At 41.5% G+C, this 219,990-nt stretch overlaps 1 protein-coding gene and 2 long non-coding RNA genes across 6 annotated transcripts; all 3 read right to left on the bottom strand.

Moving 5' to 3' along the window:
* Positions 1 to 1,402: 1,402 nt before the first annotated feature.
* LOC125688177 (uncharacterized) lies at positions 1,403 to 4,516 on the bottom strand. The gene is made up of 3 exons (XR_007374633.1): positions 4,445 to 4,516; positions 3,526 to 3,685; positions 1,403 to 1,484 (listed from the first exon to the last, which is right to left on the bottom strand). It is a non-coding gene; the product is annotated as an uncharacterized LOC125688177 (long non-coding RNA).
* Positions 4,517 to 49,114: 44,598 nt separating this feature from the next.
* NCK2 (NCK adaptor protein 2) lies at positions 49,115 to 138,496 on the bottom strand. 2 transcript variants are annotated; one of them, XM_048932479.1, is made up of 5 exons: positions 137,836 to 137,954; positions 106,689 to 106,760; positions 84,190 to 84,431; positions 64,269 to 64,990; positions 49,115 to 56,639 (listed from the first exon to the last, which is right to left on the bottom strand). In XM_048932479.1, the coding sequence occupies exons 3-5, from the start codon at positions 84,413 to 84,415 to the stop codon at positions 56,445 to 56,447; spliced, it is 1,143 nt and encodes a 380-aa protein (XP_048788436.1). In that variant the 5' UTR covers positions 84,416 to 84,431; positions 106,689 to 106,760; positions 137,836 to 137,954; the 3' UTR covers positions 49,115 to 56,444. The 2 variants fall into 2 exon arrangements, with proteins under 2 accessions (XP_048788436.1, XP_048788428.1); XM_048932471.1 differs by lacking the exon at positions 137,836 to 137,954 and adding an exon at positions 138,213 to 138,496 and having other exon boundaries at positions 49,116 to 56,639.
* Positions 138,497 to 141,046: 2,550 nt separating this feature from the next.
* On the bottom strand, positions 141,047 to 191,590 carry LOC125687405 (uncharacterized). Of its 3 annotated transcripts, none has more exons than XR_007374059.1 (3): positions 191,400 to 191,590; positions 144,043 to 144,242; positions 141,047 to 141,402 (listed from the first exon to the last, which is right to left on the bottom strand). It is a non-coding gene; the product is annotated as an uncharacterized LOC125687405 (long non-coding RNA). The 3 variants fall into 3 exon arrangements; XR_007374058.1 differs by lacking the exons at positions 141,047 to 141,402; positions 144,043 to 144,242 and adding exons at positions 167,374 to 168,866; positions 189,664 to 189,786; XR_007374057.1 differs by lacking the exons at positions 141,047 to 141,402; positions 144,043 to 144,242 and adding exons at positions 167,374 to 168,866; positions 189,664 to 189,783.
* Between the last annotated feature and the right edge of the window lie 28,400 nt (positions 191,591 to 219,990).

Here is a 219,990-nt window from a genome sequence, read left to right as displayed (position 1 = left end):
GCCTGCCTGCCTGGTCCTCAGAGCATTTTGCACACCCTGTGCCTTGCTGGGGGTAAGCAAATAAGACTCCGTCTCATTTTTTCTATGGTTCCACAATCCACTCTGTGTTGCTGAGCACTCTGTTTCATCTGTGTGACCTCTACATTTATGCTCGCTGTTTTCTAAGCCCAGTGGCTTCTATCTGAAATGACACAGAAATCTCTCTGCCCTGAAGCATCACTGAGTTCTAAAGCATCTGCGTTCCTGTATTACTATTGTACATTTGGACTGAAATTAAGTACAGAGAGATCCATGAATAATAGAGGAACACCTCTGCTTTTGTATCTCATCACAGCAGCTGTTGTGAGAACGATTACCTTCATTAAAATGCAAGAGATACCATCAGTATCACCATTCAAGGATATCCAGAAATTTCAAGTATAGAAAAAAAAATGTATATATAGAATTTAAAAGGTTGATTTCGATTTCTTTCCTTTGTTAGGCTTCATGTTTTCAATATTTTCAACACAAGTACGTTTTTAAATGCAGTGTGAGCTTATATAATCACAGGACCCCTGAAGCTGGATTTTCAAGGGGAAAAAAAAAACCCACCAAGTATAATGAGACATGATAAAATAGTGAGACCTGGTGTCAGCATAGCTGAGCAGATAAACAGGAGAGCTGTATGCAGACCAGGGACTGAAGGAGCCAACACTTCATCTTCTGCAGAGAAGAACCATGAAGATTCTAATGATCTACTGAAACAACTTGTGGGATCCAGAACATAGCAGCACTGAACTGTGCTCCCGACGTACAGAGAGGTGTCATATGGATGCCCCATCCCTGGAGGTATTCAAAGCCAGGCTGGATGTGGCTCTGAGCAGCCTGGTCTGGTGGTTGGCGACCCTGCACATAGCAGGGGGATTGGAACTAGATGATCATTGTGGAGTTTTTCAACCCAGGCCATTCTATGATTCTATGATTCTCACTTAATGAGTATTTCACAAAAAGTCCAGACCATACTGCTCTGGTAGCTGGCTGTAGGGTGGAGGTGCTTGGCACTCTGTGCTGTTCCTGCTCCCTGTTCCAAGAAAACCACAGGACTTGTGTTTTATTTCCAAACAGAACGGAGAACATTGAATTCATGAGCCAGCTATGCCCCGAACATTTGAAGTTTCACAGTACTTCTTCTCCTGCTCCAGAGCCCTCCTGATAGTGATGGGATCCAAGTTCTGTCTGACACCCTCTTGCTTTAAGGGAAGTCTATTTGTCATCACAAGTTCTACTGACCTTGATGCACAGTCTTTGACTGATAGGAACAAGAGAATTTCATCCATCACATTTTGCCTGGTAGCAGCATTACTTTGGTCTATATTATAAATAAACAGCAGTGTTAATGTTTTTTCCTTACCTTGAAGTGATACAAAAAACTCTATGAAGTCCTTTTATCCTTCCACTGCCTCCAGTGCATTTTCACAAGTATATAGCAAATCTCCAAGTTGGGTCTGGCAGGAAAGGAGAGGTATGGCAATACACTAATACTTCTTTTTGTACAAGACATCAGTTTCTTTCAAATCACTCTTTCTTTCACTGCTGTCTCTAAGGGCTCTTCTTTTAACATTTCTTTAATGTTTCAAAACTTTTTTCTGAACTCGTATTTCTGAGCTATTTTTGACTTGAGTTTGCTCCCTTCCTTTATGGTATACATCCAGAATGTGTGCATACTGCCTCAAAAAAAAAAAAAAAAAAAAAAAAAAAGGCTGCAAATGATGAAAATGTGAAGTCTTAAATGTCTTAATTTCAGCAGCTTGCCTTTAGCATCCCCCTCTCTACATGTCATAATTCACTTAATGGTTTATGCACACTTTCGCTATTTCACCCAAGCTCTAGACTTATATATGAGGTGGCTGCTGCTGCCTGCCATGGTCTTCCAGTTCTCTTATGTCCCCAACCAAAACCTCACCTAGAAATCATTCTCTCCCCCCTCTTGCTTCACCAGAATTCGTCATCCCATTCTTCCACCTGGCTCTCTCCTTTCCTGCCAGCACTGCCCCTTTCTACTTTTTGGAGCCAGTCCAGTGTTTACTAAACTTGTGGGACTGTATTCAGGTTTGCTATTGCTGAGTAAGTTGTCATAGAACCATAGGATATCCAAGTCAGAAGGAATCCACAAGGGATCCAGCTCCTGGCCCCACACAGGACAGCTCAACATTCAAACCCTACATCTGGGAGAGATATCCAAACTCTCCTTGAACTCCAGCAGCTTGGAGCCATGCCCACAGCCCTGTGCACCCCGTTCCATGCCCACCGTGCTGTGATGCAGCCCCTTTCCCTGACCCTGGCTGGGAAGTTGTGATGTTCTAGATGGCCAAGCAAGGAAGCTATGTCCAGAAGTGGGAATGGAGTGAAACAGGTGAAACTAACCTTCTCCATTTTGCCAAAGAGGGCTATGTTGTTCACTCCACCCCAAGGAACTGCCATGATGTGGGCCCTGTTCACAGCCAGCAAGCGCCAGCCCAGGGGCCAGGCACTGCAGAAAGGAGCCTTAGAAGTATCTAGAGCATCTCATCTCTGAGCGTAGCTCTATGGTTATGAGAGCAGAAGCTTGTCCTCCTGATGCTACCACAAGTGATCTTATACCCCTATGGTTTGCTCTACTGCCTCCTTCCCCAGCTCTGCCTCTTCTCTGTGCTTCCAGCTTTACCAGCGCCTGCCCAAACCCTCCCTACAAAGGAGACCATGCCTCTGCCTATTTGATGCTGGATTACATTTCTGATTTACAACTCAGTTTGTTTCCAGGAGAGTGCACCTTTTGTAGCCTTCTCATGTTGCTGCTGAGTAAGAGATCATGGCATCTTTAATCTTCCAGCATGAAATCCCTCTGCACCCTGCCACGCTTAGATGCCAACGGCTTCAAAGGCAGCCCTAGCCAACCTAGCATCACAATGCTGCCGACTGTGGGTGCTTGAGGGGACATTTTTGCCTGTTGTGATCATTTAAGTACTTGTCCTGAAAATATTCATGCACATATTCCATTTGAATCATAAGAGCACTGTGGAATCCCATTCATCTCGGAAAAATTAAATTCCAGTCTGCTGCTGCTATGCCTGGATCTTGCAAAATGTTGTAGTACAGAAATATAGCTCCTACCTGAAGGCATGCGTTTCTTCCTTGGCTCTCTGCTGTCATGTGTTGCCTACACATACATGTGCTAGTAGGGCTGCACACATTCTAGACTGAATCTGCCTTTCATTCACCCAACCAGAAGCACCTGCCCACCTTTGTCACGTAGACAAGACACTAAAGTCCCTGTTAGCTCCTCTTAGCATAGGCATAATTACTGTTATGCACTGGAGCTATTGCCCTTGGGGATGGTTGCAGGATGGAGGAGTTGCTGACTTGCTGTCTGTCTCCAGCATGTGGTTTCCTCCATATCAAAAATGTCCTGATGGGAAAAAAAGGCCCTTCTGTGGATCTGATCCTTCAGCTTGGGGCCAAAATAGATACAATTTAACCTGAAAGCTAATCTGTGTCAGAAACACATACCTGAACTATCATGGGAGCTGGGATAGACTTAAGTCAGGGTAATTGTACAGCAGTTCTTCGGCAGTAGTGATCTCTTTCTTCTCTGTAGGTGTCCAGATTGGTGTTTAGTTGTACAAGAGGAAGCAAAGCTGGAGACAAATCCTTGAGGAGTCCTTGTACCCTGCAGAAACAGCACAAGCACAGAAATGACAGTATGGTAGAGCAGGAGGGGCCACTTGGTGGTAAAAGATTTTTATTCAAGTTGTAACTGGGAGTATCTTTTCACTGGCTGCCAGTTAGTTTGCTTTTTTCCTACTGATTAATGCAGATGTGGTGATGGCAAGTGATATGCAATACAGTGTTGTTTTAAACACTTATATACTGGAGACAGTAAGAGAGGATGCCATGCCTTCTCTCTATGAGGAGAAAATAGGGTGTGCATGAGATGTATGTACTTTGAAGTAGGAAGCACTCAACACAAGAGCACATTTTTTTGGGAGACCCAACCTGGCACTCTGCTCAGTGAATTCTAGGCCTCTAGACCAGAATCCATGTCTTCTGATTCAAAAGGAACATTTGCCCTTCGGTTCAGCAAGGTCAGTCATCTTATATGAAAATTCCATTGTGTGGTTTGGGTTGGAACATTCATGAGACGTTCTTCTACACTTTTAAAAATAAAAATAAAAATAAACCTTACCCCAAAATAGCCAAATCATTACAAAGCCACTAAATATGCCTATGGAAAAGTTTTCCATAGCAGTAATCTTATTTGCCTTTTTTATTTGTGCTTAAGACAAGCCATGCTGAAAATTTTGGAAAGGGAGCAGAGAAATGCACAGCAGGGAGAGGCCTTTTTCTTTTTATCTGATAAAAAAACCAGACTGCTGTTAGATCAACATTTTAATAAAGAAGACAACACCACAGTTCCCATCAAACCTACAGCCTCAATATTAGAAGCAATCCATCAGTCTCCTCTAGGAAAGCTCCTGCTGCCCAAGGCACAGATTCATTTACCTGTAAGAGCACAGACAACTCCAGATTAGGCTCATACCTGAGAGAAAAAGGTAAAAAAAAGGCTGACATATGTTTTGGTTTCATTGTGGACAAATTCCATCTCATCTTATTTTTGTCAGATGTTTCTCTCCCATTTCTATCTCTGGTTTCCATTTAAACATCACATATTTTCATTTAAAAATAAACTCTCGCATACAGAGAACTAAACTAATATATATTTAAGTATACATATATATATATAAAACACAAAATAGAAACACTACCCAAAGATCTAAGTACATTCTCTTCATAACACAATACTAGAAAATATATCTGCCTTTTCCTTTACCAGGGTATACGAACAGCTTTAGGAATAAATTATCCAAAACTATCTGAGGATTAATTTGTGACAAGAAAAATGTCAGTTAAGGAATGTGCCTGTTTTGTCCACTAGCATTAGGATTCTGTGCACTGGTGATGAATGTACAGATAGAGATACAGATAGAATCACTGTAATGACTTCAGAGTTTAACTTCAGAGGAAAAACATCAGATGGGAGTTAATGAGTGTGTAGAAGGTATGATGGCTGCTCCAAAAGTAATGCTTCCTGTTTTACTATGTTGACACATCAGAGGTGGATGTTAGTGCCATGGCAGAAGAGGTTGAACCTTCCCACCAACATTCCATTGCATATCATTGCCATGTGGCAGATGGTAGCAGAGGGACACTCTGACACTAAAGGCATTTGACACAGAAGTGCATATGAAGCACAGGTGTGTCATTGAACTCCTCCATGCAGGAAAAAATGGCACCCACTGACATTCACCTACACTTGCTGAATGTTGATGGAGAACAAACAGTGGATGTGAGCACAGAGAGGTGGCAGTGGTGTGCTCCAGCAGTGGTGACAGAGATGTGAAAATCAAGTCACGTTCTAGATGGCCACGCAGATTGTTACTAGTGTGACATGCAGGCTCTTGTTTATCGCTGCTGAAAATGCATAGCTAATGATGGTGACTCTGTCAAAAAAGAGTTTTGTAGCTGAGAACTTGTTCTGTCAAACAGTGTCATTGTGCTCTTTGTATCTGTTGTTTCCATGGGAATAGAGAGGCATTGCTTTCAGATGGCATATGTATAAGATAACATTTTTCTTGGATGACACCGGAAGAATGTAAGAAGGACTGTGTAGGAACAGGTGGATCTTTCTTAATCAAGAGGAGATTATTTTTCTTTCTAAAAGATGATCACTGTCACAAGTACTCTTCATGATCCAGAAAGCTGAATTTTCACAGGGATGTCAGGGGATCTGAATTATGCAGGTGGTCCGACCATACTGATGTCTTCTAGTCTTAAAATCAATGTATCTCACACTCAGATATGAAAGGAAGGAAAAGACAGGTAGTAGCACAGAGTTTATACATTTACAAATCACCTACAGTTCTGCTTGTTTGAAGTTTACACAGAAATGTCAGCCAAAGTCAAGTTCCCTTCAAATCAGTCGTTACCATTTTCTCTTCAATTGCATAGTAGTGGCTTCAAGCAATATCTGAAAAAGGACAGTGGCTGATTACAGGGTTACAGTGAGCTGAGGGTCTACAGATAGGCAGAAAAGCAAGGAAAAGGGCATTACAGTTCAGAAAGACTAAGGAGCAGAAGTGAAACACAATTGCATGAGGTCTTGACAAATTACATTTACTCCCAGAAGCAAAACATTTGTGCGTGTGCCACCTGCTGAGGATGAAAGCTGCATGGCAAGTAGTAAGAAGAGTTCTGTACAAGCACAGACTTTACAAACAAGTGTAAAAGGGATGTGGATTTTCCCATTGCTACACTGAGAACCAACCAGCAGGCTGGCTGACTGCCATGGAGATACACTTGCCTACAGGCTTACCCTTCCTCTAACTGAAAATCCAAGCTCGACCCATGCTCTGTTAACTGTTAAGTTCAACAAGCAATTGCACTTCCCAAACAATGGTTTCAAAGGTTATTGACACAGATAAAGGAATCTCATCTGTGCCCATCACAGGAGAGGTTTTTGTCTTTATATGTCATTATTAGGAAGAGGTTGGTCAAGAAGACCTGCATTAGCATTTAGGGCACGAAGCTGTATTAAAGAAAGAAAGGTATTGAGTATGAGATCTCTAAATAGGACCAGAATGGATTTATTAGAGTGCCAGTGTGTTGCAACACTCAAATGAACATTTAGGGGCAGCCAACAGAGAGAAGTTGCAGTAAACATCAGACCTGCACAGTTTCTTTTAGACAATCCTTCTGTACTTCATTAAGTCTTGCCTGTGGTAAGCCAAGTCAAACACAGCGTGAAAACATCTCTGTATTTCAGCTTGTGCTAAATAAATGTGTCTTCCTATTGCTTTTTTAATGACAGATGCTTTCCTTTGGATCTTCATTGACTAGCACAAGTTGTTCTACTGTGGGATAAAAGTTCTGCATGTGTGCATGGGAATGCATGTGGATAAACTGTAGTGTTCAAATGTGCATACCAGTGAATACACATATTCCATTTTTCTTAAAAAGCTGCCTGTCCACCACAATCAGTGGTAACTGGGGGCATTTCTTGTATGGAAGTCCAGCTCAACAGCTAGGCAAACACTACACTAGGAGGCTGTGGATGCTCCATCCCTGGAGGCATTCAGAACCAGGCTGGATGTGGCTCTGGGCAGCCTGGTCTGGTGGTTGGTGACCCTGCACATAGCAGGGGGATTGAAACTAGATGATCACTGTGGTCCTTTTCAATCCAGGCCATTCTATGATTCTATGATTCAAAGCAGACATTTGTAAAAGGCACCTGAAAAGGAAATTAGGAAATACACGTGCCACCCATGCAAACCTTTCCTGTCATACTGCAGGGATGTGTTCTCGCTTGCTTAGGTTCCTGCATCTCATCTTCACCTCAGTTAAGATATGGATAAATCACAAGATGGTAAAGGTCAGCCATATATCTGTGTATATGCCTATGTTCCCCTTCTGGAAAATGTTATAAAAAGGCTTTGAGTTTCTTTGAATGTACTGAAATTTCAAATTCCTGATCTACATTTCTGCAACTATAGTTAATAAAATTGCCAAAGGAGAGCAAGAACACTTGGAGCTGCCAGTTGGCTTCACAGATGATCTTCTCTTAAAGAGCTAGATTTCTGAATGTCATGTCAGGGTAGGGTGGAGAAGCACACTGTCCCCCAGCAAAAGCAGAGCCAAAAGGATGGTGAGTTTTGGGCATATGTGAGCAGTGCAGAGGCTTTGGAGAGCCAAGGTCCCCTTGGCTGGACTCCCACTACAGCATTCTGTCTGTAGCCGTGTCATCTAGGGACATAGCAAGATGTCATCTCAGATCCTGTTAACCAGAACCGTGGACATCCCACCTGATGATGCTCAAGCACAATCCAAGCTGAGGATGAATAGGATGCTGTAGACATTGCCTTCAGCTTTCTTTCAGGAATCACATGAATACTGAGCAACTTGATGGTCAGGATTTCTTTTGTTAAGAATACCTTTTGTATTTTAAGAATACTTTTGTATTCTTAACAAAAATACACTTTATTCCCAAAACATGACATTCTTAATTGCATTCATAAAGTAAATTTTGTCCTTTTATGTAGAAGCATTCAAGGCTGCTGCCTTTTAAATTTAATCTAGCAAATCTATAGAAGCACTGAATTTGTCTATCTCATCAATTGGACAATGGGTAATAACCTCAATGGCGAGGTTCAGGTTGGATGTGAGGAGAGATTTATTCTCAGAAAGAGCAATGAGGCAGTGGCACAGGCTGCCCAGGGAGGTGGTGCAATCTCCATCCCTGGAGGTGTTCCAGAACCGTGTGGATGTGGCACTGAGGGTGGTCGGTGGGCATGGTGGGGATGGGCTGCTGGTTGGACTGGATGATCTTGGTGGTCCTTTCCAAATGTAATGATTCTGTGACTCTATTCTACAACCTGCAATGGGACAGCACATGATGCTTTCATTAATATAGGGATTTTTAGCAGTTTCCTTGCTGGTCAGTTGAAACGGGGAAAATATTAAGAACAAAACAATAGCATCACCAGAGAATCTGATAGTATTCCTATGTGTCCATACACTTTCCTTGTAAAATTTTTAGCTATTTCCATGGCTACAGAGTGTGCATTCATACAGCCATGCACACACACACACACACACACACACACACACGTATACATATACTGACAAAGAGCCTGCTTATGGCCAGAAAAAGATCCTATATGAGCCTGCAGACAACTGAAAGATAAAATATTCCTTTATAACACCCTGCATGGTTGTTGTCATGGCAGAACTATATCCTCAAATAACTTTTTGTACGGTAGTATATAAAGACATGTTTTTGACATTCCTCCTGCTCCTTCAGCAAACAAACATTTTATCAGTTTACCTTTAAAATAACGTGCTTCCCGTCTCCTTCTCAATTGCCTAGCCAGAAGAACTGACCATTTTTCCACCACAGAACAAGTTTCTCTTTATTTAAGCATTTCTCAATCCCTGAAAGTAGGGCAAGGAGCACGCAGGACTGTGAGCACTGGGGCAGGCAGGCTGCTGGGGAAGTGCAGCTGAAAAGCAGGCTTATTCTGCTCCTCTCCAATCCTGGCCCCTCGGCTGTGAATACTGACCAAAGTGTGGAGAATCATGTTTCTGCTTCGGCAGGCCGGCTGAGTGGGGAACGATGATTGCAAGCAGATGTACCCATGTTCTCATGCAAAAGGAATTCAGGATTTTGTAGAGGCTGAAGGATGCGCGGCAGGCTCCTGGGAGTGTTTCACCCTCCCTTAATTCTTTGCAGGTGTTGGAAGTCGGTGTGCTGTAGGGTGTTACATCCTCGCCTTGCCATCCAGAATACATGGGGAGGAGCGGCAAGGCAAGGGATAGCAGAAGGGCAGAGAGAGAAGGAATGTCTTGCAGGGCAGGGCAGATCTGGTTAAAGGGGGAAATACGGCTCTGTCTTGTAAAGTCTTGTGGATGTGGGATAAGTTTTAGTAACTCCATAGGTCAGGTTGATGGTTGGACTTGATGATCTTCCATCAAAGATGGAAGGTCTTTTCCATCTTTGATGATTCTGTGACCCTGTGACTTGTACTCCTCGTAAATGCCAGAATCACAGAATTAAAGTATATCCTTAGTTGGAAGGGACCCACAAGGACCACTGAGTCCAACTTCCAGTCCCACACAGGACCACACAAAATTCAGACCCTATGTCTGACAGTGGTATCCAAATGCTCCTTGAAATCAAGCACTTGGTGCCATGCCCACTGCCCTGGGCAGCCTGTTCTGTGCCCACCATCCTCTGGTGCAGACCCTTTCCCTAGCCCCCAGCTGCCCCTCCCCTGACAGCTCCATGCCTTTCCTCAGGCCATGTTGCTGTCACAGAGAGCAGAGCTCAGTGCTGCCCCTTTGCTCCCATTGTGAGGAGACTCCTCAGCCTTTCTGGGCTGTTATTCCAGTGCTCTGTCATCCTCAAAGGAAAGAAGTTCTTTCTCATGTTCAGATGAATGTTCCTGTATTCCAGTTTGTGCCCATTGCATCTTGTTCTGTTACCAATAACTGCCAAAAAAGAGCCTGGCTCCATTAATTTGACACCCACCCATTACACATATTCATAAACATTGGTGAGATCCCCACTCAGTCTTCTCTTATCTAGGCTGAACAGCCCCAGGTTTCCCAGCCTTTCCTCGTATAGGAGATGCCCTTAATCATCCTTGTTGCCCTTCACCAGATGCTTCCTAGGAGATATCTGTCTTTTTTGAATCGAGGAGCTCGGAACTGGGCACAGTACTCCAGGCCACATTCTTTCTAATGCACTTCTGGGTCCCATCGACCTTGGCCACACAGACATACTGCTGGCTCATAGCCACCCTGTTGCCCACCAGGACACCCAGATCCTTCTCTACAGAGATCTTCTCCAGTAGGTCAGATCCTAACCTGTACTGATGCATGCCATGATTTCTTCCCAGGTGTAGCACTGTACATTCAGCTTTGTTGAACTTTATCCAGTTCCTCTCCACCCAACTCTGCAGCCTGCCCAGGTCTTGCGTGGTGGCACAGCCTTTTGATGTGTCAGCCACTCCTTTCAGCTTCGCATCATCATCAAACTTGCTGAAGGTGGACTCTATCCCTTCATATAGATCGTTGATGAAGATGTTGAACAAGATTGGACCCAGCATGGAACCTCTAGTTACAGGCCTCCAACCAAACTGTGCTGCTGACACAGTGTCACAACCCTCTGAGATCTGCCAGGTAGACAGTTCTCAATCTACCTCACTGTCCACTCATCTATGCCACACTTCGTGAGCTTATTTACAAGGCTTTCATGGGAGAAAGCATCAAAGAAGCTCTTGATTCAGTAACAGCATTTGCAGCTGTATTATGATGCTACTACTGCAAATTGTTGTGTACTGTGGAAAACACAGTTTGTCTAATGTAGACATCTAAATCAAAAGGAACAGGACCTGGAAACCTTCAAAACATTTTTCTGTTGGTTCATTGCTGACTTCTCCAGAAATATCAGTGCTTACATGAGGAGATCTACACTTTGAAATAATGAAAAATTATGTTCAAGTCTGACCCCTGAGGCTCTGATTCAGTGAACACCTTTTAATATAATGATGGGTTAAGCAATCCCTGCCCAGCCCTTTCCTTCACCGTTGTGTTTTCCCACACAGCTCTCCATGCAGCGATCTCTGCCGGGAAAGTGGCTTCAGCTGATAGCACCCCAAGCTTTCAGCTTCCCCCGTAACTTCACCTGCATCCAGTCCACAGAATCACATAATCACAGAATCACAGAATGATCTGGGTTGGAAGGGACCACAAGGGTCATGATTCTTCAACCCCCCTGCCACATGCAGGGCCACCAACCTCCACATTTAACACTAGACCAGGCTGCCCAGGGCCCCATCCAACCTGGCCTTGAACACCTCCAGGGATGGGGCATCCACAACCTCTCTGAGCAGCCTGTTCCAGCACCTCACCACTCTCTCTGTAAAGAGCTTCCCCCTCACATCCAATCTAGATCTTCCCTCCCTCAACTTAAACCCATTTCCCCTCGTCTTGCTGTTATCTACCCTTTCAAAGAGTTGACTCCCCTCCTGTTTGCAGGCTCCCTTTAGGTACTGAAAGGCTGCAATGAGGTCACCCCACAGCTTTCTTTTCTCCAGGCTGAACAAGCCCAGCTCCCTCAGCCTATCATCACAGGGGAGGTGTTCCAGCCCCCTGATCATCTTTGTGGCTCTCCTCTGGACCCTCTCCAACAGCTCCCTGTCTTTCTTGTACTGGGGCTCCAGACCTGGACACAGTACTCCAGATGGGGCCTCACAGCAGCAGAGTAGAGGGGACAATTACCTCCCTGTCCCTGCTGGCCATCCCTCTTCTGATGGAGCCCAGACCATAATTGACCAAGTGATTTGTCAGTAGAGTGACCCAGAGAGCAGGAGGAAGGAATGAGGACGACATTAGATAAGAGTCCCCTCCCAGCTGTATCCTGAGATGAACTCAGTGGTGCATTCAGCAAACACAGGACAAGGGAGGCCATGGAAATGAGCAAATGAGCTTGAGCAATGGGGTATCCCAAAACAAGCAAATGGGGAGGTTGTTTTGGCTGCCTGGTAGAGCATGGTTCTCAGCAGAAGAGGCAACTTGCGGTTGCCTCTTCTCTCTGAGGCAACCCAGCATTGTCATGTAGCCACAGAAGCAGCTAAAATGACGGTGAAATCAGCAGCCTGATTCCATCCCTGAGTTAATTGTGGGTTAGAAGCAATCAGATACTTTGTGATAAAGGCTGTACAGCACACAGGGAGACACAATGCCACCAGCATATAGGCATTATTTAAGAAGCCCTTATGACTCTTGTTCCTGGCCAGCAGGGAACTGAAAAAGTTTCTGCAGAGACACCTACTCGAAAGCCACTTCATTTCAGCTCCTTCAGCACTTTGTCCTGCAAGGACTTCAAAATCCTGGCCCTGGGTCCTGCCCAGAGGTCTTGCCCCTGTAAGTGAGTCATGTCCCTGCAGCAGGACATGAGCTGCAGCCAGTGCAGGAAAAACCAACTCTGTGGCGGCTTCTGGGCTGACAAGAGAGGAGACAAATCTGTCGTTGCCATCAGCTTTATAGCAATGGGGACAAAAAGGCACTCTGTTGTCTTGGTCACTTTTTAATGTCTTGCTACCTCTGACCTTAGTAGCAAGAAGATGGTTTGTTTCTTTGTGTCCCCAAGCGCTAAGCTTCATGCAGCTTTCTGTCGAGGTACAGGAGATGCAGTAGATACATGCAGGTACTGAGAGGCTGAAGATGGTGCCGAGTGGTCACCTCCATGGCACCTCACTTCAGCTCATAGTGTGGCTCCGCAGCTGGGGGCTCCTCTGGTGTATTGCTTGTGGTCCTCATGAGTCAGCCATCATGGAGAAGTATATGCTGAGGACATCCAGCCCTTTGCTGTAGGTCCTTACATGTAAGTGGTCAAGCTGATGACTTTCCTGATGCTCTTTTGGTGCTGTCACCCAACCAGAAGTGATAGATGGCGTCCCAGGGTGCCACATCCAGGAGATCAGTGGGACTGAAAGAAGCCATTGTGAGGTGTGTGGGGGTGAGCAGCCCCAGCACACTGCCTGAGTCCCTCTCCTCCTGTGGGATGCAGGGCAGCTCTTCCTGACTGAGCTGTGGGTTACAGAACAGCTCATCTCAGACAGAAACACAGCTCCCACTCTGTTTAGACAAATCACAGACAGGTAGCAAAGCAGGGAGATATATTCTGCCACACAGAATCCCAGTTCGCAGCAAAACAAAAATACTGCATAAATGTATTTGTGATTTTGAATACATCAACTGTTCTCGTAGTCTGTGACCTGTTTCTGCATTTTCACAATCAAAGGTTCCTGTGTGGGACAATAGTTCTTAAGCAGTTGTAGTACAGGCACTGGAACCAGTTTCCCAGATTTTCTTTTTTCTAATAACTAATTAAATAAGGATTATGAGCACCATCATGAGACAAATCAAGTACGACGGTGAGACTTTCCTTGGTAGATAGCATTGTGTTATTAAGCCAGCAACTGGAGCAGAAACTACTTCTAGACAGATGTAAAAGAAAGGAAAAAAGGAGTTGACGAGTCATTAGTCTGAATTACTGGAGAATGGGCAGCAAGCTGACAGGTAGCTTCCAGCAAATTTCCATGTAAAGGTTTAGCGGCACCTCCCCAACCAAAGCTTTGGGATAAGTTTCATTCCTGATCACCGAGAAACACACGGACATTATTAGCCTGGGGCGACACTGATATTTAGAAACCTGATGAGGCAACTCTGATGGGGAAAAAAAAACCAGCGTGCTTCTGGCACCACAGGAGATGGCAGGAAGGGAAGGGACACACGTCCTGCTCATTGAGATATCTTATTTCACATTTCTTGGCCCATATTATTTAAATGGCACGTCAGCCTAAATCAGAAAGAGAGACAGTTTATTTTTCACATTTGCGATTTGGCTCTGCGTCGCCTGTAATAGCTGTACACAAATCCTTCATTTACTGGGCTGCCCAGTAACTAAACAGGCTATTTTGGGTGAAATTCTTCCTGTCTTCCTGTGGACGCGGCCTCTGTTGGCTGCCCCCGCTGCCTCCTCACATTCCAGCCGTAGATCTGTTTATACCATTGCATTTCTCAGCCTGTGTACCAATAACTCCGGCTGGAGCCCTGACGTTATGCATCTCTCTCCCTTCTGCTAAAACACTGTGCTGTGTCTCTTCTACAGGGGCTCCTGTAGAAGGAAGGCATCAACACACGGGTACTCTGGTGCCTGATTTATTCCATTAATACCTAAAGCTGTGGTTTTTTTGGGGGGGAGGAATACTCTACAACAACCTTGTCCCAGTAAAACTGCTGAATTCCATCAAAACCCTCCTCCTGCTCAGACTTCAATCCTTGTCTAAGGCATATGGCCCCATAAATAATACATCCGAGGCAACCCGATCATCCATCCCTGGGACGCACTTGAGCTCCTGTCTCTCATAATATCATCACTAGATTAGCCCTGGGAATTCTTTTAATTTAATCCTTTTAACAGGTCATGTGCAGAAGGGGAGGTGACGGGGAAAACAGACATGTTCAGCTGGGCTGAGCCATCCCTCACCAGGAGCTGCCAGGCCTTCTTAGAGCTGCATCTTCATGGAGAAATGTCATGGATACCCAGCCCTGGGGAGCCTGGGGCCAGGGCATGGAGTGCTGCTATGGAAAAATTTTCTGTAAGTGTATTTAATGGCTTTGTAACAATTTGGTGGTTTGGTTCTGCTGGGGTGGGGCTTTGTTTTTTATCTTTGAAGTATGGAAGTATTTCTCACGAAAGGCCCAACCCAAATGGTACAGTGTAAGTTTCAAATGCAACAATCATGGAGCATCTGCTGCCATTGGAAACACCATGTTTGTTTTAGGAAGGAGCACAGAAATCCATAAATTGCATTGTCTGTGTCTTTAGTGCTACCTGGTTTCCCAAATCGCTGGTATCTGGCAGGTGCTCAGTGATGCCTGCAGGTTTTATTCCCACCCCACCCAGCCTTACTCTGGGGACTGTGCCAGGAATACCAAATGTGGGTAATGAAGTGGGTCGTTCTCACAGTACCCAGCAGTGACACTGGTCTCAGAGCTTCCTTTCCTCCTCCTCTCCCCACCCTGCTACAGCTGGAGCTCCACGTAAGTGGGCAAAATGGGTACATGGTCCTTTGCAAACTGAATTTCACTGCCCAAACCTCTGCTGCACTGAAAAAGATGTTGACAGCACTGCTCCTACTGCAAAGCTGGACCTCTTCAAGGCCTTGACATATAGATATTGCACAATATGCAAGCTCTTGGCATATAGAGCTGCGTCCTAATTTTATGCTCACAGTGCAAGCTGTGATTTAGGACAGGAAAACAGTGAGCAAAGGATTGAAGGGTGAGTTAATGGATCTGTTCTGAAGGATTATGAATGGGTCTGTACTCAATGATTTTTAGTCCAAGAAAGCTGCACTGCAGACCCGCACCCTCATATTGCACTCTGGGCAAGGTTCTGGGTTAAAGACAATCAGAAAGGCCAATAAGCTTTTTCTGTTTCAGGCCATTTCCCCTAAGTGATGAACACAGAGACAGAGCACTGGAACAGGCTGTCAAGAGTTGCTGTGGGGGTCTCCTTCTCTGGAGATATTCAAGACCAATGCCTACCTGTGCGACCTACTGTAAGGAACCTGCTTTGGCAGGGGGGTTGGACTCGATGATCTCTGGAGGTCCCTTCCAACCCCTACAATTCTGTGATTCTGTGATTCTGTGAAGACCCACCTGGGCACTCTCCTGAGCAACCTACTGTAGAAAACCTCCTTTAGCAGGGAGCCGGACTCAATTATCCCAAATTATCTCCCTTCCAACCTCTGTGATTCTGTGATGAGGTAAGCACTCTGACATTGTTTTTGTGGGATGGACATCATGGCGTGGGCAAAGCAAAGAGACATTGTCCAAAGGGTTGTAAACTTCTCCGTTTCTTTAAAAAATGAGACTGGAAAAGATGGGCTGGGATCCTTATCTGGAAAGGTCTGCAGGGTGCAAATATTTTAAAATAGTACTGATACAACAGAATGACTTTTAAAACATAACAAATCATATTTTGCATTTCTGTAATGCCTTTCATCCTATTTTCTCTTTACAAACATAAACACATGAAGTTTAACAACACATCTGGCTGAGCACTGTGCCATGTGAGAGCTCTCCTGTCCCAGCTCAGTTGATGAGCGAGCCCACGGGGACTGCAGGGACTCACCTCCCTGCTTCAAATGGATCTCTGCTGCAGAACGTGGACCACAGATCTCCTGGTGTTCGTAAAGAGGCTGGATCACAGATCTGCTATGATCAAAGATAAAATACTGAGAGGGTGGAAAGACTGCAGGGGACAAAATAAGCACCACTTTCCCAGTTGTCTTCTTTAAGCTCTTCAGCATCTACCCAAAGCATTTTCAATGCTGAGATGTCATCTCATTTGGATTTCTGATTCATGCTTAGGAGCCTGGTATTGTACTAGAAACTGATTATCAGGAGACACATTTACTGTGTGGCGAATCAGAATTTGTTATTATCACCACCCCATTAATTTCCACACACATCTGCTGGAGCACTTGTTTCTGCCTGTGTCTCGCATTTATCTTCATCTAATCCACTTTTTACTGCCCTTGTCCTAGTGCCAGCAACTATCATCAGGCACTGTAAACACTTGTTAGTTAACTATTTGTGATCGCCAGCTCTTCAAACCCCACTTTGTTGGGGTTTAAGGGCTGTAGGATTTTCTGTGATGCTGCAATTATTTGGCTGCATTAGGAAACAACTCACAGGCAGGTAGCATGAGCCAGCTTCTCAGCTGTAGGAAGGGCAGGGAGGTTTGGGCTTGCCAAGGATGGCCCTGGGAACTAAGGAAGCCAGGTCCTTGGGTATGGATGGGGATGGGGTGCCTTTAGCACCCTGCCAACTACTTCTGAAAAGCTCAGCCCCAGCCCAGCGTTTGATAAGCACATACTGGTCGATGGGCTGAAGCTTAGGCCAAGTGATCTTAGTGGGCTTTTCCAGCTTTAATGATTCTATGAAATAGCCCAGGTGGCTGATTCTGGCAGCGGGTGGGATGCAGGTTTCTCCCACAAGGGACTTGTCCTCAGCAGGGAGGGAATGCTCCTGAGGAGACGGTGCATCCTGATCCCAGGCTTCCTGTCAGCCTGCGAGGCTCCTGCAGTTAAAACGTTTTCTGCTGAATCAAAAAGAGTTCCTCCCATGTTACTTGACAGCCTCTTTTCCTCTGTCAGATTTAATTAGCTAACCCTAATTAAAGGGCTGCAGCCAGGCTCAGCAGGAAGCCCGAGGAGCTCACTTCTTAACCAACAGCTTTTCATTTCTGTTCAGCTTTCAGGCAGCTGGAGGCCCTGAAGCCTGACCTGACCTTCCAGGGCACTGAGCTGCCTCTGCCACCTTCTATTTCAAGCCGTGAATGAAGCCGGGGCTCCATGGGATGGGCAGCAATAGGCATGTGGGGGGAACTGTTTGCAGCTGGGTAGCGCTCAGTGCTGCAGGCACCTGCAGGAGCCACCAAAAGGCTTCTCCTGGTTTAATTCCATGAGTAGTGATGGGCGAGCTGAAATGTCGTGGATGGAAGAAATGCCATCTCCCAGCACAACTGTTGTTCTGGTGTGCTGCGATCCTTCCTATTTGCATTCATTGTGCCCAGCTGACGTTATACCTTTTTCTTTCTGCCTTCAGATGTAATATAGGCTGTGATGTGTATCTTGTACATATATAAATATATCCTTCCAGGGGCCTTTGGGCAACTGCATTCAGCCTGGAGGCAGGGAAGTCTATGGTGCTGATGGCCTTAGCGTTAAGTGAGCAGCTCTGTGGAAAGAGTGAAGAGGGGAAAATTTGCATGCCCATCACCACAGCCATCCACAGCAGTGTAAGTTATACACAAATCAGTGCCAGGAATACCTCTGCCACAGCACCCCCTCAGCATCAGATTCCCTACAGCTTATTTTACCCTTTGGTGTCTTTGTGCAAATTACGTAGTATTGATTTCAGAAAAGCAGTGTTTTGGAAGGCACGTGTATAATCCTAAATGTGCAGAGGCACCTCGTGTAACTGATTGGTGCTGCCTCCCCCCCAACAGGCATGCTGACATGCCATTGACTTTAGCAGTGGTAAATTACATTTGTGTCAGGGTTGAATTCGTCTGACTTCAGCTCCTACCCACCAGCTCATGTTATGCCCTTGTCTGCAACTTTATTTAGACTTATACTTTGTAAAGAATACATGAAAGCATGTATATGGATATGACTCTTATGTATGTTTAGGAACATCACCTCTCAGCTTCCTTCTTGGTTGAAAAACCAGTCAGCATGCTTGTGGCCACCTGGAAAGGCTCAGCCCCCAGCCAAGGCTCACTGACTGTCCTACAGGCCATCCTTAATGCTTGCTCTCCCTCCCCAGTTTGCTTGTCTCTCTCCAGAAGCCTTGCTGATGCTAAACAGAGACAGGATGGCACGTTGCTCCCGTGTGAAGCACCTCTTCTATGCAGCTGGGGCTTTCTGCAGTCTTCCCTTGGGAAGTCATGTCGAGAAGGTTATTCACGACAGCTCTGACAGCCTTTCTCCTGCCTTGTAGGTACTCCTTATACTTTCCAAGCCACAGTCTGCCTCTATTTTGGAAACATTTAAACCTGTTTTGAATGGTTATTATTTAATCAGATGTTATTCTTTTTCAGTAGTCTATCATTATCATCACAGTTTCATCCACTGACTTTCCCACAGCACATTTAATTTTGCAGTATGGTTGAATGTAACATCCTATGATTTAAATATTAGATGAAAATTTGCTGAGTAAACTTCCTGATTTTTATTTCACAGGCCTTCTTAGCAAGAGTTTAACATGAGTATTCTCTTCTTCAAATCCTTTTCTGGTGATGGCTTTGACTGGTATTGGCTGTCATTATGATGCTCCAGGCTCTTGTACTGTAGACAACTGTTGATATTCCAAACAAAGGTAAATCCCAGCAGCTTATTTAGAAGGAATTCAGCTTCTAAAATTAAAGTTTAATTACCAAAATATTTCAACATTTGCTGAGTTAATTAGGATCAGCAAAATCCCATTCAGATGTAGTGGTTTCCTTATTTCCATTTAGATTTAGATCCATTTGGGCTTCAACAGATTCCACTATGAAACCAAGTCAGCAAAAGTGCATGCAGCCTTTTTTGTTCCCCTTCCCTTCCCTTCCCTTCCCTTCCCTTCCCTTCCCTTCCCTTCCCTTCCCTTCCCTTCCCTTCCCTTCCCTTCCCTTCCCTTCCCTTCTCTCCCCTCTCTCACTTGCTTTATTTTTTTTCCCTTTTCAATTTTTGTCAGTGTTGATTACACAGTGGTACTCTGCTTCACTCTAAATGCATAGTCTTATTTGAAACTCACTGAAGCTGATGAAAGCCCTTCCACTGGTCTCAGAAGGCATTACTTGAGGCTCATATTCTATGCATTACCTCACTGTAAGCATCTGAGCTATGTAAAGAATATAATCTCTTTCTATCATGTCTTCTTTTTGTTCCCATTTTTTAAACATGCCATACAAGCTGTTAATGGAACAAATGACACGGAAACATAATCTGTACTCTTGCAGGTTTTGTGACTGTGCTTGCTGCTTATTTCTTATCGCCAAAGTGATAAAGCCCTGTTGGTGATACCATAATTGAGTTTAGTGGAAGTGATTTATCAGATTGCTAACAAAGAATGAAAACATCAGGGAGGGGGAACAAGCAGCAGGAGAATATGAACTTTTCAGAAACAAGAGCCTTAGTTTTTATGTAAATGGCTGTGTTAATGAAAACCAAGTGGGAAAAGAAAATAGTCACAACAATTTTGCTTACAGAGCAGATAGCTTATCTAAGGAAACAGGATTTGAAAGTTCTTCCTGAAATGTCATGTAGGTTTCACTGTCTCACTGATAACATCTAGTGTGTAGAATCTGTGCTTTACTCCTTGCTGTTAACTCATTAGGAATAAATCTATAAATCTTCATTACACAGAGAAAACATGAAAGAGGCCCTACTGTCTGAACACAGCACCAAAAAACACACTTTGAATTTTTCTTTCATGAGAAAGTGTAATTTTTCCAAAGAGCCAAACTGAAGTCCTCAGAAGAAAGCCCCACTGATTTCGATAGAGTGTGGACTGAGATTTTGGTTGGTATATTTTCCTGTTCTTTCTTTTAGGAATTATTATCCAATATCTGTGCTCTAGTAGCACTCAAAAGCCCCCAGCTCAGAATGTCACTGTGCTGAACTCAGGATAAATACACATGAAGTCATCAGGTTTTGTAAGCACATGTGTATCTACTGGCTGCTGGAGACTGACAGACATCAGGCATAGGGCTCTTTGCTGGCCATGTACTGCTGTCCTGCTTGGCTTCCACTACCCTGGGGCAAAGATTCACTGAGTCGTGGAATGACAGACTAATCCTGAGTTGGGATGGACCTACAAAGACCACTGAGTCCAGCTCCCAGCTCCACACAGCACCATTCAAAATTCAAGCCATGCCACTGCCCTATGGTGCTTTACTTCTGAGCTCACTTTCCTTGCCATTAACAAAATAAATTCACTAACACAACAGTTTCAATCTTATTTGGCCGAGGAGTCATCTTTTTAGAGAAATTCTTTTCTTTTTCTTTTTTTTCTTAATTCATTGCTTCATTTTCCTCTCTACAGGTACAAGAAATGTGAAACAGCCCCATCAAAAACTTCTAATTTTGATAAATTAATCGTCTCCCCGTAGAGCAACCGATTACAGGAGATGCTGTGAAGCACGCTTGCTCATTTCAGAATGCCCCAAATTCATTAGCTATTCCACTTGAGTTATGAGTTAGTGAGCCACACGAAGAAAATGTGTTTGGAACAACTCTTTGCAGCTCTAATGTTTTTAAATAGGCAACTAACAATGTACCATTCCCTCCTATTCAGTTGTTTGTTTTATTTTTCATGTGAAAAGAGAATGTAATCAGCTTTCCTGTTATAGAAGAAGATGAGGATAAAGTGCCTATCGTTAAACCATGTCTGCTGGCATCTCCTTATTTTCACATAACAATGGTTATTTTCTAAATCTTCTATTTCCCATTAACCTGTGTGTGTTTGGTTACTGCTTTTTCTGCCATGATTTCTCTAAAGTAGCTCCCTAAAATCACTGTGACAGCATTTTGCTGTATATATTCTTCTCTTGTTTTGTAGGCAGGGGTGGCTTTCTTACTCGTAAATTATTCAAGAAGCTGAGCAGGGCTCTTACTATGGGACCAGAATGGATCTGTCTATCTCCTTTATATCTTCTATGGAAATTGTCTACTGTGAGAAGCTTGCACCACAGTTCCCTGTGCTTTCAGTGTCAGAAATGCTACAAGAACACATAGAGACACTGCAGTAGGTGAGTCTGCTCTATGGAGGTCAATGTTGTCCCTTGTCATCAATGTTGTCATCCCTTGTGGAGCATTGCGGATCCTGAGTACCCCTGTTTCAGCCCTGGTTTGTACCCAGATATTTTTGTTCCAGTTCCCATGCCAAGATAAAGACAGAGGTTAGACAGAAGACAAAAAAGCAGTGAATTTTTGGACAGCTTCTTGTCTCTTGGCCAGAATGGTAATGCAGCCACGCAGGATCATTACAAGCCCATTGTGTGAGGATGTAACCACTCTGATACTCACATAGCTACTGCAAATCCAAAGGCTGTGACTGCAAGACTGGCTGAAAAAGATGTGGCAAAAAATCAGTAGGCACTGGGAGGTGGAGTAAAGACAGAAGAACTGTGTGGATGCCTTCAAAAACCCAGAAAGAAAATGGTCATGACAGTGCTGTCCCACACGTTCATCCAAAAACTGCAGTGAATATGTGTATTGAATAAAGAGAGTCTGCAGGGTTGTGGCAGCTTCCAGATGTCTTTTCTGTTGCTTCTTTAACCATAATTTAATTGTTAATGCATTCAAAGGCCTCAAGCAACCTTAGGACCATGTGCTGCAAAGGGTCTCCATTGCTGTACAGACAATGATGAAGACTCTTCCAAAAATCAAATTCAGAAGAATATCGGATTCAAAGTCAAGAGGTTTCAAATAAATGAAGGCTGCAGGTTCAATAGCATGATACTCACTTTGGCTTCTCTCTCCGGGCCAGCTTACAGCTCTCAGAGCTCAACTCAAAGTCCAACTTTCAACCCAAGTCTAAGCGCAAGTAAAGCACTGTCAAGGGAATATTCTAGATTCTCCTACAGGCTCAGCCTTAGCAACTAGCATCAGTAAAGCAACTGGAAGAAGCCTGGTAAGTCAATAAATCCAGACTTTGGCAGTCATACCAACTACAGAATGGAAGGATCCACTCCTCTTTTGTCCTTTGACACAGAACATTCCATTAACCCAAGACAAACTTAAACTCTTGGGGGCAAAAATAAAACCTGCAACAGCCAATTTAGAGCACCACAGAAAGGTAGGAGGAGAGAGGGAAAGAAAGGGTCCTAGGACCATGCTAGAGTAAGGAATCTGTCAGGGGAAAAAAACCCCAAACATATCATCTTCAAAGGTGGATTGCACCCTGTATTGCCTTTGGAAGCAAAAGCCCCAATTGTTCCCCATTTGATTCTTATTTTCAAGGCCAGGTTGGATGGGGTCCTGGGAAGCCTGAGCTGGTGGGGGGCAGCCCTGCCCCACGGCAGGGGGTGAGGCTGGGTGGGCTTTGAGATTCCTTCCAACTCAAACCATTCTGTCATTGTATGATTGTATGATTCTAAATATGTGATCATCTCAGTTCTTAGTCTGAAGGGCAAACAGATCACCCTGTAGAGAGGCTGCTTGCTACTGCTTTGAGAAGGTTTGGCTTTTGTCCACCTCATCCTCTCCTGCTGTAGCCAAATTCTGACCTCCAGAAAGAGAGGAAACATGGAACATGGCCTCTTGTCCAAAACTTTCCTATTCCCACCAGCTAAAATGAGCATCAAGGGAAGACACAAAGGACCTGCAGGAGTTGTGAATTAATTAATCTTTATTCCAACTTGGGAGGAGCCACATTCAAAGAAGAATTTTATCAGGGAATCTGTTCCTGAGGACCTACTTTTTTTTCATGGTGAATTTTGGTATGGAAGTTTAAGTCAGAAGTTATTTCTGACCATTTCATAGTGAACCATTGCAGTTTTGGGAAGCTAAACATGCCAGCAAGGGACATGATAGCTAGCAGGCCTATTGGTCACCGAATTATCTTATTCAGGGAAAAACAGTTTACATCAGAACCTAAAATCAGGGCACCTTTGAAAGTTCTTCAGCTCTTGCTGCTATTTTCCTGACTGATGTAATGTTCTTCTACTTTTGAGTTGACAAACACTCTCACAACAAAGATTTTGATGTCACAAACAGAAAATAATGATTCTAGGGGGAGAGAGAGAGAGATGAAGCAGTAGCAAATTCTCTTTAAAATTAATATAATGATAATAGTAATATTTTCCAGTAAACACCTCTGACAAGAAAAAGTCTTAAGAAAAGCAAAGAGATATACAAGTTACAGAACTGTCACTGAGCACTTTGTTTTAAAGCCTCCAAACAAGACATAAGTGGGTCTCTTACCCTGCAGCTATAGCTGCCCCCCAAAAAACTCCAAGCCAAATCAATGAATGCTCCTCTTTCTTCTGAGGAATTCTGTCCAGAACATGGTCTTAAATACTACATCAGTGCAATTGCCACAGAAGACAAGTACAAGTTCTGACCCTTCGCTTTATTTTTAAATACACTTCTATTATTTATTTACTAATTTATTTCTTGCATTTGAACATGTAAGAAGCAGTAGTTTAAAAGAGAAAAAAAAAAAGTCCAAATGCTTGATGAAATGGCAGCAGGGAATCAATTGTCTCTGCTTCATCTCGATGCATTTTATGTCACAGAATCCCAGAATGGCCTGGGTTGGAAAGGACCTCAAGGACCATGAAGCTGCAACCCCCCTGCCACATGCAGGGCCACCAACCTCCACATTTAATTCTAGACCAGGCTGCCCAGGGCCCCATCCAACCTGGCCTTGAACACCTCCAGGGACGGGGCATCCACAACCTCTCTGGGCAGCCTGTTCCAGCACCTCACCACTCTCTCTGTAAAGAACTTACCCCTGACATCCAATCTAGATCTTCCCTCCCTCAACTTAAAATCATTTCCCCTTGTCCTGCTGTTATCTACCCTTTCAAAGAGTTGATTCCCCTCCTGTTTGTAGGCTCCCTTTAGGTACTGAAAGGCTGCAATGAGGTCACCCCGCAGCCACCTTTTCTGCAGGCTGAACAAGCCCAGCTCCCTCAGCCTGTCTTCACAGGGGAGGTGCTCCAGCCCCCTGATCATCTTTGTGGCTCTCCTCTGGACCCTCTCCAACAGCTCCCTGTCTTTCTTGTACTGGGGCTCCAGACCTGGACCAGCACTCCAGATGGGGCCTCACAGCAACAGAGTAGAGGGGACAATCACCTCCCTGTCCCTGCTGGCCACCCCTCTTCTGATGGAGCCCAGCCCATGTCTTTACTGTTTAAGTGAGATACACCACAGTTCGCTTTCAGAGGCTGATTACACCAAGTGTTTCATTAGTGTGAATGTCTCAGAAAATGTTAGAATTGTACGAAAAGAGAAAAGAACACAAACTATGAAATTAGGACAGACTTATGACCTGCCTCTAGTCGAGAGAATACATAAGATAAATCAGAGAGAATAGAAAGATGCTATTCGTGGTTCTGAAGGTGAGCAAAAGAAGACGTTCATTGAACTACCTTGATAGAAAAGAAGATTTTACAAAGAAAAGCTTCTTAAACATCAAAAGATAAAGGGCACAAATCAGGCTTAGCATGCAAGTCTTTGAAATGGTACCAACCTCCAAGTCAGCAAAATATGCATAGATATAACAGCACAGTGTTCACTCATACTTCTGAAAAGGTACTTTCACAGATGAGACTGCATGCCACAATTAACAATTCTTTTTTCTTTTTTTTTTCAGTGTGTTTTTCTAAAAATAAAGTAGTAAAGCAGAAAATCCTACTGTTGAGAGAAGGAAGTAGGACTGCGTCAAACGCCTATCAAGAACCCAAGGTCAAAGACATCCACTTGCTTACACATACTGGTGCACACCCAGTCGCTGCAGATGACACTCTGATTCCAGCATGGAATTGAATGCATGTGCTGTTTAGGTGATTGATTCTCAGAAGCAGGTACTGTATGGAACTCTGCTGAGTGTACCGACCTGTAGCCTAGGTGAACTGTATGAGGCCAAAGTCAGGGCACCTTCCTTTCAGTGCCCAACAGGAGGGTTTGTCAGTGCTAGAAAGCAGAGCCTGACTAGATGGTAGGGGGAGGAGAGCTGCAGGGCAGGCTGTCTTGCTCAGCTGCTTTGGGAGCAAATGGCAACCAAAGAGGTAACACTTTTGAAACCACTACACCCAGCCAAGTGCATATAAATCTGCATCACCAGCTTCCAGGAGACAATTGGAGAGAAAGAAAACACAGAATTCATTTCCATCTTGCAAGGGGCTTTGAGAACAGGTGGGCTTGGTGAAGTGATGAAGTGTGTTTTACACAGTGATCATAGAATCACAGAATCACAGCAAGGTTTGGGTTGGAAGGGAGCTCAAAGCCCACCCAGCCCCAACCCCTGCCATGGGCAGAGCTGCCCCCCACCAGCTCAGGCTGCTCAGGGCCCCATCCAACCTGGCCTTGAGCACCTCCAGGGATGGGGTACCACAGCTTCTCTGGGCAGCTGTGCCACTGCCTCACCGCCCATCTGCATGGAAAATTTCCCTGACATCTAACCTAAACCTGCCCTCTTTTAGTTTAAAACTATTCCCCCTTGTCCTACCACTATGAGTGTAAAAAGTGAGCAGAACCATGGGGTGGGAAGAGCAGATCTGCCTTTAGGGAGGTGTTCATGGAAACCCTCCACAAACCCGAGGGTTGGAGAGGGAGACTCGTCGTCTTTCCTGTTTTAAAAAGAAAAAGTTATAATTCTTTTTCTGCTCCCCTCTAATGAAGTCTGCATAAGGGAGGGACAGAAGGAAGATATTTGCCTATTAAAAATAAATGATTCAGATGTGAATTTTTGAGACTTGCAACATATGGCTGGAAAACTTCTCAAGGAAAAAAATACCCTCCTGAGACCAGATTTCCTTTTGATAGGAATGTAAGCAAGGGGGTGCTCACGGGGGGCCTCTTACACAGCCTTTGTCAAAACAGATACCCAGCTGCCCACCAGCAGCAGGGACAGCTGACTCTTCCTTTTATCATTGATTGGGTTTGGGCATTCGGAGTTGGGCAGGGAGTGCCTCTGCCTTCCAGTGGCACATTAGGGAACACACAGCACGCTCTCTGCAGAGGGTCCCTTTTACAGCATCCTTTGGCTTGCTGAGGAGAGCACCAAGGTTTGAATCAGATTCATAGCACCCTTAATGATGCAGCCGAGAACAGACCAAGTTCAGAATTAAAACTTCTGTATACCAAAAGAGATGAACTGAAAGGCTTGGGCATGGAGGGTTGCAGCAGGACATGCCTGGAAGGACCAAAGCCTTAGTATGAGTTTTGGCTTGGATGTTGGCCTGCCATTCTATCAGCTCTTAGTGGAGGTGGGGGAAGGTGGCAGCAGGACCCACCTGGGGAAGCAGATGCAGCCCTGCATTTCAGCAATGCAGGAGGGGATATGGGGTTACTCCAGCAGCTGTAACAAGTTAATTATTTTCCAAACACAGCAAAGCACAGGGTAAGGAAGGGTGGCATACAGCCCTCTGGCTGTATGAGCTAGTTACACACAATTCTTTGAAAAGAAAAGATAGATGAGAGGTCTCATGCTGGGTCAAATTGCCCTAACGTGCTCTCTCGAGGATGACAATTAATCTGTTATTGGCACACACGCACAGACAAGAAAGTAAAAAAGGAAAAGAAAAATAAAAGGAAAAAGAATCAGGACACAGGGAGAATGAAGATGGGTGGGCACCAAAAGCAGTTCTGTGCCACACTCCTGGTCCTCTGCTGTGTGATTCCCAGCTGTGCTGGATGACAAGTAGACCTACAGTGGGGATAGTTTTGGGGGATGTCTCAGCCCCAGGGACACAGGGATGGAGGTTTGCTTGGTGTAAATAGAGTACAGATCCCAATCAACTCTTTGTGCTGCAGAATCCATAACAAGGACATTTGTACTGACCCCTGCTATTACACCTGAACTTACTAGACTATGCAGACTTATCATTGCTTTGTTTTTGCCAGCTCTCTCTTGTGTGAGCTTTCTGCCACAGCAGCCAAACACCGAATTCCCACCCACGTCCTTGGGCATTCAGGTTTTCGGTAGGGGTATCTAGAAGCCAGAATCTCGATAGGAAACCCTCCTTTCTCTGAGGCATCTGGTAAACATTATCAGCTAGAGGTCTCCAGGCTTTGATTCAGGTCAGCTGGCATCAAAGGGGAATCAGGAGTGTTTGCTTTCCATTCCAGCACTGAACAAAATAATCTGTTTTAAAGCTCCAGCCTCCACTTGCCCTTGATCAGAGGTCATTTCTCACAGGAGGAAACACAAGAGAGAAGGAAAGTTGTGCTGAACAAAAGCTTCTGCTTTGTTCTAGTGTGTTATGGCTGGCACCCATGGGCCTCCAGGAGAGGGAGTGACCACACCACCACTTGTTTAAATATTTTGAATAATAAAGATGTTAGCTCAATAAATCTCTGGCAGCAAGAGTTAGCACAGGTTCGGCATCTTCCCCTTTGAACTTTGAGTGGCTGAGACTAACAGCTAGTGATCTCAGAGGGAGAGCAAGGGCAGATCAGGACCAAGGCTGAGCTTTTGTGAGAGGTTTGCTTTGGTTTGGCTTTTGCGTGTAACAACCAATGCTGCCGCTTTTTTCCCAGCTGCTCCCTCCTCAAACCCAGCGTGGAGGCATGCTAAGAGGAAAAATGGTTCACTCCCAATGCTGACCCATCTCAACCTCTGTGTCAGCCCAAGCATTTACCTTCCCAATTAGGTAATTCTGCATCTCTGGGGAAGTACATTCAGCCCTGTGCGAGGGCTGCAGCACACAGTGACACTTTTCTGTAGCTTAGATAAAGGCAGCAAAACATAAGGCTTGAGTGAGCTGGGACCATTCAGCCTGAAAAGAGAAAGCCCTGGGGAGACCGCAGAGCTGCCTTTCAGTATCTAAAGGGGAACTATAAGAAGGAGGCAGACAGACTCTTAAGCAGGCTCTGTTGCAATAGGATAAGGGAAAATGGTTTCTAACTAAAGGAGGGGAGATTTAGGTTGGACATGAGAAAGAAATTTATTACAGTAAGGGTGGTGAGGCACTGGAACACGTTGTCCATAGAGGTGGTGGATGCCTCATGCGTGGAGACATGCAAGGTCAGGCTGGACAGTGCCCCCCCCCCCTTGGAGCAGCCTGATGGAGCTGTAGGTGTCCTTGCTCATTGCAGGGGAGTTAGACTAGATGACATATAAGGGTTCCCTTCCAACTCAAACAATTCTGTGATCCTATGATAAGGTGTACCTTACATGCTAGGTGAGCCTCCTGCTCACTTTATGAGCTTCCCAACAATTAACCTTAATACAGCAGGACAACAGGACACATAGGACCTCTGGACGTAAGCCTGATTTCTGCACTGAGAATGGGCATGCTGTTTGCTGTGGCTACATAATCCACTAAATTCAGCTTCTTTCCTGTCCTATACAAAACGTTCCTCAGCTGATTTCATCCTGTGAGGAGGTTGTGATCTTTTGTGAGCATTTGGGAATGCTGTTAACCGAAATGCATCACACCTACTATTAGCACACTGTTATTCCTATTGCTGCTCTCTCCCCTGTGTGAACACTTACTCGGGTTCGTCAAGATCATGAGCTTAGTGGCAGTGCCAGCTGAGGCTTCCATCCCAGCACAGCCCTATCCCCAGCAGTGGGGTCAGCACCACTGCAGAAATCAGTGCTTCACCAGGTTCTTGTTAATTTACTTATATCACACACAATAGTACTTTGGCTGTGGTAAAAGATTAGGAGTAAAAAATGCATCTTGCTCTCAAGTATTCTATTAAAATGCAGTACATTTCAGGATGCGACCACTTGATGAATAACCCTTTCACCAGCAACCTAGCAAGTGAATGAAACAGCCAGATGCAAGCTGGAGCTGAAGATTTACTGCTTTCCAATACCTCACCAACTGCTTTATTCCATCACACATTACTCTGCTCAGGGCCTTTCCCATCTTTGTTTCTTACAGCCAGCCCTCCAGAACCTCCAGCTCTTCACATCCTTCATTGCATCCTACTCCTTTCCCACAGAATGATAAACTGCACACCAGCCCAGTGGTGGGCATGGCTTTGGTGTGCTGACTTGATGATCCTCACGGATCCTTCTAACTCAGGATATTCCATGATTCTATGGTTCTATTTCACTGCCTTTGTCCCCTGCTGCTGCATGTGGATCCACGTATCCCTCTGGTTTTCAGCTCCAAGGAGCTGGAAAGATAAAAATGCGGTGAAACAATAATTGCCTTTTCTCTTTTAAACTGAGACACATGGATTGTTTTGGTTTGCTTTTTTTGTTTCAACGATTTACTACCTTTGGGCAGACAGTCGTGATTTACTGCTAGTGTCATGGCAGCTGTGCAAGCCTTTGTGTGGTTGTAGCTATATTGGTTTGGAGTCTTTCCTGTCCATGTAGCTTTCTCTGCTAAGCACATGGGAATTAGGTCCAGTCTGTGAAAACGCATCCATGCCAAGGGCTGTCCTGGCTTAATTGTAACAGTTGTATTTAAAGTACTACCCAAAACCATTTAGGTAAGCCCCCCACGTGTCAGGTGAGAGCAAAGCAGGGCTGTCCTGCTGAATGAGGATGCTCTCTGCTATTCCATTAATATCCACCCCACAATAGGCCAGGAGTGAGGCCTGGGCAGTTACTATTCATCAGCACCTGACTTGGTATTTTCCTACAGGAATCCTTAAAGCAGCAGTTTTCTTTCATGTCAGTGAATTCTTCCATTCTATGTCCGTCTTTCAGATTCTTTTTCCCTTCCTGTCTTCACACCCCTGATTGCACTCACTGCAGACTTACCATGACCTCCATAGCATTGGCCTAAGTTCAGTCCTACAGCTTTGTGTAGTGATTAGAGACTCAGAGACTTAAACACAGCTCAAAAACCAAGTTTCATTGTTCTACTAAGGAGGTAAGAAGCTATAGGAGATAATTTTCGTTGACTTATCTGAAATAATAATCACTATAAGGCACACCAACAGAGCAAGTAGTTGTTAACATTTGCTGTTCCATTCTCCAGACATGGGCTGCATTTGTTTTCCTGATATGAAATATTTCGCTTAATGCTTGCTTTCACCTTCTGACTACCAAACACTGTCTCCTTTGTTCCCCCCCCCCCCTTTTTTTTTCTTCCCCAGAAAACATGCATCTCACAGCCCTGAAATTTGATCCTGGGAACAGAAGACATGGCTTGCAGAAGTACATAAGATTTTGTGATTTTCTTGCAAGGGAGAGAAGATCTCTCTGGTGACAGTGGACAGACGGAAAGCAGCAGCCTCTTTAGGTGACAGGGATCATAACTCAGAATTTACCAACCAGAATGCTCCATCTCAAATAGGACCAAACTTCTTCATAGCCCTGTTACTGACAGGCAGAATGGAGATTTTAGTATTTATTTGTCCCTGTCTTCCTGTGCGACTAAGGTGGTTCCCATCCCAGGGGCAAGTGAGGGCTGAGGTTTCAGTACAAGGTACTGGGGTAGATGCCTCAGCTTTTCCAGTATTACCTCTCAATGGAGAAAATAGTGAGCTTAATCTAGAGGATCCCAGTTGGACTCCTGTGCCTTGAACATGGAATATGTTGTCCCAGGAGCTACAAAAAGTAATTATCTCCAAATATGGGAACCTTCTTATTTTGTTATTATTATTTCCATTGTGGGCACGCAGAGTTGAAGAGGGGAAAGGGAAACTGTTTTCAGGATATAGATGGCTGTGATCCATGGTTTGCTCCAGCTGATGAGTGGGAGACACTGTGCATAAACAAATACACTGCCTTCCCTTTGGCTCTACTAGTGGGAACAGCAAGAACTGGATGCAAAAGAACAGGGAGCTGGATGGATCCTTCTGTTCTGTGTAGATGAATGCTGGGACAGCATATTTGAGATGGGAGAATGATGTTTGTCCTGCATCAGAACAGTCCGGCTGGTCACCACCACACCACGATGCGGTATCAGTCCATGTAGATTAGTGAACAAATGAACCTATTTCACAAAGGTGTCATCTGACCTTCCATCCTCCCCATAATTAATCACAGACACAACAGTGCTGCCTGGTAGATGACTTATCTGTCTATCGATTGACTTAATTAGAGAGCATGGACCATAAGTAGCAGTTACAAAAGTATTACTGACACATGGTTCTGTTAATCATCTTGCACTGTGTTCTAGTGTAACTGTGAGCTGTAATACTAAAAAAAGAGTCCAAAGAAACACAGGCCTTAAAAAATCTCTCTATAAGTAGTATGAAGGTTAGAAATAATCAGCATCTCAGCACCAGAATAACCTGATTATCGCTTGAGTTGCCCAATTTGTGGATAGGATGGAAATCAAAATTTGGGTTACCATTAGCAGTTTGGAGGAGGCAAAGCCTAAAGGCCCAGTTGAACTTCCAAAGCAATGTGTAGGCTGAAAAAAACAATCACCTTGGAGTGATAATGTTTTCTTTATCTTGTTCTTCCACACAGTCTTTTAGTAATTCTGTCTCAAGCCTGCAGCACTGCATGGAGTTGTAGTGGCCAAAGTGCAGGACTTGGCACTTTCTTTTGAACTTCACCCCATTGGCCTTCATTAACTCCATTCACCACCACACTCCGGGCCTGGCCATTCAGCCAGTTCTTTACCCAGCAAAGAGTCTACCTGCCCAAGCCACAGGCTGCCAGCTTCTCCAGCAGAGTACTGTGGGAGACAGTGTCAAAGGCATTGCTGAAGATGAGGCAGACTCTGTCAACAGCCTTTCCCTCATCTGACAGACAGGACACTCGAACACAGAAGGAGATCAGGTTGGTAAAGCAGGACCTGCCTTTCATGCTGCTCAGGCCTGATCCTCTGGCTGTCCCACACATGCCACCTGATCTTACTCAAGATGATATGCTCCATAACCATTCCTGGCAATGAGGTCAGGCTGAGAAGCCTGTAGTTCCCCAGATCCTCCTTATGACCCTTCCTGTAGATGGGAATCACACTGGCAAGTCTCCAATCCTCTCCAGTTGGCCAGGAACTCTGATAGATGGTGGAAAGTTGCTGGACTATCACCTCCACCAGCTCCCTCAAGTGGATGCCATCTAGCCCCATGGACTTGTGGCATTCCAAGTAGAGTAGCAGGTCTCTAATGGACTCTACTTGAACTTGGCTGTACCCAGTCAATGCTAACAGCATTTCAGAGGAGGAAAATATCATTGATGTGAGGCAAATGCCATAAATAACATCATAGGTCTGACAGTTCTTGGCTACTCAAACCAGCGGATGGAGGCTACAAGCAGATTCTGGTCATAGCTTCATAGTTACAACTTCATTGAAGTTTACTCTGATGAACTAACCAAGTAAGTCCCACCTTTGACACAGCAAATTCAACAGTCTGTTGCACAAACTCTTTTGCGTGCAGTCGTATGTGTAAGACATTCATTCAAACAGGCCACAGCATACTTGCTTGGGCAGGTCTTCTGGCCTCACATTGTTCTCTTTCATTGGAAGAGGCTCAATAGCCCTAAAACCTGAACAATATCTACTGCGTGTGTTCAAGGAGGGAGTGGAAGGAAGTAAAATAATTAATGGTGTGCTCTTACAGGCTGGTTCTGCCAAGAAGGTGGTGAGGAAGGGCAGGGCTCACTTTGAGGAGGTATAATTTGAGTATGGAAGAAATCCAGTTGAAGCTAAATAAATCCTCCCTGTCAGGAAAAAAAATGGATTAAAGAGAAATGAAAGAGCAGTAGAAAGGGTGAAATTATTAGGAAATAAATTAGTAGTGGTGAAAGAAAAGGCCAAGGCCTTTTGTTTAAGAGAAGGGTCAGCGATCAGAATGGGTATAGGACAGAGAAGAACTCTCAGAGTCGCTGCTGCTTCTTGCTGCATCTGCAGCAGGAAAGGGGATGAACAACAATGCTCTCAAGCTGATGGTGAAGGAGTGAGGAGCATGAGTGGCCTTGCAGGACAGGAAGGATGCTCGTGTACTGGGATGCATGTCTGGCACTTACCAAGGAGAGATGGAGGCAGATTTGATTTCTCACATGGGTTTGAAGCCACTGGGAAACAACTGCGCAACATTTGGAAATGACAGACAACAGGTCTATGACTTCTTTATCTTGCATGCTCCAAGTATTTAAAATGCTGAGCACAACCACAGTTAAATGCATTCAGGATCACGTAACTTCCTTTATCTTCACTATGCCAGTGCAGTATGTCACATGCTCACCTGCATGAAGGCAGTAATGAGAAATAATGTGATTCCTAGGAAATCCTGTGAAAATACACTCACCCTTCCACACTTGTCAAGTCACCTCAACCAGTATCTGCCACTGGCAACCTCCACCACGTGGATCAGTAATGGTGCAAGTGTCTCAAGTAGCCCTACGTTATCAGCCAAACTGTGCTTGGGCAGCTGCAGCTGTGGGGCACTGAAACAGAGGAAGGGTCTTCTCTTATCATTCAGGAAAACTGCTCTCACAGATAAAGTTGAAGTGTCATGGATAATTCCCAATCACTACAAGCATCTTCAGAGGTCAAAGAGAGCACTACAGGGACTTCCACCTTAAACTGGTGTTTCCTGGTTGTCCACAGGATGCTCACAGCCCAGCAATTATAAAGGCTGGGGTTGGCAGGGGCAGATGTGTGCAGGGGTTGTTTTGCAATTTCTTCTTCATTGAAAGTACAGCTTAACACACAGTAAGATAAACTGGTAGTATTTTCTTCTTGTGCTTGCACCTGTGTGCACTTAAAACAGTTTGTTGGATGGAGGCCGCAAGGAAAATATTTACTGGGATGAAAGAGGAGAAGGAGTAAGAGCAGGTGATCAAAGCAAGGCTTCAAGCAAGGGTTAGCATCAAGCATTTGTTCTGCAGCCAGGCTTTTCCCAAGAGTATACTGAAGGGGTGGAGCACTGCAGCCAGGCACAGGCACAGCCTGCCCTGGGTTGTGCTGCAGCCACCTCAGCCACCTTGCAGGCACCAAACAGAGCAGTAGGGCTGAGAAGCTTGAGTACAAAGCTAATGCAAGCTGAAGGCATGTCAGCTATGTCCTCACTCAAGATCACCACATGAAAATCCTATTCAGAGTTAACCCCATAAAAATCAGGAAAACTTAATAGCTCATGTCAAAATTGGCCTCACTGTAGGAAAATTCCTTCTGCCTTTGTAAACACAGCTGAGTCTCCTCTTTTCTCCTTCCTATTGGCAAAGTACTCTTCTTGATATATGAAGATATCCAAACAATCTCTCTTTATACAATCATTTTTATACTTTCCCCTTTGGTTTGTTTCAGTCAACTCCATTCAGCACAGCACAAAGCAGTGTTCAGAGCATGCATTAAAAGCACAGGGATTTTGTTCAAGACACTTATGGGAAATACAAGATAGCATTCAATCTAGAGTAAGAGAAAGCCCCTCTTTCATCATGATCACAGAGAGATAAAATTCTGATACTATTTCCATGGCAAAAACCTCAACTTTCTAGACAAAACTGATGACACAAATTCATTTCAACATAAAATATTGCATTTGGAATCTTGCATTAAATATTCCATTTAACATCTTAAAACCATCATTGCTTGAAAAACTGTAGTTACCTCCACAACACAAAAACATTACCACTGAAGAAAGATGAAGTCCTAGAAGCTGGGGACCAAAGATGCCTACGCTTGCAGAGAACTAGAGCTTCCACTGCACACAGGGATAAGGTAGACATATGAGAACCTGTGGGTGCCCCATCCCTGGAGGCACTCAAGGCCAGGCTGACTGTGGCCTCAGGCAGCCTGATCCAACATCCCTGCCCACGGCAGGGGTTGGGGCTGGATGGGCTTTGAGGCCCCCTCCAATCCAAACCACTCTGATTGACAGTGAAATTTGTTTATGCCTTCCCTTGGGAACCCTCTAGAACTAACTTCCATTCACCCTCACATCCAGAGGGGATCAGTCCCTGTCAGAAGCATCTACCTGAGGACAACTGAAGATGTACAGCTTTCTGCATCCCATTCTTCCAGGCTTTACATCAGTGAACATAAATCCCTGTTCAGTTGACTACACATTAGGCCTTCGTAAAGGACAATCCAGAAGCAAGTACTGAAAACATTTCCATCCAGAAGCCTCCCTGAGGCAATTTGCCACAGTTATCAGTGGCCGAGTCAATAGCAGCTTCTGCTGACCTCCCACAAATGGGGAACAGAGCATCTGCTACTGTGTCACATGAGAATCACCACTTCTAGCAGTGAATGCTGTCAGCTTCTCTAAGGAAATGAGATATCACATAAGCACGGACTCTATTCTGAGGTTTTGGAATGCCTCCATAATTCATACACGGAGGTGTTGGGATTTCAGAGGGCAGCTGAGGGGGCCAGTGCTACACATTTCTACTCACTGGAATGTTTTGCACTCAAGTCTTTGTGTTTTAGCAGACTGAGGGGATGACACCTCTTGTACTTCCCTAGGCAGAATTGCATTTGGCATAGGTTCTTGGTGCATCCAGCCTAAATTTCTCCCAGAGGCAGATCCTAAAAAGCAACAGCAGCAGTATTAGTTTTAATGGGTAGATGAGCTAGGCCAGACCCTCAAACCAATCCAGCTTTAATCTAGTAATTTCCCATGTGTTAAGCCAACCCCAGCTTTTTCCTAATTATCATCACCAGATGAATAGAAACCTCTGTAAAGCTGATTGTCATGCTACCAGCATAACCCAGTCCCTATTAAAACAAAAAGGAGATGATGATGACATGGCACACACATTGCTAGGTCGAGAGGGACAAAAACTGTGTGCTTACCAAGGGTATTACCTGAACAGCAGCGTGGGCTCTGAGAATGATACGTGACATTTCAGACACGTGTGAGTCCCTGCATGCTGCAGGGAAACAACAGCTCCTCTGAGACTTGGGGAAAGGGATTTACTTGCCTCCCCATGCTTCAGCTTACAATAGCACACCATTAATTCAGTTTTGAATGACTTTGAAGACAGCACGCAGTTACTGCCCAATTTGATCAAACACATTCTCCGGTTAAAAGAGCTGCAGTCATTCCCACCTGGGAGCAACGATGGGCATGGGGAGCAGCTAACCACCCTCAGGCTGTGGGGCTGAGACTGTACTGCTCTGTTCCAGCTGCCAGATTTCCTTAAAGGAGGTATTTTTTTCCCTTCCCTGGTTTAGACTGAGATTTGGCTCTTGTGCATGCATCCCAGTGCAGAAGCAGCCCTCCAGCCCCACACCTTGGTAAGACATAGAAGAGGGAGGAAGACAGCTGTGCAGGGAGGAAACATCAATTTTTTCATCATGCTCAATTTCAAAAGAACAGTGGAAGGAATCTTTTCCCCCATGGGAAGATAAAAAGAGCCTAGAAATAAGTACTGATTATTGGCTCTATTTGCACTCATTGCTGGAAATAATTCTGAATTATAAATGTACTTAGAGCAGATTGTGCATGAATAGAAGCAGCACCGTCCGGGAAGGATTCTAAGTAAAAGGTTTGGTTTGGCTTCCACATTACATTCACAGCTTAAATAGCCTCTCTGTTGGGATTCAACCTTTTTTTTTTTTTTTTTTTTTAAATGCTAGCAACAAGAAAACACATAAAATGCATAAGGCTTAGGAATTAAGACAGGTTTTTTCATAGTAAATGTTTACTGAAGCCAGTCCAGAGAGCTGGAGAACATCTCTGAGGAAGGGTTAAGGAGAGGTTTTTATAGCCAGACATAAGGAGAGAGGTGGGACGAGAGCAATGCTGCCATTTAGCTCACTGCAGTCAGCTGCAACACTTGGCTTCATGGACATCCATGCTCACGCTGAAAGCACAATTACTAACATTCCTTGCTGACATGCAGTTTTCTTTGGATCAGGGCAGAGGTGCTCAAGTGAAATTAAGCTGGCAGTTTAATCCTGCTACTGTACCATGCCTGTGTTACAAGCCGACGTCATCTGGAACTGTCAATATGAAACCTCTAATTTACTTCAGAGCCAAAAGCAAAAAAAAATGTATAAAAGAAAAAAAAAAATAACACTGCAGGAGGGGTGTAGAATGGCACACTGCAATGCCTTGCATTACAAGCACATATCTGCAAAATTTTAATAAGAATGCCTCACTCTCAATGCTGATTTTACACAAAAGTAGAATGGCTCTAAAGATAAAAGAGAACCACGTGTGCTTTTTTTCTGTCTCCCTTAGCTGCATTAGACATGCAAACTACATGCAAAATGTATCTGCTGTTTCACACAAACACAGAGAAGACAACAAAGCAATTCTGCCTGCAGCAGACACTGGGTGCTGATTTGAAACTTATTCCTGATGCAGGAAGGAGAAGGATCCAGACTTCCTGCAGCACTTGAGACACAAGACTGAGGAAAATAGAGGCAGCCACACAAAAAACAACACACAGCATCCTTGCTGGCCAGCTCCAGGTAACACTACTGCTGGTGTGCTCACCCGTGGCTCGTGTTCACAGAATCACAGAATGGCCAGGGTTAGAAGGGACCTCAAGGATCATGAATGTCCAACCCCCCTGCCACATGCAGGGCCACCAACCTCCATGTTGGAGGTTGGACTAGATGATTTTAAAGACCTTTTGCAGCACTAATGATTCTATGACTCTGTGTTAGCTGACTGCTGGCATGATCTGGCTCTATGGGGCTTACCTGCTGTGTTGTACATCTTAAACTACATACAGTGCTCTGCAATAGGAGAGGAGTGATCAAAGTGAGTTATTTCTGGGTGAGCAGAAAGCGTCCCTTTTGTCTCAGTGCAGTACTTACCACAGGCCACATTCCACCACCATCCTTAGGGAAGTAAGAAATGACCAGAATAGGGACCATATGTGAGTAAGGTATTTCTCCACAAGTATGAGGATGTAGGTTTTCAGCCCACATCTTTAATTATTTCAATGCATCTTTAATCAAAATGCATAGCTACAGTGCCTTTCTCTTTGCTGATAGCTGCTCTCTTAGATACACAGAAAAGCAATTAATTAGTGCAAATTTTAGAACAGAAATAGTTACGCAGATATCTGAGAAGATGCTAAAAACGTCAGGAGAAAAGTAAGATAAATGTCAATGCTATTAAAAACAAATGTCTACTTAACGCAACATTTACCTAAATGCTGGCTGGGAAAACATTAAATGCAGAATGGTAAGCCCTGCTGTAGCACAATTACAGGCTCAAAGGGCCAACTCCACCCCTGCACTGAGAGGCAGCCCAAGATGAAAATCTCACTCAAAACCTAGATGTTATCTGTGTTAGTCTGCTTCACAAAGATGGATCTTATCCAACAAACCACGGTTCTGCAAACAACCCACTTCCCTTCACCAGGGCTGAATTTAACTTTCTGATGGTTCTCTCCATAGCTACAGCCATGCTTCACCAAATCTTATGTGTTGGTGAAGTGTTGGATTTGTACTCCCTTCTCCGTCTGCCAGATCTCCCATTCGCTCCTCCATGAGAACCAGCCCCCACAGACCTGCTGCCTTGATCTCTGAATATGAACCCGATGCTGGGCAGCAATAAACGAGCATTTCCCACATTCTCACAGTTTATCAGATAATCCAGATGGCTCCTCTGGTGAGCTGACTTACTCATCACCTCGGCAGTCTCCAGTCTGCATGCACACCTGCAAGCATTATCAGTAATGATTTTATCTTTTCTAGCAAGCTATTGGTGCAAGCGTTAAACAGCAGAAAGGCTGCAAACGATCCCCAAGGAGTCCTGCTAAGCACTATACCTCAAATACAATTCCCTCCATCCATCTCCACGTGGAGATCCATCAGCGTCAAAACCACTTTCTGTTGGATATTGCTCATTTCATCTCTTGATCAGGACATGAAGGAACTGCACTCAAATGACTACTGCATCTTTTATCAGTCAGGCTCATAATCTCAGTAAAGCACGTCAAGCCGTTTTGACAAGATCTATTTTCCTTAAGCTCAGGTAGATGGACCTGAGTCCATCTCAGGTTAACAAAGTGGCAGTCCTTTAATTCTTTATTAAAGAGTCTTATTTAAGTCATTCCATTATTTAACTTTGGATCAATGTCAAGGCTTGTGTCTACCACCATCACTCCATCTTCACAACATGTTAACAACAAGATTTCTTCCACTCACTAGCTAAAACACAAGACATAGGGGTCCAAAGAGCTTGCCCCTCCGGCTCTTTCATACACATTTATTGGATTTGATTCTAAAATGTCACTCTGCAGCTGTCATGCAACTTTTAGTTGCTCTGTCAAAGGAAAATACCTCACTTTCTTCTTCTGTGATATATCTCCCATTTTCTAAAATATCACAGAATCATAGAACAGCCTGGGTTGAAAAGGACCACCAATGTTCATCTAGTTTCAACCCCCCTCCCGCTATGTGCAGAATCACCAGCCACCAGACCAGGCTGCCCAGAGCCACATCCAGCCTGGCCTTGAATGCCTCCAGGCATGGGGCATCCACAGCCTGCTTGGGCAACCTGTTCCAGTGCGTCACCGCCCTTTGTGTGGAAAACTTCCTCCTAATATCTAACCTAAACCTCTCGTCTTAGTTTAAAACCATTATGCAATACACAAAACCATTATCTAGTGTGCAAAATTCTGTATTTTAGTGTGGGCTTGAATGCCAACCTCAAGGGAATCCATCATGAGTGAGTCAGCTGACAGACTCAACACTCAGCATTTCCACCTGAGAAGTTGCTGGGAGGTGGTACCAGCACTGCCCAACCTCAGGAATAATGTCTGCTTTAGAACATCTGAAAGCATGAGAGCTTTTTTGACATTTGCATGATGGAGTAAAAAGGAGTCTGAAGGGCTTCATGCCTCTTTTCAATTACAATAATAGTTTTTAAAAAAAGCTTTTTTTTTCTCAGTTTGGGTTACAAGCAAGACCTTAGATACTGATCACTTCCTGATTTGAGCTGGCTGATTTACTCAGCCAAAAAGCTGTGCTGGAAGGGATCAGTGTGACACCAGATCATGCACATGACACCTGCTTCACACACATGGTGAGGAATCTGGCAGAAAGCGACGAATGTCCCCACATACACCAGCAGCTCTCCTAAGATCACAGTGGTTCTATAGCCTGGCAGGACCCCGGCCCTGCTCACACTAATGAACACATGCATGACTGATGTGAAGAATAATTGCCATTTACATTACTCACCTCTGCCATGTGAAAACAGTGGCAGGCCAATGATTCTGGAATAACAATAGAGGAAATTCGAGATGCTGATAAGTGCTGACCCCCGGGGGGTCAGGGTGCACAGCTCATTCTGGTTTTTCAACCCGACCCTTCTGTTGAACCCAACCCAACTTCTGTCAAGGTAACTCAGCAACCTGATTTTCTGTGAAGCAAGAAGTAAAACCTCACGTTCCTTATGGAGAGCAGGAGGAAATATTCACGCACTGTAGAGGCTGCATTTACGTAGCCAAGATATGATCACATAATACCAAAACAGAATGCCTTCCCTTGGTATCCCAGCACCATCTAACCCGCCCTGATTTCCTGTTGTTCCTTGCAGCAGGCTGCAGCCAGCACCAAGCACACCCTTCAGCGCCTGGGAGAACTCCTGCCCTTCTCATTGAGCCTGATACATGAACATAAAAATGTCCAGAAAGAGCTGAGGAAAAAGCGTGGTTCTGCTGAAGTTTGTGTGCGGAAGATACAGCTGGCAAGGCACCCTCCTTCCCCCCCAGCATTTAGAACCCAGCGCAGGCTTTACTGGAACCACTCTCACTGTGACGGAAATCATGCTGCCAGTATAAAAGATGAAACTGCAGTTTCACAACAAATGAATGCCTGCTTCTGTGCAAAAACACAATCCTAGAAAGCTGCAAAAACACACTCTGAAACAAGAGCCCTTTCATTTGGCTGTGCAGTGGCCTGCTGCTCTGTCCTGCTAACAGCCCTGTGCCAGCAGAGAAGGGCCAAGGGAGGCTGCTCCCAGGAAGGCTTCTAGAAGGCTGATGCTGAGGTGTTTGCTCAGCACATTCCCGTGGCTCTGGGACGTGGCCAGCAGCCCCGAGCCTCCTGAGAGCCCAGCAGATGAAGTCATGCTGGCCGGATGCTCCAGCAGGAAAATGGATGGCGTGCATGGGGGGTGGGGAGGTTGGACACGTTCAGCATTACTGCATGGAAAAGGAGGGGAAAGATACTCAATTTTCAGCAATTCTGCACACGAACACCACAGCTGCTGTTGCCCATGATAGCATTTGAAGGGCCGAGCCATATCACATGAGGAGAATGTGGGCTCTCAGATCAGTGCAGCAGAGTCTCAGCAGCAAGACTTCAAAAGGCCGGGGTGAGCTATCGATAACCACACAGCAATCATGAAAGAGGCCAAGATTTTAAGACTCTTGGGTTCGGGAGCTCAGCTACTTACAGGAAATAGATTTGCAGCCCTTTCTAGAAAAACCTGCACCAGTCGTCTGGTAACTGCAATCTTTGCACTGACCTGCCCCTGACCTCCTGCGCCATCCTTCTGCATTCGTCTCTGCTCTCCAGGGAGGGATCTGGGCATGGCGGTGTCTCACCGTTCTGAGGCTCACATCACAATTAGTGCAATGTACGGCTTTCTTCTCAGGCTGTGGGTGAAATCCCTTTCCATTCACATGTGTTTTTAATCACTGTTTCTTTACACACACGTCCTTCTCAAAAATACATCATTCCCCTGCCGACAGCACAGCAGATAGCACAGCTGGCTGGGTACAGCTCATTTCTTTCTTCGAAGTTTCTTTTCCTCCAAATTTCTTATTTTTATCTCTTGCTTTGTTCTTTCCTCTGCGTATGGAATGAAAGTTGAATAACACTGCATGCCAGTTATCTGCCGTGTCTTACATACAGCCACTTCTGGATGAAGGGGAAAACTGCAGAGGGAGCATTTTTGGATGCTAAGCCCCTATGAGGTAGCACTCCGGAGTTTCTCTCTGCGCAAAATAAGCAGCTGTAGCAGTGAATAATTCACTCATACTTCCACTGTCCCCATGCATCAGAGGACGTGGCAGGATGAAACTTCATCAGCAAAAATAGCCGAGGCTCAGGCACTCCAGCTGCAGATAAGACAACCAAGCATCTCTGTTGTTAAACATCCTGCTGCCTCACACCGCATTGATTTCACTTCATGCTGAGTGTAGCGGCAAAACTCCTGCTCTAATGAAGTTAATGGGAGTCTCACAATTGGATGCGATGGGCTGGGATTTCACTCAGGCTCTTCAGTTGTAAAATCATTTCTGTTCACCTCTGAGCTCAAGGACTGTGCCCGCTACGCCCAGCACGGAGGACCTGGGGCTGAGCCAATATCCTTTCCCGTTAATGGAAAGCTCCCACTAACTTTAATGAGGATGGAGATGGATGGTTAGTGGATGAGGACGTTTTATTTGATAAAAGACAACAAAAGACAACACAGTTCCTCAGCCTTTTTAACCCCTCATTCACTTTTTTCTCATCTTCCACGTTGATCTCACTTGTTGCCTACCAGGATTTTACATGACTGGGGGAAAAACAGCCTCCCAGCACCATTCCAGTCTTCACACTTTACTCCTTCCTCTAATAATTTGCATTTAGTGTGATTAAAAACTGTTGAGGAAATCAGAATAGCAACACAAGTATCCAGCAGAGAAAAATTAAAATATGCAAAAATAGACTAGAAGAAGCTCTACCATACTACAGTTGAGAATATGGCACAGCCTCAGTAATGAATGCTGCTTTGAGCAATCTCTCAGCTTTAAAGTAATGTCTTTATCAGAAGGAGACATTAATAACAACAGCTGTCACTGCAGAGTTGTGTTTAAGGTAAAAGGATTACTTTTGTACCAGCACTAATCAATAGATCTGATCTCTCCTTTCTGTGCAAGTATCACTGCATATTCACTCTTCCTCCTGATCTTTCCAATCACATCCCTGTCCTCCTCACTGCATCAAAAACCTCACCTTTTCCTTATTCTATTTACCTTATGCTCTGTTTTTCTTCTCCAGCTTTCCTGCCTCCAAGCCCTGACATCTCCATTATTTTAACTTCTTTATTTTTTGGAGATTCCAAGTGTGGTCTTGGAGCAACGTATTCAAAAGGAAATGAATAATCACTAGCTTAACAGAAGTCATTAATCCCCTGCACATACACTCCCACATGAAGCTATTAATTCTCATTTCCAACTTTTCAGAGTTAAAGCATTTGATATAGTACACACTACCTATTCTTTTTAATTAAAAATGCTCCCACTGTTGAAGGGGGTGAAATATTTCATCAGCCAGCATCACTCACAGTTGTCATGGAGGAAATTTCTGGGTTTGTTTGACACACACTAAAACAATGAACATCAGCTGAAGTTTCTCAGTTCATACTAAATGCCATTTGCGCCAGAAGCAGAATTCATTCCCTTGCATCTTCACAATATAATACCTACAGAGAGAACTGCGCAGTTCAGATTTATATCGAACATCCTCTGCATCCTTCTTCAGCATCTGAAGTGAGACTGTAGTCAACAGTGAAAATAAATGATTAACAACAATGCTAATTATCTGCATGATAGCAAACCAGCAACCTAGAGGAAACAATTTTCCAACAAGTGCAACTTCAAGCAAACAGATGCACATTCACTATTGCAACTCATCACCTGGAAGGCAAGTCTTACAAAGAACTCATGTGGCTGAGGGACACACCTCTAAGCAGTGCTGAAAAAGAAACAGACCTGCTACGGGATGTAGCAGCCTCACATAGTAAGCACATGGGTACGAGAGAAGGCCATGCTAGTGAAAGCATCAAGGATAGAGCACAGACACTTGAGGTCATCGGAAATAGGTGCCTATTTCACACAGATGAGGCAACCTGTCCAGAAGAGCTCGGTCACGGAGCAGCAGTGCTACAGCAACTCACATTTTGCAGCCCAGAACTGAAAGCTGATGATTGCTTTGAGACTTCTAAGCTTTTAGGTCACTTTGAACAAGCTTCTTTTCTGTGTGTGCAACTCAAGCCATTCCCCAGAGGCCTGATACCATCGCCTTGCTGGAATCAGACTGCAAGGGAAACTTGGGTCATCAAGGAACAACATCTAATAACAAAGTCATCTCCAACAGTCCCAGGGGACCTCAGTGTAGGAGGCTGTGAATCACTGAAGACGTGGGAAAATGGTAGCAAAAGGAAGGAAAAAAGACCAGTTTGCAAGAGAAAAAACAGGTAAAAATGAGCTGATCCCTGCATGAAAATTCATTTCTTTTAAGTAGCCACGCTCTGATACCACTTGTGATAGCAAAATTCCTATAATGAATTCTGAAGCAAGTAGTACAATATTAAGGTGTGAATCGAGGCAGCTCCAACCAGCAGAGAAGAAAGGAGCACCACTAAGCAGCAAAACTGAGAAGGTGAAACAAATATTCCAGGAGGAAACGCCCTGAAGCTGCAAACTTTGGCTAGGATCAAAACAAAGATAAAATCATAACCCAGGAGATAAATCAAATAAAAAACATCATTCATAATACATATTTCTAGTTTCTTTTCACATCAGTAACATTTTCACTATTCTAATGCAACTAGTGACTACTCTGAAGAAAAAAACAGAAAAAGAACACCGAGAAAATAAGAGTATTCTTTTCTTCTCCAATCTGAGGTCTGTATGTTCAGAATAAGTCTGATCATCTTTAAATTCTTGATAGCAAGATGTTTTTGTCTAATAATAACATCTATCTATCATTTAGAACACTCTCCTCTAGAGGACAAAATAGCATTAGGAAAGGGAACGCTGGAGTTGGAGGGCTGAATTTTAATACCTAGAAAACCTGGAAAAACCATAGCAGTTCTATAGCGTAAAGCCTAGCAAGTCAGATTCAGTTAAAGAATGCTGCAACAGTTCATGGCAAAGTAAGCACAAAATCCTCTTTTATGTGATATTTTCTTTGCAGGTTTGGCACCATCTCCACTTTTTATCCTTTCTGCCCAATTGGTGAACACACTTCACGTATGATTGTTTAGAAAACATAAGCATGCGGCTCTGGGAGCTTCTCTGGCGCAGATGCTTGTATTCCTGATCCCCTCTATCATCAGAAGTTAAGCCTCTTAAAAATCATAAAGGTAAGTGCCCTATTACTTTTTTGATATCAAACAGAAGTCAGTAATAAATTAATTGTATTGGAGTTAGATCCCAAGCCAACTACTTTGATGTTTCCGTTCAATTTCAACCCATCTTGATGTAAACCTTAAAAAACCTGCAAATAAATGCTGATGCTTTCTTGCAGTTACTGCATAAATGTTGTGAGGTTCTTTGCAAGTTTTCTTTTACATTATAGTTCGCATCCACTGCCCATTAAAAAACCGAAACATTACCCAACAAAATTGAAGCATTACCAATCAGACAAAGGATGTCAATCTGGATGAAGCATTTTACAGAGAAGAGCCACACTCAGGGTGGCTCAGCTAGAAGTCTACACAAACATGTCAAGAAAAGAAAATTGTACTCAATCATGAGAAGAAAAAAAAAAATCCAACCTACAAGGAGAAAATTCCTAACAATTACATTCTCCTGCTTTTATAAATCCACCATGATGGATTTCAGTGCTTGTCAGGCCTCGTATTTCCCTAGCAATAGCTATACTGGTAGGCACGCTCTTACAAAGGGGGTGGTAACAGGAGGGCGAGCACAGCCATTAAAACCTCTGCACTGAGGAGAGCCAATTCAGAAATGGTGTACACTGTGTTTTACTTCTCCTCACCAACTTCTACACATCATCTGCTTCCAATCCAACTCATATCCATGTGGGTCACAATTCTGCTCTCACACTGCCAGTAATCCTTCGTCTTCTGGATGCTTACGGCAGGCAACATATCCATCCGGTTATGGCAGTGGAAAATCAGGTTCCCTGGCTGGGTATGATCACAGGTAGTTTTCCATGCCTAGTGTGAAAGGCTGGTGCAAGGAGAAGCAGGATCAAAGTCTTTCTCTGTGTACCAGCTGTAGAACTTGGAATAAACCTGTACAAGCATCAGGGCTGTCATAGGGATCAGAGAAACTGAAGGGCTGCGCCTCCCCAAGCAGCAAAACGTGTGAAGGTGGAAGAACAGAGGACTTTTAATATAATTACAGGCACAACTGCAACTGTTCCAGTGCTGTCTCTCTGCAGAAAGCACTGAGCTCGTTCAGGATTAGTCATTGGTGTGCAGTCTAGGGCAAGTCTGAACACAGGTTCAAACGTAATCAAACCTTTCCCCAGTGACCACAATGCTGCAGAAAGGTGTGTGTGGATTTCGTTCAAATTTGAAGAAATTTTCTAAATGGAGGAAAGCATGTGTGTGTACACATCTGGCACAAGGGGGATTTCTTAGATGTCTTCATTTCCTTCTGCAGGAGCAGAAACTGATTGAATATTCAAGCCTACTGCTGTTTATATCCAATCTGCATCTCAAGAGAAAAAGCACAGACTGCCTCCCAGTGAAGCAGCCGTTCTTTCCTCCCGCATGAGCCCGCGTCGCCTGTGCTCTTAGCAAATGCCTGGTGCAACCACACTTGAGCATTCCCCCTGCATGCTGATGCCAACACACAGATCACTGCGTCCACGTGGGCTGGCATGCTTCTAACAGCTTCATCTGTCACCAATCCTTTCACCATACTTCATTTCCGTGGCTCCTTGGTGTATGCTCTGTCTGCTCTCCATCATTATTGCACAGAACACTGCAATTATTTGGGCTGCTCTCTTCAGTTTGAGCTGTTTCTTCCTTTTGTATGTGGGCTGAGGGCATTTTTTTTTTTTCATCTTAATTAAAGGTTTTTGTTTACAGTATCAGTTTCCTGAATGAAGATTTATGGCAGACCCCATAATTATAATAGTCTCAACAAACTGCACAAACTGTCATTTACAGTTACAACACAGCGTTAAAAATTATTTATGCATCAGCATAGCATCTCTGCTATGTCAAACTACGCATCAGAGTACTTGGGGAATATCAGATCTCACAAAAAGAGCTAATGCTGAACTGCAGCTCTCCTGGAGGACTCCCTCCCATTTCCTCTCTTCAGGACTAGCAAATAACCAGTAGGTTAAGGAGAAGAAACTCATACAAGCAGAAAGAAAGGAGTGAGCTCTGAACTCTGAATATCTTTCTCCCTGAAAATACAAACAACTTTAGGAATTTAACAGCTCCTATTTTGGCAAGCATGCTGAGAGACAATTGAGACAAACATGCAGAAATACTGACCATGTCCTACTCCCCCTCCCCCTGTATCAGAGCTGCAGCTTCTTCACCTGTTTGGGCACCAATAAGCGTGCAACAGTGCCAACATATGCACTGAAACCTTCAAGTCAGGTTGAGGATTTGGGCTGGAATTCTATCATTCAGTGAACTACCTCTGTGAGTAATGAGAATCACTGCTCTAGCAATTCAGCCTTGCTGTGCCCACAACACAAGCACAAGTCAGGGAAGTGGGCCTACTTCCTAGCAGGGACAAGTGAGGACTAGAGCAATCTTTTGCTGTCCATTATGTAAGCTCTAAATATTAATGATGAAAAAGGAGGGATTGTCCAGACTGTCAACAAAAGGAAGAAGGAGCTGAAGAACTTGGCAAACTTCAGGGTAAAGGAGACAAAATAGAGGAAAGGAGAAAAGGTGGACTGGGAGAGAAATGGGGCAGGAATCTGGAACAGAAGAACAAGAGAAGCAGGATTACTGGAAGCTCAAACCACCTCCAATGGAAGCAATGCCAGACTAACCACACAAACTACATTAGAAAACACAGAAAAAGTTATTCCTTTAACTCATCATAAAAAGAAAATCATTGCAGAAACAGAAAAATAAGAAAAAAAATTAAGCTAGATGACTGCATGATGCCCTATCCTCAAAGGTTCAGAACTGCATTTATTAAGCAAAGCTTGGTTTTGGGTATGTTTCTGAAGGTGGTCAGTTGTATTTTTCAAAAGTTCTACTGCCAGTGAAGAATTAGCATTCTGTTAATGCTGAAGAAAGCAGTCTTCCCCTTTCACTGGTAATTAGAGCAGTTCCTGCCATGGCAGCATGTAACAAGCATCGCCATTCTTACAGTTTTAAAATGATTCACAAGCGTTTAAAAAGTGTTTTGATTTAAACCAGAAGTGAACTTGTTCCCTTTTTTGTTTCCTTTCTGAAGAATGGCCAGAGTTCATTCCATTAGCATGAAGTGCTTCAAAGAACCAGCATTAAGAAAGCACCGTCAGTTCTTATTTACCTCCCCACAGGATCGCACCATTCATCATGAATGGCACTATTTCTCATTAAGCCAACATTCAATGAAAACTCCATCGTTCCAGGCAGTTCACAATGTTTCAGAGCAGCCAAGGAGACTTTCCAGGAAACACCAGGAACGTGAAAGACAGATGCATGCGTACACTCAAAGAAAAAGGGGGAATAAGAAAACAAAACAAACCTAAATCCAATGTTAATTTAGGGATTCGAGAGTATCAAAGATGACAGTTTAAAACATTTCACCACCAAGACAGGCACTCTGATAAACATTCATCACGTAGCAAAGGACTGAGGTTGGTAACTTTTGAAATGTGCTCAAACTTCTCCCTTTTGCACAAGAGTCTGCACCAAAGAGCACCCACAGGCTGGCAACACGGGTGCACAATATACTCATCAGAAATAACAGTTTAGAGGCATGATCATTTTTTGAAAACCGTCTTGAACTTTACAGCACTAAGATTCCCCAGAGAGAAGCCAGAGTACCGGCACAAGTGATCAAAGCTGCCTATTAGCATAAGAAACAACTCCCTGCCTCGTTAACACAGTGCAGCCAAACACCGACAGTGTTGGCAGCCACTGCTGAGTTAGCCAGGGCAAAGAACTGCAAAGCAACCGGGTTAGAAGACTCCTCCATGGTACCCACCTCATACTAGTAAGCGCTGGTTGCATTATGGCCATCTGTTCTAACATAACCACAGTTAATTCTGCAGCAGAGACTGGTTATGCCAGCAGGATCAGGCTGATGCTGGTGCTAAGGCAGGTAAACACTAAGTATCACACTTTTCACTGGGATGCAAACATAAAGAGATCTGCAGTAGGAAGACAGCCACAAATACCAGCATTCTTTGCTTTAATTAGGACCTTAGCATTGCAGGAGACAAGGTGGATGTTCATTTCTAATTCCTGGAATACTTCTGAATAGATCATACATTAAAAAAAAAAAGAAAAAAAGAAAAAAAAGGATTATGTTCACTTTCACAAATCAGCTGCCAGCATTCAAATTGGAAAGAAACATTCTCGAGAAACATTCAGATCCTTGCCTTGTGATCCCAGGAGCCTGCTCACACCAGCTCTCTGCTGCTGCCCTTACCCCTGACTCTTTCTTTGCTATGTTATCATCTATAGACTTAGTATTCCAAACATACCAGTCGCCCACAACTGAAGAGCTTCTTTGCCTTAGAAATTATAATTGCACTGAATGCACTACTGGTTCTGCGACATAAGAAAGAGGAAAAAATAAATAAATAAATAAAAATCATCAAGATTATTTTAACTTTACAGAGTGGAACTCAGGTGAAAAGCTAAGTCAGTAACCCAGGGTACCCACTAATTAATTACCATATAGATGAAGGCATCCTATCTGATGGAAATCAAAATTAAATAATAGTAATAACATAGCCCATTATTCACCACTGCAGTTTCAATTACAGTTGGGAGACTAATTTCAGTTAAGGCACTGTGTGGACTGGCTCACAACCAAAGAGATGCTTCTAAGTAAAAAGCTCAGAAGCAAATCCTGGCTTGAAAACTGAAGCAAAACATCTCTTTATAAGTATTCCTGGTAAAAATAAAACACCTGCTCACCTTGCCCCCTAGTCAAAAAAATCCCCAAACCACAGTTGTCCGCCTTGAAGATCACCACTGTTGTAGAGACTACAACACCGAGAATAACAATTTTATCCTCATGTACATGGTGTTTTCTCAGTAGAATACTGATATTTTTTGCCTTGATAGTGACCAATACCTTCACGATGTTCAAGAACCACGCCATGTTCTGCTTCACCAATAACAGATGTTTGAGCAGTAACAACAGCTTTAACTTGTGACACATTATGTTAATATGTTAACCTTTCTAATACTTCATGCACAAGTGCCATCTGATGTCAAGCCAAATTCATTTCAGGAAAGAGAAGAAAACACTTCTTACCTCTAACTTTCCCCTCATAACTGTGGACTCCCACTACTGAAGATAATCTGTCAATTTAAAGATTCTTTTTTTTTCTTTTATCTCTTTAACCTCCCACTCCTAAACCATTTAAATATTACCACATATGAAAGAAAAAGCAAGGAAAAACTTGTCTAATATGAGAAGGGTTACATACCACTTCTTTTAGTCAGCTGCTTATGAGATTGGGTAGATACCTCAAATAACAACAGAGGAGACAAAAAGCTATTTTATAACAGGAAAAGAAACATTAAGTAAACATGCAAGAAAAACTTGCATTTCAAAATATAAAAGTAGCATAGGGTTCCAGAACAAAGGAAAGGACCAGAAAACATTTTGGCTTAAAGCATGTCATCTAGATGTCGTATTTCACATTAAGTCATTTCAGGCCCATAAATGTTCTCTGTATGTATGTTATGTCCAATAGCCATAGATATGAATATACAACTGAACAGACAACCTACTGCTTTTGCAAGACAATAGCACAAGAACATATAAAAACGTAAGGTGCTTCTACTACATACCAAATCTGGAGCACATTTGGGTTTAAACCGCAGTATGAAAGGTGCTTACAGCGAGAGCAGGGCTGGTCTCTTCTCACTGGTGACAGGACGAGGGGAAATGGCCACCCAAGTTCCACCAGGGTAAGCTTAGATTGGATAACAGGAAAGGGCTGTTAAGAACTGGAATAGGATCCCCAGGGAGGTGGTTGAGTCACCATCCCTACATGTGTTTAAAAACCGTTTGGATGTGGTGTTCAGGGACATGATTTAGTGGAGGGTTGTTAGAGTTAGGTGGTTAGGTTGTGCTTGGACTCCATGATCTTTAAGGTTGCTTCCAACTTGAGCAATTCTATGGTTTTATGTTCTATAGTTTTTACAACATTACTGCACAACTGATTTACTTGTTACTGAAAAGCTTCATCTACCTATGGGGAAACTAGTGAAAGGAACGGTAGAGTTTACCTGTGTCCTTTTACCATGAGACCTTTTATTCACACAGTCCAGGTCCAGGTGGTCTGCAGTACCATTAAGGATTGGGCACTCTGTACTCTTGCTGCTTTATGCTTTTCCACTTCTTAAAAAAAGAAAAGGAAAGCACCTCATTTTGTTAGGACTGGAAAGACTCACAGTTCCTACTGTAATTCTAAGGAGCTGAAAGTTACTTCTTCAATGCACCTTTCACAGATTATTGGTATAAATACGTTAACAAGTTTCCATTTAAAAATGAGTCATCCTATGCTACTGGAGGAGGAACGCAGGCTCATCAGATTCTGGGGAGATTGCACATGTTTCCTTACTTCCAAACTACAGAGTAGATCTGCTTAAGACCAAGAAGGAACAAATGCCATTCCAGTTATGTGGTAGCTTTTGCCAAAAAAAATGCCATACTGAATCCAAAAGAAGCATGGTCCCTTTTCTTGATTTTTTTTTTATGTTTTTGTTTGTAGTTAAGGCAAGGTTTGGTTCTTATAGGTAAAATTGTAAAATGGTTTAAAACATTTCACCTTTGTCGTAACAAAACTCATCACTATAAGCATAAATCTCTTATTTGCTCTTAGTGAAACCATTACATGAGGACATTAGTTTTACACTACAGGAAAGCTACAGTAAAGGCCTGAAAGCTTAACTGTCAACTTGAAGACTGTTACCTTAATTTCTGAGACAAAAAAAAAGTTGATTAAAGAATACTAAATAGAATTATTCAAGACCATGACTTTTAGTCCATTCATACAGCCCACATTACCCAACCTCCTTTTCTCTCCTCTTCTCAAAATCAAAGGCAAAGCAAAGCCTTTGGTCCTACAGCAGGACCACACGAGTTTACCCAACATGCTCTCTGTTTACTCGTAGCTTAATCCTTCAGTAATCTGCCTGCAACTGGTGTGACTACTTTCAAAACTAAATCAGTCGGTTGTGGCTATCTGGAACCAAACTGTGTCATATTTTGCAGACAGGCTCCTTAAATCAGCTGAAAGCTGCACTGCTTTATTTACAGTTTCTGTTGGAGTTCTCTGCAAGCCTTCCAGCTTAAGACTCAGCATCGTGCTACAAGTTTACACTTTTTCCAATTTGGAGCTGGCAAGTAACTGTCTGGCTTGGGACCTAAGAAAAAGCTTGTGTGCATTCATCTGCAAAAGAGAGTAAATCCTAAAGCTCTCTGATTTTTATTTTTTTTGCCAAATATCAGCATGGGTAACAGCAGCATGGCAGTAGAAGCACTGACAAACAGCACCAGCTCCCAGCTATATACAGTTGTGAAGCAGCTAAATAAGAGCGGCAAAATGCCCCTCTAAATCCTCTCTCAAAAAATAAAATACTAGTGATAGCCAGGATCTCCTCCCTGCCTCTCTGGAAACTTTTCAGTCTGCAAGACTGAATAGCAAAAAAGCAAGGACCAAGAAGGACAGCAACCACAGCAGCCTAAGTAAAACAGCCTTTGGAAAGGTACACAGCCTAGAAGGATGTGCAAGTTCAGAAGTGACAGGATTTGACAATCTTTTTGTACTGCGTGCTTGGTGATATCACAGTGTTCAGGATAATCTGAAGAGGGAGCTCACTGACGAAAACCTGGAGCTAAAAGTAAAAGCCTGGATCTCAAATTCCTGCTGCTACAAAGGAAGTACAGTAACTACTACAGATTCAGAAAACTCATTCACTGTCCTACATAAAGAGTATAAAGGCAAGAAAACATTCAACAACTATACAAATGTAATACTTCAAAACAAAACAGATGCATCTGTATGAAACAGATGAATGACAGGAAAAGCCAGGCTAAATATCATTAAGAAAAATCACCATCTCATCAGATATTATTTGAGCTTTTAATGAAAACTGCAGGAGAAGAAACTCAGGTAACCCCAATTCCTACAATCTCACAAGAAAACACCCCCACCCCCAATCCCATATTTTGACAAGAGGCATTCAGTAGTCAAAAAATAAAGATTTCAGTTTTGTCAAAAGATAGGAAGCATAGGCATAAAATGAAAAAACAAAAATCCATGTAATACTGTCCTTTATTAAACTGTTATCACTGAAGACTTTTAATGCTTAAGGCCCAGTCCAGAAAATGAGGTCAAAAAGGCAGTAAAACTCGCAGAAACCTATCTTAATTAGTAAGTCTGGGAACAACTGAAGATCTATTAATGAGCCTGCTGAATAGACTGCATGTTGATTAAATACACAGTGAGCAAAAACAAGATGAAGCTTGTTTAAAAAAAGGAAAAAAATTCAAGCTAGTTGTTCATACTGCTGGGTCATAAATTAACAAACTGCTTCCAAACAAAATACTTCAATGGTTGGCACCTCAATATTAAGAAGCTGCTCACAAGGCAAGAAGTGGAAGAAAAAAAAAAACAATAGGATTGTAAACCCCTTAAAATATCAAGCATATGGTAAAAAATTTCACTTGGAAGTATATTTGATTTAGTTCTAATCTATCAAGACTAGAAAAGGAGTTAGAAACTTTTAGTGGGAAAAAAAAAAGCAAAATAGGAAACACACAAGAGGCAAAGGAAGACTCATGGAACAAGAAAAACAGTGAATGTGTCAGAAAACTGAACATGGAGCATGAAAGGGTGGTTGTTAGTTTACTGAAGTTCTTAACATCTTTGCCATACTCAAGGTACATGCTTACATTTAGCTAAATAAAGAATTAGATATTAGACAGCAAAAGACCTATGGTCTCTGCAGAACTCACTTCAAAGGTTAAGAAGAAACCAACTGTGATGTCCTGGCAAGAAGACTGTAAACAAGGGGCACTTGTCAGCAACTCTGTAATGAAAACTTTCCTGCTTCCAGAACCTAGCCATGGGTATGTTCTTGCCAGGATGCAGAGTGATTGTTCTGGTCTGCCCTAAATCACTACTTTCGTTCATGAGGACGGACCATGCAGAATTTTCAGTGCCCAATTTTTGTTTACCCACATACAGAAAAAAACAGCTGTTAATTCATACACAGTTCTAATCCAGATAACCTCACAGAAATAGGAAGAGCGGTGGGTGAATAACGCGTGTATAACTCATGAAGCTGCATGTTAGTTGCTCTGAAAGTAATGCCTCGATTTACTTCCATGGAAACTACAACAGATACAAAGAGCACAATAACACTATTTGACAGAACAAATTCTCAGCTACAAAACACTTCTTCAACAGAGTCATCACCACCAGCTAAACATTTTTGCCAATGATGAACAAGCGCCTGCATGCCACAGTCACAAAAATCTGCATGGCCATCCAGAACATGGCTTGTCTTTGATGCCGTCGTCACCACTGCTGAAACGCACCATCCACCGCCTCACTGTGCTCACATCCACTGTCTGGTCTCCATAGAGTTCCAGCAAAAGCTGATAAATGTCAATGGATGCCATTTTTTTCTGTAAGGAAGAATTCAATGAGACACCTTTGTTTCAGACATACTTTCATGTCAGACACCATTGTGTCGGAGTGCTCCTTTGCTGCCACCTGTCACACAGCAACAAAATGTTACAGGATACTGGTGGGAAGGTTCAGCCTCTCCTGCCATCCCACCAACATTCACCTCTGACATCATAATAATAAATAGGAGGCATTACTTTCAGAGCAGCCCTCAGCTGCTGCCTGCTCTGCCTACTCTGAAATACAAAATCTGTAAGGAAGACTTAATAGCAAAAAGATACCATAAGAGAGCTCCATCTTGCAGTTTTCATTAAAGCTATAAACAAATCACAGAGAGAACCAACGTGGAGCTCATTACACAGTGCCTCATATCAAACTGAACTCTGCAGTTGCAAATGTTTTCTTTGTAGGCCACACACATTCAAAGTCAGACAAATTCAGAATTTACTCTATTTGACCTTTCTAAAGCCACACCAGGACTACCACCCAAGGATAAACCCAGTACTCCATCATGACATAATACCTTTTTTATTACAATATCCAAAAAACTGAGTATGCAAGATTTTGAGATCTCAAGATCCCTTCTTCAATCTCAGGAGTGTGCCATCTAAAGTCTGTATATTTAAACCATAAAGGAGTTTAAATGTAAAGAAAAGAGGAAAAAAAAGCATTTTCTTCATAAACATTCTGTGTGTCTCTTCCTACCAATCACACCATCCTCTGTAAAACCTGAAGATTCCTTTCTGTAAAGCAAATATATATATAGTGTTGGTAGCCCACCCCACCCTGTCCCCTGATCAGTTTTTATTAACCTTCTGTATTAGTGTCAACAATCAGCTACAGATACATATTACTTTGAGAATTAAATACATAATTGTTTAATTCAAACAAGCAGAAGGGCAAGAGGAAAAAAGCATTATGTGGATGGCACATTTGGTTGTAGATTACCAGAACATTCAGTCTTTACAATTCAATGATTCTCTCTTTAGTAATCAACTTTCAAATAAAATTTCTCTTTGTTGCAATTACAGACCAAAATACACTAGATAGTTTTCTTTTACTACAATCTTACCATAGTAGTTTAAGAAGTACTATTACAAAACGCTTTAATTAGTGTACTCTTTGCAAAGAGTCAGAGAGGCAATGTAATAGCAGAGTACAGTGTAAAGAGTGCTTCTAGGAACTAGGAGTTTTTGTAATATACTACCTGGTAAGCAATATAGCTACAGAACTCACAGCCACAACTGTTATGTCTACTATATCTCACTTACTTAGCTGCAGCCTCAGTGCATTCAAACTGTGCCCGATGTCTCTTAATGAAGAGTTCTGTCTGTCTGCGTGAGCAATTTGAACAGGTTAACACTGGGTTGAATTGCAAACCCCCCTCCTTTATCCGAGCTGAGTATGTAAACGTACACAGAAGAGGGGAGTTTAGAACTCGGACATGGAAGTGAGCGCTTACAATGGCCACAAAGGTGAACTTCTCAACCTGAAGGGAGGTGATCTGAGATTAAAAGAACTGAAACACAAAAGTAGGCAAACGAAAAAGGACAAATAACAACCAACAGAGCAAACACGTTAGAAAGAGCCTACTCTTTAAGCCTGTTTCGGATATTGCTCTGCTCTATAAAAGTGATTTTGGGACCTAAGGCTTGGAAGTTAGAAGAGGCCTGGGTGGCCAAGTCCATCTTCATCGTCACTGAAGTGCTTTCACAAGATATAGCTTTTCCCCGTGTTCACTGGTGAAGATGGGAGCCTTTTTGTAGTGTTCCACCAACTCATCCATAGTATTAAAGCGACGCTGCCCAATACAATAGACATTGTCCACGAGCTGCACCTTGAAATGTTTGTTCTTCCCCGATGCCTTTAGAGATACCGAGAAGTCACTGGGCTGTTGAGAAGAATTCAAAGAGAAAAAAAAGAGTTACATAAAAGAGAACAAAAAGAAGGCACAGTATGGTGGTTTCAGGAACAAACTGAAATATAGTTGACAACGTAATTTGTGCTAGTCTTTGTTCCACAGCTCAGTGCCTTAGCTACTTAAGAAACCCAACAGTCTATTATTCAATAAATAATTGCCGTCGTTATTAACGTGCACAGTTAAGTCATTTAAGTGAAGCTCCCCAGATGCATAGTCTGAAGCTGCCAATTACATGACTAAATTGCAAATATTATCTTAGCTCCTCCATGCAGAAGCACGAGAATGTCAAGGAGAAGAGAAAAACTTTCATCATTTTGGTTTCTTTGCTTGAGAGCCCTGGAGAAAGCTATTATTGTCGTACTGCTTGGGTGAGATGAAGCAAACTCCCTGTATAATTTCTTTAATTATTTTTTTATTATTATTATTTTTTGTGCTGTGACCACTAGAGGGCCATTTTTACATTGTATTGAAAAAGAAAAAAAAAAAAAAAAAAATCAAAAAAGATGTCTTTTTATCTTCATCCCCACATGTATGGGAAATGATGTCTTCTACCACACACACCTTTTTCTCAATAAGATAAAGCTACAGAACAAAAAATACAGTACAAACCACACCATCAAACACCAGTCACGAAAGAGAAATTGAAACACAAATTATCCAGAATAGAGCAATTTTGCATGACAAATCTTGATAAATCTTTTAGTCTTTGTGAGTGGCTGCTTTGAAAAGGCTGCAATCGGAACAGGCAGGACATGAGCCCACCACTCATCCCTACACCAAACACAGCTGGCAGCATTGAGAACCAGATCACTGCTTTCACTCATAAAAGCAAAACCCATGAGGGAACACTCGGTTCACAGTATCATGCACAAACTCTGCCCCAGCACAGCTGCAGCACAGCGGGGGAGTGGGAACCTCCCAGTGTCAACACCAGCTCTGCTTTGGGAAGATGTGCTGGGTGTCTTGTATACACAAGTATCTATCTAAAGCTTTCTTTTCCTGGAGCAATGTGGGTCTCTGCCACACATATCCTCCACATCCTGTGCTGTCCCAAATCCTGTACCCTGAATCTCACCTGTTTTAGTATTGATACCTTCTCTTCCTTCTCCACCCTATTTCATTCAAGCTGCTAAAAAACAATTAGAAACCTGGCAGCATCTAGCTGAACCTCCTGGATCTGCATAACCTTGACATACAGGGCTGTGCCAGTCAGCCCTGGCACAGAGCCTGTGCTTCTGCAGACATCTTCCTAGTCCTTAATGAAGGGTCAAAGGGTAATGAAAAATCTAGAGCTGAAGCACAGGTTTGCACAAGCACAGCTCTGAACGTATCCCAGGGTGCTGGACTTGCTGCAGGGAAGCTCAAAGCACGAGCTTTGAGCTTGAGCCATCTTGCAGCTCCACAGAATCCTTCAAAGGGACAGCATGGGGACAGGCCGCTTGAGGAGCAGAAAACAAGATCAAGTCTTGTTGAGCAAATTCTGAGGCTTCTGATGGTAAGCCTCTGTTGAGCGAGAACATCTTTTGTTTTTAGAAACAGGAAAAGTCTTTATGACAAGGGTTAAAAATGGAAATCATCACTTTGTGTTTCACAAAGTTTTAATGCTTTTCTACCAAAGCACACTTGTTTACAGCCCATCAATATAATGAGTTTCCAAAGTTCCTGGTACTTGCTAAGAATCATCACCTTCAGCAGGATGCAGTACTGACAGAGGTGCTGGTTCCGGACCTCTGTCCCAAGCACTGGCCATACTCAGTCATGAAGTGGTCTACACAACACCATAAATACGTTTCCCATCACTTCAGTTATGAGCTTTCATGGTCATTTTTCCGAACTACAGTCCATTTTTTCAGCCTCAGAGCTGCTCATTAGATTCATGCATAAAGAGGAGACATCAGTATAGCTTATCTTCTCCGGAATATATGTTACAAAGTTTACCCCTTTCATGATCTAATTCAGTTACAAAAATAGCGGAAAGGCTGATCTAACTCTTTTGAGAGCCACCATCCGGTGCACGGAGATGGAAGAGCTTGAACAGCTGCTGCAGAAACCCTGAAACCCTTTATTGGCCTCAGATTAATAAATTCACCAGGATGCAAGAACAAACAGCATGATCAACCAGACTTACAGCTACTTTTATTTTGGTACTTCCCCACTGTATCTAACATACAAGATGGTTTAAAAAAATCCTTTTAAAAATATATCTGCAGATTAATTAGAGCTCTTAACATTACTGCTCTAAAGTATGCTGGTTTGATGCAGCCTGAATTGGTTTCCTGCTGTCCTCCTTGGATTTGCTCCAACTCTGTTTATTTTATTTACTATTTAAGCTGTTTTATTTCAACTGCTGGCCTTTTTTTCCTCCCTTCTCCCTCTTAAATTAATTGCTGCATTTGTATGTTTGCACACTAACTTTTCCACGAATAAAAGCCTCACATGCCAGTAAGCAAAGGCACATCAGAAGTAAACTTTAATCTCAGAAACCTACAGAGTTGTTGATGACTCTGCCACAGAATCACAGAGCATAGCTTCATGGCAGGGAACCTTTGAATATTTCTGCGCTGCCATAATTGGGAAGGCCTCAATCTGAAGTCAAATCCATTCCTAAAAATGAAAATTGAAGTTCAGCTGTTACGCATTTGCAGTTCCTCGGTCCCCGTGTAAAATTCTTCAAAATCACTTCAAAAGCCTTTAATTCTTTCTCAATGACTAACACGACTGTGCCTACAGCTCATGGGTGACAACATGCAGGAACATGCTCCTCCAGTTTTATTTCTTTCATCATCAAAACAGACCGAAAATTTTGTCATAAAGACAAGCTACGAAGTGATATGAGGGAAAACAAGGCAAATCAGGATAGAAAGTTCCCTCTTTAAAATCCCCATTTGACGAAGGTGCAAGACCCTTTTACTTTAAGCGACATCGCTGGGAAAAATAACTCCCCTGAAAGCCTTTCACTGATCCCACAACTTAGCTTTTCATTTCAATCCAGTTCCACCCAGCACTACCTCTCCTCTCTAGAAGATCCAGCATCTCTAAAGGCTGGATGTTGTGTTGAGGGAGATGGTTTAGTGGGAGCTACTGGGAATAGGTGAACGGTTGTAGTGGATGATCTTGAAGGTCTTTTCCAACCTTGGTGATTCTATGATTCTATGATTCTAAGATTTTGTCATTTTTCAGGTTATTCTGTGAGCCCAATCTAGGACTTCCCAATTCCTTCAAGTTCCAAGCTCAGGTTTCCCCTGTTCTTCCCTTCTACTCAGCTACCTCAGCAACAACAACAGAAAAACCCAACACACCACAACTCAAAGGTCTGTGGACAGGTTGGAAAGAACAATCTGGCAGGGTTAAAATTCCTTTATCTCATCCTACTTAGATACACACAAATATTCTATGTGACAACCAACATGCTCTCAAATCAACATTAGGCAGGTCAGAAACATGAATTCTCTCCACTAGTCTTCAAGCACAGCCCTAATAAAATTCCTATTCTTCCACTTAAAATAACCCACTAGGCTATTTGCTGAAGCCTGTTCTCAAGGCTAAACTTACTCCTTTTCTCCACTGTAGCTGTCAGTTACAGCATGTCACAGAATATGACATGCTGCAGTTTCTGAACAGTTGCCACATTTAATAGCTTCTATCCGAAGGATTAAAACTCGAGCAAAATATGGGACACCCTGAGAGCTACAGAATTAGCACCTCAAGAAGCATACAAGCTTTGCCTCCTTCCTCTGCTGGCACAATTTCTGGGCAAAGAACAGAGGAGCTAAATGAAGCCTCAGAGGACTGGCACAAGTCCAGCCACACCTACCATCCTCAATCACTGTAATGCACCTGCATTTCGTGGCATCCCCCAATACCAACCCCTGCCACCCCAGGAAATGGTATTAAATTGATTGCCATGGGACTATTGGCATAACTTCCTAATGAATAACTGCTCTTGGAATGGTTCAAAGAAGTCACATCCCTCATTCTTGCTAATAAATGTGACTGGTGTGGGAAAAATAGCTGCCTCTCTGCTTCACGTGAGGACTGAACTTGTAAAGCAGCTTTTCTAACTAGATGTGCTCCACTTCAGTCTCCTCACTCACAGCTCCAAAAACTAAGGTTACATTATCTAGGTGCAACGGAGTTGGCAAAAATCTATCAGCCAGTAACTGTGTCTGTTACATAAACTGGGTTTAAATGGTTCAAACAGGTTTATGATGCTAAGAATAGTATTTCGTAATTAACGAAGCTAATCAGACGCTTAGCTACCCAACAGGGTTCATCTCAGGGTATTTTCCATGTGGCAGCACCCATCCAATCTAAGTGTAACTGAGGATGGAATTTGTAGCTAAAGGAATCTACGTATGAGACCAACATTTGATAATCAAATTAAGAGAAATATCGTAAAATACTGCATCTAGTACAGTTTTAAATGACAGTATCCTCAATAAAGTGAATGCAGAATAACACAGAAACCCCTCACCTACGCAAACAGAGCTCTACACAGCTCATTAGTAAGCACAGATCTCAATGAAATGTAAGGAAAACTTTTCCAAGGGAGACTTGCCATAATTATACTGATAGAAGGCTACAAAAGCACCTAAAACAGCTCAGAGATGAAGCACGAGATTACCAGGACAACTCAATGTTTTATCTATGGGGCTTTTTTAGAATGGAATAACCCTTACACCTGCAGCTTTAACAGGTGGATTCATAACACAGTGCCAAGGCAAGTGCTGCCTAGCATAAAAATGAGCGAAACAGGAGAGCTAACAACTCTGCTCAGCCTTGTCTCTCCCATCAAGACCTTTGGCTCTCATGCTGCAGAGGCTCTTGATGACTTTTAGGCACAGCTTGAACAGCCTCTGCAGTTATGTGTGTGAAAAATGGCAACAGTCAAGAATTTAGGAGTTATTTCTAAAATCTTTGCGCTACAATAAGCTTGAAACATATCTTTGTTATTGCCTTCCTTTGATGCTATCAGGTATACTCACTAGCTTTTTAGATAATTCCGGGTACTTGGAAAAAATAAACTAGGAATCCACAGTGTTTTTATAATTAACATGTATAAACAAATTACGTGAGTATATGATATTTGAGTAAATTTTCTGGGATTCCAATAAGTGTTAGATGCTGGAAACAAGTTAAAAACTGTGCTCTGAATGGATCTTCTGCTTCAGCAGCAACAGCTTCCTCTGTAACAACAGAGAGAGTGAATTTAGAAATGCTTTGAATACCAGTGTGTTTAGTGCTATGATGACATATTAAATTAAAAGATCCTTTCAAGCAAATTAGTTTCACCCAAGATTTAGACTCTTTAAGAGCAAGGAAACTAACTGTAACACAGTGGGCAGCGTGACATGGTATGCACTGAGAAACGGGTGCATATTCTTGTATTTTAAATAATGCATTAAGTTTCAAACTGCCCTGTTGGCACCTTCCCAGGATGCAGAAGATGACTAATAAGTACCAGTCAGGATAACCCAAAACGCAGCATTCTGTTCAAAAACCAAGCTTCCATCTGCTTAGACTGACTGTGACTATGCTGCATCCAATGTACCCTCCTGCCTCTGGCAGACAGGATGCCAGGCTGAGGGGACATCTGCACAGTTAATTTAATGATTACCATCATCCTCTAGTAGCTTTCTGTATTTTGGAAAACTGTATGATCTACCTCAGTCTCGTCTCCTGTTGACCAAGCAACTTGATTTTGGCAGTCTCTGTTTATAAATCATGTTTTCTAACTATTTTTCTATTTTCTTCGGGTTTATTTTCATTAAATCTCTGTTTTCCTTCCTGGTCCCCTCTGGTTTATTTGCATTTGTCTTCCTTTTGTGATTATACTTAAATAGAAGCAGAAATAGGAACTTAAAAATGGAGCTCTGAACAAAGTAGTCTGACAGTTTCATGTCTGCTGCACAAAAAAAATCAACTGAGAAAAGATGCCTGAAACTTACTCAGACAATTTTCTGTAACCACAAAAAATATTATGGAATATCACACAACTCTATTTTACCAATAAAATGTCAAAATTTCAGAGAATAAAGAGACATCAATCTAACTTCAACAATAATAATGCACTACCAATACTTTTCAGAAATTAAAATGCAAGGTTTAATTTGTATTTAGAATAGCCTAGAGACTTAACAACTCCCCTGTCTTTTTCTACTTGTTTTTCTACTGTCACTAAAAGCCTCTGTTCATCTCCCTCACCAAGTGATAATGTGTCAACCAATTCCAAATTTCAGGCATTGTATTAAAAATGCCAACTTGTACTACTGACTAGTAAGTGAAATCATGTAAGGAACGGAACAGGGGAGCAGTTTTTCCTCAGTTCCACAGGCAACTATGATGCAGGCTACCACCAGTTCTAAGCAGAAGTGATGCATGCAACCAACAGAGTCTCCTGAGGACACACTGGAGTCAAGAAGTTGACCCTCCTTTAAATTAAGTTTAAAGCAGTTCACACTGCTTTACTTTTTATTTGCAATCCACATTACAAATCAGCTTAATTCACAATACAGGAAAAATGTGAGACAAGTGTTTCACAGAGATAGATGCCTGGAGCTGACTGTTTTTTAATAGTAATGTACTCTCAACTTAAAAGATCGAGCTGACATCACCATACGGATTTTGAATTTTTATACCTGAAGTAACAATATTTGGATGGAAGTATGTACTAAACAATTTATCCCCACGGAATAATGGTCTGACAGCTGAAGCAACGAATGCAGGAAAAACCCTGATGAGAAATTAAGATTCACCTTTTTGTAATGTTTCAAAGGTGTATTGGGGAATTATTAAAACCTGCCACCTTTTAAAAATCACAGCAACATGGTAATTAAATTTGGAGCACCCTAACGATGCTTTCTCTGGCCTCAACATTTGTGAAAGGCCTTTCAGTGTAATTTCAAATTTGAACTTCCAGATTTATAATAATCCCTAATCAGCATTACTCATATCCCCTCTGATGTCACCAAGGCTCAATTTCCAAGTAATATGAGCCACTGACTTGATCTTTTCTGTTGTGCATTATAATCTTAACAATTAGGTACAATAATTTCATCCTATTACAACCTAAACAATCTAAGTTGAGCAGAAGTACATTAGATTAGAATTTTAATCAATAATTTAAATGATCTAATTTAAAGAATCTGCTATTAACCTATGTTAATTAAAGGCAAAACAAAACCGACCAATGCAAACATCCCACTTTAAATTGGCTTTAAATTGAAATTAATGTCTGAGCTTGTACTTTGCAAGATTTTTTTTTTTCCCCTTGTAGTGCTATAAACTTGAGAAGGATTGCATATGAGGATGAAATGTCAGACAGAAGCTTGAAATATCTTGTTACTTGTCTGCTAATTAAAAAACCCTGGATAATACAGTCCACAATCGTTAAATTTCAGTGTAAATGTAAATGTCACTGCATTTCTGTGAGAGATTTTCACAGAAGGTACATGGATCAGTTTGCAGCACTGAAGCACTGCTTGTTTGTTTAGGGGTGAAAAGTCCTTCTCTGGGGTGCCCCAATTATGAGCTTCCACACGTGCTAAACCATACATCACATGTTTTAATATAAAGACCATGGTGCTGAGTATCACTTACCGAAGATTCACTATCTCTAACAAGGAAGTCTCCTTCCACTCCCCTTTCGTTTAGGGCACATTCTGCTTGATGTCGGGTAACATTCCCATAATACCACTCTCTTCCAGCAAATCGTCCAGTAGAAGATGGTCCCGTGTAGCTTATCTGAGGTGGGTGGGAAGTGTTAATGGTAGGACCATCGCTAATGATTACTACATAGTTTTTAGGAACAAGACCAATTTGCCCTCTGGAATTTTTACATTTCCACCATTCTGGGTCATTTTCTGGCTTTTCAATGACTTCCATTGTTTCCCCCTTTTCAAAATTGAGCTCTTCTTCTGTGACGGAGCTGAATGGGTACAGTGTCTGAACAACGTGGAGTACTTTGGTGCCCTGGCCGTTACTCATGGAAGCGCCTTTCCTCAAGCTCAGAAAGCTCGGTGAATCTGCTGTGGCCTCCTCAACTTCCTCCACCACATAGTTCGAAGGAAACCAGCCAATCTGTCCATTGTAGCTCCCTCTCCACCAGCCATCGCTGCATTTCTCCATGACAATGACCCGAGACCCTTTGACAAGGGACAGTTCATCCTCTCTCTCCGCCACATAGGCAAATTTGACGTAGGCAGGAATGTTGAGGTCATAGATGCGGTCTGCGCTGCTGCCATTGGAAGGGTACTCTGCATCTGTGCTGGGAGTGGGCGAGGCGTCTCGCGCGCTCGTCTTTCTTTTTGTTTTTCCTAAGCCTGTGAAATAAAGACAGAAGCAGAAAGTGGTCACTCAACATCCTCCCCACACTGCAGACACGTAAAGCAATGCACGCCTTCGTTACTTCAAATCTCATCTCTCTATAATGGAGATCTTATCTCTAATGATGCAGACTGTCAGAAATCACAGCAACACCTTTAAGAGATGATCTTTGACATCTTGCTTAAACACTTATGTATGGCACTATCATCACTCTCTTCCCTTCCCAATAGTACCAGAATCTTAACACACTTATAAACACTGCTTTCTTCACCATGGAAACTTCCCGAATCTCAAGAAGATTTGCACAGTTATGTCTCCTAAAAATCCAGTTAACCTATCATGCTTTTTCTTTGTAGTGATGACTTTAATTTGACTCACGTAAAACACGAGAAAGAAGTATGCAAAAACAAACCAGCAGAGGGATAAAACCTTAGTTTCTCTACAGATAACATTCTGTTCTCTTCAGTCTTCATTTCATTCCCCAGGCAGCTGCAACCATTTCCAGCTGCAAGCCCTCTTGTGAAATCTGCACCACTTCCACCCAAGTTTTGCCATGTACCACAGAAGCACTGACCTCACAATGAAGAGGATTATTGGAGTACATTCCCCTAAAACCCCCAAGTTCTGCTGTGTTGTCATGGCTTCAAGTACAGAATTAAATACAATATACAAAAGTAACAATACCATTACATTCTTTTCTGGGGTGTAATGTGGAGGAAAAGCTGCACCACTCACTTTCAAACTTCTGCAGCAAAGGCTGCTTAAACTCATATATAAACAAAAAGGTGAAGTTAATAAGTAGCCATCTATTCTAAAATTCAGCTATAAAAGTTCTGAAGATAACACAAAAGATGAAATCTCACAAGGTAAGCAACATCCAAAATGTCATGCATTGGACAGAATGCAAAAAAAATAATAATAAAAAAAGAAACAATGTAAAAATCACAGATTTTGCACTTTTCTCTCATCTAGATCCTTGGTGGGAGGAGAGAGATTCACTTCAGACACTGTGAATACATACTGATTACAGGAAAATGAATGAAAAAAATGAGGCTTTGTTCTTTTTTCTTTAAATAGTCCTATTAGAAGAAGCATGCAATTTCATTTTAACAATTCAGAACACTTTAGTTGGGCCACGGCAGCACTGAAAAATGTATTACAGTATATACTGCATGTGTATATATATATAGTGTGTGTATATATAGTGTGTGTGTATATATATATATAGTGTGTATATATATATATATATACAGACTACATGTATGCGCGCACACACACACACACACGTACAAATGTATTAAATAGAATAACTCAGCTGAAAAGGGCCTACAGAGATCCAAGTGCAACTGCCTGACCACTTCAGGGCTAACATACAAGAATTCAAAAGTATGTTTAGTGCAGCTATCTGGCACACTTCGCAGGTTTAGCTGAACAGCACACAAACACTGCAGAGGTAACGACGTCACATGCAAGAAGAGTTAAATACACTAATTTCTGCAGCCTTAACATCTCAGAAGACTACAGAAAATTCCAATGATCCTAAGTGTTTTCTGACCTTCTCGAGCAGCTCCTTACTTCCTGTTGGAGCCTGCTTACATCCTAATGTAATTCTAAGTACTTAATTTGAACTGAGAGCCTGTGGCTGCCCTTTCAGACAAAATGACAGAGACCAGCTTATTGTGCTGGGGGAGACAATTGCAGGAAAGCAGTGCTTTTATGACAAGCAAGCTTTAATCAAAAGTTGGCCAGGGCTGATCTCTGCCAAGATTACTGGAATTTTTCATCAGTGTAGAGATCACTTTCAACCAAAAGGCAAGGATGTATATAGTATGAGAATTAAGGAGCATTAAATTAGGATAATATAAACAAACACAACTTAAGGGTCATTTAGTTAGAAAATTCTCATTACAACTTCATGCAGAACAAGCAACTGCATCTCAGCGGATTCATCCTACAATAAGCCTTATACTAAAAAGGAACTTTCTCAATTAAAACCCCAGGTTCTGTTATGCTTTGTTAGGGAGATATAAAGAGCTGTGCCCTGGATTACAGCAGAACTAATAAAATTGAGAAAAGGAGCAGCTGACGAAGCATCTGGCCAGAACACAACTGGTTAAAAAGAGAACCGAGTAATGAAAAATAAAGGGATGTAATGTGATAAGAGAAATGTCATAAACAGAAGCATCTACAGGAAAAAAAAAAAAGAAAAAAAAAAAGGACAAAACTTGCCAACAAACCATCAAAAAAAAAAACACATCTGTAAAAACAAATTAAAAAACAACAACCTTTGAAGTCTAACGAAGGTGAGTAAAGATTTAGGAAAAGGTTATCATGCAGCCGCTTTCTTTTACTTGGAGTTTCACAGGCTGCATCTTTTCCCACAGACTTTCCAATGCTGTGCTTGACATTTCAGGCATTCCTTTCCATCCTCCCCATTCAAAACGAACCATGACAGTGCAGGGAAAGTCAGATATGTGGCTGGATTTCTATATCGGTAAAGGCAAATACACAGACTTCCTCCCTTTGAGCTCTAATATTTAATGTAACTGAACTTTTTAAGGGTGATAACAATGAACCTTTCAGAATACCAGTGACATGCACCAAAGTTCTGGTTTCCAAACAGCTTCAGATAAGGAAGTATCCAGAGAGCCATCTGCAGCCAAGCTCAGTGAAGTGTATGCACAACATAATCTACCAGTCATTTTAATGTGAGGTTGTAAGATCCGGAACCAGGGAAATCTGTTCCTGTTTTTCTCCTTGCACCTCCTGCTGCACCATTCCTCCCTGCCTCTGCCAGCTCCTGCAGCACCCTCAGCTACAGCCACCCCTTATCAGATGACTGCTTTTGCATATCAGCTTCTTTTCACACCTGTGAAGCCTGTTCTATCTTCCACTACGTGCTGCCCTCCCCGGCCAGCTTTGGCTGCCTGCCTGGTGATACCCATCTTGCTTGGGCTCCCACAAGGTAGGTATGCACTGGGATCGCCAGGCTCCTCTCAAGAGGGGGAACATGACAGTGTCCCTCCTAGATCCTGAACTGCAGAGAAGTGGTTCCTTTACCTCCACTAGTCTGTCAGGTTTGCCTGAAATTGGCAGTTACCAAGGGTAGACAGATGGGTGGACAATGACAGCTGACTGTGACAGCATGACTAGTGCAAGCCTCATTTCCTTAGGAAACAAGTCTAAAAATATAATTTAGTAGGATGTCTGGTCATAGCTAAGGAACAATTAAGTGAGAATTGTGAAATTTATAACACACATCTATAATAAAAATCACAACTCCATTAAAAAACCTACAATCTACAGAAGCTCTATCTAAAAGAGTAAATACTGCACAGTTCTACCTGCTACTACAAGAATTTTTCATTTATTACTATTTATAAGGGTACTGCCCTACTCCTACTGCCAAACCAAATGAAGACCATGTAAGGAATTTTGTAGGAAAGAGAACATTTGGGCACACCTGGAAGAGCTGAATACACTTGTGACTGTAGCTGTAATTTCAGCACTCTCACTGTCTTGGTTGCACGAGCAGGTATGTTTGCATTGAAAGGCAACCCCATGTTCACAGTTCAATTCATTGGTTACAGTTCACCTAAAGCCCATAATCCTTGGTTACACAACTAATCGTTGTGAAGAAAATTCCAAAACCATGGATTAGCTTTCAAGTGAGTGGAAAAAGAGTGGGAGCACATGGAATGCAAAGCAGCAGAAAGCCTCTTTCATCTTATGGTGCCTGGTAGGAAAGAACTCTGTTCATAACTTATACTTGGCCCATGCTAAATTATTTCATTTTTATCTCTTACCAAGTTGCCAAGTAATGTGAGTGGGTTTAATATTTGGTTGGATGTATTGCTGGAAAAAACAAACAATACAAAAAAAAAAAATTCCAGCCACTGGTTAGCATCATTTCCAGAGAACAAAAGCAATCCACTGCAAACCTTTCTTTTCTCTACAGAGGCCCTAACAAAGTACTGCCAGGGAGACCTAGAAATGTGCCTCTCAACTTACCTTCCCTCCTCCAATGTCTCAGCTGCAGCTTTAAGCACAGATTATATTCTAAGCAGCAGCACTAAGGAAGACCCGTTTCCTTTGAATTTGCTTCCCGTCTCCAAAATGCTCATTGTGAAAGCACCCTTTCACTTCCAGTTTCTCCCTGTTGCAATACCACGGGTTCTCCAGCCCCAGCCCACACTTTGCAACAGGGGAATTTCCTCCTGTTCATGCCTGTGGCCCAATGCTTTGGCACTGCCACTTCCCCAAGCCTCTTCTGCTGCTCCTGGCCAAGCACCCTGCCCAAAGCCTTGCTGGCTGACAGAAAGCAGAGGTGCTCCATACCTGAGCAGTCCAGCCTTCCCCTATTAAAACCAACAGGAGGATTTCTCTCTCCTCCAGTCCCCACTGAAGGCATTAAAACCACGCTGCTTGGCTTGGAAAACTACTGGTGCTTGGGATAGAAAAGTTTAACTGTGTTTAAAACTTAGTTCTACTTTATCAGATACTTAGAATACATAAAGCACTTGTATTCTCATGGCAAAAAAAAAGAAGAAAAAAAAAAACCTTTCTGAAAATGTACACTGTATTTGCTAATTGCTATTTTGTTTTTTCACCATCTTTGCCAGACAAAAGCCCATTTACTAATACTAGATATATTTGCTTAGTTTCAGTAAGACTTATTTACTAGCTTTCACATCCCATAAGCTGGAGTCCTTGCCTGAAACTGGAAAGTTTCAACATTCTGCATTTAAACTGCTTTTCTTCATCCCCAGGGGTGAAAAGAGCAGACTCACTGATGTGGCTGCGTAATGGATCTCCACAGGCTTATCAATACTCCATATTATTTTGTTCAGTTCTTTTTAAGAATAGCATGCACTTATGCATAGTAAAAATTTCAGCCAATTCCCAAATCCCATTTCTGGGAAAAAAAAAAAGAAAAAGAAAAAGAAAAAAAAAAGGCAAATGAAACCAGTGTCATCTACATTCTTACAACCAACTTTTTCTGAAGCCTTTTCTGATTCAATACATATATCATGGGCAAAATTATATTCAGTAGCTTACTAATGATCAAATCAACTTCATGGGATTAAAAAAATCCACAAATCTAAACAGAGGCCTTTAAGAAAAAAGCAGCAATACAGGAAAATTGTATCAAGAAATTAGAGGCAACAATGAACAGTTTCCAAACAGAATTCCTCAATCCAGAACTCCTTGAAAGAGACATCACCAAATATGCTACATATGATTATTTAAGAAACCATCAGAAACTTATTATTGAAATACTGAAAGCAATAAAGGATGAATTTCTTTTTTCCAGTTCCATCACTTGTTCTACTGTAAGTTATTTCTAATCTACAAATGAAAAAAAAAACCAAAAACAAAAACACAAAACCACAACAGAAACGAATTGAGAACACACTGCCTGAAAACAACTGAGTTCTCAGAATCTACTTTCTCCACACGATTAGATTTCTACTAAATGCCAGTCTTCAAATATCATGTACCAATCACAGACTGGCAGGACCCTCTGTTTCCTTCATGCCCACCCATCTCCAGCAGGGCCACTCAGAGCAGGGTGCTCAGGGCCGTAGCAAGGATGCTGGAGATCCCCCAAGGAGGAGACCCCACAGCCTCTGGGCAGCAGTGCTCTGCCACCAAAGATTAAGTAATCACACGCGTACCCCAAAAAATCAACACGTTATGCAAGGCTCTGTCAAAAGCTACTCATAAACTGGCATAATTTTAGCGGGATCAATACAACCCCCCACTGATTTTGATGTATCAGCCAAATATCAAAATTCTCCTTGGTTCCCTGTTGTCATCAGTACTAGTGTTGAGATTCCAGAGCTGTAGTTTGCATGGCCAGATGAGTTGATGATTTCATGTGATGGGAGCTATTTCTCAACTTGCTAATTCGAACTTCATGACAACGGCTTTTAGAAAGGTATTTAATTTCAACATTTTCACTCACAGCTATTCAATATCAAACTGACTAAAACATAAAGTATGAAAAGAGAAAGAAAAAACTAGCCATTATGGAAGATGGTCCTTCAACTACTGCGTTAAATCATACCCACTCCACCACGGCTCCCATGTAGGATATTAAAACACAGATTTTAAACATTAGGCAGGACAAGCTGAAAATACGATGGGTGCTCTGAAAGAAATGCTCCCTGTGTTATGATGGTGGCCCACAGTGCCAGAGGTGGATGTTGGTGGGATGGCAGTAGAGGCTGAACTTTCTCACTAATATTCCTTTGCATGTTGTTGCCGTGTGACAGATGGCAGCACAGGGGCAGCCTAACAGAATGGTGTCTGACGTGGAAGTGCAGATGAAACAAAGGTGTGTCACTGAATTCCTCTATGCAGAAAAAAGTGCACTCACTGACATACATCAGTGTTTCCTGAATATTTATGGAGATCAAACAGAGGATGTGAGCAGAGCAGTGGGTGGTGTATTCCAGCAGTGGTGACAGTGACATTGAAGACTAGCCACTGTCTGGATGGCTATGCAGGCTTTTGTGACCATGTTACGCAGATTTCTTGTTTAGTGCTGGCAAAAATGCATAGCTAATGGTAGTGACTGTGTTAAAAAAGTATGTTTTATAGCTGAGAATTTGTTCCATCAAATACTGTTACTGCGCTCTTTGTATCTGTTGTAATTTCCATGGAAGTAAATAGAAGGCATTACTTTCTGAGCAACCTATGTATATTTAAGAGGAAAAGAAACAAATTAAGAAAGAATCTCTCACTGGCTTTCCAAATAATCAGTTACTGAAATTTCTACACATTGCCAGTAATTCTCTGAATTAAAAAAAAAAATATCTTAAAGTTTACTTGTAAAATTCTTCATACATCTTTAAAGGTATTTCAATCCATGTGCTCTCCTTTCAGAATAAAATCCTTTAAACAGTACTGCTTGCTTTATTGTTAAAAACTGATCACAGAAGCCACCCTCAAAAAAATATGAGAACTGTACATGTTTTAAGAAAGTATTTTCATTTTAATCCTTTTTTTTTTTTTTTTTTTAATAATGCTTTTCTTGAAAAGTAAACATATTATAACTCAAATTGAAGCTGGGCCAGAAAGAGCTGAAAAATGTACTATTCAAGCAAAACATGGATGAGGATGAATAATTCAACTAAGTCCAATGTGCAAACAGAATGCCTGGTATAAATACCTGGAACAACAGCTAACAAATAATTCAATATACTGACAGAGTCAGTAAAATATTCTTGAAAAGACATTTCAGTCAACTTCAGTGATTAAAAAGTTAAGAAATCAGTTCCAACTAAGATGGAAATCAGTCCTCTTTTAGTCAAATATAAAACCAGGGCAGATCTTCCACTTAAATCCTTGAAGGTACCAGAGACTACCACTCAATTTACTAACTAAACGTTTTGTCTTAGACGTAGCAGAAGGGACCAAATTTATCAAACCCATTTTTGTTTATTCAACATTTTAGCTTATTTTAAAAGGTATTTAAAATGATTTTTTGTGTATTTTAAGAGGACTGCAATTCCATGTGGTTTCACACATGCGGAGTAAAAACAATTGCCCTTTTCTGTTTACCAAATAATTTATTCATCTCCTTTGACTAAGGGCCTGAATAAGTACATATTAATGCATACAGCCAATAAGTATGCAAAATGTACACTGCCTTCCTTAAACAAAAAACGAATTATACTAAGAAAGAAGTAATTTTCAGGAAAATTCTTAAGAAAAAAAAAGATTTAAATAAAATACTTAATTTTTCCAAAACAGAAGTAAATATGTAACTTTTTGACAGCTGGAATACACAGATCACACATTTACGCAGCTTTATGTCAGTAGTTTTTATATAAAAATTTAAACTAACTTGGTTTTGCATCAGTATTAAAAGGGCATTCAGAAAACTGAAGTTTCTGATATTGCATGGAAAGAAAAAACTGTCTGTGCATTTTCAGCCTGCAACCTCCCACCCCTTCTTCGCTGCCTCCACACCTCCACACCGGATTTCTGATAGAGCCCTCAAAGGCTGACTGTCCATACAGAACACGCGGTTCTTCAGAAGATCTCCATTAACGTTATTCCTCTAAGGACACTGTTGTAAATTCCACAAAAACTTCACCTGGATTTGCCTTTTTTTTTTTTTTTTTTTTTTTTTTTTTTTTTATGCTCCTTAAGAAGCTCAATATGAAGAAAGGCCTCACTGGGAAAAAAAAAAAAATCAGAAAATGGAAACTCTTCTTTAAATGTCAAAGTAAAATTCTACATTTCTAAAACCAGGCTGCTTTATCACTAGCTTTTTTTTTTTTTTCCCCTCCAAATACAGGAAAAAGTACTGTCAAAGTTTCCCATATAGCAACCTCTATTTGGTACAGAAACTTCCATAAGAAATTAACTCAACAACTGCATTAAAAACAACTACTACGCTAATTCCTGTAATTCAGATATTGTTAAACGTGCTTATCTATACTAGGAAAAGTACATTCAAATTTCACTGCCAGATAATGAATTTCCTGTACCAAGAGCATTTCAGAGCCAAGAGGTTTAGATGAAACATGTTCTACATGGAGTTACACAGTTTTTCAAAGGCACCAAACACAAGAGGCAAAAGCTTCCATGAATGGTCTCATGTATTTTCCTACTCCAGTGCAAAAGTGAGATACAAGAAGTCTCACCTGGCAAAACTGAAAGAGCCCTGGGATTTTAAATCCCATATAGAGTATAAAAGGCATACAAAATGGATGGACTTTCTCCAAGTCATCTGGATCTGTGGTTCCAATTTCTGTCTATAAATTGAAAAGACAATACACTTTGCATATAGTCTTTACTTTCAAACAGAAATAGTTTAGAAATGTTTCCACCCACATTGTAATCTTATTACCCCACTGAGTTCTGCAGCATGCCATGATAAGTAAAAATAACCCAAGGCAACCCTAACATTCTAAGAAAACATTAAAATAAGAGTCATGTCTTCCCAATTCTAATTAAAAGCAAACAGTCATGTTTACTGTTGAAATGACTATCAAGGAAAGCCATCTTTGCCACTAGGAATCCTATTATTTAAAAAGTGGTGGACACTGTCTTTGGCATAGCGGGTTTTTAAATCATTGGATGCCTGCATACATTATCAGCATCGAGATTCCTGCTCAATGCCATATGCCACAAAATGAAACATCTTTGAGACTCAGGGAAGGAACGGAAATCTCCTCTTGTACATGCTAAGACAAAACTAATTGATTTTTGGCATGAGTACTAATTTAGAAGTTTTGTTTGTGTGGTATGAAAATAAATCACCAGCTGGCCGCGTATCTTTCAGGTCTTCTAAAAGTGGAGCTGTAGAAACCGATCAGAAACTGAGAGACCCTGGAAGATGAAATGCTCAACAGCCAGGCTGGGGGGTGGGGAGGGAATCACCGAAGTGATCCAGTGATATTGAAAGAACTATTTGGGGATGCACACAGGAGGAAATACTTGCATCTGAATCAGAGGAAATCCTCCCACAATGCTTTCAGTAGAAAGAGCAGCCATTGCCATGTCAATACAGAAGAACAGTTCATCCTCTGAGTCACCAAAATTCTTCAGAAGTGGTATCAGCGAGTGTACTGTGTGTGAAAGCACTCTGTGTGTACCTCTTCTGCCAGCCATGTTACTTCAGTGCATGTGTTGGTCACAGATATGTGCAGCAAGCCAAGTACAGGCTGCAAGAGGGTTCAGGAAAACCCAGTGGCAGTGGGATGATTCTTGAACAGGAAACTACGAAAGTACTTAGAACTTAAAATGAGACATACAAGGCCAAACACAAGTACATGTTAAAACATCAGAGGCTAATCAAGAAGCAAAACCAAGACCCTCAGACTGCAACAGCTGAGGGCAGTAACATCACCAAAAGAAAGCACCACATGCAGCCATGCATAGTTCAGGTGATCGTCTTATCTTTGCAAAGTGTGGTTACAACCAAACCGAAGGACTGTTCTGCAGTACATAAGTGTCAAACTGCACCTCCAAGCACAAGCACACAGGCCGAGAAGGGGGAGGGGAAGACCCCATTACACAAAGCCTCCAGTACAAAGAAAGCGTTCTTTCTAAACAAGCAAAGGTTTCTTTATACCCTCAGCCTTGCAACATTTCACTGCAACTAGACAGGAAAAAATCTGCCAAAAGGTAGGACACATTCCTGTCTTTTTTTTGTTTGTTTTGGTTTTTTTCTCCCCAAGTTATTAAAGCAGCAAATCCTTTAAATAATCCATCCCAATAAATAATCTGCATAGAAGAAACTTTCAACAGAATGTAATATGCGCAACTGAAAACTGAAATAACAGCCAAGCTGTGTTTCAGGGACACTGCAAGAAGCAGCAGGTTCTGCTTTCATGACCGCCGTTTCTGACTTCACACCTAGGATCAGATAAAAGGCTTACTGTACACATCCGGCACCGCAAGTCTTTATTGAGAACAAGCAGCAGCATTACCAAACGACGCTTGGTGTTTTTCTCCCCTTAGCCTGCTTCGCTATTTCAACTTTTTTTTTTTTTGCCTTTTTAGCACAAGTTCTTTTAGAAATTATAACATAGTATTTTTGAGAAGGTCTAGTTTTAGCTCCTCAGAACACAGACAATTTGTTTAATACTGCTTTTACTGGATAAAGCTTACCAGACATAAAAGTTACATAAACTTTAGAGGTATACAACATGCCCATAACCATAAGCGTGCAACTTTCTTTTGCATATACTGGGTTATTACTTTAGCATACATAATGTAACACCAATTCAGAATGATTAAATTCCCCTGCTATTATTTATACATACATATATAATCAAAATTGAGATAGCAGGCCCTACCTTGTCAACAGAATCTTCCTGTATTACGCTCCAACGACAGAAATACTGCTATTAAACATCTCTACACCTTCAAAGATCATCAGTGGACTGCAGAAAGCAGATTAACCCAGATCTAGGTAATGATGATGGGTCATAAGGCAGACATATTTCCAGGAAGAAGAAAAGCAGTTGAATTCCTTGTCATACCATTCCAGTGGCATTAGCACCACTACTTACTAAACCTGAATGCTATAGAACAGAAGAAACATAACACTGGGAATACGAAATCCCTGAGAGCATACACCCTTTCTGTCTTCTTGGCATCTAGTAACAGCAATCCACTATCAGACTGACTTATTATTGCTCTGAAGACAGTAAAAAGGCAGTTGTTCAACCTCCCAAGAAATCACACTTAAACAGTTATCATCAGCTTTTGTTAGCACCACAAAAATCACATTCCTCAATTTCATCATCATCATCAAGAATGAAGACTTTTGCCATCTTATTTTGAGCTTAAAAACAGGACTTTTGAACTTAAAAACAGGATGTGGACCAGTGGAGAAGCGCTTTTGTTGATCAAATGCAACTATGAAATAAACTGTATTAATACAAAGCTTCTGGAAAGCTTAGGATCAATTTGTACTGTGTATGAGAACTTTGACTAATTCCTCTATATAAACATGAACTAAATTTCAGTATAGATGTTGCTTATAAGTGTCAACACAAACTCATCCAGTCTTCCAAGAGACATGACAGACATGTCACTATTGTCATACCTACAATTTTTTATAAACTAGAAAGCTTAGAAGAAACATGGAGCAATATAGGAAAAATATTTTAAGTTCCGTTGTATTCCTAGAGGAGGATTGTACTGTTAATTTCAGCTAGAGATATTTCACAGAAATTATGGACTCACTGAAGTTGGAAAGGTCCCTTCGGATCATCATGTCAGCTATCCACATAACGCTACCAAGTCCGCTGCTAAGCCATGTCCCTTAGTGCCAAGCCCAAACCTCTCTTAAACGCCCCCCAGGGACTGGGACTTCACCACCTCCAAGGGCAGCCTGTTCCAACGTCTGACATCCCTTTACATGAAAAAATTCTTCCTGGCATCCAATCCAAATCTCCCCTGGAACATCTTGAGGTCATTACCTCACATCCTATCACGCGTCACCTGAGAAAAGACCAACACTCTCCCCACTACAGCCTCCTCTCAGATAGTTGTGGAGAAATAAGACCTTCCCTCAGCCTCCTCTTCAGATTCAACAAGCCCAGTTCTCTCAGTCTCTCCTCGTAACTCATTTCCTAGACCCTTCACCAGCTTCACTACTCTTCTCCACACACAACTGAGCAACTCAATACCCTTCTTGTGTTGAATGGCACAAAACTGGATGCAGCACTTGAGGTGCAGTCTCACTAGTGCTGAATACAGACAGAAAATCAATTTCGTTGTCCTTCTGGCCATACTATTTTTGATGCATGTTCAGATGCCGCTGGCCTTCTTGGCCACCTGGGTACGGTGCTGATTTGTGTTCAGCCAGCTGCCAACCAGCACCCCCAGGTTCTTTTCTGACAGGCATCTTTCCAGCCGCTCTTCCCCAGGTCTATACCACTTTATGGGGTTGCTGTGACTCAAGGGCAGCAGCCAGCATTTATTCTTGCTGAATGCCACAGAACTGGATGCAGCCCATCAGTCCAGCCCATGCAGTTCCCCCTGCAGAGCCTTCCTATGCTCAAGTAGGTCAATGCTCCTGCCCAACTTAATGTTGTCCTCAAACTTACTGAGGACGCAACTGACCCTCACATCTAGATCACTGGTAAAGAAGATGAACAAGAATGGCCCCAGTACCAAGCCCTAGGGAACACCACTTGTTACTGCAGCAAATCTGATTTAATTCCATTCACAACAACACTCTGTGCCCAGTCATCCAGCCTGTTCCCCACTTAGCAAACAGTACATCCATGAGAGCCACAAGCAGGCAGTTTCTCTGGCTGAAGGCTGTGGGAAATAGCACAAATGCTTGGCTAAACAAAAGACTTCCTATCATTCTTTCTTTGAAATCTTTATATACGATTTAACACCATGAGAAGTAGCTACGCACTGTACAAAATTCAGAACATTCTTTTATGAAAAACAAAAAAAGCCACAGAACCTAAACCTAAACAGATTTAATAAATGACTATCATTGCTTACAGGTCTGCAATAAGGAAGCTGCACAACAAACTCAAAGTTCTAATATAATATAAAAATAATGCACATTGCCTTACAAGGCGGGGGTATTTTATTAAAATGCACTCCATAAGGTTTAAGAGATTGTGACATACATCAATGACTTTATTATACAGTAAGAATGTATTTATTCTTACAGCCACTGCTCTTTTAGTCTGTAATAAATTTAACACCCAGAAGGTGTCCAGAAAACACTGAATTTGACAACAACTAATTAAGAACAAATAAAAATATTTTCAAAATGGTACTTGATCATCCTGTCGTATTACCAATTCAATGTGCTTTCCACAATAGTGAAGCTAATAGACCTATGACAGTTTGCAGATAAATGAACACAAATTTATTAAGCCAAGTTTATGGAAGACAATTTATAGCCAAAACTGTGACAGAAATACTATGCATATTTCTCATGATTACATTTTTTAAAATAGTGCTGTAAAGAACTGGGAAAATTTCAGGTAAAAAACACAGTAAGAGTGAAAGTAAGCAAATTTCACCTGTGAAATATTTAAGTAGCAATCTACTTTCTGCACTCAGGAAAAGATTTAGGCACGATGTTATCAATGTCAGAACACCACCATGAACAAAGAAGAGCTGTCTGTTAGTACACAGCTCTTAAATCTAGCAGAAAGAGTTACACAAAGTGACAGCCAGATGGAAGCTAGAACAAATCATGTAGGGCCACAAATTTTTACATGAGATCTAAGTACAGATGGAGGAGATGTTTGCTGAAACCTTGTAGTCAAGAAGGGTCAAACTTCTGAAAGGTGTTTTGGCCTAAAACTCTGCAGCCTACCTGGCTGATCACAAAGAACAGACGATGGCTGTCAGAAGGTAGACATGGGAATAATCAAACACACACAAAAAAGCAGGCACGTGCTCACTGACAAAACGTTTGGCTGCTACTGGCATTTCTAAGAAGCTGGGTAGAAAAAAAATAAGTGTGATATAACACAACAGAACTACCCGAGGTCTTTTTTTTTCAAATCCTCAAAGCCAGAACAAGAAATAAAACCCACTAACCCACACAGAGTTTAAAGACTGATGACTTACTGGCAGAATTAGTTTTCATGACCATATTATGCAAAGATAGGATGGTAATGATTTAGCTTTGGAGTTGAAACGTATCAAAAAGGAGTAAGCAGAGCCTCTCAATGAACAGTGTTTTCCAATATTGAAGAAACAATACGTTAGAAATTCTGTACTTCAGCTTTTTACTAGAGCTAGTGTTTAAAGAAAAAGAACCAGCTCTCCCTTCTAGTTACTGGAAACACACGGTAGAAATGGTATTAATTTGCTCTTGCATGGGAAAATGTGAAATATGAAAGTGGGAATAAAAGCTTTTCATATAAATGTACAGAAATAAATGAAAGGAAAAATACACTGGAGAGAAAAAAGGTGTAAAACCAATGATTTCTGGAAACAACAATATACAAGCAGTCAGGAACCAAAGCAGGGATCTACAGATTGATCAAGGTAAACAACTCAGAGGTTCATAAACACAGGAAATTGCTTCTCTACACTCAACACTCTGAAGTAACTCTAGAGGAACAGCGATGCAAATAAGGACTGTTTTCTCTCTATCTCATTTGACAACATTTCCTTTCCCTGTGAAATATAACAAGTGAATTGCATCTGAAAAAGTTACTGAAATATTTTGCTGATGTATAAAAGCTTAATAAAGAAGAAACGTGAGGAGTTTTGTACAGCTTGAACACTTCTGTGATATCTCATCAAGTTATCTGCCATCACTATCAGCACTCACCTCTAGAGTGTTTCTTTTGTTCCTACATTGTAAACAACTCCTGTACTTTTAGTGTCTGCTAATAAACTTTTTCTTTTTGTTGGATATCTGCTAAAAAAATATCAAAAATTGAAGTGTCTTTAAAAGGTTTGTTTGTTCTTTAAATGCAATTGTTTATTAAAGGGAGTAAGATGGGACACCTTTAAGAAACTACCAGCACACAGTACTGGTTGAGAAGCAAAAGCGATTGTCAGAAAAATCACAGACATAAATAAGCACCAGCACAGCGTTTCAAGACTCCTCTCACTGCTCACCGTTCGCACACTGCTGTCTCAGGAGCCGTAGCGGTGGTAGGAAAATGACTTGTAATGAAAAAATGTAGGGCTTTTATTTTTGTTACAAGCATATTCTCAAATGTTTTTGCTTTCTTTGGGTAATATTTCTATGCAGTAGGACAGAGATGAAGAAGCAGGCATACCACTGTTGCTGCAGAAATGGGATCCTTTGGTCATGGATGCAGAGATGTCAGAGGCAGCTCTGGGGCAGTAATGGCAAGCATCCATTCAGATCCTGCCAGCACCAGGATCCCAACACGTGGCAATAACTGTTACAGAAGTTCTCTGCTTGGGAGATGTATGCTGGAGGTCTTTCATTTAGCACTTAACTGAAATGCATAAAAAATATCCTCCCCGCAAAAGAATCAATGTTTCAAGTTTCCTTGGAACTATTTTAAACTTCATTATAATGAATGAAGATGAAATTTTAATCACAGGCCTGGAAAACTGGTTTTTGCCTAAAGAATAGTAATAATTACCAGATTTCATTCAATATGAGCAAACAGAAGACTGCAATTTAAAATGGCTAAATTGCCATTAGCTTTTTACTTTCAGTATCGCTTAGTTAAGACAAAAAAGAGAATGAAGTTGAATCATTTAAAATACTTAGTTGGTGGCCTAAGCTCTACATTTTCTTCATTAAAAACAGACAGTTGTAGCTATGAGTCTAGGAGAGTTCAGTTGAGAAAAGAGATTTAAGAATACAGAAGTAGTATCAAACAGAAAGGTGATGAAACCAAACAGATATCAGCACAAAAATAACAAGTGTTCAAATCTCTCAAAGCCGCTTCAGGAAAGCAAGTAGTTTTGGAAAAATTCCCAGTTGAAAGGACTAAAAGAGGATACAGAACAACAGAGTAAGCCCTTAGAAGGAAGAAAATAAAGTTAATGGCGCAGAGAAGACTATTGTTTTGCAAAAAGAGTAAGACAATACAAGAGCATACTTCAGAGTTGGTGGAGGTCATCTGGGACTCCAGGTGAGCTTGTTTTCAGTCCAGAAGTAACTGATTTAATGAACATATGCTAACAAGTGTTAATCAGCCTTTTAATTTGCATTCAATGCATTTAAAAGAGCTGGCTCTGAACATGTTTTATTTGCCAATGTTCTTTTTTGCAAACTACAATGGAAATTCCAGAAGATCAACACTGTGCTGAAAATGGGCAACTATCTTGGAATAGCAAGCTGCGTGTTCCAGGTACATACGAGCTCATTAACCTCCCTTGAACCCCAAGCCAAACAACAGGAAAGCTGATGGGATTCAATTAAAAATTATTAAAAGGTCTGAAATTCAATTAACGACAGTCAACAATTTTAGGAAACCAGTTTTCACCAAACAAGCACGAGTTCATCTTCTGATGAGATTAAAAATGTTCTCGATACAGGCAACAGCAAATAGCTAATGAAGCTTCCACAGCATACTTGGCTTTTCTATATGGCATACCATCATATTAACTGGTATCATAAGCTTTCATTAGAACACACATCACATGGATGAAAAATTACTCAGCTGCTGCATCTTCAACAGCGAACTACAGTGACCATTAATTAAATGGTTACGGTATCAATTAAATAAGAGATAGGGAGAAGCAGATCTCCATAGGATCAACAGCTTGCTGGAGTGCTGCAGTTCCAAAGGTGGATCCAGGCACAACTCTGTGGTCACTCTCTTTAAAAGACCATTACCCTTGCCACAGAAAGCAGCTAAGGACCTGCAATTTGTCTCTGGCGATTCCATAAGATTAGTATTTGACTTATTGATTGTTAAATAACTCATTTTCTTTCACCCCATTCCCCCGACCACTATTATTGTGGTGATAGCTTGTAATTTGAGGTTTAAGGGCTAACACTCATGACCACCAATTCCCATCTATACTGGATTAGTGAGCTTTTAATTTTTTTTTTGTGATCTTAGAAGAATTTTCTTATTTCTATATGGAGAACATAAGTATCAAACAAACAACTAAATAAATAAATATGATTACATTCTTGCTGCTTACTCAGCACAAAGCATCCTCTAAGTTAGGACACACCTCCTCTTTGTTCTAAGTGGGAAACAACTGTAAGACATGCAAGGCTTAAAGACAAAATTACACAGAGGAACTCTAACCCAGGACAGGAAAAAGGAAAATTGTACATAGGTCGGGTACACAGGACAAGCTTAAGCATCACCACACTGAGCAGTCCACATTACTTAAACCATAAAGAAAAAATACTCAAGCATCTGTGTTTTTGCTTGTGAGAGGGTGTCAGACTTAACTTGAGCTGATCTTTGGGTTATCAATGGCTTGGGCAGTTTCTTATCACCACAGGAAGTAGGAGCGTAAATGAGCACAAGAGATGCTTGAACACTTAGCAGATACATGTGGTCTCTCCAAAAGAGAAACCTGGGTCTTGTCACGAGGCATTTACAGCCTCAACAGAAGTATACACAGAAAAAATTAAAAGACATACAGAAAAACTGACACATTGCAGCTATTGTCCTTTAGAACTGCATGCAGTGTGTCAAGGTCTGAAAGACACAACAAGAGGAAAGGCTCATATACAAAACCACCATGCTTTCCTCATGCTTCATGCTTTTTTTGGTCACCACTGTAGTTCAGTGAAAAGCACACAGCTTTTGTGAGGGCCAAGGAGGTAACCTTGAACATATGTGAGGACACCAGTTCCTTCCCTGTTTTTCTGTTGGATGTAAAGAGTTTGTTTATTTAGGTAAGTGCTTTCCACATTTTTACACAAACACTTGATGCATTATCACAACAGAAGGGCAACTTTTTCATAAAATAATTTTAGAGTATGTACATATATATATATATATATATAAACAAAGTCTATATAAAGGAGCTTAAAATTACAATTTGGATTTTGATCTTAACTAGTTAATTTATCTTGGAACTTATTCTTCGTACAGATCTCTGAAGAGGCATAATTATCTGGCATTCCAATCCAAGAAAAACTGCAGAAAGGCCTATTATTTTAAACATTATCCCCTTTACATTTGGTTATAACCTTGTTTGACTGCCTGTCATTCTGCTATCCTCAATTTCCATGTTCTTTATTGCAGCTCAGCAGTGGGTAACATAGCAATGAGAAAGGGACCAAGAGCTCCATTTGACACAACACTCACACAGAACACCTGAAATACAACTATATGAGCAATGACCATGATACTTCTAAGGGAACTTCTTTGTTTTCTAACAAGTTTAATCCCAAATTCTGATTTTTCTGTTGAGTTGGTATTTTCTACATAAAAATGAAGCAGAATGAGTTTCCTCTACATAAGAGTTTGCAAATCACAGGTAAGAAGCCAAACAACAAGTAAAAACACTCCCAAAACACCTCCATGCATATTGTTCTGTTCACTACATCCAAAAGCACCAACTAGCAGTTTTTTGAGCCTCTATAAGCAATCTGACCATTTATCATTATGTTTAACCTTAACAAACCATATGCATAACCCTTTATTTTTCAACAACTTAATAAGTCACTAACATCATTGCAAAAATAACAAAAAACCCTCATCTACTTTGACTTCCAAATATATTTCTTCCAAATGCAATCAGTTTTTCAAAGTTATGTTACTTGATGATACATTTGTGAAAAAAGAATTCAAACATAAAACACAAAGCACACACTAAGCTTGTAAGCAGAAGGATCATCACATCAGACAACAGAAGCATAACCCCTTGACACTGCACACAGCCACACCACATAACCCCATTTATGAAGTGACTGAATTTTGCTATCACAGCAATGCCGAACAACCCATTTATACCCTCATATTTCTGAGAGGAACTGGCATGAGGAGAAGTCTCATCAGTTCCTAACACGGTGAAAACACTGATCTTCAACCACTGAAAATACATAACCCTTGACAATCTGGAACAAAAGTAAAATCTTACATTCCTTTATATGACATGAGAAAAACAGGTTACACACCATCCTCCTCTACCCTTACTCCCTCCCTCCTCCCCTCTCTCAGTCATTATCTAACACATCACTGAAAGAAAATCAAAAAAAGTATTTACACGCATTCCCAATCTGATGCACATCAAGCGTATTAGACTTCAGAAACAGAAAAGGACTTACCCAACGTGTCTTTTAGATTTTTAACCAGAGAACCTTTCTTCAAGCTGTTTTTTCGCTCCACATAATTTGATGGCACATATCCCGTTCTGTTGGCCGCGTTTCTTACCCTCCACCATGTCTTGGAATCATCTAATAGCCAAAGACGCTCATTTTTCTTGATGTCAAGTTCTTGGTCCTGCTGTGCAGTGTAATCCCACTTTGCAATAACAATAACTTCTTCTGTCATCTTTCATGGAGTCCTTCTGCAACGAAATATTAAAACACATTCACCAATCAATTATATCCTGTAAGTCTTGCTCAAATTTTTCAAGCAGTTCTGAAATATGCAAGAAAGGGGAAAGGAAAAATGAGGAAGTGCAATAGAGAAAATAAATCTCAGAATGATATCCCTTCTTTAAAAATAAGGAAAGTCGGTAACCTTTGTTGCTTTTTCAGCCACTGAAGTATAAAAACATCTTGATAATAAAGTCTAGTCATAAGATTGCCTCTGTATGTATATGAAACAGTGTTCAGATATACATTAATGCAGTAGAAGTTATAAAACCCATTTAGTTTTTTGCATATAGCGTTATAAAACTATGCCGAAGTTAGCACTCAAAGTGAGAAAAAAAACAAACAGTAACATTTCCTTCCATCCTGGTTATGATACTTAATACATAAATCCTATACTCACACTCATATAGACAGATTACTTGCAAGTCTTCTGCATTCAAAGTTATCCATCTATAGTAGGAAGTTAAAAATGCTTCAGTAAGTAACATAATTCAATGAAGAAATCCCTGCCATCAAGAGGGTACTGCTCCCATAAGCCTTGGTGCAGAATATACTGGAAGGGAGCACATAAGCATAGTTTTAGAAGAAGCATTTGCTTTGTCTTTGCTGCCAGGACAAGACTAGCTTACTCCAGTCCTGTGCTGGGTGGAGAATAACACCCATTGCATTCTGGATGTTCCTCAATTTCTTCCCTTCACTGTACTTCTCCAGAGCAAACATCTAGCAATCTTTTTTACTTATCCCTTTAGCACAAACTACCTTTTCGGAAGCTATGTGCCAGTTGCACGAAGACAATCGCATGCCTCCACATTCTTCTACACATCAGGTAATTACCAGAAACAACGTAGCTCCATGACAGCCAGCAAATACAACAGCAAGCAATGTCAGTACCACAGACATTCTAATATATTTTATAATGCCAAACAAAACAGAGTTAATTTTATCCTCTACATTAGAATCAGAATTGCATGGGAGAAAAAGAACTTGAAGATTATTAAGTTCAACAATCAGCCTAACCTACTGAGTCCCACATCCACATGCCTGTTAAACACTTCCAGGAACGGTGTCCCTGAATCGATGGAAGTCCTGGAGCGCCTCAGCTGAAGGAGCTGGACCTGTTCATCCTGAAGAAGAGGAGGCCCAGGGCCATCAATGTCTATAAAAACTTGACGGGAGGGCACAGCTAGGCTCATTTCAGTGGTGCTCAGTGCAAGGACCATATGTACAACCTAGCACAAAAGGGAGGTTTCTTCTGAACATCAGGCGCACTTCTGCATGGTCCCGTACAGAGCACTCCTTCCTGGGAATCTCCAGAAGCCACCTGGCCACAGCCTTGGGGCCAGAGGGATCCAGAGTGCCTTAACAGAGATTTTAAACACCATTACCTCACTCAGAAACTGTTCTGTTCAGTATGCAAGCTATGCACACCACTTCATTCAGAAAGGATTCCACCTGCAATCTGTAAGCGCACATGATTTCTCCATTTCCAACGAGAAAATGCAGAGGAACATAAAGTAGTTGAAAACTCAATTTGAATATAGGCGTACAGTGCTGACAGCCCCAAGATGAATTCAGAAAGTTGCAATGTTTTGCACAACAGAGGAGAATAAGAGCTCTGACAGTTCAAAATGCCTGCGATATATGCAGGTAGAATTGGTGTTACAAGAAAAGTCATTATACCTTTAAAAAAAAAATTCCTCCCCTTAAAACAGCAATCCTGTCTGACACTGACAAAGACATAGGAGAGCCCGAGCTTCGGAATGCAATCTCCAATAAACCGCCCTGCTTTCCGACTCACATGAAATGGGCAGATAGCCTACAAATCGATATGCTGATGTAGCCAGGGGGAGACTACAAACAAGCACGTTCTGGATGCCAGTGTTGTCAATATAATCTCTCTTCAATTTAGATTGGTTCATTTTATGCCAGCAATTGTAAAACGGTCAATTCACGCTATTCCTGGGGATATGGAGAGCATGAAGAACACTATCAGTTAGTTGGCTGATGGTGTCACTACGTGCAGCTTCCAATTCTAAAAAGGTTTTTTTACAACACCAACAGATTAAAACTATCTACCTGTATTACAAGCTGTTAATTGAAAATCATAGAATCACAAGGATGGAAAGGACCTACACGATCACCTAGTCCTCCATCACCATTACTACCCACTAAGCTGCTAGTAAATAACACACTAGGCATAACATTTGACTAATGACTGATAGAGAACCAATAAACTCTAAATCTAAGGGGAAAAAAAAAAGCAGCCCCTCATGGGAAGAGTCATCAAGCTTTTCTCCAAAGTGCTGTACAAGGACAGAGGCACCGGAAGAAAAATATACAAACATATGTCACGGCTGATGACATCAACTGTGTGGTCCTTAGAAATTCCCTCAGGACAGGGAGCCTGAGCTACCTGATTTCCACAATTGCAGCCTGTTGTTACATAAAATTACCACTCTGAATGAGAAATGATGTCATGACACAAGCAGACCCTTGTGTTACAGTTTTTTGCAGAAAAATAGGGGATCCAAGGTTCTCAGATGGCATCTCATACAGAGCCAATGCACTACTACACTACGTTTGCGGTTTTGCTTAATGTCAATAGCACAAGCATTCCTATCCAACAGGAGACTCCTTCTTTATATAAAGTTAAAATGTACCATATATCTGCAGTTAAACATCTGCCTACTTAAAGCCGTACAGAAGATTTTATTATTATTATTATTTTTTTTTTTTTTTAACGTGAGGGATCAGGGTTGAACTTCTTAAAATTACTTCCTAATAGTTACTTCATTCAAGTGGCTCCATGAAGGACAATACAGTTCTTCCTGTGACATTTGCAGAGCTAACATTTCCTTGTATGTGAATAAGGACACGTTTGTTCTCCAGGAGGGGGGCAGTAGAATTAAGTTTTGAAATGTTTCTGCCACATAGCAGAAAACAAAGGATTAGAAGCAATGACATAAAACTGCAGAAAACATAAGGAATCAAAACCATTACAATTTTCTGAAGCATTCAAGCATTCCATATAAATTTGACATGCATTCAGATTGTGAAAATTCCTAAGCATATTGCTTTTAGACTGCACAATCAAAAATACTGCAGTTCCTGCAGACTCTATGTTAACATGACTCTTCCGTATCAAGAAAACCCATTTCTGCTAAGAGAGCACAAGCTTGTGACACGTTCCTGCTCATAAAGTTCAAAAGCCCTAACAGTGAAAGACCAAACCTTCTCCTCACATCAGATATGAGAGTATCTCACAGTTTGAAAAACACCAAGGAAAAGCTACGAACAAATTCTGCAAACTTCAGGATATATCCCTACTTTCAGCCTCTCTTCTGCAAGCATTTCCTTCATTGCTAACAGTGCCAGTAAGCTGATTTGTTCGGCCAGTATTGTATATGCAAAAATGTAATTAACCAGTTACAAACCACAAAAGCCATATGCTTTTACTGTGTGAATATTAACAGACTATAAAAGTTAAAGCCAAGCTTGTTTACCAGTCGAGGTCTTTTGGAGATTGTATCAGACCATATCTAATAATAAAAATGAGTGGTAAATGGCAATGCTTCCACCTGGACGGAAGCATGCATACAGTTCAGGCTTACACTCTGAAACACGAGTGCCACTAGGCAAGCTTGAGTTGTAACCCTCCACACAGCAAAAGTGTCCAAAAATAAAATCTAGTTATTCTCCAAAACATAGGCAGTTTAAATTTGATTTCTCCAGAAAATATGTAAAGTTTCATAGAATCACAAAGGTTGGAAGAGACCTATGAGATCATCTAGTCCAACTGCCTGCCTACCATCAGTGTTTCCCCACTACCCTACAACTCTTAGTACAACATCAGAATGTCTTTCACGCATTTCACACAGTAACTCAACCACCTCCCTGAGCAGTTTGTGCCAGTGCCTGACCATTCTTTCAGAGAAAAAATGTTTCCTAATGTCCAACCTGATATTTTCTTCTGGAGATTATAGCTAGAAGTTAAATGTTAAGTAAGGAGAAAGTGAAAACAAAACTGAAAGCATTGCTCTGCAGGAGAAACTCAACATTAAGTACTGCATTAGAACGATAAGTGGTTTTATTACAGTGACCTCAAGCAACTCCACTGTGATGGCAGTCTCATTAATGTTATCAGTACTACTATGGAAGTTCCAGGGCATCTTTCTACTGCCTTCTGTATCTAAGGTTCACAGAGGCAGCAGTTAACTTGAAAGGTAATATCTGCACTGTTTCACCAGAACAACCACTAGCAGATAAAACCAAAGATGACATAACTCAAAAGTGAAACACTAGAAGTACAATGTCTTGTGATTCTAAAAGTGCTGCAGATCTTTAAATGAAGACAAGACTTGAAGTATAAATGTCACAGAAAATGTCTTTAGGTGGAAATTTATTTTGAAAGAGTTATTTAGCTAGAAGTAAAAGAGCAGCTTTTGGCTACATCAAAATACATGCTTCGGGGAGGAAAAACAAGAAAGGAGATGGAAAAAAATGACTTACTGAGAGTGAATTTCTCATTCATGCATAAAACAACAGTTACCAAAACTTTCACTCTGTTCTGATATACAGGTTTTTTAAATCATTTTCCAGAAAAACTGTACCAATACTAGGAACACCTGTGTGCAAGGGCTGGATTGAGCTCAGAGTTTCAGCCATTTTGCTCCTCCATCCAGCTGGTGGTTCTCTGTTAGGAGACAAGTTCTATCTTTAGCAGGAACTGCACTACTCCAGAAGCCCACATGCAAGTGTTCTAACACAAATACACCCTTTGGGGAGAGAAAATGGAAATTGTGCCAGGCTAGGAAGGCAGTAAACAACAGCTCAGTGAAGGGAAGTCAGTTACAAACAGACTGCACTGAAAGGCTGCTCAAACAGATGAGGAACATTAGCTAACTCTACGACAAAACAATGCAAACAATATTTCAGAATCAAGCTTAAATGTAGAGAAACTTTACTGGCTCCCACAAACTTGTAAAACTTGTAGTGATTTTTCATACACAATCAACTACTTGCTCAGTTGATAGTACCTACAATATAAAACTTCCCAATGTCATTACACAGATCTCATCTTCTATTGAGATCACCAAGTCTCATCAGAAATGTCTCTTTCCAGAGATAACACGTTTCTTCCATAAATACAGATCCCTCCAGCACACTGTCTGACCTGAGAGCTTCTCCTGCAAGCTGACACCAGCCCCATGTCCCACCAGCTGAATGCCCTGCCCCTACAAGCAGCAACTCCTCTTGCCTGCAGGAGTAAGGCTCATGGCCATGCCAAGGACAAGCTTAGAGCAGTCAGTGCGCAGGGGAAACAACGCAGAGCTTTGAAGACTCTCTAAGCAAAGTACTTGCTCTCTCTATTCACCACTTATTTAGCAAAATGAAATATTGCTGAAAAAATGACTGACAGTAATGCCTGAAGTTTAATCCCTCACCAAGGGAACAAGCAAAAATTCTATTAATAGGAGGTGACAGTGCACATAACAGACTTCTGGAATTAGATGTATTCCTAAGACACACTGAAAGAAAGGTAATAACTTAATTGATATGGAGGTTTTTAAGTGACACTGATGTACATAAGATGTAATTACTATACAGTATTTAGTTTATTCTCTTGGGAGAATGAAAAGATAGCTAGTGACATAGAAGTTTCCTCCAAGAACTGAGGGCTGAACAACCTCTCCTTCTCCATACACCAAACTTCAAAAATCAAACCAGGCTTTGAGCTCTGCAGCCTGGGCTGCTGAAGGCCCTGCCACCTGCTGTTCCCTTACCACCTTACCTTTCACAGGCTACAGCAAATGGGAAGCATGTGGCCTTCTACAGCAACACAGCTGTGGAAAACAAAAAGTCTTTCTCCATCAGGGCCACTTTCATAGTAAGCGAATGGGATTACTGAATTCAATGATTAATGAAATAACTTATTAGATCCCTTCACCTGAAATGCACTTGAAGGTCTGAAACTTTTCTATTGATGAAGATGCAGTCTGTGCTTCTGCTTCAGGTCTGATGGTTTGTTTCCACTTACAGATGTTTTAATTGCTGCTTGTGCATGGTTGTTTTTTTTTTTAATTGCCTTTACTATTATTTTTAAATGCACTTGGAAGAACAGTTTTGACGTGCATAAAAGAAAATCTCTTTAAAAAGAATAAACAATTTTGCTTTATTTCTAGCTAACAGCAGCCCTTTGTTGTAACTGGTAAAAGCCCTTCCATGCTCTGTTGCAACAGCTCTTTGCTGAAGCTCAGACAAATGATAGTGGATCACATAAAGGTCACCTTTTCTAACGGCTTCTGCAGTTCAACACTTTAATATGGCAAATAATGTGTCAATCCATCTCAGGGGACATATTTATTTGGAAAGAGGTCACTACACCAAAAACTATAATACGAATACTCCTCCCATCTCCACCTGTAAAGAAAGCATCAACTACATAATTGTAGTGACCAAAGATTCATTGTCTGGCTATGCAATTTTAAGGTGTCAAACAGATACCTATGTAGAAAAACCTGCAACAGGACAGAACAGTAATGATAAAGATTCAGCTCTGACGCTCTGATAGAACTCAGCTCAGCAACCTTCAGTGTTAAGCTTTAAATTCAAGAACTGACACTGAGCACTGAACAACAGACACAATTGGAAATTTAAAACTGATGGATGCATTCTGTTTATCAAAGGGAAGGTGTTCAAGCTGAGCTCTCCCTGCAAAGATCTCTTTTCTTGTTTTTAAATCAGTGACTGAGGAATAGAACATTTTTGAATGCTTACAGATCTATGTACTTAATGAAAGTATTGTCATGTAACCACACACAATAATATCTGTAGTAAATATATGTATACAAATAACCCCATATGCCTACATATATCTCTCACGTGCATACATGCACACACATTTTGCTGGGAACAGTGTTCCTAGAATACTATCTGAACACATAGTATACAAGAACAAAAAATACATCCAAAATTTAAAGGGGCTTCACACTGAGAGTAGAAGCATATACACACACATATACACACACACTCAACATTGTACACTCTACTGGTATTAGAACTAAAACATCTGGATGTCCTAAAATTGCTGACTTCTAATACCAAGTGCGGCAATTAATTTGGAGTACTTCGAAATAACTTCTCATTAGGATGCAGTGACTACTGAGCTAGAAGTGAGTAATCACACTGTGCTATATCTAATTCAGTGTGCAAATTGTATCTAGTCACAAGCAATAGAAGATGATGTTGATATTAAAGTGGTCAGTTTTCAAAACCTAAAACAGTGTTGAATGGAAGCTGTGAGGAATAAGTGTGAACTAAAATGTAAATAAGTTACTAACTGTGAAAGAAGAATGTTTTATTACATTTCCTAAACTACTCTCACCATTTTCCATTTATGAAAGAAGCAGTATATGGTTAAAAGGATATCCTGTTTAAAAAAAAAAAAAAGAGCAAAGAGCACCAGAGAATTGCAGCATTTCCTCCTCCCTCTGACTCTTCTTTTTTTTTTTAAAAAGAAAAACCTGATAGAGACAAGCACAAGTCAGGAAATGCAAACTGAAGTATCAAAAGATGCTAATTAAGAACTATAAAACACTATTAAAGTCTGTCTGACATAAATTAAACATTACCAATAGAATATGTATAAAATACAAAATTAAGGTTCTTGTAAGAAAAAAAATGCTGAATACCTATTTCTGCACTACGGGATTATCTTACAGTGACAACTATTTTCTGTTCAGTCATTAACTAGGGTAGTAAAAATAATGAATACAATTAAACACTTAATCTTCAAATGCACCCTAAGATAGCAGAGTTGCCCACAAAGTTTTCAGTATTGACTGAGCAAAATTTGGAGCAATAAGGAAGTTCTGGAGAATTACAGCTGTGCCACTAGTTTGAAAGTGTAAATGGAACGTCCCTGGTAACACTGCTAAGTTGTCAGCCTAGCTCTAACTCCAGAAAAATGAAGGAGAGACAAAGAACTCTCCATCCTCCACCCCCCCCCCCAAAAAAAACCCCACATACACACACACAAAAAAAAAACAAAAAACACCCAGACACAGCCTGCTAACAGATTATGGATGAGTAGTTGATAATTGATTAAAAGGATTTCCAAGAGGGTAGGCAATTTATTTATTTTTTAATAAATATTTTTCATTTCATCTCTTAGTAGATGCACAGACCTAAATCTAAGTTTGCATCCATGAAGAACGAATTAACCACCAGCTGAGTGGCAGATCCAAGGATAAACCACCCAGGAAAGTTCAGCAGAAAACAGGAATGTTTCTAGCTGGCTCCAAGACATTTGCTCTCAGGTACAATAATACTCAGTTTCCTCTTGAGTCACTTAGAAAACAGGGTAACTACAAATAAATATTTCAGGAAGAGCAATACAACCTGGTGGACTTGTTAATTACATTTGAGATTCTTTGGCCTGTTCAGGTCAACTCTAAAGGCACTGTGTGTACTTTTTCTTTTTTCCCCAATGACAGTTCTTACTGAAATAGAAGTGAGCTATGCAACTTCAAAACCAGTGAAGGATTAATCTTAATCAACCAGCAACTTAAAACTATACCAGTTATGTAACGTTATCTTGATGCTATCAAGAAGCCTGCCCCCTCACATCTCAAACACTTTCTCATTGTCTTCTAATGTCTAACGACACAATGTTGTGAGGTTTTGGTTTTTTGTTCATTCCAATGGATGCCTCTAACATATTGTTTGATTCTTTCTGCTCTACAGTGTAGTTGGTATTTCAATCTCTAATACAACTGCAGCTACACTGTAGTGTCTTACATCTTGAGTTCCAAAACTACAAACAGGAAACCTCAAGACTAGTTTGGTGGTAACGAATTTCTGCTTAGCTCCAATAGAGCACAAAAGTTAAGTTTGTTCTCTGTCTTATAGGTGGTTTAGAAGTCTTTTTAAAAAAAATGTGCAAAGGACTAAAGAAGAATACAAACTAAAAACACACAAAACGTTCCTTCCTGCCAAGGAGTCAATACAGTTCTTTTTACCATAAAAAAAAAGACCAAAAAAAAAAAACCAATAACTTACATACATTCAAATAAAAACTTGCATAAAAACATATTTGTAAAAAGATTCCCACACAACATTTTCATGAAGGCTATCCCATCAATTAACCTGTTCAGGTCAAGTTAGCAGGGATGGATTCAAGTCATCTCTTAATAAGTGAACTCACTGTTAGGAAAGGGAGCAGTTCTGATGTCGGAGCATGCATCATGCAAGCACGTACCCATGGCCCTAATGATACCTCTGATTGATTTAGCCATCACTGTGCTGGGTTGCAGCCCTCTAGGTCTCACCCAAGCACCAAGGTGCTACCCAATGTTTGCTGGGTTGGCTGAAAGGCCAAGAGGAGCACAGTGGATACTGACGGGTTACACTCACTCATGCCTTGCCTCCTCCGTCCGTTCTTGTAGGCCAGCCACCTCAAGACCACACTGCCCACTTCTCAGACTAACACTGCTTTGCAGTTTGGAGAACATGGTGTCAGAAGTTGATGTCGACAAGAAAAGGAAACATTACTTCCACAACAGTGAGTCTCCAGAATGTATTATTAGATAAGAATAACATGGCTACCACTTATTTGAAAAAGCAGCAGATTAAAGTGTTACTTTAGCCGACATCCTCTCTAATGGTAGAATAATCCTCCGTAATGTTACAAGACAGGCTGCCACAGCAACAATGAACACATGCTTGAATTCTAGCCTCCTATTAATGCAATAATGACCTAATTGTACATGACGTTCACTCAGTTTCATGCTGTAACCTTCTTACCATCTTCACAATTTCAGATTTCTTCTTCTCCAATTAGTGGTACTGCTATGACCCAAAATGTCCTGGTCTGAGGCATTTCAAGATAACCAATGTGATGCTCTTACAAACACACTGTCTTTCTTATTTACATAAGTACTCATCTGTTTAAGGAAGTTAAGTTTTTAAAAATCTTTTGATGTCTTACTTAAAAAGAAAGATATTTCTATACCCTTTCTGGAACAGCATGCCTATTATGAAGAAGGCAGTGTTCATTTTTAGCTTCTGACAGATGATTTAAATTTATAATTTCAAAGGACAAAAAGCTGATATTCTGCAGGAGCAAGCTGGTATTATATTAATGCATGTTAAAGTTTAGCAGCACTAGTTCAGAGCCTTATAACTTACCTCAGCTTAAAACAAAATGATAATAGTTATGGAAAAAGCATTCTCACAGGTCTTAGCTAAGCTGGAACAGAAAGTGCAAAGGGTTTACAATAAAAATTGGTCTGAAGTGCTTTGCTACACATGGGATTACTATTAAGAAATTGCCCAAGGACAATCTTCAGGGATTTAAAATAAGCAAACCCCAGACCAAACAACAACAACAAAAAAAACACCCATATTTCAGCTTCGCATTTTTCATTTCTCCCCTTTTTTCTCCAGAAATTTGTATTTACTCGTATTTTTAATGCATTTGGAAATCAAGACCAAGATTAACAAATAATACTTGCAACTGTCTAGAGGACAGAAAATGCTGAGAGAATTTTGTAGTTAGATGGCTTGGCTTCATTAGTACTTCATCCAACACAGATGGTATTTTTCGAAGAAGGTATTTTTCCATATCTTGAACACTACACATAATTGCATCTTTTCCTGTCACTCTTATTATACACTTAACTTAATCTCATTGCGTTTTCTGGTATCTCTGGTCTTAGTCTGTTGCAAAAGCAAAAAAAAACAAAACACAGTGTCTGATAATGAAGCACTCCCAACAGCAGGTAGGCAGCTAACATCACTTCCTACCCATTGCTTCCACTCGCTCCACCTGCCTTCAGAGCCCAGTCCACCACCACCTCCTGTGAGGCCCGGACACAGCAAGCTGTGGGGCCATCTCCACTACTCCCCGAAATGCTCTGTACAGATGCAACTGGTCTGTGGTGATTTTTTCCATGATTAGTTAAGAACTCGCACATCTTTTTTTACATGCACTGTCATCAACAACACTTTCTTTTCTGCATTTTGGATAGCACAGATAAAACCTATAAACAACAGAGAAGACATCTTCAGACCTCTCAGCTTCAAGCAGCACAAGGTGGGCTTGGATGAGAGATCATCTTTGGATGCAGAGTAAATCAACCAGAACCCCAATCTCTGCCTTGCACCCAGGTAAATACAGCAACAGACATAGGAGAAAGAAAGAAAGAAGAAAAAAAAGCAGCTTTTCCTGAATTCTTTTAAAAGCACTTTTAGAGAAGATGCTGAGCTAATAATCAGCTCAACATTGCATTCAAGAAAACTTCCAGGGGAAAGAAGGAATTCAGGACCACATCTCTCCTCTAAAACAGCTGCAGCGATGAACGGCCTGATCTCAGTGCTGCTTTGTGGTTGATTCTACTAAGTCAGAAATATGACAAGGCTTAATGACTAGTGGTGTTTCCTTGGACTGTCAACTCCCCATTCTTCCCAGCAGACCAGATTTAAGCCAACTTGCTTAAGCCATTCGGAGACGTAAGAAAGCCAAAGTCAAGATAGAAGATGGGAAAATTCTAGAAGAACACAACACCTATGAAGTGTACAGACAAGAAAAAATGGCAAACCATTTTACACTGACCAGCAGGCTCTTACAAAAGCAGTGACAAGAGTCCAACACACAAAATCACAGAGAAACAAATGCCCTACGTTGACATCTAGTTAGCTGATAGATGGATGAAACACACTCTGTGTAATAACAAAGCAAGCTTACTGCTACTCATTCGCTGATGGTCTCACTTTCACTTCAGCCATCCTTCTTGCCTTGAAATTAAAAGTCAGCCATTCATGACATGGTAAGCATCGTAAGATTTTATAAAGGAGGCATTCTTGAATTTCGTGAAGGATTCAAAAAGCGTTTGCATAAGCTGTTTTCACTGTATCTTCTCTTTCCCTAGCTCAAACATTCAGCAGTGTGCATGAATTATATTTCATTAGAAGTGCTAGTACATTTATGCACCATGTAAGCAAAGAACGGTCCTCAAACCTAAGCAGCATAACCTTGATCTTACACAGAAGGACAAAGCTCAGAATCACAGTAGATTGCTACACTTTACAGCTAATCCCTTGAAACACTGCTACCTACTTTTCCAGGGATTTCACTTTAAACTGTCTATAAAGTGCTGAAAATAAAATTGAACTGTTGACCTTCTGTTCCCCAACAGAAAAAATCATATATTCTTTTTTATATATTTTTTTTAAACTACAAAGAGGAAGAGATGCTCGTTCAGTTCAAAAATGCATTTATTCCCACCAATCAAGGCTGTTTAAAGAAAAAAAAAAAGAGGGCACTGTTTATTTCTAGACAGTGTTCACTTAACACTTTTCAGCAATTTATCCATCACATTACAAATTTAATTTACTGCATGACAGTAGGAAATTCTGAAAAAATACATATATTAAAAATTGTTTTAACTTTCTAGTTCACAGAAACCTAAGCACTTAAAGGCCCTGTTTGGACTCTGTTCCTATAAACTTTCCAATTTGCTGTTATTTCAAATACCAAATAAATTCTTACACTTATGGATTACTTACTAGGTCACTTGGAATAGAATTTATATTCTACATTGAAAGATGAACGTGCATAGGAAGGTGAGGGGGAAGAACACTTCTCTATTTAAAAATCTTTTAGAACAAAATGTCATGCAGAAGTTTACCCAAACTCAAGGTAACCCTAACAACTACTGACAAAATCTAGGAGAGGGTTTCTTAAGCAGAAAACCACTTTCCAGAAGTGGGGTTTTTGAATGCTACAAGTAAAAATAACCACCAGACGTAAGATATCTTTATTCTTGTCTGTGTGCTTGTGTGTGTAATCAAAAAGGAGGCTTGAAAGATGCAGTGTTTGATTTAGTTGGATTTAGTTACATTTATTTCTATTTAAATTTATGCACCTTCCTGATGAAAAATCGCACCAGAGATGGTCACTTAAAGCCACCTTTTTACTTTTCCAATAGGACACATGCCTAGACGAGGTGCAATTCAAAATGAAGATATTTTCCAGCATCTTCTATTGATATGTAACAGCCTCACAAGTCACTTACTGGTGAAATCAATGACTGCTGCACTAACGCTACACAATTTAAAAAGCAGGAGCCAAGATAAGAAAGAGTCACCCAAGCCTCCCCCTAAAATCATCTGTTTCCCTTCAATCTAACAAACTTCTCAGAATCATACCGAGATCCCCTCTTAACACCCTCAAAACACAAAAGCAGATGAAACACTCTAAAGCTTCACCTTCCCCAATAAAATGGGTCTCAAGCCAATCTATCCTACAGATCTTCAAAATCATTTACATTTAAGTTAAGGCTGTGCTCTTGGCCTGGAATGTTGGCAGTATTCGTTTCTTTTAACAAAATATTTCTTACATATCTTCCTCCAGCTTGAGTGAGTGCCTTTCAGAAAAGAGTAGCAGTTGTGAATGCTCTACCACATGACTACCGCAGGAAGTCTCTGTTAATTCCCCTAAGGGGAGGGGTACATGCCTACACCAAAAAAATACCATTCAGAGAATGGGACAGAGAACAACAAGGACTTTATTTTTTCTAATTTATGAGTGTTTCTGCAAAACACGCTCCATAGAACACAGATTTCCATAAGCACACTAAGGAGATGCACTTCATCCTGAACTCTTACCTCGCAGTTCAGCTGCTCTAACACTGCTTACCCAGATAAGGGTAAGCGAGGAAGTCATTGCACGGCTGTTAGCCCTAACATCATTTTCCACTGCACTAGAGCTGCTGCTCCGGAAAGTACTTCTGAAAGTAAACCAAGTAAACCTGAGTTTTCGCACAGAAACTGTTACCCAAAACCAAGAAAAAGTAAACTACTCTCAACTCCAGTGCTTCAACAAAAGCAATCTTTTCCCTAAATCCCCTTATCTTCTGAGAGAAATTTCTCCACAGCCCACTTTTCTGCAAAAAAACTCTGTCTGCAATAAGCAAGTCAGTTCAAAATTAAACATTTGGCTTTGGCTGCTACATCATATTCCCTTTCATCTAAAAAGCGTTACGTACTTTCACACTGATGGGATATTCTGTCCTCACTCATGGGCATGTTTTCTTCTTTCCACACACTAGATAATGATAAAATGCATCAACAAGAGTGAAAGGGAAATGGAGCCAAATAATTTCCAAACACAAAGAGAGGCTGTGGGAATTAGTATCTGTACTTGAATCAAAATTAAATAAAAGAAAAACAAGTTCAAAGTCACACAGGTCTGAAATTTGGAAGTTTAGCTGTAAGTTTTAGTCCTTCCAGATGAATACAAATAAAATAATTTACATTGGTACCAAGTTTCAGTGAAAGTGACTACTGTTCCATGTACAGTTTAAGCTGGGAGCCATAAAAAATATTTAGTGTTTCACAGCCTCTAACAGCACCTTAATATTGCTGGTATTAAAAACTCAAGAACAAAACACCACAGCTCTGTTTTAAGGAATGTTAAAACAAAAGTAGACCATTTCTTCATTACCTATATGAGATCTTATAGAGAAGCCAGGACTGTTATCAAATTTGCACTGGGCCACACTGATTAGCTTTTCAAGAAAATTCATATGCTAAAACTAGAACTGTGAATAAGTGGCTGAAAGAAGCGGCAAGAAATAATTCCCCTAGTTCACCAAAAAAATGTATTACATGTATGAAGTTTATTCACAAATTATCTCAAGGTGGTGGAACAGAAAGGTGAAAGAAGATACATGTCTCCTGTCCACCCAGAATCATACAATCTGGAAGGGACCTTTAAATGTCATCTGTTTCAGCTCCCCTCCAATGAACAGGGACGTGCACAGCTTCATCAGGTTGCCCAGGACCTGATCCAGCCTTGCTTTGGAAGTCTCCAAGGACAGGGCATTCACCACATCTCCTGGTGAACTCTGGGATGAACAGGAAAATAAGTTACCCTTTCCTGGGTCACAGAGCCTGTAAATGCTTCAAACGACTAATACCAAGCATTTCCAGTTTATTTGTTCTTGTGCTCCTTGTTGAGAATTAAGCTCTGAGGAATAGTTCTTGCACTGAAGTGTTTGTTGATGCCATGTTCCTGCTTCTCCACTATGTAATACATTTAGGTTCAAAAACTCTCAATCCTGAAAAGAAGTTTTAGTTCCAGAAAGGTAAGTAGTCCTGTGCACTGCATCCAACGTTGTCTTCCTTGTTTTAACTCTTACAGAATGAGCCAAGTCTCAGAAGGCAGAGATGCCCAGCCATCACTTATGGGCCAGAATCTGTTCGGTACCTGTTTCATGCCATCATCTTCCTCTGTTGCTCCTAAACCACAGCAAGAGAGCAAGTTGCAGCAACCCACTCACAGCACTGCTTCCACTTTTCCCCCCACCCCCTACTAACAGCAGCAGCTGTTCCTCACACAAACAGACATAAGCCCACCACATGTATGTGACCACCACCACCTCCCCTGCCATTTTGGCCACATGGTGAAGGCAATACATGGGGAAAAAGGTACAACTTACAGATCTTGAGATTTCCCTGCACCTCAGAACAAATGTGTATCCCACAGTACCTGGAGCATAAGTCAGCATTTGGGAACATAAGCTGCTGTTATTTCACTGACAGTAAGGTTCAAAGTCTAAAGGGCACTACTATCAAAACCTTGCTTACAAAGTTGTTTAAAAAAAAACAGTTTTATAAATATATGCACATATGTTATATAAATACATATATTATACACATATACTGTATATTACACGCATATATACACACAGAAGTATAAATAAAAGATTGATTCTAGTGAAAACATCTTACATAACTTTTTGTTTCGAGATACATGCTTTACCCTCCAACATGCCCCATCTTTATCATTACAACGCAGTACTCTCCAGCCATGATGGAACACATCTTTCCAAATCTTATCTGAATTCAGAGCTGGTATTAAATGCCATTCAACAGTCTTCGTGGAGAATAAAGAGATGAAAACCAATGCTTGCTCTACCTGTTTAATCCCTGAAAGACAAATTCAGGAATCAAACAAAGATGGTTTAACCCACACCTTAGCAGCATTTTCTGGGATGGTATCTGGTAACTTGAAAACTAATGGCATGAAACAATTCAGCTCATCAGGAGACATTCTAAGCACCAGATGATGAATAAGATGAATGATTCTGGTGCAAGATGGATAGACAATTCCAAATCAGCCTCTAGTGAAAATGCAGATCCCCCACCTACCAGTTGCTTCAGGCAAAGGATCTCTCTGACATTGCTTCCTGCAGCTACAGGCACCAGCAGAAAACACTCAACTTGCATATAGGAACACATCAGGTAAGATGTCAGTATTTCCCATCACAAAATAATACCAGACTACAGGTAATTTATATTTTTTTTAAGTTAGTAGGAAGATGTGCAACAAATGACAAGAGGGAAAAGAAGTGCTAGGAAGAAATGCAAAGACTCAGACTAGCATGAAAAAAAAACTGCAAGTCACAAAGACAGCAGCAGCAGGCCTGCTGGGAGGGCTAAGCATGCAGCTGCTGTGTGCAAAATCAAGAGGAGGATAAAGTAAAAGACATGAGGGGAAAAGAAAAGGGTAGGAGAACAGGTAGCAAATGACCTAAACACAGCCTCTATTATGGGGAACAACTAAGAGCAGCTGATGTAGGAAACAGCCTCCAAATAAAGGAGGGATAAAACGAGAGCTGCAGGGGATCCCTGAAACAAAAGAGTGCGGAGAGAAAGAGCACAAAGGAAGGGAGTGTAAAATCCAAGAGATTGTAAGGAGCTACATGTCTTAAAATTAGACTCACAAACTTAAGGTCGGGAAGAGAAAAAAAAAACTAATTTAAAAGGTTTACTTCTGTATGCCTGGAATTCTATGCCTCATATTACTACAGGCTTAAACAAAATACACAACGGGACAGGCTCATTTTCCTCAGTTCACTCAGCTTAGCACAATTCAGTCTTTGTCAGCACAGTACTAATAGTAGCTGTAATCCAAGATTAATTAAGCAAGTTATCAGATACAGAATTCCATAGCAAATTTATGACAGTGATTTTTTAAATATTTTGTTTTGTAAAATCTACTAGTTTTAGCATTTACCAAGAATGCCTCTTCAACACATAAAAGATCATGAACTGCAAACAGTCTCACCCCATTCATCAAAAGGAGCCATTTAGCAAGTAAAGTTTTTTAATATCATAGTGCATTAAATGTAACACATACATTTAATATAATAGTCAAATGATATGTATTTTCATATGGAATATGTTAAGAGCACTATTGAAAACATGGGCATTTACAATTTTAGCTGCATTCTATTAACTTACACCCTGATTGTAACACAAACAATGGATCATTTTAAGTTCCCTCAGAACCTTCGAAACAGAAGAATTGTCTTCCAGCAATTATGAAATAGAGAAACAACTCTGCAACTGATTTTATAACCAGAACCGATGCCAATGCTGGCCTGCACTCTTCATTCTGTAAAGCCTTAAGTCAAGCTCTCGAAGTACTGAGCTGTGAAACAAGCCTGGCATCCCCGAGAAAGCTGACGGGAGGGCATCTTCAGGAAAAGTTTGCAAGCAGAAGATAACAGCAGCTCCTTCCTGGGCAGGACAGAGCTATTAGGGTAGCTAGCGCTTGGTAACTTCAGCCTTGGCTGCCTGGCTAATCTATTTCCTCCTCCAGGAGGGCAGTGGATTAATAAACTGCCCCTGTGCTGATACAGCCTTATCACACTGCACAATGTGTTGGCACAGGGGTTGCTTAAAATCCACACATCCCAAGCTCTCCAGATGACTTTCCTGGATACATGCCTCCATATGCAACACTTAACTAACAAAGGTTTTCAGCAAATCAGATACTCTTCCATTAATGCAGACTGACCGCATGAACTATCGTCAAGAGATTCTTAAGATGGTATTCGGAACCACATCAGCTGTCCCTCAGAAAAGCTGTGTGTATTCCACTCTTTAACTGAAACCAGCTTAATGCAGGAATATGTTCACTTAGTAACCCAAGAAATATGGGTTCAACTAGCTCAACAACATTCCATTTAGCACTGGTCAAGACACAAGGTTTGGTCTCTGGGTCCTTTGTTATCATTTTATAAACAAAGAGGCACAAGCTTCATCTTAGCTTATTTGTACAAATACACATATACTCATACATACTAAGAATAAGTAGTTTAATTCATAGCTATATTCAAGAGCTCAGAAGTACACTAGATCCTTTTCAGCAGGCAAAGCCCTTTTTTGGCTTATAAAGCTGACACGTTGGATAAAAATACAGCTGAAGCCCATACAAACTACCAAACCACAAAACAACTTCCACCAGGGAAGACGCTGTCATCTTTTTGTTTTCACTAAGCTGAATGTTCACATATTGATAAAAGCTGGGTTGTGCTCTCTGTGACACAGAAATCATATGGATAGCTGTTACAGTGAGTCACAAATGTCATTGGTGGGCTATAATAGATTAGGTTTGTAGGTAGCAGCAGAATCTAAGCTGAACCTGATGCAGTCAGGAAAAAATAATGAAAAAAATTAGTCAAACGATTCTTTATCTACTTTGATATTTTTAGTAAAGAAAAGGATGCTTATGCTTTCATGTAAAGAATTACAATTTGATTACAACAAGAAACAAATTAGTCAAAATTGGAAAAAAAATATATTTAATTCAGTGAAAATCTGTCGTGCACCACATCAACATAAAAATACCTGGGGGGTGTACTGCTGGTTTGTGGACACAAGAGCAGAAGGGAAAGCATTCTTCTCTAATATTCATTACCATCATTTAGAAAGTATTGTAGCACCAGCAGAAGATAATCAGCAGTGTTCTATAAAATTGATAGCTTTTCTGAACTTCCATAAATATTTTAAGAAACATTAAAAGCTATACTCAAAGGCTTAAAATCAACACTTTAGACACCTATGATAACTGACATAAATACATGATTGTTCTTCTCGGGAAAAGAATGTAGAAATCTACTCAGTCCATACTTTACATTCATCTAATTACTATCAGAACAAAAACTCCCCATGAAACCAGCTCATATGGTACGTTAAGAACAGGAACTAATCTTCTCGGTTTTCAGCTCCTCAAAAATCCATTAACAACCGCAAACATGGTGAGCCACAAAAAACACCAAGTACTTTCATACAGCATTGCAGACAGCTGCATCACGTTGAGATCAGTGTGGTGCTTTTACCTCTTTAAATGAAGACGACTGCTCTTTCAAAAGCTGCCAGTGAGTCTCCTGCCTTGCAACACAGCACTTGCACGGCAGCTGTCTGAATACCTCTACAGACGAGGCTCTCCATGAAGTGTCCTAATGCTGTAGCCACTGACATCTGATCTCAGTTTGGCAAATCTACTGAGCACAAAAAGACTGTGACAACTGAGCTTCATCTGCTTACCTCAAATTTCTTCAGACTATCTACCTTCTCTGTACAGATGTATCCCTGCATATCCAAACATACATTCCAGCAAGGTATATATGAAGGCAAGCTTATTCCCCCAAAAAAATTATACTAGTAAAGAATATTTCCCAAAACAAATTATCTAGACATTACCACTAGAAGGTACATATTAACAGTGAAACCACTTTTCAAAGCATTTTGTTGTGAAATACAAGATGCAATTATTTATTTTTACAAAGAAATTGTAAGTGAAGGAATAACAAGTTCAAAATCACAGAATAATATTAAATATCACATTCTATAATAGGTAAAGGTTTTTAGGACAGTTTCAAGTTTGTAATAACTGAATGACTACAATAAATTGCTAGAATATTATACATTCTAGCTTCACACTACTGGAACTACAGAAATGACAGAAAGTTTTAACAGCAAAAAAGGTGCCTTTCTGTACAGCTCTCTTTTTTTGAAAACAAAGAAAGAGAAACAAACAACTGAAAGCAGCAAGTGTGCAGTCAGCTAAAAGGTGACCATTTAACACACACAAGTTATGCCACAGTTCTCAGATTCAACAAAATCCTGTGAGGAGCTAATAGTGCTGGAAGTTTGGTGAGATACAAAGACCATTTTCAGTGTCATTTGTGAACATTTAACAACTGCATTTGCTTTTCTAAGAGCAAAATATTTACTAGATTCTGATTCAGTGAAGCACTTCAAGTACAAGGTTTACTGAACCTACATATAAGCATTAATTCCCTTTTTGGAAAGGCGTTAGAATGCTCCATGTTCTGCAGAATCAGTTTTACCAAATTCCATACAGTCCATCAGAAACACGCACAATGGTATGCACATGCACACAAGGGACAGATGTTTAATAATAATAAAGAAATGAGATTTGATTTTCTTACTGAAATCAAGTGTTGCCTGACTGACAGGGCAAGTATTCTGTAGACCTACACTTAAAAGGGTGGAGGAAGCAACTAAGATGTCCAAAGACAGAAAAGGCTGCTCTTCTCCTCCTCTTAGCAAGCTATTGTCTTTTTGGGAACTATATAAAACCTTCATCCGCAACAAAAGTGTTTGCTTTGGGTGTTCCTGGTGTTTGTTTGGTTTTGTTTTTTAAGTTTTCATTTTAAAGGGTAGAAGAAAAAAGATTTTTGACTCAGAAACAGCTTGAATTAAAAGCACGCTAAAGCCAGACTCCAAATACCTGTTTCTTTCAACAAAGTGATGAAGCTTTTTTATAGAAAATTTAAGTGGAAGCTACGATGAAAGAAGCCAATAGACAGTAATTTTTTATTACACATTTGAAACGAATACAAGGCCTGGGCCACAGTTAACAAGCTGATTTGTGAGTAGAAATTTCAGTAGAAAAGTTACAATCATTTTACTATGATTAAGTTCCTAGTTGGATGAATCATTATCGTTTTGGGGATTGGTTATTTGTCTTCTATTTACACCAATGGCCACTTCAAGAGCTTTTGTTACTTTGTCTGTTACCTACATGAACCAACCAACCAACCAACCCAATCAAAAAACAAACCAACCACTCTGCTCTTAAAATTTATTACAAAAGATTTCTCACTGTTGTTCAAAAATAATTACAGAATGTTCAAGGATACACATTCTGATCTGCTGGGAAGGCCAGAGTTATAAAATCATCTTTGAATGCAGTGGATAGATATAAATTAACCTAAAAATGTAGTGCAAAAGTCAACCCATCTCAAAGCATTTCAGAATTTTCTATTACCTTGAAGGAAACCCAATCATTTCCAATAATAGGTGATAAATTTAAGACTGGATTGCACTCGTAATTCTAACTGATTAATCTCCATTTTATTGACATTAATTTGTTTAATGTCTGATAACACTTCACTGAACAGCCATTTAACAGAACTCACAGCAAAAATCAAGACACATGGGGACTTAATGCATTGCTTTTCATCTAAGGACTACGGAATGCCAATAATGAGCCATCATAACTTCATTCTGAAGAAGGTAATTTTATTTTAATTTGTGAACAGAGAACCTGAATAAGAAATAGTAAATTTGTATGGTAAAGTTCCCTTGTCTGTGCTGCACCCAGTACAACATTGAAAGTTCATTCAATGTTCTGCCTTTTTTTTTTTTTAATTAACAGTTGTGATGAGGTTTCATTCCTTTAAAAGTTACTAAAAGAAAAGACAAGGTACATACACCATATATACCAAGATACATATACCAAGCACGTGGGCAGATGTGCCACAAGATACATCAGCTCCGTAATGATAATTCAGTCTTCAGTGACAGTTTAAGAAGTTACTGTATATAAACACTGAATGCAATTCAGATCTACACTTCCAAAAAATAAATAATAAAACAAAGAACCAATCAACACAAATATACAAACCTTCTTTCATTTCACTAATTAATAAATTATTAGTTTTTAGAAATCAAAGAATAACACTGAGGCTGTTAAACCAAAGGCTATGAATTACTACTATGCCTCCTCCCATAGCAATACACTTTATCTACATGTTCTCTAAGATAAGTGTCCTAAGCCAAAGTAGTCCACAGCAAACAGAAGGTAGGAGCCAAAAAACAGCTATAGCAGTAGTTAATTAATTAATTAATAATTAATGACTTGATCCTATCTTTCTACCTTTTCAAGCAAGAGCTAGAACTAGTTCGTCTCAGATCACAGAAGGAAAAAGATCTGCTATTTAATAAATGATCCAGCAGTCTGAAGAAAATTACAGGCATCACACCACATGAAAGCACAACCAAGCAATACATCCAGTTAGCTCCTTATCTTTAGATATAAAAATAAGGCCTGAATCACTCACCTTTGGCACACTGTTAAAAGGATCCAGGCAGTGAAAGGCAGGACTCTCCAACGAAGTTACGTACACAACTATCTGAAATAACAAACAATACAGTTTTAGCACTAAAGTTTGACCTTTAGACAATTTGGTTGTTGGTTTTTTGTTTTTTTTTAAATCTCTCTCAAGAGATTATGAAGAGAAGGCAGAATGACTTCAGCTTGATCCACCTATTCAGTGTAAGTTGAATCTGTATATATTTTCTGGATGGATATCAGTGTGCTGCAGAACATCCAAACTACCCAGGGAATAAGCCCAGCCACCACAATGCAAAGAAAAATTAGTGCATAAACCCAATCAAAAATTCAACAGTTCTAAAAATTGCATTTGAGCTGCTACAGTTATTGCTCCCTTCACTTTCACACTAGCAAGTTCAACTCACATCTTTCTAAAGGAAAACACAGCCACACATGGAGAACAGAGCATGGAAGCAAAAACCTGGGCCCTCCAATACAAGTCAGAGTGAACGCTGAAGCTGGCAAGGAGAATCTCATTAGGGAGGTTCTGTTTGGACATGAAGAAGGGTTCCCCTCAGGGCTGGCTGGGCACAGCAACATATTCCAAGAAATAAGGAGACCTTCTGCCTGAGTGCGTCTCGAACTTAACCTCAACAGAGTACCAGCTCTGGCCTTAGGCCTGCTCCAATCTTCAGAGAGGTCCTCCAACAAGACCTGCTGTGTTAAGATTTACTAGCCACGAAGTAGTATTTCAGAAGAGATCTCAGATTATTTCAACAGTTTGTTTCTATTTTCTAACGAGACTTCCAACTCCAAAGTAAGTCTGACAAATTCAGGTTGTGTAAATTTGTTAAGCTCCAAATCAAACTGAAGGAAAAAATTCCGAGCATCTTCCTGTACTGCAACCCCTGGCTAATAACAACACATTATTACAACCTTACTCATTCAAAGGCCACTCATGCACAAATGTTTGTGTTCAAAATCTTCCCTGAAAGGATTCAAATCCGTTTCTGCACTACAAAAGTATCCTACAAAGAAATTCAATTAAAGAGAGCAATTCATCTAATTCATCTTAATGAAAGGGGAGGAAAAAAAAATACTGAAGAAAATATTGTAAATATGTTCCAAAGACATTTGAAAGCAAGGTTTGGACTTATATGGTTTATAAGCAGAGAAAGGGAGCTGATGAACCCCTAAACTAATAAACACTGAGGCTAAAAGAAATAGTTTCTACTTCCCAGCTACCATGAAATTTCACGGTAAGCAGGATGCTGCTCCTGACACACAAGGAAGGGGGAAAAAAAAAACAAAACAGAAGAGGCAAAATTATGATGAAGTATTGTTCACTGCATGAATGAAAATACATCTGTAACGGCAGAGAACTGATGCAACGGGAGAATGACCTACCACCTGCCATCCCTTCTTTTGTGCTCAAGTACAAGCCAAAATGCCCAGCACACTGCAGCCAGGCTCTTTATATCACTAAGTTTTCAGTAGATAGACAGCTACATTTTGCTGAATCAATTCTCCTGTCCAGCTACTGTATTCTTAGTCTCCACAAACCATTATTCTTCATGAGAACTGCTCCACATTCTAAATTACAGGACAGATCTCAAGATACCCTGTAAATGGAAACGATACTTTAATGAAGCAACGTTAAAAACCCTAAGGCAAGGTAGATCCCTTTTCCTGACAGCTAAACACTTTCAGAGTCATAGTATTACTAACCTTAGAAAAGACTTCAAGATCATCTAGTCCAACCATCAAGCCATCATGCCCATTAAACCACACCCCAAACTGCCACATCTACACCATTCTTGAACACCTGCAGGTATGGTGACTCCACCATTCCCCAGGCAGCCTGTTCCAATGCTTGACTACTCTTCCAGACAGAGAATTTTTCCTAAGATCCCACTTGAACTTTCCCCGGTGCAACTTAAGGCCATTACCACTCTTCCTATCTCTAGCAACCCGGAGGATGAAATCAACTCCCACCTGCCCACAAAATCCTTTCAGGTTCTTGCAAACAGCAATAAGCCTCTTCTCCAGATTAAACAATCCCCATTCCCTTTTGTAGGCCATGTTTCTCTCCTACAAGAATATTGTTAATCATGAGGGGAAGAAAAAAAAAAAAAGCAAGCAAAATTGCTTTATGTTGTTACAAGATCTTATAAATAGTACTCTTACATCCCTCTCGCCCCACAAATCATCTACTGTCCATTAAAATTCACAAATAAAGTACTCTGCCAAATTACTGACATTGCTTCAGGGGATTTGGGGGTTCTGTTCTTTAAAGAAAAACTCAGCACTCCAAGTGACTGCTCCCAACTTCACAAATGTGCATCAGTGTTTACAACTTGCCTTGGAAAGTGAGCAGAAATACAGGACTGTTGATCATCAATATCTGAAAAGTGAACCCTGTATTTATCAGTTAACTGGAGAGAAAGTACAGCTGGGGAAAATAAAAGTCCAAATTGTATCCAAATATATAATTAAAAAAATGAGTCATGAAAATATTTTAATAAAACTCTATTTTGCACAGCCCAATTAACATATATTAGAAGCATCTCCAAACAAATGAAGAGTCAGAGGAAAACATACAAGAAAATCTTATTCCTACCAACACTTTGCCTGAAATGAAGCTCAGATGCACAGACAACAGCACAAGATGCATTCAGGTCTTTCCTTTCTGAGCTCAATTCTTTTGCATTTTGACCTCTAATTCCGTCTTTCTCCTGATAAAAGTCTTCATTTTGCTACACAACAGCCAGAAAATATTTACGCTCTGGCTTTCATTAACAATCATTCCCCAAGAAGTACAAATCTATTTCTATCATACCTCCCCTGCCAAAAGCTTCACTGGCAACACTGCAACTTGCCAAGTGACTCAAACTCAGGATGGAAACCTGGGCCACAAAGAATTCATTTACGCATCAAATACATTCCTTGAAACAGTACTTCAGTTAGGCAATTCTGACATCTTCCTTCTCACACATGGTGAATGGAAACAGCAGTTACGATTTGAGATGGCATGCATCTGAACCACAGGCTTTGCATCACGAGTGGGGCTTTTTGCCATGGTGCTCTAACAGCCAAACTCTAGAAGGCCGTATCTGATGAGAAAGCCAGGGCGGGTCATGAATATTTAGGCTTTGAGAATACAAAATCATTTCCTGTAACCTCCAAAAGGCTTCAAAAATACATGGGCAAATAGTCACTGGGTGATACTCACAGTCCACCCACAAAACAAACTGCCACACTTGAGGAAACTCTGGAAATGAGTCTACATTTTCCAAAGGGCACCAAGTCAGGCAGGCAGCTACTGTCATGGCTGTCCAGCAGTAGCACAGCACCCAAGGCATAATTAGTGCTATTGACTCAATACTTTTTGGTATTATAACCGTATGCAGGTCATAATTCAATTCAGCTCTAGGCCACATCTGGAGCAATGTGTTCAGTTCTGGGACCACCAGTAGAGACCTAGACATATGGCAGAGAGATCAATATAGAGCCATTGAGATGATGAAGAGACAGGAGTATCCCTCCTACGAGGAGAGGCTTGGAAAGCTGGGACTGTTCAGCCTGGGGAAGAGGAGGAAAATCTCAAGGAAATCTCATCAGTGCCTATAAATACCAGAGGGGAAGGTGCACAGAGGACAGAACACTTCTGTGTTCTATGAGTGATGGAGCACTGGCACAGACTGCTCAGAGAGGTTGTGCAGACTCCTCCTTGGAGATCTCCAGCAGCTGCTTGACCATGGCCCTAAGCACCCTGCACACAGGGGGCCTTGTTAGCCTCAACCAGTCTGTGATTTTATAATATCAGACTACTTCAAGTGTCTCAATGCTTATATATGCAGAATGCCAAGGCCCCTTTCAAGTCACGACTATCTTTACAAACTACAATTACCATCAGGTCCAGAACAAAGGTAAGGAAGATGACAATAAGGAACAGGAAACACAGAATACAGGATTTAGGTGAACAAGTGATTACAATCATGCAAGGTAGAAAGATAAATCTGTTTATGTTTCAGTTGCATTGGTTTGCTAGACTAAAATCTCCCAAACACAAGAACTACTCAAGTCCCACAGTGAAAAGCACTTCCGAGTTGTCAAAAATGGATTTGAACTTGGTGCTTCCAAACAAATACCTAAAGACAAGGAGCAGGAGCATCTAACAAAAAGTGCACCTTAAATTCAACTGTGTCATCTTAAAAGATTATATCACTAAGAATAAACCAGTGCTCCTATAATGATTATCTGAAAAGTAACCTCCAAAGTTATTAACCATCTTCTCTTTCATTAATAGCTGCGATGTGCCCCAATTTTTTTTTTATCCCCATGACTGAAATCCAAATTCAGCCTTACAATGACTATTCGCAATGACAATTCTCTCAGGCTCCCTTCCCAATATCCAACCACTTTCTATTTAAATTCTGACAAGAAAGAGCTAAAATAATCTCTTTGATACTTAATATGCTAATACACAAAAATGACCTGACCATAAACCTTGCACTGCACAGGCTGGGAATTTCAACTCAAACGATAAGTCATTCAAGTGACTCTGATAACTATGATAAAATCCAACAACTGACGTATTGCTGGTGACCTTCTGGAGAACAAATGAAAAGCACCGCATTAATACAAATTCTCCTGCTGAGAAGATCATACTGGCAATCTGCCAGTTCATTACACCATCTAGCTCCACTTCAACATTAAATATTGCCTTCCTTTGTAATTGACTGAAATACACTAGAGCAATTGCAGGTAACCACTTTGGGCTATTAAAGTATTCCATTAAGACTTCTCCATTAGGCAGATATTTCAAATGAAGTTACATCAAAATATGCTACGCTCAAAATATTTTAACTGTACAGACAATTGGGCAAGCATAACCCAGTGCAGTGCAGCAGCAGTCAGATCAGCAAAAAGCATTCCGAAGCTCAGTGCCTGCCTGAATTTGCCCAAAACAAAAAGAAACCCAAAGTGCATTCAAAGTGCTAGCATATCCTTAGTATTTTATAGCCTCCTAGCTGCACATCCTCACATAACTCATTTAATATTACTATATTTGAACCTAAGGAAATGGTAAAACACATAAGTATTGTGTAACTCACATAAATCCATTCATTTATTAAATACTACAAATACAGTAAGGAGTAAAACACTTAGAGAAATTAGAAAGCAAGACTACGTTCACACTGCCTTTAAAGTTTCAGGAAGAGAAGCAAGTTGCCACACTACATTACAACGTGTATAAGATCCTGGAACAAAGAAATCTAATCTAAGCTTTTCTTCTTTAAGTTTGTGGTTTCTTAAATGCAACTAAGCAAGTGAAATAGGGCAAAAGAATAAGTTCGCTGCCTTGCATGAAAATTTAGGCCTACAACGCCAGCTGCAAAAAAATGAGACTAGCCTTTGAAGCAGAGGCAAACTTTGGTGTTTAAATGGGCCTTTTTAATGGTCCAGATGTGGAGCCATCCAAGGCTGTAAGGGTGGTCTCCTCCAACCAATGCCCAGGCAGGAGCCTGTACGCATCCGTTCTCTGTGCTCCTACTTGATGTGCAAGTGCTGCAGTACACCTCCTGTCCGTGTCAAGGAGGAAGCAATTAGGCATTTAGTTATCACTGGTCACTCAAATAACTTTTTTTTCCCCTCCATATACACACAGTTTTTCTTCTTTATTTGGGGTGTGTTCAGGAGGAGTGCAAGCAGCAAAAATATGCAGCAGGTCACACCTCATCCCACCACAATTCAAGAGGTTGGCTGGCTTAAATTCTCATTTAAATCCTGCAGTCAGATTCATATCCTCAGCAGACATGGTACGTTTCTTAAAAGCAAACAAAGAACAATTTTTACATCTACTTGCACAACCATTAACTCCCAATCCATTACTGAAACATGAGGAGTTCATTTTCTATATAGGACTGATGTTTATTTGAACTACCACACTCCAAAAAAACATCTTCCAATATCGGCTTCCTCTGTCGCTGCAAAATATGCATGCATAAAATGTTTTTAATTTTGCAGAAAACAATGAGGGCTGTTGAATCTATCAATTAATGACTGCACCTGCTATGCCTTCAATTTTCTATAAAACCACATTATTTTGTTAAAGGGAATTTATACTTTTTTTTTTTTTTTAATATTTTCTCGGCTAGAAAACTCCCTCAAAAGTTTAAGCTATTAAATAACCTGATGTTGATAATAAATTACTAACTGAACTCACAGTAATATGCAAAACATTTTTAAAATTCCCATCTTAAGCAGGAATTTTCAACTTAACACTTAATAATATTGACATAACTCAAGTCTGATGCCACAAACTTTCAGGTAAAACAAACACTGAAGTAGAGATGGGGAAATCATGAATGTAAGGACAGGAAGCATCATCCCAGCTAGGCAACAAATGCTTTGAGAAGACATCTAACATTCCACCCTCAAAATAATAAACCACACTCACCTGCCTTTGACACACAGCAAAGCATTGAAATAAATGCTACCCATGTCCACTCCTTTGTTGTACGCCGTCTTCATTTTATAAAGGTACTATGCCACTAAAACAGTACTTGTTTTACTCAGCATTCCCACTCAAAAGCAATCCCTGAAAGGAAGAGCAGTCAGACTCCATTTTATCTTCATCCCACTGTTTTTTTCTTTTCTATTTATAACATTAAATAGGAGCTCAGAACCTTTCTAATTTTCCTTATTTAAAAATTTGCATTCTGACTATGTAAATGCACGCATACACATCCCAAAAGACCACACAGAAAAAGCAACAGCGGTCTCGATTAATGCTTAGGGCAGCTCTATAGGCATCTCATGAACACTTCCAAAGGTATGCTAAAGACTTGAATCATCAGTTATAATTGCAGATAAGCAAGCAGAAACCTAACCACACCTAAGGATGTTCTTGAACTCTGCATCACAGTATCTCTGAGGAAGGAAAGGATCAGACTTCAACCTTATGCAGTATTTAACTTAGCAGGCTTCTCAGGCCACATTCTGAACACGAGGTAATTATTTTTCTTTCCTCAATAGCACACCTTGAAAATCAGATCTATAGTTTGAATAGTAAGAAATATCTTAGTTATCTAACTTCCTTCAACACTTCAGAATCCAGAAAGTAGCATTTTAAACATGCAGTGTAACAATTTGGTGCGTTAGAACATCAGCCTCTGATTTATATTTTCATTTCAACTTACTGTTTCTGAAAACCATGCAGTCTTTTCCATGAAGTAAAATTAGTTTTGAATTGTTCAGGATCAGCATGGCTATTAATAATTGATTAGTCCAAGCAGCTCCCCAGCAGATCTATTTCTCCTGTTACATATTTGCCATGTAATGTTCTATGTGTCAAAATACACATACAACCAACTGAATCATACCAATCCTTCCAGACATCACTAAGTCAGAGCTTTTAATTCAATACTTGGGGATTTCAAGACTGCAGAAGATGCAAACAATACAAACAGCACGTCAATATAGTCATTAGAGCAACCTAGTGATCTGCACATCTAAGGAAAAATGCCTGCCTCTGCTGGAAAAAGGCACTGAAGGATGCCATTTGGAGAAGTGAAAAACCACAGCTACCACAGAAGATGCAACATTTAGTCACAGGCACATTATCAGAGCAACGTGACGCAGAGACTCCCGGTTACCACTCTTGGCTAGGAATACGTTTCAACTAAGCAAATAAATCTCCCATCTAGGCAAACAGACCAGATTTGTTCTGGCTAAGACATAACAAAAAATGGACTGTAACAAGGACTACAGAGAGCCTTCAGGTCACTATAACAGCAGAACAAAACAAGGCACGCTTAGCAATTCAAAGTTAAAGTTCAACTGTAAAACTTACTAGTGCTCCTGTTCCGATAAACGATTCATTCTTTACTGATCCAAAGACAATCTTTCCTATTTTCATATGTGTGCATTAAACAGTCGCTTTTCTGGCTGTAACAGTACTCTCACCTTTGGAAGCAATGCCACGAACAACATACAGACAAGCAATGTTAATTCAGATACGGCAAGGTCAGTGTTTGTGTTTGGCACTGCTAGGCACACGTAGGGAACTGGAAGGCATGCTCAGAGCAAATTCTGACCAACAGAATCTTCACAGAAAACTCTGCCAGAAACTTCTTGACAGCTGTCAAACAGCCCCATGGCAGCTCAGTGCATTATGCTGATAGAATCACAGAATGGTTTGGAAGCGACTTCAAAGCCCACCCAGTCCAGGGCTGCTTCCCACTAGCCCAGGGCCTCATCCAACCTGGCCTTTGAATGCCTCCAAGGATGGGAGGCCACAGCTTCTCTACACAGCCTGTGCTGGGGCCTCACCACTGTCAATGTGAAGAATTTCTTATTAATATACCAACTAAATCTATCCTCTTTCAATTTAGAAGAAGGCCTGGCCTCAACACTTCCCTGCTATAAAACATCCTGGAGGATGTTTGAGTTTTGGCTCTTTGCGTTCCTCCAGGTGTTGCTTGTGTTGACCAAGAAACTTGCTGTAGGTGAACAGCAAGAACAGAAACTTTCACACAGCTTTGTTCCTACTAAAGCATGCAGCAGCCATAGTTACAGACACTTCTGTTGTTATCATTTGAAGGATAATTACATATTCCAAGATCTCCTAATGCCCAAATAGAATTTGGCAACAATTTAGCTTCTGATGTTTTCAGCACTGATTTTCTCCCTTTCACATCTTGCACACATCTGATGGTGTCTCATTCTACTGCCTTTAATCCCACCAGTTCAGTGAAAAAGACTACAAATGAAAATGCAGTGGAAATATTGCAGGCCTTGCAACAATAGCCAAAAAACAAGATTTCCTACGGCAGCTGTCAAATTAATGACATCTCCAAAGCCATCTAAATACAGTATCTGGGCAGAAATCCAATTATGTCATTTCTGTCTGAACACCCCAAAAGAGAGTCCTACTGGGGTTAGAAGTGGAAATAATTGTAAGTGCAGATTAGCTACATAAGCAGCTTCACACTTGAAATCAGAACAAGGGAACAAAAACCTGAACACATGACATTTATCTGGACACAAGGGAGGGGAAAAAAAGAACTGCCAGACATCTGGCAAAAGGTCAACGCCAATTACATCGTCCAAATTTGTCCCCCAAGGTACTAGCTCCCAGGTTTGCTTCTTAGAAATAAGGGATATAAGCAGTAATTTGAAGATTTCTACTAACTTCCAGATCCTCCATTACTCCTTGTATTACTTTTTTCCCCCAAAACTCTTCACATACCTCATATTCAGACTGTATATATCAGACTACAAATTGAGATTGTTAATACAAACCACAGTTACAAATAATTATAAGTATTTTCCACAGACTTCTAGAAAGCTGGGGGTAGGCAGCACAACTGAGAGTTTGCTATTACAAGACTGCATGTGCTATGACTACTATGAGCATGAACTTCCTGAAAGCACAAACTAAATTTATCTCAAGTCTACATAACAAAAATAACAACAGTATTCCCCCTCTGCTTAAATACTGAAGCTGGGAATATCATTTGTCACGGTTGCTTTAATTCAAGGCTCTGATTTCTTTCTGCTGTTTTAGTTAATCTATTCTAGCTACCAATTTCCCTTTCACTGTGCAGGTCTCTGTTACTGCTTAATTCTGTGGCATTTTCAGCTTGCTGAACCTCACCACAGAACTCATTTTATTTGTGGTTTTATAACACGCAGCTATCAAACGGCCGTTAAAGTCAACAAAGTAAAGAAGAGTTGTTTCTTTTTATATTAAAATAATTGCTTCTGAAAATATAGATAAGTACAGGTTTATCTGTTTTTCAAATGAAACTGTTAAAGAGACCGGCTACTAAATTATTTAAAAAATGAAGGTGTCATACGACATGAATATGAATTGTTATTAACTAAATTCTAACTAGGAACCTTTATCTCTATATTAGAGACAGATAAATAAACTGTTAAATAAATGGAACGAATAATGCTGAAAAACACCAGACTGATTTAGACAGTTTCTAATCCTGATCAGTCTTAGACACCAATGTGAACACTTTTAAAGGTAAGGCTATATTTTACCAAGTGTTTCTCAAATTCAGGACAAAGGAAAGCATTCATTATGAGCCTCTCCTTTGAAAAAAGGTTGAAGGAACTGGGCTCATTTAGCTTGAAGAAGAGAAGGCTCTGGGGAGACCTCATTGTGGCCTTCCAATACTTGAAGGGAGCATATAAACAGGAGGGGGAATGGCTGTTTATGAGGGTGGATAGTGATAGGACAAGGGGGAATGGTCCTAAGCTGGGACAGGGGAGGTTTAGGTTAGATATTAGGAGGAAGTTTTTCACACAGAGTGTGGTGACACACTGGAACAGGTTGCCCAAGGAGGCTGCGGATGCCCCATCCCTGGAGGCACTCAAGGCCAGGCTGGATGTGGCTCTGGGCAGCCTGGTCTGCTGGTTGGTGACCCTGCACATAGCAGGGGAGTTGAAACTCAATGATCACTGTGGTCTTTCTTAACCCAGCCCATTCTATGGTTCTATGGTCTTTAGGAATACACATTCCAGGATTAACGTGTTACACCATGACTCAAAAACCAACTGAAGGTTGGTTTTGTCCTTCCCTAAGCAAAGTCCTGAGACTTTCAGAAGTTTGAAAATATCTAGTTACTTTTGTCAGAATCTCCTAAATACCTGAGTCCACAGCTAATTCAAAAAAGTAATTCAAGGAAATAGGTAATGCACAAATAAAGTGCATAAATATACTTCAATTATTATCTTGCAATGAAAAAACCTTATTTAAAAATAAATTCCAGGTAGATCATGGAGTCAATGAGACTGTCAAAAACATTTTGGCAAAGCCTAGAGAACAAATTTCTCCAGCTTCAAATTTATTTGTTTATCCAAAGAGCTAGGATATACTCAAGGAATCCATTTGTTGCCAATTCTTTATTACAAGAGATTTAATTTTTGTGTTTGCTCTCTATTGCACACGGAGCAGCAGTATCACAAATCCTGCTCTGCCATATACGTACTGCAAATCCAATTACTACTCTATTAGGTCTCATTTAGGTCCCATACAGCGCGACAATAAACTGAACAAAATGAGTATCAGCATGCTTTTCACCCATCTTTACAGTATGATATAGGTGGCAATCACAATTTAATAACATTTCATTTATTATAAAAGCAGCTCTGAATTTTCTCTATCTGCCACATGTTTCAGGGAGACTTCAGAAATAGCTACAGACCACCACCCAATGGATTTAACATCTCCTGCAAGGGCATCACGGTTGGGTTTTATTATTTGTTGTTGTGATGTGACTTTTAAGTAAGCTCTTCTTGAATCTGTATATAAAAAATTCTCTTTGCTAGAACTCTCAGATGCTCTGAATACTTCACCACTTCACTGGAGTTAATTTATGTATATATTGTAATCACATACCCTTCTGCTTTCATTCGTGTACATGTCAAATTTGTCTCACCATCCAGCAACTCAACATTGATAGATATCTAGATACTCTTTCCTCCAAGAATTCAGGAAAAAAAAAGTCCTCAGCACCTTTTAGTAATAAGCACTCGACTCAGAGCTCTCCCAAGAATGACTAAGCATCTTGTTGAACAGCTCATTCTTTAGTGCCTGGCCTGACTAAATCATTTTCCTTGTGCAGAAATAAAAACGTCACCCTGATGTTTACACACATGATCTGTCGTTAAAACACAAAAGCCAAGTAAACACATACTGCCCACTTTCAAAACTAGTCCCCGTATCTGGATATTTTGTTTCCAAAACTGAAAGGTTCAACCTTTCAAAAACTAGCTTTTAAATATTCCAACCATCTTGTTGAACAATTTTAATAGCAACTATTAAATTTTGTCTTTTACGGGCCTACCACCAATACAGAGCAGCAGTAGGAGAAACTATTTCAGGCTGAGAGAGACAGGAAATCTTAAGGTATGTCGAGGTTTGTGCTCCAGTTCTGCAATTAGAATGAAAAGATTTGGGCTACAGCTTTTTCAATAGAGACTGTAAAGGCAGTGACACTATTGAATCCCTTGTTTCACCTGCATGCCCCCAGCAACTAGAAGTGGTCAAAATACATGGTGGTGGGGGGGGGAGGGGGGTTGCCTTTGCATTTTATTCTGTAGCATTACTCAATTATGTGGTCTTTTCTATTGTATATTCACGCTTTTTTTTTCCCTATACATTCTTCAAAATGCCTTCCACCTCCACTGTCTATGTCTCGTGCTCAAGCTGAATCCTTCCAATTTCCTTCCCTTGGACACCTAGAACTACAAGCAGACCACAACAGGCAATCTCCCTACAACAATGGAAGACCCCAAATTATCACTTTATTCCACTTGCAGCTTTGAGCAAATCATACAATCATAAAATCCTTAGAGTTGGAAGGGACATCTGAAGGCCATTTAGCCCAACTCCCATGCAGTGAACAGGGACATCACAGCCAGATCAGGTGGCCCAGGCCTTACCCAACCTCGCCCTCAAAGGATAGGGCATGAACCACATAACCGGGCAACCTGTTCCAGTGGAAACAGACCTTAAGGAACACAGACTTCACCTACAAAAACACAAAGTTGTTAACTTCATCACCCAAACATCTTCGCCTGACAATGTAGCTAAGGGTATCTCTAAGTTTTTAAATCTAAAGAAGCTGAAAACACTAAATTAAAAGTACATCTATATTTAAGTTATTTTGGAAACTCTGGTGTCCTCCTAAGTAGGTGGAATAATTTCCCTCCCGTCTTCATTTTATCACTCCTTCAGTAGCCTTCGATGGTAAATGCTGATCCTGCACAACAGCTCACTCTCTTGAGAAGTTCCATCCTCAGACCATACAGGAGCACAGACATCTCCTCAATAACACAGAGCCTATTCCCATCTAAGAGCAACAGTCGCAGAAATCCATTACAGATTACTAAAGCACACACGCACAATTCTGGGTCTCAAAACCAATGATGGCAACTTTCCGTCGAAATCTGTAATATCACAGATGCCACAAGTACTTTCCTCCTGACAAAAATAAAGGAACAGTTCTCGGTGAAACTGAGGAATGTTCCAAGGCAGAGGTTAAATACAGACTACAGCGCTTAAATTACAGTTACTGTATTTTTGAAGCACTAAATACTTTAAGAAAGCAGTGAAACAAGTTACAAGTTCTTAAGCACATCTGACACGTAGTATCAAAAAATTATAGAAATAACAATTCAAGAACAGGCAGCTCATACAAAAAAGTATCAAAACTCTGACAATGGTCCAACAATCAGAAGTAAACCTACCACGATGAAGTAATTCTAAGGACCAAAAGAACAATACATCATCTAACACTGGATCTCCCTCCTCATGAAGTACATGTTATTCATTCCTTTGCCAAAAACCAATTCTCACCTTATCTTTTACTAATTTGCTGTACTGCTTCTGCATGTGCAAACCTATTTGTTCAACTAAAAATCGGTATTAATAATCTCAAGAAGGCTAAAACAATATTCAGCATTTCAAAATACACCCGGAGCAAAGCAAATCAGGCTTACTATTTTTCTATCATCTCACTATGAGATGTAAAGGAAGTAGGAGAATAAAGCAACCCTCAAAAATGCACATCCACCAAAACTCCCTGACATGGACTTGGATAGCTGTTTCTGATCAGTACTACACTTCTGAACAAGACAGTGCTACAATTATAAGCTAGACAGCAAGATGTTAAACACTTTGCATAATTTATGTTGCTGAAGCCAATTTTAGCTTTGCCACTTAAAAGAAAAGTTGATTGAAAATTCCTTCCGGTTGAATAAAGCTTCACATTCCTGAAGGAAGCCTCAAAGCAAGGCAGCATTGTTTCTTCATCAATCTTTTTAATATACCCACAGGCAGAAAAATTCTTCTTCCAATCAATGCTTTCCCAAAACTCCCAGAGGCAGCAGAACTGTTGGGCCTCCTACTGAAAGAACAGTTATGCTAGTGAGCAGCAGAGTACATCAGCTGACACATGATTTTAAGAAGTTCTTGGCACCTACTGCTCAAATTTATGCTGTCAACTTGAAGAGTGAACCACATGATTAGCGAACACACATCTGTGAACTCTGAAGGTATCCTGCAAACTCATTCGAAAGCATGACCAAAAACCAGAATGAGACCATGGGGGCCCCAAAAAAAATCAGTCACAGACTTTCTGCAGCCCTCAGTAGGGTGGGAGTCACCCCAGAGCTTGAAGGACTGACTCTAACTACCGCCAAGTGCTCAAAGCAACTATTTTTTAAACCTAAAAAACCAAAACCCTGCATAACTACAGTTGTATAGAGAAGTTAGAGAACTAGAAGTACTTGCACACTGAATGCCTCTTGGCAGTGGGACTTCTGCTTCAGTTCTACAGAGCTTTTCTAAACAGCACCAAAAGTGTAAACCAGAGTACAAAATCTACAGCAGATACATTCTGGTTGCTAAACCATGCTATCACATCCTCATTACTGCCATTACCTGTAATATCTAGATCAAAGCTTGAATAGGCATGCAATCACTTCTTAATTTTATTGCAGAGAGATCTGCCAAATTGCTTCTTGCTGATGCCTTCAAAATGAGTGCTTGGATAGCAGATTTAGTCTTGTAATAAGCAACTGGTAAAGATCCCACGCCTCGGCATATGATAGAGTGGGAGACTGGTGTGAAAACTGAGATAGGAAGGTAAGAGTGACACAAAAACTGAGGGAGAAACAAGACAAGAGCAGCAAAATTTAAGATAAACACCAAAAAAGATGCAGATTTTACACAATTAACGACTCCTTGTACAGGCAGGCAAAGAAAATACATAAAGAAGCAAAGATACGTAAATACATAAAGAAGAAAAATACATAAAGAAACACTGTGTGGTTCAGTTTGTTAATTAAGCTGATGACAAACTAATGTTGTATATAAGCAATTGTTAAAATCTAACAGAACAATCTGACAGAAAGTAAGGGCTGGTAACTGTCTAAGCAAGGATTTCCTTTTTGATACACTGATACTTCAGGAGCTAATAAATTTACGGACATTTTATAGGAAATGCCAACCACCTACACTGAATACTGTGCCAAAACATCACAGATTTTACTTAAAGTTTTGTGTTTGACAGCATGAAATTTAATCCTGAAAAACAAAGTAAAATACTAATGAATTCAAGACAGCTCTTCAGAAGATAAAGAACTGTGGAGATTCTGCTGTTGTTAATTGTGATCCAAGTCAAAGGCACAAGATGAAAAAGTTCCACATACAGGGACTCTTCACACGTCTGAATAAATGAACACTTAGCAATTTTCAGAGTTTCTTAGAAAGGTTATCACATACAACATTTCTAGAAGTGAGAGACGAGTTTTCAAATTAAGATACAAAAGAATAAAACAAAGACTTCCTAACATACCCACAGCATAGAAGCACTCCTCTTAAGCCATTTCACAGCCAGCATTTCCATCCAGGTGGAAATCTGAGAATGGCATCTCAAAGAAGGACCTACTTGCTACATCAGGAACAGCATGCTGCATGTCAGTCCTCATTTTTTTCCACTCAGAAGGTGGTGACAAACTGGAATAGATTGCCCAAGGAGGCTGTGGATACCCCATCCCTGGAGGCATTCAAGGCCAGGCTGGATGTGGCTCTGGGCAGCCTGGTCTGGTGGTTGGTGACCCTGCACATAGCAGGGGGGTTGGAACTAGATGATCATTGCAGTCCTTTTCAACCCAGGCCATTCTATGAGTCTATGATTTCTGAATAGGATTCCCTCAGCCAGGACAATGAGCTGTACATGGCGAGAGAATGCACAGCATACGCCTCCAAAGAGGCTCTCACTGTCCTGTGAAAACCGCACCTTCCTGCTCCTCAATCCTCATCAAAGTGATGTATTAATTCACACAGGCTTAACGAATCGATTATGTTCCAGGAAAAGGAAAACGTTCTTCCTTTGGGACACTACCAGAGCTAAGAGCAGCAGAACTGCTGGTAGCTACGCACACGTGCACAACTATTGCCTTACATCACTAACCACCAGCCCCTCACAATCCACATCCTGACTGAGCCAGAATGCACTAAACGTGCTTTCATTCAAGGTCAGAAACGGCAATTACCTGGCACGCAGCACTGAGCTATGGAGACAACTGAATGCCCAACAGTAAACGTAGCATCAGAAGCCTTTGAGTTTTGTACAAATGGAAACACACAAAGGCTGCGGGCTGGAAACAGTTATGAACAATTGCTGTATCAAGGTACAACAGCTTAAAAAAAAAAATGGTGGGGAGGATTTACCAGAGTAACTTAATTTCCCCAGCGAACGATCTCTTATCAAGGCAGGAAGACAGAATTAGTTTTTAACAAATTCTATCAGTTAAGCAACTTTTGAGGCAAAACACTGATCATTGGAATTATGTAGGTCACAATCCTTTTTTTTTTCCTCTCTCTTTTTATAGAAGCAAAGTTTTGAATTTCACTGTCTTCAATTCTGTAGAAGAGGTGTCTAAACAATCTTAATTACGAGTTACTTTATTTGCTTGCTCTTCACAAGACTGAAATGCTCTTCCTAAGCAAAACCATATTCCCCAAACATCTTTTCTGCATTTAAGAAGTTTTCATAGTTTCTAAGATTAAAAAAAAAAAAAAACCTGGGATAGAATCTCCAGAAAAGCTCCCTAGGCTTTTAGTAACCAACAAGAGCTTAAGAAAGCTAGTCTTGAAATACAATCAATACAGAACCTTCTAAGGGGACATACACAAAATAACCGTTCAATAATACATAAGAATTAGGCTTGGTCATTAAGGTCTGAAAGAAGTTAACTCATAAAAATGGTTTAAAATGACTGACTGAATTCAGTAACACAGTGCAAAAGGAAGCTAAGAGATACGGTGCTGGGCCCTGTGCAAACACAGCCACACTAAACCGATAGTCCTACTGAAATTAGTGAGCATTTTGGTAAATGACATCTACACCTTGCTGCATTAGGGCAGCAGCTCAGACTTAAGCATGCAAACCCTCAAGCTGAATTTACTTCAAAGCCTCCCCCCTCATTTGCCTACAGTGCTCAGCAATAGACAAAATTGAGAATGTGGTTTTCATTCATTTCTTCCAGGCACTCTAAAATTCACACACGCACCTCAGAGTGGCTTGAAATCTGGTGTGCCATATGGCAGCACATTTGTCATTTCCAGAAATATGTTAAATATGGGTTCCAGAGATACAAAACCCCAATAAAAAAAAAAAAAAAACACAACTCCTGAAGCCAACAGACTCTATTGAAAAGCCATCAACTTCGCATTGCGCACAACTAGAGAGCTCAGGCTTTGATCAGGCTTCAAAGAACCTCTTCATTCGCCCCAGAAAATAAATCTAACACATTAGTTTGTGGAGGCTCATTTCCCTACTGTTTTACAACTATATGAAGTTATTTATACTTGCCTTAAGTGAGACTGAAGCTGAAATAACACATAAACATTGATACTCAGATTATACAGATGTGTCATACTTGTGGCACCAAGTCAATGATTTACAAGCTGCAAAATAGCAGAGGATCGGGGTGAAGAATTAATGGCTGTTTCAGCACAAAACAACCAAAGGAGAAATAATTATTTCTTCCCGTTCCTGCACACAAAGTTTAATGGTGCACGTTACAAAGTAACACAGAAAAAATTGCAGAACAATTAGCAAACAGATTTTTTTTTTTTTAAACCTAGAAATAGAAATAAGTCTCTCTTGCTGGCTGAAATAATCACAGAGGCTCTAAACCAAGCAATTTAAGGTGAGCTTTCAAAAAAAAATTGATTGAGCTGAACTAAACATCTTGCTGCTGCCAAAGTGATCAAGTCCTGCACCATAGGTACAAAGCAACTAATTCATCTTCCTACTACAACTGGTACTTTGCAGGGACGTCTGTTTTCCACTGCTGGCATTCTGTGATGAAATCATCTTTTTTCTTAAAATAGATACAGATATAGGTTTAGATAAAGACATAGATCAGCAAGCAGTGATCGAATTACCCTCCATGACTGGAATTACTTTCTTCTCTCTTTTCTTCCATCAAGGTTAGTATCACAGATCATGATATTTTCCAATATTGACAAAAAGAAATAGAATTATTTTTTTTTCCCCCTACTGGCACACTCAGTTTTCACTTTCTTGTTTCTCCTTATGTTGCCTCTTAAAAATAAGCTGCCTTAGCAAACCTTTTTACCCCAAAACTGAAAACGAGCAGTGAGGAATAACCACTGACGAGAAGCACTAAGGGGATGGTACTTAGTTTTGAAATACCCAAATTAACACAAATCTTAGTGCAGACAGGTGGATCCCAGAGTCTTTGAAGAGCTTCCTGTGTGTATATTCCACAGTAAAATTTGTTTTGGAAACAGATTTACATAATTTCTCCAAGATGTGGAGGTGCTGGAAAGACAAAGTACAAGTGATGCTGTAATCAGTCATCCAGACCTTCCATAAGATTTCTATATGCAAGACAAGGGAAGGATGCTACCAAACAAAAGCACTTCCACTTCAAATGGGAGAAAATGCTTGTGAGCACCTGAAACAATATACAGCAGCGGTAAGCAAGATATTTAACACTGCACAGCCACTGTTCATCCAAACCAGGATCTGCTTGGCCATTTCAGCTGACAGGTGTTTCCAGCTACCCAGAGACAAGGTTGCTGCATACCTGCAACTGACATCTCCTAACAGTGACAGTGTACATACTCCTTGCTGCTAGAGGCAGCGTGATTTGAGAACACTGGTGCTTTTCCCCAGGCATAATGAGCACATTGCTGCCAGCTGCTGATGTTGCCATCCAAGGAAACCGTTCCTAGAAAAGCAAGAAAAGGTGTGGGCTGAGCTGCAAAGACAATAATATAGAAATTAAAGCAGGCATACAGGTCCTCTGTAAGATAAGAAGTGAAGAAAAAAAATCACTGTGCCTGTTAAGGTTGATGAGCAGACCGTTCCCCTCAGCCAGTATCTGGGCTTTTTAGGTATGATGAGATTGTGGGTGGGATGAAAAGCAGCTTTCAGATGTTAAAGCAATGTTTTACCATGCCCAGCAGACAAGCAAAGCATGCTAGATTTTCTGAGATTTTTAAGACTTATTCCAAGGCAGAACAAAAACAAACAAAACCTCTACACTTTACAGAACTATCTATGTGTTTTGCGCGTTGCGTGGAAACCATCTGCTGATGTTGCTAGAACAATTCCAGAACCCAAGACTGCATTTGACAGGTTTAGGCCTGCTGCAAAGAAAGGAAAATCCCACTTGGGAAGTGTAAATGAGAGAACAACTTCAGTCTGATATACGGAGGCATTCAGGATAACGCACAAGAAATTTCTTGAATTCTTCTTGAAGGCAAACATGATAGCAATCGGTTTGAAGTTCAGTGTGTATTGTGTTCTGAAACATAGAGTATGAAGAACAGAGAAGAAGTCAGTGAACAAAGTCACAAACAAGCTGCCATCCTCCCAGTGCTATGCCCACACTGTCAGCAGCAATTGCTCCATGTCCCACCGCTCATGCAGGCACAGTCACACAGCTAGACCCAACTTGTTAACTGCACTGTAATGAATACGTTAGCATCGTACCCATCTGCAGCAGGCAGATTATTGCCTTCCTTTTACAGTGGTGTTGGTTCTAGTCTGTATGTGCTCCCTCCTTTGAAGCAAAGCTAAGAGCCACTGTCAATGACGTGATCAGATTCATGGCCAACAATCTAGGATTCACCTGGGTCCTAACAACCCATCTTAGCCAGAAGTATCTAAAAAAAAAACCAATTCTCATAACATCGCAACTAAAACATTAAAAAACAGAACTGTTTCTCAGCTACATGCATTCTTTTAATCACCGTTCTCTTTCTCACATGTTTTTTTCTCACCCAAGTCCCATCTCTAAGTCTCCTGAAAAGTCAACCAAATATATTCACGTGTGAGCGGTTTAAGTATCACAACTTAGTTTATTACATTTTTGGAAGAGTTCAACGGGTGGCTTTGAACTGAAGCAGAGAACCAAACCAGAGCTCTGCAAGTAATAATATACTCCTTGGGGATCTAAGATTAAAATGGTAACAATCCTTCAGCTGAAGCACAGCCAGAAGAGTCGAGATGGGAAATGAAGGCATAAACAATAAAAACGTACAAGTTCACTTCCTGGATCCAATGTTAGCAAACTATTAAAACTTCAAGGTACATGCCAGTTAAGCTATTTTCCTTTCTTACTTACAGCTTTAGCCTCTGAGGTATTCTATGTAATTCTTTAAGCCCTCTGCATATTTTAATTTTATACTTAAAGATTTTCCTGCATTCTGAGACAATTCCTATTTTTTTCTTTGATGCTTTTTTCCTTGGATGTTTTACAGATCAAGCTCTAAATTGAAGTTCAGCAGAAAAACGATCAGAGCACTGCATTTCAATAACAGAAGTGTTGTAAACGTGGCCTTCAGTATATTAAACTCATTGCTGGAAGCTACATATGAAAATCTATTACTCACCCCAGAAAACTCTCCATTGTTATAATTTGGTCATTTCACACACCAGTGATCAATCTCAGCTAGCACATTCTGGAAGTCCACACATAATGATAAAAAATTAGACCTAGTAGAAAAAAATTAAAGCCTCTCCTTCATGAACAAATTTATTCACCTACTAATTTTATTTATTAAAAAAAAAAAACAAAAAAAACCACTTTTCTACTTTTTCTTGTTATGAAGCTAAACTAACAAGCAAGTTGTTGGTAGCGAGGGTCAGCAGGTCAGCAACCTCTACTTGCCTGCCCCACAGAGGTACCTGACACACACCAAGAAACATCTTCCAAAAAAAAAAAAATAATAATAATAATAATAATCATTACCATCATCTTATAGGCATGCCCAAAGGGAACTTTTTATTTTTAAAAGCTGCAAAGGCATTTAATACTACTGAGCGCAAATCACGAATCCCTCTTTTCACTCTCTTTAAGCTGAGGATTTCTGCTCTCCTACCACTTTTCTTTACCTCTCTTTAGAAACAACGTTGCAGATTGGTGTTGTAAGAGCCTCACAATCAGTAGCTGTGGCCAAGCACATTAAAGTGCATCTACAAGCTGAAAGGCCCAGGCTACGTTTCAGTACAAAAGAACAAAGTTCTGGAGAAATATTAAGAGACTATCTAGCCACTGGAAAACAAATACTTCGGAATGACCATGTCTGCCATTGCCCTTAACCCCTACCACAGTGAGATCCGGAGCCGACCTGGACACAAACTGCTCCCTAGGACACGACAAAGGGTGGGATGGCAGAGGGAGGGAAGTTTTATGATTCATTTTAGTCCAAAGCCATTTCACGCTGCTAAGTGCCACCCCAATTTGAAGATACAAACAATGATTTACCAAATCATTCCCAAGCTCCAGGCTGCATGCACATACAGATGTAGGTAGAAAATGGAAGTGTGATACCCAGCAGAAGAATCTGTAAGACACTGTGGGGTCACTCCCAACCCAAACAGACAAAGCAGACACAGGACAGCACTTCCATGGCTAGCGTGGCATGACATGCTTAGAATAGCAAGCCAACGTAGCAAGAACAAAAATATCCTCATCCAAACCCCATCTGCAGCTGTTAATTTAAAGGAATGACATGAAGGATATGTGAGCCTCCGCAATAACTTCAGGAGGGACTGTGGGACACGGGGCTTCGTGACACACCAGCAGGATGCCACTCTGCTACTCAGAAAGCACATTCATCCGAGCACATGCATTTCTAAGGCAATGCCCAGCACCCACGTGGCACTGCGAAGGAAACAGGAGGGAGGTGAGGGGCAGGAGGCACACACACTTGCTCTGAAAGAGGGGATAGGGCAAGGGGCTGCAGGAGCTCTGCAGGGGACAAAAGTGAAGACAACATCCTACCACCATGCTTGCACTGCAGCTGCGGAGCCACACAGGCTGCTCCCCAGGACTGCTCCAGAATGAAGTGTTCATTTCTGCTTTCTGCTAACGTACAGCACTTTAATGCAATTCATTGAAAACGATGCAAACCAAGGTAAAACATTACAATTGTTCTCAATGTGAAAATGCTGCTTTTTATTTGCAGAAAAGCATTTATTGACTGAAACATGCAGGGAACCCACCTTCCAGCTGAGCCCGACCTAATATCCTCGCACGATGCCAGAACACATTAAAGGAAGAGTTGAAAACAATTCTACAGAAGTGTTGTAATCAAGGGATCAGAAGTGCAGATAAACTGTGCTCAGTTCAGAGACCTCGCCCACTGTATTTTTGTACATGATTTTCAACTGCAGTGCTCGAGACTAATCTTGCTCGTTTGAGACCTAAATGAGTGTAATTAAACAAGCATAGGAGGGTTTGAGTTGGCTTGGGGTTTTTTTTGGGTTTTGGGTTTTTTTTTTAGTTTTATCTAAGACTTTTTTTTTTTTTAATTGCTAAAACAGTTCTATCCTATGAATAGATTACAGACAACCCAAAAATACATCCACTCACTGTCAAGGCTGTTCCAATCATAACTGTGCATAAAACCTAGCAAAATGGAAAAGAAAGAAGTAAAAAGTCACAAAACTGAAAGACAACATGAGATTTGCCATAAGATTCGCTCCCTACTTCGGATGAGAGCTGGTGGGTGGCAGCTGAAGCTGTATGACAGTACATTTCACATGCTTGGGTTCTGAACGGCTCACGGTTTACAAGCCCTGCCCTGGGCTTTTACAGACACCTCCTACGTGAGCGCAGAAGACAGAGGTGGCACACAGCAGTCCTACAGTTACTCATTCCTAATTGCTCCTTTGTCAAAAACATCTCGTTCGTATAAAGAAAAACAATTTTTCAACTGCCAGCTGCACCTGGAACTAGAAATGCCAAGTAGTTCTTTACACAGCTAATAGCAAGAAAGGCTTTGCAATCACCAGCTACTTGACAATTGTTTTACTGAAAAGGGTACACCTTGTCAGCCTGGTACTTGCATCTTAAAAATGTGTTTTCTACAGTTAGCTCAAGATGCAAGCAGAAAATGTGGGTAAAGATGAAAACATTTAAGTGTGCAAGCATAATTACAGGTAAGATCCAATGAGTTTCATCTACAACGCATCTCAACTCCGTTTTAGAGTAACTGTGGAAATCTGGAATCCAACTGCCCAACCACATGACCACTAAAATTACCCACCCAGAAGCAAGAAAATCAAAGAATAGAACCAAAATCACAAGAACAACCTGAGAATGTATTTATCACAGAAACTAAATCTAGTTACACCATTAGACACCGTATTACAGTCAAAACATAAGTAAAGAATTTTAAAAATGGGTCGTTTCAATTACCTGCATTAACACACATTTTGTTTCTTTCAAAACAGACATTATAATCCTCATTACATTTGAGGGCTTTTCTTGCACTGTACTTTTACATACAAAACCAATCTGTCCCTTCTTGCCCATGAGGAACTTCCATTACCTTCAGCAGGCATTCTATCAACTCCTGCTTGATCCATTCTTTTGTATCTCAGTACTATCATTCATTAAACAAGGCTAACCTACCAGCAGTCCCACTGATTTCACATGACTTCTTAGAGTAATGTCATACACAATGAATAGGTGTAAAGGCAGTAAAAATAAGCTGGCTATGTAACACTGCAGACAGAAGTTCTGCATGTAATTTAATGTACTTGCCTGGACAAGTTGAGAAATACATAGCTAAAAAAATAGCTGACCAGCAGACATTTTGGTTCTTGTTTGAGAAGGCAGGCTTACAGGCTTAGCTTTCTGTTTTGTAGGTAGTGACATGCATTGCATTAGGACCAATAGCAGCAGTTAAGCACATACCTGCACTTCCACAGGATCGCAGTAACAACAGGAAAGTTGAGATACAAAACCAAAGAAAGAATCATAGCCTGTCCTGGGTTGAAAAGGACCACAATGATCATCCTGTTTCAACCCCCCAGCTATGTGCACCGTCAGCAACCACTAGACCACACTGCCCAGAGCCACAGCCAGCCTGGCCTTGACAAAGCCACAACAACCTGTCTTCCTGACATTCCAGCAGATGAAGGGAATATCTGAACTAAACAGACATACAGGATCTCAGGTCAGCAAAAATGGAAAAGATCATAGTGGGACACAACTGTCAGTACAAGGCAGAGCTAACAGCAGAAGGCACACAAAGCCCCCAGTAACAACACTACTCAGACTGCAGCAGATCCCCATCACAGGAGGTCTGTAACATTTCAGTTCGTTATGATTCCCCACACATCTCTTAAGAGCCTCAGAGCTCATAAAAATGATGCGTCATATTTTGATACTCGCGCTAAACACAAGCTCTATTACTACCCACATTTAAGCCCAATACAATCCACACAGTCCTTACTGAGATATCTGATTAAATTTCTAATATTCATGAACAGGATTTTTAATACTGAATGCTCAAAATGATTTAAGTTTTTTGATGTAACAGAACATAAGTCATTCAGTGTCAAGTGGAAGGCAGATCCTTTATTATAGCATTAATTATTTGGGATATTAGCATTAACTTTTCCCTCTATTTGAATTAAATGGAATTCAAAACAGTGTGAATTTATGAATAGTCCACAGTATAATTATTTCTGTTATCCACACAGCACTAGCAGAAGCACAGCCAACAAACTTAAAGGCAGGATACCGATCATCATTTTTTTCTTTCAATCTTTCCTCTGAAAGACAGAAAAGGTGAAGCTCAGTATGTTTACACTCTAAATGCCTTACATTCCCTTTTGATGTAAAAATCTACATATTTTTGTATTCAACGTGTAATGATTAAAGGAAAACAAATTTAAGCAAGATATACTGTAGCCAATTGCTTTTATGACTGGAACAAAAACATTCTTAATTAAAACCACAAACCTCCAAAAATAGCATAGACTTTCACAACATTTCAATACTCAAGTGGGAAAAATGCTATGCCTTAGCTTACAGGACCAAAGGCACTGCATCAACAGGATCCCACGGAACTCTAGTAGGAAAGACTAAGGACATAAAAACGATATTTTTATTCAGCAGCTAAATTGTGGTAATTTTTAATTAATTTGTGGTGTAGACACAGTCAGTGATGCTGACAAAAATAAAGCACAGCTCAAAATAAAAATATAATAATTATAAAAGAAGAAATCCACCATTCATTAAATCTGCTGCTGGATACCACCTGAGTCAGACAGTAATAGAATCCTAGGGATTATAACCCAGTGCAACATTCTCATACAAAATACAGAAAATCAGTATTTACAGGTTTGTATTCGACCTGACAAGACTTCTGGAGTCCGGTTAGACCGAAACCAGCTGTCCAACCGAAAGTGTAACTTTATGAATAAGCAGCAGCCAAGGCCAAAAACAGAACAAATAAAACATCTGTGCCACCATCCCTGCTCCCAGCCCATCTCTACAGCTGCAAGCTCCCTGCCCTGCTCTCCACTGCAGAACTAAGACAGAGGTGTTAGCTCACTGCTGATGGACAGCAGGAACAAAAACTGGAAGAAAAAACAACAGTAAATGAAGTACCTGTTCTTGACCTAGAAAATACTGGACACTTCTCCTTCTGGGTTTCCTGAAGCTCTCACTAAGAATACTGAAAGAATTCAAAACAGAGGAATCTTCAAAGTGACTGCACAAAGGCTACGTATGTTTTTTTTTCTTCTGTTCCTCTTGCAAACTGTCTGAAATTACCAAGGAACTTTTCAAAAAAATACCAAACCAAATAAAACAAAGAAAAAAAAAAAGCACACAAAAACAAGAAACAAAGCCTGAAGGGGCATCTGTTCTTCTACCTGAACAAACCAGCAATAGGTTTTGTGAAGCCAGGCGCAACATTCATTCAGCCCAAGCCCCCGGGTTCCCCGGCATGTCATCATTCCAGACCTGTCAAACTTGATAACACTCTTTGTATGTTTGGAGGCACACCATCCATTCAAGGAAATGAACATGTGATTTGTTGTCATGACAGCTATCACAACTCAGCACTAGAACACACCATACAGCCATGTATCTTTCCCTCCGCATTACAAGGTTCAAAAATACTTTCTGCAAGACATCAGTAGGATGTCAAACCAGAAGTGACTTTGTCTGAAGCAGCCCACGATGGCACTGGAAGCCAAGTTAGGACACACGATGAGTGTAGAAAAAAACAGACGTAATGAATACACTGCTATTGTGAGAACAGGAAGGAAAAGTACAGACATGGTATGCTACGCTGAAGGTGCTCCCAGTGCATTAAAACCAGGTCACACCGATCAATACCTGGAATCCCTCTCTGTTGTTATCAGTGCCAGGCTTTGATAAACGGGAGGCTTAATTTATTGCCGTTCCTTAAAACGTTTGATTAGTCCAGAATGCCCTGAAGAAATTCAGAGTAACACACCAATTTAACCCTCCATGGGTAGAGTAAGTACAAGTTGGATTTATTGTTTCTCTTCTGTCCTAAGCCTGCAGAGAGACAGTTTTACAATGTAGTTAAGTAAAATTTACTCAGTATACAAAACAAAACAAAAAAAAACAAAAAAAAAAAAAAAGAGATTACTTTGTTCAAGTAGTAAGATGATCAGAGGGCTGGAGCACCACTCCTATGAGGAAAGACTCAGGAACTGGGCTCGTTTAGCTAGGAAAATAGAAGGCTCTAGAGAGACCTCATTGTGGCCTTCCATTATTTGAACGGAGAGTACAAACAGGAGGGGGAACAGCTGTTTATGAGGGTTGATAGTGATAGGACAAGAAGGAACGGTTTTAAACTAAGGCAGGGGAAATTTAGGTTAGATATTAGGAGGAAATTTTTCACACAGGGGGTGGTGACACACTGGAACAGGTTGCCCAAGGAGGCTGTGGATGCCCCATCCCTGGAGGCATTCAAGGCCAGGCTGGATGTGGCTCTGGGCAGCCTGGTCTGGTGGTTGGTGACCCTGCACATAGCAGGGGGTTGGAACTAGATGATCATTGTGGTCCTTTGCAACCCAGGCCATTCTAAGATTCTGTGATTCAACCTAAATTTGACGAGGATAAGTTAGAAAATTCTGTATTTATACCCATACATTCAACTTACATTTTGAATACTTAATCAACTCCATTCCTTTCCAAAAGCTGCACACCCTGCACCAGTCTATTTTCATTCTGAAGGAGAATTTCTGTGCCCAATGACTACTCTTTAATATAAGAATTAGAAAGGAAAAGCAAAATAAAAATCACATGAGAACTCAACTCATTTTTAAGCTTACTCTCTTTCATTTTCTTTAAAACACAAAAAAGCTCAAAAAAGGAAAACAAGATCCCACAAAGCATATTTTTTAAACACAGCACTGCAAGCAGCACACCCGCTCGCCCCAGCAAAAGCAGAAAGCCCCTTTTTGCTAACCCTCCTCCCAGTGTCTTGCAGTTTGTCTGCTATCCCAGATTTGCATCGAGCTGATCCAGCGTAACCTGGACAAAGACAGCCAAGAGAGGCCTACAGCAGCTGCTGGCACCCTAGTACGAAGGGACTCAGTGCACCTGCTTTGGGAAGAGAGGCACCAGCTGTAAGCAAACTGTGCTATCTGCTTTCACATCTCTGCAGTTTCTCCTTATTCAGGCCCCACAGTGAACACACTTCTAGAACACAATAAAACTGTAAACGGGGCAGAAAGCAAATCTTGTCTTTCAACCAAAGAAATAATAATCACATAATACAATAATTATCGATAGTAATCTCCCTGCTCAATTATTTTTGATTATTGATCCATTTCGGCTAAAATGTGCAAACGTGATCTGCACAAATCCAAACACAAGGCTTTAAGCATCTGCTGACTTGAGAGATGAAGAGAACATCCTACCTGTCGAAACAGCACAACCTGCTGAAACATCACGGTAATAAGTTACCATCCAGCTATACGTGGGTTCCAAAATCATTTTTTTTTTAATATTTTTTTTTAAAAATCATATATATATATATATATATATATAAATAAAGGAGACTATCTGCTTTTGTAAATGCATTAAATATGCCAGGTTTTCTACAATAAAGCTTCAGCTATCCTTTACCGGTGGTGTATCTCAACATCTGTTTTCATGCCGATCAATAGAACTGCACACATTCTGCAGACAATAACTTAAATGAGTTAAGAACAAGTAAACCTGGATTGAGTTTCTTCAGCTGAGATTAAAAACACACCTATATTGCACTTCTTTTGCACTACTCTGTCATTGTTATAAGAGAGAAGCAACATTTTTATTATTATTATTATTATTATTTTAATAATTCAGGTATCTATTGCAAGCCCAGTATGTTCACCCCCCTATCTGCTTCCCAGAGTAATCAATATTAGTTACAGGTCACCATATTAACTCATTAATGAGATCAGGACCAAAAGCAGCACAACAAACCTATAGAGCGAAAAAGCCTCTAAGCCACACAGGCAGTTTCTACAACTTTGAACAAACCCTGGATCCACCAGCACGTCTCAGCATCCTCTAACAGATAGTTTTTTCAACATTACTATTTCTGAAACCATCCTACAAAACCTGCAGTAATTTTAAATGCAAAGTGCTGCCATTCTCTAATCGAGATTTATTCCTTAGCATCCTAAAATTTACAATAAAAACATACCCTGCCAAACCATTTCATTGCCCACAAAGCTATCTATGCTGGTTTTAAAACAAGAATTCACTTTGTTAACAGTGAGAGACAAACTCATTCTTTGTGTCACATGTACTCAACAAAAATGAAAACATGTATTTTACATCTCACTGCGCTTCCAATTTACTCATTTCATTAGCATTTACGAAATAATTAAGAATCCTTATGATGGGGAATAAAAGATTACTCTAGGAAAAAAAACACACAACTTCACACTTGGAAGAATCACTGAACCCATCACTGAACAGAGCAACAGTTTAATTGGGCAGAACGCAGATGACTAAGTTACGATTACTAATGGGTCTAATTGAATCTGCAAGAAAAAAAACCTCAATGCAACTACTTAAAATAGAAAAAAGCTAAGTACACCTGGGCCAATCTTCATAACTTTGCAAAGCAAAACGAAAAGGCATTTTTCAAAAGGGAGAAGTCACCAGGATCACATGCAGCGTCTTTTTCAGAGAACTGTACAACAGCCTGCTGGTTAAATTAATCGCATAGGCATCATTTGTATGCTTTAAGAGGAAGAAACAATGCTATCTGCCACGGCACAAGCACCATCCCCGCTTCCCGTGAAGGCCTTCCAATCCAGGAACTGTTAAGGATACCTGACTTTCAGGGGCTGGAGAAGTCTCACCACGCGGAAGCTACTGTTTAGCAACATTTCTGTACGCCTAGTAAACACAGGGATAAAGCATATTGTTCAAAAGTTTATTATTTCAGCAGAAACAGACAGCAGCTTGCCTGCAGAGAGCCTCAGCTCTCCACACAGCCTCTCCAGCGTGTAAGATGACCTACTTCATCTGAGCAGTGCGTCCAGAACCTCACCGCACATCTTACCATGCCAACCCAGCAGCACCTCACTTTCATCCACATTTTCCTTCCACCATCTCCATTTCTGAGAGCACGGGGAAGAAAAAAGGGAACAGCCATTGAGACACCCCCAAATCCCTGGCACAAACAGAAAGTATCTTCCAGAACATACGTAGCCTTCAGATTCTCTTGGGTTTGACTGTGAACCTGCCCCAAGTATAAAGTGAAGAGCACTTGCTTCTGTGAGTCTGGAGCAGCTTTTATGCTCATGTAGTACAAAAAAGGAGATACCTGCAGGAGCTTTCTGCTGCTGCTCAAGGCAACAACCAGCAAACTACACTATCCGAACATCTCTTTCCCAGCTGCTAATGTTATAGTTACTGCTGAGGAAAGCCAGGGGCACTGTGAGCAAGGGAATAACATGTCAGCAGACACACACAAAAAAAAAAAAAAAAGCAAAGCCTGGAAACAAAGCAGATGCTGCTGACCTTGTCCCCTCTTCTTTAGCACACAGTAGATGCGAGGTGACACATAAGAGCGCAAACACCTTTCCTTAATGCTACCACACAGCTAGGCAAGAAACTAGGGAGAAAGCAGAGGAAGAAGAAAAAAGGAACGAGCTCCCTTTTTAACAAGTAGCAAGGCAAAGGCTGGAGTTTTGAATTTACTATATATTTAACAGTAAGGACGAAACATAAAGGACCGTCCAGATAACCATGGACTAACTCTGCTTCTGTTTCTGGAGAAACACAGCAAAAGAGATTTTGTACACTTCTGTATTGTAACAGCAGTTGGAAATACTATCTTGCAGAGGTAAAAGGCTCATACAGCAGCTAACTATGCACTGACAGAACAACTGCAAGGAGAGCTGACGGTATAACGAGCCCAGATCTGCTTCATGGCCTACATACAGATATTTGCTAATTACAACTGTAGTCTTAGCAGGTGCCTCCCATGTCTGCATTTATGCACTGCTCCCGAAAGCAACACAGTCTAGCTAAGTTTCAAGGAGAAAGTCAGATATGAGGACACAGCTGCTGAGGTCGACCAGGGTGGGACACCCAACTTCAATTCCAGATCTGAAAAATACCAGTATCTATGAGTTACAAAGCGATTTCATCCCACTTCTAGTCCTAACAACACACACACGGTACCACAAACATCTCCTCTGTGGTACTGACGCTGATAAGCAGGGGCAGAAATGCTTTCAGAAAGGAGCCCTGCACGAGCTCTGCCCTTTTGGACGCCTCCATGCCCATGCCCGGCTCCAGATGACATAAGCCACGCACGGGATGGACCATGGAGGTTTGTTTTTATAAAGGGCACCGGCGTTTTCCACGTGAGGAACCCGCACAGAATGTGCGGCCGCAACACCACTTTCTCGGGAGCACACATCGCTTCACCGCACACAAAAGGTACAGAGTTCGCTCAAGTTTTGAGCTAACAAAAGAGCACGGCAGCGCCGAGTTAATTCACAGAATAACTCAGATGCGCACAGCGAGCCATAAAGCTGTAAAAACCCCGAGCTAGCGGAGCCGAGAAAGCAAACTCCACAGGGGACGGGCAGTTACCCGTGCTCGGGCAGCTTCCTACACAGGGCACGGCCAGGGGAGGAAGGGCCAATTCCCACCCCAACCCCCCGAGACGCGCTTCCTGGGCACGCAACGTGTCATTCCAACTTTTTTTTTTTCTGCCGTTCGGGCGGCACTGCTCGAGAAAATCCCCGGTTTTACCCTTCCGCAGGGGTTCGGCGGCCGCTTACCAGAATATTCCCCGCGGCCACCACCGGCGCAGCCCGGGCCCGCATCGCCGCGCCCCGCACGCCGCCCCCACCGGAAAACTTTCCGGCCGTGCCCCGGCTGCGAGGGACCCCTCCGCCTCCCCGAGCCAACTTCTCCTTTGTGCCGCTTTCCCCGCGCCGACACAAAGCGGCGGCTGTCAGGCACCCGCCGGGCCCCTTCCCTCGCCACCCCCCCCAAGCCCCGGCCGCCACCTGCCTCCTCCCCGGGGAACCCCCACCCAGGTGCCCCCCGCCTCTCTCCTCCCTTCCCCCCCGTCGCCCTGCCCCCACCGGCCGCCCCCGACGGCCGCCACAAGTTTGCGGCGGCCCCGTCCCGCCCTCCCGCGGGGCGCGCTCACCTCGGCCCGGCCGGTGGGAGCGGGGCGGGGCGGAGCGGAGCGGGGAGGCTCCCAGCCCGGGCGGGCTCCGCTTCTTTGTCTCCTCGGCGGCGGTACCCGCTCGCTCGCTCGCTCCCCCCCTCCGCTTCCCTCTTCCCTTCCACAAGCGGATGCGGGCTGCGTGCTCCGAGAGGGGCCGGCTCCCCCCCTTCCTCTTCCTCCTCCGGACGCGTCCAAGGCCCCGGCCCTCGGCGGCTCCGCTCCCTGCCTCCCTCAGCCGGCGGCGGCCCCGGCCCCTCCTCCTCCCGATCGACCGCCCGCCCACCCCCCCCGCGCAGCCCCCGCCCCCGCCCTGCCCTTCCTGCCGCTGCCGCTGCCGGGATCGCGCGGGAGGAGCTCCCCGGGCTCCCCCTCGCGCTCCGGGAGTGCCGCCGCTTCCTCCGCCCGCCCCCGCCCTTCCTTCCCCCACCTCTCTCCGCAGGAAGGCCCGGCCCGGTCGGGGACTGAAGGTGCCTCCCAGATCTCCCGACCGCGAGAGCCCGGGGAAAGTGCTCAAAGTAAACGGGGGAGAGGGGACCGACTTGTGGTGGTGCTGCTGGTGCTGGGCTGCTACCTGCTGTCCGCATAGAGAAGGCATATGGCGCCGAAACTGCCCCCTGAGCCCTTTATAGCTAAATTGTGTGCCGTGGGCAGGTGAGAGGCATGGCTGCATCTCAGCCCCCTTCGGCAGCCTTTGTGCTGAAGTTAGGGAGCTGTTGGCTTTCTGCGTGTGGGAAAGACCTTCTGCCACAAGATTGTGCCCTTCTGGAAAGCTGCTGTGCTTCCCTGTGCACAGAATTATATAATAGTTTGGGTTGGAAGGGACTTTAAGATCACCCAGTTCCAACCCCCCTGCTGTAGGCAGGGACACCTCCCTCTAAACCAGGCTGCTCAAAGCTCCATCCAGCCTGGTCTTGAATGCTTTCAGGGAGAGGCTTCCACAACCTTGCCAGTCATGAGTGATCAAGGCCAGCATTTCCCACAAGGGCTTCAAGATGACCTGCTAAAAGCTGGTGTTGGGGGTGAAATCAGTGGGATGAAGGACTGACTCAACCTGTGGCCTCGTCAAGTCATGGTGCAGAACCTGGTTTCACTCAGGGCCCTGTGTCACAGAATAACAGAATAACTTGGGTTGAAAGGGACCTCACAGCTCACCTAGCCCCAACCCCTGCCATGGGCAGGGCTGCCCCCCACAGCTCAGGCTGCCCAGGGCCCCATCCAACGTGGCCTTGTGTGGGAAATATTTTGATAAGAAACGCAGTGGGCTTTTACAAATAGCCAAACACTTCTGGAGCCCATTTATCACTAGATTGAACCCAGATGATCTCAGGCTGCTTGCAGGGTCTGGAATCTGCCACCAAAAGACCACACGGATGCTCAGGTCTCCAGGTTTAGTGGACCCATAGCACCACAGATCATGGACACAAGCATCCCCATTGGAGCTGATCCCACACCCTTGAGACCTGTCAATGCACATCCCTCCTCATGGTAAAGAGCAGGGTCTCAGGCCTTATGGACAAAGCACAGGGAACAATGCAAACAAGCAGCTTGAACCCACCAGCCCTCAGAGGGCAGCTTGGTACCCACTTCACATCACCAACAAGATCATAGTACCATCAGATCTCCTGTAGCTCAATGAGTGTGACTCCCACAGACCCAGCCAGGGCCATCCATACAGGGATGGGGCACAACAGCTTCTCTGGGCAGTTGTGCCAGCGCCTCACCACCCTCTGAGTAAAGAATTTCCTTCTAACATCTAACCTAAATCTCCCCTCTTCTAGTTGAAAACCATTCCCACTTGCCCAATCACTATCAAACTGTGTAAAAAGTTGATTTCCCTCCTGTTGGTAAGCTCCTTTCAAATGGAAGGCTGCAATGAAATCTCCCTGGAGCCTACTCCACATTGAAGAAGCCCAGCTCCCTCAACCTTTTTTTGTAGGAGAGGTGCTCCAGCCTTCTGACCATCTTCATGTCCCTCCTCTGGACCCACTCCAATAGCTCCACATCCCTCCTGTGCTCAGGGCCCCAGACCTGGACACAATATTCCAGATGAGGCCTCACAAGGGCAGAGTAGTTGTGCTAACCCACAGTGGGTCTGTGTGCCACTGGGAGATAGGGAACTGGAAAGGTTTGTCCTTGTGGAGGCAGTCAGGGAGTTCAAAAAGGAAAGATCAATGCTGCTAGAGGGAGTCACTTTACGTTGTAAAACAATTGACTTTTCAGCTCTACCAGTGCTGGTTTAGGCTTTTACCAGCTCATTATTCGTTATTAAATGCACAAATCCAAAGTAAATTCAGCAGTACCAACAAAATGCTGTCTTGTAACGGAGAGAACTTCATACCAATTTTCAACCGGTCACAAAAATGCATATCCTGAGATTTTCCTGTGTTTTGGTTTGAAATAGTTCAGAAATCTGTGAATAATTCCATCTTCCCCTTATGAACTTCTGCTGGTTCTTTCAGCACTTAATTGATGGTTTCAGAAGCCTTGGTTGCCTTTCACATGCCTGCTAGATAAAACTGAAAGGAAAAAGTGGCCTCTTGTTTCTTCCAAGAAAGACTAAGTGTGCACCTCAGGGAGGAACAGAAAGCCCCTTTCTTTTCAACTCCCTTCGTGCACGCATTTGACTTCGATTTGGAGGAGTCATATTCTCCCTTTCTGAACCATAACCTGACCCTGCTTTTTGAGAGCTGGGAAATAATTGGGGTCTCAGGAACAGAAATCTACATTCTGCTGCGCAGCCTCTGTATCACTGTAAGGTGAGGCCTTGCTCAAGCCTCTCTCTAGGCCTCGGCCTGCAGAGGCTTAGGCTGAATTAGTTAGGTTTGCCTATTTAAGAACTTATAGATATGAGTCTCTTATTCTTGGAATGAAATACACTACAGGAAGAATAATGGAGAGGTGATTTACTCTTGCTCTTGTTTACATTCATAGCGTGCAATTCATTTTCTAGGGTTTCTTTTCTTTTCTTAGATTCTGTCCCCTCTTGCCACACCCTGCAGATTTCATCGCACAAAAATCTCCCTTTTTGTCTTTTGTTCTGCAACACCACAGAGCTGAGGCTGTGCAGGGAGGACAACAGGACCACGCTGATGCTCTGGTCCACATGCAACCTCCAAAAGTCTGCAGCAACATAACAAGTGGGCAGTAGAGCTCAGAGCTTTCCAGGTATCTGAAAAAAATAAAAATAAAAATGATGAAGCACACCTTGCTTTGGCAGATTAATGCTAATAGGATTTATGGAAGAAAAACGTTTGAAAAGCTGGGATTTGAATGAACTCGTTGTCTTCTAACAAATGACCAATTTAAGGACTTTGAAGCATTCTGTTGTTAAATATATTTAATTACATTAAGAAAGATCCATTAAAGCTGGTTTTGCCAAACTGCGGCTTACGGCAAACAGAAGATACTGTGGAAAGGGACTGGAGTGGTATGTTGAAGGGTGCTCTGATTGCCTGCTGAAAGTATCCTTTTGTTTCACCAGTAAAAGAGACCGTAATGTTGCTTTGAGTAGTATTTCAAAATGTTGAGCCTACTGAAATATTAATGTACACTTTTTGAAATATCATAATTAGCTGTTATCTCTGGAATAACTGTTATTAAAAAGATCTGACTGCTTGTGATTCGAATGAGAATTACGTTCTAAATATGAGACGATGATAAATTTGGGGGGATATGCGCAGACGTGAAAGCAGTACATGATGTGGTGGGCATGCTATTTCATATAAAGAAAGTAAATATGCAAAGCATATACTTTTGCATATGCATAAGAGCAGTGCAGTCCTTAGAAACTATATACACAGGAGAGAACAGCATGAATATTTCTCCCAGCCTAAGGCTATAACTGTATAGCAAAAATAAAAGCAAAAATGGTTCAGAAATAGAAAGATGTTTCTTCATTTTGGTTAAAGAAACAGTATACCTCACACCGCTCTTGGAATAGAGTTACATGCAAACGATGGGTCTAAAGGTTGTGTGACACTTATTTTGCAATGACTTAATAATAGCAGTAATTTGCACAAGAGGCTGGAAAAAAAAAAAAAAAAGACAAGCTTTTTTTTTTCCCCATTTTGTTTTTATTCCTTTCTTTATCTTTCCTTTTTACATCCCCCATTTTCCATTCGCTATGTCATGCTACCTATGCTGCTCGGCATAGGAGTGCTATGTTCCCCCTGACTAGAACTTGGCTGTAATCTCAACCACATACACCAATCTTACAGATCTAACACACGCTAATAAATTTACATCTCAGAGTGGCAAGGACGTGATTGCCGTCTCTGAGATGAGGCTTCCTCCATGTTCTGTGCAAGCAGCTCACTCTTTACCCAGACACTTCAGTTTTTCTAATTGGCTGTTCATTCTGGACTCTGAGTTGCTACATGCTCCTGAAGACCAGTGTGAGGATATCAGAAGGAGAAATGTTGTGTTAAAATCTGGAAAACAGTGTTGTTCAGTTCAGACATGGACAGCAAAGGCATTTTGCCTCTCTCTGTTAGTTCACTGCAGAGAAAATATATCTAAATGTAAATATACACTTTTTAAAAATTACTACTCCTCCTTCCCAATTCTTTTAAAGGAATCTGACTTAATAAACTCCATATATGCAAGTGATGTTGTAATACGATGTCACTAAGAGATAGAGATGTAAAAGCACATGAGGTATTCCAGGAAAAAACAAAGTGGCTTCTACTTCTAATCTTAAGAAAAGGTTCATTTTTATAACATCTTTCAGAAAAATTCCCAGCTTACAATCAAGTAAATTTACTGAAAGTCACTGTATTTTCTCTCTCTCTCTCTCTCAAATAAATGAATAAATAAATAAATAATCACCTACTTTAAAAAGGGTTTCTGTTGCTACATACTCTCTGCTTAAATCATATGCTTGGTTCCCCTGCACATAAAGGGAAATTACATGAACGCTACCAAAGGGGGATGGATCCCAAACACTCAATTAGTTACTGCTGAGTCACTTAAGTATATATGCACAATGATTCTGATTCAGCCTGACAGTAACACAGCTGCTTTTCTCACTTGCTACATGACTGCTGCATCTTCAATGACATTTACAAAAAATCATTGAGGGGAAGAACGTGTCCTCAGAGCTGAAAATACATCCAAATTCTTCTGTTGAATGGGCCAAAACTACCCAAAGGTGCTGTAAAACTGCAGCTAAATCTATCACCAGATCGTATTTTATTTGACAAATTCTATTGTTATCTTTTGTAGACAGTTGCTAAGAATCAGTGTATTTCTGCAAGGAAAACAGTCCAGTGTTGCGGGCTTTGGAAATGTCAGAGCCCTTGATTCTCCTGTTTATTTAAAAGTGGAAGTGCGCTGAGGGATGTATTTTGAACTCTATTCAAAGGTTAAAACTGATCTTTCATATAGTTCTGAAATTCAAAATATTGCTGCTGCTAAATGGTTTGACTCTGCAGCGTAATCTCTGCTTTGCATTTAAATACCAAATCCTATTGGGGCTGGCTGCTAAGCAGGCTGTGAAGACGTGGTCACTGCATCTCCCAGCCACTTCTCCAGGCAGGAGTGCAACCCCGACGTGTGGCAAGGTGGTGTGAGATCTGAGAGAGCCGCGCAGGGCATGGAGTGTGCTGCCAAAGTGGGTGATGTTGGCAGTTAAATTACCCATGCTGGACTTTGCTCAGTGCTGTAAGCTGATAGTCCCTTCCTCAAGGGGAAAAGCACATGGGGAAAGGCAATAGAAGTGAAACAGAGCAGGTTACACCTTACTCAGAGCGGGCTGCATGACTGTCTTACAGATTGCACAGCTGTTTGTTTCTTTGCAAGGAGATTTTACCTCTCAGTGCACATGGGTGTTTATCCTTCCTGATGAAGGGTGAGGCTTATCTTGGTGGGCCTTTGCTGAGCTCTCACGGCAGCTTCCTCAGGAACCACTGGCCACAGCCTTGAAGGACCAACTCCAGGTGCAAGGGGTGACTTCACCACTGGAACTTTAGCCAGTATCAGAGTCTCACAAGTTCACAGTGCTCTCTTTGACTGCAGAGAAGGAAGCAAAATAGGTCCTTATCAGACTTCCCAATTATTTTATAAACAATGATGGCTAATCATAGCCACTGCCTTTGAAAAATGTATGACCAGTTGCCATAGTACTGCCATCAACATACATAACACCTGGTATCTCCTAGAGCACCAGGAAGGATAAGGTTATGCAAGAAGCTCCACTTTCAGAAAATTTTTTCACTTCCCATGGCTGCCAGGGGAAACCTGAAAGTCTGATTCCTATCAACTTAGAAACCTGTCATTAAAAGAAAAATCAATGTGCTTTTAAATCAGGACTTATTAGTTTTGTGGTTTGTGTCCTGGCTGAACTTATGAATGCTTCAGCTGGCAATTCTGAATCAGGTGAGAAACTAAAAGGGGTTTTCTGCTCTTACATGCTGGCGTGAAGTTTAGCTTCATGCAGCATTTTCTATTTGAACATGTAATGCAGATTGGTACCAGTCGGTACATGAGATTCTAGTCTGTCATCTACACAAGATCTACAGCCTACACAGATCAAACATCACCTACAGCCTACACAGGTCATCACCATGTCTGCTTTGTCTGGTTCAGAAAACATGAAGCTGCAGTCTGTATTTGACATTTCAATCTAGAATTAAGGCAAAAAGATGATCGGTGTAAAGTGATTGTGGAAAGCATGATTTTCCCTGCATGTACATGATCTGCAACAGAAGGAGCTAAAACGTAATGGATGAACCAAGATGGCACCTGCTTCTGATGGGAAGCTTCAGGATGTTCTTAAAATTCTTTATTCATCTTACAAAATTTATGTTCTCCACGCTTAACAAATGAGGTCATTCTTGTTTTCTGATAAGAAACATATTTTTAAAAGATCGGAAGGAGACAAAATAATAAAAATGTACCTCCTGCCACATCTTTTATCAAGGCTGTTTTTGAGCAGGGTTCGTTACACAGGGGAACACTCAAGGTGAATGTAACTAGATGTGACTTTAAAGTCATCATCTGGGTGTACGAGATGATATACCACTGTTTCCAGTAGAACTGGTAGGTAATTATTGTAAAATACTCTGTACTGCAGTATTTGGCTGTCACTCAGCAAATAACCCCAGCCACCACTGTGGAATTAATTGAATAGTAGTACATCAGTACAATCAATTGCTGCCGCAACTAATTAAAATTAGAATTAGCTGAAAGAAAAATAGTATAAGGAGCTACCATGACTGAGGGAAAAATTGTCCTGTGACTCCATCAGTTATAATTTAAATTGTTGAAGGCTTATTCATAATAGAAAAACTGAATACAAGGCAGCAATGTAAAAAACACTGGTCAAATACAAATAATACAGAAAAGAAATCAGAAAACACTCAATTGTTAAGCTGATAAATGCAGTTTGTTAACTGAAATGAAGATAAAGTAAGATTTATTTTGAATTTTGATTGTATTTTAAGTACACCTTATTCTCTATACAGTTCATTATTTTAAGGAAAGAAAAAGCTTATTTTTAGTTGTCGCAGAAGAGCTGATAAGATAATCAGGTTGCAGGATATGGTTATAGGTTTTTTGTTTTTTGTTTTTTTTGTTGTTGTTGTTGGTTTTTTTTTTTCTTCTTTAGCTTTAAACCAATCCATTTTTCAGCAGCTACTGCAAAGACAGCAGCCTGGCAATAGCAAATGGTTGAGCATATCTAACCTCAGATCTGCTCCACCACCATTCTTTTAGCTGATCTCTATTACATACAGGTATTGTCTAGAGACAAGGGAAATAATTCAGAAATCAGTGTTCTTGGCTTTGTTTTCTATCTGTCACTGTCACCAAAGTGCTCTATAGCTTTACCTTAGTTGGCAAAGCTCGGGCAATTTAGCACTCCTGTGTTTTATGTGATTATAGTTCACCAGGATGATGGAGGGCTAATTTGTAGATGTAAAGCATGGCGGGCGCTGCATACAGGTGGTACATTTCAGTGCTGTGATTCAGTCATGGCTCAGTCAATTCTGATTTAGTTGAAAATTCCAGCACTCAGCTGATATGAATCAGGTGCCTTTTATTTATTTTTTTAATATGGGGCGGATCTGTTGAATTTATAGTTTTGTCACTCATTAGGCAAACACTTGTGTCGTGCTAATGTAAGTTAAGGCGTATTTATCTGCAGTGTATGAACTTACATGGGCATATGAAACAAAAAGAGGATGCACGTCTGAGCCAATGTCATCTCCCAGACGAGGAGGAGAAGATGACAGCATTCTTCAGAACAAAGAAATAGGCAAGAACTAGCAACACCAGGCAAATGGTCCTCATAGTTCTGCAAGTTCCTGGTTTGGAATGTCACCACTCTCACTGCAAAACCCCTCTTCAGCTGAGATTGTGGGGTCTGCCAGCAGGCAGGAGGGTTGTGGAGTATGTGATCAAATACTGTGCTGCTGCCATCCTCAGAACACCAGGAAGAAAATCATACAATCACATGATCATAGAATGGCTTGGATTGGAAGGCATCTCTAAGATCATCCAGTTCCAGCCCCCTGCTGTGGGCAGGGTTGCCACTCACTGGATCAGGCGCTAGATCAGGTTGCGATGGTCCAGTGTGTTGAGGAGCTGTTTGACCTAGTACTGGCAGGCTTCATTCTGAGTTTTAAATTACCTAGCCATCGACATTTAAATGCATGTGAAATTAGTCATTTCTCACAAACAATCATGTGGTGTCTTCCTCTCGATGTGCTGGAAGGCTTTCTTCACTGCAGCATCCTGCTGCTCTTCTGGGGCTTGGTCAGTGAGGTCCCTAGCTTGCAGGGCAAACAATGGAGCAACTTAACTTGCAGTTCATCTGCTTTCTGTCAACACCAGTAGGTTCTGACAGGTCAATCAGGCAACAGCCCATGTGCTCTCCCTGAACCCCACAAAGCAGTAGGTGCATTCACCCAGAGGGAAACCTGCAGAGAACCAAAGGTCCTTCTCTCCCTCAGCCTCACCACATCTCTGTCAGCATGGCTGTAAGCCAGTTGCCAACTCCAGAGCTCCGTGGGAGGGCGGGTGGGATAAACACTAACGGGGAGTGGTTGCATTCTCCCCATTCCTGCCCCAAACCTCCCAGTCACTGGGCCTTCTCCACCAAAATACCCACAGGAGAGGAATTCCTGGGATTTAGCCAAGCCAGAGGGAATGTATTGTGCCTTTGGGTCTGGATGACATTGCTCATGGAGACCTACAGATGTTATGGACCAGGTGGTTCTTTGCTCAGTGCAGTATAACCCATGGTAGCACATCATGCTTTAGCAACATCCTCTCCTCCTGAGTGCCTAACACTGTGCTACCATGTACCTCAACGTCTGCAACTTTGAAACTGTTTACAGAAAATTGGCTTTCACTGATATCATCTGCTCTTGCAGTTTCGCCGTGAGTCACACAATATGGTGTGTACTTTTTGCTTTTTACTTAGAGACCAAACAGCCCAAATCCCATCTTTAGTTAGGTTTTCTAGTCTTGACTTTCTTCAGAGAAAAAAAAAAGCAACAAATAAAGTTTCTTGCTCTCAAAGCTAAACATGCATACTCCTAAGTTTGTTTGTTTGTTTGTTTTTTAATTTCTTTCCTTTTTTTTCACTAGGAGATAAATAAAAATAATCACCACATTTTATCTGTGCTTATTTGGGGTCATGAGCTATGAATACCAGTGGCTGATGGCCTGGTATTCATATCTCTGAACCTTCCAAGTGTCTCTATGTGGGCACCCAAAAACTGCATTACCTCTGCTCAGAAAAGCGATAGTACTTCAGCTCCTTGCAGGTCGTGAGGCTTGATGATCTCGCTTTGAGATTCAAGAAGGGAAAGCACTGAAGTAATGTAATGCTGTGTTTTCTCACATGCTTCTGAACACCTAGGACTGAAGAAGAAACACAAAGCAGGGCCAAAGGGGACTACTGTGGGAGGATTCTAAGATCTGGCTGCCTTCAAGCCCAGCATTTCACTTTCAGCCTTCGACCTGCCGCACAGAAATGAAGTCAGCCTCACACTCTTCTGCCAAAACTGAGTCTGTTGAGAGCACCGATTACAGTGAAAACACTTGCAGAGGGAACCCTTTTGCTTTTTGATACGCTGGAGCCAGGAAGTCACTAAGTGAGTGCAGCCCTCTGAGTGCTGACACTCTGAAAAGCAAAATCAGTCTTGTTTTTCAGAATAGCACACTCAGGTCCACAGGCCAGGCTAACGGAAGGGTAAGTTATTTTCCTCACAATTTGGCTAAAAGTGGCATAATTGTGACCATTCCTTTATCAGAGTTGTTACCTTTGCAGTTGTAAACAAGAATGACTTGCCAATTTTCCACTCAATGGGAAAATTCTGTGTGCTTTGATAGCAATACACCAGAGACAGCACATAATGGAAATGCTATCGTGGAGTGCCAGCTCAAAAAGAGAGGAAAATGGCTGAAGAATTAACTGTCAAACGACTTCTCTTTTTCTCTTTTTCCTTTTTTTTTTTTTTCCTTTTTCCTTTTTTTCTTTTCACTTCATTTTATTCTTCTTCTTCTTCATAAATCAATTTAGCAACATTTATGGAAAATGATTTGTGTTTCAAACAGGCCTAGGTGTCTCTTTTGCTATCATTTAAGGTTAGACCTATCAAACCTACCTGACTTTTCAGCTGTAATCTCAAGATGCTTCAGCTTATGGCTTTTATTTGTGTTAATTAAATATGTGAAAAGATAGACTTGTGTACATGCAAATATCACGGAATTAAAGGTACCGTATCAGACTCAGCAGTTCAGGGACTATATGTGCCAGTGGATTTCTCTCAGATAAATGTGATGTTGTTTATGTGTATCACTGCTTGTGTGTCCTCACCTGGCAGCCCCTTGCCTTCTGGCAGGCAGGTATGCCATAGACCAGTTAGCTGTCTGCTCCCTATGTACACTGATATAAAAAAGGAAGCTGTGTGCTCCTTTTGGAGCTGTATTTTGTCTCAGTTCTTTTCCTGCAACAGTGAAAAGCTGTGTGTGTTCAGCCTCTATAGCCTTCTTTACTAAAGAGACCTCTTTAGATCAGATTAATTATTTGCTGACCAGCAATTGATTATCTGCAACAAATGCAGACTTTACTCTAGACATTTGTGGTTTCGCTGGGACTAATTCCTAGATTAAATCATAAATGTTTATACTCTGGTATGAAAAGTTTATTCAAAGCTAGGAGGGAATGCATCTAGTATGGACATATCCCCCAGTAGCTGCTATCTAGGCTGTATGTCACTACTTGGACAGCTGCCTATGTTCAAGAAAATACTCATGCATCTTTTTTTTAATAAAGTTGTGCCAACATTCTTCACTCCACAGAGCCTCAGTGTGAGGTTGCAGATGCAGCCACCAAAACAGTTGGCTCCAGAAAAACAGGGGATGGCTCATGCCTCCATCCTCCTGTCCCAGCCTACGTCCTTCTCACAGCAACACAGGGCCCTCTCCATTGACTCGCTAGTGAGACCCAGACATGACATCAGGACTGGGGACGGTCCCAGGCACGTGCCATGTGTCCTGGAGTCAAACAGGAAGGTATGGAGCTGCTATGTTGGGTGTTGGCACTGTAACAGCACACAGTCTGTTGTTAGTCACACTGGCCTTTCATCACATCCAGCCCTAAGCAAGTCATTGAGCTCTATTCATGCAATCAGGAAGCCAAAGCAATGTCACATAGAGTCACTGCCCCCACATTGTCCCTGCTGAAGGGCCACAGGAGTGCTGTGAGCCATCCTAGCCAACCCTTTAGGAACTTCCAAAACCATTGCATGGCTGCTGGCCGCAAGGTGTTCATCTGTGATCTGTGACTGACTGGAGAACCAACCTTCCCATTCTCCCCAGTTTTCTAGAACATTTGCTGTGTTATCTGAGCAGCTATCTAACTTATTCAGATTCAATTGACAGTTATATTTAGACAAGGAAAAACCTAGGACAAATGTCTTATTTTACAGACTCTCCTGTATTAAGAACAAATCCTTTATGTACTTTTGCAGGAAGTGGACTTAATGAAGAAACATCAAGCATTATCCTTTGGGAGCAGCATTTTGTTGATAAAAACGAAAAGTAAAAAACAGGTGCAGAGAGGGAGGTAGAGTCTGTATCTCCAAATTATTGGAAGATCACTTAGAGAAGAGAGAGGCTGGGGGCAGAATTAGCAAATGAATTTCCCTAAGTTCTCCGGTACAAAGAAGTGGAAGGAATGTGACTGACCCTAAGTCTGCGTAGGGAAGGATGGAGGAAGTAACCTTGCCCTGTGCTTGCCTAATGCTTGCTTTACTCCTTTCCATGCCCTGACCCTGTCAAACAGGAATCCCAGGCTAACCCCACCTGCTCAGAAGACTCAGTGTGCCAGAGCATGACTGCAAGATCGGACTTCTCCTGCAAAGTTTGTTTTCTGCTGTTTCATGTTCTTAGTGTTCCTTTTACAGAGAATAGGACATGTCCCCATCCAAATGCTTTGATGAATTTAATAACATTTCCATTCATTTACTGCTTGCTAAGTGAGCAGTGTAATCAGTATGTCTGATAAGGTGGCCAAGGGAGTTGTTCACATGCAGGCAGACTTAGAAGAAATAGTTCATATACAAGAAGAAATCTTGTTATTTTTGTAGGCATTTTTCTTCCTATTCCACATGATGCAGTGCTGCCATTTAGAATATAAATGACTAATCAAATACAATTACAGATTTCTGTATTCACTTTTATTGAGTCTGAGGAAATAAAATGTACCTGCTATAAAACAGAACCATAAACTACAGATAGATCTCTCACAGCTCAGGCAGGTAAAGTGAGGAGACATCTCTTCATTTGATATATGTCTTGGAAGTATGCATCTCTTATTCATACATAGAAAAATTGTGCTTCAGGTTTTTAAGTACTCACTAGTTTAGATATTAGGATGATGAACCACGTATAAAATGCTAAACTTATTGCTTAGGAGAAACACATATACATCAAAAACTTAGGATTGGTAGAGAACCAGCTGAACTAGACTTGTGATCTCTGTAGGTGAGGCTATGAGCATGGCTCATTTTGTTCACATGACTTTAAATTGCATCCCCAGTTGAAGCTGTATTTTGTTATGCTTTCCTATCAGTATCACCTATATTTACAGCAGCACATAAGCAGTAATAATACAACTGTTGGTGTAAAAACTAAAGAATGACCATCTCCTCATAAGAAAGTCCTCGTGGGAGGAAGAGCCACATCGATAGGCAGAATGCAGTGTCAGGTTTGGCAGATTGGTTGGTGGGTGTATTTGAGGCTGTGAAGAGGAAGGAACAGTGAATACATCCTTACTGTAGTGCTCACATTACAGCCTGAAACACACAGGTAGGAGGACCACAACAACCCTTATCTGTATTACCTGTGTAACTCATCATTTTAGTCTGAAACACTCAGTCAAACCACAATATTTTGAGAAACAGAGGCTATTTAAGTATGCATGTCCTTACAGCAGAGAAAAAAAGTACTCTAAAATAAATGCAGCACATGGCCACTCACAATGGACAAACATTCCTTTTTGGAAGAATTTCCCAAACCAACCATTACATTCAGTACGTTTTTCCCTATTTGCTCTGGGCTCCTAGAGAAAGGGTAGAGCTCAGGGGAGGACGGGGTAACTGAGGAAATGAGATACAAAAGCTGCAGAAATTAAATTTCCTCAGTTATTCTTCCACAAGCTGTATAAAGTTTCCTTACTGAAAGAAATACTCTGAGGCCCACAAGTTCTTACATTTTCTGTGTGACTCTACTAGTAACCCTTGCTTATGTTGTGACCATCCAAAAGTCTCAGAGCTACACAAAAGATAGAAATAATCCAAACATTCTGCAAGTACCTGATTCTTCAAACAAACAAACAAACAAACAAAACCTGGCTACAAATGATTTTAAATATATAAAGAAAAAGGATTTTGGTCTTTTGGGTGACTTTATTGTCTCTTTCGAAGCATTGCTTGAATCTGCCTGGCTGGGCCACATATAAATGGCAAAGAAAATAATGAGGAAAGTGTTTTGGATACTTAAGCTAGAAAACATCAGTCTAAATATCAGTGATAGCAGGACTAATGTAGTATTTTTCATACATACACTTCTGCTCATTTCTAGAGTTTCCCATGAGGCAGGGGCCGTTTATATAGAGCTACATTTAGGACAAAGAAATTATGGCATATAGCAGTTAAGAGTGTTGCTTTGATCAGGAAGCAATTCATTACCAGAGATGAAATTCACCACAAAGCTCCTGATTCCACTGCGCCCATCCACTGTCTCAACAGGAAGATAAACCATTTTTACATTCATAAAATAAGAATTAAAATTCTATTGCCTCAAGTGCTTTTGACAGTTCGGATGTGGACAAAAAAATAAACTCAGCCTTCAATTTCTTACCTTATCTATAATCTAAATAATATCCATCCCTTAACTACTAACCCCAAGTATGTGTTATACAGCAGTGAGGGGACTAATAGCATCAGATCTTGACAAGCAGAGATGGGTAATGTCTTAGCTCCTTGCTCCACCAGAGCCAGCCTTTGGAGAGTTGGTTTTTAATCTCTTTCCTCTCTATTAAATGAACAGCTCAAATGAGATGAATTGCTTTGAAAGCATTTATTTTTTCTTCATGAGACTCCTTTATAAAGATCTACTTTCCATCCCTGAAAGAAGAAGAAGAAAAAAACCAAAACCATCCAAATAATAGCAAACAACAAACAGTAAAGCAGGAGCTGTGATTTATTCAGTCTGGTCCCTTTCGAGGGATGCAACAGCTGCAGTCTGCCAGGAAAGCATCTCAGAGTGCTGGAGAATCAGTGCTGCACTCAAACTGAAGAAGCATGGAGAATTTAGAGCCAAGTTAGCTCTTTTCATTCAAAGGAAAGACAATGAATCATCACTTGTTTACACACAGTCTGTCTTACCCTGGTCTGTGCAGAGGAAGCGCTCTCACCCACATATTGCTTCACCTGACCTGTTCTTGTTCAGATTTCATTCTCAGATGTCCTTATCATCATCGACAATAACAGGAACAAAATATAGGTTTGTAGTATTTTAACTGATTCATCAAGAGTGTCAATTAAAAAAAAAAAAAAAAGACATATTAAGGTTGACCTGCTAGAAGAAAGAGTATAAAACTTGTCATCCATATAGATTTTTCTCTTTGTTCATCCTATGCTTGTCAGCGTGGCCTTCAGCTCTACATCCCTGGAGTTAATTACCTTTAACAGAATTTTGCTGTACCCTCACTTTTACTGTTCAGTGTAAACTCTTTCATCATAAATTATAACTGCCATAAACTGAACCACAGAACTAAGATTATGATTATTGCTACCGCTGATAATGAAAAAGTTATCTACCATACTGGAACAAATCCCAAAGCCTTTTAAGTTTCCTGCATGAATAATCTGTTATGTCCCCAGTTTAAACCTTTACTAACAATGTCTCCCAGTTTGGAGAGCCTTGAGAGTTTAGCAGGGTAGTTTTAATTTATTGCAGCCTGGAGATTTTTACAAGAACGGGAAAAAGAAGGCTCTTTGTCCAAATGGCAGGAAAGAGACAGCTGCAGGCCCATTACCTGCCATGTTAGCAATCGCTGCACTGGCTGATGATGGTCACAGGGGCTAAAGCTCCTTCCATACTGCGGTTCTCTCTCTCCTTCCCTCACATTATCTCTTCTCAATGACTGAAAACAATATTTGCTTAAATAAAATTAATAAAATGTTGCCATTGGAAATAAGTGATAAACAGTGGAACAAAAGGTGAAAGTGACTTGAAAAATAAATTAATCGATTCATTTACAGTGTGATGAGATTTCATAGAATCACAGAATCACTGCAGTTGGAAAAGACCTCTCACATTATCTATTTCAACCATCAGCCCACTTCCACCATGCCCTCTGACCACATCCCTCAGTGCCACATCCACATGGTTTTGAGCACCTCCAGGGACAGTGACTGCACCTCCCTGGGCAGCCTGTGCCAATTTATATTACGGTTGTTGGCTGCTCACATTCTTCTTCAGTCTCCTCTACCAAGAATATACCATTGCTTGGATGGCTTGGATTAGCATTGAGTTCTACAGTTAGAAGAGGTATATGCAACAACATCATTCAGATACAAAAGCAGTTGTAGTAACTTTATTATTATTATTATTATTATTAATCTATAACGAGGCATTACTTCTACTGAAAACATTGGAGGGTGTGCTAGAAAAGGTGGATATACCATCTACCTAAATTTCTTGGATCTCGTATAAGGAGGGACAAAATTTATGGGAAAATAACTTTGGGAAAATGTATGAATAAAAGTAATATTTGAATGATTCATTTCTCTAAAATGGCCTCTGAACTCTTTTTCCCACTTTAGTGAAAAATGTACCATCCACTTGTGCCAGCCTGTAGATGAGGACTGTATTAAAAGATACTTAAATCAGAAAGTGATTCCAAAAATTTCCAACTTTCCATGCATCAGTGAGTATTTTTGACATAGCCTGATGCTATAGGATTTTAATAAATAATGAATTTATTCAAGACCTTACGTTATTTTTAGACTATTTGCTACCTATTATCAGGACATCACCTTTGAGAGAACAGAGCTTCAAACAAGGAGAGACACCCAGCTCTCCCACAAGATTTCTGCGTTTGCAAGGTCTGTGGAAAACAGCACTTTGCATCAACTAGTCTAAAATGCAGATGTAATGGAAACAGATTGGAACAGAACTGTGTTTTTAAATAGAGATGTCCCCAGAGAGGCATGGTTCTTGGGACTGCAGTATTCCAACATCTGTGCTTGAGGATGGGGATCAGCAAACCTCAAAAGCTACTCCTACAGATAAGAGATTCACACATCCACATTTGGGGTGGGGGTTGAGCAGTGACATCCATAGGCTAAGAGCTACTTTCCCATGTTGAATGGCAAATGTCAGACCAACAACTGCAGCATCATCAGGGAAGAGACGGTCACCGCTCTGTTCCTTCCCCACAGCCGTCCCCTAGCACGTGTCAAAAAATAAAGACCAGGTCTCCAAATGTGGCCTTACACAAGAACTGCATTTTGAAAAATTTCTGAACAAACTCTATTAGAATTTCCCAAAGTAGAAGGACGACAGTGTTACAACAATAAAGCAAGAAAGATGAGTTGGAATAAAACATTTGGGTGGAAACGCTGAGTTGTTGCCATGACTAAAGGGAGCTAATTTATTTGCTTATACATTCTTTGTAATCTCATCTTCTCCCATGTGACTGCCAATGACTCATAGTTTGTTTACTGATGAAGAAAACATGCTTTCCGAAATCTGTGCATGAAGGCATCTTCTCTGGTCACAGAACATTCCTCCCACGCACAGAAGCAGGGACAGCCTCACGGACACTGCTCAGCATCTCTGGGATCAGCAGGGTGGGGAGACATGGACAAGGGGCACTGCACAGGTGCTGCCCATAGGGACCACTGAGGGTAGATAACACAGCTTGGGCTTGTTTGCTCCCCTATTGTTTCCCAGCCTCAGTGGTTTGGAGACTTTCTAGCCAGAAAAGTTGCATAGTAATAATGTTAGGAGAACTGTAAGGCCAATAGCTCAAAGCCAGCTCTACTGTGGTTTGATGTTCTAGGAGGATTCAACCTTCCTGCAGACCTTTATAGGCATGGATAGCTTCTCAGGATCAACTAGGCTGGGCCATTTGCTGTTTTGTCTGGTTGCGCCAACAACTCTGCATGGGGCTGAACCAGAGAGAGAACTGCCTGATTCAATGGCACTGTAATGCACAAGGCAAACTACTTAACAATCCCAAAAGAAAACAAAACAAGGAAGTTCATAGTTTCTAGTTCAGAGATTTCTATAAGCATGTTTCAGCTTCTATGCTCTATACTGAGACCAGTCTGCTGTACTTCTGGGCTTGATATATACCAGCTCAGACACCACCATTGGAAAATACAGGTGGAGAGGCGTTTGCCCTCTCCTCTCCTCTCCTCTCCTCTCCTCTCCTCTCCTCTCCTCTCCTCTCCTCTCCTCTCCTCTCCTCTCCTCTCCTCTCCTCTCCTCTCCTCTCCTCTCCTCTCCTCTCCTCTCCTCTCCTCTCCTCTCCTTTCCATCCCAATAAAAATGAGCAGGAACTGAAAAGGAAAGATGTTCCTGGGATGCTTCTTCAAGTTCGTAGACAAAACTGAAAAATCTCCATTGTTAACAAAAAAAAGAAATGTGTAATTTTTGACAGAAATCCAGTAAGAATCACTGTGATAATCTGCCAACATCTCTGGAATAAATGATGCTCTCTTGTAGGTGTGTCATGCAAAAAGCTGCTATTTGATTGTTTGTCTTTCAGAGGGTTTTGCCAGACCTGGCTCCAGGAGTTGCTGTTAGCCATGCATGTTGCCCACAGCACAGCTGAGCACATCCCTCTCCTTCCCCACGCCATAGCCCAGCCTGCCATTGGAGGAGACAAACAGACACAGCCATTAGATGCAGTAAGGCTTTGCATCACTTCAGGCCTGCACTTACTGAAAAGTAACATAACTGCCTGTAGATAAACATGAGATCATCAACTCACCCATTAATTAAAAAGGAGTGTTCCAATGCTGGCAGTAGCTTAAGTGGATATGGAAGACCAGCCTCATGGTAGGACTAACTACAGCAAGGAAGCCAGAAGGTAATCACAAAATCATAGTATTGACAAGGTTGGAAAAGACCTCCAAGATCGCCCAATCCAACCATCAACCTATCACCATTTTTTTTTTCCACTAAACCATGTCCCTTAGTCCAACATCTAAACATTCCTTGAACACCTCCAAAGATTATGACTCCACCACCTCCCTTTGCAGCCTGTTCCACCACATGCCCACTCTACTGGAGAAAAAATTTTTCCTAATATCCAACCCAAACCTCCCCTGGCACAACTTCATGCAATTCCTTCTAGTCCTATCACTACTTATGTGGGAGAAGAGGTTGATCCCTACCTTGCCACAAGCTCCCTTCAGGTTGGTGTAAAGCGAGATACAAGCCAGGATGCCATTGGCCTTCTTGGCCACCTGGGCACACTGCTGGCTTATGTTCAGCCAAGCATTGACCAATACCCCCAGTCTATTTCCTCTACACAGTCTTCCAGCCACTCTGCCCCAAGCCTGTAGCATTGCCTGGGGTTGCTGTGGCTAAAGTGCAGCATCTAGCACTTAAATATTAGTTATCTCACCATCTCACCAAGAGGTCTCTTAGAATGTGAGGCCAGGCTGCTGTCTGGAAAGCAAGCGATATGCTTCAAGCTCAGTCATAGAAAGTGCCTGAGTCCACACGATCTGTCTGTGGTAGAACCTCAGACTACTAGCCTTTGGTGGCCCATTTCATGGTGTTGTCTCTTGGTTACTTTAACCGTAACATCATAGATAAAGAAAAATCTCCAGGTTCAGAAGGATTTTTATTTTTTGTAACTTTGAATGTAGATGCCTAAGTGAAAAACTGCAGCTTTGAAAGCCCCAGTCTTGGACACCAGAAAACCCCTTGGTGCCTCAGTTTTGTCAGTGAAGCCTCCCCGAGGCAAATCTGTAGATGTAGCTCTTTCAGCGGTGATGCCACTGTTAACATTTGTTGTACTGCAGCACTTAAATAGATCATTAACAATATTTTTAGTTAGAATCTCAGCCCAGACTGACCTTATGGCTGCTTTTCTTTTTTTTTTCTTTTTTTTCCACAGCTGCAAAAGCAGGAAGCCCCATTGAGCACAGCACTTCAGGAAGCATGCACAGGGTACCAGCACATCCACTGCCTCAGAGAACGGCAACAGAGTGATTTTATGACTGTTCATCTCTAAGAGTTTGCTTACATGAAGATTCAGATGGACGTATAATTTGTCTATCTCTAACCTAAAATTCTCCAGGGTGATTGTTCAGCTTCTAAAATATTTAGATGCACACACCCACACATGGCCCATTTTTTTCAATAGGTTTGTATAGTTGTGTCCCTCATTTGCTTGTGCAGATTCTGTCATTGAATATTCAGATAATAAAAGTCATGCAAATATACAGATACATAGATACCAAACTCACTCTTTCCTCACCTTCAAGTGCAAATAAGAGAAATGTCACACCGCGAGTAGTCGGCAGTCCATACTTTTTAAAAGGAAAGTGGGCATAGGAGAAGAAAAAAATCCAGTTACTCCACCACTAGCTGCATTAAGCCAAAAATAAGTAGTTCTAAAAATATATGTACTGAAGCTGTAAGTGGGAACTATTCATAGTGGACGGTCACATTCTTGACCCCAGTCTGTGCTGGTTATAAGATAACCACTTGAATTCCCAAGTCGCATTGAAAAGTGCTGCACTGTATTGTAGAAACACTTGAAATTTAAGTCATGCTGACCATAAAGGAGTACTTCAGAATTTTATTTATTTGCTAATGCCAAAAAAAAAAAAAAAAAAAAAAAAAAAAAAGTAACTGTCACATTTCTCAAGGATTAAGTTAGACTTTACCACATTCTTTGCAGACACCTTACATAAACTTGCATTATAGGGACAGATGAAAATAATGTCATAATCAATGTCATAATCAACACAGGGTGCATCTGCCAGAGCTGTGACTCATGTTAAACTACAGTGTGAACATCTCACCACAGTTGTACCACCACAGGGGTACAGTTATTACCTGCGAGAGATCTCCTGCCTTACAGTGTGCTATTGCTCCCTCCATACACAAGAAGCAGGTTCTTCCAAATTCCCTCCTGTAATTTCACAGATGTCATCCTCATGGAACTCCAGCTCAGATGTTCACTTTCATCTCTTCACACTGACCATCTTCCAGTGGCACTCACATCTCTCTCAGAGGAATCCTCCCCCTCTTGTTGGCATTTTATTTACGTCACACCTCAGCAGAAGTGAAGAGCTGCTGATAGAGTTGTGGTTCAAAGCTGTTGAAGGAGGCTTTTCTCTGCTTGCCCTCTGATAGAGCATCCTGTGTGTCCACCAGCCATCTCTCTCCCAAAGTACGATAAGGCCTTGCTCATGTCACCCTGCTCCACACAGCCCCAGAATGGAAGGAGCTGTGATTTGTTTCACACCAAGAAGGCAGCAAATAGAGGAGGTCACAGGCTAGGCCTACTGTGCCGTGGTATTTGTGATACAGCATTTAGATAACAATGTGGATTTGGCTTTTAAATAGAACCACATCTCCCTAGCAAACCCCAATGCAGGACACAGAGGATAGGAGCAATCTGGCTGACTTAATGGGAACAACCCATTGGGCTTTATGTAGGGCTTTCTTACAAACTCATCATTTGTGGCCATGTGGTGTTTCTAACTGTTGTCTCTGAAGAGTGATTTCACCATGCCCAAATAAAAACTGGCTGACATCATTTTAGACATGATTTTTATCTGTCAGTAACTGTACTGATTTGTTTGTCCGCTGAGGGAATACGGTAGGAACTTTAACATCTAGCTGATGTGAAGACACACATTTGGAACTCTGCTTGGACGTAGCTTCTGCTCCAGGCTCTCAGCTCAGTTGGTTAATTGGAGATACTTGGAGCACTTTGAGGTACTTGAGACAGGTCCCACCCTGTCTGGCCTCCAGCTCTGTGCTCCAGAGAGACGTGGGTTCCCTGTAGCTCCTGTGGCACATCCCTTAGTCCTCGGCATGCATCTATGTGGGGCCATCAGGCCGTGTCTGTATGTGAGAGATGAGTGAAATCTTACATTGCTGCTGGTTATAATGGGACATTCAATACCTACATCACGCCTCCCTGATTAAACTGGCAAGCTGGACCTTCCCCATCTTTCCCTTTTCTCTGAGACCTAAGAAATAATAGGCAATTCAATAAAATTTCCTTCAATATTATGGATGAATTTAGTCAGGGCAGTTAATTTAACAAATATTTTTTTTGCACGCTTTTTCATCAACACCTAAAATGTTATCAATACTTCTTAATTGCCAGCACTCCATCTTCATTTTTCTTTCTGCAAACAAAGAAGTTTGAAAATAGTTTGGTATTATTCTTATTTTGTAACAATTTATTTCCCATCCCTGTTTAGAAAGAGGTCTGTTTCCTCTTTGGTACAGTATTCATTTTATCTGGTGCCCCTTTGGCTATCCTTAAGTCATTCTGTTTTCTTGCTGTTTTTGTATTTTCCTGTGGACTTTAATCGAGTCTGACAGGCAGTCTTTCTAAAGCACACAGGCAGTTTCTGTCTCCATTTTGTTTTCTCTATCAGAAGGACTGCAGATAGATACGCTGCAAATGAGGTTTCTTTTAGAGTTCTCCAACTTTCTTATAAACTCATATTCGTTTGATCATTCAAGCGCTCCATTGCACAGTGGTCACTAGTTTTATTAATAGCTTTCCAATTTGTTTCCACACCTCTTTCTTCCTGTACTAAACATCTAATCTAAAACCTCTGGCTATCAGTGGCCGTCCCCTGTAAAGATATTTTTTGTTTTGGCTATTTGAATTTGACTCACTGTGAGTAAAAGCATCAAACTGCCCTAGTACTCTCACATACCTAATTCCCTTCCATTGGACAGAAATAACACAAGGCTGACATCTTTGAAAGAATTTCAGCTGCATCAAACCCAAAAACACTAGGAACTCTAGATCAGCTTTTCTGTATACAACTATGTGATACTGTTTAAAAAGGGTGCACTGGAGGTCAAGGAAGCATGGAAGTTAGCTTTTAATTGTAATTGGGTCCTCTGAGAATGCAGACCATCCTTTTATGCTTTTCACAGCACTGGGGTGAGAAAGAGAGATAAGAAGAGGGAAGAAAGAAGGAAAGAGAAAAAGGAGGAGACAGGAAGGAAGGAAGGGGTGGAAGGAGGAAGAGAGGGATTGAAGAGGGAGGGACGGAAGGAGGGACAGACGGAAGGAGGGAGGGAGAGAGGGAGGAAAGGAGGGAGGGAGGAAGGGAGGGAGGAAGGAAGGAAGGAATTTTTGTGTGTCAGGACAACTCTAATAATGAGGTTTTTAAGAACTATTATGAAGGTCACGTTGAAGTTAAAATGGCTGGCAGCACTGGTGCTGTTTATTGTCTGAATAATCATGATGCAGCTGTGCCCACAGCTAAGCAATGCCTTATATTTGCAGTATTGCAAATATAAGCTGTAGGTGTCATGCCAAAGATGTCCCTCTGGGGTGGGGTGCCCTCTGGACCCAGTATTCCCAAGCTCTAAGGTTGTAAGCTGTGGGATTTCTCAGACTCCTTTTCCTCCAGCCAGGCTCTTGCCTTTCTACCACATGACCACCATACCTATTCTTTACTTCCCCTGTTAAAAACAGCCACATACCCCGCTAGGTGCTTTTCTTATCTGATTGCACCCTACTCTATCAGTATTGCTGATGCTTTCTGTGCCTGCCGAGGTATCCGTGCTGCAGGTGGCCTGACGCAAGTAGCTCACATGTTGGAAAAGAAGAAAATTAGGGGTTTGGTAGCTATGAAAACTAATAGCAGCTTTGTGCTGGGAGCCCTGGATAGAGGCAGTATGAAGATGAAAAGATAGGAAAACATCATCTTCTCACAGTAAATCAATATTGTTAATATAACTAAGACCTTCTCTAAGGGCGAGGGCACAAATTTCCGACATTAGCTGTTGTCATAACAAGTGGTCCCTACTGTTCTCATTTTTAAAATTGACCTTTTCATCTTTTCTTACTGCCATAGAGATCAATAATCTCATGCATGAGGAGAGTTACTGGTATCTGCAGGATGTCCAGAGGATAAAAAATAACTCTGCGGTACTTACTGCACTGTCTGCCTGAGCACCTGCCTGCAAGTGTCCCAGAGCAACCTGGCTCAAGTTTTTTCTACGGTGCAGAGACAAAAGATAAGAAGGGAACTCATCATCGTTCATTCTACATAATTAATCAGCTATGATAAAAGCTTGATGAAGCAACATTTGCAGTAATGCGGGCTTTAAAAATAGATTGTATAATTCCCTCCGTGTTTTCAGTTTCAGTCTACATTCATGTGGAATGGTATGCAAATACATAATCACATCCCTTACTCCCACACACATGCACTTACAGGAAGGCTCGTTGATACATACAGGAATAAAACACGCATACCCATGCAAAAAACATGCTTGAGTTGAGGTATTTAAGTACGATAAGAAATATTTACGTTATTTTTGTCAATGTTTTCAACTGCATATACGTTTATGTATTGTGCCTTCATAAGATATCATGTAAGCGCAGTGATGTCCTTGTATTAAACTGCAGAGACGTGAGATGAACACTGCTGGTGAGAGACACAATGTACATGTTCAGGTGCTTCCCCATTACATACAAACATTCAAAAGATTTATATCATCCTTTGGCATATATCACTGAATAATTGGTTCCAAGGCAATTGCAGTCTCTATTTATTTAGACGATACATTTAAAAAAGGAGAAATGGGAAAGGAAGGGAAGGAACAATACATAAAAATTAAAATGGGGGAAAGGAGGAAGTATTTTCAGTGAAGCTCGTCATAATAAAAATTACAGTACGTAGATAATCTATCATATAGATACATAGACGTTGCTACATGATCATACACTGTCTGATATCTAAAATCTGTCCAATATGTGTGTATACACATCTACAAATCCATATTTCCATATGTTTGCTCATACCTAAGCACCAGTGCAGGTATATATACATGGTGTTAAAATGCCAACCCAACCACAGAACTTTCGCAAGGGGAAGAGAGCAGTGAGTCTGACACCAAAGTGCCAAGAAAATGGGGCAGGCAGCTTATGCAATGTGCCTGCAGCTCATCCCAAACACGAGGGCAGGTTCCTGCCAGCAGAGCCGGGTGTGCTGTGCGAGCAGCATCAGCCTAGGCAGAGCGGGGATAAAGTCACTGAAATTGCTGACACGGCTCCTCTGCTAGAAAAAGCCCTGCGGTGGCCCAAAAAAAAGCCCTCAGCCAATTTCTTTCCTCATTGCATCCTAATATGCACCGCTGTCATGTCTTGGAAAAAAATCAGGGCTTTCTCCTGCAAGAAATAGCAGAAAGGAGGATAAATTGCTTTATCTTTGGCAGAAGTGGAGCAGGCCTTCTGTCATATCCCCGAAGCTGCTCCGAGGAGAGGATTCCCTTGCATGCATTCAGGCAATTATTTCACACTGAATGGGGAGCAGAAACATTTCTGTTTTGCGTCTGAGCCTCCTCCAGGGTCCTCTGTTGCAAATGCCCAGAGACTGCTGCCTTGGGACTGGGCTGAGGGCTGCCCACTGCCCGCAGCCCCTGCATCCCCAAGGTCACACCTTCCTCATTAGTTCATAAAAAGGCAGTGGGACAGCCAACAGACTCCCTCCACAGTGTAGCAATTTGTTTTCTCAGCTACACTCAGCTTCTCTCTGAACTCTGTAGTATTGCTGGCAGTCAGGCACAGCCCTTGGTACCAGGGATGACACTTTCATTAACTGGGGTACAACTGAATTTCAATTTGGTAGAGCGACAATTTGTTTTCCCATCTCTCTGCTTATATTTACAGGCATCGGATTTTCAGATTATTGGAGCACACCCACAGTGAATACTGTTTCCTGCAACTTTTATTATTTTGCAGAATGGATCCCAGCAGAACATTAGAAAAATAAAACTGGACATGTAAATTTTATGGCCTGAATCCACCCAGCTGTAATTGAAATGAATACTTGGATGATTCAGTTCCACTTAATTGTGAGGGTGACAAATATTTATATATATATCAGTACATATGCAGAGATTTATCAATCCTTTGCATCTCTGAGTCTTCACCAGAATTTTCACATAACTTTGTACCTTTGAAAAGTGGCAACATGTTCATTTTTTTACATTTTGTTATGTTCCCACATAACATGGACTTTCATAGAACCATAGAATCCTTTGAGTTGGAAGGTATCTTTAAGTGCCATCTGTCTGAACTCTCCTGCAGTGAACAGGGACACCTACAGCTGGATCAGGTTGCTCAGAGCTCTGTCCAGTCTGATCTTGAGTGTGTCCAGGGATGGGGCATCCACCACCTCTCAAGGTAACCTGTGCCAGTGCCTCACCACCCTTACGGTAAAAAATTTCTTCTTTATATCCAGTCAAAATCACAGAATCACAGAATTGCAGAGGTTGGAAGGGATCTCTTGAGATCTTTGAGTCCAGCCCCCTTCTAAAGCAGGTTCCACCCAGCAGGTCACAAACCTAAGCATCCAGACAGGTCTTGAATATCTCCATAAAAGGAGACTCTACAACCTCTCTGGGCAGCCTGTTCCAGTGTTCTATCATTTTGCTAGTCCCTCTTTAGATAATGAGAGGCTGTTCTCAGGTCTCCCTGGAACTTTCTCTTCTCCAGGCTGTACAGCCCCAGCTCTCTCAGCCTGTCCTCAAAAGAAAGATGCTCCATCCCATGGATCATTTTTGTGGCCCTCCTCTGAACGCACTCCAACAGGTTCACATCTCTCCTGTACTGAGGATTCCACATTTGGATGCAGTACTCCAGGTGAGGCCTCACCAGCACAGAATAGAGGTGCAGGATCACCTCTCTTGCCCTGCTGGCCATGCTTCTTTTGATGCAGCCCAGGATACAGTTGGCTTTCTGGACTGCAAGAGCACATTGCTGGCTCACATCCAGCTTACAGAATCACAGAATCACAGAATTGTAGGGGTTGGAAGGGACCTCCAGAGATCATCGAGTCCAACCCCCAGTACTCCCAAGTCCTTTTTGGAAGGGCTGTGCTCCATCTTCACATCCCCCAGCTTGAACTACCGTGGCCCAGGTGCAAGACCCTGCACGTGAATTTATTGAACCTCATGAGGTTCACCCGGACCTACTGCTTGAGTCTGTTTTTACCTGAAGGACAGCATCTGACTGACTGCCACATTGCCTTTAAGCATAGTAATTAATTTCATGGTATGTTGAAAGCACTTGGGGCAGAGCTCAGGGAGGGGGGGGGGGGGAGTGTTGCTCTATTTTCATGGAATAAAAGTGGAGCAGATTCGTATGGCTGTGCACAGTTACAGGGATGGCAGCATTTTTGCCATGAGTAGTTCACGTGGGACAGGAGTGTGCTCAGTTTTGGCTGTTTCCAGGTGCTTTCTGTACCCACACGCACAAACCTAATTGCATGAAGAAGCCAGATTTTTGGTAGAGAGCTGTGAGGAGTGAGTGGAAGTTTTAAAGAACCTTATACGTAAAATGGGTGAAAGATCTCCCAAGACGTGAGGTTCTGTATGGGCATTTCTGAGCAGTCCTTTCACCGTGGTGAGGTAAAGGCATGCTATTGCAGTCCAGAAATAATACAATCTCTGCTCTGCCCAAGCACAGCAACCACAAAACTCAAGCAGGACAGCACGAGGCACATGAAATGCGTGACGATAAAACATCAGCCAAAAGAGAAAAGACAGGTTTAGGAACCAATTAAGCTGCTTAAAAGCTTTGTGAGACTCTTGGGGGGCGGGGGGGGGGGGGGGGGGGGGGAAAGAAAAAACAGAAAAATGTTCTTGCAGCTCGCAGCGGGGGAGAGGAGAGGTTCATGCAGCTCTGTCTCACGGTGCTGTTCCACTGACATTTTGCAGATGTGAGCTCACCTTTGTTTAAGGTCAACTTTCCGGTGCTTGAAGTTGCTAATCCTGCTGAGTAGTCAGGCCCCAAATGAGCCTGATCCCGAAGGGAGCTGTCAGGCAGCGCTTCCCTTCTTAACCGATTAAGACCTGCTCCCAGTTTTTCACCAGCAATTGATGGATCTAGTAGTTGTCTTCCCCGCGCAAGGTAGATCAATTGACAAGAAAACTATTTAATGGCAAAGCTTCTAAACGCTTGTCTAAGTTCTTTTTTGCATTTTAATAGTGGAGACAAGTTATTCAATCAAGCATAGCACTTTGCGCCACGGTGTCGAGTTGAAACATATCAGCCTCTCTGAAGAAAATGCTTTGGGTCATACTGTGGACAGAACATCCTGAGACACATTTAATGTGACACGCTATGTCATCCAATATCTATAAGTTTGGGTTGAAAGCAACCTTGTAGAGGTACTCTAAAATGCCATCTGAGCTTGGAAGCACGTAGATTAATTTGCTGGTTTAATCCCTTAAAGGCACTGCTGTGGCTGCATTAGCAGGGTAAGGGTGCAGCTGGTGCCATGTGGCAGCCCCAGAACTGTTGTGTGCTCAGTTCATGGCTGCAGACTTTGCTTCAGCTCTATGCAAGCATTTCTCTGGTTGTAGTTTTGTTAGGTTCTCACTTCTCACAGGGTTCCTGCATTTTTTCTGCCTTTACTAATTGGAAGCACAGTAGGCTACACTCTCGCTGAATAGAATAATTTATTTCTAAGTCACTGCTCTTACACATTTATGAATTTGGCATGAAGATGTTATATTAATATGGAAAGTTTTCAAATATAGTCTAATTTCCTTAAATTAAAAACGCTGTTTGTAATGAAATCTGACTGATTTTATATGGTCTTTTTTTTTTTTTTCATTTTGGGAATGTACCGAACTATCCAGCTCAGAAAGAGGCAGTGTAAATGGTTTGGATTTTGTCTAGACTGAGCAATATTTCAGTTCAAGGAGAATCCATTTGATTTGTAGTTGTAATGGCTCACAGAGAAGGTGGCATAACCTGGTCTACTCTGAGGTACTCAGAGCAAAAAGCAGGCTGACTCTAAGGTAAGAAATTATTCTCCCTGAATTCCATCCTGCTTCTCTTGTTCAAGCCAAGCAGTTACTTCTAAGCTGAGCTTTTCATGGTTAAGAGGCTGCCACCTGCACAGGGTTAAGCAAAGCAGGAGAAACCAGCCTGTTGTGCATTGGGTTGTTTGTCCTGCAGGAGATCACAAATAGCAGAACTGCTTTTCACTACTCTGTCTTTCTTTCAGAGAGCAAAGTAAAAGCAACCCTGCAGCAAAATCACGTTGCCCTTGGGATTTTCACCTTTTCTCATCATACCTGTTTGTCTGAGCCAGATCATGCTTTGTAGTCTTTCATGTGTGTGGGCAGTCTGAACTAAAGACCTCACAGCGCGGGCAGTTGTAAAACTGCAAGCTGTTAGAAAGCACCATCTATTGCACTGCTCTCAATCACAATGTTTTTCTGCCTTTAACCATCTTTTCCTGGCACTCAAGTTTGTTAATAGAAGCTGTCTCGCCTTTTAAGCATTAACATGAAATTTATTGGCTTGAAGGATAGGATAAGACTAGTTAGTGTATGATACAGCGCTCATATCTATCTAATTGAAAATGACCATAATTTCCCTGAAAATTTATCTGACAAAAGAAACCAAACAGCCCTTTCATGGTGCCCCAGCTATATTACTCATGTGATACAGTACAATAACAAGTGAAGAAAGGGCTGCTCTATTACCATTGATCGGAGGCTGATGCTCCAGCTGAGCCTGCTGCTATGCTCCAACCACCCTCTAGATCAGGACTGCCACGTGTACCACTTAATAAGGCTTCTTACACTGAAGTTTTGTCAGCCACAGATTCCTGTGGTGCACCAGCTGTCTCGGTATTTACTCCGATTCACAACAAAAAAGTTAAGGCTGCCAAAAAAAAAATGACCAGATAACTTCCTATTTTTGCACACATAACAGCTGCAGCTATGTTCCCTTCAAGGCATGAAAACTGATCTGAAAATGAATTTTGAGTTTGGGAAGGCTTTAGGAAAAAAAAAGGCTTTTCTATTTTTGAGGTTAAAAAGGGTGGAAAAGTAAAGTGAACAAACCACTTCCCTAACATTCACTGTGGGGTTCTCTTAGTCTTCTTTGGAGGGGAAAGGCAAAAGGCAATGGTTTGAACATCATCTAAGAACATGTCACCCAGCTGGGTGCAGGCAGGTGTGCTTCTCTTCCACCTGCATTTCAGAATATGCAAAGTGAAGGCACTCATCCACACCTGTTTGTGTAGACACATCCTGGGTTTTGAAGCTTGAAATTTGGTCTCAAAATAATCCCTTCTATGCCGAACAGATGTTTGAGAAGTTGCATATAGCTCATAGAAGAAGAGCAGTTCTGAAAGTTAGGCAGCACCCTGAAACTGCTGGGCTAGGGCTGTTGATTCAGTCCAAGCACACACACATACCCTGTGCATTCAGCTCGCCTGTCTCGTGACGTCATTCTACAGCCATGACCTAGCATGTCAACTTCTTACCTTTCAGTCAAAATGTCAGTAGTGCTGATAGCACTGTATGCCACTGCCTCCTGGGGCTGCCATCAAACATCCAAAGTGTCAGATTTTGCTAGAATTACAGTTTGACTGCAAAGCTGCGAACATGTGCTGACGGGGCATAAACCACCTTGTCCAAGTCATGTTTGTGGTCCCTTCCTCTGCTTGCTGATGGTTGTTTTGTGCAAGGACTTCTGATGGCTTGAGGTTCCCCTGAGTTCAGCTTTCTGGCAAGGGTATTACTGACAAAGTGAGATCTAAGTCACGGTGTTTACTAAACACAGACAACTGTGTAACAACACGTCTACACTATGGTGAGACAAAGGAACATTACACTCCAGAGAAATTGTATTTTTCTTTCTGGCTGAGTTTGTTTAATGCCTTCCCATGAAGTAACTTTCCAGTGCAGAAGTACTTACTGGTGGCCAAGATGTCACTGAATGCCACTGGCAAGAGATGAATTCCAAAAGTTGTTCAAGGCAAGCACTGTTCTCACTCTGTGGTCCTTGTTTCCACTGGTTTTCTGTCCTGGATCAGCTGGTGTCCTTGCTGTGACATTCCTCAGTATCTACACAGCAAATAACAACAGCAAGTAACAAACCTGCACACAACACTCATCGCAGGGGTTTGCTAATGTGGCAGTCAGGAGTAAGCTCATTTTCCTGCTTCCCTCCTTGGCATGATTTTAAGTTGTTAACTGACCTAAAAATAACGTTTCTGCTCCTGCATTTTATCTATTCAAAATACATTTTCTTTATTTTTTCTCACTTGGGAAGACATTGCTTTTCTAGTTGAACTGATCCTTCACTACCCTCAGTATTTAGGATAGATGAGTAACATGAATGCCGAAGTCTTACTCTGCAGTCACTTGCAAGTTGCCTGAATGTCTGGTGCCTTTAATTATCCCCAAAGTGAATGTTGCAACATGACCGCACCACCTGGATGGCTTGGGAACCAGCGTTAGCTACCTGTATGGTATACTTGCAAGGCTTTGCTTTGCTCCTTAGCAGTATCTATTATACATGCATGCATATGCATTTCCACAAGGCAAGGATTGCTCTATGTAGTACCATGCTAAAACTCTCTACATTACCAGCTGGTACGTCTCAGTGGAGCAAGGCAGCTTTGATAGCAGAATCTCTGTAACTATGTTACTGTATTGCTCTCTTCAAAGTGCTTAGCTAAGCTGAGAAGCCATCTGAAAGATGGTTTGGATAGGATGACATCTTGCTCCCATATCGCTGTCATGCATCAGGTGATCGTGCCAGATCCCTCCAAGAGAGCACCAGATCCATTCAAGCCTCACTCACCTGGCCCCATTCAGTTTCTTGGACAGAATGAGGTGACAAAAACTGGGTGACAATAACAGGGTGACAAGAACAGGATGCCTGTGCTCTGGCACCAACTGCTCATCTGTGCCTTTCTTGCAGCTCACAGGGTTGAGTGAGACCACAGAATTGAACAGGGCTGGGGGTGTTCCCCTGTACTGGAAGTTGCTTTTTCCACCACCCGAAGTATCAATTGCTTCTCCTGATGGTTGAGTGTTCACACTGGATTCCAGCAGCCATAGGACTGCAAAGGCATGACTATGTCTACCAAGGGCTCTTGTGTGCTACGTCATGGGAGACTACCCAGTTCCTTCCTACATATGCAATAACAATATTTCCCTCAGGCAGGGAAACTGAGTCATGCAAATTGTCACTGCCTCATCCCTGCTCTGAGAAGCTCATTGGTGATTGTTATTATCAAGGCAGCATCTGAAAATAAACCTGTCAAAAACAGAGACTATGTAAGGGTGAATGAAAAATGAAATGGGAGCTGCCAAGGTTTAAAATCCCAGAGTGAGAAACAATAGAAGAAATTTTGGGAACTGAAGCTGTTCAGTTGAAACATTTTTCTGCCTGCAAAAGAGAAGAAGAGCATGAAGATGTGTGGAATAGAAGGATTTCTTTGTGGTTAAGGGTCTCAGGAGCTCTGGCCTCATTTCCCAGCTCTGCTCAAGCTTCTTGTATAACCTTGGCCAAAGTCATGAAATCTCTCTGTGCCACAGCTCCTCTGTTGCTACATGGATTCCCACCTCACCATGCTGCCTCTCTTTCTCTCTCCTGTGTCTGCCTCACCCACCGAGACTGTGAACTCTCTTGAGATGCAGACTGCTTCTCATTTGTGATTTATCTTTGTTTTGATACAGTCGTTCCCGATTTGAATTTTTTTTTTGTTAGTACTATATCTAGCAACCTCAAGCGGAGCCTATAGGTGATACCACAACACAAACAAAGCAACAGCTGAGCTTTTGAAAGGTTCTTCATTTAAAAAAATCAATTCTGAAATGTTCTGCTTCTGATGAGCCAGTAGTAAATTCTAAAAAAGATTGGCTTATTGTAACAGCGTAATTGGTTTGCTCTAATGCAGACACTAACTGGCAGGTTCTTATGGTGTTACTGTATGGATTTTTACATAATGCTTTTAATGTTGTAAGCTCTGTCTGCTGCAATTAAATATTTGAACATAGTTCTATGCTCAGGGACTGTAAACTTAATTTTGCAAACAGTCAGCAGAGCCTTCCACAGGTGAAATTCTGGTGTTAGCAGTAATCCCTGACATATGGCTGTTATCTCCATGAACTGGGCTCCAATTACCTCACTGGTGATATCCCTGTTGCTGGCAAGAAGCAAATTTCCATAAAGTCACAACGTATCAGTCAGAAGGTTCATGCAGTTGCTGCATTAGCGATGTAATTCATCCCTCTGGATAGCAGCGGTTCACCTTAGGAATGGAAAAAATTAACCCGGAATCTAACGTAAGTTGGTAAACAAAGATAAAAATTTTGAAAACTTCATGTTCCTCCAGAGTGTTTGTTTTTTATCAACGCCAGCCTCACTAGCAATAAAGCTTGATGCTTTCTCTTTAGGGAAAAAGAGAATGTAAATCAATGTGTACAGGTGCAGTTGTCACTGAGATTTTATTCGCTATAGCTCAGACATACCTATAGTGTTTTCCAGGCAGTAGCAGCTCTATTTAAGATTAATTTTCTCATCATCTTAGCCACTGGGTAGAGCTGCCACTTCTGCTCGCAGGCATATGGGCAGGTCCATGCCAAAGAGCAAAGCTGTGGCATGCAGAGCTGCACCTCATGGTCTCCTCTATGTTTTGTCCCTCCTCAGTGCTCATCGCTGCTCAGGTCAGTGGGCAGAACCAGCCAAAATGTTTTCAAGCCATTTCCCAGCTGAAAAGCACTAGGCCCTTTCAGGCTTACTTGGGTTGGAAACAGTCTGTCAACATTTTGAACTCTGTGGGATTTGTCCAGAGCCTTTTTGCCCTTATTCTCCTCTTTAGCCCTGCTTAGGTCTCTTCTTGCTATACTTAGACCCACACAAACCGGGAGAGCTTCCTGTAAAGCACTATATTAGTGTTTGCTCTTCATTTTCAGCAGTAGGCCTTAATCCATGGCTCAGCCAGAGAGAGTGGGCTGGAAATGGTGGGCAGATGTCCCGGGAGCCCCCAAAACTGTTGGGCTGTTTGGCTTTTCCCTGCCTGGAAAGGGGAGACGCCCAGCTCTGTGATATGCAGTGTTTTGTTTCTTCTGTCATGTGAGAAAGCAATCTGGTGGCAGTCGTGTCTTTCCAATTCCAACAGATCCCGTTTCAGAGAGATAACACCACTGCTACAGACCTTCCAAGCTAATTGCAGGGACGTCTTCACCAAAGCCATTTTACAGTGCTTGTTCTAACACAAACCTTGCGTTAACAACTTCAAGTGAAGTGAGATAAAACAGTTCCTTTTATGTGCTTTATTTATTTATCTCTAGATCCGAGATAAGCACTTGGCCAAAACAAAATCTTGAGCAGCCCCAGCTCAGTGTCTCAAAACAGGAACCTGTGAGAATCTGCCAGTCACCAACACTGGAGTCTCTTTGCCAGGTTCATAATTAAATATAGATACACGGTAGATGAAAGTGTGCTACAGTGCTGAGACAGTGTGCTATCACAGCATTGAAAAATGGGAAGCAGATAGTGCAAAGCACACTGTGAGGAGTCAGTGAAGCTCATTTGCAAGGGAAATGCAAATACAAAGCTGATTGCATTCCCTTAAATGGAAATGTGTGTTAAATCTGATAAGAGTGTTCTGAGTGTCTCCTAAGCGTGGGCTCGTCTCGGTGCTGAGTTTCTGTTCTTCAGTGGGTGAGGGAATGAACACTGCTCTGAAACTGCACACAGGTGAGAGATAGCAATTATTTTCCTCTACGTCTTCCACTATCTGCATAAATTAACATCTAGATAGCCTTTATATCTCCAAAGCACTCCACATATATTAGCTAATTAATGCTCACCATATCCTTCTATATTAAAGAAAGAATTATCCTCATTTTGCTAATGTTGAAATTCAAACAGGAAGATTAAGTGCCAGGGAGTGAGTCCAGCTAAGCAGTTTAGTCAAAGGGACTAAAAATTAATCATACATTTAAGAGCTTCGGTGGGCTGGGACCTTGATCTTGCACAATGCCAAGCACCTTGTAGAATCAGACTCACCCAAAACCACAGAGGAAGCAACTTGGCAATGAACTGCTCTCCAGGAACTTAGGACTCAGCGCTACCTCGCACATTCTGAATGAAACTAAAAGTCAGCTCTAGTGTTGGAAACATACACTCACAGCAAGTAGATAAGACAAAACCTACTTGGTTAGGGCATTGCCTACATCAAATGGTGCATGTTCTCTCCATGGTCACATTTCCAGTGTTGCAATATAAGAACCTGCAAACTGCACTCTGTCATTACCTGTAGTGCCTTTGGCAGAAAACATTAGCTGCTAGCTACAAGTTACATGCAGCTCTTGAGGAAGATCATTGTGTCTTCCCACAGCCATGAAAACAGTCTCCTCTCCAAGAATTCTGAAATATTTTTTCCTGGCTTCACAGCAGCAACTTAATCAGCCAAATGATCTGACGATCTTTTCTGGACAAAAAAGTATTGTAAAAAGTGTTTAGAGGGGCCAAGTGCACAGTGCTCTTTGATTACCTTCATTTGGATAGATGCAAAGAATTTTCTGAGAGACAAAGAGGAGAGAGCTCTACCTGAATCTTTAACAAGTGTTTGTTTTATCAGGTTCAAGTTCAGGATTAAACCCAGCTCAGATAGCCAGCAACATTTACATAGAGCATTCCTAGGGCTGCATAAGGGAATATGTCTTTTCCTTATAGAGTTGCTGTGCTTTACTGATATTGCACAAGATTGCAAGTTGCTCTTGTAAGCAGCACTCAACTGCTCTTATGAAAAATCATTCTGATGTGTGTTTGGGGATAAATATTCATCAGCACCTGAATATATTGAGTGGGACATTTTCCTTTTCTAAAGAAACATCACTTTTGTTGACATTGAAAATAAACGGTGAGCTTCTGAACAGACTGGTCCATTGTAAGAGTTCCCAAAATTAGGCTAAACGGCGGGTGACTCATTGTTGGGATATTAACCAGAGCAAGATAAATGTGTGTGCAAAGCGAGGGACATGGCTTATCTGATTGGGTTATTGATTGATTTTGAATTAATTTAACAAGGAGACAGGTGCTGAAGGGGTTGAGACTGCAGCCACAGAAAACAGTAAGGGCTCAGCTCTTTCAGCCCCTCCTGGTGCTGATAAGCTAAGAAGAAAAACGCGTTCAGAGGCAGCGGAGGGATAAAGGAGAACAGCAGGGCACGGCAGCTTGTGAAGCCTTGCGCTTGCAGGCAAACAGGAGGCAGCTTTTGTGCATGGGGACAATAAAGTGCCAGCGTGCATGAGGGGTGTGATGAGGGCCAGCGACAGGGAAACTTGGGACTGGGCAAGCCTTTTGCAAAGACAACCTTTTCCCCTGTGCCAATGATATGCCAGCCCTGCTGCTGCGGCTGCTGGCCAAAGAAACAGGTATTGCTATCAAACAAACAAACCTGAGAGGACTGGATATGATGGAGCAGAGTTCACCTGTGGAAAAGCTCAGGTTCAGCAGTTAAGAGTAACATGAAATGAGGGCAGGGCAAGCAGCAAAGTGTGGAGAGGAAGCCACTGCTGGTCATGGGGGAGGCAGGTAAGTGGCACACCGGTTGCACTGTCCTCAGGCAGTGAAGACATGTGCTACCATGCACTGCAAGAAGCACCAAGACAGGAGAGAGTACCAAGATTGTGACTTTCATCAGCTCCCAGTGAAGTTTGTAAGAATATGAATGGAAAGCATAAATACTATTTCAAAACAACTGCCCAACTTAACTGTTTTAGGGGCCTAGGATTTCTTTGTACAACTGCGATGCAGTAGATAGGCATGGCATGAGGGTAGTCCTTGGTATTTAGCACACATCTCCACACTGCAGATATCGATGTGTTCTCACCCTCTGAACTATGTAGCACTTATTTTTCACATGAGTAAACTAGCTTTAGTATTGGCTTTGAATGCAGATAAATACACTGAAGGTATAGATTTCTCACTGCCCCAGTAATACTGCATGCATCTCTGGCCTGGATCTCTGGCTTTTCACACTGGTAGCCTATCTCTAATATTGATTTGGGACGTAGATAGATAGTACACACATTATAGATTTATTTCCATCTTTGTTGAATCTCTGTTGGTTTGGAAAGTAAATAATCTGCAAGAATAAATTTCCCCCATAACATTGCTTTTTGCACATAGAGGATGAGAAAACATTAAACTTCTAGTGCATTCATTTACTCCCTTTTGCTGACTGTACCTCACCCTCCCCAGCATCTCATTTCTATTGCTGCCTATCTCAGTGAAATGGCTGGGCATTGTCATAACAGAGTGCTTTCACAGTGAGACATCCCATCTGTCTTCCTTTCCCACAGCACTTCAAGTGCCCCTTCACTTGAAAACCTGAGCCTGCCTTTCATCTACTGGTGCACACCCTTTAGCAGAAATGTTGTAAGAATGTCAGGGTTTGGGGTGGGTTTTGTTGTCGTTGTTTTCTGATGACTTAGAGGTGGCATCTGATTTTTACTCAGGGATGTCACGTAGTTTGTGGCAGATGGTGTGCTGTTTGTGGTACTAGCATGCCACAAGTCAGAGCACCTGAGCAGTCAGCCCTAAAAGTCACTGCACCTGAGCAAGGATGATCTCCCTCCCAGTGAAATGAAATTCAGTGATCATGGTACCACACTGAACCACAGCTTGTTATGTCAATGCAGGTCCAGCAAACTTCAAGAAACCTGCTTCCTTAGGACGGGCAGTACCTCAAAGCAAAGAGCCTGAAATATTCAGACAACAACCTGACGTTTTGTGACATCCCTCCTTTCTTTCATTTCTCATGCTAAAATTTCTCCAGCTCTATCAGATTTGGTGGCTCTGGGTGGGACATCCATGCCTACCTCAGCAGACCACCTTCTGGTGGCTTCTGAGGAAGAACAGATACTTGCAGGACTTCTCCCTTCTCTCCCATCCCATCAAGGGAACATCCAAAACAAGTTCCAGTGGCTTGTGTCCTTTTGTGTTGGTTTGTAATGTAGGATGACCAACTCACATACAGGTGTCAGTGTCTTCAGTATGAATGTCAGAATGTAACTATTAGGCAAATTCCTACCATTACTAAATAACTAAGACATAGAAGGGATAGTTGATTCATTTGCCCATGTACAGTCCCAGCCACCATGGTAACTCACCTATCAACAAGTCTTAACACTCACCTTGTGTTAAGAGTTTTTCTGTGTTCACTTGTTTTTGGCCTACAGAACATTTTATACATGTCTTTTCCATCATCAGCCGGGCTGTTTGTAATCCACCTGCTTACTTTAATAGGATTTAGTTGTCAAATAGGATTCCCTTTGATTTTATAATCAGTATTAGCTTCCTTAACATCTTGCTGTTCTTTATTAGCTTCATCAGAATTGCTAGAGGATTAATGTAGGCTTGGACTCTTGGTGAAGACCTCAACATTTTGGAGCTTCCATCGAGGTGGCTGATGACATGCAAAGTATCTTGACCATTAGAGTCAGTGGTACCCCAGTGGTACCTCTGGAAGCCTATTCCTAAACACAAGTGTTCAATACTGTTCAAAGTTTGTGGATGGGTAGAGCATGTGATGCTGGTGGATGTAACATTGGGCTTCTGAAGAGGTCTGTTGTTTTGGAGCAGCTGATGGAGGCAGGATGGGAGACACCAGGACTTCACAAATGGTACAAGGCTTTTACATGTGGGCTAAGACACTGACTCCTCAGTAGCCTCACCCACTCAGGTGATAGGAAATATCACCTTCACAAGCAAGATTTCTATGTAGCACCATGCTCCAAATCTTCATTTATTTTGCTGTTAATTTACTGCATTTAGGGGATGCTAGCTGGAGCTTTTACTTGACAATGGGATCAAAAGCATAACCACATTGATTCTTTCTTGTTGGGAAAAAAAACACCAACCTCACGCAAATACTTTTCAGTGAGGGCATTTGTAAATTTATTTTATTGTATTTTTGTTTATATGCATGTGTTTGTTTCTTCCTTACAAGTGCATGTAAGTCTTACTTTTCACCGCACTATCCACAGACCTCAAAAGGCTGGTCATCACTTTAACCAAATATCATCAAACCTTCATTTCCTGCCTATAGCTGCTCTTATTCTTTAGTTTAATAGGGAGTTTTATGAATTTTTTTGAGCACAATGGAGATAAAAATAGGAAAGCACAGGATGTTCATCAGGACTTCTTTGTAGAAAAGCCTGAGGCTGCTACCTCTCTCTGGATCCCCATTGTTGCCTAACTTCAACCCTTCAGAGGGAGATGTATCCTTAGCCAATCATCGAGAGGGAAAATATGCTGCTGGAGGAAATACCTAACTGTGATTTCTCTGCATAAAAAATATGTTTCATTCATTGTGATCCTTAGCTTTCATGGAGTGGAGTACAGATAGGACTGTAAAATCCACCTCTCTTCAACTGTCTCTTGCTGGTGGGATGAGATGCAGGAAATATGTCCACTGTGTGTATATGAACATCAAAATTATCTAGGTTACATCACTGATTGTATCTTGATTATATCACTGTCCTTTTCCTTCAGAGTAAATTTATCTTCACCTCACTTTCAAAGTTTTTGTCAGGATTCCTTTCTGAAAAATTTAAGTGAAATTTCTTTTAATAAAGCTGTAGCTGAGCTCATTTTGCTTAATTAGCAGCTTTTAACGTTAGGGAATAAGAGCAGAATGCAAAGAGGCTGCCTTGGTGGATTGGAAATTACCAGCGTTTCATACTCTCCTTTATACTATAGGACTTTGTGCAAGTACAACTAGCAAGCTTAACAGCTCAAACTCTCCTGGCTTTGAACACTGGAAGTGCTGTTAAATTATTAAACTTAGTCTCAACTGGCAAGGACATTCAGTGTCTGAAACCTTACCAAACCTCAAGGCAGTTGACAGCAGATTGTATAATGAACAGAGCAAAGAGAAATTAGGATTTTTTAAAGAATTGATTCTCAAGTTCATCCTTCAAAGTGAAAAATTTAAAAACAACAGCTATAAAACATGAGCCAAGATGGAAACTTAAAAAATTTCCCTTGTAGAAGCAAATGATAACAACTATCACTTCAGGCTGACGGAAAACATAGCGAATCTATTTCAAGATTTTAATCCCTCATGAAATGAAGCACAAAATACAGACATCATTCAAAACACAGAGAAAGAAGTGAAGAATGTAGTGCTTGCTTTGTACAAAAACTCGTGGGTTAAATATAAATTCTGCCTGTGGCAGAGAAAAAATGGATAGAGCGGAGGTCAGGGAGTTCATCTGGGACTTGTAAGACCAGGATGCCAGTAGCTTTTCAGGTATGAAGAAGAGCTGCATTAAGAGCAGTATCTTTTCATTATGCAGCCTAGTGTTTAGAAACTCCTGAGAGTAAATGTAGGTTCAAATCCATTCTGGTTGTTGCAAGAATTAATTCTGTATTTCACATATTCTAGGGATCGCTTTAATCTCTGGACATTGGGCAAAACATGGGAACATGTGCAGCAATACTTCCTTCCCTGTCCACCTGGTTTCATGCATACAAACAACCCATTATTCAGTTTAACCTGTTCTGCTGGCTCAGAAGCCTAGATATTAACATTTACTAAAATGTTTACTTTCTTTATGACCGAAATGGAAAATGTTGCACACAGAAGTAGTAAAAGATTCAAACTGTGATAATGAAGAAACTTTGGTTGCATATCCACTAACTTTTGCGAGCTTAAGAATCAGTATAAAAGTAGAACTGAAAAAAAACAAAACCAGGTGTAGAGGCATGGGGGAAGATTACGCCAGTTAAATCTGGGTCTATTTTTAATATAGAAAAATCAGGTTTACCAAGTTTTAGACCCCACATTGTAACCTCACATCTCCGATTCTACAAAGATCCCCCACTCCTACCTCCTAGTTCCTGCCAGAAGGTCTCCATGTGATCTCCATTAGCTGTCATTTGCAGTAGTGATGGGGAACAACTTGGAGCAGCAGCTTAAAACACTGTCACCCTACTGCCAAGAAGAAGCCCATGAATCTCTGTCATATTGCATTTTCTACACTCACAGCCAGTCAAGGTCAAGATGTCCTAAATGTTTACAGGAGATCACTGATGAATGAAGAGCTGTTCAGACATGCTGAATTGCAGATAGCTACTTTAACTGACTTAATTAGAACATGCTCACTATAAATGCTGCGTGAAGATGAATTTTGCTTCTGCTAGCAGCTAAGTGGTCTTTATTGAGAGGCTAAATAGGTTTAGAAAAATTGAGGTATAGGCAAACTTCAAATAAATCATAAAAGGAGGGTGAATAAATAGAGAACTGAGTGCTAGATTGAAATACACACGGTGTTTGGATGGTATGCATATATATCGCACACTCTGATGGTAGTGTCAATTTTCCAGGTCAAGCAGAAAGAGTTATGAGAGAGTTTGACCCAGTTATTGCTGAGACCCTCTGAGGCAATTCAATATTGGATTACTGCAAGTAAAGGGCACACAGAACAAAATACAGTCTTTCTGCTAATTGCTGTGAGCCTGCAAATGCAATTTTTTACCGTAATAAAGAAAGCCAAGTGTTATTCAGGACTTCTGGATTGTACTCAAGACCTGTCACCAGCAGCAGATGCCAGTAATAAATACAGACACATTTCCAGAAACACAGAAGTATGGAGGTGAGCTCTGTTTTTCTCGTCGGTTAGATTTTTGTATAGGATACATGTTGTAAACAAAAGGAAATTGAGAGTTTTATTATCCTCCAAAGATGCATCTGGATTTTATCAATCCATTTAAAATGTTTTGTTGTTCTTATTCCTCATTCCCAGATAAAATAAATTCCTGACCAAGAAAATAAAAAACAACCCCAAAATAAGCACACGGCAGAGAGGTACAAAGGGTCTTTGTTCTAAATCACCACAATGTTTTCCTTTTATTCCTTCCAGGAATACAGAAAATGAATTCTTTTCTAGAGAAGCAGGGTGCAATTTCATTGCATCCCTAAATTTTTATGGAGAGCGCTTCTGTCTTTTATGTTTTATCACCGCAGGCGAAGCTGCCCTATTTCTGTTCTGACTTCCAGAAAGAAAGGGACTGTGCCCTGTAGCAAACTATGACATGGGAAGATCCTGTTCTGAATGCAGACTTCCTCTATTATGGCAAATCATCCCTGTCTACCAAGGACATAGAAACGCTGTAGAGTCACTTGAGAGCATTCATCTCACCTAACCTGAGGCACTTGCCATGTAGATGTCTCCACCTAAGTTAAACTAGGGTTCCCTTCCTAGACTAATGGCTAGAAACATGCATTTCTAGCTCATGATTCATCTGATCTGGTTTGAGTGATTACCTTAGGACAAGATGAATCACAAGTGAGAAGGGCTCATTTCTCTCTGCTGATAAGAAAAGAGTGGGTAGGAAAATGGTTCTGACAGAGACATCTCCTTTGTAGCTGCCTGCATTTAGGTGAGGTGAATTGCAACCTCTCTTTCAGAAAGAACAGAAATTAGTGTCTGGCCCAAATTCCATGAAACATCAAGGACCACCAAGTTCGCTGAGCCCGTTAAAATGGTTTGGTCGTGGTTGCTGGGGTTCAGTCAAAAATGTTCTGGCACAGATAAGGCTATGCTTTCTCTGGGTGCGTCACCCTCAGTAGAAGAGTTAGTCCACTAAACAAACTTTCAGGCAAAAAAAAAAGGATTGTTTCCTCAGTGCTGCAGTTGATGTACTGTCTTGTGATTTTACTGAAATTTTGAAGCATGAAGGTGGTATTGAAACCTACAAGAATATAGCGCAAATAAAAACCACACAGTTAATTTCTGTAACCTCATTTCTGAAAGTCTACTTGTACTTCTTGAATCATTAGTGCAGAATAAAGCATTACAATTTTTCCTTGTTCTGCCAGGGAGACTGTCATTTTGATATAATTTTATCAGAGAGTTCTACAAATTGCTGCTACTTACTTTAAATATCAGGTTAACTAGAAGGCCTTGTAGTCCTTGTGAAAAATGCAGGATTAAAATATTGCTGGAGGTCTTCTCTCAGCTGCAAAATGGCTGGGCTTTCTGAATGAGACCCTACAGTTCCTCTTACCTCACGTTTCAAATGAGCTGAGCCCCTGGGAAACAGCCACTTAACCAACCGAGGGCAGGTACCAGAAGCATTACTCAAATATTAGCTGCTTATTAACCATCTGTCAACAGAAAGGATAAACCAAAACAGCATGACCACCAGCACTCAGAGAAACTGAGAAGGTGCATGTAATCCCAACAGCACAACTGGAAAGCTCTCTTCTGCTCTTCAAACATGTGCAGAGAGAGCAGCATTGCTCCTGAGCTCCTGTGCATCTCTGGGAAAGGGCCATAAGCATGCAAACAAAGCTGAGAGCCCAGAAACCAGGAGGTGAGAGCCCCAGGGAGAGTCTTGTTTGGCTGAGTACAGAATAAAGTAATTTGCTGGATAGCTCACCGTTTGAATAATATCATTTAGATTTGAGGATCTCAGTCAGTTCTGCAGTAGGTGCAAAACTGAACCGAGAGGAGGGAATTCAGGAATTTGTTACAGCACATCAATGCAGGGAAGAAATCAGTGTTAGGAAAAATTTTTTTTTTACTAAGTGTTACAGCTTTCATTTGCATTCAAGGACATCAAACACTTATCTCTGATTCTGAAAACATATTGGGATTAAAATAACAGAGCTAAATTAATACTATTGCTACTAATAATCACAGTAACACAAAAAGGAAACAAATCCCTCTGTTCTAAATTTATTCATCTGCCTCTGCAAAGATGCATGCATTATTAAATCAAATGTATTCTATTTTCTCATCAATTTTGCTTCTGTTTTTTTTGCCAACTTGTTTTCCTAAGAAAAATTCTGGCGTTCCTATTTAAAATCTTGTAGCTAACTGCATCATGTATCCAGCTGATACAAATGCATATGAATTGCCCGTGATAAATTAACTGGTGATGTCGTACACCCAGATATTAGATGAGAGAAAGATACTTCTTTGCATAAACAGTCTGAAGGGAGATCTCAGGCCTCACTGCGGACCACAATTTCCTCATGAGGGGAGTGGAAGGGCAGGCACTGATTTCCTCTCTCTGGTGACAGCAACAGGACCCGAGGGAACGGCATGAAGCTGTGTCAGGGGAAGGTCAGGCTGGGTGTTGGGAAAAGGTTCTTCACCAGAGTGTTCAGGCCTTGGCAAGGGTCCCCAGGGCGGTGGTCACTGCCCCAAGCTGCTGGAGCTCAAGAAGCATTTGGACAGTGCTCTCAGACATACGGTCTGATTTTTGTGTGGTCCTGTGTGGAGCTGGAAGTTGGACTCAATGGTCCTTGTGGGTGCCTTCTAACCTGGGGATTCTATGATTCTAATGAGACATAGTCAGATGAACGGAGACCCTTAGATGAAGCTTTGTTGGAAGCTGCTGTAACAATTAAAGCCACACTACATTTAAAATAATCGTATAGGACCGTAAACCTAGTACTAGAAAGGCAATGAAATTGAAGTTTCAGTCCCATATACAGCCCTAACTTTCATTCTTAACACTTGTCCCTCAGAAACCCCTCAGTACAGGCCCTCTTTGGCTGACCAAACTACAACTACCTATCACAGAAAGCCAATTTGAACAGTAACAGGCTGCTTTGCATCACAGAGACATGGGATACCAGATCAACTTGTGGTTATCTCCATTTCTATGTAATGCTGGCTGACAGCACAACATTTCTCCCCCTGTTTTTTCTGTCTTGTACCTTCCATGTGCGTTCTGAGTCCCCCTCCCAACACTGTGCATTCACTTCTCTGTTTAATCCTTCCAATTAGTACCTTCCCCTCCCTTATCCAGTTCCTGAAATATCTTAAATATATACTTCGAGCCTGAGAACTCTGATATTATGCCTCAGTCACTCATTCATACAAGTTAAATGAAGTATAAATACAAGGTAAGTGGGAGGTAATAGGATGGAATTAATGTCATTTTGGTGGATCTTGATTTGCAGGCATCAAACCTGTGATTCAGGTTTTAATGCCCTGAAAATAAAAGGTCCTGTGTGGACACAAGCATTGTGCTATGGCTTAAGACAAATACAGCAGGATGACGTATTCCTATTAAATCCTGTATTGTTTCATTTAATAGATAAAAGTATTCAACTGTTTCTCTGCTCTCAAAGAGCCATACAATGAATCCCATCTGATCCTGATTTATTGGTATTCATCCCTCCCAATATGTGTGGAGTCCTTTTGGCAGAGGCTTAAGTTCTCTCATCTGTTGTATCCTGGTACACATCTGCTCGTAAGAGTCACATGTAGGTCAGGCACAGCCAGAGCCACAGACAAATAGTACAAAGGCAGATGGTTACCAACTGCATTCTGGGCAAGATTTTGGCTGAACAAGGTAATCACTTGCTCTACTCCCAAACATATTTCCTATTTCTCTGAAGTTTTTTCTACTATTTTTTTTTTCCCCTATGGTGGCAAAATTTGAACAAGGAAGATTTCTCTACTGAATGTTGCGACTTGTCATTGCCAACAACCTTTGTTATCTTCCAATAGCTTTAGCAGCATCACACAATTTAGCCATAACTTGTCCATATATCACTCTTTAGAGAGGTCATAAAAGGGGCCATTTCTTGATTGAAAAGAATTGGATGAAACCCTTCCACGCTGATCTCTAGCGTAAATGTTAAACCCATCACTCACACCTAATCCCAAAATAATAATATAGTCTAGGAATACCACTACTGAAGTTTTTCTGTTTGTTTCCTCCCATCTTGACAGCTTTTCTTCACAGCAACATAATAGTTTACCCCCAAACATCAGATCATGCTTCTATTTTTAAATACAGAGCAACATTTGTGGCTAAATATATTAACTTTAAGTTACTTGGTAACCTGTGTAGGCAGGTTGTTTTATTTCAATTAGGATGCTGCTTGAGGTTTTGGTATTTGGGGATTTATTTTCAGTGCCTACGTGCTATGCTTAACAATACCAATGATGAACAGATAATTATATCTTTGGCTATTCTGCGATGTCTAAAATGTGATGGGTGTTTACCCTGTAAATTTCAAGTACAATTCTGTATCAAGCAGCGATTATTTAGAGACAAGAAAAGCTTCTACAATTAAATGATCAATCATTTGTGAAGATTAATGCTGATTTCAAGGCCATTGTCCTTTATCACCAGTCATCTGTATTGAGTGAATAAACTGGAAGAAAATAATTTCCCCTCACCCCTTATAAAAATCACTTCAATTCTGTTGATATGTGATGTATTACTGAAATAATATCTCAGATGAATATTTATAGGTATTTCTGCTCGGTACACATGCATTGATTGGGTTCATCTGCACTATGCAGACATGCATGTTTCTTGTTGGCCAACGATAATGGTAATTATGATAGCAGTTCTAATACTGCTCTTCTATGTAAGGCATGCTGATACCACTGAGTGAAAGGAATCATAGAAGAACTAGGTACTCTTTTTATAGGGTTTTATTAAAATAGCAATACCTTATTTCAGTAATTTTTCAATAGTTGGGCTTCTTAGGTGCAGTAATGCTCTGAATATTTTTTGCACTTTTTTTGTTTAAATGCACGGAAGTCTAAATGTACAGAAACATCAGAATCATATGAGATGTCACCATTTACATGTTTGTTTATTTCTCCATTCAGACTACGAGTGAAAATGATTGCTCTCAAGCCTTAAGTTTTCAGATTTCAAAGCCATGTGATGGAAGGAGGCACAATTCAGCCAAAATGCCTGTTTACTTCCCTGCTATTTTGCCTGTGTCACATGAGCAGGACCTGTGCTCCATGCTAGCTCCAGTCACTTTGATGTTATAAATATTATTTGCAATTTTTACACCATTACTGGATGCTGAGAGATGTGCTATTTAATTATCCTGGTAAGGACTACATCTGACTGTGTTACTCAAGAAAATTCACCGTCCTGCTTAACATTGGCACACAGCTACCCAATCCTCCACAAAATTCCTTCTCCAGAGACATACCCCAAACTGGCAAACACCAGTTGAAAAGATGCTCATCTGCTCTGTGATTGCCCCTGTTAATAGTCAGTATCTGTAAATACTGCAAATGGTATTTTTAATATGTTGCAGCCACGATGTGAAATCGGTTGTTTTGTGGAATGTCTGTTTTAAAATGTGGCTGCAGCACATGCATAATTGGGCTCTCTCAGAGGAGACAAACTGACAGAACACATATTGAAAAAACTGAAAGGTTTGTGTACAACTCAAGATTTCCTAACGAATGAAAGTGATTGAAAAAGCGTTCTTTTTTTTTTTCCTGTCTTGGCAGTTTGTTCAGAATGATGAGACACTCAGTATCTAAAGCCAAATGGCTTCTGCTTAATGATGGCAAAGTCACAAGAAGAAAGTGTTGGCTTCATTAAAGTCTACAGGAATTTTGCCTTTGCTTTCAACGGGTGAGAAATTAACCCGTGATTTCTAAGAGATACAGAGGATACAGAGTGGATACTATGCTCTAGTTGACCAGACATTTTATGTGCACTTATGGAACAGAGCATGAAAATCTCTAATGATGTAATTTTGTAATGCCTAAGAGCAAGGAGAAAGCAACACATTACTGAGCCAAAAAGCACAGATATTTTCCACTTTGCACATACCTGATAGGAAGTAATTTTATTCTTTTTTTTCCCCATTATATTCATGTGCAAATGCCTGTATGTTCTGCACACAGCAGATGCACAAAGGAATCTCATGGTAGGTGTCAGTGCATGCTCCAAGGTCACAGCTCACCAGGCTGGGGATGTGGGTGGAAGGTGCCATCAAGGCCTGCTCACCCAGGCTTCCTCACCATGAAAACCATGAAAACTGAAGGGAGAGGAGTTACGTAGCAGAGTCTCATCCTGACACTGTGCCAAGAAGTGGTGAGAGATACTCCAGTGTGCCTCCATCTGGTTGTGACCACACTTGTCTAATATTCAAACAATTTGCAAGGAGACTACATGTTCAGAGCCCTACAGTCTAAGCAAACTGCCAGTTAACTAATGCTTATCACAGAATCACAGAATCACAGAATTGTAGGGGTTGGAAGGGACCTCCAGAGATCATCGAGTCCAACCCCCCTGCCAAAGCAGGTTCCCTACAGCAGGTAGCACAGGTAGGCATCCAGGCAGGTCTTGAACATCTCCAGAGAAGGAGACTCCACAACCTCCCTGGGCAGCCTGTTCCAGTGCTCCGTCACCCTCACTGTAAAGAAGTTCTTGCGCATGTTTGTGCGGAACTTCCTATGCTCTTGTCTCTTGGACTGCAAAATAATTCTTCAGGAAGAACAGAACCCATTGACTGTTTTCTCCAGTGATACTAACAGGGGAGGGGGCTTTCTGATTCTGAGCTCTGAAGAAGTGCTGAGTGAGGACAGCAGGCCTCTGCACTGGATCTGCTCAAACCTTCAGTGATGTGTTCGGTTTGGGACCCTGGCAGCAGGAACTGGGATCATTCAATCTGGAGAAGAGGAGGCTCATGGAAGGCCTCATCACTCTCTACAACCATCTCAAAGAGGTTGTAGCAAGGGGGGGGGGGGTCAGCCTCTTGTGATAGGACGACCAATTGTTACAAAAAAAAACCCAAAGAATACAAGGAAATAAGTTATATTAATCACCAGAAGCCACACCTGACGATGCTATGTGGAATAGCAATAAATGTTAACTGCTTTGCTTACTTCAGTTAAACTGATGAAGAAGTAACAGCTAGGAGAGGTTCAGGTTGGGCATTAGCAAATATTTCTGCTCAGAAGGAGTGGTGAAGCAGTGGCACAGGCTGCCCAGAGAGGTGGTGCAGTCACCATCCCTGGTGTTCCTGAACCGTGTGGATGTGGCACTGAGGGACGTGGTCAGTGGGCATGGTGGGGGTGGGCTGATGGTTGGATTAGATGATCTGAGAGGTCTTTTCAACCTTAATGATTCCATGATTCTATGTTGTGGACTGGTGCGGAAATTAGGGGCAAAGTAACAGTTCACTAAATTGTCAGAGCCTCCCTTTCCAAAGCCTAGCAAGAAGATTAACAACAGTGTTTGGAAAATGCACTGAGATGTATAGATGAAAATTATGTGCCTAATGTCATGTGTAATGCTAAATACTATTATTGTCTTCTGAAACTAAAAACACCTTCCAAACAATTTCAAACCCTTCTCCCACACAGCCAAATAAAGGAAATTAATCTTGGCTACAATTAACTTTCAGTCCTCAATTCTCCAGCTGTTCTCTCCACTACTTCATCTGACCTGTTCCTACACTTCACTGATCAAATGCAGTTGCAAACTTATCCATCATCTTTCAACATAATGAAGTGTAAACATTTTCTGCATCAATCTATCAAGTGAGCCATGATTTGGAGTTCAAAAGATTGCATCCAAGACCATTTTGAGCTTTAATCACAACCGTGCTGAATGACTGGCTACTTGCCTTTTGCAAATACATCTGTCCTTTACTGCTGGACACTCTCAGAAATTCTATAATTTGAATAAATATTTGGAGTTAACTAGAATTAAATAAATAAATGAATAATCATTTTTCCAACATGACCTTGTTTAATAGCTATCTTTAGTGTCTGGATTGCTATTTGAGGTGAGTACAAGGGAAAATGCGATGACAAAAATGATCTCAACGACCTGAAAGCAGATGCTAGAAGCAAAGATGCAAGACTAAAGATGATTATATCCAGGGTACTGCCCGTATCCTTCAATTTTGCTTCATATAGTCCATTGCCACGTAAAGACTTCTTCAGCACATCTTGCAGAAAGAACATTCATACACCATTTCATGTATATTGCTGAAGTAATCAAGCAGTAATATAACACTAAAGATAAAAACCCACATCATTGGTTTTCATACTGTTGTCAGATAATATTGATAGTAACTGACTCCAGCATCTGCTCCTCAGGAAAGAACAACAATCCTTCTCCACTAGTCATGACATCCATAGTATGTAATATTAAATTCAGAATGACCAAGTTGTTGTGTTACGAAAAGTAAGAAGCACTGAGCAATACAGGAAAGCAAGAAGAGAAGAGAGCATAGTTTCAACAGCTCATTAGGGAGAAGAACAACATTAGTCAAAGTATTCATCAGTCTCAGCCATCAGGAAGAGAATATCTAGGACTTGATACTTACCACAGTGAATTTCAATAATAGAAAATAAATGCAGAATGAACTTGCAAAAGAAGAAGCTAAACAGCATTCAGGTAAACTGAGATATTCATTTTGGTGGCGCTCAGCCAAAAACACGCTGGAAAAACTTCAAAGCTAAATGAAGCAATTTCTGATTCTCCAACAATTACCTCCAAGAATTTATGGGATATCTCAGAGAAGTGCAGAATAGCAAGTATGGCACTTTTTATTTTAAAGGTATGGAAGAGTCCTGAAAACCAGAGCTCAGGGAATGTAAATTTGTGGCTTAGAGTAAATTATTAATAAAACACCGCAGGAGAACCTAAAGGATAGCATAATGACAGAAAACCAGGGATGATGGGATTATCAAAAAGAATCAGATCAAACCAGTCTTTGACCAAATAATTGGCCCCGGGGATAACAACAAACTTGCTTTGCTTTGACTTTCATATGGCTTTTGACACTATTCTATGTGGCATTCCCCTAAACAAAAATGAAGATAGGTATGACAATATTCAGCTTCAGATTTGTGATTCATACAGAGGTATTTTTCTTGTTTACCTTGTAGGTGTCCACACATAACCTAGCTCTCTCAGTTCCCTTTGTAGTGAGATCTAGGGCTTAATGAAGTTGTCCACATAAAGGTGCTAGTACCACCTGTAATGCCTCCTGGCTGACCTCCAGCAACAACTTCAAAGTGGAGTGGACCTCCTGTGTCAGACCTGCCAGCCCTGTAAGGCTGCCCTGAGGGCATCGCTGTGTGCCTACCTCAGGACAGCTGAGCAGAGCCATTAGCCCATGCAACCAAGAGAGCCTGAAGACAAATACACCTGATCACAGTGTGGTTACTTGTAGATGAGCAACATAGCTCTCCTGCCTCCACCTATTGTGACAGCATCTTAGACATCTAGCTTGTAAGAGGACACATACACTGAAGGGAAAACATTTGCAGAATTGGGCTTTGTTTTTTTTTTTGTCAATCTGGGTTCTGTTTCAAATAATGCTCGGTGTGGATTTGTCTTAGATTTAGTCGTGTTTGGCAATTTGCAAGATAGAATAAAAAATATTTTTCTGATATTCATAGATGACAGCAAGCTGGAAAAGGATGCAAGTATTTCAAAGGACGGGGATAGCATTTAAAATGATCTTGACAGGCTAGAGAAGTGACTCAAGGTCTGTAGGGAGAAATGCAAAATGCTTTCTTTAGTCATAAGATTTAAATACAGAAATACACAATAAAGAACTAACAGCAAATCACCAGTAAAGTGGAAAAGAATTTGGCAATTACTGTGATTCAGAAATGAAAAAATGTGTGTGTGATGGTGCTGCAGAAAAGGCAACTCCCATGCTTGGATTTTCTGGCAGGAATGTCATGTGCAAGGCATCAGGAGTATTTAACATGCTCTGATCCATAATGATAAGGCCTCTGCTAGAGTGTTACTCTACCCAAGGCTGATAGCCACACTTTAGAGACAGATATGACAAGCTGCAAAGAGAACTGAGGAAAAAATGAAGTATGATAGGAGAATTACAAAATGTTACTTGCGCTTAAATTCTAGGGTTTTGCTGTACTTACTCAGGAAAGAATGGAGGGTAGGGGTGAGGAAAGGATGGGAACCAGTCACCAGTTCATCAAGGGTTATAACAGAAATGAGAGATCAAACTCCTCTCTGTCTGCTATGAGAGGATGCAAAATAATTGGCCTGATTTACATCAGTGGAGATGTATATCCTATATCCTAGAAAATTCCGAGTCTCTTTTACCTGAGCTTTTTAGGAACGGGATCAACAAAAGGGAAAGATGGAAGCTGTCTGAGACTCAGTAGGTCAGGCTGGTGGTTGGAGTTGATGATCTTGAAGGCCTTTTCCAGCTTCTCTGGAGAGCTGCTAGAAACAGCAAAAAATATCTAACTATCTCAGAAATCACTGCTTAACCCATCAGCCCCTAACAGGGGGAGGCAGGAAGAAATCCTAACTGATGGTGGTGGTTGAGCAGACCTTGATGGAGGCAGCTGAGCGCTACAAGGATCAAGCCTGATGTTTTCAAAAACTGCTCCTTGTTTTGCACCTTCCACAAAGGTCAAATAACATGAATAATAACAGCTGAAGCTCTGAAGCTAACCCTAGCATCTGAGCCTCAGCAAGACAGACAGGGGGGAGCCCTGGTGGGGCAACCTTCCTCTGCAGAAGGCATTCATTTCCCTGGTCCCATCTCAACCCCACTGCGGCAGTGAACTGAGCCTTGGGGGCCTGTGTTTCTGTGATTGTTGATCACATGCAACATGTAAACAGTCTGTTCATTTTATCTTTTCTTTTGCTGTGAAGATAGAGTGATGGGAGTTTTATTATAGCACAGTAAGGCAGTTAATGAGCTGTCAGGATCTCAGTAATAAACTTCTCTTTCAGAGAGGTATGTAATAGCTCACTGCAAGATGAAGCACACTTTTAGTCATTGCTCAGAAACATATTTTACCAATTTTGAGAAATAAACATAATTTTATTCAAGAGCCTTATGTCTTAGTAAAAACAGACTATGGAACTTTCTTAGAGCAACTGTTTCTACAAAATATGAATATATTTACTCCTCTGTACTCATAGTGAAAGCATGTGTGTCATAGAGCTGTAAAACTGCAGAGGGAATTGGGAGATTCTAGCTCATTAGTGTCATTCTTTTTTTGTCTAACACCATTTCTTGTGTGTTCCTCACAGGAGATGACTAATCCTGGCCACCAGTAAGTGACAGTGCACGGAGCTCCAGCCAGAACATGCTGGTGCTTTGCAGCAGAGCCAGGGTGCTTTCTCTGCAGCACAGTTGCTTGGTTTGACGCTTTCTGAGTTATAATAAAAAAAAAAGATCATTTTGTTTTGCCATCCCCAGTCCTTTCCTTTCTAACATACAAAGCCCACAACTGTACTCCAAGAGGCAAAGAGAGGAGGTCAAGTTATGCCATGAGTAATTTGTCTGATAAAGCACATTTCCTTCTACAAATGGTCTGCGCAGAGTTTACAGCTCATGGCTTAAACAACTCTTTAAAGATTTACAGTGTGGATAAATCTGAGCCGATTTCCACCCTGAGATTTCTGCAGCCTTTCCAATTTTCCTGCCTTATGGCTGGTCAGTGAGATCATGTGGTCTTATTTCTCACCCATGAGCTGATCCAGGCTTTATGGCTGGGAAAATTTGCTCTGTTGGTTGCTTATTATGCTCAGATGCTTTTTTAATATTCCAGAAATGTGTTTGCAAAGAATAAAAGCACGATTTCAGGAAAGCTGAAAGTGCCTTTTTTGAAAATCCACAGAGGTTTTGACGGGGTTTTTAGGTTCTGTCTGCATTCCTGAAAAACACAGAAAGTTTCCTACGTTTGTGTTCATGAATAAGCAAACACAAAAGGGCAGCAAATGTCAACAAACCCGTGTTATATTCAGTGAAGTATGAAGGGCACATCTTCCCTCACTCCTCCCAGTTCCCACGCCCACAGGCTGCTGGCCGCATCGCTAACCTTGCCACCTTCCGCCTCCATCGCCTGCGGTCCTTCATGTTGCTGTCTCCATCCTCCTCACTGTGAAGGAAGCGGTATTTCTGCTCATTTTCCTCCGCTTCTCCCTCTCCAGGACAGCGATTGAGGAAATGAGGGCTCAGGGGTGTAGCTGAGATGTTTTGCTTCTGACCTCTGGTGGTCAAAGTGAGCTTTGCAGGGCCCTGCCAGAAACAAGGCTCATGCAAAAGTGGGCATTTCCTATTTCCAGCTGAGAACTGATCATTTCCCGTTACGTTATTCCGTTCACTGAATGAACACAGTCATGCCAACGGTGTGGTGGTCGGGCACACGTCAGGGACATGGGTGGCTGTGCTTTATCCCCTTCTGAGGTGCTCGCTCTGCTGTGCATGTGCCCATTCTATACGCTACCATGGTGTTTTATCAAATCTCTCGCTCTGAATTAATATATATTCATGATTATACACTTCTGTGGCACTTTGTTCAAAAATTCAGTTTAATTTCCATTTCCCAAGCCTTTTGCACCAGGTAAGCTGCGACACTCTTTGTGGTCATGCCCATCTGTAGCCATGGCAGAATCTGGCCATACTTTGGTTAACTAATCTGCAGAACCGCAGCAAAGTGTGTACACACAAAATCTGCAGTCATTAAGAATGTATAAATATTAACTGCACATTACAGAGGAGGAAGTTGTGGAGAATGGAAATCAAGTAATGTGCACACATTTGCATAACAAAGCCAGAGCTGGGTATAGGAAGGTTTTCTGCAATCCTGTCTTCAGCCAGCTATCTGGGAAAAGCAGCAACCAAGGATCTTCACTGCCTGGCACCAGCCATGGCTGCTGCTCTGCTCCTGCCCAGGCTCTGAGGTTTGGCTTCCTAAGCTCTCAGCAGTGTGGCAAAATCCTTTCCCTGTGAAGACTGATGTGGGAGCCCTGGAATTAATGTAATGGAAGGGAGGGGGTGAGCAGGAAGAGCATGCATTTCCCCTGCAGAGGCCTGCAAAGAAATCAGGTCACCTGTTTGGGCCTGGCAGCAGGGCTTCATCCTGCCAAAGCACCTCAGCCTGCTTTTAGCAGCCTCAGTTTGAAGCCTACTGACCTCCACGGGATCTTTCCTTGCCTTAAATCTCAGCGTTTTTAAGCTGGGTCAGTGAAGGTGGCCTTTTCAAGCTTTCTGGATTTAAATTAATGAGGATGGATGGTTTAGAAGCAGCCTCTTCACAAGTTGTTTTACAAATCTTTATCCTTTATTATCTGTGCCCTGAGAAGGTAAACAACGCTTTTAGGGCAATGTGGTGTCAAGAAGCATCTCTGCACAGCCACAAACAGATCCATTTTCTTCTTTGAGAACTCACAGAATATGCAGCTTATTGCAATTAAATTGTGGTTGGGAAGAGCTTCATTGTGAATAAAAAGCCCTCCCAGAAGATGGATATGAAGTACCACATTTCTCACATCTGCTTGAAGGCAGTCCAAATCTGAAGTCACTGTTGCTATTATATGTGTATAAATATATACATTTTTTGCTTTTTTTACCACACATGCCCCAGATCCCACCCCTTTATAGCAGGTGGTATGGACTTCTGTGACCACAAATGGAGATGCTGAGAGGGGTGAGCCATTTACCAGCCACTTCAGTTACATGCATGAAGTTGAGTAGGATGAATGCAGACTGAAGGATTTACAGTTGCTGCAGAGAAGTCCTGAGAGAGAAGGCATGAGCTGTGTTAAGTGTGGGGTGCTGGAGGGTCTGGGGACTCACCCAACCGTGCACTGCAATCTGGGTGGAAGCCAGGGATGGGCATGCAGCTCGGTGCCTTGTCCCAGCTCTTGTCTCAGAAAGGTGTGAAGTGGGGATCTGCAGTTTGACAGCTCTCCTCGGGTCTGGCAGTGTGAAGTGGATATGGAGATAGGGCTCAGAGGAGTGGATATGCCCAGCCAAGTGCCTGGCTTTCCGCTGACTCACACTTCCAAAGCCACATTGCTGCTGTGACTGCATAGTGTCATCAGGCAGATTTGGCCTCATTTCTAGCTAACCAGGAGTAGTGGAAAAAGACAAGAAGCCTCAAGGCTGTTTCAGCCCCTCCAAACCATTTTCCAGGCAAATAGGAGCGCCGTGAAAAGAGTTCTCTCTTTATGGTGTGAAACACTTACCTTGTCCTGAAATGAAGACACTCAGATTTCTTCTTCAACTTCATTGTTTTTAAAAAATGGAGTTTGAAGAACAGAGGTCTGGTTGGAATCTGAAATATGAAATCAAAGTGTTTTAGTGTGGGCAGTTACTCCTGACTCTGCCTTTTCTCACTCCACCTGCAGATGGGCAATGCAGTGAGGTGAGAGTGCAGTAAATGCATTAGTATAACTGGGTTCAGATTTGGCACTCGGCAAGAGCTTTAGAGGTGAGAAAAGGAGAGATGGAGGGGGGAAAAAATGCCAATTTTTTGCATGCAATATGGAAGCTATATAGAAATGTCAAAATCCCAAGACCATCATCAGAATCACAGAATCACAGAATCACAGAATCACCCGGGCTGGAAGGGACCCCAAGGATCATGTAGTTCCAACCCCCCTGCCTAGCAGGGCCACCAAACATACACATTCAGATCAGGTTGCCCAGGACCCCGTCCAACCTGGCCTTAAACACGTCCAAGGACGGGGCATCCACAACCTCCCTGGGCAGCCCGTTCCAGGGCCTAACCACTCTCCTAGTAAAGAACTTCCCCCTAACATCCAAACTAAATCTTCCCTCCTTCAACTTAAAACCATTTCCCCTAGTCCTGCTGTTGTCAGCCCTTTTGAAGAGTTTACTCCCCTCCTGGGTGTAACTCCCCTCCTGGGTGTAAAAGTTAGAAGTTAGGTATTCACCAGACAACAGAAGAGGAGAGGAGCCAGTTCCAGCAAGGAGAAGTCAGTGTTGTGTGCCGATCAGAAGGCCACAAGGAGAGGCAGAGACAGGCAGCAAACTGAACAAGAAAGCAGGCAAACCAGACCAAACCTGCACAGGCCCTATGTTAGTAGTCCCTGAACACCATCTCAGCCTGGGAAGCACAGAGAAAGCTCGGAGGAGAAGGGAGTGAAAAGCCAAGGACGAACCGAAAGAGGGGGAGAGCAGTACGTGTCTCCCGGTAGAAACCTGTTTTCCTTTGCTCTCTGTGCTTTTCCCATCTCACTGTACCAAGCTCGCGGCCAGTCGATTAGATCACTGTCTCCTCCTTGCCATTTGTGTGTCACTTCTCTGCTTATCTCAGATCTTCCCCAGGGCTGGGAGCATATCTGCATGTATACAGCCTAGCCGCACTGCAGCGCAGAGGTTAAGAATAGAAGAGTGCTCACAGACAGAAAACAGAGCAAGTAGTGAATTATTTTTTTTTTCTTTTGAGCAACGAAAAAAAAATGTTAGTGTCTGAACTTGTTACATTTATCTGTATAAGTGAATTGGAAAGTCTGCTGCCCTCAGTGCTGTCATTATTCCCATGTACCTATTTCTCTAACCTCACTTACCCTGTGTAGCTAAGTATGGTGCCCTTTTACTGGAAATAAGCCCTGTCCCTGTCAGCTTTGAGAAAGATCATTGTAATTTTTGCTGTAGGGGAAAGAAAGAGGGAAATCCGTGCCTGATGTGTTACCAGACAGTAAAACTTAAGGGTCATAGGAAGCCACAAAACTGTCAGAGATGATTAATTCAGTGGAGAAAGTAGAAGCCTGAAAGTTTTCCTGTTTCCTCTGTGCTGTCAACTTTCTTTTTGCTTGATGCAAGGGACAGCACGTGCTTGGGAGAGAAATCTGACATGAGATGTCCCAGGGCATGGAGAGAACTGGGATGCTGGGCTGTTGTAGGGCAGTGTGCTGCCAATCAGGACCCATCAGAACATGTATGACGTGTGCCTGCCTGACATGTCCCATCCTGTGAAATGGCATGCTGGATGATGGTAGATGCAGCTTTTTGGCTGATCAGACAGGATCCTATTTACATATTATATCCTATTTACAGTAGAATACAAGCAGTAGCACAGTCATCTCACCTTTAAATTCATGATTTTGGCTCTCTTTGGAGCAATACCGAGATTAGTTGTGTGAGACTAAACTGTGCAACAGGGACAGAGACTTACAGCAAATATAAATGAAGCTGCAAGAAGGAAATCTTAATAATCCCACAGACAGTGGGATTTCTCAGCGGCATATTTGACAGAAAGAAAGGAACACACACATTTGGATCAAAATAATTTCTCAGTAGCTGATCCCCACTCTGGAGAAGAAACAGATTCCATTAGACTGAAAGCACCACACGCCTGCCTCCTCTTGCTCTCACCCTGTGCTCCCTCCAGCACACAGCTGAAAAATCAAACATCTCAATTTCTCTATCAAGTCTGTGCAGCCCTGCTCCTGAAAATACCCTTCTGGTCTCCCCTTTCCAGCACTTTATCCAAATAAAGCTACTGGCATCTTTTAATTCTGTTTCTCACTCTCATTCTGCTGCCATCCATTTTGAAACTCACTGTGCATGAAAAAGCTTTTTGTATTCTTATCCTCTCCCCTCTGAAGCTCGCACCTGTCATGGGCCTGACAGCTATTGCAGTAATATGATAGTAATAATACACTAGGTCTTAAAGATGTCCGTGATGGGCAGATGTACATAAGAATGCAGGAGAGCTGTCAAGAGATGTAACCACAGGGCTGCGGGGCATTCTCCTTCCTCTCAATTCACCCATTTCTTCCTAGTTTCTGTATTGCCTCTTCATTCTTTCAGTGAAATCTTTGAACCAGGGACTTCATCTCTGTCACCTCTGTCATCAGAGGAGGGCTTAAAATGAAAATAATAACAGAGTGAAAAAAAAACAACAAGAGTGTCAAGATTTGGTCTTCCTTGGTGGTAGCACAGAAGTTACTGAGTGAGAAACTAGGACAAGGATTCTCCGTGGCTGTGGTTCTCTGGTAGCAAGGAGGGAGCAGGGAAATTGAGCATCTGGATCTTAGTTCCTCTCCCTCACTGGTCTGGACCATCCTCAGAAAATACCTTCACTGTCACCTTATCCAAACCCCGCAGGAAGCTCTTACTTTCATTACCCAGTAAATCAAATGCTGCATGTACAGCTTTCAGACTTTTAACATCTTTAAGACTGGAAGAGCAAGCGAAAATTTTGTGCTTTTTTCTTAGAATTTTCAGTGCAGTTACAAATGCATAATTGTCCCAGAGCACTAATCCGACAGAAGACAACTTTCTGCAAACGAGGTTCTCAATTAGTGAAAGCCAGTGATGAGCTGTGTATCATTAAAAAAAAAAAATATCTCTCTAAGGGTTAGAAATACAACTCTCAAAAGTTTTAGGTCCTTAAGCTATGTCTGTACTTATCACAAAATGGAGAAGGGACTGGTTCCAGCTTGGAAGCAAAGTAGAATGGTTCATATTCAGGCAGCTGAATACCACGACCTCTCCTTTGCCTTTTCAAAAATCCCCTGTGTTACTAAGTCCCCATTTCCGCTGGGATTGTCCCTGCACATTCCAACCTCTAAACTGTGTCCAGCCACTGTGTAGGGGTTTGACTTGGCCAAACATCTTTATGGAAAATGCTACTGATAAGCTGCATGGAGACCTGGAAGAACAGTGCTCAAGCCCATGGCCTGCTGCTGTTTAATTTACCAGCAAAAACATGACTATCTTGTAGACATTTCTCAGGATCTTTCTTCCTTGTCTTTACTTTTTCTTGACAAACTCAGTATTTTGCTGTATATCAAAATGGAGACACTCACACACCAGTGTCCAGAGGAATCTGAAGGAAGTGCTGTATTGAGAAGCAGATGTGCGCAAAGTGAAATCCTGCAGAACACCACATGCATGGCAGCTTCCTCTTTGACTGACTAAAAAGGTGTTCTCATGCACACGAGACTTATTTCCCCAAAAAAACAAAAAGAAGTATCCTTTGACAACACTCGCTATGACATACCACACATTAACACATGGCTTCCATGCATTTATGTAGATACATAAATAGGAACAGAGACGTATACTCAAAACCTTGTTCATAAAAGAAGCAGCTGAAGAGACAATGACCATCGTTTTATTCAGATGGGAAGATTTCCTAAGCCAAGATCTTGGTCTGCCAATCTGCGTTTAGCAAAAGAGCTGTCAATGACAGGCATAAAGAACTATCTGTGTGTTTGCTATTGAATGAATGTTAGCAAAATACTTTATAACAGACAATCAGGTTGCAAGTAATTTCAACACCTTGAACTACAAGTGATCAGAACAAGCTTCAGAAACCTGAGCATGCACTGGGATATGAAAATCAACAGTGGAGAAGTGATCTTTGAGTTGTGTATCAAAACCTTGGATCGAAACCTCTCTGAACCTCTGACTGTGAGCTGTCATACTTGGACTGGCTTCAGGTGCCCCTCAGAGCACCCCATGGCGGGGGTCTGGAAAGCAGAACCATGCCATACTCTGCATCTGCTCGGTGGTTTAGATGTAGCTCTTCCTGTAAGTTCCATTTCATGCATTTATTTCCTGCCATGATTGATTTCTGTGGTTATTCGTTCAGTCATGCAACAATAACTGAATGTAAGCTGGTTATTTGTCTGTTCTATATGCTACCCCATACATAAGAAATGTCTTTACTTTTATGAAAGCTCAAAAGGCATGAAGCATCATCTATTGAAGTGGTGATGAAAATAATGTGTGGAATGTGGGAAAAAAAAAAGACAGAATTCTCCCTTTATGAAGACTGAAGTCCTAGCATTGATATTATTCATTTCATCTGAATAATTAAGCAGTAACGACAATGGCATTAGGCTATTTCAGGCAATTAATTATCAGCTCTAGGGGTTGATGGCCTGTGAGGAAGCTAAGGGACATTAACCTCTGCTGGCTATTAGTCATTCAGATATTGCCATGTGCTGACGCTATTGCAAATTTCTCCCATTTTTTAAATACACAAGTTCAAAGTTACACTAAAAGCATCCGCAGTGTAATTACGGTAAGGGAGCCAGATATCTCTGTAGCGATAGCAAGCAGCAGCATCAGTGCCATGATGGCACAGAGATCTCCTGAGGATATCTTGGCTCCTCTGTGATCCCTGGGGCTGTGGAGCTGCTGAGGAAGAAGGGCTAGAAGACACATACTCATGTTTTCTGTTGTCCAGGACTCAGGTTAGACTCTGTCCTTGTGGTGACTTTATACATGTCCTATGCCTGCCAGTGCAAAGTGCAAAGTGCCCTGAGAAACAACTAGAAGGTTTTGTGCTTTTCTTGGCCTCTGCATGAATTTCAGCCCTTCAGGAATGAAATAAACAAGGATGGAAGACAAGGATGGAAGTTTGGCTGTTGTTAGCACAATCAGGGCAAGGGCCGGAGGAATTCTTTAGGCATCTTGGGCAAGAGCCTAGGAGGTGGCTTAGGACAGAGCTGAGAGAATTAACATCCAAAATTTGAAAAAGAGGGAAATAGACTAATGGCAAGCAATGCTATCTGCTGGACAGGGACTCCCTCCTGAACCAAACAATAACATGAGTCACAGTGGCTGCAGTGTGTTATGTTACAAACAAGTTCTCTCCTTCCATCCAGTATGGCTGATATGTTTTCTCCATTAGAATTCCCATTCTTAGATACATATGCATATGTATGTATGTATAAATGTATCAGATAACCAAATGTTTAAATAGCTTTCATGAAGTGCATTTATGGGGTAATTATTTAGGTCTTTCTTTTAATTAGAACTGGTTAATTGGGAACATCTGATCTGTCCTTCTCCCAGTGTTCCCAGACATGTCCCTTTGCAGCGTGTAAAACTGTCCCTATGCTGGCCACGCAACACAGATGAAACAGAGCATTGCTGTTTCAAAGTGCAACCTCAGAAGTCAGACAGATGCTAATTACACCATTTAATAACACAAACAAGCATAAAAAGACACAGTCCCCCAAGTCTGCACTAATCAATTTAACATGGGTCAGTTGAACATTAACAAAGATGGAATCGGAAGAATAATTTTTATCTCATTGGCAGAAAATTTACTTGGTTCATTTTTGTATTCATGTTTGGCCTTGGGAAGGTAGCCAGGGCTTTTTATAATGGAATGATGCTACATGTACCTGCGGTCTATGGAGTCACATTAGTTGCTGATGCAGTTTTGCTGCAGAGAAAAGTAGTCCAGTTCATGTGAGATTGCTCTATTGCTTTTTTCACTGCACTACTTGCACAGACTCTGATGAAATGAGAGTGTGAGAACTGCAGGAAAAAGTAGCTAACCAGCATGTATCACTTCTGTGAATGATGGAATTTTTATATGGTGCAGAGTTTATTCATTTTGTTGCATCTTGCTTTATCTACAGGCCAAAACTATAATTGTTTTCTTGTTGTAAAGAAGAAACAAAGGGATGCCGTCAGTTCTACTGTACTGTTGGAGCAATAGAGACAAATTGCAAATAAACCTTTTTCCACCACCCACGTGCAGAAAACTGCATGCAGATTTCACACCAAATTGCTTTATTGGGCTGTAGATCCATGATCTACTCTCAGATTCTTCTTTAGTATTGCAAAAAGTGAGCAGTGAGTTACAAGGCCACTGACCACTGGGCCTGCCAGTACAAGAGTGGAGCAAGACCAAGCCGTATCCTGAAAACACTCCATGCTGCACTATTGATTCTTTGTCAAGAACGTTGTTTTCTAATCTTGTTGACTAGCTTTCCATGGTTATCATTTTTTAAGTCTCTACTATATGGCATTTGGGAAGGTATGGGTCTAAGGGAGCTGGTCGTGAATTTTCAGAAGGAAACAGCGAGAGAGTGGAGGATGCGTAAGCTCAGCCCGACCTTACCAGCCCTGTGTAGTCAGCTGCCCTGTGTCCCTTTCTGCCTTAATTAAGGCTAGCAAAATATGCTTACCTCAGCCAAAATCCCTCACAGCCTTTACTGCTGTGATGAGTGCAATGAAAATGCTCAAGCTATTACATTCACACATTAAAAAAAAAAAATTAAAAAAGGCTTACTTTTATGGGTAATAATTTTGCAGCTAGTTGAGTTTCCCTGGCACTTAGATTTATTTAGAGGGTTTTTTACTACTCATACTTTCTTAACCTTAAGTTTTTTAACCTTGATATTCAGAACACCTTCTCTTGTATATGCTACTCTCATTAGTCTACTGCCTTATGATTCACAAACTAGTTCATCAAAAGAAATCACCTTTAAACCTTGAATGTCAGCCTTCATTCTTTCTCTTCCCATTTTTCATTTCACGTTAATGTTAAAACACTGGTATGTGTTCCTCATTTATTACTACAAAGAGCAAATTCACTCCAGATTCATTTCGGATTCATTGCAGTAGATGCCTTGCACACAAGAGGGCAGATCTGCTTCTCCTTTCATACTCGGTAGTCCCCGTTCACCTGTAACTTTACATTCACCCGTGCATCTGGAGCTGAGTACCACAGAGAAAGCACTGCAGTAAAGATGGGGCTTGGTCTCAATAGACACTGCCACTGAAGGACGGTCTAAAGGCCTTTCATTCTGCTAAAGCATAGCCTGTAGAGTAGAAGCACTCAATGTTAAATGTGTCTTTATGTTATTATCACCATGGTTATCTAACCTAACCTCTGTGTTTGCAAACTTTAAGAAAAACAGGGAGGGTTTGCACTTGGGATTTCCATGCCCGCCGCCATCTACAACATCCCCCTTCCCCTAGTACAATTTTAGAGGCTCAGACCACAGGGACCAGTTTACAGCCGCTTGGAAGATTTAATTTTGAAACCTTCTGACAGGGAGGAAATAGCCCCAGCCTGGAGGTGGGCTGAGGACTCTGCAGTTCCCTCACTGCCTGGGAAGTTAGGCCAATGTCTGAGATATCCTTGAGGCTGTATGCAACCTAGCAGAAAGAAAGAAGTCTACTTCTTCTCCTATGAAGTACTGAGTTACCTTAAACAAAAGGCCCTACACAATGTTAAGCCACAGAGCTGCATCGGCTTCACCGTGTGGCACCAAAAAAAAAAAACAAACCTATAAGAAGGAGTAAATTTTGATGAGCAAGAGCTTATTTTTTAAAAGACAGAATGCACTCTATAACAAACACTTTTCTCACAGCACATGGAATGGAAAGAATTAACACAGTGTTTGCCTCCTGAATGCCCTTGGACTAAATCTGAAGTCAGTGAGTGGGTAAATCCAGACTTTTTAAGGGAAGAGCAGAGGTCAGATAAGCTGATCTTTAAAAAGAAAAAGAAAACCGGAAAAAAGAGAACTGACCACAGCTTATCTGGATACATTTCCCTTGCACTTTACGTTGCCTTTTGACTCTGTCATATCCCATGTAGTTCATCTGCAGAAGCAGATTTTCGCTGCCACCAGTGTCGCTTGGTAGCTGTCCAACGAAAGGCCACCTGTTGGAGACCATCTCAACACGAGAGACAAATGCCAGCTTTAAAAAAAAACACAGGGATACGGGTAAAGCCATTCATGTCAGATGTAATTAGAGATTTACTGGGACGTTGCTGGAAGAGCCCCTGGAACTTTCCAAAATGCTGGACTGCTGACTGCCAAATGCGTTTGCTTTTCCATTTTAACAATCAATGAAGCTGCATACGTGGAAAGACCAATGAACTACTTCTCATGTCAATCACAATTAGAGAAGTGCTAATCATGTTAAGGAGATGTTAATCATAAATTAAATTAAATGAATGACACATGCTCTCATACAGTGCACTCTCAAATTGGCAAAGCCATCTAGACACTCCTTTTCTCTCTACAGCATGCCTGTTTGGTCTACAAGTACATAATAATTGATAAGACTAATTAGATTATGGCAATGCACTAAAGTAAACAGTATTCTTGCTATCTGCTAGATATCTTACTTTTACAGATGCTTCTGCATAGTCAGGTCATCAATTGATCTGTCTTGTAAATATATCGTATTTATACATATTCTAATATTTATAAGCATATATGTGAAAAGCTACTGAAAAATCACTCTATGGATTCACAACTATTCAATGGGGAGGAAAAAAGGAGTTTGTGTAAACGTGTTCCCTGAGCAAGCCAACAACGGAAGACAGCTATTCAGTTGGGATTTGCATTCCATTAGACAGGTCAGTACAAGGAATATGCATCAACAGGTACTGAAGTGGCATATCCAAAAGTTTTCTCAGCCAGGGCTATAAAGTGCCTCTTCTGCAATCAAGGGAGCTTCAACAAATGCGTATGTAATTCTTTAAGATTTTAATAATGATAGAGGAAGCTTGTGAGATTGGATACACCTATGGACATATACATAATAGTGAATGTAGGGAATGTAAAGGCAAGTAATACAAATTAGAAAATACACTGTGTAGGAAAACAAGAGAAATATGAGTACTGTGGCTGGCTATTGGCAGAGAACTTGGGGCTGTTCACCTGTGCTTATCAGCTTTCCTCATCTATTGCTTTTGTGCACTCCTGGTGACAGGGTGCTGTGCTGGCTGGCTGCGCTGAGAAGAAGGACAGCCTGTTTTCCATCTACCAGGAGCAAAATACTATCTGCAATACCATCCGACTGCTAGAGGGAGATGACAAACTATTCAATACGAGTGAGGATTTTTATTAGTGTTAGCAAAAAAGAAAAATGACCTCTTCTGATAGTAATTTTGTAGAGATCTCAGAGCATCATACAAATCCCAGAAGCATGGGAACATGCTGATTCTGTGTCAGCAGCAGCCTGATTTCAGCTGTTGAGCCTGACATTAGACATTAGCAAATAAAAAATAACAAAAGGCCTTGAAAACGGAAGAAGCAGCAGAGTCAGACAGTTTAATTAATGCTGATCCACATAGCTTTATGGAAAATCAATCTGTTTGTAAAAAAAAAAAAGTCTTTCCTTTCTTGACAAGATTACCAGTTTGCATGATAAAGGAGCTTGACAGAAGAAGAAATACTCTTGGATTCTCCTTACAGGAGTCCTGTGTGACACATGGGCTAGTGCTACCAATACAACACACTAAATGTCTTAAGCTATTAAATTATTTGTCAAGGGGTCATTTCTAGTATTGTTCTGCAGGGATTTATATTAAGAGTTGAACTTTCTCAGTTGAGAAGTATATAAAAATTATTCCTAGCAACATGGATAAATGATGAAGAGATGCACAATGATGAGGAAGGAACAGTGATGCAGAACAACTTCCATCACTTACTGAATCTGAGCTTCAACCCTTATCTCCAGACTGGGGAATCCATGAGCAGTTCTGGGTGTGCCCTGCACCAAGTGTGGGGTTACAGCCAAAACGTGCTGTGATGCCATGGCCAAATGGGGTTGCACATCAAAGAGCCACAAGACAAAAGCCAGGCCATCGTCATGGGGTGGGCAACAGGATCCTCAGGAATAACAACTCCCTTATGGCAGCTCAAGAGGTGACACCAGACAAGGAGCAGCAGTTACCTGGGGCATTGCCAGCAGCCTAGATCCTGGGTATATAATCAGAGGAGCAAAGAATTAAATTTAGCTCCGTTGTCTACATAGATACCAGCAAGTAATTCTGGTGTCCTGATTTTCAAAGGGACTTGCAAGGGTACAGAGCCTGCAGCAAAGAGTCGCCAAGCTGAACTGAAGGCTGGAAAAACTGCTTTTGTGCTCAGAGACAGGAAGAAGCTTCTAATTCTTCAAAAAACAGGCTGAAGAGAGGGTCAGATTCTGTGTGCAATTTCCTGTGTGAGGAAAAAAAAAAAAAAAAAAAAAGAGTCTTAGTTATCTGAAGGTTAAATCCAAGTGAATTTGAATCATCAAATCAGAAACAGTGACAGATATTTTCAGCTGTGAGACTTACTGGAACAAGTGACAAAGGAAAATGCTGTACTTGCCATCATTATGTGTCTCTGAGTAAGGGCAAATCTTTCTGGAGTAACCTCTTCTCTCCTCTCCTAGATAGATTATGGCGTTAGTTGTGAAGCAGATGAGATGCAAGTTATCAAGAAGTTGCTTCAACCCATCAGGATTGAACAGAGGTCATGCTCCTACAAAGACAACATGGGTCACAGCCACATGGTGAGGCCCAGTAAATGTCACTGCAGAGACTACTGCTGAGTCCCTGGGATCAATAGCCATTTAAATAGTTGGCTGGATTCCTTCCCATTGGTGGCTGTGTCACAGCGGCTGCAGTAAGGTTGCTTATATGCCTGAATTCAACCCAGGTGTGGGAGAGGGGGATGGCCATCAGAGCATGTGCTGGAAATTTGTTTAGATATCTCAGATCGCACTCTACAGTGTGGAACAGACACACATCTCCATCCAGCCCAGCACTCTTACCTGTTTACTTTAGTGCTGCTGTAAGCCAAACACGTTCCTGCTTCTCATCAGTTGCCACATAACAGCCCCTTTTGTTGTCACAACCCAGATCTTGCACTTGACCAAGTGATCTTGGTTGCTTTAGGCTGCTCTTAGCTGGTTTTCCCTCTCCCTTGTCAGATATGAAGTTTCAAGTGACTCAGTAGGACCTTTCTGGGAAAGGCGAATTTGCTCAAATGGAATAATTTCTGTAAGTATTCTTACCTCTAAGTTGCAAATGTCATTTTAAGTGACTGTTTAGTGTTTGCACAGTCGGTTTCATACACACTGAGGAGAGTTTCAGACCTGTTGACTTCAAATGTTCATGGGACTGGCAGTGATGTTTGTGAATTCCAGCTTCCCCATTTACCTCACTGAGCTCCAAGTTTATACACTGTAAATAACTGAAATAAAATATTAACATCACACAGCTAAACAGAGAAAGTTACATGGTATTCTGCACTACATTCTTCTCCATTTTCCACTGGAAAAAGAACAAGTAGGGCAAAATATATAGCAATATATTGGTCAAGAAAACATTTTCTTTGCTTCTCTAGATAACAAAATACCTTGACTCACATATAACTTACGTAGAGCATGCAGTTGATTCAGAGAAGGCCTTAAAATGACCCATTAATCTAAGTTCAATTGGAAACTAGAATAGCTGTAACTGATCTGTTGTCACAACAGCAGTACACAGAAATCATAGGAACAGATGGAGAAGATAACACTGCTAAAAAGTAGATGTTTTCCCACAGAATCCTCAGGCAGCTACAAATGTTGTCATCATTTTCAAAGAGACATTACCAAGATAAAAAAAAAAGTATAATAGATGAAATAGAATAGAAATGGTTTCCTTATCTCTGTTACCCAGAATATTGCTTACAGTTCATTTTACCTTTTTTTTTAAAAAAAAAAATTATTTTTATTTTAACCACCCATTAATTCTCATGAATCAACACATTGCTTATATGGTAGTTTTTTCACCATGAGATCCTCTAATTGGACCAGTACTAAAGCAGAAAGCAGGGATAATGCACTTATTAACTTGAAGTTTGTTAGTGTTGACCAAAGTTAATACAGAAATACTTCCTGCCATACCAGAGGGGGTTTTTAATCTCCTAAATATTTGTTCATATCAGCCATCAGTCCCAGAAGTGTCTGCAGCCATGAGATTGCTGGAGATGCTTGGTCTACTGTGGTCCTGCGTCTTGTGGTCTTGATATGCAGTTGGGGGAGGAAAGTTGGGAAACTCTCTCAAAGTGACTGCAACACATACAGAGCTCTCTCTCTGTCTCTGTCACACCCCTCCAGTGAAGGAATTCATGTGTAGTGGCCTCAGTTATCCTTCACAGACCTTTTGCTCTTCCATATAGGTTGCTCTGATGGCTCACCCCCTCTGAAGCTCTCCAGCATCTTTCTCATCTTCGCTTGTGTAACCTTTCTGCTACTGAGCAGGGTTTCTTGCTGTCTGAGAAAACGTGAAAAGAGTAAAGGAGCACATAAACCATCAACACAATAAGAATGTACAGCTTGCAGTCATCATCAGGGTTTTTAATTGTTGTTTGTAGATCTCGTTCCTGCTGCACAATTTGCTTGGATGGAAAAGGCTACCCTTGTCTGGGCTGCTCGCATGGAAGCTTCTTTGTTTTTTAGACCCAATCCTTCTTGAAGTCAAAATAAAGACAGTGTGTTCAGTCACTCAAATTATATTCCATTTCCCGGGGCAATAACCCAAGACTACAAAAATTCATATGAAGCCTCCAAAAAAGAAGAATAAACAGCAGCCTTGTCGCATGTCAAACAAGAGCTATGCTTTTGTTGAGACTTGCTTAAGAGAAACATTATCAGATCTTGTTTTGTTCTCTCACCAAGGACTGTATGCAGAAGCATAAATTATCCAAGTATTCAGTATTTAGGATACGCCAGATCAGAAGTGTCCATTACTGTGCTCTCCACTGTGCTCCTCAAAACAGTGCTCCTATGCTGGGCTGCCTAATGATCCACAGAGTGTTGACCTGATGGTCACATGAAGGGATTTTCCTTTCCATTGTGAAAGATGTTTCATGTCACAGCTATGAACCACAAAAGTGCGAGCTAGGAAAGCTTCTCAGGAAGCTCTCTGGGTCAAGATGGGAGACATCTGGATGTTTACATCTCTTGAAAAGCTCAGCAACAAGCTTCAGAAAAGAGGCCACAGCACAGTGGATACATTAATAAAGATGTTTTTTTCCCTGGAAATGTACTTGCTGGCTTGAAACTAGCCTCTCTTTAGGCAGAAATGTTCAGTGCTCAACAGGCGCTTGAGCATCACCTCCTGATTGTTGAAGTGAGTTATAGGATAGGGGGCCGTAGGGGAGACGTGCCTACGGTGATCTTATAGGCACCTAATCCCAAGTGGGCTTCCTCAAACCAACCTTCCCCCCCCTTTTTTTTTTTTTTTTTGGCTTAAGATGTGCAACCAGAAGTATAAAGACGTAGATCAAAATGCTATTTCCTGTTAATTTGTCATTCTTTCTGCTACTCATACTGCATAGCACATCCAAACCTAACTGCAAACCTTTTATGATTTCCCTGAATAGTTTAGACAGATTATTTTTGTAGTACAGAAGCCTTGTTCCCTTGATACCTTTCCCAGGTAGATAACCTGCAGTAAGAAATAACACTGCAGGTAAATCAAGTTATTTCACACAGGCTAATGAACAGCCAAGGTATGGCATAAATCTTCAAGGCCTCCACTTAGCTTATATGCAACTGACTGCCATTTCTTAAGGGAAATTTCAGACTAAAAATCAGTCCTATGGACCATTCAAAAACTATGAACGCACAGAACACTGATCACTTTCCTTCTGGACTATGTGTTGACCTTTTTGTGCATTCTCTCTGATTTACTGGTGAAGATGTAAAAACAGGCAGCAGAAATATGGAAGCAGAAAGCTGTCACTGTGTCATTTAATCCTCACCAAAAATCTCAAAGCACTGTGATGTAATTAGCTGAGATGCTGCAAATGATTGTTGTGTGGGTATTGGATTACGACTTTACGGAAGAAGCAAACAGAAGGAAAAGATGAATTAGTGAAATGTAAGAAGTAAAGCAGCTTACTTACCATGCCTTGTAACCTGAAAGAAAATCCAATAAAAGCAGAAAACAAACCATACAACCCAGTAGTTCAGTAAAGCCATCATTAAATTGGATTTTTTTTCCAGTATATTAATTTAAATCACTTCTGCAAATGAAGAAAAAAAAAAAAAAAAAAAAATCTGTGTCCTCCATTATTAATTTACAGAGAAAAGGCCAAGAGCAGTTCCCTCATTCACTTCCATGACACAGCAAAGCTCTGAACAATGATCAAAGTTCTATCCTAACTTGTAGTCCGTGCAACCTTTCATGTATTTATTTTTAATGGCTACCAAAAATGCTATTATCTTAAAAAGTAATGGGCAAGTGCCAAAACCTTTCTTTTCCTGAAGTCAGAGAGGGTGGGATCCACTGCCTTCTGCACTGAATTTATCCTGGAAGATCAGAACTGAGTTCAGGGGTAGACTTTTGCTCTTTTGCTCTACTGTGGGTAGGCTGTGGGTTCAGGGGTAGACTTTTGCTCAGGTCTTTTGCTCTACTGTGGTCTAACCAGATCAGAGGTATGGGGTCTGTTGATGCAGATGAGTGTTTGATCATACTGATGTCTGTGGGCCTGATCTTCTTAACTCTTTCTTACACAAGGACCAGAGACAACCACTTAATATTAATTATCTCTTGCTTTCTCTTCTCTCAATCTCTTTTAACACTTGAATATTATGTGGGATTCCTGTCTGGACTTGATTTAACGCTTGCCAGTGAAGGCCATTAACCCCGGAGACAGGACAGTCTCTCACCTTGTTTTCTCTTCTGCTTGAAGACTCCTCTCCTGCTGCTCCCAACCCCATCTCAGAGATAACAGCCTCTCCTTGGGGGCTGTGGGGACTGGCTAGGCCCCCAGAGGGAGACACCTTGACTCCATTTGGCAGGTCAGACACTGTGCAGGTATGAACTTGGCAAAGGCACGATCTGATCCACCGACCCTCCCTTTTCTCCTCCTGAGGTCAGCGTGCTTGTTTTGCCTGCAGCTCCTGAGTGACAAAACTAGCATGGCTATAGAGATAAGGTAGAAAATTAATGAACAATTGAGGACTTTGAAAATCCAGGGGTGAGATGGAGAGAAACAGGCAAGAAACTCTAGAGCTAGCAGCCAGCAGGGCATTGGCAACAGAACTCCACAGCTCTCCTGGGGTTTGTATAAACTTTCTACTTTTACATCCATGGAAGTGACTCACAGCTCCTGCAGAACTGGATTTCAGGATGACGACGCAGAACCTGGCAGACAGCCATCCCGTGCTGCTCCTGTTCTTGCTCAGCACTATTGCTCTCCTCCCACATGGCATTTGCTTTAAAACACTAGAGCTGGTTCCAGGGAAAGTTTGGAAACGCTAACATGAAGGCAAAACTGGAAACATGCCTCTAAAACAAATTTCCTAATTAATTTGATATAGACGCGACTGTTTAGTAAGGTTTTTGGGTCCCTGGGCTCTGCAGAATGCTGAAAGACTTTTAGGAGGGAGCAGCTGTTAGCTACACTGCTGTATGTCCTTTGTATAGTCATTCTGTGTGTGCGTGTATCACGTAAGCACCACAAACCTTTGATCACTTTCATATACATAGGAAGACGGGTAGTGCTCTTATACCTGTGGGTTTTGTGTTGATTTTTTCTTCTTTCCTACAAAAATCAAGATGATAAAGCAACTAGTTAAGAGAGTAAACAAAAAGAACAAGAAGCACATAGGGTTTTGAGGTTGTCACCACATCAAATGTCAGAGAATGCACTCATATGCCTCAAAGGGGAGGTGGCAATTCAAAATTATGCATTATTGCTGAGCCTAACAAAAATATATAAAAATACTTTTCTATCTTATGTTTGATGGAGTAGAAGGACCTAGTTCTTGTTTTTAGTTAAAAAAGGTCTCTGATTAGCAGAGACCTGCTAAAAGGTCTCTGCTTGTTGTATTTAGTGCATATCTCGCATATATTCTAGCATTTTTTCCAGATTTGGCATCTTATAGAATATAAACCTCAACATGTCCTTATTTTTACACGTCCATATTTCAATTTTTATCATGGCCTGAAAGGTATTAAGGGATCTGTCAAACAAAGATAGGAATTTGTTATTAGCTTAAAATCTGTTACTCACCTTCACGACAGAAGCATTGCTCTTAATTGCATGTTTCTGGTCTCTATCAGGGCTCACAGGCATGATGGCAATACAGATAAATAATAACTGAATCAAGTGCCAAATGGCACAAGTGCAAAAGTAGTTTGTACCAGCTGAGCAGCACTTCCCTCTTGCTTTGCAAGGAATTTTTTTTTTTTTTTTTTTAAAAGAAAAAAAGAAAAATAAATGGGAAGAAAAAAAAAGTGATAGAAACATCCAGGTTATTAGGTTAGATATTAGGAGGAAGTTTTTCACACAGAGGGTGGTGACACACTGGAACAGGTTGCCCAAGGAGGCTGTGGATGCCCCATCCCTGGAGGCATTCAAGGCCAGGCTGGATGTGGCTCTGGGCAGCCTGGTCTGGTGGTTGGTGACCCTGCACATAGCAGGGGGTTGAAACCGGATGATCATTGTGGTCCCTTTTCAACCCAGGTGATTCTATACTTTTTAACCAAAGATATTTAAAAAATAATAACTAAAAAATAGGACAAATGTGTAAATGTGTTTTAGAAAAGCCTCCAAAATGGCTGATGAGAACTGTTGATACTCCCTGCTTTGCTGCTGAGGAGCAGAGCTCCCCAGAATGCAGTGCTATGGGTGAGGAACCAACCTGAGAGAGAACAGCCTCTGGGCTGGCTGAACCACAGCTCTGGTAAGGTCCTAGTGTCAAAGCCTCCATTCATTCCAGTTGTTTTCCCAAGAAACTAAACATCCATTTCAATAATCAAATGTTTCGGAGGGTGGGGAGCAGGGGGGAAGTTAAAATTCATAAAAAATAAAGAGAATAATTTTTAAGGAAATTTTTTTAGTGAGTTCTAATCTGGATTTAGAGCATATTAGTCCTATATGGATGGTTGGTGATTCCCAGTGTCTTGACAAAGGAAGTGAGGATCTACACAGTCACAACATCACAAAAGCAAACACAATTTTTCCTGTATACTTATCCCAGTTCTTTGCTGTGGTAGAAGCTTACCATACAATACTTCCATCAGAAACTCAGATGGCTTAAAGAGAAGGCAGCCAGATGTGCTGCATGCACTTTGATAATGTTGCTCATTTACCATTTTATCCAGTGGTTAAATGATCTTTAAATCTTTTACTCCAGGTCCTGAAGACACAGGACTATGTAAGACCATCATTTTCCAATTTTCTAAACAATACTTCCAATTCTTGTGAAAGATAAAGAAAGCCATTAAAGGTAACAACTAGTCCATTCCTTCCCACGAAGCTCCAGTCCTTTCCTGCACCACAAGCTGAAGCACCAGGAGGCCATTAACACAATCCAGAAACAGGCTTTTAATCTCTAGTTTGTTGAAATCTGCCTCATTGTTTACCTTTTTCTTAGCAGTTGGCATTAACTATAATTAATGCTGCCAATGTTTTCCTTCCCAGGAAAGATGTTTCTTCTCTGAAGCTCCATCAAGGCCTGGAGAAGCCTTCCCCTGTGTCTCTGCCTCTCATTTCTCACTCATAGGAAGAGCAGCTAAGTCGAGCAAAGGAAATCTTATGTTCTTCTCAGGAGCAGAGAGGCACTTCCATGCAGGAAGATCAGAAAACAAACAATCTAGGTGAAAAGCAATCAGGAAAAAAATCAAGGAACTCTAAACACCCTTCCTTTTTCTTCTCCATTCCCATGGAAATTTGGCTCAGATGTTGCTGATAAGCTCTCTTCTCCCAAGAAATACTGATGGCAGGCAGCTGATGGCAGAACTCAGAGCAATCTGATGAGCCACCAAACAGAGGCTATCAGTACAGCTGTTTTTTTTTCTCAGCAGAGTATATCCTACTATGGGTTAAAACTCCCAAATGACATTGATATGATAATTGGGGTTAAGATGGGTTCTGTATGGGGCAGATCCCTGCTTGCTTCTTATTTTTGTCCTTCCTGCAAGGTGAGGTGTCCAAGAGACTAACTTCTGACTGGCCATTTGCAGCAGGATGATTGCTAGCTCCTTTTCACTTCCTGAGCTCCTCAGAAGTGCCAGATCAGATTTGAGGATCTAGCCTCTTATTTTTTTATTACTGTCCCAAGGATAGAAGAGCACCCTCTTCACTTGTCAGCAACTAACAGGTCACAAGTTGGCCAGTTTACCAAACATGAAAACAATTTGCCAACAGCAAGGACTTAAACCCTAAAAGGAGAAGACACGCTTTAGCTGGCAACCTCGTCATCACCCTGAGCAAAGGAGAGATACAGGGTATCAGGGCTTGCTTTTAGGTTGTCCAGAGTGCTAACTTGTTTCTGATTTCAGGCCATCTGTCTTTTGAATCTCACTTACCTACTGCTAACAACTGCTCGGTGAGCTAATGCTTCTTAAGAGCTGCTATCAGTCATCCACACCACCCAATGTGGAAAGTATATATGAAGTTTCTGATAGCTCAATCTTTATCCAGCTGAATCAGTGGAATTGTGCCTCTGGTAATAAAGGGCAGAGGGTTAAAGCCAAGTTATTTTGCTTCCCCTTTTCAGGCCAGGCTTTGATAATCCTAAACATTCAAACGTGCTGAAAAGGCTCTGATTTATTTCATTTCAAATGATGGTAGTAACATAGAGACAAAAGTTCCCATTTATCCCTGATACTATCTTAGTACATTTTCTTTCTTCCTTCCTTCATATGGAGAATTCAGAAACGCCAGCAGAAGGTTAATAGGGTCTGGAAGTTGTATGGAGGTTTGGGGGTATGGATAAAAGGTTTAGAATGGCCAGCAGGGAGCTTCCACCATTGCCCAGGCTGAGTCCCTGCAGCCCTTCTCTTGAGCTCTCCCAAAACTTGGCAACACTTCTCCACTAAGGAGATGCTTTAAATGGGAAGGGGACTTCTAGGGCATCAAAATTTTGCCTTCAGCTGTGATTCATCTGGGAACAGTGCCCTCCATTTGCCCCTACAGCACACTTCAGAAGAGAGGCTGGGCTTGGCTGCCTGAAGTTCACACAGTTATAACAGGAACACTTTTTATTCTTATTAAGGAAATGAGCTGTGTGGTTATTTAGGGTGTTGGTGGGAAAATTCACCAGCCCTGATATGGAGACCTGCAAGTCAGGGAGCTGATTCAACTGCGCAAACAGAAGTGACTCACACAGTGTGAGGTGCCAGGGGGTATCCCAGATAGCCACAACAACACAGTCACCTCTAGCTCCTGTACCATAGAATCACCCACAGATAAACAGAATTGCTGGGGTTGGAAGGGATTTCGAGGACCATCCAAATCCAACCTCCTGCCATGAGCAGGGCTGCCCTCCCTCCACCAGCCTGAGCTGGGCCCCAGCAAACCTGGCTTTGAGTGCCTCCAGAGATGGGGCACCCAGAGCTTCTGTGAGCAGCATGTTTGTCCTCTCTGTCTGACCCATATGAATCCCCAGTGTATATCCAACAGCACTAGACAAATCTGTGTGGGCAAAAGCCTGGAACCTTGAGGGCAGAGGTGACTACTTTGGCCTCTTTTTTCAGAGATGCATTGGTTTCTCCAGAGTACTATTAAGTATCTGAGGGATGTCAGATGAAGAGAAGTTCATTCTCTCCTTCTTTGGTCATGCCCACAGACTTTAGACATAACTTTTTTGTATATTGTATTAAGTGAGACAAATCCCATTTATTCTGCAGCAAAACATGGTGCAGGCAAAATAGATTACCGCCATGTTTTAGAAGTTTCTTTTGGGATCAAGTCACGGTTCAAAACTATTTACAAACCTCTATTTATCCTCTTTTTCCATTCACCTATTTGCTTTCTTTTTTCGTGCTTATCTCTCAATTTTCCCTTTTAATGAGTGCCAAAAGGGCAGCTACATACACTCTGCCCTTCACCATAGCAGCCCCTGATGCACCACATTTAGCCCTCAGGTGTGATTTCCAGGAGGTAAGAGAGAGAAAGCATTGGTGGGGGCAAGCATACGCTTTGTAGCAATGTGGCGATGCTGAAAAGCAGTATCTGCAGTGTTGATCATATCAAGGCAGTGTTACCAGGAAACATGCACACACGCTGTTGAAGTCTCCTCACCCTTGGAGAGGCAGTGGGCGTAACGCTCTACATCTCTCTCACTCACACATGAAGGACGAGCAGCCTAACAAGGTCACATTTCTTAGAGGCACGCATATTTCCATCTGCTCAGGCTGGTGGCAAGCAAAGTGCCTGGCATGCTGTGAGGCACTCTAATAAGGAATTGTTTAGGAGGGAGCAGCTAGGCAAAACTGAGGAGGTGAGTGGTGGTTACATACTGCACAGTTGGATAGTCAAAAACACATTAAATCAAAACGTCACATACTTACCAAGCAAACTAGTAAAGGCCTCTTTCAATTTTCAAGATTTTAGGCTTCAGAACTGTTTGTGCTTAGTGCTGAGACTTATCAAGACTTGGGAAACCTTGACTTTATGAACACAGTTCCATCTGGTGAGCCTCAAATAGGAGAATCACAGAAACACAATGATGGTTTGGCCTAAGGCTTGAATTTCTTTCCTGGTGACCAAAGATAGAGAAGACCTCTTTGATGAAAAATGGACACTGGCTTTGAGGTGAGAAGGCATAGTCTAAGAAAATTTGACTGTAACTACTTTTTTACTCTAAATCCATTCCAGATGAAAGCTTTAGTTCCACTTGTTTCACATCCTAGACTCAAGGATCTCCAGAGTACCACTGATTCAAAACCTATTATCCTGTAAAATCTGATCTCTTGAATCTACCATGATACTGGAAATGAAGATGTTCATTAGGCTCAATGGTGAAAACATTTTCTTAATTAAAAAATTTTGTCTACATCAAACAACTTTTAGACGTAGATGAGGTATAGTGGATTGTAAAGGTATAAGGAATAATAGTGTGTATAAATCATGACATTGTCTTTTGATGTTCTTCTTTTTTGGCTTCTAGAAACATGGGGTAATTAATATGAAAAGGATATGAGAGTAGATAATGAGGAATATAAAGGTGAAACTTAATCAAATGATCAGGTTTCCTTTTGGGCATCATTAAGTTATATTTTGTGATATTTGGTTAGAAGCGGATCTTACTGCACCATTTTTCAGAATAACAAAGTTTTAAGGAAATGACATTGTTCTCAGTTACTTCCTGAGAAGTGCAGCTCTTGTTTTAATACATACTGACATTTTCAATCAACAGTTATTTTTTATCCATATAAAGCTTTCTTCAAGATTTGTGGATTTGGAATGTTCCAAGAATGCATCTATCAAAAAGACACACTGAACTAAGTTTTGTTGAGACTGCTCTCTGAACTTTAGACTGCAGGAGATGTTTCTGCTTCTGGGGCCGGGGTTCCCTCCTACCTGTCTGCCTTTGACGTTGGTGAGAATTGACAAGGAATGGCATGGCCCAAAAGACAAGCTGGATCCTTAGACATGAAAGTAATGATTGGTGGTGCCAGAAGAGAGCCCACCAACACAGCATCAGAGAGCCTGAGAAAGCTACATCCCCTGCAAGGGCCTGACTAATTGTCCATCTGCATGGCTGGACACAAGCTAGATAGATTTTATAATGGTGTAGTTCCTCCAGAAATGACTCAGCCATCCTCCAGCCCTTGGCTGGATGGTCACTTGTCATAGAATTGTAAATCACACCAAGACCAACTGTCCAACTCGTGCAATGGCAGAGGTTAGAATGAGACCAGGCTGGTAAGCATGACTAGGCAGTGCTGAGTGCTGTCATATGTGGCAATATCTGTCATCATAGGCACCTTACAACTTGGAAACTGGTGCCAGTGGGCAAGGATCAGTCCAGAATTCTGGGTGAAAACTTGGGCACCTGTGCATGTCCAGTGAGTTTCCACAGCCTGGGGACTGCAACAGGAAAGCTGAGGAGCAGTGGCTGGAGGGAAGCCCCACACCTGACAAAAATACGCATTTTGTTCAGAGCCAACGATATTGGCCAACACTGACTCCAATAAAGCACTGTATCATCCCACCAAGAGTTTTCCTGGAAATCCTTTTCATACTCCCAGATGAGCTTATGGATAGCATGAGTTGCCGTCATTGGTGTGGACTGACAGTATGCAGGTTGCTGTAAGTTGGACATGGCATAAAATTTCAGCCATGCCAGAAGCAAGATGACAATGTCTAAAATTAGGAGCAAATACAGCCAGAAAAGAACTACCAAACTCATTTTCTGCCAATGCTAGCATATAAGCATGCAGTAAGAATATACCTGGGGATGGCTCTTAAAGCCAGTGTTGGTCTTTTACTGAGCTTAATTAGCAGATAATAACAGACGCATGCCAGTGGATAACCACAGAGTGCCTTAATCAACAATGGAGCCTCACACAGTTCCTGATGGTGTATTTGACTCACATGAAGAGAACTATCAGCAGCAATTCATCACCTCTGAAGAGGGCTTGATAAGCACGAGAGAGCTTTCTGAGAAACTCCACTCCTGGGGAGGGACAGCAAAGTTTGGCTCTGCAAGAGCAACCCCGAGGTCAGCAGCAGCAGTTAGGACGGTACTGCAGTGGCTGGAGACCCCCAGGCTGTCCTGTTGAGGCAGCTACCCTCAGCAGGGAATGGCATAGCAAGGCTTTTCTTCTGGATGAATAAGTGAAGAAGAAACACTTTACTCTCCTGGTTGTTTTTTTTTTGTTTTTGTGTGTGTGTGTGTGTCAAATTGTGGGGTGCTTTGGGTGGGATTTCAGTATTCTGGACTCTTTTTTTTTTCTTTTTTCTTTTTTTTTTTTCTTCCCACATTTTGCAGGCAAAGACCTGGATTTCTGATTCACTGGAAGGCTTCAAAAGACCCAATCTCAGGAATAAATAATGTCTGGCTGCTCAGAAACTTCATGGCAGCTAGAAAGATAGTCTACTCCTGAGGCAGTAGGCTTCCCTGGACTGAAGGGAAAGGGATAAAAAGTCCCTGGTAGTCCCTGGTGCTAGAAGTCCTGAATGGCAGACTCTGATCTTCATGAAGCCATTTCACCATTTAATAGCAGCCCTATACTTCTGCGTTGTATGAAAACATGAGATATTGAAGGTGCCAATATGGAACATTAACAGCCTTTAACTTGCTAACAGGGTGTGAATGTGAGTTTAAACAGTGAACAGGTCTCATAAAAAGTCCTTATCTTATGCAGAACATGGGACTGTGCTGATAGAATCTATGCTAACTGGAATCTTCTTAATAGCAATGGCTCCATTTATTTTTAAATAAATATTTTTAATTACTGTGGCACTACAGAACCAGTGAGGTCCATGACTCAATTGTGTGAGATGCTGCACAAAAACAACACAAAAAGGATTGCTTGCAGTCCCACTGCACAGTTAAATGCCAGCCCACTCTACATTTAAACTGGGGATAACCATCCCTCTGCAGTAATCCTGTGCTGTGCACGCCTTCAAAAACATGTTCTGTTATTTGCCTCAGTTACAGTTATGAGGAAAAGACTTCAGAGTCTTTCTACAATTCTTCTCCTTGGTGTGAGATGTCCTCCTTCCATACACACTTCCTAAGCCTCTCTAGAAGTACAGATCAGTACTTTATCTGAATATTATATACTGACCAATGGTCTATTCATCTGAACAAGGACTCTCCCATGCTGTGCTCAAAATACAGATGAAAATGTGCTCAAAATGTGCTCCCCATGCAGATGATATTCCCAATATTTTGCTCCCTTTACTAATGAGATGAAATGCTTCCCGTTATTTGAATCTCTCAGGCAGAATTCATGTCATCTTATCAAGAGCAAAAAAGTGAAATAAGGCCCAAATGCAGCAGGAGACTTCTGTTGAGCTTCTGCTCCCAATTCTCTTGTACTGCTACCACTGTTTGTGAGGGCTACACACTGAACCAACTGGAGAATTGGTTGAGTTATATTCGTTTTTCTTCTTTCGTAAGAGTATTTTTTGGGGGTGATTTGGTTCTCCCACTTCAGGCTCGCATAGCACTGTAGCAGCCCCACCAATCCAGCTGTGCTCAGGTTTATGGTAGCAGGGGTGAACACTAAGGGAAATAGCAGGGAAAAGGAAGGATTGAGTTTTTCTGAATTTATTACCTGTATATGTTGTTTAGTGAAGGGAAAGGAACCTGTGAATGAGCAATGTGTTTAGGAGATTGGAAAAGGGCAAATAAAATACCCCATGAAAATCTCCTGAAAGCTTTTCTTTTTGGGAAGTTTGGATTCATCAAACAAGGAAGAGAAGACCTGAACAAATAAGTAATTTAAACTCTTGAGGTAGCAATCACTAAAAGATATCCTCATGAAAGAGGAAGGTGTGATGTTTATAGGCCCACCCCTGGAGAAACTAAGCACTGGTGGCCCATCTGATCTTCAGGTTGCCCTGTGCCATTTCTAATCTCCATGTGAGATAGACTGAGATAACAAGTGCCACTAACACATCTTCAGTGATTTCTTTTATTATTATTACTGACAGTTTAATTCAGCCCTTTTTCTTTATTTCCTAGCCACTGAAAAAGTTTGAAATCTCAGGCTCATCTTCACTAGGAGTGCTCAAGGCAAATGGGACAGGCACAGAGGGTGAGGGGTTGCTGTAGACAGACTAGGTTACAGCTGCCACCTCACGAGTCAGTACTTGTTGGCCCAAAATAAGATGGATGTAATACAACAGCTTTGTTCAAGGCCATAAGCAGCCTGCTGGAAACCCTTGCTATGGAGGTGCCCCATGGAGGGATCTGCTATAATGCAGTTTACAAATCCTCTATGTGACCTGCTATACTTTTCAGGTCTCCTCACACTCTTGCTCCTGGTCACGTGCCTGTAGCTTTAACTTCAGTTGTGAAGTGCTGAAGAGCTGTAACAGGCATTTCTGTGACATATACATGTGTCTGGAAGCCTGGGCTGCAAAGTTGCTTATTTATAGGCTGCTTGACATGCCCAGCTCCTATTTCTGAAGCAGGCACTTAGATTTGTGACCATTGTGACCCATATACATCTCATGCTCCTTAGGTTTTCTGGTCTCTTGCACTGTCTCTGCATAGAAGATGTAAGGTAGAACCAAAATTAGTTTTTGCAGCAGCGGTGAGCCATGAGCAGAGGGTTAGCTATTGTTAGTGACAGATTTGCAAGGCCACATCTAGGTGTCTGACCCCAATAGCAGACTTGAGCCCTTGGAAAGAGGGGGGCTCTGCAAGCAGAAGCAGAGCTATACTGGGCAAGTGTGTTGAACAAGGAGATGTATGTGAGGCAGACCCTGAGCAGGGACTTTGGGTATTTTTTGGATGACCCTTTTGGATTGAGATTCCAAAATTCTTATCTGGACCTACCCAAGTCATGCCCATGACAGGTGAAGGCAGAGCATGGGGACAAAGTCAGCAACTAACAGTTTCTGGAGAGGGCACTAAAGATTTTGGGGAGTGCACTCCAAGTGATACAGGTCATGTGCTCTTCATATGAACACTATGTCTCCAGGTCAAAAGAGACTGAAAAACAACCAAAAACCAACACCAAACCTCCCTCACCTATTCCAGTCTACTTAGTGGATTTGTCCTTTGAGATAAAGAAAAGAGCAAGAAGAAAATAGCGAGAGCCAAAACAAGAAATCTCCAAATATGGGTTGCTTCATGGCTGAAATTCCCCAAGCAAACCAATATTTCACTAACAAACAAACAAATGGGGAATATCAGTCTTCCTGAAAGCCTGTGGATGAAAATCCTACTGCCTCTTCTCTCCCCTTGTAGCATCTGGACAGCATTTGTGTGAATACCGGAGTTACCTCACCTAGCCATGATGCTTGCTCACACTGTGGGAATGCAAAGGAGCCAACAAGGAGAGAGGGTCAGCCAGTTCCCTGTGTAATGACTGTGCCAAAACCTCAGCAGTTCCCCACAGTTCCATGTTTTGGACCTCCCCCACCAAACTTGTATCTGAGAGTTCTCACCAGATAATACAAATAGAGTGAGAATTCAAACTGTGCAGGGAAGAAGTTTCCTGAGTTCCCTGGAACAGATCACTGAACACATGATAATGACCCTTGGTTCAGGAAAACATTCAAACCATTGTCCATACTAAGCAAGATAAGTCATTAGCATTCTCACCTCCCAGAACTGAGCAGGTGTCTTCCTCAGGCTGTGGGCTCAAAATCCAAGGCTTGGAGCTTACCCTAGAGGTAGGGTGTGGGGTGGACATGTGC

The sequence above is a fragment of the Lagopus muta genome, chromosome 1 (assembly GCF_023343835.1).
Source record: "Lagopus muta isolate bLagMut1 chromosome 1, bLagMut1 primary, whole genome shotgun sequence".
In the NCBI taxonomy this organism is placed as follows: domain Eukaryota; kingdom Metazoa; phylum Chordata; class Aves; order Galliformes; family Phasianidae; genus Lagopus; species Lagopus muta.
The sequence above is the reverse complement of the archived record's forward strand: the minus strand, read 5'-3'. Positions and strand labels throughout refer to the sequence as shown.

Bases quoted from the DNA above. Each gene is read 5' to 3' on its own strand.
- NCK2 (XM_048932471.1), bottom strand. From the start codon at position 84,415: ATGACAGAAGAAGTTATTGTTATTGCAAAGTGGGATTACACTGCACAG. The intron at 64,991-84,189 runs GTAAGTCCTTTT...TTTATTTCACAG, and splicing joins AAATCTAAAAGACACGTTGG to GCTTAGGAAAAACAAAAAGA. The intron at 56,640-64,268 runs GTAAGTGATACT...TCTTCTCAACAG, and splicing joins TTAGAGATAGTGAATCTTCG to CCCAGTGACTTCTCGGTATC.